General features: G+C 37.1%; 4 protein-coding genes across 8 annotated transcripts in view; 3 read left to right on the top strand and 1 right to left on the bottom strand.

Annotated features, from left to right (window-relative positions):
• The window catches only part of KRIT1 (KRIT1 ankyrin repeat containing), a gene marked incomplete at its 3' end in the record, with an annotated part of 22,820 nt that extends 10,216 nt beyond the window's left edge, over positions 1–12,604 (top strand). The window contains exons 5-17 of one of the 3 annotated variants that reach the window (XM_084229311.1): positions 286–415; positions 1,526–1,769; positions 1,954–2,069; positions 2,287–2,430; positions 2,936–3,092; positions 4,053–4,160; positions 6,394–6,550; positions 7,274–7,425; positions 8,427–8,593; positions 9,229–9,316; positions 9,794–10,000; positions 11,718–11,834; positions 12,536–12,604. In XM_084229311.1, coding sequence (XP_084085437.1) covers positions 286–415; positions 1,526–1,769; positions 1,954–2,069; positions 2,287–2,430; positions 2,936–3,092; positions 4,053–4,160; positions 6,394–6,550; positions 7,274–7,425; positions 8,427–8,593; positions 9,229–9,316; positions 9,794–10,000; positions 11,718–11,834; positions 12,536–12,604 — 1,856 coding nt within the window. The remainder of the gene's footprint in view (positions 1–285; positions 416–1,525; positions 1,770–1,953; positions 2,070–2,286; positions 2,431–2,935; positions 3,093–4,052; positions 4,161–6,393; positions 6,551–7,273; positions 7,426–8,426; positions 8,594–9,228; positions 9,317–9,793; positions 10,001–11,717; positions 11,835–12,535) is intronic. The other 2 variants (XM_084229310.1, XM_084229309.1) reach the window with 2 other exon arrangements.
• Positions 12,605–22,848: 10,244 nt separating this feature from the next.
• Positions 22,849–43,747, top strand: LRRD1 (leucine rich repeats and death domain containing 1; the record flags this gene model as incomplete). Its single annotated transcript, XM_084230574.1, has 5 exons — positions 22,849–24,771; positions 27,567–27,765; positions 39,792–39,953; positions 42,515–42,632; positions 43,564–43,747. 5 exons carry the CDS (start codon positions 22,849–22,851, stop codon positions 43,745–43,747), a joined length of 2,586 nt encoding a protein of 861 aa, XP_084086700.1.
• A 22,783-nt stretch (positions 43,748–66,530) lies between these two features.
• Positions 66,531–96,991, top strand: CYP51A1 (cytochrome P450 family 51 subfamily A member 1; the record flags this gene model as incomplete). The annotated part of the gene is made up of 10 exons (XM_084230918.1): positions 66,531–66,704; positions 69,293–69,391; positions 76,823–76,999; positions 78,160–78,286; positions 80,062–80,236; positions 88,933–89,052; positions 89,841–90,036; positions 93,890–93,985; positions 94,550–94,718; positions 96,813–96,991. 10 exons carry the CDS (start codon positions 66,531–66,533, stop codon positions 96,989–96,991), a joined length of 1,512 nt encoding a protein of 503 aa, XP_084087044.1.
• Positions 96,992–104,852: 7,861 nt separating this feature from the next.
• AKAP9 (A-kinase anchoring protein 9) lies at positions 104,853–254,965 on the bottom strand (the record flags this gene model as incomplete). 3 transcript variants are annotated; one of them, XM_084230039.1, is made up of 50 exons in its annotated part: positions 104,853–104,887; positions 106,515–106,654; positions 107,254–107,383; positions 108,628–108,713; positions 111,175–111,407; positions 112,496–112,696; positions 113,891–114,073; positions 115,770–115,868; positions 116,159–116,380; positions 116,601–117,269; positions 119,071–119,221; positions 119,436–119,655; positions 120,662–120,806; positions 123,809–123,997; positions 124,243–124,434; positions 127,634–127,755; positions 127,844–127,907; positions 128,593–129,081; positions 133,301–133,438; positions 134,513–135,589; positions 136,244–136,423; positions 136,763–136,915; positions 142,169–142,273; positions 142,882–143,058; positions 147,587–147,706; positions 148,684–148,916; positions 151,527–151,739; positions 153,065–153,227; positions 165,091–165,323; positions 173,439–173,644; positions 182,439–182,542; positions 183,007–183,147; positions 184,225–184,449; positions 185,599–185,949; positions 191,084–191,176; positions 192,280–192,373; positions 196,544–196,742; positions 197,188–197,302; positions 199,772–199,857; positions 200,995–201,133; positions 204,005–204,084; positions 206,503–206,716; positions 210,328–212,700; positions 213,719–213,916; positions 214,987–215,142; positions 216,095–216,265; positions 216,618–216,671; positions 235,355–235,399; positions 239,209–239,463; positions 254,918–254,965. In XM_084230039.1, the coding sequence occupies 50 exons, from the start codon at positions 254,963–254,965 to the stop codon at positions 104,853–104,855; spliced, it is 11,709 nt and encodes a 3,902-aa protein (XP_084086165.1). The 3 variants fall into 3 exon arrangements, with proteins under 3 accessions (XP_084086165.1, XP_084086166.1, XP_084086167.1); XM_084230040.1 differs by having other exon boundaries at positions 142,169–142,269; positions 142,902–143,058; XM_084230041.1 differs by lacking the exons at positions 165,091–165,323; positions 173,439–173,644; positions 182,439–182,542; ... (17 more) ...; positions 239,209–239,463; positions 254,918–254,965 and adding an exon at positions 156,294–156,539.
• Positions 254,966–288,358: the final 33,393 nt, after the last annotated feature.

Below are 288,358 nucleotides of genomic sequence, written 5' to 3'. Positions count from 1 at the left end.
AGTATTTTAATGGTGTTGGAAATCTTTTTCATGCAAGTTTTATAACATTGTTGAGGAAGAAAAAGGGAAACAATTCCTGCAATTTTTGAGAATCCTAAATGCTGCATTCACCCTAGTGGACAATGTCACAGAACTGGGCATTAATTGAATCTAGACCTTCTAATTTCAAATCTAGAACAATTTGTTAAGCTTATCATTTTTTTTAGCTTACTGACTACTTTTCACTGAAAACCATGCTGTTGTCAACTTTATGTGATGGCATAATTCTTTATCCTTCTTTTTCAGATAATACTAAATATACATATACTCCTGGATGCCCAATTTTTTACTGCTTACAAGACATTATGAGAGTCTGTAGCGAATCCAGTACTCACTTTGCTACTCTTACAGCAAGGATGTTAATAGCCTTGGATAAGTAAGAAATGCCATTAAAAATGTTTTTTAACAGATCAAATACATGTTCATAATAGAAATTTGCTTAGTTAGATACAGATAGATTTGAAAGAAAATATTAAAAATACATGTATTAACAAATATTAAGCTTTTTAAGTAGAATATAAAAATGAAAAATCCCAAAGATTGTCCCGGTTTGCTTACAATATATTAATTTGATTGTTCAAAAATAACATCAAATATCCCTGGCTTAGATTTAGGGTTGTATTATATCTATAGTGAACAAGTTGTTTACACTATCATGCCTTTATCTTTCTGTAACAACAGGGCTAATGTCAACTACATATCAGTGTCTCATATTTTATTTTTTTTAAAGATTTATTTATTTATACAAACACTGGGTACAGTCAGAAGCGCGGGAGGGTGAGAGAATTCATCAGAGCCAGAGCAGGGAGCAGAGCAGGCAGACTGAAGTACACTTCTGAGGGGAGCAGCGGGCGGCAGGAGAGGAATGCGCACCATGTGGGACCCTCGCCCTGCAGCCGGGGATCAAACCGGTGCTGCAGAGGCTGCAGGCAGCTTTGCAACCCAGCGCTCAACCGCTGCACCACCGGGGAGGCCCAGTATCTTATATTTTAAAAAGTACTTCATGGTTTTGTTTTTGTTTTTTAGGATTCGTTTATTTATGCATACAAGAACTGGGGTACAGGCCAGAGGTGTGGGGGATGAGAGGATTCACCAGAGACAGAGTGGGAAACAGAACAAGCAGATTGACTGAAACACACTGCTGAAGGGAGCAGCAGCGAAAGGTCTGCTGCGCCATATGGGTAGTTCCCTAGCCAGGGATTGAACTCTTGCTGAAGTGACTGCAGATAGCTTCATAGGTTGCGTCTTAACCCCTTACGCCACTGGGGAGGCCCACGTCCTGTTTTTTGAAAGGGGTTTTTATTGTAATGGTATATGCATTTTTTAAAAAATAGTTTGCTGTCCATTAACAATGTTTGTATGTAGTACATGAAGTACTTAAACAACACTGATTATAATTATAAAATCTGAAGGTAATATTAGAAAGTATTACATATCAAAGTTGAATAGTAGTCTATATACGTCTTCTACTATTTTTTTTTGCCAGGTGGTTAGATGAACGTCATGCACAATCTCACTTTATTCCAGCTTTATTCCGACCTTCTCCTCTTGAGCGGATAAAAACTAATATCATAAACCCTGCATATGCTACTGAATCAAGCCAGACAGAAAACTCACTACATATGGGCTATAGTGCACTAGAAATAAAAAGTAAAATGTTAGCCCTAGAGAAAGCAGATACCTGTATTTACAACCCTTTGTTTGGGTCAGATCTTCAGTATACAAACCGGGTAAGGGCTGAATGAATTTGGGCTCTGATTTTAAATGATATTTCATATCAAATGTAATTTTTTTCCACAGAGAAATGTTTTTTTATTAATTTTAAAAATTAAGGTGACATCCACATTGAGCTTTATTAAATTCAACTATCTAAAGAAAGCTGTTAAGGGGTTTTGCTTTGTTTTCCCTTTCTAGGTAGATAAAGTGGTAATAAATCCATACTTTGGTCTAGGAGCTCCAGACTACTCAAAAATCCAAATTCCCAAACAGGAAAAATGGCAGAGAAGCATGAGCAGTGTCACAGAAGACAAGTATTGTTTTGGTTTTACTTCACATTCCTTTTTTAAAATTTACATTCTAGTGTTAAAATATTATTTTAAATGATATATGTCATTAGTATGCAATATAGTCATTGCATAGATGATTTAATTTGCTGCTGCTCGGTGTTATATAGTTTTCAAAGATATGTTTGTTTTGAAACACTTTGAATTTTAACATTGCTGTTTTTTGTTTGTTTTTAATCATTAGGGAACGACAGTGGGTAGATGATTTTCCTCTCCATCGAAGTGCTTGTGAAGGAGATTCAGAATTACTAAACCGTCTCCTCAATGAAAGATTTTCAGTCAACCAATTAGACAGTGACCACTGGGCTCCCATTCATTATGCATGCTGGTAAGGAAATTACTTATTTTTCCTTTTCTTTTTAGAAAGAATGAATTCTTAGTTATAAATGGTTATAAAAGCTGTTCACAGCCAGTGCAGCATGAGTTGATCCCAGGCAACTGGGAGTTGACCCACATGGGGCAGCAGATTTGTCCTGTCTCTCCCACTGCTCCCCTCAGCAATGTATTTCAGTGGATCTGCCTGTTCTGCTCCCCACTCTGTCTCTAGTGAATCCTCTCACCCCCTGCATCTCTGGCCTGCATCTCTGGCCCAGCTCTTCCAGCTCTTGTATGCATAAATAAATAAAAAATAAATCTTTAAAAAAAAAGAAAGAATATTTTGAATTGAACCAGAATAATTCATAAGATATTGTAAGCAACAAAACATTTATGTAAATATCTTAATCCCTCACTCTCTGCCCTAGAAAAATCTTAAGATTTCTTTGGGTTATCTAAAATTTGAATTTTTAAAACATTTCAGTTGATTTTTTAGGTTTTTTTTTTTTTGTTTTTAGGTATGGTAAAGTTGAGGCCACTCGCATATTGTTAGATAAAGGAAAGTGTAATCCAAACCTCTTAAATGGACAGCTTAGTTCCCCACTTCATTTTGCTGCTGGAGGAGGACATGCTGAAATAGTACAGATTCTCCTAAACCATCCAGAGGTTGATAGAGTAAGTTATTCTTCCAGGTTTTGGTTTTCTTTTTAATGCTTAAGCAATGAATGTCAAGTAATGACACTATGATGTTCAGTTATATACTTTGGAGGTCACCTGAAAAATAAAAACACATTTTACCTACTTCATAGAATGAGTAGTATTTATGTATAGGCTTATCTTTTGTATAGCTCTTTCTTTTGTGGTTAAATGTGTCTCACATAAAATTTACCCTTTTTACATATACAGTTCAATGGCATTATACTTCAGTTGTTATAAAACTGTCACCACTATCACTCTCCAGAATGTACACAAAATTTAACCTCTTTTTATTTTATATAGTATTCCTATAAAAATATCTTTAAGATCAAACAATGTCTTCTACCCATTTTCTAGAATTTGTATTAATAAATTTTTATAAGAAGAAAAATAATAATGGCTTTAACAGAATGTTTTTTGCCTCTACAATCAGTATCCTTAGGGTCTCCCTTGTGGCCTAGGGCTTAATTCTCAGCATTAACACCACTACGGCCTGATTTTGATCCTATCCTCAGCCAGGGAGCTAACCCACATATGGCACAGCAGACCTTTCTTGTTTCACCGGCTGCCTCCCTTAGCACTGTATTTCAGTAAATCTGTCTGTTGTGCTCCCCACTCTTGTCTCAGGTGAATCCTCTCACCCTCTATACCTCTGGCCTATACCCCAGTTCTACGCAAAAATAAAATGAAAAATAATATGTTACTTTCAAAAAAATATGTTTTTTTTTTGTAAAAAACAATCACATTGATTAGTACTTTGAGTCATCTTTGGCAATTTATGTTTAAGTACAGTATATATATATAATTGTATTGATATTTAATACTTAATAAGAGTATTGTTTTATGAAACTCTGATTGATTAAATGACTTTTTCCCCTAAAATGTCATATATATGTAATGCTTTTTTCTTTGTCCTTTTCTTTTCTCCCACATTTCTAGCATATAACGGACCAACAAGGAAGATCCCCTTTAAATATTTGTGAAGAAAATAAGCAAAATAACTGGGAAGAAGCTGCAAAATTATTGAAGGAAGCCATTAACAAACCAGTAAGAATTACTTCATAAGTAGAGCCAAGTTTAGTACAGGCACACTTCAGGGCCATTGATGGTTTGGTTCTAGACAACTGTAATAAAATGAATATCACAATAAAGCAAGTCAGCAAAGTTTTTGGTTTCCCAGTACATATAAAAGTTATACAGTAGTCTATTAGTGTGTAGTAATTTGAAGCTCTGTGGCAAAAATGGAAGGATGAATGAATAGTTTCTCTGTTGTTTTTATAAAAACCCTCATGGTTAGGCTTTGTAGGTATTAAATTTTCTTTTCATCCTGATATCCAGACATACATTTTTGCATAACAAAGTAAAACTTGTATAATAAATCTTCAGATACTTAAAATTAATCTAATCTCCAGCATAATCACTATACATGATATACTAATTACAAATTATGATCTATTCACTGAATCATGTCTAAGTACTTCTGAGCAGTATTTTATACTTGTAAATAGTAACATTATACATCATTTATTGATTTCATTCACCAAGTTACTTATCTACTGTAGATGTATTTTTTTTTGCTTAAGAAAGTAAAAGCATTGAAATAGATTTCCTAGCTCTTCCCCCATTTAAATATGGCCTTTCCACCTAATTATATCTGAAATAATAATGGCATTAAAAGAGAAAAATTAATAGAAGAAACTCAGTTACGCCTTAAAGTTATACTTATGATAAAAGTATCATTAGTTTAAAATTTGTTTAAAAAGTTCCAAACCAGATAATAACAGATAAAGGATGAACGTTTGATTTTTTTTTTTTAAAGATTTATTTATTTTTATACAAGAGCTGGGGTACAGGCCAAAGGCGCCAGAGGGTGAGAGGATTCACCAGAGACAGAGCAGGGAGCAGAACTGGCAGATGACCGAAATACACTGCTGAGGGGAGCAACTGGCGAGGTCTGCCACACCATGTGGGAATCTCCCTGGCCGGCTGGGAATTGAACCCACGCTGGAGAGGCTGTGGATTGCTTCACAGCGCTGCGTTCAACCAACTGCATCACTGGGGAGGCCTGATTTATTTTCTAATTCAATAGTTAAAACACTTTTATTTTGGCTTTAATTTTTGTATTCTGAATATAACGAATTAGTTACTTTTATCCAAAATGAACTGGCTTAGTTGTTTGGGAACATCAGTTACTTCCCATAACAACAAAAATGTATTGAGAATATTGTTTCTCTCTGGGGTTTTCTAAAACTAGAAAAAAGAAACTGGTTCACAGTCCTTTTTTCTATAATTTTACTGATAAAAGTTTTCCATTACAGATTCTTCTTAGGACAAATTATTGCTGGCACATTGCATTATTTTACATTATGAATAGTTCCCTATCAGAATCATAGGGTACTTAACTAGATTTAGTAACCAAGTCTATATTCCTCATATGATATTTACATTATAATTAATAGTTTTAAACATCCTCTCGAAGTTGATATTGAATATTTTATAAAAGCCATTTTTGCCTTAGTTTCTCAAACTTTTTTGACCACAAAACATCCACAGGAACACTTGTTAGAAAATATAAATAGGGCCTCCCTGGTGATGCAAGGGGTTGAGACACAACCTATGAAGCTGTCTGCAGCTTCTGCAGCACGAGTTTGATCCTCGGCCAGGAAGCAACCCACATGGTGCAGCAGACCTCTCCTGACTCACCTATTGCTCCCCTCAGCAGTATACTTCATTCAGTCAGCCGGTTCTGTTCCCCCCTTGTCTCTAGTGAATCTTCTTACACCCCTACTCCTCTGGCCTGTACCCCAGTTCTGTGTGCATAAATAAATGTTTAAAAAATATATATACATATAAATAATGGGGCTTCCCTGGTGGTGCAGGGGTTAAAGTCTCAGTGCTATCAAGCTATCATCAGCCACTGTAGTATGAGTTCAATCCCTGGCAAAGGAGCTAACCCACATGGCACAGCAGACCTCTCCAGTCTCGACCACTGCTCCCCTTAGCCTATTCTGTTCCCCACTCTCCACTCCCCGCACCTCTGGCCTGTACCCCAGTTCTTGTATGCATAAATAAATAAAAGAAATCTTTAAAAAAAGAGAGAATGTGCATAATGGAAGTAAAATTCTTTAAAATATCACTAGAGTCTCACTTGGAGCAATTTTCTTAGACCTCACATTAGAAACCTATAATTAAGTACATGAAGTTGAAATAAAAGCATTTTTTGGATTGAAATATATAATTTTTACCAAGTTGCAAAATTTGTTATCATTCTTTGTCACAGTATGAAAAAGTTAGAATATACAGAATGGATGGATCATACCGTTCCGTTGAACTGAAGCATGGAAATAACACCACAGTACAGCAGATAATGGAAGGAATGCGTCTCTCTCAAGAAACACAGCAATATTTCACTATTTGGATCTGTTCAGAAAACCTCAGTAAGCAATTGTGTAAACCTTATTCCTTTTTGAGAGTGAGTTGGTAAACTCCAGTATGGTGGTTCATTATTGATTTTTAAATTTTGAAATGATACACTGTTCTCTTTTATGTAAACTAAGTGTTCAGATGCTGAAAAGGGTAAGACTTGGGGCTCTCTCCTCGCCTACTTCCTTAAAAGTATTTTTAGTGGTAAAAACCAAGACTTCTCTGGCAATGAAATTTGATTTGAATGCTGTTAAATTTACTAATTATTTTCACCTCAAAATAATTTAAGTGTTTTTTCTTTATATTTGTTTCCTATCCAGTCATTTTAGTTAAAATCACCCTATTATCACTATAAATTTCTCTCAAAGTGTTGTAGATATATAAAGGAATTAATAGAGGTTATTGTGATTGGTTATGTAATGGTATAATTGTATTTTTTTTTAATGCCAAATTCTGCCAGTTATATAGTAATCAAATAGGCTATAATTATATAAAGGACCTTATATACGTTTGACAAATTTTATTTTAAAAATTATTCTCATAATTCTTATTTTTAAAAACTAAAGCAGTTAACTTCAAAATGGGTAGTAATATTGATTAAAGTCAATATTAATTTAAGTCTAGAACTTTGTATGTATTCAGTACTAAAGTAAAGATAGTTTAAAATTATGTCTCTGTGCCTTGATATAAATGATTTATTTTACATTATTATTTATAAAAGGAAAAATGTTTTTCAGGCCTTCAACTGAAGCCTTATCATAAACCCTTGCAACATGTTCGGGACTGGCCAGAAATACTTGCTGAATTGACTAATTTAGATCCCCAGAGGGAAACACCACAGCTTTTCCTACGAAGAGATGTGAGACTTCCTTTGGAAGTTGAAAAAAAGGTTTGCTTTGAAATCTTATTTGTAGTCATTTATATACACTGAAATTATTTAGTTCCTATTATAAGCACTAGTGGCAGAAATTGTGTTCTTGTATGTGTGAATTTTACTTCTGTTTTTCTGTTTTGTCCTCACATCCGTGTGGCAAGTTGTAGAGTTTGAATCAGTCTACTTATAAAACCCATGGTTGGTTTTTCTCCTTCTATATCAGTTGTCTCAGAACACAGAAGAAATAGACTGTATTCTAAAGAGAATTAGCAACTAAATGGGAGTTAGATTATACAGAAAAATATTTCAGAATAGCTAGAAAGTACATTATCAAAGACAAATTTAATAGTGAACTAATCAGTGTGTATATTTCAAAGGAACTTTAAAGATACATTGGTGTATGGGGTAAACAGAAAAAGTATTCTGGGTGAAGAAGTTTACATTTGCAAAGGGGAGATTAAAAAGTTATTCTCAACAGTCAGTAGCTATTCTAGACCCATTCAGAGAATTATATGGATACTAAAAAATTAGAATAGAATTTATATTTGATAAAAGGATCTGTTCCAAAAGGTATGTTTGGATTTGAATTGCCGTAAATTTTAGAGAGAGGTAAGGTAATGCCATATGAAGGATAAATAGACAAACAAGAAACGAAGGGAGATCTGTGAAAATTGAAGGGAATGAAAGTTGCAAAGTCTCATAACTTCAGTGAAGAAAAACTATACAATGTATTTACTGATTCTTTGTTCCAAAAAATATTAAACAGACAAGGTTAAGCAAATTTCAACACATAAATATTTTAATGACCATCTCTAAACTTGGTAAATGTTTTATGCCTGACTGCTTATATTGTCCCTCTTATATAACTAAGCCAAATGTAGTTTTGATTTGTCAACCCTGCTGTAAAAGGGAAATAGTGCCTTTATATACGTTTTCTTTTCCATAGTAGTGACAAAGTGTACATTTGTAACAGGAAATGATAATCTTAGTAACCAAATTTTACTTTTTCTTTTAAGATTGAAGACCCCCTAGCTATTCTTATTCTCTTTGATGAAGCCAGATACAATTTATTGAAGGGCTTTTATACAGCTCCTGATGCTAAACTGATAACATTGGCAAGTCTACTGTTGCAAATAGTTTATGGAAATTATGAGAGTAAAAAACACAAACAAGGCTTCCTAAAGTAAGTATTTAATGCAATGCATGGTCTTGTACTATGCTTGATTTTGTTTTATTAAGAAAGTTTAGAAATAATGTTATGAGGAAAACTCATACATTGGTTTGGAATTATATAATACAAAGCATGGAATGAGAAACAGAAAAACCTATGGTAAATCATTCTTTAAGTTATATTCTCTCCTAAAATTAAAGTTATACAAAAAAATATTTAACTATAAATGCTAGGTTTACCTTTTATCTTTCTCTACTATTTGTTTAAATAGGTACACTAAAACCTAACTTGAATAAATAGTACAATATGAGAAGACAGGTGCATTTAAAAATCCTACCAGTAAAACCAGGTTTATCTTCAGTCTTGGGAGAAAACACTCATTCAGGTTTTAGGTCATCTAAAGTTTGCTTACTATGGTTTCAAAGTGTCAGAAATATTTTGTGGTTATCAAAAAAAGAAACATTTATCTAAATTGAAGATGACAGGATTGTGGCTTTCTCTTGAAATTTTTAGAATTCTCTGGTATTTTAAAACATAATATTTTTTGTCTCAAACATATAACTTAAAGTCATTTGTGTATAAATAATTGTAAAATGGTAGCTACGAGAGCTGATTTCTGTGAATCATGTTGGCATATTTGCTTACAGTGAAGAAAATCTAAAATCCATTGTACCTATTACCAAATTGAAAAGTAAGGCACCTCATTGGACAAACCGAATACTTCATGAATACAAGGTAAGTTATTTAGTAGAAATAAAAAGACATTTTATAACCTAGTGGAAATTTTGTTAGTTCATTAATAAGTTTTAAACATAAGTACATTAAATTTAGTCTTAAAATTAAAAATAGATCTTCTAGTTCACATGTCCCAAACTGAAAGTAGAAAGATATTTTATTTTTAATCATGTAGCATCTTTTACAATATACCTTCTATATATTGTATACTCTGCTAAGAGATGGAGATTAAAAATATGAATTAATACACTTTATCTGAGGTACTTGAAATCTAAGACTAGGTAAATAGTATTTACAGACCTTGATTTTGTTTTTTATATTAAGATCTCAAAAGAAAAATTGCTTTTGGAATAATTGTCACATATTTTTTCTTTTTTTGGGAGCAGACTTGATTTTAGAAATTGGTAAGTTTACCTGTTGGGTATCAACAGTACATTTCCTTTCACAACTCTTCTATTTCATCTTATTTGTTTTTAGAATCTTAGTACAAGTGAGGGTGTAAGTAAAGAAATGCATCACCTTCAGCGCATGTTCTTACAGAATTGCTGGGAAATTCCTACATATGGAGCAGCTTTTTTCACAGGACAGATATTTACGAAGGCAAGCCCCAGCAACCATAAAGTCATCCCTGTGTATGTAGGAGTGAATATAAAAGGACTTCATCTCCTCAACATGGAAACTAAGGTAGATTTCCAGTTTTTCAAATGTTTTTGACCACAGTGTATAATATTTAAAACAGTACCAGCCTACATGAAAAATCTAGAAATGACTTATTTACAAGACTACTGGGGGACTATGAAAAAAAGTTATTACCAATAGGGGATTAACATATTAGTTATAGTACATTTCTACATTGAAATACCTTATAACCATACAAAATGATATTGTTTTATGTAGAAGGGCTCCCTGGTGGTGCAGGGGGTTAATCATCAGCTCTATGAAGCAGCCCGCAACTACTGCATCACAAGTTTGATCCCCAGCCAGGGAGGTGACCCACATGGCGCAGCAGACCCTCCTGTCTTTCCTGCTGCTCCCATCAGCAGTGTATTTCAGTGGATCCACCTGTTCAGCTCCCTACTCTATCTCTGGTGAATCCTCTCACCGCCCCACCCCCCCACTCCGTACCACGTACCACTGGCCTGTATCCCAGTTCTTGTATGCATAAATAAATCTTAAAAGAATTAAAAAATAAAATAAAAAGCAAGGTGCTGAATCACATGTAATTTGCCACCATTTGTGTAAAAATGGGTGGAGATATACTACATTTCCATACTGTTTGTATATGCATAGAAAAGTCTTGATGCCTTTGGAGAATGGTACCCTGTAACTGAACCAAAAGTATGTTCATTTGCAATTTAAAGAAAATTTTAATTGGTGATTATCTTACCTATTCAACAAATCATTGAGATTTAAATGAAAACAGAGCTTAAACCTGAAAATATAATATCTGATACTAGAGCTTTATTTTCAAAATTAGAATTAGTTATAAAAATCAGCTTTTGGAAGCCACAATGAAGTGTGGAAGGAACTGAATACTCAGAACATTTCAGAGCTTTTTCAATCAAAAGCTTATTACTGTACTGAGCTTTTTAAAATCTAAGTCACTAGAATATAAATGGTTAATCAATTATTTTTAGCATATATAACACATTTAACAAGGACATGAACAGCTTTCAGGCATATAATAGGAAGCTCACAAAAATAAAAACATTTTATTCATTCATTATTGTCAAGAATAGACTTTCAAATCAGTTCAAGTAGTAACTAAACTTATACATTAATAAAAGTCATTTTAGATTAGGAAATTGATCATAAACTGAGTTTTTATTTTCATTTTATAATACTTTATTATGTAATCACATAACTTTTAAAAGTAACCCAATTATAGTTTAGTTACTTCATAACTCAGGATCCTTATGGGCATCAGTTATTTTACCATCTTGTTAGATATACCTGTGAATAGAGATAAAGAATGGGTAGGGACATAAGACTGCGTAAGAACTGATTTCAGTAAGGAACATGGAACTTGATTTTTTTTTAAAGTGTCTGATAACAGCTTGCTTTTTATGTCATTTTCTTTTTTCTTTTATCATTGTTCACTCATTTTACATACCTGTATAATTTGGGGGTTACATTTTCACACCACTGTATGTGTACATGCTACTCTCACCTGCCACCAATATTTCATGCCAATGACCTAGCCCCTCCTTCCCTTCACCCCTTCTCCCTCCTGTTCTCTCTGGTAACCAGCGTATTTTTTCAGTCTACCATCTGCAGAACTGCTGTAGACTGTGAAGTTAGTGTGGGTGCTTTGAATAGGCTCAAAATCATTATGTTTAGATAAGTGCAGAAAGAAAATATAAGTGTTTTTTTAATATAATGATTTCTAATTATGTTTCAGGCTTTACTCATCAGTCTTAAATACGGTTGTTTTATGTGGCAATTGGGAGATGCTGATACTTGTTTTCAGATCCATAGTATGGAAAATAAAATGAGTTTTATAGTACACACAAAACAGGTAAGTACTTATCAATTAATTGGAACTTCTGAAAATGAACTACTATTTTAGTAACGTTCTTTTCTTTTTAAGATTTATCCATTTATGCATACAAGAACTGGGGTACAGGCCAGAGGTGTGGGGGGGCGAGAGAAGTCACCAGAGACAGAGTGAGGAACAGAAAAGGCAGACTGACTGAAACACACTGCTGAGAGGAGCAGGGGGCGAGTCAGGTCTGCTGCACCATGTGGGTGGCTCCCTGGCCGGGGATCGAACTCGTGCTGCAGTGGCTGTGGACAGCGTCATAGGTTGCGTCCCAACCCCTTGCGCCACCAGGGAGGCCCTTACTTTAAGGACAATCTCTAATACTATATGGATAAAATTTAAGACCAAGGGAAAAAAGGCAAATCTTTTCTAAGCAAACAAAACCAGAAATTTATCTGAATAATTTCTTTCAGTTTTATAACATTGAAACTTTTTCTTGCCATTGCCTTTTCTCCTGGTCAGTATTCCCCTTCTTTTCTATCCAGTCTTTCCCTCTTGACCAGTATCCTATCTGAGCCACTGAGTGCATCCAGCAGGTCACTTCTTAAACCCTGAAAAAATTCTCCCCTGACAAACTGCCACCTAATAAGAAAGTTTCTTTTAATTTACATATTATCATATAATTTATTCATTTGTATGTACTTTATATTTATTGTTGCATATACTTTACTTTGTAGGCTGGCCTCGTGGTGAAACTGTTAATGAAGTTAAATGGACAGTTAATGCCCACTGAAAGAAATTCTTGAGAGGAAAGCAGCTGATACTTAAGCCACCATTTTGTGTTACAGATTTTTTTTCCATGAAAGATTTCTTATACCATTATACTTAATAAGGCATTTAGTCTCTTGGAATATATATGTATACTGTTACATTGTACAGAATCTGTACTTATGCTTGGTGTGTAATATACCAATTAGTTTTATATAATAACCTCATAAACTATTGAGAGAAACACATAAAGATGTAGATTGATTGGCTATTATTAGGCAAAATAGTAAGCTTTATTAAAAAAAGTTATTTTTTTGTAAAATGGTAAAGAATTTGAAGTGGAATGTGATGAATTAAAATATAGCCTTGGTATAACTTTGTGTGTCATTTCAGAATATACTGAAAGTAAACATAATTTGAATAAAGAAAATGTATTTTCTACTTACACCAATTAGTGCTGTTTTTAAAACATTTCTCAAATAGTTGAAATGTATATCTAGTATAAGCTAATATTTCTCAAAGTTTAATGCTTAAATTCCCTGCACCATAATTACCTGGATGCCTCTTAAAATCAAGGATTTCAGACACTTACTCTAGATATGTTCATTCATTCTCTGGAAGTAGCAGGGTCTAGAATTCTTAAGTTTGGGGTTGTTTTCTAGACCCAGTAATGAGTGTGTATTATTAAGGTTAAGTACATGACCCAAAAGTGCCTGGCACACAAGAACATAAATACATTGACACAGAGATTAAGTGACAGTCTCTGTTTTTAGTGGTTACATTTATTGTTATATTTTTATGAATGGCTTAATGATTTATTTACATTGTCTTTACATTGTAGAAACTAGATCACCAAATACATGGTTATTTCATTTAGAGGAATTCTAGTATCATAGATAAGGAGCTAACTTGATTAATCTGCTATTCTAATAAGCTCAGAACTATTCTTTCTGTGCTAATAGAGTCAAGTATTCTAAGTAAGGTCAGAGATAGTCATATTTAAAGTTATCCTGCAAATTACAGATAAATTTTATATATCATATATTCTTCATATTAATGTCTGCTTATTTTTAATGTTGCTCTGTCTGAGCATTATTAGACTTAAAATTATGTGATTAAGTTTAAGGAGAAAGCCTAATTTATCTTTAATTCTGTGGTATTTTTTATTGTACTGTAGACAATGCTCTGTTCACTTTCATCCTTTCCAATGGCATCTACCTGGCCAGTTACCCTGTTGACTTCCAAACATAAAACTTCAGCTTTACCTTCTCTTTTATTTTTTTTAAGATTTATTTATTTATTTATACAAGCACTGGGTACAGTCAGAAGTATGGAAGGGTGAGAGAATTCACCAGAGCCAGAAACAGGAAATAGCCAAAGCGGGAAACAGAACAGACAGACCGACGAAACACACCGCTGAGGGGAGCAGCGGGCGTGGCAGGAGAGGTCTGTCACACCATGTGGACCCTCGCCAGCGGCCAGGGATCGAACCTGCGCTGCAGAGGCTGTGGGCAGCTTCGCAGCCCAGCGCTCAACCACTGTGCTACCAGGGGAGGCCCTTTACCTTCTCTTTTGAACTAGAGATTAATTTCCAGGTTCCTGCTACACTGGTTTCACCTAAAACACCTACACAAAGAATTTCCATTTCATCATAACTGGAAACTGAATTTGTTTCCTAAACTTGGTCCATTCTGTCCTCCCACTTGTATTCTGCTTGTTTAATGGCATCATCAAATTGTATTTATTTGCTTAGCCTGGATATCTTGAAATGGTCTTCACCTTCTCCCTCTTATCAATTTATAGAATCCTATTAAATGAGTTTTGAGTCCTTTCCCATTCCCGTTCTCTCTAGTTGCGCTGCAATCATCCTAGTATAAGTCTTACCTAATTCCAGTTTTGGTTGGGAGTTAACAAGGACATTTGCCACACTGTTGTCAAGTTCACCTTTTCATAAATTTATTTCATTACCCTTTGAAAACCTTTCATCACTCCTTTATACAGGTTGGATTCATTTCCAGGTCCTTAGTATTGAATACAGAGTATTAATACTCTGTCACTAACCTGCCTACCCAGATGAATATCTCACTTCTCCCACACTCATCCAATTTGCCAGCCCACCCAGTATTTCTTCTTCTTTTTTTTTAAAGATTTATTTTTCATTTATACAAGAGCTGGGGTACAGGCCAGAATCACGGGAGGGTGAGAGGATTCACCAGAGACAGAGCAGGGAGCAGAACAGCAGACGGACCAAAAGCACTGCTGAGTGGAGCAGTGGGCAAGACAGAGAGGTCTGCCTCGCCATGTGGGACTCTCCCTGGCCGGCCAGGAATTGAACAGCGCTGTGGAGGCTGCGGACAGCTTCACAGCGCTGTGCTCACCCGCTACACCACCGGGGAGGCCCCCACCCAGTATTTCTTAACTTTAGTTCTGCAGTCAAGTTTTAGTACTTATGACTCAATAAATTTAGGGACTTAAGCATTTCTGTTTTAAAAAAATCTTCTGTGATTTAGAATTACCATTACAGCCAACTTTAACTAGGAGATAGATGAATGCTTTTCCTTTCATGGAAGGAGGTGAGGAGGCAATGATAGAGCATCACACAGCTTACTGCACTATAGAATACACTGTACCCTCCCAGAGTTTTACAGTGTGGCAGCCCTGCAGAGAAGGGAAGCAGAGAATATTAGAGTAGCATGGCGATTAAATACCTCAAAACATGTAGCATTAAAAAGTCAACAAGTTGGGCCTCCCCTGGAGGCGCAGCGGTTGAGTGCTGGGCTGTGAGGCTGCCCGCAGCCTCTGTAGCACCGGTTCGTTCCCTGGCCGCCGGCGAGAGTCCCACAAAAAAAAAAAAAAAAAGTCAACAAGTTGTGTGCCAAAGAGAACATAGCTAATGAGTGAAGGCGCTAAGATTCACATACAGGCAGCCTAACTTCTGAGTATACGTGAATCGTAAACATGAGGTATGGTTATAATAAAAGTTTAACAAGATAATTGTTTTCTCTCTTTTAAAAAACTTAGTAGCCAAACTTCCTAACACAGGTAACAGATGACTATAAATGTTTTCATTTTTGTACGTAGTGTAACTTGGAATACAGTTGTATATGGAGAGATTATATTGTTTGTGTAAGGTCAAAAAACATTAAGTAGAGGAGAGCACCATGGACTGTGGTGGAGGTCTATGGGTGCTTTGGTGGTGGGAAAACTATGGTGACCGTTCTAAGGGAATAAATCCTATATTGTGAAAAAATAAATGGATGTTTTAAAAAATAAAAATAAATTTATAAAACAAACAGACAACAAAAATTAAGTAATAGACTCAGCTCAAAATCTGGCAGTCTGGCCTCTAAATTTGGAAATCAGCCAAATAAAGAAAAGGTAGCTGGAGAGATTTAAAAAAGAAAGGACCAACTCTTAAAGGATGTCTTCCTTGCCAATGAGCAATCATTGGAGTCTTTGGAACTTGCTCAGATTTGTGTGCTATATAGGTCAGTGTACCGAAGGACTCAAAGTGCTCTGAACAGGAAGGTATAAGAACATGGATTAATGTTTTCACAAAACCAGTGATCTTTTAGATAAAGGAAATAAGGAAGAGATAGGAGTCATAAATAATTCCTCACATTTTGTCCTGGGCAACTAAGAAAATGACACCAATAAACTGCCTATTACAGGAAATGGAGGAGGGTTTGAAGAAATGTATTGAGTTCCTAGTGTGTTAGGGACATGCAGGTGGCTATGTCTCAGACCTGAAACACAGAAGGCTCTGCAGGAGATGGAAATTAAAACCAGAATAGATTTAAAGTCACCCAGAAAGAGGCAGAGAAGCAAGCCAATATTTGAGAAATAGGCAAAGGTAGAGTAACCCACAAAATGTATGGTTACGCAAGTAGATGTCAGTACAGACAAGAAATATCAAAAGCTTGGCACCATCCTCCATACTGTGTATTGATACATTTTATACTGTAAAAGTTAAATCTTTTGAAACATTTAAAATTGGAATAATTGCCACTAGGGAAAAACAGACTAGTATATTTTAGTGATAGAGCACACATTATGGAACTTTTAAGTGGAGATCATGAAAGATAAGAGGTATTTAAAACGGCTTTTAAATGTATACAATAAAAAGGAAAGTAAAAGAATCAGAATTTAGAGCCACTAGAATTCATACATGATTCACAGAAATGCAAAATGGCACAGGACCATTTTGGAAAGCAGTTTGTTAGCTTCCTGTAAGTTAACATACACCTACTATAGAACCCAGTCATTCCGCCCCAAGGTATTTTCCGAAGAATGAAAACTTAAGTTCACACAAAAATTGTTATATGTACATGATACATTTTCCGTGTTTTCATGTCAGAATGGAATATAACTATCACAGTCTAAAACTGAAAACAATTCACATATCCTTCCGTGGGCTACATCCATACAATGAGAAACTACTCAGCAATAATTTTTAAAAAAGGAAAAAAGCAGAAATAATCAATGAAGAATTAGCAGAAATAGTAAAAGAAAAAGCAAAAATAATAACAAAAGAAGAAAGCATTTATGAGCAATATGAATGAATTTCAAATGCATTATGCTAACTGAAATAAGCCAGACTTAAAAGGTATGTGGTAGCATTCCCTTTTGATGACATTATGAAAAAGGCAAAACCACAGGGTCAGGAGAAAAAAGTAGTGATTACCAGTGATTAAGGATGAGGATGAGAAGATGTGGCAATATAAAGGAGTAGAATGAAGAAATTTGGGGGAAATGAAAGAACAGTTCTGTATCCTGATTGGGATTGACAGACACTCAGCATGTTTGTCAAATCTCACAAAACTGCATATTCAAAAAGAAAATTTTATGGTACATAAACAAAAAAGTACATTAAAGGAGTCAGAACTTGCTATAAAAATGTTGAAAATTTGGGCCTCCCTGGTGGTGCAAGGGGTTAAGCACAGCACTATGAAGCCTCGTGCCTCTGCAGCGCAAGTTCGATCCCAGGCAGGCCAGGGAGCTAACACACATGGTGCAGCAGACCTGTCCTGCCTCACCCGCTGCTCCACTCAGCAGTGTATTTCAGTCAGTCTGCCTCTTCTGCTCCCCATTCTGTCTCTGGTGAATCCTCTTACCCCCTCATCTCTGGCCTGTACCCCAGTTCTTGTATGCATAAATAAAAAAAAGAAAAATGTTGAAATTTTACCAAAAATACATAAAGATTTAATAGAAATATAAATCAGTACCCAAATTCCATTTAGTGAGTAGTCAAAGATTAACAAAGAGGTTATATGTTTGAGAATGCAGACTTTCCAAAAATAGGAAAACGTCTTTGCTAACGAAAAATGTAAAACAACCTTACTAAATTAAAATTATATGAAATCATAAAAACAACTAATTAAATTAGTAAAAATTGCTGGCACAGGACTGATAGAACATCAGTGTATGTATTTTGGGTAGTACTAACAATTGGTTTAATCTTACGGTAAAGCAGTCTGAAAAATGACTACTCCTTTTGACCTGAGGGCAGTCTAAGGATGAATCTACCATTCCTACTGACTCATTTGTAGTGCTTCACTGGTACCATTTCCCCTACTTCAATAGGGAGGAAACTATATGCTGCAATTCAAAAGGAAGGGAAAAGGATAGTTTTCTAACATTGCCATGTAAGTGGAACAAAACATTACATATATAAAATCTCCAAGGTAATTGCTTTTAAAACAAGTCTCCCCCAGAGCTTACCAAGTGCTATAGTTGTTACAGAATCTTGTAATTATGCCATCAAGTCAATTATATAAGCAAATAGTGCAAGTATATTCCAAACCAGTTATTAGCAAATCATTTGTTGGCTTTTGGAATATACTGTGATGTCTTAATAACATGCCTTCCCAGTTATATCTTACAGAATCTGATAATACTTTTGTTTGTATTTGCTGAATATATAACAGTAGAGTAGTGAAAGGGAAAGAACCTAAAGTGATAAATTATCTGCAGAGGGGAAAATGGATAGTTTTCACTGAAATCAAATGTGTGCTATTCTTCCTTTCTGGATTCTTTCCTTTCAATTAATATTGAATTAATTTTGTATACAAACCCACTAGCAGAGGGTAAAAACCAGTCTGTTTTGTTTTTTTTTTAATTTAAGGCATTTCACACAAATAATTAACTGTAAAGCTGGATTTTAATTTATCTGAACTTTGGCTTACTTGTTATTTACTATTTTTAAATATTATGGATGTTCACGTACCACATTATTTTATGTTAATTAATAGTTTACGGCAGGATTTCACTAAATGCTATAAAGCTAATAATACTTTTCTTTTTTGGTGATAACCAGTCAAGGAAATGAATGGTTAAATGTATCATTTTACATTTATATTATTGTGCCCATAAGGAAAAATACAGAAATAGAAATTTCCAAGACGGATAAATACTGTTATAGGGGTAATCATGACAAAATATTTTGAAAAAACTTATTTTCAAATTAGGAATAAAATTGAGAAAATTCTTAGGTAGAGATAATCCCAGTGCATTTTTAAATGTAGTTCACAAGTCAGAAACTTAATATTAACACATTCTAGAACAAAAGGCAAGAAAAGAAAGAAAAAGAATACAAAAACTACCTGACTAAAAATGGATTAGCCATACAACTCCGCAATCCATTCTTAGAGATCTACCTAAAGGACACAAAAATACTAGTTGGAAGGAAGCCTGCACTCCTGTTTATTGCAGCACTATTTGCAATAGCCAAGACATGGAAACAACTTAAATGCCCCAAACAGATCAATAAAGCAAGAAGATGTGGTACATATCCACAATGGAATACTATTTGGCAATCAGAAAAGATAAACTCACGCCATTTGCAGCCACATGGATGGAGCTGGAAGGGAGTGTGCTACGCAAAATAAGTCAGAAGGAGAAAGATGAATACTGAATGGTTTCACATATATGGAGAAACCAAACAAAAGGTAGGACAAAGACAAACCTTGAAAGCTGACTACAAATCTGAGGCATCCAGGAGGGGAAAGGAAAGAGTTGGGGGAAGGGATGAAAACAGGAGGGAAAAGTACAAGAAATATGACTAAAGCTACCAGGGGGGAGTGTGAGGGGTGGGAACAAAGGGGAGAAAGGGTCCAATAAAGGATTACTGTGGTGGGCCTCCCTGGTAGCACGAGGGGTTAAGACACAACCTATAAAGCTATTTGCAGCCACTGCAACACAAGTTCCATCTCAGGCCAGGGAGCTACCCACATGGCACAGCAGACCTCTCCTGACTCACCCACTGCTCCCCTCAGCAGTGTATTTCAGTCAGTCTGCCTGTTCTGTTCCCCACTCTGTCTCCAGTGAATCCTCTCACCCTCCCCTCCCACACCTCTGGCCTGTACCCCAGTTCTTGTATGCATAAATAAATAAATCTTTAAAAAAAAAAAGGATTACTGGGGCCGTGGTGATGGATGTGGTAAAATAGCATCCATTTGCAGAGGTGTAATCCTATACCCCTAAGACAGTTACCATATTAAAATTAAGAAGCTTATTTTTACATCTACCTTAAGCTATGTAAATGATGCTAAGCAATGATTTTTAATTCCCTTATTTAAAAAAAAAGGGGGAGGAAAAAACCGCTGCTGGAACCACTAGTAAATTATATGTATTTCCAATTAGTCACCAAGTTCTTAACTCACTAGGTAGGTAACGACCTACTAATCCAATCCATTAAATAGCTACATATGTAGAATGATTATAGAAAAGAGAAACTTGCTGCTTTACATAAATTCTAGAAAGTTAATCGCATTAATTTTTCGACTGTTAATTCCAAGCTGGAATTGGGCTGGAATTGGGAGGCTCATACTAAAACAATTTGAAAATACAGTTGATCCTTGCAGAACACGAGCTTGAGTTGCCCTGGTGACTTATATGCAGTTTTTTTTTTTTTCTTCAATAAATACAGTTGGTTCTCCATATCCATAGGTCCCACATTCATGAATTCAACCAAGCAATGATACAGGTTAGTTGAATCCTCAGATGCAGAACCCCATCCAGGAGCTTTGGAAGAAGACTAGGGAAAGTGGTGGACTAGCCACATTGATAAACAGGAGGGCTGTCGCTGAACCGCTAAAACCAAGGCCAGGTCCCAGAGAGGGGTAAAGCACCCTTCTCCCCAGGCAAGTCTCCTGCATGAAAGGTGAGTCTTTGACATGAGTCTGTGGTTAACCACACCTTGAAGGTTTCCTGTTAAACCAACACTCTAAGGGCTTTTTAGACATCTTGAAATAGGGACGATGATACATGTGCATCAAAAGATGAATTCAAATGCCATTTTTAGAATACTGATAAACCAGTTTATTGTATTATGTTTTAGATGTTGTCATTAGCAGACCAAGAAAGTGTCTACATTTTCTAGGTTCTTCGATTACACCCTCATTCTACAACTACTTCCTGTTTTCCTGATAAATTCCGTGTTTGGGTAATATTAGAATAGGACTAAATGAGTCTTTTCTAACTTTAACTTGTCTTGCCGCGTTTAAGCGATTGGGAGAAGGGAGGTGAACAATCACCCTCAGATCTTTCTCAGAGCTCGGCCTCCTCTCTGGCCCCTAAACTCAATTCCCCTACTCTTCCTGCTAACTATGAGGGTAGACCCAACTACAAGTGGTCTCCGGGGTTCCTGTAAACAGTGGCACAGTCACTGGGCCCTAGAGGTGAGCGTGCTGGACTCGAGATGAGCGCGCACCAGCACGCTACCGCCTTCAGCAGGGTTGATGGTTTGGGATGCGTTTCCTATAGTCAAGAGAACAGAGGTAGGACTCCGCGAGACGGTTAGGCCAAATAGTGACAAGGTGGGTCTTCCGATGCCACTAAGAGCCTTTTTCATCGTGTCTGTATTGCCTGCTGTTCAGCCCACGAGTTGGAAAATAAAACTCATAGAAGTACCTCCGGTGGGGACTGTCGGCGAAGTCTGACTCGGGTTCATCAGCACGATGGTCGTCTCCGAGGACCAGGGCCCACGCTAGTAATGCTCCATCCCCATTGCTTGTTAGAATCAGAGGTTCTGGCCGCCCCAGACTAATTAAATCAGAACCCCGATCTCAACGAGAAATTCCGAAGCACAAGCTTGTCTTCCACACGCGACCTGCGCGCGTCCTTCCTTGGGGAATTAATGGGAGGCCCAGGGCCTCTCCCCAGGTGTCCTAATGTGACCCAGGGCCAGCTCACAAACGAGGGGGGCGCGGCCCCGCACGGGTGTCCGACTTTTCTTGCCACCAGCCCACGGTGATGGGTTGAGGCCACTGCTGTCGCCAGAGTTGCTGGGTGCTGTGCCCAGCCGGGCCGCGACCCTAGTCGAAGCCATTGCAGAAGATTCCAGGTAAAACGAAGTCCTTACTTCAGCGACCCTCTAAGGCAACACCTTTCCATTTCCCCTGGACACCTGCAGTTGTGCTCGTCCTCCCTTTTCTCTCTGACCCTGGATACCTGGGTCATGTGTAGCATTCTGTCCCAGGTTGTTTTAACCTTTACTGAATGGAGACATCAAAGATAAGAGTTGCTCTAACTCCCTATTACAGCCCTTGTGATTTGAGGAAAGCAAACGCTACCTCTGGCTTAAGGGATAAGTCATGTGGTACTGTCTAAATTACCAGCATTTTGCTTGCTCCTAAATATAGTCCAGGTTTGGGCATGTGACCTAATTTGGGTCAGTGGAACAGGAGATCTCATACCTGACTCAATTTCTTCTCCAATACCAGTTCAGGCTGGGTACAGCATTTATGGTCAATCTATAGGCATCCGTATACAGAGACCAGCGCAACCTTTGAGGAGGAGTGCTGCCCAGTTGTGTTGGTATCTCAGGAGTACACAAAAGACACAGTCTTAAGAGAGCTGTTTTACTTCTAGTTTGCTCTTGTAGAGAGCGTTCCCCCCACCCTTTTTTAAGCCATTTTTCTTACACTTACTGGAAAACTATTGTAATGCGCTTAATTTGTTGGGACAAAACATTTCAGTACCACATGAAGTACAGCGAAACTGTCCACAGTGTGAATAGCACTCTGTGTATGGCACAGAGCACTATTGTCTATTCCCTATCTGTTTTCCAAAAGTTTGCTGAATTCTCTCATTTCCTTATGTCTCTTTTCTCATTTTATTTTATCCTTTCTATAATTTTAGTGTGATTTCAAGAGTACCATGTGATATGTTACATCTCTCCTAATATCAACACTTGTTTTGTAGGTACAAAGGGACAAATTAAACATGAAAATGAAAATGAAGTTATAATCTTATATTGGTGTAAAATGTATCAGCCACGAAGATGTCTGAAGAGGAGGATACTTCAGAAGAGCTCGAGGAGATCAATGATCAATTTAGAGAAGAGTCTAGTTTACAGTCAGTGGAGGACCCTGAATTTATTGAAGAAACATCAAATTCAGTAAAGAATGTTTCTAATGGGGAACTTTCTGACCAGACTGACAGGACAAATACTTCAGATCATACGTTGGAGTTAACATCCTCCTCTGAAAGTAAATCTAAGATAAATGAAGAACAAAGTGAAGCTCTTCAAGTTTCTGAAAAAAACATTAGAAAAGAGAGCTCCCAGTCAAAAATAGAAACTTCACAAAATTCATCATTATCAAAAACTGAGATGACTACAGAATATAAGTCCTTTACTGACTCACTCTCTCATGAAATGGTAGAAAAAATTAGTCTGCAACAATCTGAAGAAGATTTTGGCTTAGGGTCAGAAAAATTTACAATTAAACTCAAGGCTCAAGGTTTACAAGAATTACCTAAGGACATTTTTAAAAACAAACAAGTAAAATATCTTTATTTAGACAAGAACCAAATCAAAAGCTTTAAAGAGGCAAACTCAGGTGCTCTGCTAGAACTTGAAATTTTGTCCTTGCAAGAAAATGGATTATCATCACTTCCACCTGAAATCCAGTTACTTCATAATTTAAGGATATTAAATGTCAGTCACAACCAAATATCACATATACCTAAAGAAGTATTGCAGCTTGGTAATATCAGGCAACTCTTTTTAAATAACAATCACATTGCTAATTTTCCTTCTGACTTAGAAAGTCTTGAAAACTTGGAGATTTTAAATTTGTCTGAAAATAGGTTACAGCACATACCAGACACTCTCTCTAGTTTGATAAACTTGAGGGTTCTCAATCTGGGATATAATCAGTTAACAATATTTCCTAAAGCTCTGTGCTTCCTTCCAAAGTTAATTTCACTAAACCTTACTGGAAACCTGATAAGCAGTTTGCCAAAAGAAATTAGGGAGCTTACAAATTTAGAAGAACTTTTAATGGATCACAATAAACTTACTTTTTTGGCGGTGGGAATTTTTCAATTGCTCAAAATGAAAGAACTCCAACTGGCTGACAATAAGTTGGAAGAAATTTCAAACCGCATTGAGAATTTTAGGGAACTTAGAATTCTAATACTTGATAAAAATTTATTACAAGAAATACCAGAGAAAATTTCCCACTGTGTAATGCTGGAATGCCTTAGCTTTAGTGATAATAAATTAAAAGAACTTCCTAAGAACATTTATAAGCTTAAAAACTTAAGAAAGCTCCATGTCAACAGAAATAACATAATGAGGATAACTGAAGATATCTCGCATCTTAATAATATGCTCAGTTTAGAAATTTCAGGCAATATAATCACAGATATTCCCATTGAAATAAAAAACTGCAGAAAAATAACTAAAGTTGAATTGAATTATAATAAAATAATACATTTTCCAGTAGGTTTGTGTGCTTTAGATTCTCTTTCTTATTTGAGTTTTAATGGAAATTATATTTCAGAAATACCTGTGGATATATCTTTCAGTACGCAACTACTTCATTTAGAATTTAATGAAAATAGACTCCTCATTTTTTCTGAATACCTCTGTTTTCTCATTAATCTTGAATACCTCGATCTTGGTAAAAACCAAATAAGGAAAATTCCATCATCTATTTCCAATATGGTATCACTTCATGTTCTTATTTTACACTGCAATAAATTTGAAACTTTCCCTATAGAAGTGTGTACTTTAGATAATTTGAAAGTACTTGATCTTTCAGAAAACCAAATACAGAAAATCCCTTCAGAGATATGTAACTTAAAAGGAATCCAGAAATTAAACTTCTCAAGCAATCAATTTTTATATTTTCCTATTGAATTGTGCCAACTTCAATCACTGGAAGAGCTGAATATAAGTCAGATAAATGGGAGAAAGGTAAGAAACTGATATTTAGAAACTGACATTTTGGGTTTTGCATGGAAGGTGGGACTGGAGGGAATCAGAATTTAAACTGGTGTGTGTGTGTGAGAGAGAGAGAGAGAGAGAGAATGAGAGAGAGATATCTGGAATATTTTATTATTAAAGAATAGGCTTTTTTACTTAACACCAAACATGACTTACAAATATACGTTTCAACACAAAAACTTTACAGGAAAGTATTTCATTAAAATGAAATGTCAAGTAATTAAAGCTGATGATCTTATAGATTTTACAAGGAGGGTTAAAGTTACGGGTAAAGTGTAAACACAGTATGGAAAGTTTGGAAGATTGAGAAAAGTTAAAAAATCATTCCATAATCATACCATTGTAATGTAACTACTGGTCGCATGTTGATATGACTTACTTTTAGTTTTTTTTTTTTCTGATGTACATACATGATTCTATAAGCAATTATAAAGACTATATTCAATTTTAAATTCTTCTGTTTTTATTTAATGTATCATAGGCATAGCCCCATGATATAATTTCCCACAAAATTTTATAAACAGTACAAGATTTATATAACTGATACTCTGTTGTTCAGTTTATAGTGCTGTTGTAGTTTTTTTTTCTCATCATAAATAATATGGTGATTAACTTCTTCATAAATATAGCCTTTTCCATATTTTACTATTTCCTTAGGTAATTTTCCCTAAAGAATTGCAACATCAATTGAAGTAAGTGTCCCTATAGTTTAGAATTTCATTTTACTTTAACTCTTAGCATAAATTTTATGGAAATACTATTTTAAAATCAAAGCCTTACTGACTTATACAACATCTCAATACACTGATTAAAAGGATATGGCTGTTATCTAGCTATCTGTAATTTGACCACCACAGTCAAACTAAAGACCTTTGCTAGAAGTTGGGCTGTTATCTAAAGCATGAGTTCCAAAGTCTTTCTAAAAACACTCTTTAAGAAAATGAAGGGTTCCTGTGATCAAATAGCTTTGAAATGCACCAGGGTCTTAGGGAATCACAATAAATATTAGCATATTAAAAGCTTAGAAGAGCCTTTCATTAAGATGGCAGAGAAGTAAAGAGGGAAGCCCTTACCCTTCTATAAGCAAAAGCAAAAGCAAAAGATTTGAAGCCAATAAAGCAAAATATGCTGAAAGACATCCACCCTTAAAGCAAAATATCACTTACCTACCTTCTGGAGGTCCAAGAAACTGAGATTCCAAAGGTAATCAAATATCCTCACAGGAGCTCTCCCAGGAGATACAAGCTTGTCCACTGTGCCATCATCAAGTTTCCCCCGACCACGAGTCAGCCATGAAGAATATAGAAGACAACAACCCACTGTGTTCACTGTTGATGCCACTGCCAACAAGCACCAGACCAAACAGGCTGTGAAGACCCTCTATGGCCAGGGTTGACACCCTGATTATATCTGATGGAGAGAAGGCACATGTTTGACTGGCTCTTGACTATGATGCCTTGAATGTTGCCAACAAAATTGGGATTATCTACATTGAATCAAACTGGCTAACTCCAACTTTTTGTAACATAAGAGAAAAAAAACACCACCACAAGGCTCAGAAGAGTCCTTTACTAAGGAAACAGGTTTGACTCTATTTAACCAATACTTCCTAAATTTATCTAATATTTTAAAGCCCAGTACCTGCTATATAATCACTTCCAGAACTCCAGGGAATACTTGTTTAAGTAGATGGAATAAATAATGATACATCTGTACTTAAAAAATTATTTTTGTAATAAAGGGCACTTTTTAGTTCTGCACTATAATCATCTACTAATTCCTAGGCTGATTTATAATCCTCTATTCTATCTTTTATCTTAACTATGGAAGTCTACAAGGTTGTGTCCTTTCTCCTATTAATGGCTTCCTACACCTTAGCACACCATGCACATGACCCTTGAATCTATATAACCAGAGTTGATCCCTCACCAATGCTATAATCCCAGAATCCCTAATGTTATTGGAAATTCCCTTTTTATTCTTCTACTGTCTCAAACTCATCATAACTTCAAAAATCAAACTCATACTTCCTATGTAACTCCCATCAAAATGTCTCAATTTTGTAGCAGCTCTCCTGCCCACCTGTGACTATGCAGGAGTTTCTCTTCACCAACCTTCTTCTTTTGCAAAGCAGCAGAGGCAGCTTTCCCAAGACTGCCCACCTGTGACCATGCAGACCATTCTTCTAACAAACTTGTCCCTTGAGGGGGGAGCTCTTTCTGCCCATTTGTGTCTGGGCAAGCATCCTTGACTTCCCTTTTTTAAATAAACCTGCCCTTTTGAATATAAAAGTGTCTCCACTTCCGTTTATAATGTCTTATTTTTCAAACCTGCCAGCCTAGAAATAAATCATGGAATCATCTGACTTAATAATAATCAGTCATATAAACTCCTACAACCAAAACTGTTAATGAGAGTAGAAATAAAGGGTTCAAATGTCAATTAAAATAGTTGGGGAAAACTTCTCAAGAAGAAGAAATCAAAAAAGGGTCAGAAGGGATAAGGTAGCAATAAACCTGGGTTTTGGGGCAATGACCAACGTGGGTTAGCAAGTTACAGAGTTATTTTGGTCAGACTAGGATTGTATTTGGATGCCACATACTGTGTTGTGTGTTTTACCAAGGAGGATAGTCACAAAGTATTTATGACATAATGAAAATATCTCCTTTTTAGGATAAAATGGATCCCTCCTTCCACTTGATTTTTAGAAAGTTATAGTCATACAAATATTTATTAAAAATATAATTGTTTAATCTTTATTTCAGTTAACAAGCCTTCCAGAAGAGATGCCTAATATGACTCAACTTAAAAGACTTGATATCTCAAATAATGCACTCAGAGAGATTCCTCAAAATATAGGGGAACTGAGAAGTTTGGTTAGTTTAAATGCATACAACAATCAAATAAGCTGTCTGCCACCATCTTTCCTATCATTAAGTGATCTCCAGCAACTAAACTTAAGCGGTGAGTGTCAAGCATTATCAGTAAGCATAATTAATAAGTAGAGTATAGTGTCTAGGCTGTGAATTTTGCTGACAAGACACAGAACAGCAAACTGCCAACAAAATGTATTATGAACCCAGGGCCTCCCTGGAGGCACAAGGGGTTAAGATTCAACCTATGAAGCTGTCTGCAGCCTCTGCAGCACAAGTTCGATTCCATGCCGGCCAGGGAGCAACCTATATGGCGCAGCAGACCTCTCCTGTCTTACCCGCTGCTCCCCTCAGCAGTGTACTTCGGTCAATCTGCCTGTTCTGTTCCCCACTCAGTCTCTGATGAATCCTCTCACCTGCTGCACCTCTGGCCTGTACCCTAGCTCTTGTATGCATAAATAAATAAATCTTTAAAAAGTGTATTATGAACCCATTGGAGGGAATGGTTATCCTAAGTAGAGAAAAGGAAAGCATAAGGTTCAATTTCTTCCCTAAAAAATATTATAATCCAGCTGGGGAAGCTAAACATTTTCATTTTTTATCTTCTCTGTGTATACCCAGTTATTCAGTATTTCTCCTTTTTCTGATCCTCACTTCTTCCTTCCCTATACACACATCTATACAAACTCAAATCAGTATTTTTTCTTTCCCATTCTCATAAAATCTCCACTAATCCCATATCCATACCTTACAATACTCTCTCACACAATGATTTACTTTACAAAGGAAATCACTACAATAATCAAAAACAAGATGGTAAATCATTCATTTTAAAGATACCAGGAATGATTTCCAAAATCACAACAAATACTAGATCAGTGTCTTCCTTAGTAACTTAATTTTTATTTTTGTATTTAAAGATACAGAAAATAATAAACATTGATGTACTTATTTCTGCATATAAGTGATGACAATATTTTACAATATTTACTTGATATTTTTGAAGTTTAAGAAATAAAATAATAGAGTTGACACTTACTTTGTACTTCTCCCCAAATTAAAATACCACTGAAATTAGTGTGTATCTTTTTTCCATCTATATATTTATTATTATATATGTCGCTGTAAAAAAAAATGATTTCAAGTGGGCCTCACTGGTGGCGCAGCGGTTGGGCACTGGGCTGCAAAGCTGCCCGCAGCCTCTGCAGCACCTGTTGGATCCCAGGCCACCAGCGAGGGTCCCACATGGCGCGCAGACCTCTCCTGCCGCCCACTGCTTCCCTCAGCAGTGTATTTCGTCAGTCTGCCTGTTCTGCTCCCTGCTCTGGCTATGGTGAATTCTCTCCCCCTCCAGCGCTTCTGACTGTACCCAGTGATTGTAAGAATAAATAAATAAATAAATAAATAAATAAATAAATAAATAAATAAAATCTTAAAAAAAAAAAAGATTTCAAGTTTTAAAATTTTATACTGTCATTTATACTGTGCAGTATGCAATATGCCATTTGTAACTTGCTTTTCATTCATCACATTTCTAAAATTAACTCATGTTGAAATGTTATTAACATTCATTTTAAATGCTATATAACATTCAATTTTATGGTTAAAACAACAATTAATCCATTCTATTGATAGACAATTGGGTTATTAACGTTTTGTTTGCAATGATAAAAACATCCTTGTACTTGTTCCTGTTACACATCTGCTTCACTTCCTTCTTTTCATTTTTAAAGATTTATTTTATTTATTTATGCACATAAGAGCTGGGATATAGACCCAGAGGTGTGGGGGTGGGGGGTGAGAGAATTCACCAGAGACAGAGTGGGGAACAGAACAGGCAGATCTACTAAAATACACCGCTGAGGGGAGCAGCGGGAGAGACAGGAGAGGTCTGCTGTGCCATGTGGGTCACCTCCCTGCCTGGGGATTGTACTCCTGCTGCAGTGCCTGCAGATAGCTTCACAATGCTGAAACTTAACCCATGCACCACCCGGGAGGCACTTGCTTTATTTTCTCTAGTGCATGTAGCTGTAAGTAGAACTGCTGGATCACAGGGTATGTACATACCAACTTTAGCAGATTTGGACAAACTGACCTCCATAGTGGTTGCACCAGTTAAGCACCTCAACAATTGAGTTTATGAAATTATATCTTTCAGCTGGAAGTAGTATATACGACCAGAACTTTGCACTTTATTAAATTTAGAACATTTCTTTTTTTTTTTTTTTTTAATAGAGGCATGTTTTCTTTCTTTCTTTCTTTCTTTGTTTTGTTTATACATGCACTGGGTACAGTCAGAAGCGCGGGAGGGTGAGAGAATTCACCAGAGCCAGATCGGGAAGCAGAGCAGGCAGAAGGACCGAAGTACACTGCAGAGGGGAGCAGCGGGAGGCAGGAGAGGTCTGCGCGCCATGTGGGACCCTCCTCTGGTGGCCGGGGAGCAGCCGGGGATCAAACCCGCGCTGCAGAGGCTGCGGGCAGCTTCGCAACCCAGCGCTCAACCGCTGCGCCACCGGGGAGGCCCTAGAACATTTCTTGATTAAAGACAAAGCTTATCTCTTTTTTATACAATAGTATTAATAGCAGAGGAAATGCATCAATAGTTAGATATAATGCAAGGAACATTTGCCTTCTGTACCCCCCAGAACACTCAGTAAGCCTGCTGGATAGGAACACATCAGTCATTTCATAATACTGTAATAACTTCCAATAAGTTATAATAATTCAACCACGTAATTGAATTTTTTGGTCCCATTTTTGTGTTATGACAAGATTTTACTATATTTTGAGGAAGTTTTTTTTTATAGATTTATTTATTTATGCATACAAGAGCTGGGGCACAGGCCAGTGATGCAGGGGGGTGAGAGGATTCACCAGAGACAGAGCAGGGAACAGAACAGACAGACTGACTGAAATACACTGCTGAGGGGAGCAACGGGAGAGACAGGAGAGGTCTGCTTCGCCATGTGGGTTGCTCCCTGGCCAGCTGGGGATCGAACTCATGCTGCAGAGGCTGTGGACTGCCCCATAGTGCGGTGCTTAACCTCTTGTGCCACCAGGGAGGCCCTTGAGGATGCTTTTTATACAAGGGTGGGACATATTCTACTCACCTACAAAGGCTGACTGGAGAACACAACTATCATTGGAAGTAGAGTTCTGTGGAGGCTGTTTAGTACACAATCAAAACAACATGAGAAGACCACAGACTTTTCTGTAAGCTTAACTAGGTCTCTGATAGTCTGATAGCTCCCATGCGAATTAGAAAAATGTATCAGTCAGGATCTAACCAGGAGACAGAAACCAAGCCTTTATATATGAACTATACCACGGAAAGTCAGAAAAATCTAAGGTTATCACAAAGGTAGCAATGACAGGGTGTAATAACCAGCCTTATGGTTAAAGGAACAAAGTGTGGAGTTGGAATTATTAAAACTCAGATGCCTGGAGTAGGGACCATGCTAGGGTAAAACTCAGGTATTTGAGGACAGAACAATTTTTGGTGCTGGCTTCTCTGAGCTTGGAGGTGGGTGTGAGGGTGTACTTGATAAAGCTAATTCTTGGAGTGTTGGGAAAACAAGAGATAACATTCAGTTGCTGCTATGGGGAGGAAGTGCTTCTGGTGGGGTAGAAGACCATTTCTGGGATGGCATTTACAAGCAAAAAACAGAAAGCCCACAGGTTAGGGTTTAGAGCTAAGAGATGACTATTGACACTGCTACAAGCATAGCTTTTATTGCTGAATGCATGTGATAAGAGTATAGAACTTGAATTAGAAGGGTTGAATTCAAGTCTTGTCATTTTATCTGCTTTATGCAATAAAATGAAGCTAACAAAAGATACCTGGATTGTGAGGATTAAATTGTGTTTCACTAAACAAACTGCTGTGGTTTAAGTTTTGAACAAATGATCTTAATGTGTTCCATCAAGCAACCAAAATACAAAATGAAAGAAAGGTAGATTGAAAAATTGTTTGCTGGCCAGCTCTTATCCTAAGTCTGTGTCTATGTAGGCATCTCTTTTAACAAATCTGTCCCTTCCAGAAGCAGATTTCCTGCCTGCCTGCGTCTATGCAGGCACCTCTTTCTTTCCTTTCCTTTTTTATATAATAAACCTACCATTTTGGTTATAAAAAAAAAAGTTGGTTGTGGTTGTCCTTATGGAATACAGTTCTCTTGTTTAAATAGTTTTCACAGATCTATACTGATAATGCCGCACTGCAGATTTTCATCATCTCATACCTGTAAGCTAGTTATGCTGGTATAATGGTGTCTGTTGATGACAGCTATTATCTGTTCTAATCTATGGTCAAGTTCACTGACTTGTCTGTCTTTTATATTCTATTGTTAAGACTATCTAGATATTTTCAAAATTTTAGATATTGTCTTTTTCAGTTCTATAATTTTCACTTATTCTTTCTAATTTGCCTCCCAAATATTTCCTATTTTTTTTCATTCATTATTAGCATATATTTTCTACATTCTTGAGTTATATTAACGACTATAAAAATCCTTGTATTTTAGGTGCAACAACTGAGTCATTTTTCTCATGGGAGTAAGATGAATCTTCTTCTTTACTTTTTTCTGTTTGGATCCTGTATTTTATAATTAATTTTATTTCTCTCCAAAGAATGTTGTTTTTGTTTTTTTGTTGTTGTTGTTATTGTTGCTGTTATTATTTGTAGCTGTCATAACACACTTAAATATGCTGGACAAAAAATACAAACTCCTCTGCAGTTAGCAGCCTCTCATGTCTCACTCACTTCAATAATTTTAGCCATTAGCAGTTATATCAGCAACTTGTATTACACATTTCACAAGATTAACTTCTTCAATTAATAACATTTCACACAGTTTCTGTGTGAAATTTATTTATTTCCAGGATGAGTTAGCTGACTTGTTGTATCTCATAGTTTTGTATGAGATTATAGTCATCCTGTCAACCTGGGCTGCAGTCAAGCTTGACAGGGGTTAGAGGACATGTTTCAAAGCCTATTTATGTGTTTGTTGGCAGCAGGTTTTATTTCCTTGCCATTTAAGAATGACATAGCAACATTTCCCCAGAGCTAGTATTCCTGCAGACTGAGAAAGAAAGAATATGCTCAAGACAGAAGCAGTAATGACTTTGAAAATCTAGTCTTGTGATAATAGGGGAAGCACACGTGTGGGGGTAAAGGATAAGAGAAATCTCTATACCATCTTTTCAATTTAATTGTGAAAGTAAAAATGCTCTTTAAAAAATTCAAAGCTGCTAACAAAATAAAACGAAACTAATCTTGGAAGTGATATATTATCACTTCTCTATTCTATCGATAACACAAACCAATCTTAGTGTAATGCAGGGGCACTATAAAAGGTGTCTAGGAGCTGGAGGTAGACATCTTTTAGGGTTCACACATATACAAGAAGAATCTATTACAGGAATTAAATTTATAGTAAAAAGTTTTCACACAAAGAAAACTGAAGACCCGTATGGCTTCATTGGTGAAGTCTATCAAGTATATAATTAAGAATTAATTCCAGGGCCTCCCCGGTGGCGCAGCGGTTGAGCGCTGGGTTGCGATGCTGCCCGCGGCCTCTGCGGCGCTGGTTCGATCAATAAATAAATAAATAAATCTTGAGCGCTGGGCTGCAAAGCTGCCTGCAGTCCCTGCAGCGCCGGTTCGACCCCGGCCTCCGGGCGAGGGTCCAACATGGTGCGCAGACCTCTCCTGCCGCCCGCTGCTCCCCTCAGCAGTGTGCTTCAGTCCTTCTGCCTGTTCTGTTCCCTGCTCTGGCTCTGGTGACCTCTCTCACCCTCCTGCACTTCTGACTGTACCCAGTGCTTGTATAAATAAATAAATAAATCTTTTTTAAAGAAAAAGAATTAATTCCAGTTTTAAAACTCCTCATACATAAAATTGAGAATAAAACACTTCCAAACTCATTCTATGAGGTTAGCATTATCTTGATAATATGAGACAAAGACATTACCAGAAAAAAAAAACTTATAGACCAATATCTTCCATGATTATTACTGATAAAATTTCTTAATAAATTAAACAAACCCACTAATATACCATTTAATATATTACGATCATGTGGGGTTTATCCTGAAAATGCAAGGTCAAGTTAACATTAAAAAATTAACCAATGTATTTCATCATATCAATAAAATAAAGAAAAACTCTACATGATGGCAAAGTATAGAATAGACTTTCAGTGGTGAACTAAAAGTAGTATAGGCAGATGTTGATTTATAATAATGTATAACTGCAAGTCATATGATGTTATAATGCAATGTTAACTCAATAAAAAGGACTACATCTACATCTTATTAGATGTATAAAAAGCAAAAAAGTCTATGACAAAATACAATTTTTATTCATTATTTTAAAATGCAACAATGACAAAAAGTAATATCTCAGCACATGAGGAACAGAGGGAACTTTCTGATAAGGGCCTCTGCAAAATACAGCTAGTATTGCATTCAACGTTAATGAATTTAATTTTTTCCCACTGTGATCATGAATAAAGCAAAGCTGTCTTTTCTTAACACTCGCCTTCAAAGTTATACTGGAAGTCCTAACTAGGGGAACAATGCAAGAAAAAGAAATATAAACCTACAGATTAGAAATGAAAAAGAAAAAAAAACTGATATTAGAGACAGATTGACTAGGTAGAAAATCCCAATGAATCCACAAAATGTCCCAAAGTATCTATATGTAAACTTAGCAAGATTGCCATATAAAAGATAAATATATTTACAAAAAATCACCTAATTTTATATATTAGTGATTAATACTTGGATATTAAATATTTCAATGTGCCATTTAAACTGACATCAAAGCATAAAATATATGTAAATCTAATAAAGCACATGAAAGATCTTTATGCTGAAAATGTCAAACATAGATAAAAATGTCAAACATAGGTAAAAATACTCAAACATAGGTAAAAATACCCTGGTGGCGCAGCGGTTGAGCACTGGGTTGCGAGGCTGCCCGCAGCCTCTGCAGCGCCAGTTATTTCCCCGGCTGCCGGCAAGGGTCCCACCAAAAAAAAAAAAAAAAAATACTCAGGACTTAAATAAGTGGACAGTTGTATATGGGTCATAAATAGGAATACTCAATTCTCCCAACTTATCTCTAAATTTAACTCAGTTCCAATAAACAACTCAGTGAGGCCTTTTATTTTAGGAAATAATGAAATAATCCTAAAATTTATATAAAAAGGCAAAGGAACTAGAATAGCCATAATGATTTTGAAAAAGAACAAAGTCTGATGACTTGAGCAATCTGCTTTCAAGACCTGTGCAAAGCTATAGTAATGGAAACAGTGACAACATTATAGAAATATTGATCTATGGAACAGTGTTGATTTGGGGAAGTATACAAAGGTAATTCAATGGAGACAATATAATATTTTCAACAAATGGTGCTAGAAAAATTGGATATCCACAAACCAAAAAAATTTAAAAAATAAAATAAAATTTTTTTCGATCTATACCACACATCATACAAAGATTCATTCAAAATTAATCACTGACCTAAAGGCAAAAACCAAGACTGTAAAACTTCTAGTTAAGAACATAGAAGAAAATCTTGTAGCCTTGGCAAAGATTTCTTAGAACAACAAAATCACAGTTCACAAATAAAAAAAATGATAAATTGGATTTCATCAATATTAAAAACTTCTGCCCTTCAAACTAGAATACTATAAGAAATAGAAGAAAATATTTGTGAACAAATAAATATTAAAACACTAAAGTCAAAAAATTCATATAAGATTATTGTTTCTTGTTTATTTTCTGTCTCAATGATCTGTCCATTGCTGTAAGTAGAGTGCTAAAAGTCTCCTGCTATTATTGTGTTGCTGTCGATGTGTCCCTTTAGGTTTGTTAATGTTTACTCAATATATATTATTGTTCCTCTATATAACATATATTATATTATGTTATATTTATGTATAACTTATATTAATGTTTTATGTATTCCTGTTTTGTTAATCCCTTTATCATATTATGTGTATCTTTGTCTCTTGTTACCTTTTTGGCTAGAAGTCTATTTTATCTGCTATAAGTATAGTGGTTCCTGCTTTTTAAAACTTTCTATTGGAGTACCAGTTTCTATCCTTTGACTTTAATCTATGTTTGTAACTTGAATGAGTTTCTTGTAAGTAGCATATAACTGAAATTTGTTTTTAAATCTATCCAGTCATCACTCTGTGCCTTTTGATTGGTGAATCTAGTCCATTTACATTAGTACTATTATTGGTATATAAGAGCTTGCTATTGTCATTTTTTCTTTCCTTTTCTGGTTCTATGTAACTTATAACCTTGTTCAATTAGCTGTGGACTTTTTTTTTTTTAAACTGATTTAAGTGGAAGAGCCCCTTTCAACATTTCTAATGGAGGCCTAATTTTAACAATCTCCTCCAGTTTTTGTGTGGGAAGTCCTTTATTTCTTGCTTATATCTGAAAGAGATCTTTTCAGGATATAGTATTCTTGACAGGCAGTTTTATCTTTGAGTATTTGTGCCATTCCATTCTCACCTGGCATATGGAATTTCTGCTGAGAATTGTGTTGATAGTCTGATGGAAGTACATGTTATCTGCTCTTCTCTCAGTAGTTGCCTTTAATATTCTTTCTTGACGGTTTCACTAATATGTATTTTAGTGAAACACAAATCAGGTCCTTTTTAACACATTCAAAATACACACACTAATATGTATCTTATTTGCATTTAGATAAACAGGTGTTCTATTAACTTCATGTTCTTATATATGCAATTCTTTCCCCAGATTTGGGATGTTCTTAGCTATTTTTTCTTTGAAGAAGCTCTCTGCTCCCTTCTCTCTTCACCTCTGTGACATCCATTACCAGTATATATATTTCCAAATAGAGTTGGATAGTTCTCTGAGCCTCTTCATTTTTTAAAAAGATTGATTTATTTTGTGCATACAAAAACTGGGGTACAGGCCAGAGGTGGAGGGTAAAAGGATTCACCATAGACAGAGTAGGGAACAGAACAGGTAGATTGACTGAAATACACTGCTGAGGGGAGCAGCGGTGACACAGGAGAGGTCTGTTGCACCATGTGTGTCAGCTTCCTGATCTGCCAGGGTTGTAGTGCCATGCTGCAGTGGCTGAGAATAGCTTCACATTGCTGCGACTTAAGCCCTTGCACCACTAGAGAGGACCCAGAGTCTCTTCATTTTAAAATATATTTTCTTTCTCTCTTCTTCCACTGGCTCTTACCTAGGTTTCTATCTTCAAGTTCACTGACTCCTCCTCCATTACTTCTACTCTGTTTCCATAGGTTTCTGTAGCACTTGATCTCTTTTATTGAGTTCTTTAGATCCTGAATATGTTATTTTCTCATTTAAAGTTTTATATTATTTTTTACTTCTGATCATTAATTTAATTTTTTTTCAATTTTATTTTAAGATTTTATTTATTTATACAGGAACCAAGGTACAGGCCAGATGCGCGGGAGGGTGAGAGGATTCACCAGAAACAGAGTGGGGAACAGAACAGGCAGACTGACGAAATACACTGCTGAGGGGAGCAGCAGGCGTGACAGGAGAGATCTGCAGCGCCATGTGGGACCCTCGCTGGCTGGCCGGGATCGAACTGGCACTGCAGAGGCTGTGGACAGCTTCACAGCACGGCGCTCAACTGCCTGCGCCACCAGGGGAGGCCCTGATCATTAATTTTATTACTAAGCTTAATTTGAATGTGTTAAAGAGGACCTGATTTGTGTTTGTGGCACTGCCATTAACTTTCCTTTCTGGGGTCCCCCAGCATGATAGTTAGTAGTCTACCCACTTTCAGTGCACTTCATGTTGTACTTACACGTCCTATGGATTGGGGAAAAGGGACAAAGTCTAGTATGCTTTCTCTGTTGTTGTCTATGGCAGGGATCTGGCCTGTGGAATACCCATTTCTTCTGCTTTGGGCTTCACCTGGACCATGGGCATGGCTCAACACCATCTCCATTCTTCCCTCTTGTAGGTCCTTGGCAAGGCTGGCAGCCATTGCTGTCTCTGTCCCCCCAAGATTTTCTATCCCCACCTATCACATCAATGCACAAATTTCCTCAAAGTTCCTTCTATTGCAGTCTGTTCTGGTTTCTGAATTTCAGGAGGGTGTTTCATTCTACCCAACATGCTGTGGAATTCTCTAAAAGCTGTCCTATTCCTGGATAATTATTATTTGGTTCTCTAGGGAGTAAAGCAAAGCACACCCTCTATCATCATTTTGATGACATCATCCCACAGTTTTACTTTTTAATGCCAAGTTTATATTGGTTAAATGTGGTACTTAAAAATTACATTTAAATAAATGAAGCATAATTGTCACTCTTTGAGGGTGGACTGGAATTAATGCCTTACTTCCAAAGAATAGAGAGTAAAAAAGAAAAAATACTAACATTATATGTGAGAAACTTTGCAGATATAATTTAATCAAGGGCTCAAAATTAAGATTGCTAATGATATTATGTGGGTTTCTGGTATCCCTGATGTAATGTAATGTGATGTGATGTGATGAGAATTCTTCACCTCTGTAGTATTTTTCCAAGAAGTCATAAACCTGGCCTAACCATGAGATAATATATTAGAAAACTCAAATTAAGGGGTATTCTACAACATACCTAAACAGCACTATTCAAAAATGTCAATATAATAAAAGACAAGGAAAGACTGAGAAATTGTCATAGATAAGGGGAAGCTAGCTATAGCAGTATACAATGTAGTATCCTGAAATGAATTTTAGAACAGAAAAAGGACACTAATGAAGAAACTAAAGAAATCCAAAAAATGTCCAACTGCAACATGATGTGATAACATTAAGGGAAACAAACTGGGTAAGAGAATAAAGGAACTCTCTACAATTTCTGTAAATTCATGAATAGAATTATTCCAAATAAAAAGTTTATTTTAGGGCCTCCCCGGTGGCGCAGCGGTTGAGCGCTGGGTTGCGAAGCTGCCCGCGGCCTCTGCGGCGCCGGTTCGATCCCCGGCTGCTCCCCGGCCACCAGAGGAGGGTCCCACATGGCGCTCAGACCTCTCCTGCCGCCCGCTACTCCCCTCAGCAGTATACTTCTGTCCTGCCTGCTCTGCTCCCCGCTCTGGCTCTGGTGAATTCTCTCACCCTCCCGCGCTTCTGACTGTACCCAGTGCATGTATAAACAAAACAAACAAATAAAATAAATAAATAAAACATGCCTCTATAAAATAAAAAAAATTTTATTTTAAAAATGACCATCATACCTACTCTATAAAGTCTTTTGATGTTTTATAAAAGGAAGCTTCCTTTTTTTAAATTTTTTTTTGTTTTTTTTTGTTTTTAAGATTTATTTATTTATTTATATAAGCACTGGGTACAGTCAGAAGCGCGGGAGGATGAGAGAATTCACCAGAGCCAGAGCGGAGAGCAGAACAGGCAGACTGACAAAGTAAAAACTGCTGAAGGGAGCAGCGGGCGGCAGGAGAGGTCGGCATGCCATGTGGGACCCTCGCCTGGCAGCCGGGGATCAAACCAGCGCGCTGTAGAGGCTGCGGGCAGCTTCCCAACCCAGCGCTCAACTGCTGAGCCACTGGGGAGGCCCTAAAAGGAAGCTTCTTGTTTCATCTTACCCACTCTCTAAGACAGAAAAATAACTAACACTGTTTCTTTTTTTTTTTTAAGATTTATTAATTTATGCATACAAGAACTGGGGTACAGGCTAGAGGGGTGGGGTGTGTGAGAGGATTCACCAGAGACAGAGTGGGAACAGAATAGGCAGACTGACGGAAATATACTGCTGAGGGGCGCAGCGGGCGAGTGAGGAATGGTCTGCTGCGCCATGTGGGTAGCTCCCTGGCCAGGGATCGAACTTGAACTCGTGCTGCAGAGGCTGCAGATAGCTTCATAGGTTGCGTTTTAACCCCCTGTGCCACCAGGGAGGCCCAATACTCTCTTTCTATACAGCCTCCTTTTCACTTCCAACAAGTACAAAAACTGATCATGTGATAGCACATGCGTTACTCTGCTACTCTGCAAATGGGACACAGTAGATGCCCCATATGTGGTAAATATTTGTCTCCATAGCTTTTTTTTTTATAAAAATGTATAATTATAAAATTTTTTTCCAATAGGAAATAATATCAAAGTTCTGCCTAGTGGTATCAACAATCTTTTTTCACTGAAGGAGATTAATTTTGATGATAACCCTTTACTGAGGCCACCAATGGAAATCTGTAAAGGAAAACAGTTGTATACTATGGTACACTATCTACACAGGGCTGATGAAAGAGATGGTAGGTGATGAGTGATTGACTAGCTTACAAGTCATTTTCTACTGTTATCTGTAAATTAAAGGGTAGTTTGCTTTAACTACAAGTTTTCAATCTGTCAGCGACTTTACAACAATTATCTCTTTCCTAAAGGTTAGGAGTTTATTTAGATAATTCAGATTATTTAATCCAAGTTCATACAAATTGAATCACTGGGAACAGGCATATCCAAGTGAAGGGTTGGGTTGCTTTTCACCTATTTTTTCTCAGTGTCCCTTCAATAGGTTTGACCATGTTTGCTGACCATGAGCCAGACTCAGAGAACTTCCACACAAATTTCTTCATCAGTTATGATCTGTATTACCATATATAGTTGTTTTAAAGACATATATTTGTCCTTGAGGGAAGTCCGTTGATCGTTTCCATTGATCATTTCCATTCCAGTTTTTGGCCAGCTATGGATCACCTGTCTATAATCCAAGGGCAGTCTTCATTCCATCTGTCCTTTCCTTTGGTTGTTCCTGATTGTTTCTGACATCAGGTTCATTTTCTTTAAATACCTTTTCATTGGACTAATTGGAGGTTGGTTTCTCCAAGCCTTTGGGAGCAAAGTTTCACTGTTCAATTCTTTCCCTGGAATTGGATTCCCCAAAAGTTAGCTTTTTCCTGGAACTCTGATTTTGCCACTCATTGTCATTCGTCAGATTCAGATTTTGGTCCTCCAATTTAATGCCGTATTTAATAATTATTAAATCAATTTAATAAGCATTGAACAAGATCTGGGGAAAAGATATATATAAAACTATCCCCCCAAATCATTTTATCATGTACCCTGTATACATAATCAGATGCTTATAGCAGTATAATCTTATAACTGAGTGAGATGGTCACTAAAAATGTACTGTAAGCCATAAAATACATCCATATATATGGCCAGCAATCAGATTTTGTGGAAGTTGAATCTCAACGATGGAAGGAACCTAAGAGAAAATTAAGTCACAGTGACTTACTTCTCTATCTTGTTATGCAAATTGGTTCAGCTAATTTTTGTTAAAAAAAAGAAAGGATACTTTATGGTAACTTTATTTCTTTTTTTTAAAAAAGATTTATTTTTATTTATTTATGCATATAAAAACTGGGGTGTAGGCCAGAGGTTGGGAGGTAGTAAGAGGATTCACCAGAGACAGAGTGGGCTGCAGAACAGGTGAATCTACTGAAATACACTGCTGAGGGAGGAGAGCAGTGGGTGAAACAGGAGAAATCTGCTGTGCCATGTGGGTCAGCTCCCTGGCTGGGGATTGAACTCATGCTCCAGTGACTGTTGATAGCTTGATAGTGCTGAGACTTAACCCCTTTCACCACCAAGGAGGCCCTATGTTAACTTTATTTCTAGAAAATAAGGTTTTCAGGGATTTCCAAGGATGTATAAAGTATTCCTGTTGGATACAGTATTTTAGGAAAGGGATGTAAAGTTACACGATTGAACCTCTTTGCTAAAACTTATTATTCAAGTTCTGAGAAAGGCAGATCATATGGTTCTAGCATCTATGGGGGAAGTGCAAAGGTCAATGGCAATATAATCAAAGTCAGCAAAAACAAAATAGCCCCAGCCATTTATCTCCTTTCTCTATACCCAGTTAACAAAGAACATAGAATCCCTTCCTTAAATTTTTACTTATGGAAGTGCATTTTTAGTTACAGCACTGGCATACTATCTTACCTGCAAGATTAATGGTATGAATAAAATAAGAAATTTGAAAGCATAGAACATTTTGAAATTGATTCGAGAGGGGTAAGAGATCTCTAGTTCTTGAAAATTCCAAAAGTACCCTGATCATCAACAACAAAAAATGTAGTTCAAGTTAACTAGAAGCATTTTTAAATGAAAATCTCCCTATTCATGTAAACCACATTCATTAATTGTTCTTGTAATATAAAATATGCAAATATACATCATATTTATATTAGATCTGAACTTGATTCCTCAAAATGATACATAAAGAAGCACTTAAAAAGCCAGAATTGAAGGAAGGGTTAAGTTTATTTCCAAGTCTTCAAAGATTTAAAGAAAGCATTTGAAACTGCTTATCACATCCTTTTAAAAACAGTCATTTTATGCTGTAGGGTTATAAGAAATGAAAAAATTGGGGCCTCCCTGCTGGCGCAAGGGGTTAAGCACCACACTATGAAGCAATCTGCAGCCTCTGCAGCACGAGTTCGATCCCCAGCCGGCTAGAGAGCAAGCCATATGGCAAAGCAGACCCTGCCTGCCTCACCCGCTGCTCCCTTCAGCAGTGTGTTTCAGTCAATCTGCCTGTTCTGTTTCCCACTCTGTCTCTGGTGAATCCTATCACTCCCTGCACCTCTGGCCTGTACCCCAGCTCTTGTATGCATAAATAAAGGAATCCTTTTAAAAATATAAAAAAGAATTTAAAAAAATTATTCAAATATCAATTTGTATATTAGATTGCATTTTGATTTTCAATTTTACTTTCCACATACACTTAGTAAGAGCACAAAAGAAACCTACATCTAATATTTTTTCAAAATAGATGGCCTAAAATTTTTTTTATGTTCAAATATAGAGAAAATCTTAGAGAAGATCTTCAAGGTAGTTGCCAACAACATTACTGAGACAAATTTTGAGTTTTTGTGTCAGAAATTAAAATTGGCCATCTCGAAAACTGGTCCGTCTACAAAAAGGTATGTATGAATGACATACGTATATGGAATAAGCTTATTCTCCAGTTCTGATTTATGTCATATTAATAGTACATGATTTTGATAGTCATATTAACATGAACTCAAATTTGCTGTAGAAAGCTAATTTTAGCTTATGATGTATTTGAGATTCATGGTGTATAGCAATTAAGGGCAAGGGCTCTGAAGACAGAATGCTTGACTTTAAATTTCAACTACTTTGTGACCTTGGGTAAGTTCCTTAACTTCTCTGCTCCTCTGTTTCTTCTCTGGTAAGAGGAATATCACCAAAAGAGTTGTCATGAGATCAAATTATGAGGCATGTAGTACTGTTAACGATACTATAGTACTGGTTTATAGTAAATAGCCCACAATTATTGCTTTTGAAGTCTTAGGAAGATTTCTGTTGAAATTGAATGTAAATTGAAAATTGTTCATTTTCTACAAGGAAACAGGGATGGCATGGAGCTAACCTTTACTTTGTATGTGCCAACCTCTGCTGAACTATTTTTTTTAGATTTATTTATTTATTTATTTATTTATACAAGCACTGGGTACAGTCAGAAGCGCGGGAGGGTGAGAGGATTCACCAGAGCCAGAGCGGGGAGCAGAACAGGCAGGGGGACTGAAGTACACTGCTGAGGGGAGCAGCGGGTGGCAGGAGAGGTCTGCATGCCATGTGGGACTCTCGCCAGCGGCCGGGGATTGAACCGGTGCTGCAGAGGCTGCGGGCAGCTTCACAGCCCAGCGCTCAACCACTGTGCCACCAGGGGAGGCCCCCCCTCTGCTGAACTTTTACATATATTATATTCAACCAAATAATTTAATTCTTCCTTCAGTTTGGCAAACTGGTTTAAAACCTAGATATACAATGTTTATGTAGCTTAAAACAATATTATTAATTATTAATTAAAATAATTTAATTTTTTTTCAGTACCATTTCATTAAGTGAGAGAGTCTATCAAGCACTTTATAGGTGGAAAATGGAAAATAACTTGTCGCTAACCACTGCAGCTTTCAGAGACCAGCTAACTAGGGCGCTAATTATGATAGGAGCACATGAAATTATGGACAAAATAAGAGCTTTAGACCTTTGTACATGTATACTTAAATTCTGAACAATGGCTCTATAATAAAAACTGAAAACATTATGATGCATTTACATTGTTGAAGGTGGATTTTTGAACCATCCCATCTCACTTTATCATACAAGAGAATTGCATGTCATATCTCTTCATTATTCCTAAGAGATGATGACAATTTGTGAGTACCATTCTAAAATTACCAAAATAAAATATTAAACATTGTTATGTGTATTTGTTCTGTTGCCTTGGAATTATGATAGTAAAATTTACAAATAAATCATTCCATTAAGAAAAGTCTTTGTTATATATTTTTATGCCTCCCAAGATTTATAGGTGTAGTGGCAGGATGGGCCACTGAGCAGGTTTTCTAATCCAGCAGATGGGGTAAAGGAGTCTTGGAGCCCTCAGTGGGATTCTCAGGCTTTTATTGAGCTTTACATGCATCACAGCAACCAGGTACATGGCAGGCAGGAGTGCCAGTGCAAGTATTCACTCTGGGCTTCTCTCTCCACTTCTCTCTCTTGCTTCTGCTTCTCTTAGTGACTCTCCCTCAATACTCCTCCATGGCCCACAGAAGTAAACAAGACAGTTTGCAACAATATAACAACTGTGGGTGCCCCATCAGGCATGGAAATCCTAATGATGGGAGGGCAGAAAAGCCTGAAAAACCATTTACCCTCCAATCCACCCTCTCAGGGTTTTCTGCCCTACAATCTATATATAAGTATACACAATTTTCCCTTAACAAACACAAACACTGCAGCCATGGCCCACAAAAGAAAATACAACTGAATAACGAAACAATACAACATAACATAAATGAGTCCAGGCAGGGCAGGAACCTAATGGCAAAAGACAGTTATTGGCCCCAGCAGATGATCCAGTGCTGCGAAGGCACTGCTCACACAAGGGGGGAACCACTCAGTCATCTGCCTTCACACAAGGAGCCATCAGGCTTCCTGGCCTTCTAGCTGTAATCTTGGACACAAGCCACACAGCATCCACCCCCAGGATGCACTCACTCTTGGATTGGCAATTCTGTACTCTTTGGGGGTAATCGCTGAATCCTCAGGGTTTTCTGTCTGCGGTCACTCCAACACTCGGCTGTCATAGCCATCAATGCAACACGCAGACCCCTGCACTCAGGCCAACCCATTGCACAAGCACATGGGTCGGCGATCCGTGGATACAAGCTCCACCTGCGGCCTCTCTTGGGTCCCCTCTTTGCTGTGGGCTCCACCACAAGCCACGTTCCCTACCTGTTCCTCAAGGACAGGTTCCTCAACAATTCACCCTCACTCAACTGTGAGCAGGACATCACCCACAGGTGATTTTAAGAGACTCCCTAGCCTTCCTTAGCATACTTAGGCTGCTTAACTGCCACTTGGGGCTTCACAATCTCAGCACCAGTTTTTGCCTTTCTAAGTTGGCTTTTTTCCCTCTGCCTAGCTGCTAGGCAGTACACTGGCTGCTTTTAACCACTGGGGCCCGCTGGTCACTCCCAGATTCCCATCTCCTGGGGTGTACAAAGAACACCATCCTCCCCCAGGGTCCCCAAAACAGAACATTACCCTTCCAAAGTTCCTCCGCCTTCTGGCGGGATTGTCAGTCCAAGTCCATCAGTCTTTTCCTGCATCAGCACTGGGCAAGCTCTGAATCATGGTCATTTCTTCCCCAACAATTTTGCTGCCACAGGGGTCATGGACTGGTCCTCACAGGTTGTCTCCTCTTCCACTTGAGGTCTCATCCTGCAGTTCCTGGACCTTGTCCACCGTCTGTGCTCCTGCAGCATCTTCAGCTCTTTCCACAGCTCCTGGACTTTGGTCACCACATGTGCTGCCATGGCACATCTAGCATTGTCACAGGCAAACCCAGTCTGCTACTCCTCAGTCCCTCCTGAGGTCTTCTGAGGGCTCCATACCCATCTGCATCTGATCATCCTGCCGACTATGCCAATTGTAGTGGTAGGATGCGCCCCTGAGCAGGTTTTCTAATCCAGCAGATGAGGTAAAGTAGGAGTCTTGGAGTCCTCGGTGGGTTTTTTCAGGCTTTTATTGAGCTTTATATGCATTGCAGCAACCAGGTACATGGCAGGCAGGAGTGCCAGGGGGCCAGGAGGCCGGTAGGCCTCCAAGCCCCCCCGCAAGTCTTTACTCTGGTCTTCTATCTCCACTTCTCTCTCCTGCTTCTCCTGCTTCTGCTTCTCTTGGTGACTCTCTCTCAATACTCCTCCCTGGCCCACCCAAGTAAATAAGACAGTTTGCAACAATATAACAACTGCGGGTACCCCATCAGGCAGGGAAATCCTAGTGATGGGAGGGCAGAAAAGCCTGAAAAACCATTTACCCTACAATAGGTAATAAGATCCCTAGTGATTTTCATTATAGCTACAAAGCAGAGTACTTTCTTTATAAATGTTGATTTTATTTTTTTTAATTTATTTATGTATGCATACAAGAACTGGGGTACAGGCCAGAGGTGCAACGGGGTGAGAGGATTCACCAGAGACAGAATGGAGAACAGAACAGGCTGATTGACTGAAATATACTGCTGAGGGGAGCAGTGGGTGAGTCAGGAGAGGTCTGCTGTGCCATGTGGGTCACCTCTCTGGCCAGGGATCAAACTCATGCTGCAGTAGCTGAGGAAAGCTTCATAGTGCTGACGCTTAACCTCTTGCACCACCAAGAAGGCCCTGTAAATGTTGATTTTAAAGCTGAATGTATTAGCCCTACCTTTTCTCTATTAGGAATAGAGAGTGCTAATAAACATAAACCAAGCCCAGAGTTAGTAATCATCTAGTTAAGTATCCAGAGAGCATTGGTGGGGTGGCCATTTGCTGTCCTGCTTTTCATGCATTTCTTCCCCTTCTTCTGCTATCTGAAGCACTCTTTCATGTGGGGAACCCATTTCATGCATTTTGGGTGGAGTTGATCTTGTCATATACAACCTTAATCACACTCTTCTTTAGTCACTAACACTAGCTCTTTTACTTCCAACCATGGAGGCTGGTTCAGGGAAAGTCATTTGACTCAAGTCAGAAGATTAAGAGTTTCCATTGGACCTTTCCTGTAGATGTATTTTTTTCTTTTTTTAAAATTTATTTATTTATGCATACAAGAACTGGGGTACAGGCCAGAGATATGGAGAGTGAGAGGATTCAACAGAGTGGGGAACAGAACAGGCAGGTTCCACCTCTCTCTTCTTTTATCTCCCAGATAGACTACTACAAACTGTGCACAAATTGTGCATGATAGACCAAGACACCAAGACTTAGAATTTATCAGCAGAAAATCTGCTGAATTGTACCCTTTAAAAGCATAAAATTTATGTTTTGTGAACATCCCCCCCAAAAATCCCCATCCCCAAATATTAAATACATTGTAAATAGATTAAATACATATATCAAAAAGCTAAAATTCTCAAACTGATTAAAAATAAAATGCAACTATATAAGGAAATTTTAATGGTAGTTTTTCAGGATATAGAAAAGAATTTCTAGGTAATAATTTCTAAGATACTGATATAAATTACTAACTCAAGCTCATCAAAAATAGGAAAGGAGGACATCCAGTTGCAAAGAAGGAAAATTCTATTATGTATCAACATAAATAAGGAGTTACCTACAGTACTTAATATCGCTTCTATATTAGAGGTTTAAATTTCAGCTGTCATGCCTTTTATATACTTGGTCTTTGAGTTATATTTTGCTTTAACATATGTTTACTTTTTTTAAGATTTATTTTTATTTATTTATGCATACAAGAACTGGAGCATAGACCAGAGGTGCTGGGGGTGAGAGGATTCGCCAGAGACAGAGTAGGGAGCAGAACAGGCAGATCTACCGCAATACACTGCTGAGGGGAGCAGCAGGCAAGTCAGGAGAGGTCTGCTGCACCATGTGGGTCAGCTCCCTAGCTGGGGATCGAATTCATGTTGCAGTGGCTGGTGATAGCTTGATAGTGAGACTTTAACCCCTGTGCCACCAGGGAGGCCCCCATATGTTTAATTTTTTTTAATTTCTTTTATTACTAATTTGGTAAGTATTGTGGTACAATATATACAGAACACAAACAGGTTCTTATTACTTTTTAGATCTTTTGTAGCTACATTTCACTTTTTCATCTTTGCTCCAAGAATACATGGAAAATAGCTGGCTAAATTAGGTACTTAGTGAAAACAAAACAAAAAAAAAACAAAAAACATGTTACATGCTGAAAGAACAGTAAATGCAAAAGAGAGAGTATGAGTTCATAGCTTGTTTGAGAAGTTTCAAATAGCTTAGCTTAACTGACAAAAAGCAAGGGCAAATATGGAGTAACCTAAACTAGAAAAGAATTTAGAACATTTATCAGGAGGGTGATTATAGTTTGATTTTATATTTAAAAGATAAATCTGGCAGCTATGCATAGTGTGGTTTGAGTGAATCTCTAGTCCAGAACATTTGTTAAAAGGGCTATTGTAGTAATCTGTCAAAAAAGGATAATGACATAATGAAAAATGTTTTCACTGTTCTGATGTTATCCAGCTTTTTCTCCCTCACTTCAGAATAAGTTTTCACCTGGAAAAGTTTCTGATATTTATCTCTAAATGAAAGGCAGAGAAGCTGGCTTAATCAGTTAATTTTTCTAGGTCTTAATTTTTTCACTAGTTAAATGAGAAAATATATTTCACTAGATCCCTCTCACTTTAATACTCTATGGAAGTATGTTTTCTCCACTGGAGAAGACTATTTAGCCAATGTACATCCATAGTTATTTGTTTTCCTACTGGAAAAAAACTTTTAAAATAGAGGAAGACTAGAGATATAGATGTTATACTTGTTGATTCAATATTTCATATTGTATTTCCAAAACAACAAAAAAGAACAAAATATACACTCATGTACAAGTGATTTTTTTTCAAACATCTTTAAAAAATTATTGTGAAAAACTGGACTTGCATTCAAAAAAGATAATCAGGACAGGCTTTGCATACTGATCAAGGCAAAATTCATTAAGAAGATGTGTCATTGGGGGCCTACCTGGTGGTGCAGGGGTTAGTCTCAGCTCTATCACCTCAATGGCCTGAGTTCCATCCCTGGCCAGGGAGCTACCCACATGGCACAGCAGACCTCTCCTGTCTCGCCCACTGCTCCCCTCAGCAGTGTATTTCAGTAGATCTGCCTGTTCTGCTCCCCACTCTGTCTCTGGTGAATCCTCTCACCCCCTGCAATCTTATGTTCATTGCTGCTCTATTTAAAATAGCCAAACTATGGAAACTATGTAGATGCCCCAAAACAGATGAGTGGATTAGGAAGATGTGGTATGCATACACAATGGAATATTACTCAGCTACTAAAGAAGGTAAACTCTTGCCATTTGAAGCAAATGAGTGGAGCTGGGCAGGATTATACTAAGTAAAATAAGTCAGGAGGAGGAGGACAAATACCAAATGACATCACTTATATGTGGAACATAGAGAAACAAAGGGTCAGAAAACCAAACTATCAATAATAACAAATCCTAGAAATCTGATGGCAGAATAGAGGCTACCAAAGGGGTAAGAGGGGCAAGAACAAAGTGGGGAGGGGGCAAAACGGATTATGGTGGTGGACTATGGGTGTCATCAAACTCTTTTTCCACAGTGGCTAAACCAATTTATAGTCTCCTCAGCAATATATGAGGTTTTCAATCTCTCTACATTCTCTCCAATAATTGTTATTCTCATTAAAATTGTATTATATACCTTCTAGCAGGAAGTGTTATTTCATTGTGATTTTGAATTGTGTTTGCTCATGGCTAATGATGTTGGTCAACTTTTCATGTGCTTATTGTCCATTTGTATATCTCCTCTGGGAAATTAGCTATTCAGATATTTTGTTGAGTTTTAAATTAGGTTATTTGTCTTTTCTTTATTGAGTTGTAATAGCTCTTTTTACAGTCCCTTTTTATTAGATACAAGTCCCTTATCAGAAACATGATTTGCAAAAATTTTCTCCGAGTCTATACATTACTTTTCTTACAGTGTCCTTTAAGTACAAAACTTAAATTTTGATGAAGTCCACTTAATTTTTTTATTTTATTTTTATGATTTACCTGTTATATATAAGAAAGCATTGCTTAATCATGAAGATTTCTCTCTATGTAAATCCTTCTGCTCCTTCCAGGAACAGTAAGGTTGCTGGTTTTCACTGTGAATGCATGCAGTTAGTTTCAAAGCTACTTCACGGGGAGGATGGCAGTAGCCCAAGTTAAAATGTCACTAAGTGCTATTCTTACCAAGATACAGCTGTTTTTCTTAAATGTTTCCTGGATTGCTGCAAGCCTTTGGTTTATTTTCAAAGCTCTGAAAAAGAATTGACTGGCATTTTGGGGGGTTGGGTTTGTTTTGTTTTTCTATTATGGAGGAAATAATTTTAGGAACTTATTGCCATTTATGCTGGCATCAACCAAGATATTTAGTTTTATGTCTACCAAACATTATGTTTTCTATTTGTCTTACCTGTCTTGTGCTTATTCTCGTCATCAGCCTTCATTTGAATTAACCAATAACTTTATTTTTTTCTTTCTATTAAGTTGTTATTATTTTGTTGTTCTTTTAGAGGTTACTATAGAGATTACAACATACATATAGCAAATATACCAATTTCCTTATATAATTATTTTCACCAAATTCTTTATAATAAAATGATCTAACATTCCTTAATGAACCCCCCTCACTGATTGTGTTATTTTTTCAAGCATTTTAATCCTAGATTTAAAATTGACAAACTTTATTAATGCTTTTAAAATAAAAATCTTCTAAATAGTTATTTCTCCCAGTGTTCTTCATTCTTTTCTGTATTTCTCCCCATCTGGAAAAATTTTCTTTCTTGACTAAAAACCTCCCCTTAGTAATTTTTTGAGGGCCTCCTTGGTGCCACAAGGGGTGAAGCGTCAGCACTATGAAGCAATCCACAGCTACCGCAGCATGAGTTTGATCAATCCCTGGCCAGGGAGGTGACCCACATGGTGCAGCAGACCTCTCCTGTCTCACCCACTGCTCCCCTCAGCAGTGTATTTCAGTCAGTTTGCCTGTTCTGGTCCCCACTCTGTCTCTGGTAAATCCTCTCTCACACACACACACCCCGCTGCCCTGCACCTAGGGCCTACACCCCGGCTCTTGTATGCATAAATAAATATTTTTAAAAAATAATTTTTTTTGGTCCCCATCTTCTCATAATGTAGTTTCCATTATATCTGACCAAAAATAGTTTGGTCTTTATGACTTCATTAAAATGTTAACCCATTACTTCTTCCATGCTTCTATGGTAACCCCCTCATTTTTTCTTATTTCTGACAAAATTGAAACAGTTAAATAGTCTTATCTCTCCTTATGGATTTGTCAATATTTAAAATTCAGTTTGTTTGGTTATCTTATGAAAACAGATCTCTAGGGGAGTCCAAGGAAAATTATGATTCTGTAGAATTGTATTTTGTATTTAGGATGAAATGGTATGGAGACACCTTAAAATAATAAAAGTGGAAATTTCATATGATCCAGCAATACCACTACTAGGTATTTACCTAAAGAATATGAAAACAGTAATGTAAAAGATTTAAACATTCCTATATTCATAACAGAATTATCCACAATTGTTAAGTCATGGAACCAATATTTTTATGTGGTCATTCTCCACCCTAAATAGATGCAGAGCTCCTAAATTGTGTATCATTTCTAGAATGTTTTTCCAACTTTAGGTTTATAAATTTATAATAATAGTGGCTTTGGGCCAGTGCTTCTTGCAAGCACCAAAAGGCAGTATGAATTAATTGGGGCTTTCTTCCTTGGTTTTGAGGCTTAGTTCCTTTAAATTTCTTCTTAGGCTCCAGTATTATGGTAACTGTTTACTGATCTGAACTATATCCTATTGACAGAACAATGTCTCCTTCTTCAGATATCTCCCTATGTAACTAAATTCCATTCTGCCTTTCTGTGTCTTGAGTAAATTATTTTTCTATAGTTTGTAAATGGGGCCACATGTAAATAATTTTTTTTTAATTTTTTAAAATTTTTAAAAATGTTTAACATTTTTCATTTTTAAATTTTTTTAGGCAATATTTGCTTCCCCCACCCCCTCAGATTGAGTTCCCATAGAATTTCCTTCCCCACAGCACCCATGCACCATCACCACAGTCCTCTGTGCTCCTCCCTCCCTCCCTCAGGTACCTCTCCTACCTCCTCCCCTGCAGGATGTCTCTGGTTTATAATTGTCTGTTTTTGCTTTGTTGTGTTTTGTACTGCAATAAACATAGATGTACAGGTGCTCTTTTGAACCACTGTTTTTGTGTCCTTTGGGTAGATCCCTAGTAGTGGAAATGCCAGATCATATGGTAGCTCCATTTTTAGTATACTGAGGAACCTCCAGACAGCTTTCCATAGTGGTTGGACCAGTTTGCACTCCCACCAGCAATGTAGGAGAATTCCTTTTTCACCGAATCCTCGCTAACATTTATTGCTTGTTTTTTTGGTATGTGCCATTCTTACTGGTGTAAGGTGGTATCTCAGTGTGCTTTTGATTTGCATTTCCCTGATTATAAGGGATGTTGAACATTTTTTCATATGCCTGTTGGCTATTTGCATTTCCTCTTTGGAGAAATGTCTTTTGAGTTCTTCTGCCCATTTCTTGACTGGATTGGTATTTATTTTGTTTTTGTGGAGCCATGTGGGTTCTTTGTATATCATTGTGATCAGTCCCTTATCAGTTGACTGGAGTGCAAATATTTTTTCCCAATCAGTGGGCTATCTCTCTGTTTTGGTTAATGATGTCTCTGTCCTTTCTCAAATTCTCATCTATTTCTGTATCCTTGCTGGCAGTCTCTCAGAAAATAATTTGTCATACCCATAGGCAATTGCTCTGCTGGTAGATGAATTTTCACTTTTCTCTACATTAATTTTTTTCCAATTATAATATCTTTCTAGCCTCAAGTCTGGCAATACTCTCATTCTTCTTCCTGTGCATGTGATAATTAACCCCAACCTGAATCCATAGGAGGTAATTGGATCCCCTCAAAATCAGCTGCCATAAAGCTTTCACATGTTACTACAAATGACTTTTTGAAGATAAAGGAACATGAATTTATAATATTTCTAAGTTTCACTTGCCTTTGATAGAATGCAATGTAAAGGTATAATGGCTAGTGTGCTTGTTATTACCTTCTCAACTTCAAAGTTTTACTTCTTATAGAAGTTAGGTTGCCGGGCCTCCCTGGTGGCACAAAGGGTTAAGACGCAATCTATGAAGCTCACCACAGCCACTGCAGCACTAGTTCGATCCCCAGCCAGGGAGCTACCCAAACGGCAAAGCAGACTTCTCCTGACGGCTGCTCCCTTCAGCAGTGTATTTCAGTCAGTCTGCCTGTTTTGTTCCCCACTCTGTCTCTCACCCCCTCACAACTCTGGCCTGTAACCCAGTTCTTGTATGTATAAATAAATAAATCTTAAAAAGTTAGGTTTCACTTCCTTTGAAACTCAATTCAAAACACTGGCTCAGTTGAGCCAGTATTTTGGGAATATAAAGGTTTTTGGTATTGTTTTTAGTAGATTATGGTATCCATTAACTGTTTTAAGTGGGTAAGAGCTAGTTACATTCCCTCATAACATCTTTCTATCAATGAAGAAAATCTTGAACAATTATTCCACAAATTGTGGAAACAAGCAGGCAAAAAAAAAAAAGAGCAACTGGTTCTATAAGTGAAGTTCCAGCTCTGTCCTTTCTGATATTCTAACAACACCCTTCAGGAAAGATACATTAGAGGCAAATATGAGAATGCACTGGAAGCAAGAATTAGTAATGGAATAGTCTACAGTCTGTATTATGCAACAGAATATTCTGAATTCCTAGCTGGCCACAGAATAGATTAGGGATATAGTCCAGAGAGTATCTGTAGCGCCAGGATGGGCACAGAGCAGAATCTCTGTGACCCGAGCAGGTGGGTAAAGGAGAGTCCTGGACCCCTCGGTGGCTTTTCAGGCTTTTATTGACATTTTACCAGGTACACAGCAGGCAGGGGTGCCTTCATTCTTCTTGGGCTCTCTGGTGTTCTCTCATGGTCTCCTCTCTCTTCTGCTGGTTCCGTTCCGCTCTCTGGCTTGTTGGCCTTCTCGTGATTCTGTTTCCTCTCTCGTTTATTATCCTGGCGTCTCTGTGACACCGCCCTTATAGGCTCAGCCCAGGTGTACCCAACCTACATATGCCCACACCCCACTCCAGGTGCCCACCATCAGGCATGCATTCAGGACCACAGGGATCCATCATCAATCCTAATGGAAGGAGGGCAGAAAAGCCTGACTGTTATTTACCCTACAGTATCCCAAGTAAGAGGTTACTGAGCTAAATAAATTGTGTTGTGGGAGGGGAGGTATTGGGATTAGATGGGAGAAGTGTGAATTTACCATCTTAGATATTTTATTTTTTTTAAAGATTTATTTATTTATTTATACAAGAACTGGAGTACAGGCCAGATGTGCAGGAGGGTGAGAGGATTCACCAGAGACAGAGCAGTGCCCGAGCCCGCGGACTGGTCAACGAGGTTCTCGAGGGGAGAGCAGCGACCTGAAGAACAGGGGTACACCACGGAGGGAGACACGTACACTTGGTTCAGCTAAAGCATGTCTCATTTATTTTTGGTTTCAGCGGGGCTTTATAGCTGGGGAAAAGCGGAAGAAGCAGGCCAACAGTGCCTAGCCAATGATTACACACATGACCTTATTTGGTGCGCCGGAGGTCGTCATGCGCACTGGACCAGAAGGAGCACAGCTAATCCCAGAAGGGGGAAGTATCCTGATGCCATGAGGCAAGGCGCCAACAGAGCAGGGAACAGAACAGGCAGAGTAACTGAAAAACACTGCTGAGGGGAGCAGCGAGCGAGGCAGGAGAGGTCTGTCGAACCATATGGGTATCTCCGTCACCGGCTGAGATCGAACCTTCTCTGCAGAGGCTGCGGACAACTTCACAGCGCTGCCCTCAACTGCCTGTGCCACCAGGGAGGCCCCTCAGATATTTTTAAATGGGATTAAGTATTTATACTGCTGTGCAACTATGACTATTCATCTTCAGGATTTTATCATCATCCTAAATTGAAACTCTGATTCCATTAATAACAAATCTCCATTCTCCCTTTTTCTACCCTCCTGGCAACCATTAGTCTACTTTCTGACTCTACGAATTTGAGTACTACAGGTATCTAACAGAAATGGAATCACACAATATTTGTCATTTTGTGTCTGACTTATTTCACTGAGCATAATGTCTTCAAGAGTCATCTGTTGCAGCATGTGTTAGAATTTCACTTTTAGGGCCTCCCTGGGATGTGTGAGAATTGTCACAAACAACTGTTCTGATGAGAAGTACATTAAGTTCTCCCTTAACATTGTTCTATGTATATTTTTAGAAACTGCAACTTTAAGGAAAATAATGTATAATGAATGTAGCTCCTCAAATAATGCCATTTCCACCAAAGTGAAGATTTTCCATAATTGTTTAGAAAAAGAAATCAGGCACAAAATGGAGTACTTTAGGCTGGGACCTCACCCAAAATCAATACGTAATACAGTGTCAACCTCTCTCAAAAGTGTAATCCTAACCCAATCAATCTGGAGTTTCCCAATCAATCTAGAGTAACCAATAGGGAGTTCCTCCATCAGTAAGGTAATCTATATAAGGAACCCCTTTCTTCCCCTGAAGGAAAGTGGTTTTACCCAATTTTTTTTCTTTTTGTTAATAACCTTGTCCCAAGCTCTTTGTGTCTACAAATGGCCTCCATTTTATGTAAGCCCATGCGGTATCTAGATGGGATGCTGCCAGATTCATGAATCACTCAATAAATTCAATTAGGCCTCTAAAATTTTGAATTTTTTAAAATAATGAAATGACATTATTTAAGGGCCTGCTGTATACTAGCCAGCATGGGCTGCCATAACAAAATACCACAGATTGGGTGGTTTAAACAGAAATTTATTTCTCACAGTTCCGGAAGCTGGGAAGTCGAAGATCAAGGTGCTAACTGATTTGGTTCCTGGTGAGAGCTCTCTTCCTGGCTTGCAGACAGTCATCTTCTGCTGTCCTGGCATGATGAGATAGGGAGCGTGAATGGAAGTTATCAGGTTTTTCCACCCTCCTGCCATTAGCATCAATGATTGACAGCTGTGGTCTTGCATGCGTGCCTGGTGGCGGCACCTGGAGTAGGGCATGGGCATAGGCAGGGGCACCTGAGCCAAGAGACAGAGCAAGGTTCAGAGCGTGGCAACAGAGAACAGAGTATGGTGGCAGAGGATGGTGTGGTAGGGTGCAGTAGAGACCAGCAAAGAGACTGTAGACTATGCCAGAAAGCCCAAAAAGAGTAAAGATTCGCAGGGGCCTGGGAGGCCTAAGTCAGCCCCCTGGCCCTCAGGCCCCCCACCTGCCTGCCCTACACCTGGTTGCCTCACTACAAATGGTGTAGAGAGATCATTAAAAGCCTGAAAAGCCACACCTGGACTCCTCCGTTACCTGTCTGCCTGGATCATAGAAAACTGCCCTGTGCCTCACTGGCACTACAGACAGCAAGCTCTATTTTCTCTTCCTTTTCTTTCTTTTTTTTTTTTTAGTTATTTTTATTTATGCATACAAGAACTGGGGGTGTAGGCCAGAGGTGGGGGGGTGGAGGGATGAGAGGATTCACCAGAGACAAAGCGGGAGCAGAATAGGTAGATCTACTGAAATCACTGCTGAGGGGAACGCCAGGCAAGACAGGAGAGGTCTGCTGTGCCATGTGGGTCACGTCCTTGGCTGGGGATCAAAATCATGCCACAGTGGTACGTGATTGCTTGATAGCTTGATAGCTCTGAGACTTTAACCCCATGCCACTAGGGAGGCCCTCTCTTCCTTTTCTTATAAGGACATCAGCCCTATGGGATTAGAGCCCCGCTTTTATGTCTTTATTTAATCATCACTTCTTCACAGGCCTTATCTCTAAATGCATCACACTGGGGGCTAAGATTTTCTACAGATGAAGTGCAGTAGGCCATCATAATTATTCAGTACGTCCATAACAAAAAGTTATATAAATAAGGAAGGACATTGTTGAGGGACACTCCTCTATGGGTCTCATAATGCTCCTAGGCATCCTGCTGGGCATGTCAGGAATACCAGGGCCATATCTCAAAATTTTGTTTTCAGAGAACAACCTTAAACAATGAAGCCTTTCTCTGTGACCAAAAAAAAAAAAAAAGTGTGTTTACAGCTTCCTAGAAATTGTCAAGTTCTCAAAACAAAAACCACAGCTTTTTTTTTTTAAAGATTTATTTAGTTATGCATACAAGAACTGAAGTATGAGCAAGTGGTGTGTGGGGGGTGGGAGGGGGTGAGAGGATTCACCAGGGACAGAGTGGGGAACAAAACAGGCAGATTGACTGAAATACTGTAGGGTAAGGGAAAATGAATCAGGCTTTTCTGCCCTCCTGCCATTAGGATAGATGAGGGAAACTTGTGGTCCTGAATGCATACCTGATGTGGGCACACCCGGATTGAGAGACTAAGTTTATAAGGGCGGCATCACGGTGACACCAGCAAAAGCCAAGAAAGAAGCAGAGAAGCAGAAGCAGAAGAGCCATGAGAACAAGGCCACCAGAGAATGCCGGAGAGCCCAGATAGAATGAGGACTTGCTGGGGGCTGGGAGGCCTGTCAGCCTCCCGGCCCCCTGCATACCTGCCTGCTGTGTGCCTGGTAAATCCCAATAAAAGCCTGCAAAAGCCACTGAGGTCTCCAGGACTCTTTCCTCCTTTACTCCGTCTGCATGGGATCATAGAAAACCTTCTCCATGGCCATTCCTGTCTTTACAATTGGCGTAGTTGGCAGGATGATCCATGCAGATGAGTATGGAGCCCTCCGAAGACCTGGAGGAACTGAGGAGTAGCAGACTGTGTTTGCCTGTGACAACGCTGGAGGCATCATGGCGGCATAGGAGGTGGACAAGGTCTGGGAGCTGCGGGACGAGACCTTGCCTGCAGGAGATATGCGAGAGGACAAGCCCAAGACCACCGAGGCAGCAGAATCGTTGGGGAAAGAAAGAGGACCACGATTCGGAGCTTGCCAGTGCTGACACAAGGAAGAAGCCTATGAACTTGGGACTAATGGAATTGGACTGACAATCCCACCAAAAGGTGGAGGACCTTGCAGGTTGATATGTTTTGGGACCCTGGGGGTGGAATAGTTTCATTTGTAAACCCCAGGAGATGGGAATCTGGGGGTGGCCAGTGGGCCTTGATGGCCAAAAGCAGCTTCTGTATGCCCAGCAGCTAGGCAGAGGAGAAAAGCCAACTGAGAAAGCAAAAGCTGGTACTGATGCTAAGTTTGGGAAGCCCTGAGTGGCTGCTAAGCACTAAGTAAGTTGAGGAAGGCCAGTGAGTCTCATAAAATCACCTCTGGGTGATGCCCTGCTTGTTCTCGTTCTTGAGTGAGGGTGAGGAGCTGAGGAACCCGTCCTTGGGGGATGGGTGGGGAACGTGGCTTGGGGTGGAGCCCAAGCCGAAGAGGGGACACAAGAGAGGCCGCATATGGAGTTTGGATCCCCGACCCATGTGCTTGTGCAGTGGGTTGGCCTGAGTGCAGGGGCCTGCATGTCGCGTTGGTGGCTGTGAAAGCCAAATGTTGGAGCAACCACAGACAGTAACCCTGAGGGTTGGCGAGTACCCCCAACAGTATAGAATCACCAATCCCAGAGTGAGTGCATCCTGGGGGTGGATACGGTATGTGGCTTGTAGCCAAGACTACAGCCAGAGAAGGCCAGGAAGCCTGACGGCTCCTGGTGTGTTACAGTAGATGCCGTGAGTGGTTCCCCTCCCTCATATGAGCAGTGCCTTCAGCAGCATAAGTGGTGGATTATCTGCTGGTGCCAATAATTGTCTTTTGCCACTAGGTTGGTGCCCTGCCTGGACTTAATTGTGTTCTATTGTATTTTGTTGTTATATTGTGATGTATTTGCTTTTGTGAGCCATGGCTGCATTGTTTATGTTTGCTAAGAGACAAAATTGTATTTATGTAGATTGTATGGCAGAAAACCCTGAGGGGGTGGATTGTAGGGTAAGGAAAAATGTCAGGCTTTTCTGCCCTCCTGCCATTAGGATAGATAAGGGAACCCTGTGGTCCTGAATGCATGCCTGACGGCGGGCACCTGAAGCGGGTACACCTAGGCTGAGAGATCATAGAAAACCTGCTCCATGGCCATTCCTGTCCTTACAAATACACTGCTGAGGGGAGGAGTGGGCAAGTCAGGAGAGGTCTGTTGCACCATATGGGTAGCCCCCTGGAGGGCTCGAACTCATGTTGCAGTGGCTGCTGATAGTTTCATAGGTTGCATCGTAACCCTTGCGCCACCAGGGGGTCCCAAACCACAGCTTTTGTACATATTGCTTAGTCCCATAAGATACGGAGGGCAAGGTAATCAGTACAAATATACTAATGTTTATGAAACTTGTGGTGTTGCCATAAAGTCCTTTGTCTCTGATTGAGATGTCCTTTCAGCCAGTATCCATGAAATAGGCTGTAGAGGGCAGGACAGGACACAGTGCAGGTTTTTTATGATTCTATGCAGACGGGGAAAGGGGAGGAGTCAGAGTCCTCCGTAGCTTTTGCAGGTCTTTATTGGGGTTCACCAGGCATATGGCAGGCAGGGGTGCTGGGGGGCCGGGAGGCTGGCAGTCCTCCCAGCTCCCAGCAAATCCTCACTCTGTCTGGGCTCTCTGGCGTTCTCTCTGCTTCTCTTCTTCTCCGGCTTCTGTTCATTCTTAGCTTCTGCTGCTTCTTTCTAGGCTTCTACTGGCGTCCCCATGACACTGCCCTTATAAGCCATCTCAGGGCCTCCCTGGTGGCGCAGTGGTTGAGCGCTGGATTGCGAAGCTGCCCGCACCCTCTGCAGCGCTGGTTCGATTCCCGGCTGCTCCCCGACCACCGGAGGAGGGTCCCACATGGCGCGCAGACCTCTCCTGCCGCCCACTGCTCCCCTCAGCAGTGTACTTCGGTCCTTCTGCCTGCTCTGCTCCCTGCTGTGGCTCTGGTGAATTCTCTCACCCTCCCGCACTTCTGACTGTACCCAGTGCTTGTATAAATAAATAAATATTAAAAAAAAAAAAAATTCAGCTCGTGACCTTAAAAAAAAAAAAAAAAAGCCATCTCAGCCCAGGTGAATCCCATCTACATACGCCCACACCCTACTCCATGTGCCTGCCATCAGGCATGCATTCAGGACCCCAAGAATCCATCATCTATCCTGATGGCAGGAGGACAGAAAAGCCTGATTTTTTACCTTACCCTACATAGGCAAAAGATAACTTTTTAGCTTGTGAGTAGGGTAAAATCAAAGTCCAGTCCTAGCAGGTATTTGAGGTTGGAAAAGAGATGTAAATGCAGATAAATATGAGACAGGTAAGATGAAGGGCTTTGGAATGATAGATGTGGTAAGATAAGCATAGACCTGGTTGCAAATAGGCTTTTTTTGTGCTAAGCCAGAAACTTAGACCTTTGAATTTCATTGAATAATATATTATCTAATGCACATAAATGTTTATTTCAGCAGCCATTTGTTGAAGGGACAACAAGTATGGAACCTGAATCCAGGAAAAGCTCAGTATGAATTGCAGATTCTATATCTGCAATTGCAGCTTCTCTGCTTCTTTCTTGGCTTTTGCTGGTGTGATGGTCTTCTAATATAGAAGTTATTCAACCTCTTTTAATCTGTTTTTTTTTTTTTAAGTTGTAAAATGGGCTATTTGAGGGGTTGGGTTTTCCCAGAAGCATATCCCTGAGAAAAGATTTTGATGCATGTGGTTTAATTGTGAGGTGATCTCAGAATTATGAGTAGAGCACTAGGGATATAAGATAAGGAAGTAAATTCAGGCGCATTAATGTGTGGCTTATAATTATGGGCAACTGCACTCAAGACCATAAGGACCTCTGATAGAGGGTGTAAAACATGTCCTAGTGTTGATAAATTCAAACAAGTGAGGAAGCTAGGGTATTTGTTCTTCAACTCCCTTTCATCATGGCCAAGGGCTGATTCTGGAGGTTCCATAGCATTTCTGTTCTGCCCCAGCTCAGCCAAGATAAAGCTGTAGGCTAAGAGTTATAGGTATATACATTTACAGAAACATGTATAGATTTGAGTGGGGCAACAAGAGTGCTACACATGGTAATGATATTTTGTAGAATTGTTGTGGAGATTTAAAAAAAAGGTTGCTAGTCATTTCAAAATGGGGTGATGGTGCTTGTTTTGAGACCCAGGGTCTAACCACTGTTCTGTTACAACCACCTCTGATAACTTGGAAAAGCCATATCTACTGGGCCTTCCTGGTGGCAGAAGTGGTTAAGCACAGCACTATGAAGCTATCTGCAGCCTCTGCTGCACGAATGAGTTCAAGCCAGGCTGGCCAGGGAGCTACCTACATGGTACAGCAGACCTCTCCTGTCTCACCCACTGTTCCCCTCAGCAGTATATTTCAGTCAGTCTGCTTGTTCCCCACTCTGTCTCTGGTAAATCCTCATACTTCCCACACCTCTGGCCTGTACCCCAGTTCTTGTGTGTGTAAATAAATAAATCATTTTAAAAAAAGGCCCATATCTATCTATTTACCTACCTACCTACCTACCTTCCTTGATCTCTGTGTGTGTGTGAGTGTGTATGTATGTATGTATATGGAGGATGAGACCAACTAAGAATAGAAAGCCAAGCAAAACTCTTTCAGTCACAAAGGCTAGAAAGTTAACCTAAAAGGAAATCCTATTCATTCAACTAGTGTCTAAGAAGATGTCTGTGAGGCTAGTTTTAGAATCTACTTGGAGAAAGAAACATTCAGCAAAACAAAAAGCATTGCATTGCACTTCAGTTTTAGGAGCAAACACTGTTAGAAATCATTTTACTAAAATTTTGTTGTAGAAAGAGAAATGAGAGATAAAATTGCCATTTTTAGTGTCTGAATACAAATGCAATTTTAAGCTTAGGAAGCTTCCTGTTAATTTACATAAACAGATACAATTTAAAACCATCTTTAATTTTCACAATAATTTATAACTAATCTAATTTAGCTATTTTTTTCCAACTAACACTTGAAGTAATGAAATTAAAGCCTTTACTTGTGTAACAGAAAAGTAAACTTGTAAGTTTATTTGCACTAGGAAAATTAATATCTTCCTTGACTTGTAAGGACTTTGTGAAAACTAAGATGCCAAAACAAAAATTCATTATCTTTGGCTTTCTATTTAGCTAACAAAACTTAGTGGTAAGAAGCTAATTTCCATCTCTAAAGAGGAAATTGATATTTAAAATTTTTTCCCTAAAGGAATGTAGGCTTTCCTTGCCCTTATTTCACAACTGTATCAGAAACTTAGTATCAGGATTGTTCTTCTCCTGTCCCAACTTTGTTTTAGCCTTATTTTCAGGTTCTTTTCTATGACATGGGATATTTGTCATAATAAGTGAATACAAAATTGTTTCTTTATATCTAAATATTCTAGAAAAGGAGTGTAGCTGTCTTCATACACTATGAGCCCCATCCACCAGGATATGGGATATTATGAGATATTGTGATTAGCTAGGGTTTAAGTCATATTATGTTCTGTGTTTGGATATTATGATTGGGTTTTTACTTTCAAGAAAATGTGAAAGCACCAGTTATTCTCTCAAGCAAAACGCTATTCTGCTAGTTGAACCTAATCAAATTAATGTTCACAATTTCATCAGGACTTTCTCAAATTAAACAGTTTTATTTTTCTACTACAAGTGCATGGTAATGGAGAATAATGATTACTAGAATTTGGTGCTACTGATTTGTGCTAAGGCTCCAGATGTTTTATTTACTGTTAATTTCACACCACCAGTTCAAATTCCAGCAGTAAAAAAGCAAACATTATTATTACAAAGAGCTTTGGTTTAGCAGCTAGATCCCCTGAAAGGGTCTATGGTATTCCCAGAAGTTCATGGACAACACTTTTGAGCCTTGCTATTAGGTACTGCTATTAGGTATTAGAATAAACACAGAATATAAAACCAATTAAGATATGTCCCCTATTCTCAAGTTCATCCTCTAACAGAAGAACTGTAGGAGACCGTTACAAACTAGCTTTATCCATACAAGATATAGCAGCAGTGTGGAGGATTGGCGAGGGCCATGCTACTCATGTCCTCTGACAAAGGTCCGGGCATGGGGCAGATTCCTCAAGTCAGGAATCTCGTTAGCTGACTCCTGCTAGATTCTTCTCATTTGTTTATGGCCGATTCTTCTGAATATGGCAATTGTTAATACACGTATTTGAAAACTAAAACAGCAAATGTGCATGACCAAATACTAAATAACTAATTTGATGAAAATGACAATGCATGATATAAACAGTACATTTTGAAACAATTAGTACTTTTCTGCTTGGAGACAGTAATTTAAATTTTGGTTTTACAATAACAAGTGATATGTCACATCTGAAAACCTTTGGGAACTTAAGGCTGTAAAACATTCCCAGCCAAGTCTTTGAGATAGAGTTGTGGTCTTTTAAGACAGAGACCGCCTGGAGAGGAGTTTTAAATTTAAGGATAGCAGTTAAAGTTAGAGACAACATTTAAAGTTGGAGATAGAAATTAATTGATAGTTGAAGTTAATAGATAGTTGAAGTTAGAAATAAGTTAGTTGACAAGATAAAGAAGCAATATATGGGGCCTCCCTGGTGGCACAGCGGTTGAGCGCTGGGCTGCGAAGCTGCCCTGGGCCTCTGCAGTGCCAGTTCAATTCCCGGCCACCAGTGAGGGTCCCACATGGCAAGGCAGACCTCCCCTGCTGTGCCCGCTGCTCCCCTCAGAGTGTACCTCCATTCTTCTGCCTGTTCTGCTCCCCGCGCTGGCTTTGGTGAATTCTCTCACCCTCCTATGCTTCTGACTGTACACAGTGCTTGTATAAATAAATAAATAAATCTTAAAAAAAAAGCCACAGTTATTAGTCTTTTTTACTACTTGAAAGCACTCGCTTATGTACTACCATGGCTTGCTCGAGATGCATAAAGAACTGCTGGGCCTCCCCGTTGGCTCAGGGGTTGAGCGCTGGCTTGCGAAGCTGCCTGCAGCCTCTGCAGCGCTGGTTTGATCCCCGGCTGCTCCCCGGCCACCAGAGGAGGGTCCCACATGGCGCACAGACCTCTCCTGCCACCCGCTGCTCCGCTCAGCAGTGTACTTCGGTCCTTCTGCCTGCTCTGCTCCCTGCTGTGGCTCTGGTGAATTCTCTCACCATCCCGCGCTTCTGACTGTACCCAGTGCTTGTATAAATAAATAATTAAAAAATAAATCTAAAAAAAAAAAAGAACTGCTGAGGGCCTCCCCTGGTGGCGCAGTGGTTGAGCGATGGGCTGCAAAGCTGCCTGCAGCCTCTGCAGCACCGGTTTGATCCCCGGCCGCCTCGAGGGTCCCACAAAAAAAAAAAAGAACTGCTGAGCCCCTCAGCAGGAGATGCTTGCACCCTGATCAAGTGTCTGCCTCCTCACTCTCCCTGCTCTTCATTCCCCAGTTCCTTTTCCCTCAAGTCGCCAGACATGACAGTTTGCTGGAGCTGGCTTCCGGCAGAGGATAAAGGCGAGAATGCAAGTAGAGAACAGGTGGGACAGAGTTGCATCATTTGCAGACCAAGATGAGGGCCTGACCTAAGATAGTGGCAATTAGAATAGAAATGAAGCAGGAGGTTTCCCAAACCTGCTGCTTGGGAGAGTTTTATGCTTAGTTTCTGTTGCTTTCCCAAGACTGCTGCTTGGGGGAGTCTACCCTTTGATCCTGTCCTGTGTCTGGATACTATGATTGGCTTTTTACTTTCAAGAAAATGTGAAAGCACCAGTTATTCTCTCAAGCAAAATGCTATTCTGCTAGTTGAAACTAATCAAATTAGTTTGCTGTTTGCTGAAGCAAAGAAGTTGCTGGGTGTGTTGCACTGCTTGTTGGTGGTGGTAGCCATTACTACCTTGACCCTCTTTGGAACAATAAAGAATGCTTATGCGATGTTGGATGGGGTAGCAAATTTCCTCATACAAACTGTATAAAACCCTGCCATTTTTGCTCTTGGGTGCTCAGCCCTTTGGGAGCCATCCCATTGAGGCTGCCTGTGTGACAGCCTCACCTGAATGCCGCCTGATTTCTCGGGTAAACTGCCACAACAGAAAAACCTTTACACTGGTGGAATTACAGGATATGGTGGCTGATCAGGTGTGAGGAATAAAGGAGGAGGGCAGCAGGGTGGCCAGTGGCCAATTTTCCACATAGGCATTACAGGAGGGGCAGGTTGGCTGAAGGGTGGGAGGAGATAATACACTTAATTTTGGGCCCACTGAGAGGGATGCTAGATTTCCAAGGAGAGGTGCCCAGCTTCTTGTTTAAGGGGTCTTGCCGTTTTCTCTTCTCCGCCGTACTCTCAGTGCTTAACACAGTAGCTCTTACTGTTGATTGAAAACATCTAGTCAGGAGCTCAAATAGTTAGGGGAAGGGTTAAATTTGGCAGTCATTTTATATACACGCTTATTTGAAAACACAGGAGTGGGTGAGATCAGGCTGACAGTAGCTGTGGGGATGAACTCCCGCTTCCAAATCTTTCTAGCCTCTCCTACCCTGCCCGAGTTAAGAAGCGTTTTTTGGGGGGGGGGCTCCCCGGTGGCGCAGCGGTTGAGCGCTGGGTTGCGAAGCTGCCGGCAGCCTCTGCGGCGCCGGTTCGATCCCCGGCTGCTCCCCGGCCACCGGAGGAGGGTCCCACATGGCATGCAAACCTCTCCTGCCGCCCGCTGTTCCCCTCAGCAGTGTACTTCAGTCCTTCTGCCTGCTCTGCTCCCCGCTCTGGCTCTGGTGAATTCTCTAACCCTCCCGTGCTTCTGACTGTACCCAGTGCTTGTGTAAACAAACAAACAAACAAATAAATAACATGCCTCTATAAAAAAATAATTAAAAAAAAAAAAAGAAGCGTTTTGGGAAAATTTGCCCCTGTTGGCGAGGACGGCTTATAACACTAACTTTACTTAAGGCAAACCTGTGTCCATATAACCCAGCATACTTAACCACCAAAACTTGTTACCTTTATGGCCACATATAATACCTGTGAGACTGGTTTTAATTGGGGTGAGACGGGACTGACCTCACGGCCCCACTTTCCGCATGTAGACGACGTCTCTCACGAGCCCTTTTCTAGACTATTTGGGGCAGTGTCCGGGGTCCCCAAAACGAGGCCGTGCAGGTGCCGCGTGCCGGCGCACCCCGGCCGGGGGCGGTGCTCAAACTACCCGCCCAGCTGACGCGACATAAGCTGAGATCACCTCACGCGCGCGGAGCAATCACAGCGCGCACCACCGCCGCCGTCGCCGCGCCGCCGGGACCCGCGACCCGAGATCCCTCCGCCCGGCACCGGAGCACCGTGTCCCGACGCCCCACACCGAGGGCGCACAGACTAAGGGGCCCGCTGTTCCCTAGTCACGACTCCTCTTAGGCGCACAATCTCTGCGTCTCCGCGCCATTCGTCTCATCCGTGCCTTAAGCGTAGACAGTTTATTCAACGCTCCCGGCGTAAGAAGACGTCGGCGTTAAGGAGTCCCGTTGTGGGCGTGGCTACATCAAGCCACGCCCACGCCTGTGACGCGCCAGGTGGTGCGCTCGGGAGCGGGCAGTGGTGGGAGGGGCCGGGCTTAGGGGTAGACCTGGGGGCCGGGGCCGCCTCGCCCGCCCATCCGTCGGCTCTTCTTCCTCGGTCGACTCGGGGGAGCGGCGGCGACCTCGGCCTCCAGCGTCTCCAGCGCGGTGAAGAGGCTGCGGCGGCGGGATGGTGTTTCTGGGGCTACTGCAGGCGGGCGGGTTGGTGCTGGGGCAGGCGATGGAGCAGGTCACCGGCGGCAGCGTCCTGTCCACGCTGCTGATCGCCTGCGCCTTCACGCTCAGCCTGGTCTACCTGTTCCGCCTGGCCGCCCACCGCCTGGCCCCGCTGCCGGCCGGCGCGGTACGCGCACCCCCGGGGGTCTGCGGGGGGTGGCGGGGGGCTCGGCGACCTGGGCGGCGGTAGAGCCGGGGCGGGTGCGCGGCGGGGAGGGCGGTGTTGTAGGGTCGGGGGCGTGGTAGCGGGGAGTGACCCCATCCCTGGCTCTGCTTCCTGGGGCGCTGGCGGGCCCCTTGCTGCCTTGCTCTTGCGGGCCGTGGTGTTGGGGGCGTTGCTGATGGTGACCCACTGTCTGGTTCTGGGTGAGTCGTGTTGGTCGTACCACTGGGTCCTGACTGTGCCCGGACTGGAGGCCTTGTTGGCGGGGTCTTTGTCAGCTGCTGTTCTGGGGACTGGCGTTTCGGTGGCTGCCCTTGTGTGGGTCTGTGTCCTGAAGCTGTAGCATTGCCCTAATGGCGATTCATCAGTTCTAAGGGGAATGTGTTTCGTTTGGTAGAGCAGGAGCGAACTAGGGGAGGTTGTGGGGACTTGCCCACGATGCTCATACTACAACTTTTCGAATTTAGTGGCTTTGTTGAATATTAGCTTCATACTACCCAAATGTATTTGATAAATGGGCCCTTAACCAGCCAACACCAGGTGATTTTTAAAACTACCCTGGAATGCTCAGTAGAATATGCAAACTATGGAATATACAAACTATTGAGCAAGGATTTATACAGTGGAATATACAAACTGTTGACCAAGAATATACGACGGAATATACAAACTATTGATGAAGCTAGAATAATTTTTGTTTGACCCATAACAGACATGAAGTAGTTATTTCTCTTACACATGGGATTTCTGAGAAAATGTTTGTTTTTGCAAAGACAAAGGTAGCTTTAATATTTTAAGGCAATTGTGTTATCTGAAGAATCAGTCTGTTTTGTTCCTTACTATATGAGACCAGCAATGATCTAAGGAATTCTAGTCCCTTTTTTATCACTGTAAGCTTGATTTTGTAATCTGCAAGTCTCTCTTTGGGACATATAAAGTACCTTTTATAGTGAGTGCTAAAGAGTTCCTAAAAGTGCTCATGTGTTCGCTCCTTAACATCAGTGAGGATAGTTCATTTGCAGTGAGAGAAGACTGAGGTGTGTTTTATGTATTGATATTTGTGGCTTCTTAGACATTTCCCTTACTTCTATACCTCATGTTACTGTTTGTCTGTTTCTATACCTTCTTTTGCTAAGATTCTGGGACTGAAATTGTCAGAGTAGTGATGGTAAACAAACTGTGGTTTGATTTTCCTGATTTTTTGCTACTAATGGTCAGGAAAGTTGCCTTGAATGACTAATATTCTATTCTGGGTGCTATTCAGCATTGATAATTGTAATGCCTTTGTATTTTTTTAGTCATTTATCTTACCATATTTTGAATTTCTATTCTTTTTTTCAATCAAGAATACTTTTTTTAATATTTTATGTATTTTTACATCATTTTCATTTTTGCACAAAAATTTTGCATTTTCATCTTGATTATATTCCCCATATAATTCCCACCCCCCCTTTTTTGACTCTAATCCCTTCTGCCCTCCCCCCTACCCATAGTGTGTCTCTGGTTTATAGTTGCTTGTTGAATTTAATTTTTACTTTATTATAATTAGTCTTTTTCCTGGTCCCTTATTTAGGTTTTCTAAATTCCTCCTATGAGTGAGACTATCTGGTATTTTTCTTTTTCTTTTTGGCTTATTTCACTAAGCATGATCCCTTCCAGCTCCATCCATATTGCTGCAAATTGCATGAGTTTATTTTTTGATTGTGTATATGTATCACATTTTCTTGATCCAGTCATCTATTTTTGGGCATTTGGATTGTTTCCACAGCTTAGCTATTGTAAATAATGCTACTACAAACATAGGGTAGCAGGTGCTCTTTTGAATTAATGTTTCTGTGTCCTTTGGGTAAATATCAAGGAGTGGAAATGCTGGGTCAAATGGAAGCTCCATCTTTAGCAGGTTGAGGAATCTCCACACAGCTTTCCATAGTGGTTGGACCAGTTTGCATTCCCACTAGCAGTGCAGGAGAGTTCCTTTTTCTCTGCAACCTCACCAACATTTGTTGTAGCTAGTTTTTTTAATATGTGCCATTCTCACTGTTGTAAGATGGTATCTCATTGTAGTTTTGATTTGCATTTCCCTGATTACAAGTAAATTTCTATTTTAACTATGACTACTCTCCTGAAGTATTTGCAGTTTGCTTAGTTTTGATAATTTTTATTTGTTTGTTTAAAGATTTACTTATTTATACATACAAGAATTGGGGTACAGGCAGAGTTGTGGGAGGTGAGAGGATTCACCAAAGACAGGGTGGGGAACAGAACAGGCGGATTGACTGAAATACACTGCTGAGGGGAGCAGTGGGAGAGTCAGGAGAGGTCTGCTGCACCATGTGGGTAGCTCCCTGGCCAGGGGATCAAACTCTTGCTGCAGTGGCTGCGGCTAGCTTCACAGGTTGTGTCTTAACACCTTGCACCACCAGGGAAGCCCGATAAATAATTTTTAGGTCCTTTTTAGTATTAAAGGTAAATTTCATTTGTTTGGTCATGAAACTAACCTGGGTTTCTCTCAAAATGAAATGTGAACTGAAAGTTTTTGTTTTCTTTTGCAGAAAAATCCACCATACATTTTCTCTCCGATTCCATTCCTTGGACATGCTATAGCATTTGGGAAAAGTCCAGTTGAATTCCTAGAAAATGCATATGAGAAGGTAAATCTTTTAAATGATTAGAGGAAAAGAAGCTAGGGCTTTTAAATTTTTAAGTGGGAAAACATTGTAAATATATTAGTTCATGTTTATCCGAAGTATAGAAAGCAGGAAAAAAGTGGAACTTCTCTGGTTAAAGTTGGGGGAGCCTTAGAGAGCCTCTTCTCCCACATCCTGGAATGATCTCTGAGGCACCGTTGAGGAAACCTGGAGTTCTGGCAACTAATCATAGTTAAAATTGATATTAATTGACCTTTCTTTTTCTTTATCATGCCATCTGTGGAATTCCTTATCCTCTGTCATGTGTTCTGTGTCTTCAGTTCAACTTGGATGAGCCACACACCATAGCCACTAAGATCTTTGCTCTTCTCTCCAACAAGCATTCTTGTACCAGTTCAGCCATATATTCCACAGTTCCCCACTTTGGGATGGTCACTCTTAACTACTTCACCTTCACTTTATGAATTTACTCACCCTATTCTTTTAAAATATTTATTTATTTTTAATTAGGTAATATTTGGATACCCCCATCAGGTGTAATCAACATAGTAGTATGCCCATTACCAGTCTATTTTTTTTTAAAGATTTCTTTTTTATTTATTTATGCATAGAAGAACTGGGGTATAGGCCAGAGGTGTGGGGAGTGAGAGGGTTCACCAAAGAGAGAGTGGGGAGCAGAACAGGCAGATCTGTTGACATACACTGCTGAGGGGAGCAGAGGGTGAGCCAGGAGAGGTCTATATGTGGTTCAGCTCCCTGGCCGGGCATCGAACTTGTGCTGCAGTGGCTGGTGATAGTTTGATAGTGCTGAGACTGAATCCCTTGTGCCACGAGGGAGGCCCTTTCAGTCTTGTTCTTAAATCACATCTACTACTCCAAGTTCTTGGGTGAACTACTTCCATTTTAATCATTTTTTTACCTCATTACAGATTCTAATTCATTGTCCATTTACTTTCTCCTGATCTATTGTTGGGTTGGGAATGCACCAGCGTGTCCCCTGGGACAAGCTGGGGGAGGAGTCGTGGAGCAGGTTTGCAAGGCAAGACTGCTGCTCAGTGAGCAACCCTCTTGTTATGATTGATTATGTGACAGTGGCAGGAGGAGCAGGGTCCAGGGGAGACAAAGGGTAATCAAGTTTATGGGGAAGAGGAGGGGACCTGTTGGCCAAGGTATACAGGGAGGACTTCCTGTGCAGGTACTTGATGTAATTTCTGAGGTACTCCTAGACCACCTCAGACCATGGCCACACAATCAGTCAGTGGCTACCTTGGTGTGCCCTGCTGCCTCATGATGTGGGCCATTGTCTTAAGGCAGTCATGCAGGAGTGCCTTATCCAATTCTTTCCCCCATATACATGTGCATAGAGAGGCCATACACAAACAGGTACAGAGGCCCCAAGTGGTAGAGGGGCCACAGTCTGTCAGCTTTCTTGCTTTACTTTGTTTCTTTTTTCACTTTGGGACAGTGAGTCATTATTACAGTTAGACTTTTGCGAAAACCTAAAATTTCTTTGCCCCTGGATCTTTTCATTGCACTTACCTGGTAAAACTGCATGCTTGCACCAGGCCAACCCCTTTCCTAATTTCATTAGTGCCCACCTGCAATGACAACACTTTGAACAATGCTCAGCATTCCTGTTATGTTTCACCACAATGACTAATGCATACCTTTACTTTTCTAAACTGGTGACTCTTCCTACCTCTTTATCCAAACAGATGACTAATCTCTTTAGAGATTATAAACCATCCTTGGGAACTCTGTTGTATTGACAATTTCAAACATACAGACTTATTTCCAGCTATGTAATCCTGTTTCCTATTACACTAATGATTATGACACTTTGTGTGAGTACTGAGTGCTTTACATAGATTATCTCATTGAAAAACACAAAAACCCCTTGTATCCATTTTATAGATGACAAAACTGAGAAATAGAGAAGTTACATGATTTGTTCTTTGGCTCACTATTAGCTCGTAGCCATGCTTGGACTTATGTATGGTTTGATTTCCAGATCATTGCTTTAAATAATAATGAGGATGATGATAAAAGAAAATGTTTACATATGGTCAAATCACTTTCCTTATATGTTCTTTAATATGTATATACTATATATAACATATATACTGTATATAAATGCTGTACATATAAAATTTCTGACATAGGTAATTTAATTTTAATAACAGTTCTATGAAGTAGGTACTGTTTTTATTGACATTTTTATGGACGAGGAGAGTCACAGAAAGTTAGAACCAAGGTCACACAGCTAATAGATGGAAGAGCTGGGATTTGAACCCAGGTATTTGGCTCCAGAATCTGGTTGTCTAGCACCCTATTTACTGTCACTTTGATTTACCATAGATATAACAATCCATTTTTGGTCTCAGGGACCTTATACTATTATTTCTTCTCTCAATGTATGGTTGAGTTCTCTTTCAACTAGATCTTCCCTGTTTTCTCAGCGATGTTCTTAAATATTGTCCATTTAAAAAAGACCAAAACTTCACTTGACTGCTCAGTCTTCTCTTATGATCTTCCCATTCTGTACTTAATATCTCTTGTTTCTACATCTCCTGTTTATTTTTTAGTTCACTCTAGTCTGTCTTTCATCCCCTTCAATGAACTGCATGTCTCAATCCAGTGAACTTGACTTCTCAGCTGTATTCAGCACTGATGGCCATTCCTCAGTATATGTATTTCTCTCATACTCTCCTATTTCTTTTTTTTTCCTTATAACTTATTTATTTTTTAAATTTTTAAAATTTTTTATATCATTGTTCATTTTTAAACAATATTTGCTTTCCTCCACCCCCTCAGGTTTAGTCCCCACAAATCATTTCCAACAAAAGGTTGTAGCTATAATTTTAGCAACTATTTTCTAGCATCCTATTAACTAGGATATAGAATAACTTACTTAATTGGAACTTAAACAGAGAAACATTTGTTCATAGTTTGTTCAAAAATTTTCATTTGAAATTGACCAAACTAGAAAATTGAGCAGTAGAATTATTTTTTTGTATATATTTGAAAATGAATCAAGTGTATTCTCCCCTTAAATTAAAAATTAATGAAATACTCTTTTCACTTCTATGATAAAAGATACTGAAAAGATTTTTAAAAAATCAATTTTGTGATTTTTATTTGGTAATGCAATTCATTTATTGTATTATAGGTATTTCTAATAGATTTTCATTTTTAGGGAAAATGTAAGTTTTGTCACTTCTTGAGTTACGAACATCTACTTTATAAATACCTGTGCAGAGTAATAACCATCTTTTGCTGGGTTCCAGAAAAGAAATGAACAAATTTAATATTATTTCTAAAATTAGATTGCAAGTTCCATGCAAGAAACTTAAAAATAAAATTTTGATGCATTCCTTTTCTGTTTTGGCAATAGAAAAATAACAATCTCTTTATTTACTTCAGTTATATGTAGAGAATGATGGAGTATAGAATCAAAGATTATTATCTCCTGGGTTTGTAACTAGACTATTTAAGTAGGATGTGACATCGCTCATCCCTTTCCCTGGTGATCTTTAAATAGCTTATTGCAAATAAAAAGATTGTGACATCAGAAGACAACTGACTGCATTCCTCCTTTTGTTTTCTCTACTTCTCAAAGTATGGGCTGACACAAGAGGTAAAGCTAAAAAACTGCCAGCACCCAGATATTGGATATTCATTTGAAAATATCCCATAGATTTTTAAACTCCAAAAATGAGAAATTGTTTCAGTTAACTCCAACTTCGGTTTCAGAAGTTGGAGAAATTATACAAGCTTATGCTTATTATGATAGATACAATATAGTAAAAAGCTATAATATTAACAGTTAAAATATTAAAAGAATCTTTTATTTGGTGGTGTAATTCTGATACTAATGATATATATAAATATCTAGAGAGAGAGAGAGAGAGAGAGCACATAGCTTTTAAAGTTTCAGATTTTGGGTAACTGAGTGCTTTTTCATTTCTGACCTATTTTGTTAGTGCTCTCTTAATGACATTGTAAATTGTAAGAATCATCTAAAACCTGTGCTCGAAATTTATCTTTTTAACAAGAAAAGGTGAGAAAACATTAGTTTGTTTAAAAATAATTAACTGCTTCTTAAAGTTCCTTCCAATCAACAGAAGATACTGAATTACAATTAGGTGTTTGTAACAATACTGAATAATATCTTAAGCATATTTGTGTTATTTTTTGTATAAGTTTGTAAATATTTAATTCCAACCAAGCTTTTTTCTTTTATTTGTTTTTTACATCATTGTTCATTTTAAAACTATTTGCTTCCCCCCATACACCTCAGGTGTAGTCCCCATAGAATTTCCTTCACTAGTGCACCCTTGCACCATCACCTCAGTCCCCTGTGCTCCTCCCTGCCTCCCTCTGATCCCTCTCCCTCCTCCTCCCCTGCAGAATGTCTCTGGTTTATAATTGTCTGTTTTTGCTTTGTTGTGTTTTGTGCTGTTATTATTTTTTTTCACTGATGTCTTATTTGGTTCCCCTATATTCCTCCTGTAAGTGAAATCATCCGATGTTTTTCTTTTTCCTTCTGACTTACTTCACTAAGCATAATTCCTTCTAACTCCATCCATGTTGCTGCCAATGGCATGAGTTTTATCTTTTTTGATTGCTGAATAATATTCCATTGTGTGTGTGTGTGTGTGTGTGTGTATATATATACACACACACACAATGGAATATTATATATATATATATATATATACACAATGGAATATATATATATATATATACACACACACACACCACATCTTCTTGATCCAGTCATCTGTTTTTGGACATTTGGGTTGTTTCCAGGTTTTACCTATTGTAAGTAGTGCTACAATAAACATAGGGGTACAGGTGTTTTTTTGAATCAGTGTTTCTGTGTCCTTTGGGTAGATCCCTAGTAGTGGAATTACCGGGTCATATGGTAGCTCCATTTTTAGTAGACTGAGGAACCTCCAGACAGCTTTCCATAGTGGTTGGACCAGTCTGCACTCCCACCAGCAATGTAGGAGTCTTACACTCCTATTTCTTTGACTGTTTCTTCTCTCACTCATTTGTGGGCTCATGCCTGAACATTTACTGTTAGGGTTCTCTTAGGTTTGGGCCTATGGCTTTATTCTTTCCTAGGCAATCTTTTCCTGATTCAATTACCAGCCATATGTAGATGACACCAAAATTAATGTTTCTAGCTCAGGTTTTTCTCTGAGTTTTGGAGCTGGTTATCTAACTTTTCTTAAATGATTCTTTTTCAGTTGTTCCTACCAACATTTCTAATGTTTAATCCTAGAATTTTTTTTTTCCTCTCCAATCCTAGTTGTTTTATTCTCTTCTCACCATTGTTTATCCGGTTTTGCAGGCCCAGGATTAGTCCATGCCCAGTCTGCAGATTCTCTCTTCTTCTTTTTCTTTCTTTTTTTTTAATCCAAAGTCCTTTGGCCTTTTATTTATTTATTTTTTAAAAGATTTATTTGTTTATACAAGCACTGGGGTAAAGGCCAGAGGCAAAGGAGGGTGAGAGAATCCACCAGAGACAGAGCAAGGAACAGAACAGGCAGAATGACCGAAATACACTGCTGAGGGGAGCAGCGGGCAAGATAGGAGAGATCTGTCATGCCATGTGGGAATCTCCCCAGGCCAGGCAGGAATTGAACCAGCGGACAGCTTCACAGCACAGCACTGAACCCGCTGCACCACCAGGGAGGTCTTGCAGATTCTCTTTTCTAATTAATTTGGTGTCAGTCAACTTCTGTGACTATTGCCCCATCATTACTTTGTACCAAGTGTGCATTATCAGGTTTCTGCAAAAGGCTCTGCCTGGTCCTCTGGTATCCTTTATGCTCTTTACCCTTGCTCCACTTCATACAGCAGCTAGAGGGATCTTCCTTTTAAAATATGCATAGATCAGGGCCTCCCTGGTGGCACAAGGGGTTAAGCACCACCCTGTGAAGCAATCTGCGGCCTCTGCAGGACGAGTTCCATCCCTGGCCAGCCAGAGAGCAAACTACATGGCAAGGCAGACCTCTCCTGTCTTGCTTGCTGCTCCCCTCAGCAGTATATTTCAGTCAGTCTGCCTGTTTCTGTTCCCCACTCTGTCTCTGGTGAGTCCTCTCAACCCCTGCATCTCTGGCCTGTACTCAAGCTCTTGTATGCATAAATAAATAAATCTTAAAAAAAATAAAATATGCAGAGATCAGCATATCTTTTCCAGGCAGTTTAAAATCCCCCATGACTTTCCATTGCTTGCAAGGAGGAAGTTTCCTGAATATGGCTTATGATGGACCAGCTGAGTTAAGCAGAATCTGAGGGAGGATGGTAGGATATTAAGGAAAGACCAGAGTCAGAAGTGTTAGTGAAAGCTGGCAGAATGACCGACAGGTGGACTGTCACAGAGCAGAAGAGCATATATATTTATACAATCTTGAGCAAGGGGGAGGGCAGGGAAAGTTCTTGGAGGTATTGGGAAGTGCCAGCTGTTGCAACAATATCAGGAAGCTGCATGCCTTTGCTGAGCTCAGGTTCTAGCTTGAAGTGGGAAGACAGCCTCTATCTATGCCTCGTGACCCAGGGACTGTTGCCATATCAGGTCATTCGGCGGGGGCGGTGTGGCCCAGGACTATTGCCCCACACCCCTGGCTCCCAACAATGAGGCTCTGTATGATCTAGACCCTTCTAGCTCTAGGTCCCGCCAGACTCAGCCTCTCCCAGTTGGCATGTTTGTGCATGCTTGGCCATCATCCTTCAGGTCTCACCTTAGTCGTTTTCCTCTCTTAGATCTTTTTTTAGTTGCTTATCAGAGAATTGCTTTCCTTAGTGTAACTGTCTCATTTATAATTTTACCTTTCTTAATGTGGTTATTTGATTAAGTTGTATCTTTTCTGATAGACTGATCTTTATTAGTCAGTGACAGTATTTTTTGTGCCTGAATGTATTCCCAGAGCCTAGTTTTCAATAAAAATAATCAGAAACTGCAATGTAAAACATTTAACATCTAATCAGATTAAGATAAAATCATTTAGTGTTGGTGAGAGTGTGGTAAACTGAAATTTCAGTGAAATACTGGCATCTTCACACAGTAAGAACCATAGTAAATGCCATATACTTTATGCAAAGGGAAAAATATATATTCTTAGATACTCACTGCAAAATTATCTATTATAAGAAACTGTCACATTATATGTCCACAATGAAAAAAAGATAATTAACTTTATAGTCTGAAAGAAAATGCTTTTAATGTAAACAGTGAGGAAAAGAATGAAAAGTCTTACTTATGCTCTATTTGCAACTGCGTGAACATAAATTTGGGGAAGAATTACATTAATTCTTACAAATGTTTTCATTTATTAACCATGTATTGTTTTATGATTTCAGAAATGAGTATAATAGTGCTACTTATTTTTTTGTAACTTCATGATGGTATTTTTCTCTCTTTAGTATGGACCTGTATTTAGTTTTACCATGGTGGGCAAGACGTTTACTTACCTTGTGGGAAGTGATGCGGCTGCACTGTTTTTCAATAGTAAAAATGAGGACCTGAACGCAGAAGATGTCTATGGTCGTCTGACAACACCTGTATTTGGGAAGGGAGTTGCATATGATGTGCCTAATCCAGTAGGTGACCACTATTATCTTGAAGAAAGACAAAGCTCTACTTTTATAATTATTAATGTTAGCAGGTTATAATATTATACATTTAAAATACAAAAACAATTTATTCCTTGGTTCAAAAACCAGAAGAATGGTGAGACATTAAACAGGAGAACAACTATGGGTGATGAAGAGTGGTGATGTGCTACGTTGTTGCCTTGAGCTAAGCAATTTTGAGGAGACTCTTACCAAGAAATAGAATCTTAGCATATTGTGATTTGATTGAGTAAATAATAAGAAACACCTATTATTTCATCAGGAGGACCTGTCTTCTAATGCCTACTTAAAATTCTAACATTTGAGTTAAAGATTTTATGTGATTAGACATATGTGATTTCCTCCTCTTTCCCCCAAATCAAATATTAAAGTGGCTCTGAGTAATATAGATAATTAGACCATTTGTTTTGTGTGGGTTTTGGATATGAACATTACCCAGTTGTTAGTATAGCACTTAAAAGTTGATTTCAAGTGTTTTTTCTGGGGTTGGAGAGGAATGGCAAGTGAGGCTAAAAGCAAGAGCTCTAGCAAATCCCTCTTCTCAGGTATATCTAATAATTTTGTCACACAGATTTTTAAAATAGAAAATGCCCCAAAAAGTTAAAACCATTAGTTATCTTAATGATGAATTAACTTTATTTAGATTACATTATATTCTAATTAAACTTAGTGGAAGATAGTGTCAGTGAAGAATGATAATTGGGAATAGAATGAGAGAATATGTGAAGGGAGGGTGAAAATATAGAAACATAATGGACTTTTAGGAAATTATGTTTTGTTGAAACAACACAACAGGAAAAGGGAGTCCTAGAGTCAAGAGCAGGGAAAGGGTCTATAAGAAGGAAGGCAGGAGGTGGGATTTCTAGACTTTGATTTGTCTAGAGCCCCCATAACAGTTGTCTTCTACATGTTTCTTCACATAGATGCATAAATTCTCTTAAGTTTCCTATAGCAAAAAAAAAAAAAAAGTTTCCTATAGCTGTTGTAGTTTAAAAAATCTTTTTACCATTTTTCTTTCAATTTTTCAGAAGGTGGTTTTCTTTGCGTAGGAACAGCTATGTTATCCCAAATGGAACTTGTGATAAAATAAAATTGTTTTAATACTGTATACCCTTAATTTTTTGAAGGTTTTCTTGGAGCAGAAGAAAATGTTAAAAAGTGGGCTTAACATAGCCCACTTTAAACAACACGTTTCTATAATTGAGAAAGAAACCAAGGCATACTGTCAAAGTTGGGGAGAAAGTGGAGAAAAAAGTAAGCAAGACATTTTGGTTTTGTGTTTGTCCTAATATTTCTACTTTTCTTTCATGAGAAATATAAGAATATATTTGTGCATATGAAAAACCTACAACATATGTAAAGTCATCTTAGATTTAGTGAAAGTATCATGTGATGAATACCATGGAGTTAAGAAGACCTGTGAGGAAGTGCCCATTGCTGCTCACTTAGAAAATCCCTAAAATGGGTTATTTAACATGCATATTATTCAGCTCATTATACAAATAATGGAAAAATTACACGGGGTTGAATGTTGAAATAAACTTGAATGTATAACTTTTTGCATAAAATTAATTTTTGAACCCCAGTGGGTAAGAAATTTCTAAGCAACTTGATTATATATGTAATAACTTATTTATCTAATGTGTAAAAATTATTTATTCCATGGAAAAAGGGTAAAATTTAAAGACATAATCTTATCAAAATTTTATTTTTACTAACAAATTCCAGTAGAAATCTTCAAAAATGTAGTATATGCTTTCTTTTTCTTTTTTTTTTTTTTTAAAGATTGATTTATTTATGCAAGAACTAGGGTACAGGCCAGAGGTACGGGGAGGGTGAGAGAATTCACCAGAGATAGGTCAGGGAGCAGAACAGGCAGACAGACTGAAACAGACTGCTGAGGGGAGCAGCGGGCGAGGCTGGAGGGGTCTGCTGTGCCATGTGGGTTTCTCCCTGGCCAGCCAGGAATCAAACTGGCACTGCAGAGGCTGCAGACGGCTTTAAAGCACTGGGTTCAACCTGCTGCACCACTGGGGAGGCCCAGTATATGCTTTCTTATAGAGCGAGAGTATAGTGAATGTGACTTGACCTTCTTTGCATAATTTTGTGAATCCAGTCTTTATACTGGACGGCAGGAGATGTTGTCTTAAGAGGCAATTGTCTTAAGAGCCATTACAGCAGTAATACTGTGTAAGTCACCACATTCTGTATGTGATCTTCAGTTTTCATAAAAGATCCAGAAACTTGATTTTTATTTTGAATATGCTTAGTGTTGATGTAATAACTTTTTAACCATACAAGAAGCAAACCTATAAACATAATTGTCAACTTAATAAATAAAAATGAGACGTAATAATGGCATCAAAAACAAAGTAATATTTGCTGAACTCTTTATTGGCAAATCTAATTGGAAAGCCAAATAATTGGAAGTTCATTTGGTGAATGAGAAATTAAAGGATGGATCATTGATTGGAAAATTTTTGTGACTTAGTTATCAAAATGTGCTTACATCTGGTTCCATTGTTGGGATATACCACGTGGTGATTAGTTACATTCCTTTATATATAAGACTTTAATTTTTAGTCCTGACCATCCCACTTTTGACCTGGGAAATAATCCAGTCAGTCTTTGAACTATTCCTTGGGAGGCACTTCATTATCATTCTCTCATGCACTGAAGCTTTTTGCTGCTTTTGTTACACTGCAGCCTGGAATTCAGATAATCACATTCATTTTTATTCATCTTATGTTTTTATGATGAAGGGTTTATATGAGAAAGGTTTAGAGATATTTTTGTGGCATCTGTTTTGGTTATGCAAAGGGTTGGGTACTTCACTTGGGGTCTTGACTCTTTGTTCTGCATAGTAGAGTAGCCACATATCTGACTAGGTTTTTTTTATGGTATGAGTAGAATCTAGTTTGAGGTTTTTTTTTCTCAGTTTTGTATCGCTCTACCTTTATATCTTTAAAAAAACAGTATTGCAAAAGAATTTTTGGGAATAGTAATGGAAATGATCTTTTTCCACCTAGATTTGCTTGAAGCACTTTCTGAGCTCATAATTTTAACTGCTAGTCATTGTTTACATGGAAAGGAAATCAGAAGTCAACTCAATGAGAAGATGGCACAACTGTATGCAGATTTGGATGGAGGTTTTAGCCATGCAGCTTGGCTGTTGCCAGGTTGGCTCCCTTTACCTAGTTTCAGGTATGGATAAAGAAACTATGCTTGGTTATTTAACCTTCTGTAATTATTGTAGTGTTGGTATGCTTTGCATCTTTGCATTAACAAAGATAAAACTTTTTTTTTTAATTTAAATTTTATTTTTATATTCCCCATACAATTACAACCCCATTATTGTGACCCCAATCCCTCCTTTCCCCACCCCCCCAACCCCCCATAGAGTGTCTCTGGTTCATAGTTGTTTGTTGATTTTGATATTTTCTTTCTTATAGTTATTCTTTTTCCTGGTCCCTTATTTAAGTTTTCGGGCATTTGGGTTGTTTCAAAAGCTGAGCTATTGTAAATTGTGCTGCTATAAACATAGGGGTGCAGGTGCTCTTTGGAATGGATGTTTCTGTGTCCTTTGGGTAGATACCTAGGAGTGGAATTGCTGGATCATATGGAAGCTCTATGTTTAGTAGGTCAAGAAATCTCCACACAGCTCTCCATAGTGGTTGGACCAGTTTGCACTCCCACCAGCAGTGTAGGAGAGTTCCTTTTTCTCCACAACCTTGCCAACATTTGTTGTTGCTAGTTTTTTTAATATGTGCCATTCTCACTGGTGTCAGGGTATCTCATTGGAGTTCTGGTTTGCATTTCCCTGATTACAAGTGATGTTGGACATTTTTTCATATGCCTGTTGGCCATTTGCATTTCCTCTTCAGAGAAGTTTCTTTTTAGCTCTTCTACCCATTTTTTGACTGGATTATTTTCTTTGTTTTTGTTGAGTCTCATCAGCTCTTTGTAGATTTTTGTGATCAGTCCTTTATCATTAGTGTTGTGTGCAAAAATGTTCTCCCAGTCGGTGGGGTTTCTCTTTGTTTTTGTTTTTGTCTCTTTTGCTGTGCAGAAGCTCTTTAATTTGATGTAGTCCCAGCTGTTTATCTTTGCCTTCACTATCACTGCTTTGGGTGATGTGTCTGTAAAGATGTCTTTGATGTGAATATCACGTAGTGTTTCGCCTATATTTCCTTCTATGTATTTTATGGTTTCAGGTCTTATGTCTAGTTCTTTAATCCATTTTGAGTTGGATTTTGTGCACGTTGTGAGTTAGTAGTCAGGCTTCATTCTTTTGCATGTAGCGGCCCAGTTTTCCCGGCACCATTTATTGAACAAACTTTCTTTGCTCCAATGCATATTCTTTGCTCCTTTGTCATAGATTAGTTGACCATAAATCTGTGGGTTTATTTCTGGATTTTCAATTCGATTCCATTGGTCTGTGTGTCTGTTCGTGTTCCAATACCATGCAGTTTTGATGATTATGGCTTTGTGGTATAGTTTGAAGTCTGGGAGTATGATGCCTCCATTCCCTTCTTTTTTTTTTAGGAGAGCTTTGGCTATTCGGGGTTTTTGGTGATTCTATATGAATTTCATCAATAATTGTTCTATTTTGAAGAATGACATAGAAATTTTGATTGGAATAGCATTGAATCTGTATATTGCTTTTGGTAGGATGGCCATTTTAATAATGTTTATTCTTCCAAACCATGAGCAGGGGATGTCTCTCCATTTCTTTGTGTCTTCTTCTATTTCTTTTAACAGTGTTTTATAGTTTTCTTTGTATAGGTCCTTTACCTCTTTTGTTAGATTTATTCCCAAGTATTTGATTATTTTTATTTTGATAATAAAAGGGATGGTTTTTTTGATTTCTTCTTCCAATTTATTGTTTCTGTATAGGAAGGCTACTGACTTTTGCGTGTTGATTTTGTATCCTACCACTTTACTGAACTGATTGATTAGTTGAATTAATTTTTCTGTGGAGTTTTTGGGGTTCTTTATGTATATTATCATATCATCTGCAAATAGTGATAGTTTGACTTCTTCTTTTCCTATTTGGATTTCTTGTATGTCTTTCTCTTGTCTTATTGTTCTGGCTAGGACTTCTAGTATTATATTGAAAAGCAGTGGTGAAAGTGGACATCCTTGTCTTGTTACAGATCTTAATGGAAATGCTTTCAGCTTTTCACCATTGAGAATGATACTGGCTGTTGGCTTGTCATATATGGCCTTTATGATGTTGAGGTTTGTTCCTTGTATCCCAAGAATTTCAAGGGCTTTTATCACGAATGGGTGTTGCACTTTGTCGAAAGCTTTCTCGGCATCTATCGATATTATCATATGGTTTTTATGTTTCTTTTTGTTGATGTGTTGGATAACGTTGATTGATTTTTGGATGTTGAACCATCCTTGTGTTCCTGGAATGAATCCTACTTGGTCGTGGTGAATTATCTTATGGATACATTGTTGGATTCTGATAGCTAAAATTTTATTGAGGATTTTTGCATCAGTGTTCATTAGCGAGATTGGCCTGTAGTTTTCTTTTTTTGTGTTGTCCTTGTTCGGTTTTGGTATTAGTGTAATGTTGGCTTCATAGAACATGTTTGGTATTATCCCTTCCTTCTCAATTTTTTGGAAGAGTTTGTGAGGATAGGCACTAATTCGTTTCTGAACGTTTGTTAGAATTCATTTGTAAATCCATCAGGTCCTGGACTTTTGTTTTTGGGAAGGTTTTTGATTACCATTTCAATTTCGCTGCTTGTATTGGTCTGTTTAGGTGTTCTATTTCTTCTTTATCTAGCTTTGGGTGATTGTAGAGTTGTAGGAATTTGTCCATCTCCTCTAGATTGTTGAACTTGTTTCCATATAACTGTTCATAGTAGTTTCTGATTATTCTTTTGATTTCTGCTGTGTCTGTTGTGATTTCTCCTCTTTCATTTGTGATCCTGTTTATTTGTGCTTTCTCCCTTTTTTCTTTTGTGAGCCTGGCTAGGGGTTTGTCTATTTTATTTATTTTTTCGAAGAACCAGCTCTTGCTCTTGGTTTCATTGATCTTTTGGATTTTTTTTTCTTTAGTTTCAATTTCATTTATTTCTGCTTTGGTTTTTAGTATTTCTTTTCATCTACTGGTTTTGGGGTTTTTTGTTGTTCTTTTTCTAGTTGTTTGAGGTTCGAGATTAGGTTGTTTCTTTGAGTTCTTTCTTGTTTCTTGATGTGAGCCTCTATTTCTATATATTTTCCTCTTATTACTGCTTTTGCTGCATCCCATACATTTAGGAAATTGGTGTCCTCCTTGTCATTCAATTCAAAAAATTTTTTAATTTCTTCTTTGATCTCCTCATTAGTCCAGTGGTCTTCCAGTAGTGTGGTTTTCAATCTCCATGAAGTAGGAGAGTTCCTTGCCTTCTTTTTATGGTTTATTTCTAGTTTGATGCCTTCATAGTAAGAAAAGATGCTTGGTGTGATTTCATTCTTGGTATATCTGTTGATGTTTGTCTTGGGTCCCAGAATGTGATCGATCCTGGAGAATGATCCGTGTGTGCTTGAGAAAAAATGTGTACTCAGATTTTTTTGGGTTTAGTGTTCTATAGATGTCTGTTAAGCCCAAGCGCTCTAGATCCTTATTTAGAGCTTTAGTGTCTTTACTTATTTTTTGTCTCGTTGATCTATCCATTGTTGATAGTGGTGGATTGAAGTCTCCCACTACGTATGTGTTTTCTCTGATGTCTGTTTCAAAGATGATAATAGTTGTCTGATATATTTTGGTGCTCCTTCAAATATATCTTAATGAGTGTTATTTCTTCTTGAAGTTTTGTCCCCTTGATCATAATGTAGTGACTGTTGGGGTCTCTTTTTAGCTTTTTGAGTTTGAAATCTGTTTTATCTGATATAAGTATAGCTGTTCCTGCTTCCTTTTTTGGTCCATTTGCTTGTAGGATTGTTTTCCATCCTTTAAATTTGATTCTATTTTTATCTTTTGTAGCTAAATGTATTTCCTGGAGACAGAAAAAGGTTGGGTTTTGTTTCTTAATCCAGCCTGTGACTCTGTGTCTTTTTATTGAAGAGTTTAGTTTATTTACATTTAGAGTTAATATTGATATGTTAGCATCTGTATTTGCCACTGTGTTTGTCTTTCCTTTGATTTTATTTATTTATTCTTTTAACAACTTTTTTTTTTTTTGGCCTTCTTTTGTTGTTATTTGTCCCTCTGAGGTTCTGGCTTTAGGACTCCTTGTAGTATTTTTTGGAGTGGGGGTTTAGTTGTAATGAGATTCCAGAGTTTCTGTTTTTGTCTGGGAAGGTCCTTATTCTTTCTTCATAGAGGAAGGAGAGCTTTGCGGGATAGAGTATTCTTGGTTGGCATCTGTTTTCTTGGAGTCTATTGACTATGTCCCTCCACTCTCTCCTTGCCCGTAGTGTTTTTTTGGAGAAGTCTGTTGTCAGTCTGATTGGTTTTCCTTTGAATGTTATCTGTTTCTTCCCTCTTGTCAGCTTCATTATTTTTTCCTTGTCTTGGATTCTTGGGAGCTTTACTATTATGTGTCTTACTGTATTTCTTCGGTGTTTTTCCTTGGTACTTCTCTTTCCTTTTTTGTTTTGGTTCTTTTTATTTCTGTGTCTTCAACAGTACTTATTCGTTCTTCCATTTCATCTATTCTGCTTTCATTTGCTTTTCCCAGAGTTCTTTAGCGCCTCCATTAATTCTTTGATTTCCTGCATTTCTTTTACTTCCCTCTTTAGGGACTCAATTTCATTCTTCTGAGTGTTGTTTTCCTTAATGACTTCCATCAGTTTTTTCATCAGGGCAATTTTAAGTTCTTTTTCTGGAAGGCTCAGAAGTTCTTCCAATTCACCATAGGTGCAAGCTGGTGGGTGGGTTTTTTTTTTTTTTTTTTTTTTTTTTTGTGGTGTGTCTTTTTTCTGAGGCGTTGCTACTTTGCTTGTAGTTTTTCTTTTCCCTGCTGCCTGTCTTCTAATTTGCCTTATGCGTTGGGACACTGTGCCGCTGATACTGGCTGGCATCTTTTTGGTGTGTTCTTTCGGGAGTTTCAGAAACTGGCAATCCAAACGAGTCAAAAACTGTTATGCCAGAAGTCTAGTGAGGCAGTGGTACTTTGAGTATGTTAATGGTTACTGTCACAGAATCTCTCCTCTTTCTGAGTTTAGTTACAAATGTGCGTCTTGAAGTCCCACAGACTTCCCTGGAGGTGGGGCAGCTGGATTGCACTCTGGTTCCAAATCTCTGGATCCTCCTCTGGGCTCTGACTTCCTGCCAGGTGGGACTGGGCTTGTGGGGGCCTTCAGCTCACCTTTGACTGCGCAGGGAACCTTCTCCCTCTGGCTCCACGGGGAGCCTTCTGCCAAATTCAAGCAGTCTTTATTGAAGAAAGGTCCCTGTTCTAAAATGGAGCTTTGGAGACAGGCACACTCTCCTGCATGCTGGATCTGTCCCGGCTGTGGGTGCCCGCTCCCCCTCTGGGCTCGGACTGCTGGTCAGAAGGGGCCTGGCTTGGGCGAACTTCCCAACTCACTTCCAACTCCTCTGGGAACCTTCTGCCGATTTCAAGCAGTCTTTACTGAAGAAAGGTCCCTATTCTATGGGGTGTTGATGATTTTTTTCTGGTCGCTAGGTGGCGCCAGAGATCTCTCCTAGTGTCCTTGGGGAGCTGTTTTTTTTTTTTTTACCCCGCGGGACAGGGGAACAGAGTGGGAGTGGTGGGGAAAGCCTCAACGGCTTTGGGGTGCTGTGTCTGCCTTGTGCCCCACCGTCGTGGGGATCCCACGCCCTGAATTTCATGCCCTGGGTCTCAGTTCCAAAGCCCTCAGGTCTAGGACGCGGGCTGTAGCCCAGTTCAGTGTCTGTAGAAATGGCGCCTTTTGCACCCCATTCCCGTGTCGGGCGCCTGGTTTTTGATTACTCAGTGAGGGACATTCACCTCAGTGAGGGCCCCCCTGCGTGTCTCCCCACAGGCCTAGGTCGCAGGCGTGGTGACCTGGGCAGCCTGATCCGCGTATCCTTTCCAAGTGCACTGCTTCTCCACACAAGCTTCCTGGCTGGCCCAGGGCTGTGTGTAGGTCTCCAGGAGGCTTTGTTTTTCTCTAATGGTGCCTGGAGCTGTTTGCTCACCTCCTCACTGTGAATCCTGCTGGGTTCTCCACAGCTCCAGCTCACAGGGTGTGGTGGCTGAAATAGTTCCTTTCCACTCACAGACCTGCTTGATGCGTAGTTTGTCCTTGTTGGTTGTTTTAGTTTTTTTGTTTTTTCCTCCTTTCTGTTGGTCGGAGAGTGCAGACTTTGTAGGTGGGGGAGGGTAGCAGGGTTCTCAGCTTTCCTCCCTTCTAGTCCTCTTTTATGACAACTTTCTTCTTTGGGTACTTTGCTGGAGTCGCCCGTTTATCTTCCGTGTCCCAGTTCTCACTGGGACCTGCCGCTTTTCCTCCCTATTAACTTTTTTTTTTAATGGGAAATCTTACTCTCAGCATTTCCTCGCCCCATTTTGATCCCAAATTCCAACAAAGATAAAACTTAAAACATAAAATAAATTGGGGATTATGAACCATCATTCTGCCATAAGAATTCCAGACAGATTTTCTTTGTGTAGCGAGTTCATTTAAGGTAAGTTCAGCTTATTAAAAAGGTAATTTGTTGTTTATGGGCTCTAATATTTAAAAGCTTTTCTCACATATTTAGGTGCTCAGAAAAGTCTCTTCTCTATCTAAAAGTGATACAGCCCTCTGAGTACTTTCTTAGTGTTTGACTATTTTTTAGTATATTGCGAAATTTTTTTGGAAGTGTTAGTGCTTTATTTAATTTTGTATTTGTTTCCTTGCTAACTGTACTGTGATTTCCTTTAAGGGCCATCTGTGATGCAAGGAAATGTTGCTTAAGGGACTTGACATATAGTTGAGTGTTTTGTGTATTATTAGGCTCTCTGTATGTTGATTCATTTCAGATGAGAGATAGGGAGGAGTTCAGTTGATAATGTCTCTTCCTCCTCTTTTTTCCACTTCCATCTAGGCACAGAATAGATGGGTGATAACACAGGGGAAAGCCAGGAGAGGTTCTCTGAAACTCTTAATACCTTATATTTTAAAATGATTTTATTTATATTGTGTTAGAACAGCCAGCACAATCCTTGACAGCATAAGTGGGTTCAACTTGTTTGGATGAAACTAGAAATTTCTGTACTTTATATGATAGTGTTAGGGGGAAAGGATGTCCTAAAGCTAATTCCATACAGGCTTTGTGGACTCCACCCCCACCCCAGGCCAAAGCCAAAGACACTGGGAACTCCAAATCCCATCACCACCAAAGGGAAGGTGGCTGGGACCTGAGGGTGGGGTTAAGCAGCCAGGTTGGTATAAAGCCAGACACGTGGGCTTTGGAGGGGTCCCTCATTTTGACTCTCTGCCATCTCGCAGCGCCCGACCAGCTCAGAGAGTGCTTTTTGGGTTTCCAGGTTGGTGGATTGGGTAGGACGTATTAAAGACTTTATTTCCCTATTTTCTCCCTGAGTTGTACATTTTCCTTATTTCCTTTTCCCTTGTAAATAAACCTTTTATTAACCTTTTGTGTGTGCCTGTAGTGGAGTATTAATAAGTCCCTTTTAAACGCGTGGGTGAGGACCCACAGCCAGGCAACCCGTTCAATATCGGGACTGCCCTATAACAATAGGACCTTAACACTCCGTACACTGGCTAACTAAATTAGTCCCTTCATTTTCTTAAACCATTTTGTGTTTTTCTGGCTCTTCTGTGTTCATACTGTAAAATTCATCTTCCTGCTGCTCCTATTATCTCAGTCAATCTTAAATAACAATATTAAAAATGAAGTAGGGTGGGAATTTTAATTGGAAGACTTGATTAAGAGGGGCTAGGTAGTAAGATTGTCAGCTTTTTAAATTTCAACTCCATTGTTCACAGGTCACATTCTCTTACACAGAAGATGATAGTAGGGATAATATATCTACCTCACAAGAGGGTAAAGTGGGTAATGCATATGAAATGCTTAGTATAGTATTTGTTGGCTAGTAAATACTTTAAGAAGTAAAATTTGGGGAATTAAATTTTGTTTTTTGACTCTGCTAGCATTTGTCCCCATAAAGGTATATTATCTTTTTTCTTTTTCTATTTTGGTGTCTGTGGGTGGGCTCAAAAGCTACATTGTCTTAAAAACTAAAATCAAATTTGTATGCTTTAGTCATGTTCTAAACCCCAGATTACTAAATAAATCCTAGTTTTGTTCAAATTATAAATATTAAAGAAGAACAGAGTGACTCTCCTTCTGCTTTAAGACTTTGGTTAAAATTGGAATTTCTTGTTTGAAAAATATTCTGCTTTCTGTTATATTTGAATATGATTCTGAAGGAATAATCCTATAAGTCTTATTTACCTTTAATTACAGCAAAGTTATATTAAAATACATTTCTTCCCCTTAAGGACCCTAGAATTCCCAACAGTGTAAGATTGTCATAGCTTCTTTTTTCTTTTGGCTCTGAGTTCTAGCATGTATTTTGGCATTATTAAAGTTAGTTAAATAAGGTTGCTTTCACCTAGGTTCTGGTTATTTTCAAAATGAATTTGATGCTAGAAAACTTTTTTTTTTTAAGATTTATTTATGCATACAAGAACTGGGGTGTCAGCCAGAGGTGTGGGGGTGAGAGGATTCACCAGAGTCAGAGTAGGGAGCAGAACAGGCAGATCTACTGAAGTACACTGCTGAGGGGAGCAGCGGGCAAGACAGGAGTGGTCTGCTATACCGTGTATGTTATCTTTCTGGCCGGGGATCAAATTCATGTTGCAGTGGCTGGCAGTAGCTTGACAATGCTGAGACTTTAACCCCTGTGCCACCAGGGAGGCCCTGCTTTTAGTTTTTTAAAGTAATTTTCATCTTTGTATTATAGACGCAGGGACAGAGCTCATCGAGAGATCAAGAATATTTTCTATAAGGCAATCCAGAAACGTAAACAATCAGAAGAAAAAGTGGATGACATTCTCCAAACGTTACTAGATTCTACTTATAAGTAAGAACTGTTCAAATCATATATTAAACTGAAGCTAGAAATTACACATTAAAATATAGTTAAATAATACTTCGAGTTAAAAAATGATACTTGCAATTAGTAATGCTAACCTTCAGCCTTTTTAAATGATTGAGACATAAATTACCAAATCCTGTGCCTTGTTGGAATCTCAGTGACTGGGTGAGAAGTTTGCTAATAAACTACAATAAAGTCCTTCGTAATCAAAACAATATTTTCTATTGAAGTAACATTTCATTAGAACATAAGTTTCAGGTATACATCATTAAAAATCAGCATTCAAATCATTGAAAAGTCAATGTGTGTATACACTACAGTAAGTTCATTGGTGAAAGCCCAGTTCAGTGAAATAAGAAAAGAACCCTAAGGTAAACTAAGGACTTTGGGTGACTACGATGTGTTAATGTAGATTAATCCTTGGCCAAAAAACTGTAGTATTTTGGTCAGTGATGTTTATTGGGCTGGGGGGAACTATACATGTGTGGCAATAGGGAGTATTTGGGAAATCTGTACCTTCCACTCACTTCTACTGTATAGCTAAAGCTAGTCTAAAATATAGTCTTTAAGAATACATTTTTTAAAAAAGAAACATTAAATAAACATTTTCTGTTGGTATGTTTCCCTAATGGAAAACAAAATTAATGTGACTTGTGACAGGTAGTCCCAAGAGACTTATTTTATGTAAAAAGTTTATCATTATGATCCTTTAAAGGTTGAGGCATGAACTACGTCTCAAAATGTTGAATTGATATGTGTGGTTTCTTCTGCAGGAATGGGTGTCCTTTGACAGATGACGAAGTAGCAGGCATGCTTATTGGACTGCTTTTGGCAGGGCAGCATACATCCTCAACGACTAGCACCTGGATGGGCTTCTTTTTAGCCAGAGATAAAGCACTTCAAAAAAATTGTTATTTAGAACAGAAAGCAGTCTGTGGAGAAGATCTGCCTCCTTTAAATTTTGATCAGGTTTGTTAGCTTTTCAGTTTCATTGCTGCTTTGGGACTTTGCGAGTATCTGTGACTATTTATACAAGCACTGGGTACAGTCAGAAGTGCGGGAGGGTGAGAGAATTCACCAGAGCCAGAGTGGGGAGCAGAACAGACAGACTGACAAAGTACGCTGCTGCGGGGGGCAGCGAGTGAGGCAGGAGAGGTCTGTGCGCTATGTGGGACCCTCGCCGGCGGCTGGGGATTGAACCAGGGCTGCAGAGGCTGCAGGCAGCTTCGCAGCCCAGCGCTCAACCGCTGCGCCACCGGGGAGGCCAATTTGCTTCATTATTTTTAGAATGTTCCTTATTTACAGAATGTTCCTGAAACATTCTATTGTTATTGCTTCTTGCTATTAACCTTTATGAGATATGTTTGCATTAATGTGTAGGACATCCTTGGTACTTATTTCCTCTGTTTTGAAATCTGGATCCTGGAGGATAGGGGATATTATGTGTTTGTTGTATGTCTTTAAAGTGTCAAAACTTTTGAATTACTCAGAATTCTACAGGCCCAGAATTGCCTATAGTTAGAAGTTTCCATTTCTAAAAAGCTGTGGTAGCAATAATGGGGACTAGAAATTCACACTGTAACACCTCCCTTGCTAAGCTGAAAAGGAAAAAGATTGACAGCACATATTGAGATTTCATTTTTGGACCACAGCCTGGTCATATTCCCTTCTTGTTATTTTATTTTTTATTTTAATCATTTATTAGTAGAGTGTATTACATTGTTTGAATTTCAGATGCTAATTCTTTCCTTCTATGGATAAATCCCACATTGTCATGGTGTATAATGCTTTTTACATGTTAATGGATTCATTTTGTTAGTTTTTTGTTCAATATTTTTACATTTATATTAATAAGGGATAATTGGCCTATAGTTTTTTTGTGATGTCTTGGTTTTGTTATTAGAGCAGTATTTCCCTCACAGAATGAATTTGGATGTATTCCCTCTTGCATATTTCGGAAGTTGGTTAAGTTGGTGTTAATTCTTTATTATTTGAACATCTTTAAATGTGCTTTTTGAGTATTGCTATACCATCTTTGTAGAAACTGCTGTTAAATTTCTGTTCCCATCCTTAAATTGGATTTTTTGCCTTTTTATTGTTGAGTTGCAAGAATTTGTGTGTTTTCTCTTGATGTGTTTTTGGTGTCTAAGAAATCGTTACCTATCAGAGGATATGGAGACTCATTTCTAATTTTTTGTCTTGGAGTCTTTTTATAGTATTTTACATTTAGATGTTTGATCCAGTTGACTTAATTCTTGTATACAGTGTGAGTTTAGGGGACTAACATCATTCTTTTGTATGTTACCTAGTTATCCCTGCATTTTTTGTTGACAAGGCTGTTCTTTCCCCATTGAGTGGTCTTGTCTGGAATCTATTGACCATGAATTTAATATGTTTTTTTTTTTTTTTTAATATTTACTTATTTATTTATACAAACACTGGGTACAGTCAGAAGCGCGGGAGGGCGAGAGAATTCACCAGGGCCAGAGCGGGGAACAGAACAGGCAGACTGATGAAGTACACTGCTGAGGGGAGCAGCGGGTGGCAGGAAAGGTCTGTCACGCCATGTGGGACTCTCGCCCGGCTCTCGCCCGGCAGCCGGGGATCGAACCGGCGCTGCAGAGGCTGCGGGCAGCTTCATAGCCCAGCGCTCAACCGCTGCGCCACCAGGGGAGGTCCTGTTATGAATATTCTTAGAACATTTGGTTATAATCTACCTCAATGTAGTTCATTTCTCTCCCCGTCTTTAGTACTGTTGTTAAGCAAATGATTCCTACTGAACCCATTAGTATGTTTTTATAAATATTGTTTTATGCATGTCTTTGAAATCAGTTAGAAAAGTTACAAAAATACAATTATACTGCCTTTTATATTTACCTTTTACCATAGTTACCTTTATGAATGCACTTTATATTCTTTTGTGTATTCTAATTACTGCCTACTATCCCTTTCTTCCTGAAGGACTCACTTTAGTATTATGTGTTGGGCAGTTCTACCAGTGATAAGTTCTTAGCTTTTTTAAATGTGGAAATGTCGTAATTTCTTCTTCATTTTCTTCTTCAATTTCTTTTCAAGAGGATATAGAACTCTTGACAGTCTTTGTCATTTTCAATATTTCATCCTAATGCCTCTTGCATCAACAGTTTCTAATAAGAAATGAGCTGTTAATTTACCCTTATACTTGATGAGTCCCTTCCTTTGTTGCTTTCAAGATTTTATCTTTGTCTTTCAGTGGCTTATGATGTGTCTAGATGTGGATCCTTTTGAGTTTATAAGCTTATTTGATGTCAGATTGATATTTTTCACCAAATTTGGAAAAATTTTGGCTGTAATTTCTTCAACCCTCTTTTCTTTCATCTTTCTAAGATTCTCATTATGTATATGTTGGTAAGTTAGTGGTGGTTCCATAGGTCTCTACAAAATCAATTGACTTACGTTCAAGTTTATTGCTTCTTATGTCAGTTCATAAATGCTGTTGATCCCTCTCTAGTGAATTTTTCAGTTCTTGTATTTTTAAGTTGCAGAAATTCTTTTGGTTCTTAATAAAATTAATTTACCTCTTTACTAATATTCTCTATCTGGTAAGATGTTTCATATTGTTTTAATTCCTTAAATTAAAATATAACCTTTGAACCTAGTTATAATAGCTGGTTTATTGAAATTAACAACTGGGCCTTTTCAGGGACAGTTTTTACTAACTTTTTTCTGTGTTTTTTGTTTCTTAAAATTTTTCATTGAAAACTACGTTATAATAACTGGAAATCAGATTCCCTCCTCTCTGGATTTGTTGTTGCCGCCATGGTGTTGCTATTAGCTTGCTTTGTGAATTTCCTGGAGTAGTTCTGTAAAGTCTACAGTCTTTGTCCATTGCAGTTAGTGAAGACTGCTTACTGTAGTGGTCACCTACTGATTGGTCAGAGATTTCCTGAAGTGCCTTTAACAATGTCTCCCGTTTTTTTTTTTTTTTTTTTTTTTAACTGATGGGCTCTGTGTGGTATTTACAGCTACCCCAGAAGGCAGTTACAACACTGCTTTTCTTTTGTGTGCAGATCAGCAGAGTTCAGAGATGAAAACCCTTTCAGGTCTTACCTGGGTCTGTGCATGGTTTTGTATGTGTGTAACTTTTCAAGAGTTCCAAATATTGGATCTTTTTAGTCTCCTATGAGCATCTCTTTGCCCAACTTTTCCTTTATATTTTTTTACCCATCTCTTGTTAGTTCTGTTGCCTCTAGTAGCTCAGTGTTAAACAATTTCTGCTGATTGTTTTTACAAACTTGTTATGAATTCTATAGTAATTGTTAGGCTGTTTGTTTTCACAGCCAAGCTGTTGGTTTCCAAAACTGTTGATCTGGGGAGAAGAGTAAAGTAGCAAAGAGTAAAGTTACAATACCACAAAGCTCACAATTCTCACCAAGATTCAGCTGTTTGTTCTTCTTGAATTAATTTCTCTTTGAGTCATTACAAGCCTGTGGTTAATTTTCTAGACTTTTTAGTTGACATTGGTGACATTGATTGATTGATATTGAAGTTGACATTGATATTTTTTACTAGTTGCTGTCATTTTTTGAGGGGTAAATTTTTGTAGGTCCTTACTAAGCTAGTTTTTAGGGTAATTTCTTCTTTTCCAATATTTTGAATTCATTTCCTTTATTGACTGTAGACAAAAATAGAACAAGATAATCCCAGCCAGTGTGACCAGTTACTTCTGAATTTCTACCCAGGGTAAAAATTATCTTGTAATAACCCAGAAGTTTAAATTATTTTGATGTTGCTGAAATACATTACATATTTATAAAACTTAAGACATTTTTTCTCTTTTTAGCTCAAGGATCTAAATTTACTTGATCGCTGTATAAAAGAAACACTAAGACTTCGACCTCCTATAGTTACCATGATGAGACTGGCCAGAACGCCTCAGGTTAGTCTCGACTAGATCACTTTCTCCATACCCAATTTTTATTTAGTAAAGAAGAGGAACTATAATAGCATCAAAGAGAAATTTTTAATTAAAAATTAGAATAATCCTATATAATTTTTCAATTTTATATACCACAAATGTGCATAATCATAATTGCAGTCAGTAGACATATTAATATGTTCTCTGCATTTTTATTTAACCGTTAGGATTTTAAAATGAAAGTACACTTTTTTCTTGGTTTTAAAAATGACCTATGTTCTGTTGTAAAAAATTCTGATGATACGGAAGTATATGCATCAGATAGTGAATGGTTTCTTGAAATCATACCCCTACCTCTGCGAATCATGATGTGTGTGTGTGTGTGTGTGTGTGTGTGTGTAGCCCAGTATTTGGTTACTTGGAAATCATTGAGTTAAAATAATTTCTAACTGCTCTATCATCTAACTAGTTTTTGAATATATATAGATGTATATCATACATATTAATGCTTTAGTGCACAATGATTTGATTATATAGCAGATTATTTTTTAATTATTTGATGATATGTGTTGCTTCTATTTATAGACTGTAGCAGGGTATACCATTCCCCCAGGACATCAGGTGTGTGTTTCTCCTGCTGTCAATCAAAGACTTAAAGACTCATGGGTAAACCACCTGGACTTCAATCCTGATCGCTACTTACAGGACAATCCAGTGTCAGGAGAGAAGTTTGCCTATGTGCCATTTGGAGCTGGTAAGATGATTACTTGTGTATTTTAAATGTTTTGTTTTGGTAACATATTTGTCCTTGTCAGAATAATCCATGTGAATTTTATTTACAAGTATCTTTATCTTTCCTTATAGGGACATTCTTGCAAACTTTTGTAGGAGTGTATCTTTGCAAGTTGGAAAAAATGTTGGGTTGTCGGAAAAATCATGAAATATGGAAAAAAATAAATGATGACTTTTCTCACATCTCAATATTTCATTTGCACTACAAGAAATAGTCCTGTGAATCCTCATATAATGCTCTGTCACTTTTTAACCTATCTAGTTTTATCAAGCATAATTTTTGTAGTCCACTCTGTTTTTCCTTGTAATTGTATTTAAAGCTCTTGGTGAATCCTGTTTTAAAGAGCCATTGTAGTTAATGTGGGTCATCCTTTCAGGCTAATATGATAACACATCACCATCTTAGAAAAGACTGAAGGCACTCATTTTATTTTATTTTATTTTATGATTTATTTTATGATTTATTTTATTTTTATGCATATAAGAGCTGGTGTACAGGCCACAGGTGCTGGTTTTGGTTGGGAGGTGAGAGGATTCCCCAGAGACAGAGTGGGGAACAGAACAGGCAGATTGACCGAAATTCACTGCTGAGGGGAGCAGCGGGCAAGATAGGAGAGGTCTGCTGTGCCATGTGGGTAACTCCCTGGCTGGGCTTGAACTTACGCTACAGTGCCTGCAGTTAGCTTCATAGGTTGTGTCTTAACCAGGGAACCACCAGGGAGGCCCTGAAGGCACTCGTTTTAATCTGCTCCCATTTGAACTTTTCTGGTGATGAGTTTGCTCCCTTAATTTATATGGTAGCTCTTTTCATTGTTGGATAGCTCTCATTTTTAGAAACTGATATTAAAGTTGTAATCTGTTTCCTTTTAAAATTCCACTTACACTTAGTGCTAATCTGGCCTATGAAGGTTCATTTATATCTCTCTGAGCTATGTGAATATAGATATAATATTCCCTCAAATCTTTCTTTCTTTCATCATTGTGTTAGTTTCCTAGGACATCTGTAACTATCAGAAACTTAAGAGAAATATGTTCCCTCACAGTTCTGGAGGCTCAAAGTTTCAAATCAAATTTGTAGGACCTGGCTCCCTTTGATTGCTCTAAGAATCTTTCCTTGACTTTTCTTAGGTTGTGGTAGTTGTTGGCAATCGTTCCCATTCCTTGGATTGCAGCCGCATCAGCCTAATCATAGCCTCCGTCTTTTCATGACCTTTTCCCTTGTGGATGTCTCTCTGGGTCTCAACATGATTTTATTATTTGTATACCAGTCATTGGATTTAAGGCCCACCCTAATCCATTATGACCTTATCTTAACTAATTACACCTGCTAAGACTAATTCTGGTGGACTTCAGAATTGTGGACAGGAATTTTGGGGTGACAGTGTTCAACCCCATACAATCATGTTAAGTATCTTCAACTTCTTTGACCATTCTTTTCCTTTGTAATTGTGCTGTTACCTATGTTGGTGCATGTAACATGTAGTTAATTCATTTTCATGATACATTTTGTGAATCTTAAGGATTTATTGATTTTTCTGTGGACTCCTAGTTAGAATACTTTGTAAATACCTCTCTAAATGTGGTTCCTAGAAGTGCACAGTGCCACATAAGCACTGTGTTAAGCATTTTATGTTAATATTTTTTCCATTTAATTCTCACAACCACACATTTTGTGGGACTATTTTATGAGTTTTTCAGAAATGGAAACCACCACTTATTTAGCAAGGTTTAACTTTTCTCAATTAATCATATTCCTTATAAATAAATATATATTTAACCTAGATGTTAAGTGTCAGAAAACTAGAGGTGATATAATTTTCCAAGTGCCATTTCTTTAAAAACATGTTGAAAAGCCCAGATCTGTATTAACTATTTACAATCTTGTTTTATGTAAAAAAAAGTCATCTTCTAAAAAAAAAAGCCATCTTCTTACTAAAATATTCACTTGCTATTTATCTAAAATTGATAATTGATAAATGTTTATAACTCCAGGCTAAATGGAGAAAGGATTTCAGCTTACATACCTAAGGAAACCTTTTCTTTTTTATTTTTATAGGACGTCATCGTTGTATTGGGGAGAATTTTGCCTATGTTCAAATCAAGACAATTTGGTCTACTATGCTTCGTTTATTTGAGTTTGATCTCATTGATGGATATTTTCCCACTGTGAATTTTACAACCATGATTCACACCCCTGCAAACCCTGTTATCCGCTACAAACGAAGATCAAAATGAATACAACTGCAAGGAACTAAAATGTCAAACATCACTGTAAACTGCAAAAGCATTGAAGAGAATGAAGTTTACAAAACAACTTCCAGTGTGCTGTTTATTGAATGTGTAATGTGAAGACAGCCAGCTTAATGTAGTAGTTTTTGCATTTTCTTAACTGAATGGTTCCATGACATCTAATGGCATTTCAGATATTTCCTAAATTTTATGATGGGAATTTATAGAAATAAAGCTCATTAGGGCCTCCCCTGGTGGTGCAGCGGTGAGTGCTGGGCTGCGAAGCTGCCCGCAGCCTTTGCAGCAACAGTTCGATCCCCGTCCAGCGGCAAGAGTCCCACATGGCACAACAGACCTCTCCTGCCGCACCCACTGCTTCGGTTCCCTCAGCAGTGTATTATTTCATCAGTCGTTCTGTTCTGTTCTCGGCACTGGCTCTGGTGAATTCTCTCACCTTCCCGTGCTTCTGACTGTACCCAGTGCTTGTATAAATAAATAAATAAATCTTAAAAAAAAAAAAAACTTAAAAAAAAAAAAGAAATAAAGCTCATTAGTAAAAAATTGCTGAGGGGAATCTTGGTAATTGGCAGATCCTAAGTAAAACAATTTCCAGGTGTTAATTATAAGAGCATACTGAGTTCTTGGTAAGATACAGATACTAGAAGCATTTGGTTATTTATTCATTTACTGAGTAACACCTGTCTGTATGTTCATTTACTGAATAAACTCGAATTTAAAGTCTTGAATAAAAGAATACTATTGTTTTGGTATTAGGATACTCAGCAATGATGGATCTGTATTGTAGAAAATTAGGTCCTTTTAAATTTTAACTGGAGGCACTGTCTATAAGACAGTGAGAGCTGACAATGGCTTAGTTATGTTTCCTAAAAATAATACTAAAGACTGCTCATGTAACTTAACTGATTAATAAGTCTTACATATTTATCTACCTGATAATATGTATCTGTTTCCACATGGTCACATCTTTGTGAAAGTCCAAAATAGTCCTTAAGAGGGATACTCTTTGTGCTCAAAGAATACCCTTCTTTCTTTCTAGAATACATTTAAGGGTGTTTCTGTTACTAGTATTATTGATTAAATTTAAATTTAGAATTTTGTTTAACAAGTGGGTTTTTTTCTAAATGTAAAATTTGGAATCAGGGAACTCTGGACTTCAGAGTAACTAATATGAGCAGGGTCTATGGGAGTAGTATCATTAATCACATTCTGTGTAGCCTGTGTTCAAGCCTGACTATATGCTATCTGTAATATGACCACAGTCTGTTCTTAACAATTCAGGCTACAATATTTTCCCTTATGTGTATAGTTTCATTTAAGAGAGAGGACTCTTGTTAAACTACTTATGAAGGCAAATCTCTTCTGTTAAATTTTCCACATTAAAATTATCTTTGAGAAAAATACAGTCTGTATTCATAAATTATAAAGTTGTGTGCATATCATGTAAGTAGAATTTAGGGATCTGGGAATTTGGATAGAAAAAAATATACAAATTTTAAACTGTTTATTTCCTTTTTAAATAGTTAGGTAACATCACCTAAGTGTTTGCAGTTTGGTGTGCAGAAACCACAGGTGTTTTCATGCCATATTACAGATGTTGCAGATCTCTTGAGATATCTTACTTTCATATCTACTTTAAAATTATGGTTATTAGATCTGATAGTTCTTATTTAATGTCTAATTTCTAGATATTAAAAAAATTTTTTAATGGTTTACTATAATTGGTTTCTTTTACAGTCTTATGTATTGTCCTTTTTTGGGGGGAGGAGTGAAGGGAAACAAACCATTTTATTGAGAGACAACAGGGAGGATTAAAAGGCTGGGAGAGAGGAATGGATTTGATATCTTTGGAACAGTCAGGATCTCGCCAGCTTTATAGTTGCAGTTAAAATACTTAAAAACATTCTGAGAAGCAGGGCCTCCTTGGTGGTGCAAGGGGTTAAGTACTGCACTGTGGAGCAATCCGCAGCCTCTGTAGCGTGAGTTCGATCCCCAGCCAGCCAGGGAGCAAACCACATGGCACAGCAGACCTCTCCTGTCGCCCACTGCTCCCCTCGGCAATGTACTTTGGTCAATCTGCCTTCTGTTCCCCGCTCCGTCTCTGGTGAATCCTCTCACCCTCCGCATCTCTGAAAAGGGACCCATAGTTTCACAAGACTGAGAGAGGTTCATGGCAACAAAAAAGTTAAAACCCTGAGGATAGGGCTAATCTATATTTAGTTTAAAACTTTAATAGATTTAGTTTTTAATCACAGACTAATTGTTGAGAAGCGTTTGACTGTGAAAGTCTGATGGACATCTAAGAAGGCCTGGTCAAAAAAATGGGAATGAGATTGCTCAGATTACCTTTTTCCTTTCCCTCTTAGAGCAGAATAGCCTTGGACGGCAAGCTGTCTGCTAGTTTAACAAGGCTGTACCCCCAACCCTACCCCTTTAACTGCTTTATTTTTATTTATTTATTTATTTATATTTATTTATTTATACAAGCACTGGGTACAGTCAGAAGCGCGGGAGGGTGAGAGAATCCACCAGAGCCAGAGCGGGGAGCAGAGCAGGCAGAAGGACCGAAGTACACTGCTGAGGGGAGCAGCGGGCGGCAGGAGAGGTCTGCGCGCCATGTGGGACCCTCCTCTGGTGGCCCGGGAGCAGCCGGGGATCGAACCGGTGCCGCGGAGGCTGTGGGCAGCTTCGCAACCCAGTGCTCAACCGCTGCGCCACCGGGGAGGCCACTTTAACTGCTTTAGATTATTTTTTTTTGGAACTCAGCTGCTAATATAGAGAATTTAAGTAATTTGAAATCTCAAAAAATTAGAATTAGCTACCATAGCTTGCGTTGATATAAATAAAAATATCCACTGGTATGACAATCCTCTGGATGTATGCATCAATTACTCGTTTTAGTGAGTTGCCATGTTATCAGGGGGAGACACTAGGTACGAAACATGGCTGAGGTTTACATCATCTCTGTGACAGCTTCCCAATTTGAACTTGGCTTAGACAGCAGGGATACTGTTTACTTGTGCTGCATTGCTCTTAGTAATTTAAGATTATTTCATTTAGGATTCTATCACTTAAGTGATTTCTGTATCTTAGTAGGCATGGTTTGTGAAGACATCTTTGGATACAAATAACACCATAATAGGACAAATATAGATTATGAAAATATGTACACTGCTTTTTGAAAATATTATACAGATGTAAAGTTGATACAAAGGCACATGGAAAACTTCACTGTAGGGACAGAGAAATCCCAACTTTAAGATAGACAATTTTTTTTTTTCTTAATCTCTGAGTTCTACATATTTGAGATAATAGGGTAATATGCACTGCTAAAAACTGGCTATTTATGTACCTAAACCCCTTCACATGTTGAAACCTAATTTCCAGTTCATTGGTATTTGGAAGTGGATTTTCTGGCAAGTTATTAGGTAATGGGGGTGAAGGTCTAATGAATGGTATTAAATCCTTTTATTGTAGCTTAAGTTATTATATTGAGGTTCACATTGACTTAGGAGCATAATATCATGTCCACTACCAAAGCACCAGTAATCTTCCATCTTAGTCCTCTGGGTCGCCGTACCCCTTTTCTCCCAAGTACTCCCCTTCCTTTCTGGTAGTCTCAATTCTGTAGTCATTTCAAGGATTAGTTTTGGCTTAGTTTTGTCTTGCTTTTTCTTTATACTCTACATATGAATGGAAGAATCTGGTATTTTTTTTTTTTATTTTCTTAGTGTAATCCCCCTCCAGTTCCAGCCATGTCAAATGGCAAGTTTTTAACTTTATTTTCAAAACTGAGCATTTCATCATACATATATGTATATATATATATATATATATATATATAAACACATCTTAGATGTGTTACATTTTTGCACTCATCAGATGAATATCTAGGAGTGGAAATCATATAGTCATCTATTTTTAATAGTTTGATAAAGCTCCCTATTGTTTTCCATAGGGACTGAACCAGTCTACATGCTCACCATCAATTCTTTTTTTTCCACTCCATTCTAGCTGTTTCTGGACTTTTTAATATGGGTCATTCCACCTCCTTTTGATTTGCATTTCCTTAATAAGTGATGAAAAATTTTCATATGCCTGTCGGCCTTCTGTATGACTTTAGATCTTCTGCCAATTTTTTGATTGTTTTCTTATGAGTTTCTTTGTAGATGGTTATTAGTTCCTTGTCAGGTGTGTGATGTGCAAATAGTCTCAGTAGGTTATCTCCCATCTGGTGTAATTCCTCATTTAAGATTATTGTTTCTTTGTTGATTTTGCCTGGTTAATCTGTCCATTGATGAAAGTCAGGTGGTGAAATCCCTTATTACTATTGTTTCACTGTCAATGTTTTTAGGTTAAGAGCTGCTTTTATATTGCTTTGGTATTCCTTCATTTGGTGCCATGTAATCTGATGAATGTTAATGGCCTTCTAACATATTGTATTGATACCTTAAATTGCAAGTCCATTCTTGTCTCATGGAATGAAGAGTCTGTTTTTTTTTTTTTTTGGTGGAAGGGACCCTCGCCGGTGGCCAGGGATCGAACTGGTGCTGCAGAGGCTGCAGGCAGCCTCCCAACCCAGTGCTCAACCACTGCGCCACCAGTGGAGGCCCTGAAGTGTCTGTTTTATCTGATGTATGATTTTCTTTGCATTTTATGAGTCCCATTTAGTTTGAATCTATGTTTATCTTTGTAGCGCAGGTAGTTTAAAAAAAAAACAAAACCCAACTTCCTGGATATAGTAGGAAGTTGGGTTTTGTTTTTTTTTGATCCAACTAGCCACTCAATGCCTTTTGATCAAGTTCAGCCCATTTAAATGAAGGGTGATTATTGATAAATGAGGGTTTGCTACTGCCATTCTGTCTTTAGTTTTCTTTTTTCTTAAGATTTATTTATGCATACAAGAGCTGGGATACAGGCCAGAGATGCAGGGCGTGAGAAGATTCACCAGAGACAGAGGGGAACAGAACAGGCAGACTGACTAAAGTACACCGCTAAGGGGAGCAGCGGGTGAGACAGGAGAGGTCTGCCTCGCCATGTGGGTTTCTCTCTGGCTGGCCTGGGATTGAACTCGTGCTGCAGAGGCTGCGGATTGCTTCACAGTGTGGTGCTTAACCTCTTGCGCCACCAGGGAGGCCCCATGCCTTTAGTTTTCTATTTCCTTTTTAATTCTTGTGCATTTTCACTTCAATTGAGATAAGCTCCTTTTAACACATTTCTTATGAGAATCTAGTATTTGTAAACTCCTTGTTTGTGTCTGGGATGTTTAATTTCATTTTTTTTTATTTATTTACGCATCAAGAATTGGGGTACAGGCCAAAGGTGAGGGGGGAGAGTATTCGCCAGAGACAGAGTGGGGAACACGACAGGCAGATCTACTGAAATACACCGCTGAGGGGAGCAGCTGGTGAGGCAGAAGAGGTCTGCTGCACCATGTGGGTATCTCCCTGGCCGGGATCAAACTTGTGCTGCAGTGGCTGCGGATAGCTTCATAGGCTGTGTCTTAAGCTTTTGTGCCACCAGGGAGGCCCGGATGTTTAATTTCCTGACTAAGATCTATGTTCCCTCTCTCTGTCTTTCCCATCTGGGATACCTATTTACCCTTATGGATCAGATACTTCTCAAAGCGTTTTTTTGTTTAAACATCTTATTTCTCTTGTTTTGTCTGAATCCTCTGTGCATTACCATCTACAACACTGATTTGATCCTCCATTTGGTCTTTCGCAAGAGATTTTGATCTCATTTATTGAGCTCTTCACATGAATGTCTATTCTTTAAAGTTCTACTTTCTACCTTCTCATTTTTAGTTTTTTTTTTTTTAATTTTATAGAGGCATGTTTATTTATTTATGTATTTATTTATTTGCTTGTTTTGTTTATACATGCACTGGGTACAGTCAGAAGCGCGGGAGGGTGAGAGAATTCACCAGAGCCAGAGCGGGGAGCAGAGCAGGCAGAAGGACCGAAGTACACTGCTGAGGGGAGCAGCGGGCGGCAGGAGAGGTCTGCGCGCCATGTGGGATCCTCCTCCGGTGGCCGGGGAGCAGCCGGGGATCGAACCGGTGCCGCAGAGGCTGCGGGCAGGTTCGCAAACCAGCGCTCAACCGCTGCGCCACCGGGGAGGCCCTCATTTTTAGTTTTGAATTCATTTTTCTAAATTTTATCTCATTAACTTCAACTAGTTCTCTTGTATCACTTTGACTTGCCATTTTTCCTTCTATTTTTGATAGCTCAATTTTGAACTCTGATAGGGAGATACAAATCTTACGTCTTTATGGTTAGATTGTGGGGCATTATTCTCTCCTGTCATGTCATAATCCCTTGATGTCTCAAGATGCCATGTGTTATTTTTTTAATCTGCTCATTTTGTGTTTCAATTTCTCTTAAAAAATTATTTACAGCATAAACTTAAATAGCTGAACAAAGTCCCTGAAGGTGGCACCATGGTTTGATTTTATTTTTTGGCCTCTGTAGGCTTCCATTGATTCTGAGATTTGTTTTTGCAGTTTCTGAGTTAGCAGGTGAGGGAAGAGTCTGCAGGTGTCCAGCTGCTGGTGCTAACACGCTGTGGTGGGAGTGGGTAAGAGTTGACTCATTCATATTTGTGGTGCACTCAATACCCTTCCTCTCTGGGTTCCAGACCTGACATTTTACAGGATGTGTTCTTCATGAGGTCCAGTCCTGAGGGGGGATGAGAAGGGGAACAGAGTGTAGAGCACCTCCTCTTTTCCTTACCCAGGACTCAACCTGTGTGGAGCATCTCAGATCCTCCATGTTTTTATCTTCATTCAAGGGGAGTGCACCATTTCTGCTATCGGAATTTCTGCCCTCATCAGGGCACCTGGCTGAGCTAGCAGCCTTGTCACCCTCAATGATCCGCCTTGCACTACTGCCTTCAATATTTCCTCCCCACCCACCTCCTGTCTATGAAGTGTCACTCTCTTCTCTGCAGTCTGTATTGGTCACTGATGTCAAAGGGATGTTATCGGTTCACCCTGAAGCCACAGAACTCTCTTCAGTAGTGTCCCTCTTTTAATTTGTTGTTACTCTCAGGAGCAAAGTGCGGAACTGACCCTATTACCATTTTGGTGCCATAATCTCAAGTCCTTCAGAAAGGAATACCCCTGAGAATACCCTTGCCCCTTCTACCATGTGAGGATGCAGCAAATCTATAAACCTGGAAGCATGCACTCATCTGACATCAAATCTGCTGGCACCTCAGTCTTGGACTTCTCAGCCTGCCCGTGAGAAGTAACTTTCCATTGTTTATGTGCCTCCCAACAGCATGAACAAACTAAGATATGTACAACGTTAAAAATGAAAGCGGTTCAAATACAGTGTGGTCAAAATGGTGAAGTCATTTTTATTTCAGTACTTGACAAAATACCCCATAAAATTCAAAACTTCTACCATTATACAAAAATAGGTCTCTACAAGTGATATTATCTGTCTTCATCACCAGTAGCAAATATATTAGGCAGAAATATGTAACTTCAGTAGCCTTATAAGAAAAGTGCAGACCTCAAGCTACACATTCAGCAGTATCATAATGCATAAAAGTTTAATCTTTTTGCCCACCTGATAAATACACACAGTTCATAATTTAATCATTTAAATTAGCATTCCACAAATATACATGTAATTTAATGATTATTGTGCATGAATACATACACAATGCTTATATGTACAAATTCCAGTTTGTTTTCATGTGCTGGCAAGTGATTTGTATACAATCTGAAGCTGTGTTCATTGGTCCCATTGGATATTCACAATATAAAAGCACAAAATAGCCATTGATTTACAAAAGGGAATTTGTTGAAAATCATTTCAATTCGTGATATTTTAAAGGATTATCTTCTCATGCCAGCATGAAACGGAGTTGAACCTATAAGAGAAAAACACGATAGTTAAAATTATTTCAAATAGGATTACTACCTATAACAACAGACTAACTAGTTCATGATGGCCAATATTATAATTACCTTTCATTAAAAAAAGTGTTTTTTATTCTAATTTATACTTGAACTGATTTTTAAGAGATATTTGGGATATATATTTAAATGTCACTGTGGCAAGGTAAGTGAGACAAATGTTAAGATTCTGTTTAAAGTGCCCTGGAAAGGTTGAATATTCTATATATCCTGCCTCTTCAAAAATCTTTTCATCTTCAAAATTTAGGTCTTATGATATTTGGAGGCTCAAAATCAAACCAAGCCAACTAACCAAAGTCCAGTTTTGATGATAGCTCCCTGTGACTACAAGTTGCTTGGGTTAGGTGATTTTTTTTGAAGGAAGAGATTAATAAAATAACCTGCTATTAGCCCTATTTTGCCAGGCTAATATGAAAAAACAGGTCTTTAATAAAGTAAAAACATACATAAAAGTTAACCAAAAGTGCATTCACTTAAATAAAAATAACAAATAATTGAGTCAGAAAAGAAGAAAATCTGGGAAAAAAGGTTTCCCCACAATGAATTGGGACTCTACCTCTACTAAGGCTGATGTTTCTTTGTTTTTGTAAAGAGAAAAATAAAGGTTGTTCTTACAAAGATTTTTTAAAGATTTTACTTATACAGGGCCTCTCCGGTGGCGCAGCGATTGAGCACTGGGCTGTGAAGCTGCACGCAGCCTCTGCAGTGCCGGTTCCATCCCCGGCCACCAGCGAGGGTCCCACATGGCACGCAGACCTCTCCTGCTGTGCCCGCTGCTCCCCTCAGCAGTGTATTTCATCAGTCTGCCTGTTCTGCTCCCCGCTCTGGCTCTGGTGAATTCTCTCACTCTCCCATGCTTCTGACTGTACCCAGTGCTTGTATAAATAAATAAATAAATCTTTAAAAAAAAGTTTATTTATACAAGAACTGGGGTACAGATCAGAGGTGCAGGAGGGTGAGAGAATTCACCAGAGACAGAGTGGGGAGCAAAACAGGCAGACGGACCAAAGACGCTGCTGAGGGGAGCAGTGGGCGAGCCAGGAGAGGCTGCTGCGCTATGTGGGTTTCTTCCTGGACGGCCAGGAATCAAACTTGCACTGCAGAGGCTGCAGACAGCCTCTGCGGTGCAGCCCTCAACCTGCTGCGCCACTGGGGAGGTCCTTGTTCTTACAAAGGTTTTTGAATGATTTTCTGAAAAAGCACAAGTTCCCAGTACAGATAAAGACTGCATTATGTGTTTAAATTGCTTCGTCCACTCATCTGCCAAACCCTTACTTGCATGTCTCAGCACATATTACTTAGAACGTGTTCTTCAGTAGACACTGTAGCTTTAGAGTACTTTGCAGAGTGATGTTCATCCTGGATTTCATACAATCAATCTGCTGAATGAAGTCAGTGGGTGATCCTTTCACAGGCAGGGGGAAGAAGTGGAAGAGTAAGATCCAGGATGATAAAGTATGTCTTGACTTGAATTCCTAAATTTGATAGTCATGCAGCCAATTATAAAATTTGATTCTTCTAATGAGGAAGATTCTGGGTCTACATGATGGTGCTACCAATACATGGTTAAATTGAGAGTACCTGACTGTACAGTTCCAAGTCTTCTTTGTAGTGCCTCTAATCGGGTGATATAATCTGTTAGGGCTCTGTCAGGATCATAATTCTGAAGCTGAGAACATGCTAAGGAACCAGGATTTAAATCCGCTGAAGGGCCTGTGTACCTAGTATAAGATTAAAAATGTGAACATAAATTCAAATTATATAGAAACAATTCAAGAAATACCAACCTTCCTCCATGCTACAATCAAAAGGTAAGACCACTTGCATACTGTCTAATCTATATCTGCATGCTTCTGAGTCTGTGGTGTTTAAAAAGAAACAACTCTTCAATAAATTCATCACAGGAAGGTCCGGTACATAAAGTCCCATTAAGGGAAGGGAAAAAGAGAAAATGAAAAATAAAAAAATAATGTCTATTACATATCCTAGAGATCCTCAATAAAAGTTGGATATATAAAAATGTATCTTGTCACAGAAGAAAGACTTTAGTTTTTTCTTAATATCATAAACTATAAATTTTAGTCAACACCTTTCTCAATGTCTAAGCACAGCATGTACTAAATAACAAGGGATGCAATTATTTCCCAGGTCCTTGAAAATAAGTTACTAATTCAAAAACTATTTTTGCCTCATCGTGAGCTTTATAAATTATGTTCAATATAATTATATCTACCTATTTCAATGCAAAGAAGTTTTAAGTCCAAACACTGCTCTTTCTCTGTTAAATCAACTACTCCAGCAGGTTTTCTCAAATTCTTACCTATTTTGAAATGGTAAAGGAGACCTAAGACAGTCCAGATCTGATCTTGAGCGATAAGTAGTCTGCCTTGGCTCTCCATATAACTCTAGCCCACCAGAAGAATGATAAAATGAGTCAGTCTTTTCGACACCTAAATTAATAGAAAATGCCCCTTGTTAAAAAAAAAAAAATACCAAACTCTTGAAAAACTACTATAAAACAGATTAGGATTTGAGAGAGAATTATAATATATACTGTCCTAATTATAGTCATTTTTTTGTTACAGGAAAGAAACAATAGTACAATAAAAAGCTGGGCTTTCAAATATTTTGTTTACCTTTGAACTGAGCATTCTGAGCATTTATGAAAATCTAGAACTATAATTCCAAAAAAATAATGTAACTGGAGTATTTTTTTTTTTTGTCAAAATACTCTTCTTAGTTATAACTAGAGGTTAGGTGAGGGGGGAGTGTGTGTACTTTGTATTTTTTTTTTGTCAAAATACTCTTCTTAGTTATAACTAGAGGTTAGGTGAGGGGGGAGTGTGTGTACTTTGGGGGACAAAAGATGATGTGGATAAAAATATCAGACTAATATAACCAAGTCCTTTTATCATTGCTCTGACTTTTGTTGAAAAAAAAAAAATGAAATCAAGATCTGCTAACTTTAAGCACATTACTGGCACAAATTTAAGCTGTTTCAGTTTAAGGATGTATATTTCAAAATACTCTGCTTAGAGTATTTTTTTTGCTGCTTAGCTACTGGAAGACTATGTAAAGATGGTTTCAAACCAATACATAGCACAGTTATATGTGTGTGTGTAACTCTCTGTGCTCTCTAGCTTCCAACCTCATCTTTATGACTCAAACATTGAAATTCTAATGTTTGCTTTCACTTCTAGGTACAAAGAGAAGGCATACTAATTGTTACCATTATTATACAACCCATTGGTGAACTCAAAATCTGAAAAGTCAAACCAGTACTTTTTCCACTCGATTAACAGCAATCCTATCTTGAAGCAGAGCCTTAAATACAGTCATAAAAAGAGTGAGCTCAATGTCAGACTGTCATGGTTGGATGCTGACTCTACTACTTCCTATTGGGAAATCTGGGGCAAATGACAAATTATTTTCATATCTCAGGTTTTGGCTGTAAAGTGAGAATAACAGCAATTTGATCTTACATAATAGGATTGGACAATACATGGAAAGAACAGGATCTACAGCAGACTAAATCCTCCATAAAAATCAGGTATTTTTATACTTTTAAAATAGTGAGGTCCCCAACTATGTTATTTATAAAGGCTCTCTGTCTTTGGAAAGATTCCAGAATGCATTATTTGGAAGGTATTACACATGCTGTAATTTTAGAGAATCATAAACATTATGACTTCACCTGGATTCAGTCCATAGCTGTCCCTATTAATATTGATGGAACCAGAACTTGTGACACGATGCCACCGTTGAACCAAAAATTTCATTCTAAAAGATACCAAGAAAAAATTTCACATACATCTATAATCTGAAAGAATGAACACACATTTCCTCAACAATTATTTAATTAGCAACACAGAAAAAATGTCAATATAATCTCATGATGGCCTAATCTGAAAATAAGGAAATGTCCTTGGGCTTATTGCACAATTAACTGCAACAGAAGAACAGGGTTTACAAGATGCACCAGAGGCCTCTTGTGTTGACAGCACCAGGTATTACCCTTAGGGATACATAGGTCACAATGACATGAAAAACAAAAGAAAAAGGTGAATGAGCAAAGAAAGGGTGAGGAAAATGAAAAGAGAAGAGAATAGAGAATAAAAGGCAGATGAGATGGAAAGAACAAAAAGACCCATAAATGGGCAGTAGGAATTATCTGAGAATGCTGGAAGAGAAGTGAGGCCATGCAATTGCAACAGGGTGGTCCCCAGGAAAGGGGGAGGTTCCCTGCCCCACCCAAGGGAGGGTGGAGCTGAGCAGGGAGAGGAGAAGCTGCAGAAGAGACTGAGGAAGGAAGCAGGGTGGAGCCAGAAGGAGACCTGGAGGAGGCGCATGGAGCCTAGAGACACGTGAAGAAACTGCGCTTGTCTTTTGGTTGTGGACTGGGTGACACAGATGTGGGTGAGACCCGTGGGGAGGTGACAATGGCAGCTTTTATCTTGATGTTGGTTTTGCTCTTTTCCTTCCGGGCTTGTCCGGTTGTTTGTGACCCTTTTCTGTGGGTCCCCACTGGAAGATGCTTTAGACTTGTGGCAGGCCTTGGGGCCTTGCTCTGGGCCAATCCCATTTGGATGGACTTTTACCCACAAGGGGATGGGTAACTCTGGGTGCTTGATTTAGAAACTAGATTCTTTGCCTTACCTGTATTGTTTCCTAGTTTTATTAAAGTTCCTTTTTATTAAAGTCTCCTATGTTTTGTGTTGATGCGGCGGATGGCAGAACCCATTTAGTATAGGCAGGTTTGCGGGGTTTGGGCTGCCCCTCTCCCTGCCCTATAACACAATCACAAATGAAAAACAATGCTGACTTCAAAAGGACTGGGACTGTCATAAGCCAGACGCCGCAACTTGCTACCTGCTCCATTCTGGCACCAAGGAGTCTTTTTTTAGCAGCGGTTTTAATTTCTTAAGTCCAATCAATTTCAAGGCTCAGTTTTAGAAGGGTCAAAATTCCATGAATATATAAAAGGGTAAGAAAAAGAGGAGGCAGAGTGAAGTCATTCAATGGAAACTTGGTTTCATGGAGTCTTCCTAAATTCTAAGCAAAATGGCTAAATCCTGTGACCTCTCATTTAGAGTCTTCCACAGTTATGCACATCAATCTTCCTCATTAGAAAATGAGCTGCCTTTTAGGCAGGGTTTATGTCTTTTTCATCAATTCGTGTCCCTGGCATTTATTGTTGTATTAGGTGTATGGGGTGATGAAGGAATGAAAGATGAGGAAAAGAGGAACTGGAACCATGAAACTACAGGGTATAGTAGGGAGGGTCTAAGACCATCAGTAAGATAAACCTGAGCTCTTTTTAGAGAGTTGAAATGCTAAAATGCAGGAGCCTTGGCTGATTGTCCCAGATCTAGCACTACTGGTTTTGCAACCTCTCTCAGGTCCAGTTTCCTCATCTGTGAAATGACATTCTAGATTAGGAATCTCAGACAGCTTCTAGTTAAATTATTCTGGGTCATGTTTTTCAAAGAAAAATACATAAAGAAAAAAGGACAAACCCCCTTGAAGATGCACCAGATATAACCCCACAAGAAGAAGGTTAAAAATCAAATTCTTTTTTGACTCTGACTCCTGAAATAAAAAGGAGGGAAGTGTAGAGAAGACTAGTGTCTTGGTATATGCCAACCAGATGAGAGGACTGTAGCAGACCAGGTCTTTAAGGTACTTCGAATCTTGGCTCCATTTTGACCACAGAATGACTGCCATTAGTCATTAATTAGTAGTTCCTACCTTGGAACTACTAGACAAAGCGTAACAGAGAAACTAGCAGAGTCCAATGCACTAAAGGCTCTGACCTGACTGCAGAGTTAGGCAAAGGCTTTCTCTACCTAAGCCCAAGACTGTGTCACTTTAGCGATGAAAAAGAATGTATGCTAGGCTAAGTAATTTTTCAAAAGCAGTTTTTCCCTTTTATTTATAATAATATATGAGCAAGTTCATGGGCCTATTCAGATTTCTTTTTTAAAAAATAATTCAGGCTGGATGTGCCAACTCTGAATCACCAGCTCCCTGCATCTGGGAAGGCCCTTTCCATAGAGTCTCTCTATGTGCAACAAAATATTTTTGATGAAAGGATGAAGACCTAGAAAGAAGTGGGCATGTTGTAGTGATGGCAAATATCTCATAATATAGGAATACACAGCACGCCAGGCAAAGAAGGGATTCAAAATAGCTAAACTTTTTAGAGAATCTATTAAAGTGCTTTATCTTTCAAGTACTTTACCTTGAAATTGCCACAGATACTCTAACAGCAGACCGAAATCTGGTGAAGCCCTTTGTATGGTTGGTGATCACCTCTAGATCTGTGAAAGCTGGTTGCCCTCCCATCCGGGCAAGAAGAGCCAGGGTGGCATCTTCACATTCTTGGAATCCACCCAGTAACAACAGCAGGTATTTCTTCTGGTAAATGAGAGCTTTTCTAAAGCTTTCTGCCCTCAGGTATTTACCATAAATTCTCTATGTTTAAAGAAGAGAAGAAGATAAAGACACTATTAAGAAGTGATAAATAGTCGTAGTAGAATGGCAAGTACATCACTGCTTTCTACTTTATTAATAAAGTTGAAAGATAATTAACCTTAACCTTTAAATACTTCTGCCTTTTGAGTCAACAGAATCTGAATTCTCATGTTGTAGTTATGCTTTTTTATTTATTTTGGATAATAGCCCCTACTCATATTATTGGAAATATTTTTGTTATTCCATTATCATCAGAGGTTTTATTTTTTAACCACACAGAGCTACTTTTATGGTTACTAAACTTTCTCGTTATTTTTTGTAAATATTTATTTTTTCATGCATACAAGAATTGGGGTACAGGCCAGAGGTGCGGGGGGTGAGAGGATTCACCAGAGACAGAGTGGGGAACAGAACAAGCAGACTACCGACTGAAATACAGTGCTGAGGGGAGCAGTGGGCGAGACAGGAGAGGTCTGCTTCGCCATGTGGGTTGCTCCCTAGCTGGCTGGGGATTGACCTCGTGCTGCAGAGGCTGTGGGTAACTTCACAGTGCTGTTTCTTAACCTCTTGCACACCAGGGAGGCCGTAACTTTTTCGTTATTAGTGGCTTTAGTCTCTCTAAGAGCCATAAACTCCAGAGTTGGCATAAATAATACAAACTTGTTTTTAGATTTTATGTTAACTGATGAAAGTGGTTTTACAGTACTATTCATTATTAATCACTTGAGAGGTTATTCAGAGGTTTCATATATAACAAAGCATAACACTCTATTTTTGACAGCACTATAGCTTTTGTTGAGAGTTAAAAAAGAACTTTCTATTGGTTTATTAAGGATGAGACTGTGGGAAGTAGGACTACATGCTTAGGATGCTGCCACTATGACCACCAATAGAGGCTAGGCATGCATTACCACAACTTTTTTTTGTGATCAACTAGAGTCCTGCATTCATCATACAGACTAATTAGAGACGAACAGACCCCGCCTCAGCACCACTTAAATTTCTGTTCAAGTAAGGTGATGTGACAAGAAACAGGCAAAAGTAATGGGCCAGTTTTGATATATGTTTAGATGGAAGATGTCCCCTACCTTTAAAGTGGCATGTTCCGAATCAGGGTTCAGATTCTGAAGTAATGTTTCATTTCTTAGCTCAGATTTCAGTTTGGACACTTCAGCTTCTGCCCTTTTCAAGGATTTTTGCAGAGTCATCTTTTCTCTGTTCCAGACTTCTTTTTCAGAAGCAATTATGGCTTCAATATTGTCACCACCACTGAATGAAAATCTAGAAGACTACAGAGAACAGAGCCTACTTACATAATTTTTAAGAACAAGTCTCTAAAGTCAAATTAAACATAGTAAAGGTATTCCCCTGGGAGATATAGAAGTCTCAGTTTTCCTACTTTAGTCAGAGAAAGTTCAAAGCCAATCTCAACTGACATTAACAAATACACACTAACTCTGAGTATATGGTCCTTTGCTGAGGAGATCAGTTTTGCAAGTAAAATTACTTGAGAAAGCCTGGCTCCAGAGAAGGTGTTAAGATTTCTAAATATTATGGAAACATTATAGAACTAAAACTATCTCAAGAAATTAGCAGATGGATGATTTGGGTCCAAATGTTGAGCTTGTGTCTTAAATACTGCATGGGAGAGGTGGGGAAAAACAACACAGCACATATACAGGTAAGTGGATCCCTACAAAAGCTATTGGTTACCATGTATTTGACTACATAGTTGTCTTAGAGGTCTTTCCTCTCTTTATATTGGGTGATTCTAGAAGTAAGCATTTATTTTGTATATAGTTCTTTTACTTTATTGTAACATTTTATTGAGGTAACAATGGTTTACAGCAATGCATATAATTTGGGGCTACAGGTTCAGAGCTCTTCAGGTGTATATTACACCACCAAAACACCAGTAATCCTCTACCACAGTCTACTGGGTCCCCTTCCCTTGTGCCCTCATAGTTCCCTACACCCAACTCCTTCCCTCTAGTACTTCTAGCTTTTTTGTAGTTTTTTTGAAATGGGAAGAAATGCAAATAAATTTTCACGGTAGTTTATTAGACTGAAATACATAATTCAATGGTACCTTTCATTCTGCATCATGAACATAGTAAATAACTGAAGAAAACAGAATTAACTTTTTTTTTAATATGGTCTGCTCTCAGGACACAGCTAACAAGTAACTGGTTTTAGAGTAGAGTAGATCCTGGTTTGACTACTTACTTTAACTTTCTCATGTACAAGGCTGGCATGGACTAGATACTCTGAATATACGTAACGTTTAACCCAGAGAAAATGCCCAATAAATAATAGCTAATGTTACTATTGTTATCCCTATAAAATTTTTTCATTGATCCTACTAAGAGTCAGACACTTAATATTTTTATATTACCAGGGTAAAAATTGAAACTAGATAGCAGAAACTGTAACTCTGCATTACTACTCATAATATAACATGTAGGCATACTAAAAATACTCACATTATCTGTGCCAGCTCCTGTCTGTCGATACCACCTAATCCGCTCTTCCAGCTTCATAACTGTGTTTCTTAAATCATTCTTTTCTTCGGTCAGTTGACTGATATGTCCTGTCAGCTCAGCATTTTGTCTCAGTAGTCTTTCAGTCAATGAGCCACAAGAAGTACTTGGAGACACTAAGCTAGGCTAGAAAGATACAATGGCTTAAGATCAAGTAAGCACAATGCACATGTAAACATGTGGACAGGCACCACAATGCTTGAGTTGAATCTTAAATAACAAGCAGGAATTTCCCAGGTAAGAAAGACGGACGGGCATATTAAGCAGAAGAAACAGCATGTATAAGACACAAAGGTTTGAGTAAGAGTGTATTGTTTCTAGGCAGCTATAAGTTGCTTGTTAAGAGTACAGTAAAAGTTGCTGTACTTACTGCTTAATTAAAATAAATAAAAGTTTATTTTATGGATAATATACCAAAAAGTAGACAGTGTAGGCAGACACATCAGGAAGTTTTTGCAGCAGTCCAGGTGAGAAATGGTGAATGCCTGAATGAAGGCAATGACTGAGGGGTAGAGAGAGTAAAGGACACATGAGTTATTTAGGAGGCAGAACACCACAGGACTTAGTGACTACTTGGGTTCACAGGTAAGAATGAAGGAAGGTAGTCCATGGTGACTTTTAGTTTTCTAAAATGGTGATATCATGACTAGAAATGTGGGTTTGGGATAAGAGGTAGGCGAAATGATGATGGTCAATTTGGAGCATTCTTAAGGCACCTAGAGGTGCCACTTATCAGGTCCAATTTCCCAAGGAATTAGGTCTAGTAACTAAATGAAACTACAAGCCTAGATCACAGGACCAAGGTCTAAGTAGAACTACAGTTCGCTATAAGATAAGCTACATTGAGTGAGATTTATATCAGATTTGTTCACTGGATCTCTTAGAACCCAGTATAGTACCTGGTAGGTAACCCAATATAAATATTGGGTTGTCAGAAAAGTCATGATGTATTTTTTTCTGTTTTTCAAGCAAAATGTGTGTCATGATTTTTCTGACAACCTAATATTTATTCAGTAATTACATCTAGTGATAAAGGCTGTAGGAAGGATACTTCATATATGGTTAGAGGAAAAATAGATGAGGATAGAGGAAGAGGAACTCTAGAAGGTAGCAGAAGAAAGAAATGGGAGAAAGGAGAAAATACTAACAGAAAAGGCAAGAATAGAGGTTTTTATGACGTAAGAAATAAAAAAAGTCAAATATTATAAAGATATCAAGAAAGATAATAGCAGAAAAGATTCACCAGATTAATCAATTGTGAAAACAATGATTTCATGAAAATAAGCCAGACTACTCTGAAGAAACCAGGGACTGTAATATTAAAAGAGTTTATCTTATTCAATAATGATAATCAAAGTTAATTTCCCCTTAAAATCTACACTATTTTCTAATGGGGAAAGGCAAACATTACTACTATTTAAAATAAACGACAATGGGGCCTCCTTGGTGCCACAAGGGGTTAAGCACTGCACTATGAAGCAATCCGCAGCCTTTGCAGCACCAGTTCGATCCCTGGCCAGCCAGGGAACAACCCACATGGCACAGAAGACCTCTCCTGACTCCCCGCTGCTCCCCTCAAGCAGGGTACTTCAGTCAATCTGCCTATTCTGTTCCCCACTCTGTCTCTGGTGAATCCTCTCACCTCCCGCATTTCTGGCCTGTACCCCAGCTCTTGTATGCATAAATAAATAAATCTTTAAAAATAAAATAAACAACAAGATAAAAATAAAACTTTAGAAAATATGGTGCCAGTTTCAAATAATTTATATAGTTTCTATTAAATCTTTCCTCTTGATACTTTTACAAAGGGTTTAAGTCTTACCTCTTCTCCTGGCTGGCCAGTTAATTTTTGTAGTTGTAAAATGACTCCATCAACATTATCCTGAACCCAAATGAAATCTTCATCATCGGCTGTTTCAAACTGCAGCCTTCATGAAAAAAGGCAAAAAGTTAAAACACATCCTTTTTCCATTAGAGGTGTTAAAACCCAGGTGACCCTGTGTTTCACTGTTACTCCTCCTTTACATTAAGTGTTCTCTTTCTTTGGGTCAAGGTGTTAAGATATTTGGCATATGAATTTTGGTAAAGAATTACACCCCCTAATGTGAACATGCATTAACTTTAAAATTTCAATTACGCATGTTTGGCTTGCTATTAGTGAAGGACAGATCTGTCTAGCTTGTCTAAGAATGAATGTTCCAAAGTTCACACAGAAAAATCTAACCTGTTAGCAGCTTTCTGGGCTAGATGTTGTAGTTTTACAGTCACATGTTGAAGCTTCTGTCTGATCAGTTCTATCTCATGATTATAGGTAGATCCTCCTCCATTCATTTCAATCAATTTAGAATAACCTGATTCCTTTGTCTCTCCTTCCATTTTCTGCTGAAGAACCCAATTTCTAGTTCGATCACTGGTTAAACTCCACGTGCTTGGCTGACAATTTTGAAGAGAAAAAGACAAATCAGTAATTATAAATAAATAGCATATCAAATTTTTTCCCAAGGGAACGTATTTATTATTTACATTCCAAATAAACTTCTACAGATTTCAATTTAAAATCACTTCTACGAGGTACTTAAATAATTTAATTTAATTATCAAAATTGTATGGTCAGCAGTCTTAAAGAATATTTTAAAACAATATATCAATTTACCTCATTAAGATTCTGATACAGAATTCTTCTATTTTCTCGTTTTTCTTCTCGTTCTAGTTCTTGACTTTGGAATTCTTGCATAATTCCTTGAAGTCGTTTTCCTTCAAGGTCTAACTTATAAACTTGTTGCCTTTTCTCTTCTAGCTGGCGCTGAAGATCTTCCACTTTGGACTGGAGCTCATGCATTTTTTTCTGTCCTTCAGTGTTGGCCTCTTGTTCTGTCTGCAATGTCTTCCTGTGAACCTGCCTATCTTTTTCCATTTGCTGTCTTGTTTGCAAAGAATCCAGTTTATACTTCTCAGTCTCATTTAACAACTCTACAATGCGACTGTGTTTTTCCTCTAGCTGTTTCTGTAGCTCTTTAAGAAGTTCCTCAGAAGGTAAGTTGGGCCGAGGTTGCTCACTATCATCACTGTTCTGCAACTGTGTACGCAATTCTCGTTCCCTATCCAGGGTACTACTCATTTCCCGAATTCGAACTTTCTCAGATTCAAGAAGTACTTGAAGCTCTAAGTTTCGACCTCGCTCTTCTGATAACTGAGCATCATGTAGCACTCTTTGTGATTCTATTTTTTCCTGTGATTCATTTAGCAGTTGTTTCTGTTGTTCTAAAAGTAGATTCAGCTGAATATTCCTCTGTTTCTGGCTCTCAAGTGAAAATTTTAGATCCTTATAGGAGAAAATTGAATTTAAGAACTTGTAAATATTAAAAATACTTTGTGAATATACAATTATACCTTTATTAATACTAAGTCAGTAGTATTTGGTAATGGAACTGATTATCCAGTTTATTAACTTAAATTTTGAGTAGTAAGAGCACAATTATTTAGATAGCAAGTTGATTTTCATCAAAGATTATAAAGAATAGATAACTAAGTTAAATAATATTCTCTCACCAAACAATGATGACTGGTGAAGAAATATGAAGCAGAGTACAATCCAGCTAGGAATAACATTGTTAAAAATGCAAGTATTTGTAATATAATGTAATATTGTTCCGGAAAAAACCTTATGTTTTATAGTAACATATACTCAAAATAATAAGGCTTATGGGGAAAAAGCAGGATTAGGGACAAATTACTCAAAATGTGTACAAATTTTAATGACAAGAATAGTAGTTAGTACCTGAGATAACATGTCCCTACAAGAGAGATCACTATGCATAAAGGATACCACAACGGATGTTTTTTTTTTTAAAGATTTATTTATTTATACAAGAACTGGGGTACAGGCCAGAGGCATGGGGAGGGTGAGAGAATTCACCAGAGACAGAGCAGGGAGCAGAACAGGCAGAAGGACTGAAAACGCTGCTGAGGGGAGCAATGGGCGAGACAGGAGAGGTCTGCCACACCATGTGGGTATCTCCCTGGCCGGCTGGGAATCGAATCCTCACTGCAGAGGCTGTGGACAGCTTCACAGCACTGTGCTCAACCTGCTGCACCACCGGGGAGGCCCCACAGTAGATGTTTAAAAGAAAAAAAAAAAAAGCCAAAAGATAAAGGGCAAAATTGCTGTATGCACATTTTTTTTTTTGTATAGTGCTAGCAGGTACCAGGATTATATGGTTGGAGGAAGAGCTGTGAGACAGCATGGCTAGTATTAAAATGGGTACTGTGTATCTACTGACACAGTTGACTTGAGTGGAGAGCTGTGCAAGGCTGTGGTGTTTATCTCTGAAAGAGAGCCCAGAGTTAAGGGACTTGGTTTAAATTTTATTAAAATACAGCAACAGAAGCTCCTACTGTCAAGAAGTATCACTGCAGGGCCTCCCCTGGTGGCGCAGCAGTTGAGCCCTGGGCTGCGAAGCTGCCCGCAGCCTCTACAGAGTGCTGGTTTGATCCCTGGCCACTGGCGAGGGTCTCACATGGTGCAGACCTCTCCTGCTGCGTCCACTGCTCCCCTCAGCAGTGTATTTCATCAGTCTGCCTGTTCTGCTCCCCGCTCTGGCTCTGGTGAATTTTTTCTGTTCACATGCTTTTGACTGTACCTAGTGCTTGTACAAATAATAAATAAAATAAATCTTAAAAAAAAAAGGAAAAAAAGAAAAGAAAAAAAGAAGAAAAAAAAGTATCACTGCACCCTCTTTCCCTAGGAGAAAAGAGGAACCAAAACTACTTCTGCATTAAACTGACAAGATCACCTTATCAAACATACTCAAATCCCCAAAACACGTTATAGAAGAAAAGTTTGCATGCATTTTTAGTTGTAGCAAAGCCAAAAAAAAAAAAAAAAAAACCATCATACCATTATCATTTCCTGATAATGCATTTTAGGTAACAAAACAGTACTCAACATAAAGTGAACAACCTATTTTACCTCATAAAGTCTAAGGTTCATATTTCAGAAAGAGGAAAGTGTCAAAACTTTCTCTTTTTTTCATTTTGAATTTTCCAGAAACATTTAAAAACAAAGATAACAATTCCCCAAGTCTGAATTTTCCAGAGACACTTAAAAACAGAGATATCAATACCTCAAGTTGTTCTTTATCTTGTTCTTCCTTGCGTCCCAATTTGGCTTTCTCTTTCTCCAAAGCCCACTGGAGCTCTCTGGATTTTTTCTGTTCACTTGCTAATGTGTCATTGAGTAAATGTACTTCATCTGTTTTACCTTTAACTTCCAACCTAAATCAGAGACACAAATGAACTGCTTTGGTAGCAAAATCATTAGTTATTATTTACCACTGCAAATAATTTACTTTTACAAAATAATTTAACAAAAATTTCCTGTTTTACAGAACATGGGAATCACCACGTGCATGGGAATCAATGTGTCTATAACTAAATTATTGTCATTCCTTCACTAATACAGCCTTATATATAATGATGACTGGCATACCTGAATGCCTCTAATTCCTTTAGGCGCTTGTGTTGTGCCTTGAGTGTTGTTTCAAGTTCCAGTTTAGTCTGTGCAAGTTCACTTTTCAGTTCAGCAACCACCATTTTTTCAGAATTCAGCTGTTCCTGTAGTTCTGTTGCTCTGTCTTTCACACTGCTGAGTTCCACTTGCATCTCCAGTATTTGAGACTGCTTCTGCTGCACATTATATTCCAAGAGTTCTAAATGGAAAATTATCAATATTTAAAATAGATCTAGCAACTCATATTTGGTTTATAAATATTTTGTTGACAGGAACTGATCTGTAATTTAGGAGAAAACTACAAAACAAATGTGAAAGATTATAGTTCCCCAAAGTTAGCAACTTATATAAATATATTTTATATGTATTTTCCTCCCATTGCTATGGGCAAAATTTAACTATGGATATGTAAGGCTGATAAAATTTAATAAAACATATAAAGGGATAAAATACTTGAAATAAAAACCTTTGTGTTCACACAACACTGTATGTAGGAACTTGTAAACCATTCATTCAGAATTTCAGTAGCATACACTAAAAGTTCCAACGGCTTTTGGAAGTCACACAAAGTACTTACAGGAGTTAATCAAGTACCTATGACTACATGATCAAATCTTGCTGGTTTGCTTTGTTCAGCATTCCACTGCATAGTCCCTAGGAACATTTCTGTAACTCAGAAGTGGCAGGTCTAAGTCCCCAGGTTGTATCATGGTTTTTCCCTTTAAAAACTAACATAACTGAACCTTAGGTACAGGTCCGTTACAATGAAAGAAAAAAACAACAACAACAACAACAACAATGAAACAAAAACCTAAAGTATTTCAGTTCCTAAGTATATTAATTTTAAAAAATGTGATTCATGCCATCAAAACCTTATCTTTATGAAAAATATAAACTTACGCACATATGCCCATAGAAAAGGTCTGGAAACATATTTACCAAGGGGTTACTAGCCATAAGTTCAGGATTCAGGAGATCATTAGGGTGATTTTTTTCTCTACTCTACCATAAATGTATTTTTAATTAAAAAAATTTTCATCACTTTATATTGCAATTCATATTATTGATGTTAATGCAGATTATCTCCCAGATGTTCAGAATGAAAAGAAAATGTGACTATAAGAAAAGGTGTTTAAACTGAATAACAATAACAGTGAAATATTTTCACTTACATATGAATCATCCGAGACTGCTGTACAACATACCTTGACTTGGTTGATCATTCTCTTGTTCTCTTTTCAGCGTCATATTCCTACCATTCATTTGAGCATGCAGTGCTTGAATTTCAGATAACAAACTCCTTCTATCTGCTTTTTGCAGGCATTCCATAGCTGCTTGATATTCAGTACTCTGTAACAACGCAAAGTAAAAAAAAAAATTAGTGAGGAAAGTTGTAAAGAAAACAAAATTAGCCACCAGTCTAAAGAAAGAGTAGAACATAGATGCTACAATTTTGGGAGTACATGATATCAGTTTGTTCCATTACTGGTGATATGAAACACTGATCTCCTCGTTATAGTGTTATCTGAAAGATTTCTCCACTGTAAAGTTACTGCTTTTGTAAATAAGGATTTTTCTGGAAATATAATTTGTGACTATTTAAATAAATTCTTCTGATCTAACTTTTCCATACTAGTTTTAGCACCATCTGCTGACTATTACTACAGTGCCTAATAAAGAGTGATTTACAAATTCCATCATTTCCTGTACACAGAAGTTGGCCTTTTACTACAAGAACCAATTTTTATTTTTTTATATAAATATGAATTTGGAATTCTAACATTACTCATTGGTTCACAATCTGTCACTACCATTAATAGTTTGATGCCCAAAATTTGGTGAGTAGGAATTCTTTGAACAATTCCTTACTTGTCAGCAAAACAAGATATTCCAGGTTCATCTTGTATTTTCCCTGCTTCAGCCCTAGAATCAGCCATGAAAAAGGTGTATTTAAAAATCAAGATCTATTGATTGTGAAATGGGGGATACAAGATGGGGAGCAGGGAGGAAAAATGGGGAGGGGCATGATGGAACAGGGTGGAGGGCTGAGGAGGTCTTGTTGATGGGTGTGGTGTAGTGACATGCATTCAAGGAGATGTGATCCTACACCTCTGAATCACCTACTGTGTTGTAAACCAATGGTATGCCTCAAAAACAAAACAAAACAAAAACAAAAAATCTAGTGCTAAGTGTTAAGAGTAAATTTTTAACTACTGATTTGGTCTTTTCGGGTTTTCTATTATTTCATGAACGAGTTTTAAAAAAATCTTGTATTATTTTTTAATGAAGTAATGTTGGTTTACAACATTGCATATAATTCAGAAGTACAGGGGCATACCTAAATGAGTTTTGAGAAGGGAAATTTCCCTAGAAAATCTCTGTATTTCACCCAAAATTTTAAACTGACACATAATTAAAAAACAAAGATTATGAGTATCTCAGTTATAACTTTAGTTATGATCCAATTTTCAGCCCTAACTTCTAAAAAAGTGTCCTTTACCTTTTTCCTTAACCAATTCTCCAGAAAATGTTTTATTACCCTTTCAAAGAAGCAACTTTTAATGTTTTTATCCTATTATACAAGCATATGTAATTCACTAACTTCTATTTCAGTTGGTCCTTATTATTTGTCAGCTATGTATGAACAAACTTGTCTATTCATTAAAATTTATCTTTAACCCCAAAATCGACACTTTCAGCACTTTTATGGCTGTTTACTAACGTGTGTAGAGTGACAGAAATTTAAATTGCCAGATGCACCTGTTCATAGTTTAAGTATGACAAGATGACACTCAGCCTTCTTTCATCTCTTAATACTGTAAGCAAATGTTCTTTTCACTATTTACTATAGTGTTATTTGCATTTTCATGCTTTTTATTGGTGATTTTGCTGTTAAAATGGTCCCCAAACATAGTAATGTTTAGGGAGGCTGTGATTTTTTTCATGAAACAATACAAGTGTTAGATAAGCTTCATTTAGGCATAAATTACTGTGCTACTGGCTACGAGTTTGATGTTAATGAATCAGTAATATAGAGTAAAAAAGATGCCTTTAAACAAAACACACATATAACAAGGTTATACACTGATTGGCAAACATGTAGTGACCAACGGCTCATAAGGAATTTCCCTGTACAGTTAAGTCTCAACATTTTTAAAAAGTTGTTGGAAACTATGACTTTAAGTGAAATGACATAAAATGAAAATGGTTTTATCATAGGCTGACTCATACAAAACAAAACTCATACAAAACAAGAGTTGCATCTGGCATATTACAGATCAAAAAAGATCACCAAACTGCTAGCTAAAGACCCTAAACACTTCTAATATTAAACAATAATTTGTATTTCATTCATTTTCCAAACTGCTCATTTCAGGGCTGCTGAAGCCTATCAGCTCAGGGCTCAAAGTAGGACCCAATTCAGGGCAGGATACCATTATACTGCAGGATGTACTAACAGCCCCACCCACACTGACTCTTACCAGGACAATTTAGAGATCAACAATCATAACGTTCATATCTTTGGAATGTGGGAGGAAACAAGAGTACCCAAAGAAAATGCATGTGTCATGGGGAGAAAGTGCAAAGTCTACACTGACAGTAGTTATAGCTGGGAATTGATTATTTTGTCCTTATCAGTATTATAATGAAACAATGTTGAATAAGAATCTACTGTATTTCCCAGCAGCAATGGCTCAACATTCACAGCAACTTTGTAGAACCTATTATTTTATTTTATTTTTTTATTATTTATTTATTTATTTATTTATTTTTAATTTTCTAGAGGCATGTCTTATTTATTTATCTATTTGTTTGTTTGGTTTATACATGCACTGGGTACAGTCAGAAGCCGGGAGGGTGAGAGAATTCACCAGAGCCAGAGCAGGGAGCAGAACAGGCAGAAGGACCGAAGTACGCTGCTGAGGGGAGCAGCGGGCGGCAGGAGAGGTCCGCGCGCCATGTGGGACCCTCCTCCAGTGGCCGGGGAGCAGCCGGGGATCGAACTGGCGCCGCAGAGGCCGTGGGCAGCTTCGCAACCCAGCGCTCAACCGCTGCGCCACCTGGGAGGCCCGAACCTAACTATTGTATCTTATTTCTCCTACTTTCTTCACGTTTATTCTGTTATTTCTTTTAAACTTTTTAAGTTGGATGATTACCATATTAATTTTCAGTCTTGCTTATTTTCTAACATAAAACATTTCAGATAGTAATTTTTCTCCTAAATATTTTTAGTGGCTCCTGTTAAAATTTTAATGTTCACACTTACTCTAAAATTACTCAATAGCACATTTTCTTATTACTATTAAAAAGTACTCTTGACTTTAAAGTTTTATATAAGATTCATCTGATACCTGTTCTTGAATCCTCTGTTCCAAACAGTTTAATATTGCAGCTGCATCTCTAGTAGCTAGAGTTGACAGCTCGGTCTGAAACACAGCTAGTAAAACACTGCGTTCCTTTAAGAACACTTGCTGAAGGGCAAGCAGAAGTTCACCTCGCCAATCTGACAGGCTCTCAGGAGATTGAGAACTATCATAAACCTATCAGAGCATAAAAAAACAAAAGTTAGTTTTCATACGAGCATGTTTTAAAAACACTATAAACATGACATTGTTTAACCAAAATATTAAAGCCTAAAAGTATATATTTATTTTCAAATGTATAACTTGGATCAGTAAAACAATATGTAGTAATTCATGTTAAAATGTATCATAAAAGAATTTAATTTGTAAAACGTCTTGATAAAAATCATATGAGACTATTAGGCAAAATATTCTTTGAGTACCTCAGCTTGTCTATGCACTTGCATTTTGGTAATTAAATCCTTAAGAGAGGAGATTGTACTGAGGTAAGCTCTTCTTTCTTCTGTCCAGGACTCAGAAATTTGCTGAACAGAACAGTCCTCTCCATCACTATAGGGAGACTCAGTGAGAGAGAGGACCTGCATACCTTCATTGTGGACAGCTCTTAGTAATCCCTACAAACCAAAGCCAAAAAGACAGAATTATGACAACTTCAAATACTGCAATGTCATACATACAAAGAGAAACACAGATTCTAAGCACGATAGCTTTGTCTATTTATTCTGATTTGGAAACAGCATTGAAGACAGGATACAGCAATCAACCATGATAGGGTATTTTTGTCCTCTAGTGGGCAAACCTCAGTAGATGACTTGTTACTGTGTAGCTCTAAACTCTAAAATCTTTCTATTTATCTAAATGTATTTTTAGATTTAATGATTAGCCACTAATTTGGCCAAAAATATATGTAGGCAATAAATCCTAATCCTTGAGAGTGCTTTTAATAATTTTGGCAAAAAAAAAATCAGAAATAAAAATTACTATAGGGAAATCTTTGGAAAAATAATTACCAGACATTTTCTACTTTATTATCCGTAAAATACAGGGTGAAATTAGATCCTCATGATTCCATCTAGTTATGCAATTCTCTCTTCAAAATGATTCTTACTATGTTAACTTTTTTTTTTTTTTTGGGTTCTTTTTTAAAAATTTATTTTATGTAATTCTTACATCATTTTTCATTTTTGCACAATGTATGCATTTTCATTTTGGTTATAGTCTCCATACAATTCCACCCCCCTTATTTTGACACTAATCCCTCTTCTCTCCCCTCCCCCACTCCCATAGTGTGTCTCTGGTTTACAGTTGCTAGTTGATTTTGATTTTTTCTTTATTATAATTGGTCTTTTCCCTGGTCCCTTATTTAGGTTTTCTAAATTCCTGCTATGACTGAGACCATCTGGTACTTTTCTTTTTCTTTCTGGCTTATTTTGCTGAGCATGATCCCTTCCAGCTCCATCCATGTTGCTGCAAATGGCATGAGTTTATCTTTTTTGATTGCTGAGTAATATTCCATTGTGTATATGTACCACATCTTCTTCATCCAGTCATCTATTTTTGGGCATTTGGGTTGTTTCCATAGCTTAGCTATTGTAAATAGTGCTGCTATAAACATAGGCATGCAGGTGCCCTTTTGAATTAATGTTTCTGTGTCCTTTGGGTAAATACCTAAGAGTGGAATTGCTGGATCATATGGAAGTTCTATATTTAGTAGGTTGAGGAATTTCCATACAGCTTCCATAATGGTTTGACTATTTTGTACTCCTACCAGCAGTGCAGGAGAGTTCCTTGTTTTCCACATCCTCGCCAACATTTGTTGTTGCTAGCTTTTTTAACATGTGCCATTCTCACTAGTGTGAGAAGGTATCTCATTGTAGTTTTGATTTGCATTTCCCTGATCACAAGTGATGTTGAACATTTTTTCACATGCCTGTGAGCCATTTTCATTTCCTCTTTGGAGAAGTTTCTTTTTAGCTCTTCTGCCCAATTTTGACTGGATTATTTTCTTTGTTTTTGTTGAGTCTCATCAGCTCTTTGTAGATTTTTGTGATCAGTCCTTTATCATTAGTGTTGTGTACAAAAATGTTCTCCCAGTCGGTGGGGTTTCTCTTTGTTTTGGTTATTGTCTCTTTTGCTGTGCAGAAGCTCTTTAATTTGATGTAGTCCCAGCTGTTTATCTTTGCCTTCACTATCACTGCTTTGGGTGATGTATCTATAAAAATATTTTTGAGGTGCACGTCATGTAGTGTTTCACCTATATTTCCTTCTATATACTTTATGGTTTCAGGTCTTGTGTCTAGTTCTTTAATCCCGTTTGAGTTGGTTTTTGTGCATGGTGTGAGGTAGTAGTCAAACTTCATTCTTTTGCATGTAGCAACCCAGTTTTCCCAGCACCATTTATTAAACAAACTTCCTTTGCTCCATTGCATATTCTTTGCTCCTTTGTCAAAGATTAGCTGACTGTAAATCTGTGGGTTTATTTCTGGATTTCTATTCGATTCCATTGGTCTGTGTGTCTGTTCTTGTATCAATACCATGCAGTTTTGATTATTATGGCTTTGTAGCACAGTTTGAAATCTGGGAGTGTATTGCCTGCTTTCTCTTCTTTTCAGGAGAGCTTTGGCTATTTGGGGGTTTTGGTGGCTGCACATGAATTTCATTTCTTTGAAGAAGAAATTTTTATTGGAATTTTTTTTGGAATAGCATTGAAATTTGAAATTTTTATTGGAATAGCATTGAATCTGAACATTGCTTTTGGCAGGATGGCCATTTTGATAATGTTAGTTCTTCTAATCCATGAGCAGGGGATGTCTTTCCCTTTCTTCTATTTCTTTTAAGAGTGTTTTACAGTTTTCTTTGTATAGGTCCTTTACCTCTTTTGTTAGGTTCATTCCCAAGTATTTGATATTTTTTGCTTCAATAATAAAAGGGATGGTTTTCTTGATTTCTTCTTCTTCAGATTTATTCTTTGTGTATAGGAAGGCTACTGTTGTTTGTGTGTTGATTCTGTATCCTGCCACTTTAAACTGATTGATTAGTTTGATTAGTTTTTCTGTGGAGTTTTTTGGTTTCTCTGTGTATATTATCATATCATTTGAAAATAGTGATAGCTTTACTTCTTCCTTCCCTATTTGGATTCCTTGTATGTCTTTCTCTTGTCTTATTACTCTGGCTAGGACTTCCAGTATTATATTGAAAAGCCATGGTGAGAGTGGACATCCTTGGCTTGTTCCAGATCTTAATGGAAATGCTTTCAACTTTTCACCATTGAGAATGATATTAGTTATGGGCTTGTCATATATGGCCTTTATGATGTTAAGGTATGTTCCTTGTATCCCGAGAATTTCAAGGACCTTTATCATAAATGGATGTTGTACTTTGTCAAAAGCTTTCTCAGCATCTATTGATATTATCATATGGTTTTTATATGTCTTTTTGTTGAAGTGTTGAATTACACTGACTGATTTTCAGATGTTGAACCATCCTTGTGTCCCTGGAATAAATCCTACTTGGTCGTGGTGAATTATCTTATGGATACATTGTTGGATTCTGATTTTTTGCATCAGTGTTCATTAGATTTGGTTCTTTTTTTATTATATCAGTTTACATAGATGCACTAAAAGCAACCATCTGAATTTCCAGATCAATTGGTCATTACCTAGAAAATCAAATTTTGTTTCATGAATATAAATTCACTTTTATGTTTATCATATTCAGAATTTTTTAATATTCTTACTATGTTACTTTTAATAAACTACTATGTTCAATTCAGAAGCCACACTAAGTTTTACTAAAAGATATATTTTTCAGTACCTTTATTTTCTTTGGAAATGAATCTGTTGAACTTTCACCTTCCTCTCCTCGGCCTTCTGAGGTTGTATCAAATATCTGGCTTTGTGTAAGATAAATTCCCTGACCCCAGTCTGATCCAGAATCTAAAATAAGGAAAATCACCATGACAATTAAAGAGAAACACATTTTCTAAACAAGTACCATAAATTCTAAAAATTTAAATTAACTTACCACTGGAACATATTTCTCTAGTTTGGTTACCATCAGAATGTGCTAATTCAGGAATTGAGGATCCCTAAAGAGAGAAAACAAAAAAAAATTTTAACCTTTTTTTTTCCTTAATAAAAATAGGTATGGTAGTTTTGTAATGCTGTCAAAAAAAGATGTACCTTTCACAATAAATAAAACTACCCATGATAAACAAGTCATTTTTTCTTTACAATTGTTACAATAATAAGAGATATTAATGAATTAAAGAATGATAACATCAGTTTCCAAATTAGCACACTATCTTTCTGGAAAGTTTTTTCCAACTCTATACAATTCTAACTTTATTTTTTTTTTTTAATTTTTTAAAGATTTATTTATTTATTTATTTATTTATTTATTTATTTATTTATTTATTTATACAAGCACTGGGTACAGTCAGAAGTGTGAGGAGGGTGAGAGAATTCACCAGAGCCAGAGGGGAGAGCAGAGTAGGCAGACTGGCGAAGTACACTGCTGAGGGGAGCAGTGGGCAGCAAGAGAGGTCTGCATGCCATGTGGGACCCTTGCCCAGTGGCTGGGGATGGAACTGGTGCTGCAGAGGCTGCAGGTAGCTTCGCAACCCAGCACTCAACCGCTGTGCCACCAGGGAGGCCCCCAATCTAACTTTATTATAAGGAAGAGAATGATACAAATTTTTCTCTAAAAAAAAAGAATTTTGAAAATTATTATAGATGTTGGGGGAAAAAAAACACATGATAAAATACAAGTACCTCTTTAGATCTCAGACACTGTATCACTGCCTTCAATGTACCACATTCCTCTGTCAGTAGCTGAATAGCAACATAGTGTTCCCTCTTTAAGGTTTCAGTTTCTGAAATATGTCTGGATTCCATATCTAAAATTTCAGCAGCATGTAATTCTTGCATTTGCTCAAACTTTTCAGTAAACTGACTGATTATTTCAGTGACTTCTTCTGAATAACATTCACTTTGTAAATCAATTTGGATTCCTGCATTTTTAACAGGAATTTCTGGAGTCTGATCACTGCTATTGACTTTGAGAGTCCCATCTGTCTGAGATGTAGAGCTTTTGACCACTTTAACAGGAAGTGGCTCTAATATGCAGACTGTTCTGTTTTCTTGTACCTCAGTCTTAGCGTCTTTTTCTAAGTAGTAGAATAATTTCTCTTTTGCTTCTGCAAGTTGATTATTAACTTCACTTAAATCTTTCTGTAGAAACATCACATTTCTTTCTTTTATCTAAAACAAAATAAATGAATATTCAGGAAAAATTTTTCCACATTGAATGTAAAATACAGTTAAGAAGGGAAGAATATAATTTATGGTAATAAGTTTGCTTTCCTCGGAATAACAGAAAAACATTTCAGAAACGCTGTTTCCATATATATTTGCATAAAGACGTGAAATCATTTTAGCAGCCTCTATTTTTGGTTCTTATCAATAACCAAATGCTCTTTAACATCTGTCTCCTTCAGTAATGGATAGAAATTAAAAGCAACAGACTGACAAAGACTGCAAGGAAAACCAAGCTATATGATGTTAGTAAGGAAATTTACAGTTATAGGAGTCAGCTGATCAACATGGTGGCAACAAAATGCTACAAGTAAGTTCTCCCATAAAAACAATTAATAGTGAGAAAAAATGGCAGGTCCTTGTGAGAACTGACATGTAAGATTAACTGGACATGCTGGCAAACTGCCTGAAGGTGAAAGTTGCAGTAACAGTGGACGAGAAGAGAGGCAAGCATTAGAACCCTGCTACCCTCCCCCACCCACAATGCCAGCACACTTCGACCAACAGAAAGAAAAAAACAAGAATAAACTAGAGATCTAGAGATCAAGCAGGATAGTGAGCAAAAAGGAACTACTGCAGGCACCATGCCCCATGACCAGGAACTATGGGGAACCATGCGGGAACCACCACAGAGATGAGCAAATGGCACCAGGTAATCGCAAACTCGGTGCCATTAGAAGAAGATAGGGACTCCACAGAGAGACCTGCAAATAGCCAAAGGCCAACCAGTAAGCTTGTGAGGAAAAACATAGGAGGACTGTGGCTTCCCAGGTTTCCACGCTGGTGCCCTAGGATTGTGGAAGATGTGCGGGGAGCTGTCACTGAGGTGAATGACCCTCACTCGGTAATAAAAAACCAGACACCCAGGCACGGGATTGGGGTGCAAAAGATGCCATATCTGTGGGCACTGAACTAGGCTACCACCTGTGCTTGGGATCTGAGAGCTTTGGTACTGAGAACTGGGGCATGAAATTTGGGGGTGTGGGATCCCCATGATGGCAGCGCACAGGGCAGACACAGCACCTCACACCATTGAGGCACTCCATTCCACCTGCCCCTCTGCTTCCTGGTTACCTACAGGCTTAAAAGCATAGTTCTAGAGGGATACTAGGAAAGGTCTCTGTGCCAACTAGTGATCAGGAAAAAAAATCACCAAATACCTGATCTTTGGAAGTCAGGGATTCCAAAACTACCCTCAGTTTCTAAGCGGGGGTGGGCTACGCAAACGTGGGTGAGAAGGGAAACGAGGCACAGGCACTGAGGGCCCCACACAATAGCCTACATTCTGGAACTGAGAGCTGGGCATGGGATCCAGGGCGTGGGATATGCCATAACAGTGGGCACTGCACAGGGTGACAGGCAGCATTTTGGATCTGAGAGCCCTGGAAATGAGAACTAGGGTACAGAATTCAGGGCGTGGGAGCCACACAGGTGTGGGCACAGCACTGGGTGAACACGAGGCAGACACAGCACCCAGCATGAACAACAGCCCCTGTGTTGAGGTGCTCCCGTTCCCAACTCTATTTCTCAGAGAACTACTGGGAAAAAGCACAGGACTGAAAGTACAGGTCTCTGGCACCACCTAGTGATTGGAACAAAATCACCAACTAGCTGATAGTTGGAAGGCAGGGTCTCCAAGACTCCCTTCTGGAACTGAATAAATAAAAAGGAAGGAAATCTTAATGGACAGTGCCCAGCAATATAGCCACAGCATCAATACCCCAGTGGAATTTTGGCCCAACAATATTGGACTTGGTCTGGTAAACAGTTTCCGACACCCCTGAAGGAACAATCCAAAGAGATGCCCGCCAACACCAGTGGCACAACGTCTCAATGCATAGAACTAATTAGAAAGCAAACAGCAGGGAAAAGGAAAATTATAAATAACCAAGCAAGCCCGCAGGGGAAGGACACACCACAAAAAGAAAATCAGTCACCAGAACTTAACAACAATGACAAGGAAGAACTTCTCTGCCTGTCAGATAGAGAATTTAGATTTACCATGATTAAAAAGTATAATGGCATAAGACAAATAATCAATGAACCGAAAAATGAAAATGAGACCTTAAGAAGGGAAATAAAAGGAGGAGACTGAAAGATTACTGGAGGAGACAAAGAGCTTTTGGAAAAGCATTGAAAACAGAATCGAGGAAATGGAAGAACAGATCAGTACTCTTGAAGATACAGAAATAAAAAGAACCAAAAGAGAAAGAGAGAAGTGCAAAGAAAGAAGAATGAAGATACCCTTAGACAATAATTAGACTCCATGAAGAGAGGAAATGTAAGAGTTATAGGCATTCCAGAAGGTGAGGAGAGAGACAAAGGAACTGAGAAATTATTCAAGGAGATAACTGAAGAGAATTTCCCAAGCATGAAAAGAGACAAATACAGACATACAAGAATCAAGAAGAACACCCAATTACCACAATGAAAGGAAAACTACAGGAAGATACACATAATAGTAAAGCTTGCAAGAGTCCAAGACAAGGAAAAAAATAATGAAACTGGCAAAGGGGAAGAAAAAGATAACTTGTAAGGGAAAACCAATTGGGCTAACATCAGACCTCTATGAAGAAACACTATGGACAAGAAGAGAATGGAGTAACAAACTTCAAGACAGCAAATGCCAACCAAGAATACTTTACCTTGCAAAGCGCTCCTTCCTCTATGCAGAAATAATAAGGACCTTCTCAGACAAACAGAAATTCCAGAAATTCATTACAACTAAACCCTCACTCCAAAAAATTCTACAAGAAGTCCTAAAGCCAAAGCCAACAGAGGAATGAATAAGAAGAACAGAATAAAGGAAGTAATAAAATCACAAAAAGACAAACAAAATGGCAAATACAGATGCCAATGTATCAATATTAACTCTAAATGTAAATGGACTAAACTCATTAATAAAAGGACTCATAGCAGCAGTCTGGATTAAAAAACAAAATCCAATCTTCTGCTGTCTCCAGGAAATACACTTGACTACAAAAGATAAAACACAGACTGAAAGTAAAAGTTTGGAAAACAATCCTACAAGCAAATGGACCAAAAGAAAAGGCAGGAAATAGACTTCGAATTAAAAAAGGTAAAAAGAGACATAGACGGACACTACATTATGACCATGGGACAATACATCAGGAAGATACAACACTCATCAACATATACTCACCAAATGAAAGAGCAACAAAATGTGTAAGAAAATTATCAGCTCTGAAAACAGACAATAGAGAAAATACATATATAGTAGGAGACTTCAACACTCCACTCTCACCAATGGACAGATCAACAACACAAAAAATAAACAAAGACACTAGAGCCCTAAATAAAGACATACAACTCATGGGCTTAACAGACATCTATAGGACACAGCACCCAAAAAAATCTGAGTACACGTTTTTCTCAAGCGTGCACCGATCAATTTCCAGAATTGATCACATACTGGGCCACAAGACAAACATCAACAGATACATTAAGATGACAAACATCAACAGATACATTAAGATCAAAATCATTTCAACTATCTTCTCTGATCACAAAGGCATCAAACTAGAAATACATCATGAAAAGAAAACAAGGAACCCTTCCACTTCATGGAGATTGAAATCCACAATACTGGAAAAATACTAAAGAGGAGATCAAAGAAGAAATTAAAAAATACTTTGAGTTGAACAACAATGAGGATACCAATTTCCAGAATGTATGGAATGCAGCAAAAGCAGTAATAAGAAAAAAATATGTAGCAACACAGGCTCACATCAAGAAACAAGAAAGTAAAGAAACAACCTAACCTCATGATTCAAAGAACTAGAAAAAGAACAATCAAAAAAACCTCCTAAAACCAGTAGAAGAAAGTAAATAATAAAAATCACTAGATTAAATACAAAAATAGAAATACATGAAATAGAAATTAAAAAAACAATCCAAAAGATCAATGAAACCAAGAGTTGGTTCTGAGGGGGTGGGGGAAAGCAAACATTGTTTAAAAATGAACAATTTTGTTATATATATATATAAAAGAAATTTACAGTTAGAGAACTTTTCATTAAATTCATAAGACTTTTCCTAGCTTTCAATTATGGATTAGATTTTGTTTTTATAGAAGAGAATGTATTCTGAAATGAAATTAAGATAGGTAGAAAATGAATTTAGGGGCTATATCTACTTATCTTACCAGAAGTTCTTCTTCAAGTTTTTCTGCCTTCTCTTTATAACTGGCAAGTTCTTCTTTGGTAGCTGCTGATTCGGCTCTAAGAACTGCGAGTTGATCAAAACATTCCTCTTCATTGTTTTGAATTACCTGAGTAGGTGTCTGAACAGCAATAGAAAATGTAATAAACATGTCATTTAAAAATATATATAGCCAAGTTCAAGTCACTTAAACATACTAATGAAGCTTTTCCAGGAATGATGATCCAATAAAATGGGTTGGAATGATCCAAGCTCTTTCAACAAATAGGGAAACTTTTTCAGAACTGTCATTTTATATTCTTGAGACAGTAAGAAAAACAGAATGACTTTCTGGGGAATGAAATCATGCCATTAGTATATATATCCTAACAACTGGTTATTGACGAAAATACTTTTGTTGCCATTCAAAAACTTTCATATTTGTAACACTTTTCTCAAAAGATTTCAGGTATAACCAAGATATTTCTTATATATTGTGTGTTTGTGTATAAAGTCACATTACTTTTTAATGTTACAGTAACTTATAGTTTCAGTGAGATAGGAATGAGTCTACTTAATGGAAAGCGTTTTTATCCTTTGCAAAATAAATTTTAAATTTATAGAATCCATTACTGGTTTATCTCCTGGTGTTCAGATAAAACTGTACATTTACTACTTAAAATTATAAATATTTAAAGTGAGAATATGAAAATTATAAAGTTCTTCCATATCTGTTTATGCCAAGAAATAACTGACTAGAGATTTTTCATAAGTATACTTACAAAGGTAAAATACAAATTTTTCCTAAGAAAGAATGAAATTTATTATCAGGTATAAAATCTACAAAAGCTGTTGACTTTTCACTCACATACTAATTCAGCAGAATACTAATATATTTTGATATTTTTACTTAATGTGACGGTCACATAATATGACTATTGCGAGGATGGGAAAAACCTCATAGTTTACAGAGGACATTTGCTAAACTTAATGCTTCTAAGTTTCTTCTAACTGCTTTACTTAATGACTACATTAATAAAATGCATGTCCTGATTTGAAAAATCCCAAATATTACCGTACATTTTTATAAAAAATTTTTATATATGAATTGCTAGGTATACAGAACAGCATATTTAATTTAGTAATTAACAATCGGCTTAAGAACAAAGAGAGTTTATTAGGGCATTTAATTGAAAAAAATCAAAGGCAAACTAACCTTGGGAGCCTCAAAATTTCCTTGAGGGGTTCTTTTCCTTTCGTTCCCTCCTTGGTTTTTCTCATTATGCTCCAAGAGTTTCTGTAGTTCTAGAAGTGTCTTTTCTTTTTCTAAAACATTTTTCTCTGCAATTTCAACCTGTTCTTTTTTAAAATTCAAACTAGTTTGCATTTCAACCACCTGCTTTTCTAATTCTGATATTCTCCAAGTTAATGCTGATACATTTGAGTCCATCCTGCTTTCTGCTAGTTGATTTACATTTTGTGTATCTGTTCTTTCATGTTCTAATGAAATTACTTGTTTATCTTGGCAGAATTTTGCATATTCTCTAACTGCTTCAAGTTGGACTTGACTTACGAGAGCAGCAGCAACTTTTTCCTCAAGTAAATTTTGTAGGTTAACAATCTTCTTTTTTAGCATTTCTGCTTCAGCCTGGCCTTGCACTTGCATATCCTCTATTTGTTTATAACACTGGGTAAGTTCACAGTCCTTTGCGCTCACAGTATTCTCCAGTTGTAGCACCTTTGTTTCCAAACTGCTTGTGGGAAATCTGTTGTTTTGTTCAAAGGATTTGAGGTAAGTCTGATTTTCTAGAGGATTAAGAGCACCCTCTGAAAGGACTACTTCAAGTTCAGGTTTGATTTTACTCAGATCATCTACAGCCATGTTAACACTTTTTTCTGGTATAATTTGGATTTTTTCCGCATTTTCATGTTCTCTCTTTAAATTGCACAATTCTTGTGTTAGCTGGTTCATTTTAATATTGGTTTCTTGAAGTACATTTTTCATAAAGGCCATTTCTTCATTAGTGGTTTCTACTTGCTTTTCCAAGGCCAGTTTTTCAGCTACTACCATATCCAATTGATGTTTTAAACTATCTGCTTCTTCTGGAAAAGAATTAGCATCCAGTGATGTTTTCTGTTCAATATTTGCCAATTCTTGTTGAAGTTTTTCAATCACTTCATTGAGCTGCTCTATTTCTTCTTCTCTATCTTTTTTCACACGCTCCTGATCACTCTTCAAACATTCTATTTGGGTTTCAAGATTCCTGATCAGTTCATTCTTTTCTTCAATAGCCTATTAGTTAATGAAAAAGGTAACATACATAAATAAATATTTATATTTTGGGATTTTTATTTCAGAGCAAAATCTGAAAGTGATGATGACACAAAAAAATAATATACTTCTCAGACAAACTACATTATTTTAGTTATAGGCGAGACCAACCATCCCCCCATCAAACAAGGACATTATTTAGGATTTTGTTCAGAAAGTTCTGCTAAATATTAAATGATTTACACTTTTACTAGCTAATCTACATGCAGTCACTACCAATATATTCTAACTGAAAGCATGAAGTATTGAAATAAAAAGTCTCTCTCTTTCTCTCTCTCTCTCTATATATATATAGAGCACATGGTGCCTAAAGGCCATTTTCTTATTTATCACCATTATACTTACAAACCACAAAGATGATTTTTAAATGGATTTGGTTAGAAAGATATGATGAAATCTAACTCCCAGTAAAACATCACAGTTCTCTGACAGTTTTAGGAAGGGAAAAGATGTACACAGTTTATTAAGGCAACATGTCTTAATAAATTAAAATTGATGGTAAAAAAGAATAAGGTTTGTTTTTTACATGCAAAAAGAAACTGAAAAGTAACTGTTAAGCCCTTTAAAATTTTATCTTACTTAATTTCATATAATAATCCATTTTAACATAAATACCTTATTATCTGTTGTGACTTTAACCTGATGCTGAAGTTTTTTAATTTGCTCATTCAACTGGTCAATTTCTGCCTCTTTTTCCTGCATTATTTGAGCAAATTTCCCAAACAGCACAGGTTGGTCCTGAGTAGAAACAATATCAGATTCCTTTAGGGCAAATCCCAATTTCTCCATTTTATCCTAGGGACAAAAATAACCATTCCAGTTGGATAGATTGCTTCACTGATTTTTCTGAACACTGTTCCAATGAACTTTTAACAAAGAGTATCCACAATACGCAAAGTGAAAAAATTAGAAGTATAGTTGCTACAAATTAATAATTCTTGAAATATTTTAAAAGGTCTCAATTTTTAAGATGATGATAAATTAAATGAAAGTAAGTTTCATGCAAATTCATTTGCAGCTAATGCTCATCTATTATTATTTACCAGCTGGATTTAGCAATTGCTTAAATACTATGGCTACACAGGACAAAAATTATGAATTATTTACAGGCAGAAGTTTTTCCTAATAAATTACCTTAAATACCTTGTTTTCTTGTTCAAGTTCTTGCAGGCGGGTGGTAGATTCCTTTTTCTGTATTTCTAATTGCATATGTAACTGCTGAACTTCTTCATTTTTATTTTCCAGTTCTTCTCTAAATTGTTCTAATTGTTCCTCTAAATTAGTGATCTTTAATACCAGAATTATCAAAAGGAAAGAGAAGAAAAACTTTATGCAAATGGTTATTTAAGAGAAAGAAAAAAGCTCTACAAAGTGGGTGTGTATACACACACACACACACACACACGTTTAAAACATATGAACCAGGAGGAATGAAGAAAAGGGATTTTTCAAAGCCAGGTGTATCTGTTACGTTCCTGTTCATAGTTAACACACTTACATAATTATGCCCAAATAGGTCTTGAGACCTTCAGAGGAATGATATGAGAAGCCATTTCTTATCTACAAATCCTCTGATAAGCAGAAAATAATCAGGGTAGGAAAGAAACCTTAGTTTATATTAAATTTAGTTGCTATCAAAGACTGAAAAATGTTGTAGAATTAATCAGTTATTTTAGCAACCAAGTGAGACTAGCTCAATTTAGTCCATAGTAATATGACATAACCCAGTGAAAAGTCTGACTGCCTTCTACTTGTTTAAGTAGAGATAAATGGAGGCAGACACAAAGACCATGAGATTCTTAGGTCTGATTACATTTACTTAAGAGTAATTTATTAATACAATTTTAAGAGAAAGTTAGAGAGTGCCTATATATAGGAAAACAAATTTAGCTCATTTGTGAGTATGGAATATAGTAACGGTAAAGCAATTGCTCTTTAATGCTGCAAAGACTGACACAAACAAATATTATGAGCTAGTTATTGATGTATTTAAAAAAACCCTGGATTTGATGAGTACAGCAACAGTAACTTAGCTCACTGCTTTGCAGTTGCTTAATAAATAATGAATAAATTTCCAAATGTGTATTTACCTGATGGTCAAAATTTGATGCATTAAAAGCAACCTAATATGCTCAGATGTTGAAGCAACATTTAGTGGCACCTGGCCCAGAGAGCAGCTGATAAATCATTTATTGCCTTGGAACTTGTAAGGGGCATATGGGCACAGCAACCCATAAACAGAGTCATATCCTAGCATTGGCAAAGCAAAGACCTTAAAAATATCATTTAGCCTAGTATCCCCTTAATAAAAATAGTATCAACCACAGTGTTAATGACCAATAAGTCCTTAAGGGATTATTACTTTTTTGAATTCTGTGAGATCAATACTAGAATCTTCTTCATTTCTGAGTTAGAGAGTCACTGAGAGAGTACTTTGTCCTGAGGTGACAGTCAGTGATGAGAAAGGCAGCTTCTGAAGCCACCTGGGTGGCTTACCTCTAAAATTTTACATTTTTAACTATCATTTATCCTGCTACTAATAACTAATGCCTAAGACTTATATTTAAATAGTTTCTGTAACACTGGTATTAAACTTATTAGATAAATCTTAAATACAATTACTAGTTGTGCACATATAATTATCAGATTAGTCTGTTGACTATTATGCTAATTATATCTTTTTCAAAGTTATCTAATAGTAACTTACCCATAACTTTATAACTACTTTTTATGACTAGGTTTTATTTAAAAATGAACATATACATAGATAATTAAGTTCAAAGTTGCTGCCCTACCTCATGTATAATTTCTTTCTTTTTAGATACACCAGTTTAAGGTCAAATTTGTACCTTTGTGACTTTGTGATCCACAGCTTTGCTATTCTAATTGTTCCTGGAGCAGAAAAACTGGCATAACCCTGGCAACATGTTATATGTGCAGTTTTCAATCCCTACCGCAGACCTACTTCATATTAACAAGATCCCTAAGGGATACATATGTGTATTGAAGTTTGAGAAGCAACTGGTATAAAGCTCTAATAGTCCACTTAGAAGCAGCTGAACTTGAGGCATTAAAACAATTTCTAAGAATGACACTGCAGGAACATTCTTTTTATTCATATTCCTTTTATTTAGTCTCAGGCTGTTTTATTATGGTCTAGAACACCCCAAACCAGAAAGTTATTAAGATTAAAAATATACTTAGTAGTAGCATTTGTTTTAATCTTAGTTAATTTAGCTATCTAACCTGTTTGGATTATATTAATTTGAACCTATTTGTTTTTTTCTTGATAGTTTTTATCTTTCAAACATGTATACAAGTTTCCCCTTCTGTCTGAAAGTAGAATGTTCCTATTTGGCATGATTTAGTAGGCTATTTGGGGGTTTTGGAAATGCAATTATCAGATATTTATAAGGGAAAAATTTGAGCATTTCCAGGTCCAAAACATAACCTACAAATTACTACTTTTGGATAGTAGTGGAAAACTGTGCATCTCCTCCTTAGCTACAGAGTAGATTCCTTGAAGTCTGGTGCTGTAAATGGTGAATGACAGTCTTCAATATGTTTTTTTTTAAACGATTTATTTATTTATTTATACAAGAAATGGGGTACAGGCCTGATGCGCGGGACAGTGAGAGGATTCACCAGAGACAGAGCGGGGAACAGAACAGGCAGACTGATGAAATACACTGCTGAGGGGAGCAGTGGGCGAGACAGGAGAGGTCTGCCGTGCATGTGGGTCATTTTCTGGCTGGCAAGCCAGGATTGAACCAGCGCTGTAGAGGCTGCAGACAGCTTCATGGCGCGGTGCTCAACCACCTGCGCCACCAGGGGAGGCCCAGTCTTCAATATGTTTTACCAAAAAGGTGAAACATGTCCGGATGCTTCGGCAGTACAGCATCACAGGTACTCCAAAATTAGAAAAATCTCGGAGGAATTCTCATTACTCGCCAATGACTTAGTCTTTCATAACACTTAGTTTTCTCATCTGTGAAATGCAGGAAACACTACAGCCTATCCTCAGGGAGAATGTAAATAGTAATGACATCAAGGCATTTAAAATATTTAGCACTTTGTAGCACAGACCTCAAAAAACTGAGTATTAGATTTAAAATCTACTGAAGGATTCTTCAAGAAATTTTTCCACTGTTTGTTTCCACATCATTTACCTTCTCTTATCCTGAAACTCTTATCCTTTAAGTTTTCTTCTCTCTCTGCTCATCCTGCATTTTTAAATGTTATGATGAATGTAGTGGTGATGAAAGTATTGGAAAGCATCTCAAATATAATGATACAAATGGAATTCAGATATCTGAAAACATTTTCTTAGTGTAGGAGAGAATGCTTAAGAAGTTACTTTCTACTACAAGATGTATTTTTTTATTTCATGTTCTTTGTTTCAGTTTCCAGTTTGGATGAGTAGGTTCTGACAGAGCACTTGTCACTGTTATTAAAAACTAGTCGACCAGGATCAGCAGTCAGCTTAACTCTTTACTCATTCAACAAGTCTGGCCATGTCTCATCTGTGAGAGCTGGGAGATCTGTTAAGAGATGCTCTCTAAGATTTAAGTCTGAAAGTAGAATGTTCCTATTTGTCATGATTTAGTAGGCTATTTGGGGGTTTTGGAAATGCAATTATCAGAAATTTATAAGGAAAAAATTTGAGCATTTCCAGGCCCAAAACATAACCTACAAATTACTACTTTTGGATATTAGTGGAAAACTATGTAAGGTATCCTGTATTTCTAAATGACTAAGATTCTGAGTAAAAGTTGAACAGTTATTGGATATTTAAGAAATTGAGATATAATAGCATTCTATAAAATGCAAAGCAAAATAAAAATTATATACTAGTGAACTTAACTACCCATAATTAAATTTCATTGCTTTTGGTCTGGCTTTTGAAGGGCTACCTTTTTAGGGAACAGATACATTTTCCTGATTATTTAGCATAAGGTAAATCTTTAAATGTTACTTTCAAAATACACAGGAATGGTTATATATAAGTAAAAGTGCTTCTTGCCTCTCTCAGAGAAAAACAAAAAGGGAGAAGAAATAATACCCTGATAGATAAACATTAGTCAGTATTATGTAATAGTAAGAAAATGATCCTTTTCATGGAAATGATCATTACAGTCATTTATGGAGATGTCATTTTTCTCTTTTAAACGACTAGTTCTTTGAACTGTAGTTTTGTTTTCTAAATCATACTTGTATTTTCCAAAGTACTTAGTATACTGTTTAAATTCAATATTTATTAAAATGAAATATCCTGAGAAAATTATATAGCAAGACATAAAAATGTAGTTTTAGAAATTTAAAGATTTTATGGTGGGAGTGCAAACTGGTCCAACCACTGTGGAAAGCTGTGTGGAGATTTCTGGACCTACTAAACATAGAGCTTCCATATGACCCAGCAATTCCACTCCTAGGTATTTACCCAAAGGACACAGAAACATCAATTCCAAAGAACACCTGCACCCCTATGTTTATAGCAGCACTGTTTACAATAGCTAAGCTTTGGAAACAACCCAAATGCCCAAAAATAGATGACTGGATCAAGAAGATGTGGTACATATATACCATGGAATATTACTCAGCATTCAAAAAAGATAAACACATGCAATTTGCTGCAACATGGATGGCGCTGGAAGGGATCATGCTCAGCGAAATAAGCCAAAAAGAAAAAGAAAAATACCGGATGGTCTCACTCATAGCAGGAATCTAGAAAACTTAAATAAGGGACCAGGAAAATGAATAACTATAAGAAAGTGAAAATCAAAATCAACAAAAAACTATGAACCAGAGACACTTTTAGGGGGGCGGGGGCGGGAGGGGAGGGATTGGGGTCAGAATGGGGGGCTGCAATTGTATGGGGAATATAACAATAAAATTTATAAAAAAAAAAAAAAAAAAAAAAAAAGAAATTTAAAGATTTTAGTGATAGAAAGCTAATGTATACATTTTAGAAAAACTATTAATAGACAAAGATTTTAATAAGTTATAATTTAATAAGAAATTGATAATTACTATTTTAACAATGGATATTCTTTGTTGTTGAAGGGAGAGAGTAGAAAAACATGGAAGTTTGTATAATAACTTTATGTGAATCTTTTAAGAACATGTGTAGTATACTGTAAAATAGCACTGTAATCTCCCCAGCCAACAGAACTTAAAATAAAGAAAACAAACAAATAAAACCCAGAACACGGCAGCAATAATTCAAAGTGCATGATAAAGCAGGAGAAAAGAATACTACTCTACAGTCCCCTAATACCACTATATCTCTCAGTCTCCTCTTTATTCATACCTACCTTCTTTTTGTCCTCAAAGCTTCTTCCTACATCAAGGAATTATACTTGTGCCCTCTACCCAGACCACTGTTCCTCCTACCAGCCATTTTGTTCATTTTCATTGCCTGTAAGGTAAACTTAGGCAAACTCTAGTTTTAGAACATAAGTTGCACTCTGTTCAAATGAAATTTTCATGATGACCATTTAAAATAATTCAAATCACACTTATTATTAAAAATAATCTTACCTCCTTTTCCTTTCTGTCTATGGCATCTCGCTCAGCTTGCAACTGTACTTCTAGGGACAATTCTGCTTTAGCTTCTATAGCTTCAAACTGTTTCTGATTTTCTATCTATAAAGATAAAAGAATTTTTTCAAAATTTCAGACATTTAATTCCTTTACCCATTTTAGTTAAAGCAGCAATTCTATTTCTCCAATTCTAAGTAGATAATCTATATACATTAGTGAATAATCCAAAGTTAGAAATACTCAGTTTTTAATGCATTTTATATAAACTCAAACAGGAACATCTCACATTCTTAATTTCACTCCTCAGATAAAATGAAGCAATCACCTTATCTATTCCCTAAGCTAGTGTCCTTATCCTGCTTTTCTTCTTTTATTCACTTTTGCTTTCTGAAGTCTAATGGGGACAGATTTCATTACTTCTTAGCATGCACTAAACTGATATCTGCTTTTTTTCACTTGGCTATTATTGAAGATTAAAAGGATAATTAATTCTTCTGGTTTAATAATCTTCCTTTCTCAGGACTAAGGTATACAAGCAATATTGGGAAGGAAGAATAAACAGAAATGGTTAAGCCAATGAGGACATAAAGATAGTTACATTATATAATAACCAATGGCAACTTTTTGAAAGAACCAATGTTTGCATAACTCAGAGTATTCTGCACTAAAATACTTGATATAAAGTTATTAACCTGAGGAAAATGTCATACCTTTTGAAAAGTGTCTGTACTAATGAGCAAGGCTTGTTCTAGTTCCCTTACTCTAAATTCCAGTTTTTCAATTTCTTCATTCCTTTCTTGTATATCCCTCTGAAGTTGCTCTTTAGACAGCAAAAGCTCACTGCACCTGTCCGTTTTTTCTTTCAGATGATTTGTTAACTGTTCAACCTGGAAATACAATAAGCAAAAACTCTAATTTAAAAAAATTTCAACAAGCTAATAACACATCCATCCTTATTTCAAAAAGTATTTTTAGATACTATGCTAATTTTATTTCTATAAGGATAGCAATTACAGTAACTGTCTCCAATTATGGTAACATCTTTTAATTGAGAAAACGAAGCAGCACTATTATAAGGGAAATACTGCTTTCACTAACTCTTTAAAACAAGTTCTTTCCTTTAAACTAAGACTTCCCCAGCTAGTAGGTTAAAAGAATACATTTTTGAATAATGTTGAATTGTAAGCTCTAAGGGGCACAACTGCAAACAAGTTTGTTGTTAAAACCTAACAAACACAAGTTTGCAGAGTACTGACTTACACTCTTCGAGGTAAGATGACCTAATAAAATCTTTCATGGATTATATTTTTCTTTTCACAATTGGCTATAACTGATGCATATAATAACAGATGGTAGTAAATATCACAAGGATGGGAAGGGGTCACTTGCTTAAGGATTTTTAGCCTGAACATTTTATCAGCCCAGAACAGAGATGAGCATTCTGGGAGGTAAGAGGGAACATGAAGGTTTCCCTAAGTGATTCTGATATGCAGGTCAATTCAAGTGAATGGCTCTGTGACAATACAAGAAGCATGAAGGATTAATAAAATAGCTCATGAATTTAGTGTGATGAAGAGAAATGAGAATGAAGAGAAAACCTACCAAAGTAAGCAATCCAATCATAAGAAAAAAAGGAATTCCAACTAATTTCAGTGTGATACTTTAGGGAAATTATTTAAAAATGATACTATCCCAAAACAAAGGAATTAACAAAACTAAACCAGAACAAATCCTAGACTGTAGAATTGAGGCTTCTAGAGAGGGTAAGTGGAGGTAGAAACAAAGTGGGGAGGGGAGGGCCCAATGGTCTATGGTAAAGGACTATAGGTGCTTTAGTGGTGGGTGTGGTGCAGTGACATACATCTCAGGAGGTGTGCATCTATATCCCTAAATTATGTACAGTGTTGTAAACCAATGTTACTTCAATTAATAAAAGCAATTTAACAACAAACAGCCCCCCCCCACTATTTCCTCATCCACAAAATGGGCTTAATATTATTACCATATTTGTGAGAATCATTTAATAAATCATATAAAGTACTGAGCAGAGTACTAAGCATGTAACAAGTACTCAGAAATACATATTTTTTTACTAAATATATATTACTTTGAAAGTAAATAAAAATACTATTCCTCAAAACATGAAAAGAAATGCATATAATTATAAATATATAACATGGAACCTATAATTACAGTTTCAGGGATGACGGTAAAAATGCCACTAAGAGCAACTTTAACAATAATGGGTAGATTAAGATTTGGAGTAAAGTCAAGGGAAAGAAAGCAAAACCGGGCTTCCCCGGTGGCGCAGCGGTTGAGTGCTGGGTTGCGAAGCTGCCCGCAGCCTCTGCAGTGCTGGTTCGATCCCCGGCTGCTGCCCGGCCACCGGAGGAGGGTCCCACATGGTGCGCAGACCTCTCCTGCCGCCCGCTGCTCCCCTCAGCAGTGTACTTCGGTCCTTCTGCCTGCTCTGCTCTCTGCTCTGGCTCTGGTGAATTCTCTCACCCTCCCGTGCTTCTGACTGTACCCAGTGCATGTATAAACAAACAAACAAATAAATAAATAAAATACGTGCCTCTTTTTAAAAAAAAAAAAAAGAAAGAAAGCAAAACCAGGAAAACAAAATGGCATAGGGCCTCCCCGGTGGCACAGTGGTTGAGCACCGGGTTGCAAAGCTGTCCGCAGCCTCTGCGGCGCCGGTTCAATCCCTGGCTGCTCCCCGGCCACTGGAGGAGGGTCCCACATGGTGCGCAGACCTCTCCTGCTACCCGCTGCTCCCCTCAGCAGTGTACTTCGGTCCTTCTGCCTGCTCTGCTCCCCTCTCTGGCCCTGGTGAATTCTCTTACCCTCCCGCACTTCTGACTACCCAGTGCTTGTACAAATAAAAAAACCAACCAAACAAACAAACAAAAAAAACAAAGTGGCATAGTGTACTTTATTTTTTTTTAAAGATTTATTTATTTATGCATACAAGAACTGGGGAACAGGTCAGAGGTGATGGGGGTGAGAGGATTCACCAGAGACAGAGTGGGCAGCAGAACAGGCGGATCTACTGAAATACACTGCTGAGGGGAGCATTGGGCGAGGCAGGAAAGGTCTGTTGCACCAAGTGGGCAGCTTCCTGGCTGGGGATCGAACTAGCGATGCAGTGGCTGTGGACAGCTTCGTAGGCTACATCTTAACCCCTTGCACCACCAGGGAGGCCCGGCATAGTATACTTTATTTATTTATTTACTTATTTTTAAAAACCTATTTATTTATTTATTTATTTATTTATTTATTTATTTATTTATTTATTTATTTATACAAGCGCTGGGTACAGTCAGAAGCGCGGGAGGGTGAGAGAATTCACCAGAGCCAGAGCAGAGAGCAGAGCAGGCAGACTGACAAAGTACACTGCTGAGGGGAGCAGCAGGCGGCAGGAGAGGTCTGCGCGCCATGTGGCACCCTCGCCAGCAGCCGGGGATTGAACCTGCGCTGCAGAGGCTGCAGGCAGCTTCGCAACCCAGCGCTCAACCACTGTGCCACCGGGGAGACCCCGGCATAGTATTTTTTTTGAACTTGAGAAAATCTGAAGCTGGGGAATCAATTATAGCAAGGTAGGGAGAGAACAAATGGAACGTGATGGTCTGGGAGGAAATCAAATATACATATCCTTGATAGTTTCTTGAAGTTTCATGAATGACACAGGTCAGACGTTTCCAAATATATGAAGACAAATAATAGGAAATGACAGTAAGTTCTAGAGCTTAACATTTCTTTCACGTTTCAACAAATAGGAATTATTTTTCAAAAACCAAAAATATGTTTTCTAAGCAGAAGGCCAGTAACTACAATCTCTGTGGGCAAGGGTAACTTTCCACTGCTCTAGAAGATAAGGCTGTTCTACATAAGATTACTTCTCTCAATGAGAATGGGGTAACATTTTCCTGCAATGAGTTTACAGATATTTCATATCCTGGAATTCTTCTAAGAAAAATGAAATGGAGTAAACTTCACAGAAATTGTACACTATAAAATTCGATAGAAATAAAAATTTTCAGAATAGGTGAAGTGTTTACTCAGTACCAGTCTAATACGCCGAAGAGATGGGTCCTATTACATTCTGTAGTTTAGAAATGAGTAAACAAATTTTAGAAAGGGACATATCTATTGTCAGAGAGCTAGAAAATGATGATCTAAACTGGGACATATCTATTGTCAGATAGAAAATAATGATCTAACTCCAACTACAATCTCTTTATAACCATCACAAGTCATTTTTAGCAATTTATACAATGAATTGTCCCTTGATCATGCAGAATTCATTTGGAAAATAAGGAGTTCTGTGATGTTTCCTTATAAGGAAAATGAATAGTTAGGGTGAAAAAGTAGAAACAGAATGCTTAGGGGGCTACCATAATCATCCAGGTAAACGATGATGACAATTAGGATTTAGGATGATGATTGAAAATGGAAAAATAAGAAGACAGTGCAACGTGACTGACCAATGGGTTGGGAAGAGGGGTTGAGAAAAAGCAGAATCAAGGAATTCTAGGTCTCAGCAATGAGGTCGTAGCGATGTTACAGAATTTACTGAAATGAAGAAGTATCAAGTTCTTTTTCTAGTCTTTCTTTGGTGGGGGCTAGTGAGAAAGCAAAGGCCTGCTTTTGAACATTTTTTTTGTGAAATCAAGTGGTGATATAAAACGGGCAGCTGAATAGTCAAATCTAAGGTCAACAGATATGTCAGGATTGGAGAAATGAAAGTTGAGTAATTTATATATGACTGTATGGGAAGAAAACATAAATCCAGAAGAAAAGGGTACCCAAGACAAATTCCTGGAAGCATGCCTTCATTTATTTTGGGTAGAGGAGAAACAAGGACTAGAAAAAGAGACCAAAGTAGTAGGTGTATCATACAAGGGAAGAGAAGGTGTTTCAAAAAGAAAGTTGTAATGAATATCTCTAATGGCCAAGGATGATGAAGAGGTGATTATAGGACATAGACATGAAGCTGTGGAAAACCTTTATAAAAAGTTTCAGTGAAGCAGAGAGAGACTAGGAATCCTGACTGTGATAGGGGGTTAGAAACTTCACTAGAGTGGACCGAGGAAAGAACGAGAGACAGGGAAGTAAAGAATGGATACAGAAAACCCTTCTGATCAGTTGTGCTAGGAATGGGAATAGAGAAAAGGGCAGGAGAGTTATTAGGCACTATTAGAAGATGAATGAAATGGAAAACATTCTCAATTTCAATCAATAAAAATAATTTTTAGGGTTTCAAGAACCTTCTCATGGTTAAGAACATTTACTTTAATAATTTTGAAGATTTATATACAATAGGATTTCTTTGGACTGTTTCATGATATGAACCTTATTTTTCACATAATATACAAACTACTATTAGGTAAATAATATCAGTAAAGTTTTTACCTCTCTAGTTTGATGTTCATTGATAGGCTGGAATCGAGGTATGACCTTAAGTTGCTGTTCCAATTTCTGTATTTCTTGTTGAAATACATCCCTCTCATGTTCTCTATCAATGGCTTGCTCCTGAAGTTTAATAATAGTAGTAATAATAAATGAATGAATATATATTGAAGTATTATTTCTTATTAGTTACCAGCATAGTTTTGCTTTAAAGGCAAAGAACTGAAGACTATAGAATAATCCAAACCAAAAAATGTTTTAAAAATACATTTTTTGTATGATATGTAGCTTATTTGAGTTCTTTAGCAAAAATAAGCATTTAAATATTTGAGGTACATTAATTTTTTAAATAATGTGAAATAAAGAATGAAAAAATCTTGAAAATTAATTTTTTTTTGGAACAAAGGATGCATTCCTCTGTTAGTTATTAAACAAAATAAGTAGAACAAAGTGGTGAGTCAATTTCTTTCATCCTAATTTAAGTCTAACAATTACAAAATGTATAAGAATCAGCCTCTGCATTGTGAAGAGAAGATCTGAATGAAAAGCCCAATGAAGAAAATGCACGTTTAAGTAAAAGATTTAATGTCTTTTTAAAAGAGTAACAACAGTATGACAACTGCTCCAGTCTGGTTTCCATGGATGGACACTGCATGTGTAACTTTCACAGATGAAGCCAATTAACTCTTCACCTGCTTTGGCAGCTGGGTAAAGGAAAAACTGTCAAGTTTTTTAACTTTGAATTTGGAAACAATAACTGGTAGGGTTCATTCATATTATGTCTGTATTGCTTTTAATTTTGATAACTACATAATAAACGTCAGAATGTAACTTAGAACGTAATTTTCCAATAGAATTTAGAGAAGAAATTCTAGTTTGATAGAATTCTAGTTTGATAGAATTTAGTTTGATTTCGTTTAGATTAGTTTAGTTTGTTTAGATTAGTTTAGTTTGATTTAGTTTAGTTAGAATTTAGTTTGAACAAATTCTAGCTTGATAGAATTTAGAGAAGAAAACTTAAGAATTCAAGAATCTCTTCATAATTTAAAATTCAAAATGTAGCACATGCAGCATTCAATATTCAAATTAAGAATACTTACATCTAAAAATTTTCTCATTTTTTCTAATTGCTTTTCTAGTGCTTGGTTTTGTTGTCTTAAATCCGTAAGTTCAGCGTTTTTTTCCTGTTCCAGTTCTATAAATCTACTGACTTGTTCCTCGACATCTATTTCTAAAGCTTTCACTTGTTTTTGAAGGTCATCGCGTACTTTTTCAGCTTGACATTGTACTTCTAGTTTTTCCTTCATTAGTTTTTCAGTTTCTTGTAGTAATTCTGTTTATAAATGCAAAAATATACTGTTAAATGGCAATTAATGATGTTATACTAGTGAAAATACCCATAACTATGTTTAAATTTACCCTCAAAATAATAAAAGTCTGAGTTTTATTTAAAGAACATGTAAAAAAGAAAAATACTCATATGCAAGTATCAAAATAACATTCCTAACATAGGTAAGCAGGCTACTATCAACAAAATTATATCAAATTAATAAAAAGAATGTCTTCCTACAAGGAGTATTTTTATGAAAGCATAGTAAACAACAAAAACCTATCCTTATTCTGATGAAAATAACAAAGTCTAATTAAATTCAACAACAGGAAAAACTCACCTCAGGCAAAAAGCAATTCATTCCAAACCCATAAAGTCACTTTTATATGCATACACAAAACACATGAAGATCAAATACTGTAAATCTTTAACCAAAACAAGAGTTACAGAAAAATGAATACAATTGCAATTAGAATTTCTTGTTAGTGTCACTCCTCATGAGATCCATATTCCTGAGTTAGTCTTACATGCTCACATGTATGAATTTCAAGGGAAAACTGGCAAGTAGGAGAAGCAATGTGGTTTAGTGCTTAAGAACAGAGATTATGGGTTCAAATTCTAGTTTGTGCCTCTTATGTCCAATGTCTTTCCTTATATTTAAACTGGGAATAGTAATAGTACTGATCTCTTAAGAGTTATTGTGGGGATCCAGTGAGTTAATATATGTAAGAAATAGTGCCTAGGGTATGGCAAGCACTATATAAGTGTTACCCATTACTATTAACCTTAATAATAGAATAATAAAGCGTACATAGCAAAGCAAAATAATCCTCTGATTATTGAACACAACCCTAGAGTTTTTATTTTGAGTGGTCTGCCTACACTTTACTCAGGACTAGGAATCTATACAAAATAGCTTTCCTTTTAAAACAATACTAAATTAGATGTTAACATAAAAGCAAATCACCCAGAAAGTCTCTTTATTTTACTAAATTTCATTGATGCTAGTTATACCATCATCTTATATATTTTCTGATTCAGAAAGAGGATTTTCAATATAGTTCTAGGTATTCAATATTTATTATGACAAAAAATGTTTTAATAAACCAATATTTTCTTTAAAAAATTCAAGATGGGGGCCTTCCCAGTGGCGCAGTGGGTTGAGCACTGCTCTGTGAAGCTGTCTGCAGCCTCTGCAGCATGGGTTCGATTCCTGGCTGGCTAGGGAGAAACCCACATGGTGTGACAGACCTCTCCTGTCTCGCCCACTATTCCCCTCAGCATTGTTTTCGGTCCATCTGCCTATTCTGTTCCCCGCTGTCTCTGGTGAATTCTCTCGCCCTCCCATGCCTCTGACCTGTACTCAAGTTCTTGTATAAATAAATAAATCTTAAAAAAAAATAAAAATAAAAAAATTTAAGATGGCTTTAAGCTTTGTGGAAAAAGATATAAGATGATGATGGTCATTGTATTAGTTAATTTCAAATATGAAAATGTATTTTTATGTAAAATAAGTCTTGTTAGAGAGTAAAACTGTAAGAAAGAAACACAACAGCAAAATTGCAAAATTAGATGTGTTAGTTAACTGAAAATTCAAGGATCATCCAATTTTTGGAGTTGTAAGTTTACCACCCAAAGATTGGCCATGCAATTGTATAAACACACCTGCTTCAGGTGCTGCATCGACTGCAGCATTTACTAGTCCTATAAGAATAGGAAAAAAAAAAACATACACACACAGAAAATATTATAATTTACATGTCATCTATTTCCTAAAATAGGGTAACACACACACAGAATTAGAAGTAAAAGTTGAAATTATTATCATCTTTGGTAACATTTTGAGACATTGCAGTATTCCTTGAATATGACATATATTCCAGTATGAAACATATACTTTCCACATTAAAAATTACAGCTCTGAAAATGTGTCAAATTTAAGCAACCAGAACTTTACCATATTACAAAGATATACGTTATATTTCTAAATCAATAAAATTAGTGAAACTACACATTTATAATTTCAACTGCAAGTGTAATAGATAAGTGAGAGGATCTGATAAAAAACATTTAAAGTTTTACAGTTACAAAAACTGACATATATTTTTCACTGTTAAACAATGTTTACCTCAAGGTATTACCTAATTTCTCATTTAAGGAAAGATTAAATGGTTATTATTTGTAAATGTTTATGGTTTGAACTCCTTTGAACTCCTATTTAAGTTAAATTAGATGTTTTCAAACTATCCTATTCTTCCACCCCCACCTGCTGCTCACTACTAGTGCCAGATCAGTACTCTTGGTTCTTCGATCCAATTTTTGCTGTCTGTTATTTAAAAGAACTAAACTTTACACAATTTGAAAAATATCTCATCATATGCAGCTTTCCCTTGAGGCAGAGGTTTGAAGATAAAAGAATTACTCTTTTCCTATTAACATCTGCCAAAGGAAAAAAGAAAAAAAATTCTGATTTGACAAGGTTGGCTAGTAAGACATTTACCAATAAAGTAGATTTTTTAATACTTTTTAAATCCCTACATATATAAAGTAACAAAAGTAAAAGGGAAAGAAAGCAATGGTGAACTTTTAAGAAATATTTCATAAAACACATACGCTGTTCAGCGGGACCTGCCTCTGCTTTCATAGCTTCCTTCTGTCTGGACAACAATTCTCTTTCTTCTTGGATTTGCTGTTGTTCTCCTTCCAATTCTTGTAATCTATTCCCTGCACATAACAACTCCTGTTCAAGACGATCTATTATATCAGTTTTTTCTTGAATTTGCCTTTCAAAAAGAGTTTTTTCATCTGTATAACCATCAATAACACCTATAAAATAAATAGGTACAAGGTTATTACGTACTTCAAAATTTTTTTTTTTTTAAGATTTATTTTTATTTATTTATACAAGCACTGGGTACAGTCAGAAGCGCGGGAGGGTGAGAGAATTCACCAGAGCCAGATTGGGGAGCAGAACAGGCAGAAGGACCGAAGTACACTGCTGAGGGGAGCAGTGGGCGGCAGGAGAGGTCTGCGCACCATGTGGGACCCTCCTCCGGTGGCTGTGGAGCAACCGGGGATAGAACCGGTGCTGCAGAGGCTGCGGGAAGCTTCACAACCCAGCGCTCAACCGCTGCGCCACCGGGGAGGCCCACGTACTTCAAATTTTGCCACATTTTAATATAAACAACAAAAGGAGTACTGTTAGAAAAACGTTAAATTATTTTAACTTAATAAAACTCTTAACTGAATGACAGCAACTATTTTGATCTGATGTTTTTTGTTAACCAGTGTACCTAAATATGAAATTCCTCTGAATTTTCTATTCTTTTTTTAAAATTTATTTTTTTATGCACACAAGAACAGGGATGTTAGCCAGAGGTGCTGAGGGTGAGAGGATTCACCAGATACAGAGTGGGGAGCTGAACAGGTGGATCTATTGAAATACACTGCTGAGGGGAGCAATGGGTGAGATAGGAGAGGTCTGCTGCGTCATGTGGGTTAGCTCTTTGGCCAGACAGGAATCGAATTCCTGTGGCAGAGGCTGCACACAGCTTCTGTGCTTAACCCCTTTTGCCACCAGGGAGGCCCTGAAGTTTCTACTCTTTTGCTATACTAATACATTACAACATTATATAGGTATAACTCACTGTATTAAACAGATAAAAACTTATTCAGATGGTTGTTAATTAAATCACATTTTAAATATAAAAGAGAAAGTTGGTATTTCATGTGATTCTAGACTAACCCTGACAACAGCATGGTAGAATATAAAGAGCATGGGGCTTTAGCTGCTGAGAGTCTGGCAATACCAATTAATGGAGGCCTTAAACAAATTATTAGCATATCTTCATGTCAGTTTCCTTATCTTTTAATTACAATCATTGTCTTAGGATGGTGGATTTATGATAACTCACCATCATCCACTTTTTTAGTTTCTAAAATTTTAATTTTAGTAATTCTAGTAAGTACATTTATATGTAAAAATAGCCTTAAGCTTGCATGGGGGAACTTTGAAGACAAACTACAATTACTTTTCTTTTATCTCTAAATTAGAGTTGACTTGTGGTTTCCAAACAGAGCTTACATCAAAATCTCTACTTTATTCTTGAAATTTCTCCACCCTCAGATACCCATGGCAAGGTGATGCTCACCTTCAGCCTTACTGAGCTCCACAGCCAGCTGTTCTCTTGCTCTGGACTCCTCATGAAGGCGCTCTCGGAGTTCTTCTTGGCACTTAAGAGACTCTGTCGTTTCTTGTTTCTGTCTGAATGACTCACGCATCAACTCTGTCTGTGTAACTTTTGCATGTTCGAGCTAAACAAGGCGAGAAAGTACACATGAAGAAAGACTAAGTATTAGAAATTCCAGTGTCATTCCCCATTAAAGCTTAAAAAAAGGATTTTAAATAAAAATATAAATTACCAAACTGTAGTCACTGAATATTTCTTGTGTAGGTGGGATATGTCAGTAAACAAGTAGATAGATTGTGTACAGATTTTCAAAGGAGATTTACTCTAACTGAACAACAAAAATTCTTCTGAAAAATTTTATATAACTGTGTATACACGATAAACTAATATTTAACTTTGGGACTCCTGCTTTACACTGTGGAGAACTAATGATAAATGATTAGTACAATGGCATAAACTACCAAAATCATAGTGGCACAAAAAAATGAAATTACATGCAAAAAGTTTATGTTTCTTTCTATCTGAGAAACATCTATAAGACTATGAATATTCAATTAATTTTCAAAGCTTTTAATTACATGTATTGTCTTAGGATGGTGGATTTATGATAGCTTTTTTAAAAATATTTTTAACTTATTTATTTATTTATTTATTTATGCATACATACATACAAGCACTGGGTACAGTCAGAAGCGCGGGAGGGTGAGAGAATTCACCAGAGCCAGAGCGGGGAGCAGAGCAGGCAGAAGGACCGAAGTACAATGCTGAGGGGAGCAGCGGGCGGCAGGAGAGGTCTGCGCACCATGCGGGACCCTCCTCCGGTGGCCGGGGAGCAGCTGGGGATCGAACCGGCGCTGCAGAGGCCGCGGGCTGCTTCGCAACCCAGCACTCAACCGCTGCGCCACCGGGGAGGCCCTATGATAACAATTCTTAAACAATTTTTAAGATGACAGTCAGGTACTGACTCAAGACCAGAGCTCTTAAAAATCTAGTAATCATTGTTACAAGCTGCATGAAATTGCAGAAAAGCACTGTCTCTGCCTTAGTGTTCTGGATTTCTAACTACCAGTACCTGCTTATCTGTTTTTATTGAAACAATCACATGGTAGAAAAATTAAGTTCAAGTGTTTCTGGTACCTTTTCTAAATTATTAACATCATCAAAACTTTAAAGAGCAACGACCACATACATTAATAACAGACTCACAACAATGTTGTATGGAATTATAAATCAATATACATTTAGTATGAGAGAAAGATATTATGCTTTAAGCTTAAATGGTCAAATGTAGCTGTTTCTAATTTATAGGCAGGTTATCAGTAATGTATTATAAACCTGTGGTAAAATTTATGGTTATTTTATTCATAAAGACTGCAGCTTTTCATTCTGATTGGTATTTACCATGGCAAGTGAATTTTAGAGTTACTAAAATAATGAAAACACCATAATAAAACAAAAATAAATGTATACTAGATATTTTGGGTATTAATTTAGGGTAACCATTTTTAGTAACTCTAAAATTCTACATTTGACATTCATAATAAAAAATTAAACATACATTTCAAATCACAAAATATTTTTTAAAACATCTATAATATGTTGTTTCCACAACAAAGATAAAAACATGAATATATTTTTAGTTTTCACTGGCAAATGAGTATTTTCCTTTAAATGTGGACAAGTCATATACATTAACTTTCATTATGCAGAAACATGACCATAAAGTATAAACTAATTTATACACAACTACCATCCTGAATTTATAGCGGTAGCTTACATTTTAAAACAATATTCACTGCTTCTGCATGTACATATATAATTTCTTATGTATAACTATAAAATGGTTGCCTAGTATAAACACACAAAATCTCTAAAAGAGTTAAAAGCTCTAATTAAAAAGGCTGAATTTTTTTTTCCTTTTTCAAATTTACTGTACAAATACAACAAAGCATTTAACAAAATAAACACCTGATTTGGATTAAAGAAAATTAAGTCTTTACTTTTATATTCTACTTATTCACAAGATCTAAACCAGCCTTAAAGTGCATTTAAACCACAGGAAATAGTTTTAATTAGAAAATAGAAAAATACAAGGAATCAAATATAGTAAATATACCACACAAATTTAACTATATTATAGCAAATGAAACCCATACTAGATAGGGATAAGAGACTCCCTTCAAATTAAACCCATACTAGATAGGGATAAGAGACTCATCTGAACATTTTATACTTAAGCCCCCAAACTCTTCTATCCAATTAAGGTATATGTTTCATTCCTAATAGCAATATAATACCTATAATGCCAAATTATATGGAACATAAAAATTTCATATTCAGTATTTTCAAATAATTTAAGAAACTTGTTATTACATTAAAAATATGTGTAAGGCATGAATAAATAGTCTCTCACTTCAATGTGAAAGTTTCAGGGGCGGTAACTAAACTATTCTGAAAACCATCTGATTTGTTAAATGTTAGCTAACACATTATAGTTAAAGCCATGAAAGTCATTAAAAAATGCTGAGTAACTTGTAGTAACACTAAACAACTTGTGAATCATTCACAACACATTTTAGAGTCAAATGAACTTGAAATACTAACTATGCTAAGTACCCCTAACAATTACATTTCACATAAAAAGCCAAAAAAAGGTATTTCCTCACAAGATTAATAGGCATATAAAACACTGAAAATAAGTTCTTTAGAGAATTAACAAGAAAATTGAAAATTAGAAAATAGGTTTCCTTTTTTCCCAGCCTGGAATTACAGCCACATGATTTTAAACATTTCCTAATTGGCTCCATGACAATTCACTTAGCTGTTTTAGGTATCACAATGTCTAGTCTTCAAATATAATTTTGTTGTTAGTCAGGACTGGCATCAGAAACATAAAAACAATACTCTTTAAGACAAGCAGGTTTTTAAAATAGCTTGCTTGGCATAGGAGAACGCAATACTGCCTTGTTCTGCTTTCTAGAATTAAAAGCACAGCTGGGTTGGGGCTCTTAGACCAAATTCAGGACTTCAATAAATCCAAAATGAATGACTAGTAACATATCAAACAACAGATTCTATTCCATTTCCCTTACTAAAAATTTAAAGTTCATTTCTCTATACGTAGTTTTCTAAACTAAATGTCTGATAAACTAAAAGTATAAGTTAAAGGTATTAAAAAAATTATACTTACTGAGTAAGGTGGGGCAGGCAGTGAGATTTTAGAAATAAGTTTTAATATGTGCCCATTTCTTTTATGAAAAAAATGAAAAATAGAAGTATTAACAATAACTGAGTTACTTTCATCCAAATGTTCACATAGAGGAAAAGGGTAGGGTAAAGGCACACGAGATTCAACCTCATAAATGTCTTCATCCTGTTCTTCCAACCAAGAACCACTGAGTTTGACAGTAGCCAAATAGGTCCTGTAAGAATCCATCCTAGAAGCCAAATATGCCAATTTTCCTAATTTATTTTATCAGTTTTCCACTATATTAAAAGTTTTTTAGTTTATCAAGATGTACCATAGCAGAAATAAAGTTCTTTTTTAGTACTACCAAGTAAACATAATAGAATTCATACAACTGATAAGATAAACAAAAGAAAAAGCCCTACAAACTTAAAACGAAACAAAACAAAAAACTAGATCCAGTCTTCATTAATATAAACACACACACAAAACAAGCAAAAAAAGAAAAAGCAAGTAAAACATATTTTTAACTAAAATAATTAACTAAATCCTTAATGGAATGGAAGAATGAAAATGTAAATATCTAATTAGCTGAGCAATAAAACTACTTTTAGCATCAAATCTGTCCGTGAAAATAAGGAAGTCTTCCAAGTAGAACCTTGGCAGGGAAGGTCAGGTTTTAAATCTCCATAGTAGCAGTCTCCAGAAATGTAGTAACAACATTATTTCCCTGTTCTTGCTGCTTGACGCAATCAAAAGTAAAAGCTCTTCTGAACTGAGCTGTTCAAACAGGCTCTCAAACTGAGCCAAAGATTCTAGTCAGTGTCCCTTGAGGGAAAGGTCAGAACAGAGGGTGTGGCTTAATGTCTTTACCTGTAGGTATAGTGACAGGTGGAATGTGAATTAATACGCCCACAAAAAAGCCTGCCCAACAAGATCCAAGTTCCATTTAAGAGCCTTCAAAGGGAATTTAGGCAAGTCTACAATGCTTCTTAGATAAGCTAGTGTTTTTCCACTCCATTAAAAATTTTTTAAATTTATAATTGTGAAATCAAGTGGGTTTGTTTCCACAAAACCAGTTAGTTCTTCAAGTACATTAAATATTCTTAATTATTTCTGGAAAACTAAACTAATACTTCCTTTTGACATGTCTCTAAAAATAATATTCTTTCTTTTGAACAGTCACTAGAACTAAATATAACACTCCCACATTGAATTGTTTATATAGTGAATGTTAAGGGAAAAATACTTTATTTAAAAATCCTCAGCAATGAAAGCTGTTTTAAATAAATGAAAAGGGGGGAGCCTCCCTGGTGGATCAAAGGGTTAAGCCTCAGCACTATGAAGCAATCTGCAGCCACTACAGCATGAGTTCAATCCCTGGCCAGGGAGCTGACCCACATGGTGCAGCAGACCTCTCCTGTCTCACTCACTGCTCCACCCTCAGCAGTGTATTTCAGTGACTCCACCTATTCTGCTTCCTACTCTGTCTCTGGTGAAGCCTCTCACCTCTGCCCTCCCCAACCTCCACACCTCTGGCCTATACCCTAACTCTTGTATGCATAAATAAAATAAATCTTTAAAAAAATAAACGAAAAGGTCTGGGCCTCCCCTGGTGGCACAGGCAGTTGAGCGCAGCACTGTGAAGCTGTCTGCAGCCTCTGCAGCGCCGGTTCGATCCTGGCCAGACAGCAAGGGTCCTACATGGCGCAGCAGACCTCTCCTGTAATGCCCGCTGCTCCCCTCAGCAGTGTATTTCGTCAGTCTGCCAGTTCTGTTCCCTGCTCTATCTCTGGTGAATCCTCTCACCCTCCTGCGCATCTGGCCTGTACCCTGATTCTTGTATAAATAAATAAATCTTTAAAAAAAATGAAAAGGGTTTCATTTTGGTGCTTTTTCTCTGTCTAGCAATAAAATATCCAATATCCATAAAATCTTTTTTTTTTTAAAGAGGCATGGATTTTTTTTTATTTATTTATTTGTTTATACATGCACTGGGTACAGTCAGAAGCGCGGGAGGGTGAGAGAATTCACCAGAGCCAGAGCGGGGAGCAGAGCAGGCAGAAGGACCAAAGTACACTGCTGAGGGGAGCAGCGGGCGGCAGGAGAGGTCTGCGCGCCATGTGGGACCCTCCTGCGGTGGCTGGGGGGCAGCCGGGGATCGAACCGGCGCTGCAGAGGCCGCAGAGGCTTTGCAACCCAGCGCTCAACCGCTGTGCCACCAGGGAGGCCCCATAAAATCTTTATCTGCTAAAATCTTTATCTACACATACTAAAGCAAGCAGGTAATATCAGCAAAAATCCCTTTTATAGTCACTTTCAGTACATATTAAAGAAGCCAATACACATTTCACAATAAGTTAATAATTAGGGCAGAAAGAATGAGTTTTTCTTCAAATAGTATAGAATCTACAGAGAAATGGTTTGGGAGGGGGGCTGCCTCTTTTAAGTCTAGATTAAGCAATGACAAATTTCTGTTTACTATGGTATATTTATATCAGCCTTCCAGCTAATTTGTGAAACTGTCTTAATAACTGTAAAAAGAGAAGGATTAATCCCAACACTGGTACAACTAAATCTGGGCTGCAGCGGACAAAAAAATTATCAATAATTTAACTGCTCAGTTTTATGAACTGGTAGAAACCATGGTTAGCATATCAAATACTTCTCACTCTTTTCCTGCTCCCTCTGCAAATTACAGTTTATTTTGATTAACTGGCGTCCAATTCCTCTTATTTGAAGTAAACATAAAACCAGTAAGCAAGAAAGTATCCATTTATAGTAATATTTAGGTCAAGCTAAGAAACAACTACATGAAAAAAAGAAAAAAAACAACCTAAAAAAGGCAGAAGATTAAAACAATTTAAAATGGGGCAAACAGTTACATTCAGAAAGGTGATCCGAATTAAAATATTTCAAATGATATTCAATGTTTCCTTATTTTGTAAGCATGTAAAACTTGATACCATGCATGTGAAACAAAACTTGTAAGTATGGGGTATCCCCTTATAATTAGGAACATAAATCAAGGGTAAGAAATTAGTCACAAATAGAGTAAGATTAAGGAGAATAAAAGACTTAAAAACAGTAGTAAAGATGACTGACTATATAGACAAATAGCTCTAATTACAGTGTTAACTAATAGTATATTTTATTGGTTAATGTTCAGTTATCTCTGAATTACAATAATTAAAATTATATTCTACTATGTTTTTGTTTCTGTTTAGAAAACATGTAAAACTTTTGCAATCAAAATCAGTTGAAGTAAAATGGCTTCAATTTTCAGAAGGACACTCAATTTTTAAGTCTCCCTTATTATCCCTAGTTTCAGATACAAATTTAATGTATATATGAATGCTATTAATTTGGGGCATAGAGTTCTATTTCTCAAATTAAATAGCTTTATTTTAACTATATAGTGTTGTTATTTAACCTTATTTCTCCATAAGCATTTCCCTCAAATTGGAACATTTCTGTTGCTCTTTCAGATTTTATTTATTTCTCTAAATTATTTGGTAGAGGGACTGAATCCTAGACACAACATTGGCAGAACCTTCACCTAATAAGCACACTGGGGACAACAACTAGTGGCAAAGTGTGTTTCAACTGTTTGATTATAGTTTTGTTTAGAACACAACAATGATAAAACAAGGTCTTAATTTATTCTACTGTTTTATTCTTAGGGAAAGTTTCCTTTCTTTGAGAAAACACAAATCTTTGGCTTCAGTTCCATTCTAATAAAAATCATTCTGTCTGAATTAATTTCTTATTCATTAATTTCTTCCAAGATCTAAGGGAATGTCTTGGTAAATAATCTCTGATGGCTTACATTATCTCTAGATTCTGGAAAACGTTAATTGTTGAAAAAACTCCCATTTCTACCTGACACAAGAATCAAGAATCTGAAACCATGCTCTCAAAGATAATATTTCTGCAAAATTACGAAGAAACTGACTGATGTTAGAAAGATTAACTTGAGGGTATTCTCTAAGGGCTTGAGGATAGCACTTTTCCTCATACAACAATGAAAACTATCCCAACCAATAGGCAGGATGCACCTTACAACTTAGTACAAGGAATAATCACGTAACTTTCACAAAAATTATACATTGTATAAAAACCATACCACTAAAATAGAACAATTAAAAAAAATGAACCTTGAATATTCAAGAATCACAATCTCAAACTCAATCAACTGTAATAATCCCGCTCTCCAATTTTAATGGAGGAAAGCCTCACTGATCCAAAGGCCACATGTTCTACCTTCTACTTGGTACTCTGGATTCCATTCTTACCTATTCCAAGAATCTGACTCTATAAAGCCTCCCTCTGTTCTGCATCTTCAACTTCTCCACTGCTACTCAATATGAACTATTCTTACCTTAAAAAACAAACAAAACATACTCTCCTCAAGAGAGTGCTATCCTCTTTTTTTCACGGCTAAGTGTTATGAAGTTACTGGCTCTATTTCTTCAACTCTGTGAATTCTGAATTGTTCCTCTACGAACTCCATGAAACTCTTCTTATCAAAGCCACTGACAACATCCATACTGAAACATATAATGGACACTAAATCTTAAGTATCCATACCGCTCTATTTTTGGAAAATCTCTCATTTGGCTTTTGTAACACCATTCACTTGACTTTCCTCTTATCTCCCATTCTTGATGTATATATACTTATTTATTTTTCTTCTCTTTCAACACTCTAAGACCAGCACCACACACAAAATGAGCAATGTACACTCTCCAAAACCATGACTTCAAATGCCTTCAGAAGTCATGACAACTTCTAACCTGTTTTTCCCGCAAACTCCAGTTAAGTAAATATTTTGACTTGATGCCCCTCCTCCATGTATTTCAAACTTAATGTTATCTAAAGCAGGAATTAGTATTCCAGAGCCTCCCTGATGGCACAAAGGGTTAAGATACAGCACTATGAAGCTATCCGCACCCAGTGTAGCACAAGTTTGTTCCCCAGCCAGGGATGAGACCCACATAGCGTAGCAGACCTTTCCTGTCGCACCTGCTGCTCCCCTCTGCCATGTATTTCAGTAGATATGCCTGTTCTGCTCCCCACTCAGTCTCTGGTGAATCCTCTCACCCCCCACATCTCTGGCCTGCACCACAGCTCTTGTATGCATAAATAAATAAATATCAAAAAAAAAAAAGAAATTAGTATTCACTTATTTTGCATCCTCTCAGTAAACGAACTATCTTGCAACTTGATTGGTCAAGGATTCATACCTGTTTTCCTTCCCTATTCCTTATCGCCCACACACAGTCATACAACGGCTATCAAATTCAACTTCCTAAAGATATTCTAAGTTACTTTACTCCTCTCTTAATTTACTCATAGAGAGTTTTCACTTGGATTGTTCTGTGGTCTTCTGTTTGTCCACCGTCAGCATTTCTTCCTCACCATCTTTGTGTCTATCCACTTATCACACTGCTGCCTGAGGAATCTCTCTAATACACAACTCTGAAATTTAAATGGGCAAAAGATCTTGACACCTCAACAAAGACATACAAATGGCAATTATGTATATGAAAAGATGCTCCACATATTATTTCAGGTGGGAAGTGCAAATTAAACAACAGTGGGCTACCATTATGCACCTATCAGAATGGCCAAAACCCAACACTGACTATATCCAACGCTGTGAAGGAAATGGAGCAACAGGGATTCTCTTAAATTGCTGGAGGGGACACAAAAAGATACACTAGAAGACACTTTGAAAGTTTGTTACAAAACTAAACATCTTAATATGCATCCTAGTATCCACACTCCTAGGTATTTACCCAAATAAAAAGAAAATTTGTATTCATATAAGCACCTGTCTACTTATATAGCAGCTTCATTCATAAAATGCCAAAACCTGGAAGCAAGCAAGTTGCTCTTTAGTAGGTAAATGCATACACTATGGTAAACATTCAGAAAATAAAAAAAAAATAGTTTTCTAATCATGCAAACACATGGAGAAAATTTTAATGAGTATTTCTAAGTAAAGAAGCCAGTTTGAAAAAAGCTATAGACTGCTTCCAACTAAATGACATTTTGAAAAGGTAAAACTATGAAGACAGCATACAGATCACTACTTGCCAGGGATTAATGGGGAGGCAAGAGATGTATAAGCAGAGCACAGAGGACTTTTTAGGGCAGTGATACTATTCTGCATGATAATATAATGGTGGATATAAGTCATTATACATTTGTCTAAACCCATGGAATATACATTACTAGGAGTGAACCCTAATGTCAATTATGGTATTTGGATGATAATGACAAGTGATGGGGCCCATCAACTGTAAGAAATATATCACTCTGGCGCAGGATTTTTATAGTGGGGTTGGCTATGTGTCTGTGGGGGCAGGAGATATATGCAATACTTCTGTACTCTCCACTCAATTTGCTATTAACCTAAAACTTCTCTTAAAAATAATGTCGGCCTCCCCTGGTGGTGCAGCGCTTGAGTGCTGGGCTGCGAAGCTGCCTGCAGCCTCTGCAGCGGTGGTTCGATCCCCGGCTGCTGGCGAGTGTCCCACATGGTGTGACAGACCTCTCCTGTTGCGCCCGCTGCTCCCCTCAGCAGTGTATTTCAGTCAGTCTGCCTATTCTGTTCCCAGCTCTGGCTCTGGTGAATTCTCTCACCCTCCCACGCTTCTGTATCCAGTGCTTGTATAAATAAATAAATAAATAAATAAATCTTTAGGGAAAAAAAAAATAATGTCTATTAATTTTTTTAAATTCAAAATTTGGTGTAATTACCTTCTTGTCAAAAAAATTTCAGTAACTCCTCACATCTTTCAGCATAAAGTTATAACTCCTACTTTAGTCCATGGGATTTTGACATCTAACCATTACCCATTCCACTTTGCTCAGCTTCTATCAATTTCCTACATTCTATCCTGGGAATTTACAATACAAATTATCCATTGCCCTTAAACATTTCATGCTGGTTTACATTAACATGCTATGTCTTTTGCCACAAATTTTCTTTTTGACATACCTACTTTGTTCTACTTGTCTTTTAAGCCCTTCCTTTCATTTTCTCTTAGGTTACTTAAGTTAGAAATTACTTAATAAGTTACTTAAATTACTCCACTAACACTCTTCTTGTAATGTCATCAATGACCCCCTCCAAAGTCTCTAACATTCATGACTTATCAGCAGTGATGGAGTGATTCATTCTTTTCATTTCCAAAGGGCAGAGCAAGTGGCAGTAAAGAGCACGGACTCTGAATCAGATTGTTTGGGGTCATTATTTAAAGAAGACAAACATTTCATTTGAATAGATATTGTTTTGATATGCCTTCTTTGTTGAATGCCAACATTAAGTAACCAAGAGAAAAAAAATAATACATTGATAATGGTGTTAACTAAATAATAGGTTAGCAAATTATTTCTTTTTTTTTTTTGGGAGGAGTCATTTTAATGAGAACATGATTAGCAAATTATTTCAATGGTCACTAACCAAGAGATGATGAAAGAAATGGTCTACAGTCACTAACTTACCATAAAAGTAAGTGAATCTAGTTTTAAAACACAAAATATATGACAACATTGTTAAATTTATTATATCCCATATACAGAATGATTTCTAAGAGAAAAGAAGCAGCATGAATGAAAGCCAGAAATCAGAAATAATAAGACATTTGGGCCTCCCCGGTGGCGCAGCGGTAGAGCACTGGGCTGCGAAGCTGCCCGCAGCTTCTGCAGTGCCGGTTTGATCCCCGGCCACCGGCGAGGGTCCCACATGGTGCACAGACCTCTCTTGCCGTGCCTGCTGCTCCCCTCAGATGTGTATTGCGTCAGTTTGCCTGTTCTGTTCCCTGCTCTGGCTCTGGTGAATTCTCTCACCCTCCCGTGCTTCTGACTGTACCCAGTGCTTGTATAAATAAATAAGTAAATCTTTAAAAAAATAATAATAATAAGACATTCTTTCAACTTTTCCACTAACTTTTGAAGTACCTATGGATGCAGGATATGCCGAATAAAGATATATCAATAAAAATGTTAATAACAGCTTTATAGCTAATCACAATGCATACGATCTTGATTATATACATTATGATTCTACAGTGGCTTGAAGCTATACATTTTTTAAATACATAAGGTAGTTTTATTTATTTTAAAGCAACAAATAATATTAAAACACTGCAGATATAATAACGTCAGACATAATTACAATAGGTTGTATAAATACTTAATAGGGAAAATTACCATTTAAGTTATAAATATAATGGTTATATCCCTTAAAATGCCATAAAAATAGTAATTTAATGCAGAAACTGTCCTACATTCTAATTTTCTACCCAGACATGGTTTCTAAAGTGAGGTAATCACTCCCATTTGTGAAAAGGTTGTGAAAATCACAAAGAAATTATAGGTAGGATTTGTAATCATATCATAATAGTGTTGTGACATGCCAGAGCATATGGTTTGTTTTAGAGATTCCTTATATCATTCCTCAAATAACATACTAATAAAATATTTCATACAATGATGAAATGAATATTTCCTTTGGTATATAAAAAAGTAATGCTTAAGAATCTAGAAAATTTGAAAGTTAAAACAACACTGAATTTCAAAACCTGAGGAATCCATCACTATATTACATTAACCCTCGTTACTGAAAAAGACTACTGATATCAGTATTGGCTGCCACAAACACAATCATTTATTAAGGGAGAGTCTAAATTTCTAGGAGACAATAGAGATAAAACATTTAGTTGTTCCTTGGCTTAACTTAAAAGAAAACCTAATTCAAACTCGGTACATAGTAATATAAGGAGGTTACCTGACTACTAGTTTCACTTATGACTTCTAGAAGTTTTCCAACTGCTGCTTGTAGTCGAGAGCTAATATTCAGCATAAGTTCTTCATTTTCAGGGTCTATTTCAGTTCCAGCAAAACCACTCCTCACAAGCCGTTGTGACAGTTCTGTTCCTTCTTCTGTTACTTTTGACCACACACTACTATCATTTCTTGGCATATCATTTCCAGAATAAGAGGACATAGAGTCATCTGTAACTAAATAACAGTATTATAGGCATAAATCAGCTACAACTAATAATTACAGTAAAAAAGTTACAAAATAAAATCAAATTAAAAGTTGCAATAACTGAAACTACAAGATCTTTTGGTAACAACACTGCAAAAATAACAACAAAATGAAATGGCAAATACATAATATAATATGTAATAACTAAGTAGGTACAAGAATGAGAAGGATAATGTTAAGACAATAGGCTTTGCAGAAATTAATGTTTGGGTTGCATAGCATTTTCTTCTTTGATAACAGATATTTACTACGTGCCCATTATATAGGGTTTACTAAATACTGGAGACACACAGCTGGCAAGATCTGGTTCCTATCATTGAGGGCATTACATACAGTGCAATAAGCAAACATTCATAAACAACTATATGAAAAGTAGAAACAAAAACAAAAGACAAACATTGTACTATGGTATGTTCCAGGTATAAAGAAAGATTGAAAAAGAGCATTATTTTGTCTGGAGTATACAACTTGATGTTAGAGCATTGCATTACACTGGGTAGCATTACCAGCTCTGGCTACACAGTAAAAAAGGGACTAAAATCACTTGGCAGCTTGGTACTTTTGTAAGGGATTTACTGGGAAGAAGTTAGACTGATAAACAGTTCTAAATTTAACGATGCATTTATGTATCTATGTTATTTTTATTTCTTATATAAAGAAAGGCTTGGAAGTGTATTCTCTAAACTGAAATAAAAACATAGGTCATTTATCACTGCCATTAAAAACAGTACTCATCTATGCTACAACTCATCTATGCAGGCTACAACTCAACAATGCAACTTTCCTAGAGAAGAAATACCTGTTTTTTATTTTGTGTAGTTTACATTTCTTATCAGTAATTATTATATAAAGTTAGCAAATTAAAAGTGGAGAAAATTTTAATTTTTAAATTTATTCAACTGATAGTCACTCAGGAGAAAAAAGCTACTTTTTTTTAATTAACTTTTTTAAATTTTTTACATCATTGTTCATTTTTAAACAATATTTGCTTCCCCCCATCCCCTTAGGTGTAGTTCCCATAGAGTTTCCTTCCCCAATGCACCCGTGCACCATCACCTCAATCCCCTGTGCTCCTCCCTCCCTCCCTCTGATCCCTCTCCTGCCTCCTCCCCTGCAGTATGTCTCTGATTTATAATTGTCTGTCTTTGTTGTGTTTTGTACTGCTATTATTTTTTTTACAATGATGTCTTATTTTGTTTCCCTATATTCCTGCTATAAGTGAAACCATCCGATATTTTTCTAGAAAAGAGACATTTTATTAAAATATCTTACTATAGTAGCTATTATGCCGGACATTGCTGATGGCACAGGGTTTTAAAGCATTATCAAGCTATCACCAGCCATGTGGCATGAGTTCAATCCCTACCCATGGCGCTAACCCACATGGTGCAGCAGACCTTTCCTGTCTTGCCCACTGCTCCCCTCAGGAGTGTGTTTCAGTGGATCCAACTGTTCTGCTCCCCACTCTGTCTCTGGTGAATCCTCTCACATCCTGCACATCTGGCATACACCCCAGTTCTTGTATGCATAAATAAAAATACACACAAAAATTGGTAGCCTTCCTATATGTAAAAATCAATCTGAAGAAGAAGAAATCAAGAAAATCATCCCTTTTATAACTGAAAAAAATCAAATACTTGGAATAAACCTAAGAAAAGAGGTGAAGGACCTATACCAAGAAAATTATTAAACACTGTTAAAAGAAATCGAAGACACAAAGAAATGGAAAGAGAGCCCCTGCTCATGAATGGCAACAGCAGCAGCTGAGCAATCTCGAGCATAGAACACCCAAATACAATGGAAGTCAGTGTGAAAAAAGCTGAGAGCAACTATAAAAAAACCTTTTATGTACCATAAAGTCTTCAATCAAGTTTAAAAAAAAAAAATAACCCAGTCAAAAAATGGGCAGAACAGCTAAAAAGTCACTTCTCCAAAGAGGAAATGCAAATGGCCAACAGGTATATGAAAAAAATGTTCAACATCACTTGTTATCAGGGAAATGCAAATCAAAACCACAGTGACATACCACCTTACACCAGTGAGAATGGCACATACTTAAAAAACTAGCAACGACAAATGTTGGTGAGGATGTGGAGAAAAAGGAACTCTCCTACAAACTGGTCCAACCACTATGGAAAGCTGTATGGAGGTTCCTCTAATATGGAGCTTCCATATGATCTAGTAATTCTATCCCTAGGTAGCTACCCAAAGGACACAAAAACATTGATTCAAAGGGACACCTGCAAACCTATGTTTATTACAGCACTATTTACAATAGGTAAGCTATGGAAACCACCCAAATACCCCAAAATAGATGACTGGATCAAGAAGATGTGGTATATATACACAATGGACTATTACTCAGCAATCAAAAAGGATAAACTCATGCCATTTGCATTAACAAGGATGGAGCTGGAAGGGATTATGCTCAGCAAAATAAACTAGAAAGAAAAAGAAAAATATCGGATGATTTCACTTATAGGAGGAATGTAGAGGACCCAAATAAGGGATCAGGAAAAAAAATAACTATAATAAAGTAAAAATCAAAATCAACAGGCAATCACAGACCAGAGACATAATGTAGGGGAGGGAGAGAGATCAGGGTAGGGGTAGGAAGAGCACAAGGGACTATGGTGATGGTGCACAGGTGAATTGGTGGTGGGAATTTCACAGGAAATCATACATTGTACAAAAATGAAGGATGATGTAATAAATCTATATATATAAAATAAAAATATTAAAAAAATAAGGAGCTGTGCCATCAGCTCTCTCAATCTCATGTAATAATGACATCAGAAGTAGTTTCAGATACAAGATCTGTATTCAACATAATTCAATATTCACTAAGCACCTCCTCTGTACAAGTTACTGGCTGAAGAACCCAACCCTGCATTGCACGAAATCATTTTAAATCTTTGCTATTACATAGGTTTAAAAATTCTTAGTGTAATCAGTCCTTTATCATTAGTGTTGTGTGCAAAAATGTTCTCCCAGTCGGTGGGGTTCCTCTTTGTTTTTGTTATTGTCTCTTTTGCTGTGCAGAAGCTCTTTAATTTGATGTAGTCCCAGCTGTTTATCTTTGCCTTCACTATCACTGCTTTGGGTGATGTGTCTGTAAAGATGTCTTTGATGTGCAAGTCCCGTAGTGTTTCGCCTATATTTCCTTCTATGTATTTTATGGTTTCAGGTCTTATGTCTAGTTCTTTAATCCATTTTGAGTTGATTTTTGTGTATGGTGTGAGGTAGTTAGTGGTCAAGCTTCATTCTTTTGCATGTAGCGACCCAGTTTTCCCAGCACCATTTATTGAACAAACTTTCCTTGCTCCAATGCATAGTCTTTGCTCCTTTGTCAAAGATTAGTTGACCATAAATCTGATCACAAAAATCTGCAAAGAGCTGATGAAACTCAACAACAACAAAGAAAATAATCCAGTCCAAAAATGGGCAGAAGAGCTAAAAAGAAACTTCTCTGAAGAGGAAATGAAAATGGCCAACAGACATATGAAAAAATGTTCAACATCACTTGTAAGCAGGGAAATGCAAATCAAAACTACCATGAGATACCATCTTACACCAGTGAGAATGGCACATATTAAAAAAACTAGCAACAACAAATGTTGGCGAGGGTGTGGAGAAAAAGGAACTCTTCTGTACTGTTGGTGGGAGTGCAAACTGGTCCAACCACTATGGAGAGCTGTGTGGAGATTTCTGGACCTACTAAACATAGAGCTTCCATATGATCCAGCAATTCCACTCCTAGGGATTTACCCAAAGGACACAGAAACATCCATTCCAAAGAGCACCTGCACCCCTATGTTTATAGCAGAACTATTTACAATAGCTAAGCTTTTGAAACAACCCAAATACTCAAAAATAGATGACTGGATCAAGAAGATGTGGTACATATATACCATGGAATATTACTCAGCATTCAAAAAAGATAAACACATGCAATTTGCAGCAACATGGATGATGGTGGAAGGGATCATGCTCAGCGAAATAAGCCAGAAAGAAAAAGAAAAATACCGGATGGTCTCACTCATAGCAGGAATCTAGAAAACTTAAATAAGGGACCAGGAAAATGAATAACTATAAGAAAGTGAAAATCAAAATCAACAAAAAACTATGAACCAGAGACACTCTATGGGGGGTAGGGGGCGGGAGGGGAGGGATTGGGGTCAAAATAAGGGGGTTGCAACTGTATGGGGAATATAAAAATAAAATTTATTATAAAAAAATCTTAGTGTAACAGTTTAGTGTTAGTGTAATAGATAATAATTTTGACTCTATTTTTATTCTCAAAATTAAAAAACAAAGGTATCAACTTGACTGGTATTTTGAATACATTATTACATGTATTCAAAATTGAATGTCTCCATAAAAAGGATTAACATTCATCAGTTCAAAATTATTTGGCAATTCAAAATGAATTCATATAAAGTACAGTATAACGAATATAACAAATTTACTAAATAAAATACAGTCTAGAAAAGAAATGAAATTTTTGAAGTAGTCATGGAAGAAATATTACATTTATAACTGTTTTAAAAAGCTGAATATACCTATATTATATACAGCATCTTTATCTGAGAAAGTAAATGCATTCTAGTGACATTTTCTAGTGTCGTCTGACACTAGACATTAATGAATACTGAGAATGTCTAGTGAAATTCTTGTGACACAATCTGATACAGAAAATTTGACAAATCTGAGGAAAAATAGTCTAATATGATAGGAAGTCAAGGCTTTATGGGATGAAAGTATGTAGAGAAGTGAGGATGAGGTAGGAGAGAGAGCTGAAAAAAGGTAGGTAGTTAGAAAGCAGACTGGATCCAAGTTGTAAATGGTCTTACAAGTTTATAGGAACATTGGAGGTTTTGCTACAAATAACAGGGAGGTAAATAATTTTTTGAGTATGAAGATAACATCAAATCTGTGAATCACAAAGCAAACTGTAGACTGGTTAGAAAAGCTACTTCAAATTGCCTTAGTAAGAAGTGTTGAAGATATAAAATAAGATGAATGGGGATCGGGACTAGGATTATAGCATGTTAATTCCACATAGATGACAATAAACTGCTTAGGTTAAAGAGGGGTGGGTGATATGACAGCACATTTTCTGCACAAAGGCCCTCTGAAGATCTCTAGGGTTCCAAATGGAAACCACTTACTCTAGTCTGATTCTTGTACTTGACATGAGTAAAGTGAACTGAAGTCCTGGGAAACAAAGATATTTTGTTTATAGCAAGCTAGAACAAGGATAAATGGTCTTCTGATAATTAATGCAGCATTCTTTCTATAACCTCACACTGTCCATAAAAGAAGTTGCAGCAAGTAAGATTCAATTCCTGGCTTCTAATCATAAGCTTTCTATTATTGAATCATCACGAACAGTCCTAAAGGAAATATTCTTTGACTACCTAGATGGGAACTCTTTTACGAACCAGTCTAATATTCACTCAAGTTCAAATGATTTCACAGTGGCTCAAAATTTCCTTTCAATTTCATAAAGAAAGTTACTCATGAGGAAGCAAACATTAGCAAATCAATTAATTTTTTTTAGAGCGTTAACAAGTTCATACATGTTTACTATCCAAACACGTTCAGACTTGAAGGCTGAAAATAGATTACAAGTGCTACTAACAACAACAAAAAGTCACATATGAAAACTGAGAAGCAAAAACTGTTTCATAATCAGATTAAGACTGAACTTTTTGTTTTATAAATAAGAATATAAAATATTTTTTTAAAAAGTTTATCATTTTAAAATATATTTTAAGAGATCATTTTAGTTTTTCAATAATGCCATCATTAAAAATCAGAAAAAATCTTACATAGAAAACACAGTGTAAATATATTAAAACCAGCTTATCCTACAAAATTTTTTTAAAAATTCAAAGTTTAAAATTATAATTATATTAATTAATATTTCCTTCCAGACACAAAATGGATCGCCAGTGTCCCAAACAATACTAATGGTAATCAGAATTTCATTAGTAAAACTAGTACAATATTGCCCAACACACACATCAAACCAAGTAAATAAATGGAAAATGACATTATAACCAAGGATTCTAATACCAGCAAAACTTTTATCTCCATTATGTTATTCTGTACACTGTATTTCTGAACTACAGATTGAATTTGTTCTCTTGTATCTTGCTATTAATATTTCAGTGTCAACTTAGAGTAAAATAATTAAAAGATTCAACTGATGAAAATAAAAGCAAAATGGTTTGAAGTAAAATATTAAATACTATGATTTTATCTTGCTTTGAATTGGAATCTCAGTGCCTCCTTCATTAGACTGAATTGCTATAAAGCAGAGAGCATAAAGAAGTTGTTCAGTAAATGTTTATAGAACTGAACTGAATAAACTGCTTATAACTGAAAACGTATCATATCATTGGATATCCTAAAATGGGACACAGACATATCTAACACACATTGGGAAATGCTATGGCTGAAACTTCAGCAACCACCCAGAGAAATCTATACAACATTCTTCAGAATACGAGTGTGAATATGGACTAGTGCTTAGCAGGACAGTAAAATACCCCTATGTGGTTAAGTAAAATCAATTTATGAAATAATTGCTTTTTTAAAATGCATAAGATAATAAAAGCATTTACAGAGACACCAAGAAAATATTACCCCATTCTTTTCTAAACATCAAGATATCATATGAAAAAAAAAAAAAAAAAGCCTTTGATACAATAGTGAAGTTAATTTGTAAAATACTACAAAATTTGAGTTGAATTTAGAAGGAAATTTTTAAAATACAGTTTTATTTTACTATAAGCAGTTTAATAAAAATTATCTTTGAGTTGGATTATTTTTAAAATGATTTTACTTAAAATTCCAAATTAAGATTTTTCTTGCACTTAGAAACACACCATTGGCATAAATGCAATTAGGAAAACCTTTCTCTAAGTGAGATAATTTCTTCTCATTTGTCCACATTAAACTCAGCAAACAGAAAGTACTCAAAAAGCAAATAAATTGACATGTTAAAACAGCAATCTCTAACGGGGAAAGAAGTACTTGGGTGTGGAACGGCAATGGAGTACGGTTCAATCTTTTTTTCCCGGAAAATATTTATTTATTTATGCATACAACAACTGGGTACAGGCCAGAGGTGTGGGGTGAGAGAATTCATCAGAAAGAGGGGGAGCAGAACAGGTGGACTGACTGAAATACACTGCTGAGGGGAGCAGTGGCAAGACAGGAGAGGTTTGCTATGCCATATGGGTTGCTCCCTGGCCAGGGATGGAACTTGTGCTGCAGTGGCTGTGGGCAGCTTCATAGTGCTGAGACTTAACCCTTTGTACCACCAGCGGGGCCCCAGAGGTTCAATCTTCTAATGTAAAATTCCAGACCTTATCTTTCTCTGTCTGACAAAAACTGTACCCCTTTTTGATTTCTTGATTCCCTCTTTAGCAAGGAACAAGGAATTAAATACAACAAGAGACTGAAGTTCAGCAATGTGAAAACAAGAAATTCAAAGACAAGCTCAGCCCACATAGCTGGAAGACGGGAAGATGGCTAAGTCATGTCAAGATGTATTCTCTGTATCCACATAAATTCTGTTATATTTCAAACTGCTTTTCCAAAAGGACCTATAGGACAGTCCAAAGACCAACCCTCAGGTTTTCTATAAGACTTTCTCTTAACTATCTAACATGTATGTGAAACTGATGTTTGACTTGTATAAGTGCTTTATTTCTAACCTTGCCTTAATTTATACATAAGGTACTTTCAAGATGTTGCCCAGACTTCATAGATAAATTGGGAAGAGTACTGAGTGGTGATGTAGAAATTTTCTTTTATTGATGGACAAATGAAATAACTTCTGATTTATGTAACACAATAGTAACTGAGTATGTATGATGATAACTCTCAGATACCCATTTGGCAAATGCTATATAATAACAATGGTTTGAGAGTGGTGCTTTTGGTGATCTTTAAGTTAGAAAATACTTTTATAACATCTCCTGTATTTTCAACACATAGTAAAGTGGCTTGAACTTAACAAGATTAACTGAAGAAAATGAAAATAGTTCAGCAATATATAAAACTAATACCTCCTGGGTGTTCCTCATGGACACATGACTTTAGAGGTGCCTCTGCCTCTGCCCTCCAAATCAAGCTGAGAGATGACTGGCCTTTACTAGATCTATCAAGAATACCAAGGACATGGCGACCAATTGTTTCTTCAACAGCTGCTGTTGTCTTTACAACTTCCAAGAAGATCTTCAGAAGTCTGTTATTAGCTTTCTGGAGTGCATACCTGTATAGATACAGAAACATTTATTAAAATGTTTAGTCTCTTACAAGTGAACACTTTGCTACATCCCACAAAAAAATGCACTATAAATTTCACTAAAGAAAAAATATTATCTTCTCTATCAAAATAATATGCACTAGCACCTACAATGAAGGCTTTCTAGCTGTATTATAAAATATATTTTCTTCTGAAAAATTTTGGTCATCAGTGAACCATATAACATTTAAAAGTGTACCACTTTACTGACCTGAAAGAAATCAAATAAATAAAGTTTTAAGCTAGTACAGTTTCCAGATAGAAGAAATTATAAAGACATGCAAAAAGGTAAGTTTTAAAAATTGTAGTACAGTGGAGGACTAAGGATGCCTTGGTAATGGGAATGGTATGGTAACATACACCTGAAGAGGTGAGACCCTCTATTTCTGAACCATGTTACCTTAATAAAATGAAATTATAAGAAAAAGTATGGTATTACGCAAGCAAATTAAAACTATTAAAATGGTACATTTATGATTGTTAGCACAATTTTTACATTTTTTATGTCAAACATTTTAAAGCATGATTTTATAATTCTGTCCTAAAAAATGTGTTAGCATTTCTACAACTAAATAATGATAATCTAGATGATTAAATTACAAAAATAGGCAGACACCTGTTATATAATTTCACTATCTGCCAATACCAGAGGAAGTATGATAAGCTGTTTTTTCATGTGTCTGCTCCAGAGACAGAAGTTCCTCAAATTGTACATGACAACATTTTGGTCAGTAAATGAAGAATCTGTTTTCAACCACATGCAATGGTGTATATCTCTTTCTCAAAAGACAAATAGTGCATTCTTATTTTGAAAAAATAAATATACTGCTAACCACCTACCAAAATATCTCAGCACTTGGATATTATCACTGGTAAACTTTAATGCCTATCCTCTTTAGACTTTCCCTACCCACTTCTGTCTTTCTCAGAATGCATTAGCATTCTGAGAATGCATTTGTTTTTAAAATTTAAAAACAAATATGGAATTATCCTGGCCAAAGTGTATTTGTATGCCTTCTTATTTAACATAAACATCTTTCCAAGTCAGGATATATACTTCTACAAGTGATGATCAGAAGATTATGTGGTTAATCTTCTGAATAATTGGAGGGGGGCGGAGCAACATGGCTGCCAGGAGACACTGCGAGTAAGATCTCCCATTAAAAAAAGTTAATAGGGAGGAAAAGCGGCAGGTCCCAGTGAGAACTGGGACACGGAAGATAAACGGACGACTCCAGCAAACTACCCGAAGAAGAAAGTGGCCATAAAAGAGGACTAGAAGGGAGGGAAGCGCAGAACCCTGCTCCCCTCCCCCGCCCACAGAGGCGGCACTCTCCGACCAGCAGAGAGGAGGAAAACAACAAACCAAAACGGCCAACAAGAACAAACTACGCAGCAAGCGGGACTGAGAGTGGAAAGGAACTATTGCAGCCACCACACCCCGTGAACGGGAGCTGAGGCGAACCCTGCAGGATTCGCCACGGCGGTGAGCGAACAGCTCCGGGCGCCATTAGAGAAGAACAAAGACCCCGGGAGACGCACACACAGCTCGGGCTGCCAGTAAGCTTGTGCGGAAACGCGGCGCTCTCAGCAAGCTTGAAAAGCAAGTGCAGACCGGAATCCCGGCTGCCCAGGTCCCCGCGCCTGCGACCTAGGCTTGCAGGGAGACGACCTAGGCTTGCGGGGAGACGCGCGGAGGTCCTCACTGAGGTGAAGGTCCCTCCCTGAGTAAGCAGGAACCACGCACCCAGGCATGGGAGCGGTGCAAAAGGCGCCATTCCCGCGCCACTGAACTGGGCTACAGCCCGCGTCCTGGAACTGAGGGCTTTGAACTGAGACCCGGGGCACGAAAATTCGGGGCGTGGGTTCTCCACGACGGTGGGGCACAAGGCAGACACAGCACCCCAAAGCTGTTGAGGTGTACCCTACCATTCCCGCTCTGTTCCCTGTCCCACGGGGTGGGGGGAGGCGAAAAACAGCCCCCCAAGGACAATAGGAGAGATCTCTGGCGCCACCTAGCGACCAGGAAAAAAAAGTCACTAACACCCCATAGAACAGGAAATTTCTTAAGACTGCTTGAAAAGGGCAGAAGGCTTCTGGAGGACCCAGTGGCCAGCTGGGAAGTTATTCCACGCCAGGCCCCTTCCGACCAGCAGTCTGAGCCCACAGAGGGAGCAGGCACCCACGTCCGGGGCAGACCGGGTGCGCAGAAGAGTGTGCCTGAAACTGGAGGCGCAGGGACTGCATCCCGCTTCGCCATTTGAGAACAGGGACATTTCTTCAGTAAAAACTGCCTAAAACCAGCAGAAAGTTCCCCCAGAAGACAGAGATGGCTCCTGGAAGAGCCAGAGGGGAGCGGAGAAGTTCACCCAAGATGCCAGTCAGTCCGAGCAACACAGTGTCCCAACGCATACGACAAATTAGAAAACAGACAATAGGGAGTAGAAGAACCACACGCAACCTAACAACTCCTCAGGAAAGAAGCACACCACAAAAAGAAAACCACTCCCCAGATTGCAACAACAGCAACTTGGAAGAACTTCTGAGCCTTCCAGAAAGAGAATTTAAAATTGCCATGATTAAAAAAGTGATAGATCAGAAGAAGGAAATTGAGTCCCTAAAGAGGGAAGTAAAAGAAATGCAGGAGATCAAAGAATTAATGGAGGAACTAAAGAACTCTGGGAAAAGCAAGGAAAGCAGAATAGATGAAATGGAAGAACGAATAAGTTCTCTTGAAGACACAGAAATAAAAAGAACCAAAACAGAAAAGGAAAGAGAAGTACGAAGGAAAAAGAACGAAGAAAGACTTTGGGAACTATCTGACTCCATGAGGAAAGGAAATATAAGAATTATAGGAATTCCAGAAGGAGAGGAGAGAGATGTAGGAACAGAGAAAATATTCCAGGAGATAATTGAAGAGAACTTCCCAAATGCGAAGAAGGAGCTGAAAATTGATATACAAGAAGCAAGAAGAACACCAAACTTCCAAGACGAAAGGAAAAACACAGCAAGACACATAATAGTAAAGCTCCCAAGAATCCAGGACAAGGAAAAAATAATGAAGCTGACAAGAGGGAAGAAACAGATAACATTCAAAGAAAAACCAATCAGGCTGACATCAGACTTCTCTGAAGAAACACTACGGGCAAGGAGAGAGTGGAGGGACATAGTCAACAGACTCCAAGAAAACAGATGCCAACCAAGAATACTCTATCCCGCAAAGCTCTCTTTCCTCCATGAAGAAAGAATATGGACCTTCCCAGACAAAGAGAAACTTCGGAATTTCATTACAAATAAACCCCCACTCCAAAAAATACTACAAGGAATCCTAAAGCCAGAACCTCAGAGGGACGAATAACAACGAAAGAAGACCAAAAAAAAAAAAAAAAAGTTATTAAAAGAATAAATAAAATCAAAGGAAAGACAAACATAATGGCAAATACAGATGCTAACATATCAATATTAACTCTAAATGTAAATGGACTAAACTCTTCAATAAAAAGACACAGAGTTGCAGCCTGGATTAAGAAACAAAACCCAACCTTTTGCTGTCTCCAGGAAACACATTTAGCTACAAAAGATAAAAATAGGCTCAAAGTCAAAGGATGGAAAACAATCCTACAAGCAAATGGGCCAAAAAAGAAAGCAGGTACAGCTATACTTATATCAGATAAAACAGACTTCAAACTCAAAAAAATAAAAAGAGACCCCAATGGTCACTACATTATGATTAAGGGGACAATACTTCAAGAAGAAAATAACACTCATTAACATATACTCACCAAACGAAAGAGCACCAAAATATATCAGACAACTGTTGTCCTCTCTGAAAACAGACATCAGAGAAAACAATACGTAGTGGGAGACTTCAACACACCACTATCAACAATGGATAGATCAACAAGACAAAAAATAAGTAAAGAAACTAAAGCTCTAAATAAGGACCTAGAGCATTTGGGCTTAACAGACATCTATAGAACACTAAACCCAAAAAAAACGGAGTACACATTTTTCTCAGCGCACACGGATCATTCTCCAGGATTGATCACATACTGGGACACAAGACAAACATCAACAGATACACCAAGATTGAAATCATACCAACCATCTTTTCTGACCACGAAGGCATCAAACTAGAAATAAATCATAAAAAGAAGGCAAGGAACTATCCTACCTCATGGAGATTAAAAGCCACACTACTGGAAGACCACTGGACTAACGAGGAGATCAAAGAAGAAATTAAAAAATTCTTTGAATTGAATGACAAGGAGGACACCAATATCCTAAATGTATGGGATGCAGCAAAAGCAGTAATAAGAGGAAAATATATAGCAATAGAAGCTCACATCAAAAAACAAGAAAGAACTCAAAGAAACAACCAATCTCGAAGCTCAAAGATCTAGAAAAAGAACAAAAAAAAAAAAACCCAAAAACCAGTAGAAGAAAAGAAATAATAAAAACCAAAGCAGAAATAAATGAAATTGAAACTAAAAAAACAATCCAAAAGATCAATGAAACCAAGAGCTGGTTCTTTGAAAAAATAAATAAAATAGACAAACCCCTAGCCAGGCTCACAAAGGAAAAAAGGAAGAAAGCACAAATACACAGGATCATAAATGAAAGAGGAGAAATCACAACGGACACAGCAGAAATCAAAAGAATAATCAGTAACTACTATGAACAGTTATATGGAAACAAGTTCAACAATCTAGAGGAGATGGACAAATTCCTACAACTCTACAATCACCCAAAGCTAGATAAAGAAGAAATAGAACACCTAAACAGACCAATTACAATTAGCGAAATTGAAATGGTAATCAAAAACCTCCCCAAAAACAAAAGCCCAGGACCTGATGGATTTACAAATGAATTCTACCAAACATTCAGAGACGAATTAGTGCCTATCCTTCACAAACTCTTCCAAAAAATTGAGAAGGAAGGGACAATACCAAACACGTTCTATGAAGCCAATATTACACTAATACCAAAACCGAATAAGGACAACACAAAAAAGGAAAACTATAGGCCAATCTCCCTAATGAACACTGATGCAAAAATCCTCAATAAAATTTTAGCTATCAGAATCCAACAATGTATCCATAAGATAATTCACCACGACCAAGTTGGATTCATTCCAGGGGCACAAGGATGGTTTAACATCCGAAAATCAATCAACGTTATCCAACACATCAACAAAAAGAAATATAAAAACCATATGATAATATCAATAGATGCTGAGAAAGCTTTCGACAAAGTGCAACACCCATTCATGATAAAAGCCCTTGAAATTCTTGGGATACAAGGAACATACCTCAACATCATAAAGGCCATCTACGACAAGCCAACAGCCAGTATCATTCTCAATGGTGAAAAGCTGAAAGCAATTCCATTAAGATCTGGAACAAGACAAGGATGTCCACTCTCACCACTGCTTTTCAATATAATACTGGAAGTCCTAGCCAGAGCAATAAGACAAGAGAAAGACATCCAAGGAATCCAAATAGGAAAAGAAGAAGTCAAACTATCACTATTTGCAGATGATATGATAATATACATAGAGAACCCCAAAATCTCCACAGAAAAACTAATTCAACTCATCAATCAGTTTAGTAATGTGGCAGGATACAAAGTCAACACGCAAAAGTCAGTAGCCTTCCTATACACAAACAATAAATCTGAAGAAGAAGAAATCAAAAAAACCATCCCTTTTATATCGAAACAAAAAAAAATCAAATATATGGGAATAAATCTAACAAAAGAGGTAAAGGACCTATACAAAGAAAACTATAAAACACTGTTAAAAGAAATAGAAGAAGACACAAAGAAATGGAAAGACATCCCCTGCTCATGGATTGGAAGAATAAACATTATTAAAATGGCCATCCTACCAAAAGCAATATACAGATTCAATGCTATTCCAATCAAAATCTCAATGGCATTCTTCAAAGAAATAGAACAATTATTGATGAAATTCATATGGAATCACCAAAAACCCCGAATAGCCAAAGCTCTACTGAAAAAAAAAGAAGGACATGGAGGCATCACACTCCCAGACTTCAAACTATACTACAAAGCCATAATCATCAAAACTGCATGGTATTGGCACTAGAACAGACATACAGACCAATGAAATCGAATAGAAAATCCAGAAATAAACCCACAGATTTATGGTCAACTAATCTTTGACAAAGGAGCAAAGACTATGCATTGGAGCAAAGAAAGTTTGTTCAATAAATGGTGCTAGGAAAACTGGGTCGCTACATGCAAAAGAATGAAGCTTGACCACTACCTCACACCATACACAAAAATCAACTCAAAATGGATTAAAGAACTAGACATAAGACCTGAAACCATAAAATACATAGAAGGAAATATAGGCGAAACACTACGGGATTTGCACATCAAAGACATCTTTACAGACACATCACCCAAAGCAGTGATAGTGAAGACAAAGATAAACAGCTGGGACTACATCAAATTAAAGAGCTTCTGCACAGCAAAAGAGACAATAACAAAAACAAAGAGAAACCCCACCAACTGGGAGAACATTTTTGCACCCAACACTAATGATAAAGGACTGATCACAAAAATCTGCAAAGAGCTGATGAGACTCAGCAACATCAAAGAAAATAATCCAGTCAAAAAATGGGCAGAAGAGCTAAAAAGAAACTTCTCTGAAGAGGAAATGCAAATGGCCAACAGGCATATGAAAAAATGTTCAACTTCACTTGTAATCAGGGAAATGCAAATCAAAACTACCATGAGATACCATCTCACACCAGTGAGAATGGCACATATTAAAAAAACTAGCAACAACAAATGTTGGCGAGGGTGTGGAGAAAAAGGAACTCTTCTGCACTGTTGGTGGGAGTGCAAACTGGTCCAACCACTATGGAGAGCTGTGTGGAGATTTCTGGACCTACTAAACATAGAGCTTCCATATGATCCAGCAATTCCACTCCTAGGGATTTACCCAAAGGACACAGAAACATCAATTCCAAAGAACACCTGCACCCCTATGTTTATAGCAGCACTGTTTACAATAGCTAAGCTTTGGAAACAACCCAAATGCCCAAAAATAGATGACTGGATCAAGAAGATGTGGTACATATATACCATGGAATATTACTCAGCATTCAAAAAAGATAAACACATGCAATTTGCAGCAACATGGATGGCGCTGGAAGGGATCATGCTCAGCGAAATAAGCCAAAAAGAAAAAGAAAAATACCGGATGGTCTCACTCATAGCAGGAATCTAGAAAACTTAAATAAGGGACCAGGAAAATGAATATAAGAAATTGAAAATCAAAATCAACAAAAAACTATGAACCAGAGACACTTTTTGGGGGGTGGGGGGCGGGAGGGGAAGGACTGGGGTCAGAATGGGGCGTTTGCAATTGTATGGGGGAATATAAAAATAAAATTTATTATTAAAAAAAAAATCTTCTGAATAATTAAATAACTCTCTTATCAGCTTAATACAATAAAGGTATATCAGTAGGAAATTTTATATCTAATATATGTAGACAAAATAAGAGAAATTTTCATAGTAATGGCCCATTGACTTAAGACAGTTTTCTCAACTTCACATTGTAAGAGATCACCAACAATCAGGTTAAAGGACATCTGCTTTCCCAGGCGCATGACATAATTATTTTTAGACAAGGTAATAAAAGGAGTTCTCTTTCAGGACTTGTCAAGTGAAGGAGTTCTATTTTTGCACCTAGATCAAGTTCTCTGTTTAAAGATATTAAAAATAAAACTATCATTAATTTAGTAGGAAGTAAGTCAAGGGTGGTGTTTTACTTTTCCTGAGATATTTTTAAGGCCCAAACACCCCAGGACTAGGATAACTGAAATTTATTTCTATGTAAAAGAAATTTTTAGAATTAATACAGTTTTTAAAATGCAATAGTAAGAAGAAATAAATATGAATATTCATTTTATTAGCACTCACTATCAAAATTCCTAAAATTTAATACTACATAATTTTAAAAATATACCAATTTGAAATAAATAACCCTAATTTTCATACACTGTCTTTCTTGTTTGAAAGACATAATGACTGTGTTCCATAATGATGATCATGGGGAAGCCAAAATGTTAGGGGCCAAATTCCTCCATGCAAGCGAGGAAGGAGGTAGGAAGACACAAAGGGTTGACAGTCACAGAAATTGGAAAAGGAGGAAATTAAGTTAGTAGATACTAGTTTTAATGTAAAGTTAAATTATTTTCATTTGAACAAAGTAAGTATTAAAATATGTGCTTAAAGTCTTTAGTATTAATGTGGGGTAACTGTTTTCTTAAAGCTTTACATTTTTATATTACCTCCTACAATATCAGAGTAAGAGGAAGTTTTGTTAACATCAGATCACTAATTTATTCCTCAGCAAAACTGGAATGTGGATTAAAAGTTCTCATCTGTTAAGCAATAAAGGAAAAGAGCTAGATATGGACGATCACACTTAAATTGCACATGAGCAGAATAAAATTTATCAAGGAATTTTCAATAACCAAATAATGCCTTTTCACTTACTGAGTTAAATATATGATCAATATCAAATCCAAAATTATTTTATAAACAAGATTTTTAAAAATGCTTGTCTATTTAATGATGGAAAATTGATAATTCTTTATATACATAGTATAGTGAACAAATAACAGTATTAGTTGAAAAATAAGGACAAATAAAAACTATAACATTAAAACAAGTATTTTAAATTCATTTTTCACTGGAAAAAATACACATTCTTGTGTACCTTTCACTGGACAGAGTATCAGGAGGGACATCTTCAGGTTGTCTATTCAATTCCTTTTCTTTAAGGGTTTGCTCTTCAACTTCCCCTTGGTTTTCATTTTCATTCTGTTTAAGTTTGTGCAAAGGTAGATAGGACAAAACAGAAAGAAAACCTGTCATCTTGGAAATAGCATATCATTCTATTATTACAAAGCACAAATGAAACTTCGGATACAAAATACCGTTTGAAAAATCTATTTAACTATTTTATTAAGAGATTAGCATTATCAAAAGAGTGCACAGATGAAAACAATTTTAATGAGTTCAAGCTAATGCATGCTATAGAGTGACAAGAAAATGTTAGGTTGCTCCTTGGTGAAACAACAGTTGCTGCTATAGCAATGTCTAATTCAAATTACCATAAGTGAAATGTATAAGGTATCTTGACTCCACCTACCTTACATGTATGCAATCACAAATACATTAAGCTCAAAACCTATAAAAAATACACTTCACACCAACAACAAAGACAAACAGATCCTACTGCATTGTTGAGCCATTACTTCTAGATGGGCCAAAGTCCATACTACCTGTGTTTGCGTACTGCTGTTGCGCAGCTCACAACACAGCTTCTCTCTTCCAGCTAGAGACAGCTGCTTTAATGCATCCAGTTCCTCTAAAAGCACCCTCTCTCTCTCTGTAACCAGGTTTTCATTATCTATTGAGGATCTCTAAATAAGAAAAAAGGTCATGAGAGAATATTGTTTGCGATAGAAAGAAAAAGCAGAAATACTAAGCAGATTTCTTTTAACCCCCTTGGAACCAGCAGGTCCTGGTTCTACCTATGATCCAATACCGTGATTAGGGGTTAAAAGTATATATAAAGTTCAATGCAAAATTTTAAACTTAAAATAAGCTAGTTAAGCTTAAATGTTCAGGAATCTGTACAGGTCAATTAACAGCATACTGATACACTGATTTTGCATTGAAAATTCAGAAGTCTAAATTCACAAAATTCAATGAAGAAAAGCAAAATTAATTTTCCAAATGATATACTTTATTTTCAAAATCTCAAATTTCCTATTATTCAATATTTGAAAAACAAAACGTATTTCAAGAGTTCTGGTTCTTACATCTCCTTTTAAATTTTCAAACTGAATTAAATAAATCTGTTTTCAAAAGAACTTTTAGATAAATGTTTATTGCTTTTCTGCAGTGATTTTGTAAGTATATTATGTATAGCAATTGATAAGACTCCAGCACCCAAATAAATAATAAGGATATGTAAATTTAGTCAGGAAAGTGATAAGAATGTTAAGTAAATTTGATTTCTCAAATCGAGAAGAGATGTTTCTCTGGAGAAAATTCCAGAAACATACTATTTTAGATTCCCAATCTTGATTAAAAGATAGATTAAAGGTAGATAAAGGAAACCTTGTAGATGCTAATTGGTAGAGTCATATATCTATAAATGAATATAAGAAAACTGTATATCAGCATAATTAATTTTCAAAATTGTGAAGGTGACTTTGCCAACTGTGGTCAATAGAATGACTTAAAATAGAAACTTTACAGACACTTTTCCAGTGCCCATAAAGGTACTTAATAAAGTGACAGAGCGAAAATGCACTCTAAGGTTGATTTAGGTGTCCCTAATAATATCTAAGGCTGTTGTGCTGGTAGAGTCTACTCCAGATGTTAAATACTTATATCTATTCATATCTTGGCAATATTTGACTTTATAAAAGGTTATACAAAGAATATGGCTATTTTAATTGGGGAGAAAGGAGAATGTGTAAGTCTTATACCTGGGCTAATTGTCTATTCAGTCTCTTAATCTCTTCTTGTAGTTGTTCTTGGTCTTCTCGCTGTCTCTCCATTTGGCGCATGTGTGCCTGCCTTAACAATTCTGTTGCCTGTTGATGTTCTTGATATTGTCGTACAAGTTCCTGTCTCATGTCTTCCAACTGCTCTTCATTTAACATTAGTTGTCTAGAAGCATCCATGTTTGATTCCAAAATTTCATCACAGATCTAGAAAAGTGAAAAAAACAAAAACCCCTCAACCACAACACATTTTGTAGAAAGCTGTCAGCATCAGTATTTTAAATAAATATCAAAGTAATTCTATTAATCCCATGAAGCACAGATATTATATTCCCACTATTAAACTAATTTTTAAAAGGCATCTGTTTTAATTATAATTGCAAATCAATGTGAAGCTGGTTTACTATCACACATTATTCTCCAAAAGCAAAATAATTATCAGTTTAGATGTTATCTAAATTTGAAAGAAGAAAAATAAAGATACTCAAGATTCCTTCTACTCTTAATGAAGTCATAACTCCATATTCCTTTTCCTATTTTATGGGGAAAATATCAGCTGTAATATCAAATGGAATATCTATATTTTAAAATTAAATTTATAAAACATGAGAAGCTTTACCTTTCTAATTTCTATTATGCACTGGTCATCACAGTACTACGGAGAAATGCTTGATATGAAATAATCTTCAATACATTTTATTTGAAAATAAAGGTTTTATGTTCTACTTGTTCATATTCTTAATATATCAATTTTTTTATTGAGTATATAAATTCTCCTTAAAGAGCTATTATTTCAAATAATCATTCGGCCTGAACAGTTACTGGTAAATTAAAGGTTTTCATGAATACCTCAGAAGTCTTGTACTTCATAAGGAGTTCACAATTTTATTTGAATATGGCTATAAACAAGATATAACCTTTTCTGAACATTAATAAAAAACTAAATTTAGGTAATTCTGAAACAGGATTTATTATTTTCTGTTAAAGGCACCACCGACTAGAGAAAGAATACTTTAAATTGTCTTCTTAATTAGATAACTACATCATTAAATTTCTCATACATATCACTAAACTGTAGTATAATTATCCTGAACGGATTGAAACAAAATCAATGTAGGTATAACATATGAGACTTTACTATGCACAATGTGCTTAAGATATACAAAAATATTATGATCTAGAATTGTTTATTAAGTCATGTATTCATATGCCTTACAGGAAGCAAAACATTCATAATGTGACTCTTAAGTCTAAATTAGACTTGATACATTCCTTCTCCACTAAGTAACATTACTACTAACATATCAATAGAGAAGTCAATTCTGTAAGATTTTATATTCAAGGAGTCATACTTACAGACTCTTTGGCTGTAAATATTTTCTCTTTGGAGAACATTTCCTCTGAAATAGCCAATTCATGCTTCTTTGATCCTAGTGTATCATCAAGATTATCATTATTTGACAACAAAACTTCATTTCCATCTTCTCCTAATTCTTTACTAAGTGGTTTAAATTCTTCTTTAAATTTCATATCTCTCGCCTTAGAAGTCTGAAAAACAACTTGGCCCTGTGATAATTCGTTTAAAAAATGTTGCTCTTGCTGACAGAGTGCATGTGCTTGTATTGATGATGTAATATCTTCTTTTCCCTCAGATATTCTAGATAGCTCAGCTTGTTGAGCAAATGCTATACTCATTGACACAATGACCTTAAAAACAAACAAAAAGGGTTGGATCAGGAGAAATTTAAAAACAATTTACCACTCAAAATTCAAAGAATTAGAAAAAAGAATGGCTGCATGGTTTTAAACTAAAAGAAATCCTATAATCAATAAAACAAGAAGATAAAGAGTCTCTAATTTACAATGAATCTACAAGTATTATTTTACCACCTGTATGTCTAAATTTTTAGTTTCTTCTTAAAACAACAAAAAACAATCAATACAGGAATGAGAAAGAATAAAAACTCTTAGATTTCTTTCTTCCAAGAAAAGTTACTATTAACACTTTAGTGAATACTTGAACAAATCTTTCTTTTCTTTACATGTAGATATGGATAAGAACAGACTCAGACGTGTTTTTCTTACAAAAATGTGGCCACATTCTAACATTATATTCTACTTTTATATTTTAACTATAGCAAACATCTTTTAAAGAAATACCTTTCTATATACAAAAGCATATACTTTCTATATACAAAAATTTCATATAATTCATCTGTATACACTGTATACATTGCATAAATATTTAGGGCAACACATTTAAATGAACTGAAATCATACAAGTTGTTATCTGACAACAAAGAAGCTAAAATTATTTATTAAATGATTAACATGAGAGTATCTAAAAACTCCAAAGTTGTTGAAATAAAATATCTGGATTAAATGGAAATTTATAGACTACAGTTTAAAATAGGACTTAAAAGTAAACTTAGAACTTTAAATACATACATTAGAAAAAAGACTTTTTAGAAACTAGAACAAAGAGCTAACAGAATCAACTATATTAATGTTTTTCAATGTTTTTTCACTACAACCACGGTAAATGGACATATACAACAATAAATAAACTTTATATAGTTTAACCTTTCTATTAATGTAGAAATTCTAGTCTCAAAGCAATAAATTATTCTTATAACTTAAAAATGAGTTACAATTCAGTTTGAAAACTTTTGTCCTATATATTGCCTAATTTCCATATCGAGTTTTATCCCCAAATTCTAGATTGATATAACCAACCACTTCCTCAACATACACACATTTAATAAATGTTTTTCATTTTGTGAGGCCAGAGATGAATTCTTAAGAATACCACTCCTCTCCAAAAACTACTCTTTTGCAGTCCTTTCCATCTGACTAAAAACATGTAAGTAAATAGCATTCCATGCCTTCCCGTTGCTTAGGTCAAATAATTGGGATAACAGTTTGCCCTGAGGGCAAGTCTTTCCTCCCTTTTCTCTATATGCTTTCTTTCTGTGTCTAGTTATTAACTGCTGAGGAGATAATGTCATACCAGAACTTCACAATATTTCACCAAATTGGTTCCGTGAATATGGGGTGATAGAACTGAATCAACTGTCCTCCCAATTCAGCAGAGCTACTAGTTAGGCAAGTATATGTCGTCACAATTTTGCCAGGTCTCATGGCCACCTCTCCGGGAAATCTATTGGAGTAATTATTGGCTTTTCTCATTTCCTTAAATCTCATATTCTTAAAATGTGTTCACCCTGATATCTTCATCATATGCTCTCATTTCCTTCATGATTCTCCTCTACTGTCATTTTTTAAAAATGAGGCCCACTTTGATAATCTATAAAATAACACCATCCTACTCCCCATGAATTTCCTAGTCTAATGATATCCTTTTTTTGTCTATCTGTGGAAGCAAAGATTTTAATCTTTTTTTCTCTGCTATACTCTTGATATTTGGAACACTATCTGGAATTGAAATGTAAATGAATGTCTACTTCTAGTAGTATGTACCCAAATCACAGATTGAACCTAACGCGATCTACCCTGTGACTCACTATCCTTCTTGGGCTTCTTCTATATACCCTGTGCTTTTAACCATGAAAAGAAAGCAGGGAGCACCCCCATTGCATGGAGACTGAACAACATGGCACTGAAAAACCACTCAGTTAATGAGAAAATCAAAGAAGAAATTAAAAAATATCTTGAGATGAATGACAATGAGGACAACTTTCCAGGACATATGGGACTTAGCAAACAGTATTAAAAGTATATGGCAATACTGCCCATATCAAGAAGCAATAAACAACCAAATTGCCCACCTTGAGGACTAGAAAAAGAACAACAAAAAAATCAAAAGCCAGTAGAAGAAAGGTAACAATAAAAATTAAAGCAGAAATAAATGAAATAGAAATAAAAAAGAAAATCCAAAAGATAATGAAACTGAAAGCTGGTTCTTCCAAAAAATAAATAAAAGACAAACCTCTAGCAAGGCTCACAAAGGGAAAAAAGTGAGAAAACCTGAGTAAGTAAGATTAGAAATGAAAGAGGAGAAATTACAACAGCAGAAATCCAGACTACTATGAACATTTGTATCCAAAAAAGCGCAACAATCTAGATGAAATGGACAAATTCTTAGAACTATACAATCACTTGAAACTGAACAAAAAAGAAACAGAAAATGTAAGCAAATCAATTACAAGCAGTGAAACTGAAACAGTAATCAAAACCCTCCCCTAAAACTAAAAACCCAGGACCAGGCGGTCTCACAAATGAGTTCTACCTTCAAAAAATTGAGAAAGGGGGCCTCCCTGGTGGCACAGGCAGTTGAGTGCAGCTCTGTGAAGCTGTCTGCAGCCTCTGCAGTACGGGTTCGAGTCCTGCCAGCCTCGGAGGAACCCACATGGAGAGCAGACCTCTCCTGTCTCGCCCGCTGCTCCCCTCAGCAGCGTATTTCGTCAGTCTGCCTGTTCTGTTCCCTGCTTTGTCTCTGGTGAATCCTCTCACCTTCCCGCGCATCTGGCCTGTACCCCTGTTCTTGTATAAATAAAATAAATCTTTAAAAAAAAATTAAGAAAGGAACATTACCAAATATATTTTGAGGCCAACACTACAGTAATACCAAAACGAAACAAAGACAACACAAAAAAAGAAAACTACAGACCAATCTCCCTAATAATACAGATGCAAAAACCTGCAATAAAATCTTAAACTGAATCCAACAATGAATCAAAAGGATTATACACCACGACCAAGTGGGATTTATCAAGGGACACAAGGATGCTCAACATTTTAAAATCAATTAATGTAATTCACCTCATTAAAAAAAAAAAAAACCATATGATATCAACAGATGCTGAGAAAGTATTCAATGAAGTCCAACAGTCATTTATGATAAAGGTCCTAAAAAAACCTTGGGATACAAGGGGTATATCTTAACATTTTAAAACCACAGTTCTTAACTTTTTTTCAACAACCTATCTGAAGGGTAGAGCAAAATCTCATCAGTACTGGTGACTAATATCAGCAATTATCCAAGTCAAGCTGGGCCATCAAATGTTTCATATTCGAGCATAGTATCTTGGTTGTCTTTGGAACTTTTCACTGACCTGCACTATGGTGCTCTACTATTTGTTTTGATAAATCAGATAAAAGCTTTACAAAACTTATTTAGATCACACCAATATCTAGTGATAAGACTACTTTAAAAACATCATTTACAAAACTTTACTATATATCAGCTGATCTGCTAGGTACATTAAATGGATTAAGCTCACTGAATCCTTAAAAGAATTACTATTATTCCTTTTATTACCCCCTTTTAACATATACAGAACTGAGACTCAAAAACTAAGTTAAATTCCTAAGATTAAAAATCAAGCAAATGAAAAAAACAAGAATTAAGGCATGGAATATCCTTCACCAAGCTTCACACCTTAATTGCTATGCTATGATGGCCTGCTTGAAAACCCCATTTTAAAAATCTACGCAAAAATGAAGTGCAGTGAAAGCCTACACTTCTCTGCAGAACTAGATAATGTGAGCTATTGAAAAGTGATAGGGCTTGACTTTTCACTTTGATGTCCAGGAACTAAATATTCAATTCAGCTATAAAAGTAAGTAAGTCTTTATGGAGATATATTTCCCACTGGTCTTCTCATCTAATTTATGTTTAAACTAATTCCTTACACATTTCAGTCCATATGCTCTATAAAATGTATATACTTTACTGGAGTCAATACACTCATATTGTTGAAATATTAAAGTAAAAATCAAAATCAACAGGCAACTATATATAGATCAGAGACATTCTGTGGGTAGGAGGAGGGAGAAGGATTGGGATGGGGTGGGAAGAGCACACGGGACTATGGCGATGGTGTACAGGTGAAATGGTGGTGGGAATTTCACGGGGAAACCGTATATTGTGCAAATATGAAGAATGATGATGTGATAAATATATACAAAAAGAAATATTTAAAAAACAAAAATGAAACAAATAGACAAACTGAATTCAACTGTTCTAACAAAAGAACCTAGTTAGGAATATGCTTTTTAGAAGAAAATATGAAGACAAAAGAAATGTGAGATGAGCAAAACTCACACTGATAAACTTCACTGAGCCAGAAGCTAAAGCGCAATGGTAATTTTACCTTAGTATCTATAGTCACTGGCTAACATCAACTACTCTGCTAGGAAGTAGATTAAATATAGAAAAGCCCAAACATGTCCTTTCTGAGCTTCTGTCTTACCTCCTAACTTTAGGGAAGCCCAAACTCCTTCAAAGGTATAAACTCACAAGGGTAACAAATTTATAGACACGTTTCAGCATGCTTAAAGTTTCCAATTAACTACTATTCTACATCAAGAGAAGAACATTACTCTCAAAGAATACTTCACAAAACATTCCACTTAAAGGCAATTGTGGGGCCTCCCCAGTGGCGCAGCGGTTGAGCGCTGGATTGTGAAGCTGCCCGAAGCCTCTGCAGTGCCGGTTCGATCCCCGGCTGTTCCCCAGCCACCGGAGGAGGGTCCCACATGGCGCGCAGACCTCTCCTGCCACCCGCTGCTCCCCTCAGCAGTGTACTTTGGTTCTTCTGCCTGCTCTGCTCCCCCCATCTGGTTCTGGTGAATTCTCTCACCCTCCCGCGCTTCTGACTGTACCCAGTGCTTGCATAAATAAATAAAAATAAATCTTAAAAAAAATAAATAAATAAATAAAGGCAACTGTGGTTGATACCAGTATATGACAATTTAAAGATGAGTTGTGTGTGAATGTTTAACAAAAAAGGGCATTACTATTACTAAAATCTATGTGTGCTCCAGGTTCAGAGGGAATACAAACCACAATTACCTTTCAGGCAAACAATAAACTTACCTTAGCTACTTCTTCTTCTAATCGTTCTTGGTACTGTTTTTCCAGCAACTTAAGCACACTTGTTTCCTGTTTCATTCCAAATTCACCAGAAAGCTAAATGAAAAAGCAAAATATGACATAATTATTTGTTAATTATATACCTCTTATTTTTAAGCTTCTCTCAAATATGAAAAGATCACTTAGAAAGATTTTGAGTTAAATAAATTTCAGCTAGTATATTAATTCTAGTAAATAAACCTAGTATATAATCCTATTAAATAATTAACTTACTATGAATTTAACAGATGTAAAGTGAGAAATATATTTATACATTTAAGGTTATATCTTAAATATAATTAATAATATATGTGTATATTTAAGTAAAATGTTAACAGAGGCAATCTGCTTATGAAATTAGAAGCAAATCACTCTGTGGTACGTATTGAAAGTATTGAATTTCCCACAAATAAAAATGTTTATAAAATAGCATAAATGGGTTTTTAAAAAGTAAACATGTTCTCAGTTTACTTTTCATTTAATGATAAGTATTTATCAATTATCTGAATGTCATCCAAACAAATACTTCACATGGGATGAGTGTGAAAAAGTCAAGTACCTGGCCAGCATCTCTCTACATCCAGAATAAGACAGGGCAATGATCTTTATTTTCTGTAGTACTTAAGAACTAAAAATCTGCTAAGTAAAGACCAGGGCAGGGTTTTATAGTTTTAAGTCTGAGAAAAGTAGCCACAAAACTGGAAACATATATGATATTGAGAAGCAGAACATGGTGTAGTCACATTGGCATATAAAAATATGAGGGGCTTTTATATTACCATACGACCTGTGCTGACGGAGGCCTCCTCTATTGTCCCCATCTTGGATTTTGGGGATTTCTAAACATTATTCTAGAGATGTTCTAGTGCATTTTCCCTTGGTGGGAACAAAAACTGTGGCTCAGGGCGCTGAAACTGATTTCCTACAGTCCATATCTGTTATAAAAACATGACAAATCTTAAACAAGAACATATTTGTGGGGAGAGAATGACTCAATTTTAACTTTCTGTGTATTTTCATATGCCTACATGCGCTTCTAAGTATTTTATATAAATATTATACTTACTTAGCAACTATTAGTTAATCACTAAACCACAGATATAAAAATGATAGTAAGAAAAACAAAATCAGTGTTAAAATATAGCTTAAAGATTTAATACCTCTAATGTCCCATCAATATTCTGCTTTAGACAACTTCCAGGGTATATTTTCTGTACGTCAGATTCAGTAATTACCATTGAATCAATGGAGAAACTAAATACAAATTCAAAAAGGTAAAAGAATTAGAATTACGTGTTTCACTAATCGTCCAAATCTGTAGCAAGCATAATATGTGTACTGTCCCAAGGGAAACAAATATGACAGGTTAAGAGTAATAGATACTATAACTTAAATCATACTTTTGATAATACTCCACTTAAAAGTAATATAATTGAGTGATACAATATTTTAACAGATCACCATTTAATTTTATGCCATTTTATGAAGACGTACAAATGTTATGACAAGGAATTATTTACTGGTATTAATATTTTATGTTTTTATGAAGTTATTGAATAAAAAAAGTTTGAAATATTTCACTTTCATTAGTGCAAGGGATTATGTCTCAACACTATGAAGCTCTGGGAAGCCAATGAAGCATGAGTTCGATCCCTGGCCAGGGAGCTAACCCACATGGCACAGACCTCTCCGGTGTCACCCACTGCTCCCCTCAGAAACGTATTTCAGTAGATCTGCCTGTTTTGCTCCCTACTCTGTCTATGTCCCCTGCTCCTCTGCCCTATACCCCAGCTCTTATATGCATAAATAAATCTTTTTAAAAAAAGAAACTATTTATATGTGCACATGCGTGCACGTGAACACACACACAAAAAGTCTGGAAGAACACACATCAAAAGTAACAATAACTACCATTAGTGGAACTAGTGGCAATAAAAGGCTGATGCCTTTTATCACATGGCAGTTATTCACATCTGGATATTTTTTATTTTAATCTAGTCATAACTGTATTCTATGTTGTTACAAGTATTCATTATCTTGTAAAAAAATTTTTCTTAAAGTACTTAACTTGGGTCACAAAAATTAGGTAAGATTATTATTAAGGAACCAAGGGAAAAGAATGAAAGACACAAATTATATTTTTCTGTTTTTGGCTAACACAATTTCTCGCTTCCATTTTAACATGTATTAATGCTGCCTTCTTCATTCCACCCTCCTCCTCTTGTCCATCTTTTCTCCTTTCTTTCTCCTATTCTGTTTTAACTTTCATTCTGCCTCAAATTGGCCAGATAGATGTTATATCATTGTTTCATTTCATACCTTTAACAATTTACAGACTACTGGTAGACATCAAGTTGTTTCCTTATGTTCACTGCTTGGCAGAATTACAAATAAACATACATAAAGATCCCTCATAAATGTACCTTTGCACATATTTGAAAATGTTTCTATATAATAAAATCTTGTAAATAATTTTGAGTTCAATATTTAAAATTTCAATATGGTGGCATATCACAATATTTACATTATTTTACTCCCATAATAGTATCATTAAGTATGTTCTCAAAACCTCAGCAACAAGGGAGTCACAATAATCTAAAAACTTTGTTAGAACATACATGCCTTTTGTTTTTAGGTTTGTGATTACAGGTCCTTTTCAAATTCTACAGGCCATTTAAGGATTCTTCTCCTGTGAATTGCCTATTCATGCTCTATGATTAAGTTAAATGATTCTAAAAACTTGTTCCTCTTATCTGTCTTTTCTGCCCTTTTCTGGTCCTTCTTTCTCATCATTTTGTCTGTTTCGTCACTGCTTTTTGCATATACTATAGCTTCTTTCTTGATTATTATTTCATAGCCTAGGTTACTTATCCAGTCATTAAGACACCCAAAGTTCAAAAAGTGCTACTTAGTCCACAATGACATCACTCTGTAACTTCACAGCATGGGAAAGTGTTTATCCCAAATTAAAAAAAAAAATATGTGGCTACAATTTAACTCCCTTCTTACAATTATGGTTTTACTTCTCACCTTTCTTGTATCTCTATTTATATAAATGTACCATCATTCTCCATATTCTCTAAATTCAAACAATATGGGATCATTTGATTTTTTTCACTGCTTTGTTCCCAATATTCCTTCCATCCCAGTATCTTATAGTCATCCCTTCATTTCTGTTATCCTGAATCATTCCAATAGGCAACATAACAGAAGTGTACAGTTACATACAATAAAAAATACAACACTAAATAGACTTTAATTTCAGCACCTTCGTCATCTCACCATTTCAGTCCCCAACTATTACTTTTAAAAATTGCTATTTTGTGAATCATTATTACTTCAATGATTAGAATGCTGTTACTTTAGGGAAAGGGCCATTTTATATATACATACATACTATATATATAAAATATATGCACACACATACATATAAATACATTTTTAAAGATTTTATTTATTTATTTATACAAGAACTGGGGTACAGGCCAGATTCGTGGGAGGGTGATAGGATTCACCAGAGACAGAGCAGAAAACAGAACAGGCAGACTGACAAAATACACTGCTGAGGGGAGCAGCGGGCGAGACAGGAGAGGTTTGCTTCACCATGTGGGACCCTCGCCGGCATAGCTGGGATCGAACTGGCGCGGCAGAGGCTGCGGACAGCTTCATAGCACTGCGCTCAACTGCCTGCGCCACCAGGGAAGGCCCCATATATATAATTTTCTTCATAGCATATAACCAAGACTTTTCCCAGTCACTATTTCATTTAATTCTTATAATCCTAAGGCTAGCTATTATTTTCATTATTTAGAGATATTTAAATAAACTGCCTAAGATTATATAATCAGTAAAAGATCAATCGGGTCTAATGTAGTTTTTTTGTCTGACTCTAAAATCCATTGTCTTTCCAGTATCATATTATATCCCTAAGATATCTTTCTAATATGAAGCCACTGAATATTTGTTACTTAAACTCTGTCTTAAACTAGTTCAAGTCTACTTTAGGAAAACAATATAGACTCTGGCACGCAGACCTCTCCTGCCGCCCGCTGCTCCCCTCAGCAGTGTATTTCGTCAGTCTGCCTGTTCTGTTTCCGGCTCTGGCTCTGGTGAATCCGCTCACCCTCCCACGCTTCTGACTGTACCTAGTGCTTATATAAATAAATAAATCCTAAAAATAAATAAATAAATAAATAAATGATTTAAAAAAAAAAAAAAAAAAACCAACAATATAGACTCTACCCAAAATGTGTTGTGCCTAAAATATGTAATGACATTTTCAGGAAATAACTGTTTCATTACTGATAGGAGTGCACATGGTGGTCAATAAAGCTCTTTTGGGGGACAGGAGAAAACGAATGGTTTTAATCGAAAAGTTTTGTCAGCATATTTCCACTAAGTACTACAGAAGTTCTGAGAGATGTGGTAAGCTGGCAGGAAGAGCAAAGTAAGCCTACATGTCAAGAAAACTCTCCTTCATGCTTTAGAGGAAAGGCATCACTAATTAAAGAACTAGTACTTGAAATACTGTAGCTTGTTATTAAAGAGTTGCATTAATACAGGTGAGACCTGATGATGTCAGGGAAGAGGGATTGGTAATAAGTGGTTCAGTTAGATGTAGTTTAGAGGTAGACATAACAGGATTTTTTCACTGATCAGAAGTGAATTAAAACAGAAAGAGGAGTCACCATAAATGAAAAAGGCTGTAGAAGGAGCAAATTTTGAGGGGATGATTCATATTCTATTATGGACAGGATGAATGTGAGCATTAGACAACCAGCTAGAGGAAGTGCAGCCATAATTAGAATGATCTTTTAATCTTTCTGTAATCCCCACATCAAAGTAGTAAAGTCCAGGTCTAAAAGAAACAACAAATATATGCATGATGCCTGATTTAATCCAGTAGACTATTAACAATTAACACCTTTATAAAATAAAGTTGCAAGTAAAAATTCCAAGTAATGTCCTTGATTTATACCAGCATTTATTTCCCCGCATTTCAAAGATAAAGGATTATTTCTTTCTCATTTCTTTTTCAAAACTCTATATCTACATTATTAGTGTATTACTTTCTTTCTTTTTTTTTTAAAGATTTGTTTTATTTATTTATACAAGCACTGGGTACAGTCAGAAGCGCAGGAGGGCGAGAGAATTCACCAGAGCCAGAGGGCGCCATGTGAGACCCTTCTCCAGTGGCCAGGGAGCAGCCAGGGATCGAACTGGTGCTGCAGAGGCTGCAGGTAGCTTCGCAAACCAGCACTCAACCGCTGTGCCACTGGGGAGGCCCTACTTTCTTTCCTAATAATAGTATATCCCACCTCTTTCAAGCAATTTTGCTAAAATCATATTTTTTCCCTTTAACACAAGCATACTATGATTGTTACAGGGTACAAATACTATTGGATGAAATTATAAAGAGGATACCTTGACTGAACTGTGGATTCACTAATAGCTTGAAGCCTTTCCTGTAAACAATGGATTTCTGCCCCATAATTTTCTTTAGTTTCTTTCAATTGTTGCTCCAAGGAAGATACAGAGCCTTCTAGTTCCTGAACTTGTCCTTCAAGTTCTTTAATTTTTTTGATTGCTTGCAGGGAAGATAACGTGCTCTTTTGATTGATATCTAAGTTACATGAATAGAAGAATGCACAATTCAAAACAAAATTGCTTAACGAAAAACCACAATATTTTTTGAGTGTGCAGAGAACATTCATTCTTTGGAAAAACAGTATTTTTATTAATAACAAATCAGGTTTCACCTTAAATTCCTTTTGACTAATGTAGACAAGAAAACATGAATAGTATAATTGAAAATAATTTCTTTTAGTCTAGATCCCTAATCTATCAAGTTTGTCTTTAAATTGAAAACAACTTTAATAACAGAACTAGAAAGGGACCAAAAAGTTGAGTAGGCTCAAGCTTCATAATAAGGATGAAGAATTGAGACGACAGAAATTACAGAAAAATATCCAAGGTAACCAGGTTGCCTCAAATTTTAAAGTAAAAAACCCAAATTACTGGATATTTGATTTAAAAACACCACATCGTGGTATAAAGTCAAAACTTACCAATGCCTTGCAAATTTGTCATCTGAGAATAGGTTGAGAGAAAGTTTGTTTCCTCTTTTGGTAGGTTTTCTTCTACAAATTCCAGTTTTACATCATCTGTCTGCTGTCCTTGAATCTATCAAACGTGAGAGAAAAGCAGTGACATGAACATATGATCCAGTATTCTGAAAACTATATTAAAGCAACTTTACATTTAAAAAGTTTTTCTCAAATGACCTAAAACTCTGACACACCAATACAAACATTTTTTTCTATGTCCAACTTATCTGATATGCTCTTCTGACAAATCCTATTCCCTTAGAATCACTGAAAATTATGTTAGTGAGTATAATGTTCTTTCCTATGCAGAAGTTCAGTTTTCTACCAAAAAGGTGTTGCACAGAATTTTGGTATAAAACACAGTATTTATGACTTGATATTTATAATTTGAATGCATACATGGCAAATTTTATATTATCAGTACTTGATAATGCAACTGTTATTCAACTCTGGATATAATCTATATGTAACTAAGTAACTGACAAATGGTATACTGCTCTTTACACAAAAGGCAAATAAAGAAAACAGATAAATCTTAGTTTATTTCCTTAATATTAAAACTAGGCAGCAGTCTCAGATGTATATGTGTAATAAGTTAATCACCAAATATTTTATAGTAATTTATTTCTATATCTTCAATTCATTTAGTAAATATTTAGTAAGGATAAATGTGAAAACAAACACTTTGCTAAAAGGAAAAAAAATAAACAGAATACTCCATGATTCTCCATGAGGCAGAAGTTTAAACAAATAATTATAACAAAATGAAAAATGTTACATAAATGCAAATTTGTACAAGAAGCTATGGGAACATGCAAGAAAGAGAACATAATCCAGCACTGAAAATAACAGAATAAGGGCAGTTTTATATATATGTATATAAAAATAAGGGCAATTATATATATAAGGGCAGTAATGTATATATAGAGAATAGGGCAGTTATACATATATTAAATATATATTTCTGTGTGTGTGTGTGTATATATTTAGTGGCTAAATCACAGCCAGTTCTTTAACTGGCTAGTTTTGATTGGCTCTACTCAATCAAAAAAGAGTCCCTAGAGGCAGGATGAGGGTACCAGAAAAAAACAAGAATTCCTGTCCGCTGAGAATATTCATAAGAAAAATGGTACAATCATTCTGAATAGGGTTCAACATTTTAGCTGTGAATGGAAATAGTAAGTAGTAAAAATAAGGAAATGTAAAGTTAAGAATGGTGTTTACCTATTCATCTGCCACTCTACATAGTTATCTGTGATACTGGAATAGGTTTACAGATTTCATGAAAGGATAACTAAGCTATGTTTAAAAGGACCAATAGAAAGGGAAAAAGGTTGCATATGGGGGGGAAGGAAGGGGAAAATAAAGGGGGAGAGGAAGAGAAAGAGGAGAAGCATTTGAGCCAAGTATCCCTTCATTGGCAATATAACTTTCACTGGCTACCAGTTAAATTTTTTAAATCTCCCATACATTTTAACAAAACATAGGTAAATGCTGGAAACAACCCAAATGCCCAAAAATAGAGGACTGAATCAGGAAGATGTGGTACAGATACACAATATTACTCAGCAATCAAAAAAGATAAACTCATGCCATTTGCGGCAACGTGGATGGAACTAGAAGGAATTATGCTCAGTGAAATAAGCCAGAAGGAAAAAGAAAAATATCAGAGATGGTTTCACCTATAGAAGGAATATAGGGGAACCAAATAAGACATCAGTGAAAAAAAAAACAAAAAAACAGTACAAAACACAACAAAGCAAAAATGGACAATTATAAATCAGAGACATCCTGCAGGGGAGGAGGAGGGAGAGGGATCAGAGGGAGGGAGAGAGGAGCACAGGGGACTGAGGTGATGGTGCACGGGTGCATTGGTGAAGGAAACTCTATGGGGACTACACTTGAGGGGGTGGGGGGAAGCAAAATGAATAATGTTTGCAATGTTTAACAATGTTTAAAAAAGAACAATGATGTAAAAAAATTAAAAAAATTAATATTTTAAAAAAATCACCTAACTGAACAGAGATTTCTGTCTCTATTTTTGTCTGCTATAACTGAGCATTCAGAACACTTATCTTTGCTAAAATAGGCTATTTAAGTTAATTTTTCTGACATAGTTACTAAATTATACCATGCCATCTATAGTTTCTTTACTAGTTTTCTATACACAAATTGAAAAAAAAAATACTGCTTGAAAATATGACACATATGACACTATGAAACTAAGTAGCTATGTTCTAACCAATTAATCACCACTTTTCTATATAACATACCCACTGTTTTTAAAAATGTTATACATAAAATTAAACAACTATTTTACAGTTATGATTTGATTCTTTTATATATTTTACTTTATATCATGATTTCAAAACCGCCCCCAAAAGACCTGACATTTTTTCAACTCACTGATATGATAAATACATGTCACTTTTCTCTAATCTCTTTTTTCATGTTCACATATTTTAGAAATTCTTGTTTATTGAAAATGTTTAGAAAACAGCAAGTAATATAATAAACATTATAATGCACTTTCCATTTCACTGACCTTACTTAACCTTGTCTGGAGTAACAAGAGTTTGTTGTATTCTTCTGTTACTCTAGTGAGAAGAGCTTGCATATTTTCTTGGAAGTCTAGATGGTAAACAAAGAATAATAATAATTTCACCCCAGAGTAAAAGTACCCTTCTCTCAATAAGCACTCATTTATTTATAACTTTAGAAAATCACTTGCTAGAAGTAAACCTCACATATTAAGCAAACAAAAATTTTAATCTCATTAATGTAAAAATCTACAAAGATAACTTGATAACTTTATATTAAAATATGCTATTTCTTTCGGTATTCATTAATTTGTACACATTTTATACAATATTTATACAAATGGACAGAGGTTGGAAACATTTTATTTGTGAAGGAGTACCAAAAAATTAATTGAGGTTGCAATTTGTAAAAATAAACTAATATAGGATTTCTATTAAGAAAAATTGTCAAGGAGATGTGGTATATATACACAATGGAATACTATTCAGCAATCAAAAAAGATATACTCTTGCCATTTGCAGCAACATGGATGTAGCTAAAAGGGATTATGCTCAGCAAAATAAGCCAGAAGGAAAAGAAAAGTATCAGATGGTTTCACTTATAGGAGGAATTAGGAGAACTAAATAAGGGATCAGGAAAAAAATAACAATAACAATAAACTAAAAAATTAGCAGACAACTATAAATCAGAGATATTCTGCAAAGGAGAGGGAGGCAGAGGGATCAAAACAGGTGAGGGAAGAGTATAAGGGACTAGGATGATGGTTCATGGGTGAATTGGTGGTGGGAATTTTACAGGGACTACACCTGAAAGGAGAAAGTATACATTGTACAAAAATGAACAATGATGTTAAAAATTATGTATGTATATATATTTAAAAAAGAAATAGAATTGTCTTCTTATTCTTTTTTAAAAAATTAACCACTGACATAAACTTATTAAATAAATACACCAACTTTTAAAAGTTTGAATTTATGGTATAAAATTAAGGAAAGAACAATAATGAGGAAAAAATTAGGAGAATAGGGTTAAAGAGACAGAAAACATAACCAGTCTCAATTCTCTTTACATAACAATTACAAACACAAATGTTAACTCTAAGATTTTAATCATAAAAGCAAGACAACTTGGCTAACTGATTAAACCATAAATAAAGGTATAAGTTTATCATCAGTTGATTTAAGAAATTTAAATGTTCTCTTCAGTAGTATGGTAAGGTTTCATTACCTTGAACTTCATCTCTATAATCTTGTAATTCTAGCTCTTGATTTTCAGAAATGTGAACATCAGAATTCTCTTTCTCTTCTAGATTTACTTCACATTTTAAAGCAGAAGTATAATGCTCACCAAGAATACTGCAAACAGTCTGTTAACAACAAAATTAAGTATTTTGTGGAATTGAAATTTTGAATTCTGTCTCTAAAGATCATTAAACATTATTTTCCTATATGCAAAAGACAGACAAAATAGCAGGAGAAAAAATCTGTAAGAAAACACACTTACAAACAACAAATCAATATGGGAAAGAAATAATCAAGTCTAAATCTTTCTCTCCCTGTGAACAGGACATGAAATTTTTCCAGCAACAGGAAAAATATGGATAATCTTCATTGCACAAAACTATATTCTTGAGGCCTCCCTGGTGGCGCAAGGGGTTAAGACACAACCTACAAAGCTGTCCACAGCCTCTGCAGTACGAGTTCAATCTTTAGCAGGCCAGGGAGCAATCCACATGGCGCAGCAGACCTCTCCTGACCTGCCCACTGCTCCCCTCACAGTGTACTTTGGTCAATCTGCCTATTCTTCTCCCCATTGTCTCTAGTGAATCCTCTCGCCACCCCCACACCTCTGGCCTGTACCCCAGCTCTCGTATGCATAAATAAATCTTTCCCCAAAAAAACCCCGTAATTATTTTGCTTCTTTCTAATAATGAATATATCTGGTACTTTAATCTACAACTTCCTTGGATCTTATTCTGATATTATCTCTATAATGTCCACTAGCCTTGAAAAAAATACCAGAGGACAAAGACAGAGGTTCAAAAATTATGGCTAGTAAAAAGTCTATAAATTCTATAGAAAATACATCAGGGCCTCCCTGGTGGTGCAAGGGGTTAAGACGCAGCACTATGAAGCTATCTGCAGCCACTGCAGCACAAATTTGATCCCCAGTCAGGGAGATGACCCACATGGCGCAGCAGACCTCTCCTGTCTTGCCTGCTGCTCCCCTCAGCAGTGTATTTCAGTCAATTCTCTTCTTCTGTTCCCTATTCTGTCTCTGGTGAATTCTCTCACCCCCACACCTCTGGCCTGTACCCTAGTTCTTTTTTTTTTTTTTTTAAGATGTTATTTATTTATTTATACAAACACTGGGTACAGTCAGAAGCACGGGAGGGTGAGAGAACTCACCAGAGCCAGAACAGGGAACAGAACAGGCAGACTGACAAAGTACACTGCTGAGGGGAGCAGCGGGCGGCAGGCGTGGTCTATGAGCCATGTGGGACCCTCACCTGGCGGCCAGGGATCGAACCAGCGGCAGAGGCTGTGGGCAGCTTCGCAACCCAGCACTCAACCGCTGCGCCACCGGGGAGGCCCTGTACCCTAGTTTTTGTACGCATAAATAAATAAATTTAAAAAAAAAGCATCAACAAGAAAGAAAAGTACATTCATCAGCAATATAAGTGTCACTGCCTATCAGTTAAATCTTTGAAATTTGCCCAATGTTTTAATATAGAAATATCAAAAAGTACCCCAAATATTGAGATTTTCTGGAGTTTTCCCCCAAAACATGAGGATATCATCTTTGCTAATATATAGTTTATTTTTTCTGACATAGTTTTAAAATTATACTATGTCATATGTATTCTCTTAACTAGTTTTCTATGGACACATTTCTAAAATACATAAATTTTCTGGATTTTATATACACAATAATTTCCTTAATATCTGACATAATATTATGGTTTTTCTCTTAAGAAACAATTTTATCATCATTTAAAAACAAGACATGCCCCATAATCATTTGTTAATAAGCATTCTAAATAAGTTTCACTTTTGCCCATCAGGGCATCAACTTCTAGATATAACCAAATTGTTTATTGCCACTTTTTCCTGTTAATTTCCTAGAATGTTATAAACTATCAATTAATCATTAAGTTTATTATATTTTCATCATAATCCCTAAGATGAAATTTTATAATATTAGAGTTGGTAGAAACTTTAAGTATTGATCACTCAATTTACAGACAAAGAAAGTAACTCCAAAAGATAAAATAACTAACTAGTCCTGGCAGCATCAAAGGTTAATGACAAAACTACATTTCATGACAAACACCAAAGGACACCTCCATTACAACAAGCTGATTCATAATTCAAGTTGAGATATGGGGTCAGGTAAAGTCATTACTGGAAGAAAAGAAAATATAAAGTCAGTTTATAAATGAATTATTGTGACTTGGATTCATATTTGCTGACTACCAACAAAATACATGAAAGAACAATCCCTGAACCCTCGAGTAGAGAGTGGAGCTGGAGGCTGAAGAGTAGCTGAATGAATAATGGCTTTCAACCTAGGTCTTTCTCTTTTCTTTTTCTTTGACTTAGTGTTTACTTAACTATTTACAGGTAATCAGAATCAGCAAGGCAGCTCTCCCCTCCCAGCTAACACCACCCTTTTCTCACTTCAATTCACAAATACACAGGTTAGGATGGTGATGAGGAACAGAGCAGGCATACAATTTGAATCTCCAGCTGTTTCAAATATGCAGAAAAAATAATTTATACATTACCTTGTTTTTAAAAATACTAATATATTGTCATATTCCCTTCATTTTTTGTAAGAAAATAAACACTGCAGGTAAAATGTTCTGTGTTAAGTATTTCTTGCCTATTTCATTCACCTCTCTGTTCAGAGGTGACTATTCCACCATGCATATGTCTTTTTTCTTTTGAGATTTACTGCTAGGATAATCACCACTGAGCATAGAGATAGCAGGCAGAGAAAGAGAATAGATTTGCTTGAGACTCTATTAAGCCACTGATTTCTTTTTAAATATCTTAACTGCTCATTTTAATTCTAAAAACAAAAATTTTTTTAAGCTCAGCTTTGAAAGATAAGTGGGGAACACTAAGTTATAAGATAGTGGGGAACACTAAGTTAAATGATTCTGCTTATCAAATTAGCAGTCACTTAAATTTGACATTTCCTGTCTAAAAATATTTATTAACTATTATCTTACCTGTGTAAAATTAGAACATTCTTCAGACACTACTTTGCGAAGTTTTCCAATGAGCATTTGTAAAGGCTTAACTTCAAGACCTAAGAGAACAGATACTGCATTAAAACATTCAATTTAAATACTCAAGTACTATTATATTAAACCTATGTATTAAAAATGTCCCTGAGTAAGATTAGCATTAAATTTTATATTTCATTCAAAGTTTATATGCTCAATGCTAACATTATCAGATAATTAGTAAGATTTTCAACTTTTATCCTACAAAATGATATAAAAGTGACTTTCAAATATTTTTACAACCCAATACAAATACATCATGTAACATAAACTACTATACATATCCATGTGAAAAAGAACCAGTAATACTTAGCTAAGTACTAAATATTCTGCTCTATTCTATTCTTATATTTAAAAAAAAAATGGTGGCCATTACTAAGCTGAATATACCAACCATTAAGGGAGCTGTTAAATTAACTTGCAGTTTGAAAAACACTGTACAGATTCTATATGAAGAGGATACCAATACAAATAATGTGTTTAAAAATTTTTTTAATTCAAACATAAAGAACTCTGGAAATGAAAAGTATGATATTCTTATTTAAATAAACTACTCTTTAAATTCTACTATGTCCAACAGAGCAATTCCATGGGTCTAACTTAGAAACCATCTTATTACCAAATCAGATGTGTCAAATGTGAAGGCCTAGAGATGCCTGGATCAGAAGTCCAATTGACTGAGTGATTAAATAATTATTAAGGATAAAAAGTAACTGCAACTAGCACGATTTACAATAGCTAAGATATAAAAACAACCTAAATGCTCCCAAACAAATGAATAGATCAAGAAGATGTGGTATGGGGGAGAAGGGAGTAGTATCAAAACAAGGGGGGTGGGAATTGTATGAGGACTATAACCGAGATGAAAATGTGTACATTGTGCAAAAATGAAAAATGATATAAAAATGTATAAAATAAAAAAAATAAAAAAGATGATGTGGTATATATACACAATGGAACACTACTCAGTGATCAAAAGAGAGAAACTCATGCCATTTGCAGCAAAATGGAGTTGGAAGAAATTATGCTAAGAAATAAATCAGAAGAAAAAAGATAAATGTCAGAGAGAGAGAGAGAGAGAGAGAGAGAGAGAGAGAGAGACCAACTGAACAAAGGATCAACAAAAAGACAAAAATTGCAAGCTGACTATAGATGTGAGGCATACAGCAGGCAAAGGGAGGGTGGGGGGCAGAGGAAGAGGAGTCAAAACTGGGGAGGGAAGAGCACAAAGGACTGCAGTGATGAATACCAGTGCTATGGTGGTGGGAAAACTATGGAAACTATACCTGGGGGGAGAAATCAAATACCATCCAAAAACTAACAACAATGCAAAATAATAAATTTAATAATAAAACATAATAAAAATTACCAGCAACTAATCTGCACTTAAGGTTACTTAAATGTTGTCTCCCATAGTGCCAGCTAGTGTTTTGTCTCAGTCTACAGCCTATCAGGACATCTCATTCTTGTCCTTGGCTTCAAATGATTTGTTAATTTTCAAATCTTTATCTTGAGCCCCAAACCTCTCTCTCTTGAGTTTCAGACTCCTTTTTTTCAAAAGTTATTTTTTAACACTATATATTCCAAACTGAATTTATTATTTTCATCACAAATCTGCCCATTATCTTTATGACTAGAGTCACCCTTGATCAGTTGCTCAAGCTTGAAACTTAGGGAACATTCTCAATTTTTTCCACTTTTACTGCAATTATTAATTATAAACTATAGTCCACCTATTAACTCCTGAATTTTCCTTTCTATCCGCAATTACATTTAGTTCAATATCTTACTGTTTATCAGAATTAACTGCCAAAGTTGTTTAATGGGCTTCTCATCACTAATTTCACCTCTCATAATTTGCCCCAATGATGTAATCTTAAAATAAAAATCTTATGTTATTGTCACTATTGAAAATCCTGCTTATCTTACTACCAACAGCATAAAGTTGAACAATGCTTCAGTCAGGATAGGTAAAGGTTTTTCTGGTCAAAATCTTGTGAATCTCTTTCCAGTTTTATCCCCACTACTTTTCTAAACACATTGAACTCGCAATTCTTCAAAATGGAAAAAGTCTTTTACACGTCCTTAAGATTCAGGTCCTTCCCTAAAATTCCAACCTTCCTATTTCTGCTCACTGCCATAGCCCTACTTATTCTTCCAGAAAGTACTAAACTTTTCTGCTCCCCTTCCATTCTTTCTATTTATTCTCCAATCATAGTAGTTGTCCTACTGTTTTCTAAGAGCTTATTTTATATTGTTTTCCCACTGGAAATATTTTATATTTTATATTGTTTTCTCACTTTCTGTGAGAAAATGATTCAGTGATTTTAGATTTCTCAAGCACTTAAATGAATATGCAGTGATTAAATAGATGAATTTAAGTCTGGGCTATACAGCTACTTTTCTCTATAGGTTCTATAGTTTTGTTAGAAACCATGTACCTGTTTCTTGTGTTTTTATATTCTGCAGCTCTAGTTGTTGTATTTTCTGAAGTTCCTTGATCTTTTCCTCTTGAACGGAAATAAGTTCCTCTTTAAGACTGCAAAGAGCTTTATCTTTTTCATTTTCCATATATTCACGAACTTGATCCACATGAGTTGAATAAACCAGAGGGAGGCATATACGCTGAGCTTCCATCTGTAGCCTTAAATCATTCTTAAAGTAAATATATATACACATTAGAAAATTTTTAAATGATAAATAATTCAAACAAATAATTGGACTTCTGTTCCTTTGCATATACTATATACAAGGGGAAAATATACAAAATTATGTTTCTAATTTTTTTCTCACTTTTCATTCTCTTGCACTGATCAGATTGTCTAAAGACAGCAGCATAATGTTTTCATCACCTCAAGGTCATGACACATTTTGATTAACTGGTGTAGCTAGTTTAGCCTCATCCTTGGCTTTGGTTTAAAAGAAATACTTTAGAGAAGTGCAAAGATTTTAATAAAATTATTACATCCCAAATTAACAAATACAGGCATTTTGTCTTCCCCATTCTCCCATTTCTCTCCCCACTATATACTTGTTTCATGGTTGAGAGAGAAAACAGACAAAATGTAAACCATAATGTTCCCATTATTCCTTTCCTAGAGGAAAGATATATTCTAAGTCCAGTCCATTTATAATATCATGACTTCTCAATGTATCTGTTTGTTACTGTGGAAACCATAAGTTCCTGCTCCTTAACCTGTTGGATCTTGCTCTTGTTCTGTTCTTGTCTGTATTTTTACCGAGAAAAACAGAGAAGGTAGGCTGAGAGTAAGATGGTGTAGACATAAGACAGAATTTAAGCCACAGCCTATTACCACAGTAAAAAACACACTCACTTATGCTATGACATTTCTGGTCAAGACCAAACTTGGAAAAAAAGGATCAGAAAAGTAGTTCCTAGATGTACCTGCTTATTTCTCTGAAATCCTGTTGATACTGACTCTAGTCTCTCCCCTTCTTAGTACTCTCCTGTGTAAGTCCCTGCTTCTGTTCAGCACAAGGAGAAGGCTTTTAGAACATGAGCTGTATTGGTGACTCCTTGGTCAAGGAACAAAACCCTCTACTGCTTGAATATTGATTTGATTTTCTTTTCTGGGTTTGTTTGGGTGCAAGATGGGCAAAAAACTCAGTAACATGTTAAAAGTGTTTTGTGTTTTTAAGTGTTTACATATATGGTATTTATTTTGTAAATTGTCCTTCTTATTCAATGATACTGTAATCTCACCATGTCCATACAGGCTAATTTATTCTAATTTTGGTGCAATATATATAAATATACCACAGTTTGTCTATTTTGTTTCTGAATATCAACTGGATTATAGCTATTTTTTCTTAAATACTGCAATAAATGGTGGGAATGTAAATTTGTCCATTCAGTATGGAGGTGCCTCAAAATACTAAAACTGATCTACCATATGACTCAGCAATTCCACTCCCAAAAATCTACCCAAACAACACAAAAAAGTACTTTGAAAGGAAATCTGCACCCCTGCGTTTACTGAAGCACTATTTACAATACCCAAGATATGGAAACTTAAATGCCCCCCAAACAGATGAATGGATAAAGAAGATGTGGTATATATCTACAAGGGAATACTACTCAGTGATCAAAAAAGAAACTCATGCCATTTGTGGCAACATGGATGGAGCTGGAAGGAATTACGCTAAGTCAGAAGGAAAAAGATAAGTATTGGATAGTTTCAATTGTATGTGGAATATTGAGGAACTGAACAAAGGGTCAGGTAAAAGACAAATCAGCAAGCTGACCATAAATCTGCGGCAGACAGCAGGGTAAGGAAAAGGAGAGGGGTCAAAACGGGAGGGAAGAGCAGAAGACCCATCACCACAGGAAGTGCTATGGTGGTAGAACTAAGGAGACATCACTTGAGGGGGGATACTAAATACTGTCCAAAAATTAACCATGTTTAGGGTCCACATTGAGAACCATCCAGAAATCTAACTGTTGGGTCACAGATAATGTACATTAACTGTATCAGATTTTATCAAATTACTTTTTATATAATTGTACCAATTTATATTGATAATAGCAATGTATATGAATATACATTTCTCCACATTACCACCACACATTTAATTGTCAGATTTTGCCAATCTGATGGGTATTAAATGTTTTTATTAGAAATATCTTTTCATGCATATTAGCCCACTTAGTCCTTAAAGTATTTTTTGTGGCATTAGCATTATTTCTAAGTATATTCAGATTGTTCTTAGGTGTTACAGTTTTATACATTATTGCTGAATTCCTTGTGAGCTTTCTTGAACACACATACCTCCCCTTCTATACCAGTGAGTAGTTTACTTGGTAGTGATGAGTAGGCACAGTTTATAGGTTTTCTCCCCTTTACCTTTTAAGTCATTATCAAGGAAAGGGTGTCTGAAAATTCCTTTAATAGAGAAAATAAAATTCTTACCGAGAAAATATGACCATTTTGATAGCATTAAGTTCAGATCCCCTCCTAGTGCTTTTTAAAAAAAAATTTAAATGATCTCTGGCATTTTTAGTACTAATTAAATTAAAAACCACACAACTTCAAATATTTACCAGAGCATTAACAGTTAAACAATTTGAATTTTTTTTACTGAGGTTATGAAAATATAAGAAGTAATGAGAAACTTTACAGTGGCTTTCTATTGTATAATGAATAAAATCTCAACATCTTACAGACTTCCATAAGGTTATCCCAGATGTTCTCTTCCTTCTTCAAACTTTTTCTTCCACTCTCCCTGTCTCAAATTTAATGATACCTTTTTTCATTTTGTTCCTCAAACTTACCTGTATCTTCACAATTGCTTTAATTTCCATGTGATAGACCATGGTTCAAATGCAAATTCTCCTAAGAGACCTTTCCTGACCAACCTAATATTTTAATGGCTGCCACCACCCCTCCCCATCATTCCCTATCACATTACCTGTTTTATTTTTATCATAGGACTCATTACTGTTTCTAGTTCTCAATTTGTTTCCTTGTTTACTGTTTGCCTCACTTACTATAAAATACTCTTTAAGAGCAGCAATATTCTTTCCTTTGGTGCCACTATACTCTTATACCATGCAAGAGATTTGATAAATATTACATAAATGAAGTAAGACATACAGCTTTAGCTAGCAATATTATAAAAGATACACAGCGAAATTTTCCTCCCATTTCTAATATCAGTATATGGCTAATGTAAATTGTCAGAAGTGATGCATTATATTCATTATATGCATTCTTTAACTGTATTTATAATAGTCTTCCTCCCTGATCCTTCTTCAAGTATAACAAGACCAAAAAATTCAATGGCTTAAATTAAGGTTTTTTTTTCCCCCCAGAAAAAATAAAGTTCCATTAACTACTGAGCTATATAAGACATTAAAAAGTCTTAAAAGTTTATTTTCAGTAGTGGAACCAACACCAGCACAAAAATGAAACTCTGAAAGTAATCTTTGGGATTGCAACAAAATAAACTTCCCTACAGCTAACAAATAACTTCCCTCAAGTTATTTGAACTCTGCCTTTCAACATTAAGCGGGAAAGCAGTACTGTATTTTATTTCCTGAACAGAATGTATAACAGATTATCTGAAAGGCAATGATACTCAAGAAAAAAATAAACAGAATGATAAATAAAAGATAGGACCAAAGAAAGTCACATTACAGAGTTCACTTTTATTCTCTTATAGAGAGGTTTGTATTATGATGAAATTTCTTTTAGTATGAAATGTATTTGCACTGTAATTGGCAGGAACAAAAATAATAAACATACCTGTTCTGACTTAAGTACACTAAGTTCCCACTGAAGTTTATCATTTTCACTTGGTTCAGTTGTCCCAAGCAATAATTCATTTGTCAGTGATGGAAAGTGATCAGAAAACATCTGTTTATTTTCTTTTCCAATATTTAAATTTTCCAAAGGAATTTCATCTTCCTCCACTATTTTTGTTTCTTCACCAAAATCTCTGTCTGTTTCAGAAACGGATCTTCCAGAATCACTGCTTGTCACAACTCCATCTTTTAAAGATCTTAAAAGAGTATCACACACCTTTACATTTTCTGTTCTCTTGCGGTTAATTATGATTTCTAACTCTCTACATCTCAATAAAACTTGTTCCTTCTCTTGCTTTAAAGATTTAACTTCTTCACTTAGAAAACTAATCTCACTGTGTTTCTGCTTTAATTGTTCAGAAAGATCAGACAGTCTCTCTGATAGCTCTAACTTTTCTCGTTTAGTTACTTCAAGCTTTTCCATAAGTTCTGTTGTGTCTTTCTCAACAACCTCACCAATTTCCAGTGATTCTGTGATAACAATTTTGTCATCATCAAAGTCTGAACTTTTCATTTTCACTGTAGTTGGATTTGTTCTTTGCAAATGAAGCTCTTCACTAAGTGCTTTAAGCTTACTCCGATACTCTATTTCTTGTCTGTTTTTACTGTCTTCTAAATCAGTTTTTACCTTGAGAAGGCAAGCATAATCCTCCTGTAACTCCTGATAGTTAACTTCAAAATTTTTTTCAGCAAAGGAAAAAGTATTCCTTTGCATTTCAATCTCTCTAGTTAGCTCAGTACACTGTTCTTTGAGCTCTTCATTTTCTCTGAAAAGTGCCTCAATTTCTTTTTGCCAGCTACCATCTTTGGATTTGGACTTAATGGAATCTATGAAAATTAATCTTTCTTCTTGGTTAACAGGAACATTTACTTTTAACATGTCTTCAAGGGCTTTCTTTTCATCCTTAAGAATGTTATTCTCTGCTTCAAGTTGTGCAAATTTTTCTTGAAGGTCATTCTCTTTTTCTTTCATTTGCTTCTCCAGTAGTTCAGTTTTAAGTTGTAGTTCTTGAACTTCTTGTTCAAGGGTACCTTTTTCATTTTCTTCTTGCCTGAGTATTTCAATTTCTTTTTGAAGTTCATTGATTTGAAGAGTCATTTCTTCTGATTTTGAATTCACAAGAGACTGCTGTAAATCTTTCAGCTTTGAAATTTCCAAAATTAACTGATTCTGTTTAGTTATCAAACTGTCTTTTTCAAACTGCATGGTTTCTATCTTTTGGTTCATTTCTTTCTGTAAGCCATCTATCTGCTGTTTATAGTGAATGCCCAAGTTATCTTTAAGTTTTTCAATATTTATTCGATGCTCAATTTCTAAACCTTCCTTAAGTTTGGAAAGCTCTTCTTCGTGACTGAACAGAAGTTGTGTCCTCAGTCTCTCCAGCTCTGCTTCTTGTGATTCAGCCATTCTATCTAAAACAGCATTCTTTTCTCTTTCTAACATTTCAAGTTTTATTTTGTAATTTGTAACCTCTGCTTCATGTTTTAATTCTAGTTCCTTCCTGGATTCAGATGCAGAAACAATCTCAGCTTTCAAATCTTCCACTGTACTAAGGGACTTAAGTGCTCCACTGAGTTTGCTTTCTTGCTCAGCTATTGTCTGTCTAGCTCTCTGAACCTGGTCCCTTGAAAAGCTCAATTCTTCGAAAAGGTCTTCAAGCTGTTTCTGTAAAGCAGATTTTTCTCCTGAAATTACTCCTACTTCTTCCTTGAGTTTTTCCTTTTGAGAGATAGTATCTTGCAGTTTTACATTTAGTTCATTTATTGCCATATTCATTAACTTTATTTGATCTTCATTAACGGCAATATTTGGATATGTTCTTAAAGCATTCTCCATTTCTCCCTTATGTAGTGTTTTAAGTTCATCTATCTGTGACATGTGTTGTTTTATTAACTCTTGTTTCATTTGCACTATCTGTTGACCATACATCTCATCCAGCTCTGCCTGGAGTTGTTCTAACTTTCTCTGTGTTTCTTGTTCCATTCTTTGTAGGATATCAGTTTCAAACCGGCTATCTTTATGATTTTTCTTCTGTAATTCTTCAACTATACCCATTAATTGTTTTATTTCCTCAGAACACTGTCGTTCTTTGTGTTTGGAATTAGTCAACTCTAATTTCATATTTTTTATCTCTTGGTTCTTTTGTATAATTTGATCTTGTAATTCTTCTAGTAATTTGTCTGCAGCTGCTACTTTATCCTTTACCTCAAGAGTTTTTTTTTCTTCTTCTATTATTTTTGTATTTAATTCTTCAATGATTGCCTCCTTTTCCTGTATGTCTTTACTTGAGCGATCCACTTTTTTATCCTGTTCCTATAAGAAGAAAAAAGATGACATTTTTAGTTCCTGGCAACTTATAACACTAAACACTATTACCAAAAGGCTGGCTGCAGTCTGCTTTTTACATAATTCTACAAAAAGTAACGGCCAGGCATGCCTCTCAACATTTTCTAGTCAATGAAATACCAGACTTGTGTACATAACACTACCTGTGAGCAAACACTTCTTGGAAGAAACTGTACTTACATTACTAGAATACAGAACATATTTACCATGAATAAAAAGAAATGAATGCAATTTTTTCTAATTAAAATCTATAAAATTGCACTTTGCTGTGAAAACTTTTCAGATCTTCATAACCATAGTTAAAATAAATAGAAATTTACCTTTATGAAAAGAAAAAGAGAAATTTGGCTATAAAGCTAGATTCTTCTGAAAACTCAGTTTAATATAAGCTAATCAATTCCAATAACTTAGTAATGAGTATTATCTTTTTTTACTGTTTTTTTAAATAATATTTTTTACATCATTGTTCATTTTTATCTTAAAAACCATCAATGTGAAATTCCCACTGCTTTCAAAATAAATTATTTTACATACTTTAAAAGCTTTCTTAATTAGAAATTTTGTCTCATGTGAATAAGAACAAAAATACCTGCATTAAAAAAACATTAAAGTTACTGAACTCTGACTTCCTTAACATAAACATACCATTTCTTTTTTTATATATTATATCATCCTTCATTTTTGTACAATGTATGATTTTCCCATGAAATTCCCACCACCAAATCACCTGTGCACCATCACTATAGTCCCTTATGCTCTTCTCACCCCTGTCCTGATCCTTTCCCTCCTCTTCCCCCACAGTGTGTCTCTGGTCTATGGTTTCCTGTTGATTTTGATTTTCACTTTATTATAGGTATTTTTTTCCCTGATCCCTTATTTGGTTCCTCTACATTCCTCCTATAAGTGAAACCATCCGAAAATTTTTTTTTTCCTTCTGGCTTATTTCGGTGAGCATAATCCCTTCCAGCTCCATCAATAACCATACCATTTCATATGCTCGAATTTTCTCTTGTAAAAAACTAATTTGCATTTTGAAGTCTTCTTTCTTTTTTTGATAATCTTCTAATAAATGGTCTTGTTCTTCCAGCTGTTGCTGATGAGTGAGAATTTGTTTTTTGGCTTGAAGTAAATCTGCAGCTGTGCTACTGTGAGTGCTGTTTCTCAGAGTTTCACTGGCCTGTAACTTAAAAACAGAAAGAAAACCGAAAGTATTAAATTCTTAAGTGACTGCACTTAGGAACAAACATCTTTTGGGGAAATACTCAGTTCACAATTTTTCTCTGGGAACTGTGCTGGCTCACTGACTTGAGACCCCAGCTGCAATGATTGATCATGCTGCAATGATTGATCAGATGGGTATGGGCAAATTATCCAACTAAAAAGATATACCTTCCCTAAGAGTAAGTAGTCTAGTAAGAGAGATAAGACTGAGACAGACATGCAGAAAGAAATGGGGCCTGGAAGTTTCCCGATGATTTCTAGGTTCTTATTATATTTCAGCCTTGTATTTCTGCCTTGAATTCCTTAAGACAAGCCTGTATCCTTACATTAAAAAATTCCTTTTTGCTCAAGCTATCAAATTATTTTTCTGTCACTTGGCAGCAAAAACCTTGATTAATACCATTAGATTTCTATGGCTCTACTTAAAGTGGAATATATTTAGTTAACAGTTTAAAACTCAATTAAAATAAACTTATACCAGGAATGGCAAAGATAGGACAGTACTACAGGTTAATTTCTGCAGAAGTCCATCCAAGGAATAAGTACAAAGAAAGTAACAGTGAGAAACTACCCAAGTTTGAGTTAAATAACAAGACTGTTAACAAAACAAAAGGTATTCACTATTTTCTCCAACATGATATATAAAAAGCAAATAGCTTTTAAATACATTTAAAAGTGTTCTAGGGCCTCCCTGATGGTGAAGGGGTTAAGTCTCAGCACTGTGAAACTATCCGCAGCCACTGAAGCACTGAGTTTGATCCCTAGCTAGGGAGCTACCTGCATGGCACAGCAGACCTCTCGTGTCTTGCTCAATGCTCCCCTCAGCAGTGTATTTGAGTCAGTCTGCCTGTTCTGCAACCCATTCCATCTCTGGTGAATCCTCTCACCTCCCTCAATCCCTCTTTCCTACATCCCAGCTCTTGTGTGCATAAATAAATCATTCCTTAAAATAAATAAATAAATATGTTGTTCTAGAAGTGTGAAAAAAATTTATTGCTGTAAACCTAGTAATTTGTTACAAGTACTACTTACATGCTGGAATTGAATTTGTAATTTCTGACTTTGTTCTGTCAATTCTAAAAATTCTCTCATTATTTCATCCTTTTCTCTTCTTGCTTGTTGTAAATTAGCAGTGAGCTGGGTTATTATGCCATCTCTTTGTTTAATGGCAGCTTCGAATTCTTGTAACTAAAAGATCAATGAAAATAATAGTGTTAGACATTTTCTAAGTAAAATTGATACTATTATAGGTAACTTCTTCAAAAATATGATATTCAGAACATGTTGACAGAATTATTACAATTTTTTTTTCTCAGTGACTTTTTTTTATTTTTTTAAAATAAATTTTATTTTTATATTCCCATTACAATTGCACCCCCCTTATTTTGACCCCAATCCCTCCCCTCCCCGCCCCCAAAACCCCATAGAGTGTCTCTGGTTCATAGTTGTTTGTTGATTTTGATTTTCACTTTCTTATAGTTATTCATTTTCCTGGTCCCTTATTTAAGTTTTCTATTTATAAGCAATCTTTTCCATATTCAAAAGCTATTGTTTGCAAGAATTGGTTTTACTTTCAAATCAACTTAAAAAAATTATCTGCACGAAGGAACAAAACACATTATACATATATCCATATATCTACTCCTAGAAGAAAAAGTTGCCTTTATATTTAGGGATGTTCCATGTTCCTAGGCAATACCCTGCAGACTGAGATAATCCTCACTTGTTTCTGGAAAGGATGAAAGTGAAATGTACTGTGTCATCTGTATCCAAGTCCTATTTTGCCTTGTTTTTCTGTCTGCCACAAGCATAGATGTCATTTTAACCACAAAATGTTACTTTACAAATACATACTAATATTTTCAATGAATGTGATTCATTAATATTTTGACGTGGTTGCACCACAATTTTCTCTCAAGTTGATTACAAAAACATCTATTCTACTGAAGTGATTCTGCCTTGATATCTCAAGTTGAGATTTCACTTATGTATTCCTAAATACCAAAAAGGCTGTTTATGAGATGACATTGGGTTATCACTTGAAAACCTCATCTTTAAAGTATGTATAAATGTTATCTTTCAAATTTTCCATTTCTGTTTTTGTGAGTAACAAACCAAAGGTCACATAAGGTAAACATACCTGCTGCAGTCCTTCAGTCCCATAGGTGTTCCTCATTTCTTCTAGTTCTCTGTTTAGTTCGTCAATCTCATGTTGCTTCATAGTTAGTTCATTTTCCATCATCTCCAGGTGAGTCTGACTGTACTGTGCTCCGTGTTCAGAATAAGAATCATCAACACCAAATTCTTCTTCCTAAATCAACGCAATATTTTAAATGATTCAGTACTAGCAATATTTCTCAAGAAGGACTCAAACGCTGAATTGCATAGCAAAGTTCACTTTAAAACATCACTCATCACCTGGAAGTTCACTGGTTATGGCAACTTACTTTTAACATGATATATACCTTGCGAGCAAAAAGAGAGATCTTCAAATTCTATTACAATTGTTTTATAACAAAAGGCAAGTAACTTTGTCCTGTGAAACATTATAAGCATTTAAAAATCACACACAAAAATATTACATGCAGAGAGCTTTGTTAGTAAGCCAGATGTTTTCAAATAGTATAAAACATTAGTATCATGAGTAGTTTTAAATACTGTACCCTTAATAAATTTGTTGGCTTTTCTGTTTTCATCACAAAACTGCAACCATTTACCTGTATGAAAACAATTTCCTGATATGTTAGGACTTTAGATATAACTGAATTTAAAGTTAACAAATATATTTCTACTCACTATATTCATGTGTTTCTTTATGCCTACAGAAAACAAATACAGTGATTGAATTTAAATATTTAAAACACATTGTCTGTTAAATATCTGGACATTTCAGGCCTCCCTGGTGGCACAGGAGTTAGAGACAGCACTATCAAGCTATCAACAGCCACTGCAGCACAAGTTTGATCCCAGTTTGATCCCTGGCCAGCCAGGGAGCAAGCCACACCGTGCAGCAGACCTCGCTTGTCTTGCCCACTGCTCCCCTCAGCAATGTATTTGAGTCAATCTGCCTATATTCTTTCCCACTCTGTCTCTGGTGAATCCTCTTACCCACCTGCACCTCTGGCTTACACCCTAGTTCCTTCACGCATCAAGAAATAAATCTTAAAAATAAATAAATAAATAAATATCTGGACAGTTCAGAAGTCAATTATTCCTCAGATATTTGAATGCTTACAATGCAAAAGACACTGTATTTTTCATTTAAGTGAAAAAAGTTCTAAATACAGTTTCTATTTTGTCTTCCAAAGGACAACTATAAACCTCATGTTACTAGATCCTCTTTAAAAAACACTGCTTTAAAATCATTTAAATGATTATCTTTTGATTAAAACTTCTATCTTTTAAAATTGTTTACTGGTACAAATTTACTTCAGGCTGGTAAGCAGGTCAAGATGTAGGAGATGAAGAAGTGAGGAGCTTTCCTATGGGAGAAGTACAATGACAAGCATGTAACCTGGATGGATGTAGTAAATGTCAATTCCCATAAGTTTTTTTTTAAGATTTATTTATTTATTTATACAAGCACTAGGTACAGTCAGAAGCGCGGGAGGGTGAGAGAATTCACCAGAGCCAGAGTGGGGAACAGAGCAGGCAGAAGGACTGAAGTACACTGCTGAGGGGAGCAGCGGGCGGCAGGAGAGGTCTGCGCGCCATGTGGGACCCTCGCAGGTGGCCGGGGATCGAACCGGCGCTGCAGAGGCTGTGGGCAGCTTCGCAGCCCAGCGCTCAACCGCTGAGCCACCAGGGGATGCCCTCCCATAATTTTTTAATGCCTGTCTCTATCAGAAATTTTTGTGGGAAAGGAAAATAACGGTGTATATCTCCAGGGTTAACCTGGTGGGATTAATTTCAGATCTATTTAACAAGTCCCTCCTTCCCCCAACAGTACAAAAACGAACATCATTCCCACTTATATCTTGATTATTTAAATTATTTTTAATACTATTTACAATAATGAAATTTTTACCAGTGAAATACGTAAGATGTACTATCCCAGAATTAGTAGTAGATACATATTTAGAAACTTTTTTTTTAAAGATTTATTTTATTTATTTATACAAGTACTGGGTACAGTCAGAAGCGTGGGAGGGTGAGAGAATTCACCAGAGTCAGAGCAGGCAAACTGAAGTACACTGCTGAGGGGAGCGGCGGGCGGCAGGAGAGGTCTGCGAGCCATGTGGGACCCTCACCCGGTGGTCGGGGATCGAACCAGCGCTGGAGAGGCTGCAAGCAGCTTCGCAAGCCAGCACTCAACTACTGCGCCACTAGGGAGGCCCTTAGAAACTCTTAATAAAGGCCTCCCTAGTGGTTCAAGGGGTTAAGACACAACCTATGGAGCTATCCACAGCCTCTGCAGCACAGGTCGGATCCCTCAGCTGCCCAGGGAGCAACCCACATGGCGCAGCAGACTTCTCCTGACTCGGCCAATGCTCCCCTCAAGCAGTGTACTTTGGACAATCTGCCTACACTGTTTCCCACTCTGTCTCTGGTAAATCCTCTCACTCCCCACTTCTCTGGCCTGTCCCCCAGCTCTTGTATGCATAAATAAATAAATCTTTTAAAAAAAAAGTCTGAGTTCCTTATAATTCTGTGTCCACAGACTGGAAGATTTAACACTGTTAAAATGTCAATATACTAAAAGCTATCATCAGAGTCAATGCAAATTTCTACAAGAATAGAAAAACGTGTTTTACTGATAGCAAAGGCAAATCTGAAAAAGAATAAAGTAGGCGGTAACATACTTCCTAGTATCATAAATTTTTTAAAGATTTTTTTATTTATGCATACAAGAAGTGGGGTGAAGGCCAGAGGTGCAGGGGGATGAGAGGATTCACCAGAGTCACAGTGGGGGAGCAGAACAGGTGGATCTACTGAAATACACTGCTGAGGGGAGTAGTGGAAGAAACAAGAGCAGTCTGTTGTGCCATTTGGGTCAGTCACTGGCTGGGGATGGAACTCATGCTGCAGTGGCTGGTGATAACTTGATAGCGTTGACTTCACCCCTGTGCCACCAGGGAGGCCCTGATATCATATATTTTAAAGTTATAATAATCAAAACTGTATGACACTAGCATAAAAAATAGATCAATAAAGCAGAACGGAGAGCCCAGAAATAAACCCAAACATGTATGTATGGTGTCAACTATTGTTTGACAAGGGTGTCAATAATACTCAATGACAAAAAGACAATCTCTTTATAAATGGCACTGGGGGAAAATGGATATTCATAAAAAAAGAATGAAATTAGACTCCCATCTTACACCAAATTTAAACTCAAAATGGATAATAGACTTAAATGTAAACCATGAAATGAAGTAATCCCTAAGAGAAAACATAGGAAGAAAGAGCCTTCACATGGGTCTTGACAAAAATTTTACTGGATATAAGATCTAAAGAACATCCAACAAAACCAAAATGAAACAAGTAGGCATAGATCAAACTAGAAAGCTTCCGTACAATCAGCAAAGTGAAAAAGACCACCTACAGAATGGGAAAATATATTTATAAACCATAAATCTGATAAGGAATTAATTTCTGAAATAAAGAACTCAATATAACTCAGTAACAAAACAAACAAATAATCCAATTAAAAATGGGCAAAGAACCCGAATAGATACTTTTCCAAAGGAGATAAATAAATAGCCAACAGGTACATGAAAAGATGTTCAACATTACTAATGCTAGTCATTAGAGAAATGCATATCAAAACTTTCATGAAATATCACCTCATACCAGTCAGAATGGACATCATCAAGAAGACAAGAGAAGTGGGAGTAAGATTTTTGGTGGGAATCATAACATATTATACACAGATTTTGAAGTATAATGTATATCTGAAACCTATGTGTTGTTAGAATACAATATTACTTCAATAAAAAATGTAAAACAAGATAAGCAACAACAAATGCTGGTGAGAACTTAGGAAAGGAAACCTTTCTGAATTCTTGGTGGGACTGTAAATTAATACAGCCTTATGGGAAACTGTATGAGATTCCTCAAAAAATTCAAAACAGAACTGCCATAGGACTCAGCAATTCCACTTCTGGAAATACAGACAAAGAAAATGAAAATATTAACTCAGAAAGGTATTTGTACCCCCATGTTCAAAGCAGTATTATTTATAATGGCCAAAATATGGAAAACAACCTAAGTAGTGCCCACTGATATAAATGGATAAAGAAGTTGTGATACACACACACACACACACACACACACACCAGACACACCAGACATAGTGGCATACTATTCAGCCACAAAACCAAGGAAATTCTGACTTTTGCAGTAACATGAAAGAACACTTTGCTAAGTAAAATAAGTGAGATAGAGAAAAATATTGTTACGTTCTCACCAACACATACACTCCAAACTCAACAAAAAAAGGCCAGATTTGTAGTTACCAGAGGTGGGGGGTTGGTGGAAGGAACTGGAGTAAGGTGGTTAAAAGGTACAAACTTCCCGTTATTAGAGAAATACTGGGGATATAATGTACAATATGATAACTAGTTAACACTGCTGTATGATAAAGTTAAGAGAAAAAAATCCTAAAAGTTCTCCTCATAAGGAAAAAAATTTTGTTTTTTTATTATCTGTATGAAACAATGGATGTTAATTAAACATATTATGGTATTCATGTCACAATATATATCCATTAAACCATTACGCTATTTATAATTATACCTTAAATGTATACATTAATAATTATGAATTATATCTCAAAAAAACTGGAGGGGGAGAAAAGAGTTCTACTGTCAGAGTTTGAGGCCTCTTCTGTCTCCCCTAAGTATAATTAATGAAAAACAAAGCTAAAAACAATAACCTTTATGATAATAGAATATTGCAATTTGTGGAAACTATCAGAAGGCAGGAGTAAATACTCTTATCAAGATTATTAATATCAAAACACTTGCAATAACTTTCAAATTAAATTCTTCTAATTTTTATTAGCTTTTCTTGATTCTGAAATGAAGCATCTGGATAAGCATCTATTAAAAATTTTATTTTGGAGTAAATGTAATGAAATAGATTTTTATAAATAACTTCAAATATATTAAACAACAGATAACACATTATATAGAAATGAAATCACTGCTACATAAATTAGATGTTTATAGTAGTTATTTCTAACGTATTCTATGTAGCCAACATTCAGCTTAATTTTTCTCTAAGATAAGCAATTGTTCAATACTTGAACAACACAAGTATTAGCTTCTTAAAAACTACATGACTGCTTTCAAAACTTATTATAGGGGTCTCCCTGGTGGCACAAGGGGTTAAGACACAATGCTAAAAGCGATCCATATACTCACTACAGCATGAGTTCGATCCCTGGCCAGGGAGTTAACCCACATGGTGCAGCAGACCTCTCTTGTCTCAACCTGCTGCTCTCCTCAGCAGTGTATTTCAGTCAGTCTGCCTGTTCTGCTCCCCACTCTGTCTCTTGTGTATCCTCTCACCCCTGCCCCGCATCTCTGGCCTGCACCCCAGCACTTGGATGCATAAATAAATAAATCTTAAGGAAAAAAATTTATCATAATGAATAAAAAAATTAATTAATTTTACATTTACATTAAAAAATTTTTAATACCATGCAAATACATAAGAAAAGGATATTTACTGTACTAAAATGATACTTCAATAGAATCAAATCACTCAACAGAATATTATAAGGGCTATGACTAAAATCAGGTCAAATTGTGAAAAATAATTTCATAATTTGTTCAATATAATCCTCTAAATCATTGTTTTTTTGCACTCTAAATCAGTAAATCATTTTAGTCTTTGTGAAAAACATTAAAAAGTATCAAGATAAATCATAGTAAAGTGATACATCTTTCGTTGAAATCTGTTTGCAAAATATACATATGTATACATGTACACATGTAATTATTCATGCAAATATTCATGCAAATGTAACTGTGAATATATAAAATTACATATACATACATGTAAAATATACTATTTATTGCTGAACTATGGCAAACATACTAACTTTTATCTCTAGGATATTTACATACCATTTGTACCTTGCTTTGAAGCACATTATGTACTAGGTATCACAGATGTGTAGTTTCACTATGATTTTTTGAACCTCAGAATCCACACCAATTTAATGTAAAAAACCATGAGCAAAAAATGTTCTATTAAAACAATAATTTCCAATATTATTTACTTTTTCATAGAGAATCTGAAAATCCCAATCTTTTGATGTTTTATGTTTTCAAATTTGTGTCAATAAAAATTAAATTTTATTCTATTATCCCAACATGAGAAAATGGCCATATAAATTTCAACCAAATTTCAAGGGGTATGCATCATATGATCTGACCTGTAGCACCTGGCTGATAAAAATATCTCTTAGGTGTAAAGAAAAAAATACACATTGCAGAGTCCTAAGGTGCCCCAATGACAGGCAGTTCAAGCACCAAAGCAACTGAATCCTTCAATCAAGAAAGACAAACTATAAGAATTAAGGCATTCGGTGAAAGGGGCGGAGCAACATGGCGGCGAGGAGACGCTGCGAGTAAGATCTCCCATTAAAAAAAGTTAATAGGGAGGAAAAGCGGCAGGTCCCAGTGAGAACTGGGACACGGAAGATAAACGGACGACTCCAGCAAACTGCCCGAAGAAGAAAGTTGCCATAAAAGAGGACGAGAAGGGAGGGAAGCGCAGAACCCTGCTCCCCTCCCCCGCCCACAGAGGCGGCACTCTCCCACCGGCAGAGACCAGGGAAACAACAAACCAAAACGCCCAACAAGAAAAACGGATGCAGCAAGCGGGACTGTGAGTGGAAAGGAACTATTTCAGCCACCACACCCCGTGAACGGGAGCTGAGGCGAACCCTGCAGGATCCGCCGCGGAGGTGAGCTCCAGGCGCCATTAAAGAGAGCCCCGCCCACCAGGAGGAGACCAGCACCAGCACACAGCCCCGGCCGCCCGGTAAGCTTGCGCGAAAGCGGCGCTCGGATTGCAGCTGCCCAGGCCCTGCGCCTGCGACCTAGGCTTGCGGGGAGACGGCGGAGGCCCTCCCTGAGTGAGCAGGAACAAGGTGCCCAGGCAGGGGAGCGGGATTCAAAAGGCGCCATTCCCGCGCCACTGATCTGGGCTACAGCCCGCGTCCTGGAACTGAGGGCTTTGGAACTGAGACCCGGGCGGAGGCCCTCCCTGAGTGAGCAGGAACAAGGCGCCCAGGCAGGGGAGCGGGATTCAAAAGGCGCCATTCCCGCGCCACTGATCTGGGCTACAGCCCGCGTCCTGGAACTGAGGGCTTTGGAACTGAGACCCGGGGCACGAAATTAGGGGCGTGGGTTCCCCACGACGGTGGGGCACAAGGCAGACACAGCACCCCAAAGCCGTTGAGGTGTACCCTACCATCCCCGCTCTGCTCCCTGTCCCACGGGGTGGAAAATCAGCTCCCCAAGGGCTCTAGGAGAGATCTCTGGCGCCACCTAGCGACTTGACCCCAGCACAGGCTACTGAAGGAGCTAGTGGCCAGCTGGGGAGTTAGCCCACACCGGGCCCCTTCTGAACAAGTAGTCTGAGCCCACAGGGAGAGCGAGCACCCACAGCCGGGGCAGACCAGGCGCGCAGAAGAGTGTGCCTGAGACCAGAAGCGCAGGGAGTGTGTCCCACATCACCATTTTAGAACAGGGACATTTCTTCAGTAAAGACTACCTGCAGAAGGCTTCCTCAGGAGCCAGAGGTGAGCGGGGGAAGTTCGCCCACGCCAGACCCCCTCTGGCCTGCAGTCCAAGCCCAGAGGGGAGCAGGAACCCACCGCCGGGGCAGACCAGGCGCACAGGGGAGTGTGTCCCCACATCGGCATTTTAGAACAGGGACCTTTCTCCAGTAAAGGCTGCTTGAAACTGACAGATGACTCCTGGAAGAACCAGAGGGGAACAGAGAAGCCCACCCAAGATGCCGGCAAGTCCCAACAACACAGTGTCCCAACGCATACGGCAAATTAGAAAACAGACAGTAGGGAGGAGAAGAACCACACGCAACCTAGCAACTCTCCAGAGAAAAAGCACACCACAAAAAGAAAGCCAGCCCCCAGATTGCAACGACAATAACTTGGAAGAATTTCTGAGCCTTCCAGAAAGAGAATTTAAAATTGCCGTGATTAAAAAACTGACAGAAGTCATAAAGGAAAACAATGATAAGGGAAAAATAATCAACGATCAGAAGAATGCAATTGAGTCCCTAGAGAGGGAAAACAATGGTCAGAAGAAAGAAATTGAGTCCCTAAAGAGGGAAGTAAAAGAAATGCAGGAGATCAAAGAATTAATGGAAGAACTAAAGAATTCTGGGAAAAGCAATGAAAGCAGAATAGATGAAATGGAAGAACGAATAAGTAATCTTGAAGACACAGAAATAAAAAGAACCAAAACAGAAAAGGAAAGAGAAGTACGAAGGAAAAAGAACGAAGAAAGACTTCGGGAACTATCTGACTCCATGAGGAAAGGAAATATAAGAGTTATAGGAATACCAGAAGGAGAGGAGAGAGATGTAGGAACAGAGAAAATATTCAAAGAGATAATCGAAGAGAACTTCCCAAATGTGAAGAAGGAGCTGAAAATTGATATACAAGAAGCAAGAAGAACACCAAACTTCCACGACGAAAGGAAAAATACAGCAAGACACATAATAGTAAAGCTCCCAAGAATCCAGGACAAGGAAAAAATAATGAAGCTGGCAAGAGGGAAGAAACAGATAACATTCAAAGGAAAACCAATCAGGCTGACATCAGACTTCTCCGAAGAAACACTACGGGCAAGGAGAGAGTGGAGGGACATAGTCAACAGACTCCAAGAAAACAGATGCCAACCAAGAATACTCTATCCCGCAAAGCTCTCCTTCCTCTTTGAAGAAAGAATATGGACCTTCCCAGACAAACAGAAACTCCGGAATTTCATTGCAACTAAACCCCCACTCCAAAAAATACTACAAGGAGTCCTAAAGCCAGAACCTCAGAGCGACGAATAACAATGAAAGAAGGCCAAAAAAAAAAAAAAGTTATTAAAAGAATAAATAAAATCAAAGGAAAGACAAACACAATGGCAAATACAGATGTTAACATATCAATATTAACTCTAAATGTAAATGGACTAAACTCTTCAATAAAAAGACACAGAGTTGCAGCCTGGATTAAGAAACAAAACCCAACCTTTTGCTGTCTCCAGGAAACACATTTAGCTACAAAAGATAAAAATAGGCTCAAAGTTAAAGGATGGAAAACAATCCTACAAGCAAATGGACCAAAAAAGAAAGCAGGAACAGCTATACTTATATCAGATAAAACAGATTTCAAACTCAAAAAGATAAAAAGAGACCCCAATGGTCACTACATTATGATCAAGGGGACAATACTTCAAGAAGAAATAACACTCATTAACATATACTCACCAAACGAAGGAGCACCAAAATATATCAGACAACTGTTGTCCTCTCTGAAAACAGACATCAGAGAAAACACATACGTAGTGGGAGACTTCAACACACCACTATCAACAATGGATAGATCAACAAGACAAAAAATAAGTAAAGAAACCAAAGCTCTAAATAAAGACCTAGAGCAATTGGGCTTAACAGACATCTATAGAACACTAAACCCCAAAAAAACGGAGTACACATTTTTCTCAAGCGCACACGGATCATTCTCCAGGATCGATCACATACTGGGGCACAAGACAAACATCAACAGATACACCAAGATTGAAATCATATCAACCATCTTTTCTGACCATGAAGGCATCAAACTAGAAATAAACCATAAAAAGAAGGCAAGGAACTTTCCTACCTCATGGAGATTAAAAACCACACTACTGGAAGACCATTGGACTAATGAGGAGATCAAAGAAGAAATTAAAAAATTTTTTGAATTGAACAACAAGGAGGACACCAATATCCTAAATGTATGGGATGCAGCAAAAGCAGTAATAAGAGGAAAATATATAGCAATAGAAGCTCACATCAAGAAACAAGAAAGAAAGCAAAGAAACAACCTAATCTCGAAGCTCAAAGATCTAGAAAAAGAACAACAAAAAAACCCCAAAACCAGTAGAAGAAAAGAAATAATAAAAACCAAAGCAGAAATAAATGAAATTGAAACTAAAAAAACAATCCAAAAGATCAATGAAACCAAGAGCTGGTTCTTTGAAAAAATCAATAAAATAGACAAACCCCTAGCCAGGCTCACAAAGGAAAAAAGGGAGAAAGCACAAATAAACAGGATCATCAATGAAAGAGGAGAAATCACAACGGACACAAAGAAATCAAAAGAATAATCAGTAACTACTATGAACAGTTATATGGAAACAAGTTTAACAATCTAGAGGAGATGGACAAATTCCTACAACTCTACAATCACCCAAAGCTAGATAAAGAAGAAATAGAACACCTAAACAGACCAATTACAATTAGCGAAATTGAAATGGTAATCAAAAACCTCCCCAAAAACAAAAGCCCAGGACCTGATGGATTTACAAATGAATTCTACCAAACATTCAGAGACGAATTAGTGCCTATCCTTCACAAACTCTTCCAAAAAATTGAGAAGGAAGGGACAATACCAAACACGTTCTATGAAGCCAACATTACACTAATACCAAAACCGAACAAGGACAACACAAAAAAGGAAAACTACAGGCCAATCTCCCTAATGAACACTGATGCAAAAATCCTCAATAAAATTTTAGCTATCAGAATCCAACAATGTATCCATAAGATAATTCACCACGACCAAGTTGGATTCATTCCAGGGGCACAAGGATGGTTTAACATCCGAAAATCAATCAACGTTATCCAACACATCAACAAAAAGAAATATAAAAACCATATGATAATATCAATAGATGCTGAGAAAGCTTTCGACAAAGTGCAACACCCATTCATGATAAAAGCCCTTGAAATTCTTGGGATACAAGGAACATACCTCAACATCATAAAGGCCATCTATGACAAGCCAACAGCCAGTATCATCCTCAATGGTGAAAAGCTGAAAGCAATTCCATTAAGATCTGGAACAAGACAAGGATGTCCACTCTCACCATTGCTTTTCAATATAATACTGGAAGTCCTAGCCAGGGCAATAAGACAAGAGAAAGACATCCAAGGAATCCAAATAGGAAAAGAAGAAGTCAAACTATCACTATTTGCAGACGATATGATATTATACATAGAGAACCCCAAAAACGCCACAGAAAAGCTAATTCAACTCATCAATCAGTTCAGTAAAGTGGCAGGATACAAAATCAACACGCAAAAGTCAGTAGCCTTCCTATACACAAACAATAAATCTGAAGAAGAAGAAATCAAAAAGACCATCCCTTTTGTTATTGAAACAAAAAAAATCAAATATTTGGGAATAAATCTAACAAAAGAGGTAAAGGACCTATACAAAGAAAACTATAAAACACTGTTAAAAGAAATAGAAGAAGACACAAAGAAATGGAGAGACATCCCCTGCTCATGGATTGGAAGAATAAACATTATTAAAATGGCCATCCTTCCAAAAGCAATATACAGATTCAATGCTATTCCAATCAAAATTTCAATGTCATTCTTCAAAGAAATAGAACAATTATTGATGAAATTCATATGGAATCACAAAAAACCCCGAATAGCCAAAGCTCTCCTGAAAAAAAAAGAAGGGAATGGAGGCATCAGACTCCCAGACTTCAAACTATACTACAAAGCCATAATCATCAAAACTGCATGGTATTGGAACAAGAACAGACATACAGACCAATGGAATCGAATAGAAAATCCAGAAATAAACCCACAGATTTATGGTCAACTAATCTTTGACAAAGGAGCAAAGACTATGCATTGGAGCAAAGAAAGTTTGTTCAATAAATGGTGCTGGGAAAACTGGGTCGCTACATGCAAAAGAATGAAGCTTGACCACCACCTCACACCATACACAAAAATCAACTCAAAATGGATTAAAGAACTAGACATAAGACCTGAAACCATAAAATATATAGAAGGAAATATAGGCGAAACACTACGTGATTTGCACATCAAAGACATCTTTACAGACACATCACCCAAAGCAGTGATAGTGAAGGCAAAGATAAACAGCTGGGACTATATCAAATTAAAGAGCTTTTGCACAGCAAAAGAGACAATAACAAAAACAAAGAGAAACCCCACCAACTGGGAGAACATTTTTGCACCCAACACTAATGATAAAGGACTGATCACAAAAATCTGCAAAGAGCTGATGAGACTCAACAACAACAAAGAAAATAATCCAGTCAAAAAATGGGCAGAAGAGCTTAAAAGAAACTTCTCTGAAGAGGAAATGCAAATGGCCAACAGGCATATGAAAAAATGTTCAACATCACTTGTCATCAGGGAAATGCAAATCAAAACTACCATGAGATACCATCTTACACCAGTGAGAATGGCACATATTAAAAAAACTAGCAACAACAAATGTTGGCGAGGGTGTGGAGAAAAAGGAACTCTTCTGCACTGTTGGTGGGAGTGCAAACTGGTCCAACCACTGTGGAAAGCTGTGTGGAGATTTCTGGACCTACTAAACATAGAGCTTCCATATGACCCAGCAATTCCACTCCTAGGTATTTACCCAAAGGACACAGAAACATCAATTCCAAAGAACACCTGCACCCCTATGTTTATAGCAGCACTGTTTACAATAGCTAAGCTTTGGAAACAACCCAAATGCCCAAAAATAGATGACTGGATCAAGAAGATGTGGTACATATATACCATGGAATATTACTCAGCATTCAAAAAAGATAAACACATGCAATTTGCTGCAACATGGATGGCGCTGGAAGGGATCATGCTCAGCGAAATAAGCCAAAAAGAAAAAGAAAAATACCGGATGGTCTCACTCATAGCAGGAATCTAGAAAACTTAAATAAGGGACCAGGAAAATGAATAACTATAAGAAAGTGAAAATCAAAATCAACAAAAAACTATGAACCAGAGACGCTTTTAGGGGGGCGGGGGCGGGAGGGGAGGGATTGGGGTCAGAATGGGGGGCTGCAATTGTATGGGGAATATAACAATAAAATTTATAAAAAAAAAAAAAATAAAAAAATAAAAAAGTGTGGAAGTTACCACAGTCACAAAAAAAAAAAAAAAAAAAAAAAAAAAGAATTAAGGCATTCAAATATGGAAACAACCAAAATGCCCCCAAAACAGATGAAAGAATCAAGAAAATGTGGTGTATATACACAATGAAACAATACTCAGTGATCCAAAAAGATAAACTAATAACATTTGCAACAAATGTTTGTAGATGGAAGGGATTATGCTTAGTGAGATAAGCCAGAAGGAGAAAGGTAAGTATCAGATGGTTCAACTTATATGCGAAATATAGAGAGGCCAAGCAAAGGATCAAGAAGACAAAACTGGCAAGCTGACTCAGATCTGAGGTATACAACAGGGAAGGGGGAGGGAGAGATGTTGAAAAAGGGGAGGGAAGAGCACAAGGGACTGTGCTGATGGATCACAGTCACTATGGTAGTTGGAGAGTTATGGGACTACACCTGAAGGGAGAAATCAAACACAGTCCAAAATTAACAAGGACATAAAAAATAAATATTAAAAATAAAACAATTATTAAAAAATAAGAAAAATAATTAAGGCATTACAAAAAGAGAAATGCAGCATTTTCATATCTAAGTCCAAAATTAAAGTCACATGAAAGGATACTCTGATTTGCAAGTTGTGATTTTAAATTGAGATACTTGCCATAGAAGCAACTTTATATAGGCTAAATCAGGTACCAATTTATTTTTTAATTATTAGTTAATTATTTTTCTAACCACATTTTACTATGTTCCCAGTTTATAAAAACATTAAACTTTTGAACTGTCAAATTACTTCCATTAGCAACCCCAAACAGTAATATGCTCATTTAAGAAGCTGTCTTTGCGCATTAAAACCTAAATAAATTTAAACTTACAGAATACACTGAGGTAAGGGCTAAACTATTCAGAGTAAGGAACAGTTTCTTATGTTCTAAAATTCTGACCCAAAGAAATGACAACCACATCTAATGGAGTAAAAACAAAGATAAAATGACATCTATTTATTACTAACACATAAAGAGGTATTTCTTACAGTGGCCAATGCCTACCTTCACTTTCATCACCTAAAATAAAATTAACTATTAGAATGTTAATTCCAATAAGATAATTTATATAATTAACTAGAACTCAAGCATTTGTAAAAAGCCTAACTCAAAATGAAATAGCCTGTATTACGAAATATTTACTATTATATATGGATAGCCAGTAACAATCATGTATCCTGGGAAAACATTATCAGATGCTTTCCTAGAAATTAAAACTCAAACAAACTTAAAAACTCAGTCAACAATCCAAGAAAAGATATATCAGAAAAACTTATTTTTTTATATTTTCTAGGTCATTTGTAGATCACGATGTTCTCTTATATTTATAAAAATATAAAGCATGAAGTGAGCAGGAAAGCGCATGCTGAGCAAGGCTGGGGCACGCCACGCACATCCATTTCGGAACTGGGTAGAGACAGGGAGGGCTCAGTGGCCCAATGCAATAGACAAATTAGAAAACAAGCAACAGGGAGAAGGAAAAATACAAATAGCCAAGCAAGCCCTCAGGGGAAGGACACACAACAAAAAGAAAATCAGCCACCAGAATTCAACAACAATGACATGGAAGAACTTCTCTACCTGCCAGATAGAGAATTTAAAATGGTCATGATTAAAAAACATAATGAAGGGCCTCCCTGGTGGCGCAGTGAGTTGAATGCAGCACTATGAAGCTGTCCACAGCCTCTGCAGCGCAGGTTTGATTCCCAGCCGGCCAGAGAGATACCCACATGGCACGGCAGACCTCTCCTGTCTCTCCTGCTGCTCCCTTCAGCAGTGCTTTTGGTCCATCTGCCTGTTCTGCTCCCCGCTCTGTCTCTGGTGAATCTTCTCACCCTCCCGCGCCTCTGACCTGTACCCCGGCTCTTGTATGAATAGATAAATCTTTAAAAAACACACACACACAAAAATAAAGAAGACAAGAAGGAAAAGAATATGAGAAATATAATTAATGAACTGAAGAATGAAATTGAGTCCTTAAAGAAGGAAATGAAGGAAATGCAGCAGATTAAAAGATTAATGGAGGAGCTAAAGAACTCTGAGGAAAGCAATGAAAACAGAATTGATGAAACGGAAGAAAGAACCATGAACCAGCACTCTCAAAGATAGAGATATAAACAGAACCAAAAGAAAAAAGAGAGAGAGAAGTACGAAGGAAAAAGAATGAAGAAACACCTCAAGAACTATTTGACGTTGGCGCGGGCCATGCTACTCATGCCGTATGACAAAGGTCCGGGCATGGGGAAGATTTCTGAAAAGTCAGAAAACTCGATAGCTGGCTCCTGTTGCTTCCTTTCATTTGGTTGTTGCAGTTATCAAAACCATAGAAATTTTCTATAAGCTTTAGAATAACACAATAAATGAGTGTTGGCATCAATGCCAGTTTTGGTAATGCACACCTCAGTAGTTTGAAAAAATGTACCTTCCAACATGATTGATAATGAAACGGTTTCCAATAATTCTCCACGTCCTCCAATCTGTAATTCAGTTACCATAGTAACATTGACTTTTGTAACAAACCACACTTGATAGAACTGATGGAACTGAGCCCGGCAAAAGTCTCCCACCAGAGAAGGCCCTGAGGCGCCCCAGGAGGCAAAATGGTCCAAGAAAAACACACCACATACTGTTCCCATGGCACCGGGACTCCTTGGTTCTATATAGAAAATAGGAGGCCGTACTCAATTTTACAATGCCCACTTAGCCTTGTTTTAGTTACCTAGATTGACTGCTTGAATCACGTTGTGTGTAGCACCTGTTTCTATTTTTTGAATAACATATATCACCTAGGAAAATGTGTAATGTAACCAAGCAACCAAGTTAATCATATACTGGGAAAATTAAGAAAGGGCTGGACACTGATTGATAATCAAAAAGTAAGTTCTAAAACAATGTAAAAAGTGAAATCACATGACTGCATGATGTAATGATCACATAAAGAATTTCTGATGTATAAAGGCCTGCTGAGACCCTCCTCAGGAGGAGATACTTGCACCCTATCAAGTGTCTGTGTCTCCTTATTCCCCCTCCTTCATCCCTCTACTTCGCCTAGTGCCGTCTCGTCTTTACGGAAACCCAGCCCTGGTAGGAGGTGGACTCTGGCATGACATCATGAGGAAAGGAAATATAAGAGTTATAGAAATCCCAGAAGGTGAGGAGAGAGACCAAAGAACCAAAAAAGGAGATAACTGAAGAGAACTTCCCAAGCATGAAGAAGGAAATGAAAACAAATACAGGAAGCTAGAAGAACACCAAATTGGGACTCCCTGGTGGTGCAGGGGTTAAAGACAGTGCTATCAAGCTATCACCAGTCACTGCAGCACAAGTTGGATTCCCCAGTCATCCAGGGAGCAACCCACATGGCACAGCAGACCTCTCCTATCTCACCTGCTGCTCCCCTCAGCAGTGTATTTCAGTCAATCTACACGTTCTGTTCCCCACTCTGTCTCTGGCGAATCCTCTCACACATCCCCCCTCTCCGTACCTCTGGCCTGTACCCCAGCTCTTGTATGCATAAATAAATAAATCTTAAAAATGAAAAAAGAACACCAAAATACTACAATGAAAAGGAAACTACAGCAAGACACAAAATAGTAAAACTTCCAAGAGTCCAAGCCAAGGAAAAAAATAATAAAGCCGATGAAGGGGAAGAAACAGATAACCTATAAAGGAAAACTAATTGGGCTGACATCAGACTTCTCCTAAGAAACACTATAGGCAAGAAGAGAATGAAGTGACATATTCAACAAACTCCAAGTCAACAAATGCCAACTAAGAAAACTTTACCCCTACAAATGAAGAAATACTTTACCCCTCTATGAAGAAAAAATAAGGACCTTCTCAGACAAACAGAATCTCCAGAAATTCATTATTACTAAACCCCCACTCTCCAAAAAGTACTACAAGAAGTACTACAAAAGCCAAAACCAACAGAGGAAGGAATAAGAACAGAATAAGGCAAGGAATAAAATCATAAAAAGACAAACAAAAGGGCAAGTACAGATGTCACATATCAATATTAACTCCAAATATAAATGGCCTAAACTCATCAATAAAAAGACAAAGCAAAATCCATCCTTCTGCTGTCTCCAGGAAGCACATTTAACTACAAATGATAAACACAGACTGAAAGTAAAAGTTTGGAAAACAATACTACAAGCAAATGGACCAAAAAAGAAGGCAGGAACAGCCATACTTATATCAGACAAAACAGACTTCAAACTAAAAAAAGTAAAAAGACACATAGATGGACTCTATGTTATGATTAAGCAGACAGTACATTAGGAAGCTTTAACACTCATCAACATGTACTCACCAAATGAAAGAGCAACAAAATGTATAAGAAAATTATTATCAGCTCTGAAAAGACATTAGAGAAAATACATATATAGTAGGAGACTTCAACACTCCACTCTACCAATGGGCAAATCAATGAGACAAAAAATAAACAAGGACACTAGAGCCCTAAATAAAGACCTAGACTGCATGGGCTTAACACATTTGTATAGGACACTGCACCCCCAAAAATCTGAGTACACATTTTTCTCACGTGCGCACGGGTCATTCTCCAGAATTGATCACATACTGGGCCATAAGAAAAACATCAACAGATACATTAAGATCAAAATCATTCCAACTACCTTCTCTGATCATAAAGGCATCAAACTAGAAATAAACCATGAAAAGTAAGCAAGGAACCTTCCCACTTCATGGAGATTGAAATTCACACTAATGGAAGACCATTGGATTAAAGAGATCAAAGAAGAAATTTAAAAAAAAAATTTGAGTCAAACAACGAGGACACCACTTTCAAGAATGTATGGGACACAGTAAAAGCAGTAAAAGATGAAAGTATACAGCAATACAGGCTCACATCAAGAAACAAGAAAGAACTCAAGAAACAACATAATCTCCCATCTCAAAGAACTAGAAAATGAACAACAACAACAAAAAGCCCAAAAACCAGTAGAAGGAAATAATAAAAATCAAACCTGGAATAAACAAAACAGAATTAAAAAAAAAAAAACAAAAAACTATCCAAAAGAAAAACGAAGCCAAAAGTGGACTCTTCAAAAAAATAAACAGAACAGGCAAACTTCTAGCCAGGCTGGCAATGAAAAAACGGGAGAAAACACAAACAAACAGGATCATAAACAAAAGAGGAGAAATTACAATAGGCTCAGTAGAATCAAAAGGATTATCAGAGATTACTATGAACATTTACATGCAAACAAATTCAACAATCTTGAAGAGATAGGCAAATTCCTAGAACGATATGATCATCCAAAGCTAGATAAAGAAGAAATAGAGCAACTCAAAAGACAAATTAAAGCAATGAAACTGAAACAGTAATCAAAACATTCCCCAAAAACAAAGGTCCAGGACCAGACAATGTCACAAACGAATTCTACCAAATGTTCAGGAATGAACTAGAGCCTATCCTACACAAACTCTTTCAAAAAACTGAGAAAGAAGGAATACTGCCAAATACATTCTTTGATGCCAACATTACACTAATACCAAAACCAAACAAAGACAACACAAAAAACTACGGGCCAATTTCCTTAATGAACACTGATGCAAAAATCCTCAATAAAATCCTTGCCAACAGAATCCAATGATGCATCAAAAGGATAATTCAACACGATCAAGTGGGATTTAGTCCAGAGGCACAAGGATGGTTCAATATTGGAAACCAATTAAAGCAATCCAACACATCAACAAAAAGAAAAATTAAAGCCATATGCTCATAGCAATAGATGTTGAGAAAGCATCTGACAAATTTCAACATTTGTTTACGATGAAGGCTGTCCAAATTCTCGGGATACAAGGAACATACCTTAACATGATAAAAAACCAAATATGATGAACCCACAGACAATATTATTCTCAATGGTGAAAAGCTAAAGCCTTTTCTTTAAGATCAGGAACAAGACAAGGATGTCTACTCTTGCCACTGCTTTTCAATATAGTACTAGAAGTCCCAGCCAGAGCAATAAGACAAGAGAAAGACACACAAGGAATCCAATTAGGGAAAGAAGAAGTAAAACTATTACTAGGGGAGGGAGAGGATTAACCAGGGAGGGAGGAGCACAAGGGACTATGTATGATGACAGTTCAAGGAAAAAGAAAAAAGAAAAAAAAAGCATGTGAGTTTCAAGAAGTGAAATACTAATAACAGTTTCATGAATAATATAAAATGTTAATCATAATATTATTTATTCTTACCTCTGAACTATAATCATCTGCTGTTGTTGAAATTTCACTTTCCGGCTAAAACCAAAGTAAAAACAATTACATTAAGCCCTTCTGTTTTTTCTTTAAATATTGTACTTTACTACTTCCTAAATACTATTTTTAACTAAGTCATTTCATTGGAACTATGTAATAAAACATACACAGAAAATTATCACTAAATGCTTTAAGAAATTACTCAAATCTTTAAAAATTTCACTTTATTACTCACAATGGCTTAATAATGCATTTAAAATGTATCACTAATACATTTTAATATAATACATTTTAATATAATACATTTTAAAGTAAATATAAAAATTTTAATATACATTTAAATATAAATATAAAAGTATCAAGAATTACTTTCACACAGGGTCTTACACTCACTACAAATCATTTGTAGGACAAAAGCACCAAATATATCATCATTCTAATTCTTATATCTCATTTTTTTCTAAATCTTTATTTAAAATGACAATGCATTACATGTTAACATAAAATTAATATTTTAATGAAAAATACCTGTATTTTCCAAAGTGAAACTGCATATTTAAGGTTTTATACAACATGATGATTGATAATACTGTCGAGCCAATTAATGTATCTTTTTCTTACACTTACCATTTTTGTTATACTATTTTTTATGAAGGTAACAACAGGTTAACAACACTATGTATGATTCAAAATAGAGGATTCCACCTCTTCAAACGCATGCTATTACATCACGCCCACCATATACCCATGGTCCTTTACCATAGTCCACTGTGCCCACTTCCCCCCCTTCCTCTCCAATTTCCTTTGGATCTCTTTGAAATAAAACAAAGTCCTAAAATGTTAGTCAAAAAAATTCAATTTCTTTAAATTTAAAGACTAACCATCAAATCTTGATACTAGAAAATATTAACTTGAAGACAAACAATTCTTGTTATTAGCATCTTCGCAGCTTACAAAGCACTTTCAAAGACATTGTTCTTACATCCTTACCTCCCTAGGATTTGGTATGAAGTGAGTGGCTTTTTAAGTTCAATTTAGAAGGGCTGGGAAGAGTCAACAAGGAAACCTAAATTTCCACTGCTTTCACTGTTCACCCTAAGAATCTTGGTTCATAAGTGAGAAAAGAAATAGATATTTTACCTTTTCAGTCAACAATTATGAGCCATCCACTGTCTCCTTTCTCATCTATAACTTAGGGAAATTTTATTCATATTCAAGATCAAGTTCTAAGTCTATCTTCTCCATGACACTAGGAACAGAAATAAGCTAGCACTCATTCTAAAATTCTGTAGAAGTGATTCCTGACTCATGTTACTCTTTTTTTTTTTAATTAAATCTTTTCTTTTTTAAAGATTTATTTATTTATACAAGCACTGGGTACAGTCAGAAGCGCGGGAGGGTGAGAGAATTCACCAGAGGCAGAGAGGAGAGCAGAGCAGGCAGAAGGACTGAAGTACACTGCTGAGGGAAGCAGCAGGCATCAGGAGAGGTCTGTGCGCCATGTGGGACCCTCGCCTTGCGGCCGGGGATCGAACCCGCGCTGCAGGGCTTCACAGCCCAGAGCTCAACCACTGCACCACTGGGGAGGCCCCTCATGTTACTCTTTTTAAATTTAAAATAAAATATTTTCATGACAGAAGTCATCACAGCTCATCAAGTTATTCCTTTTAAATAGATATTGATTTAAATGTACTGTGTACTGGGCCTCCCTGGTGGCCCAAGGGGTTAAGATGCAACCTGTGAAGCAAACCGCAGCCACTGCAAGCACGAGTTCGGTCCTCCGCCAGGGAGCAACCCACATGGTGCAGCAGACCTCTCCTGACTCGCCCACTGTTCCCCTCTGCAGTGTATTTCAGAAGATCTGCCTGTTCTGTTCCCCACTGGTGAATCCCCTCACACCCCCCACCCCCGCACCTCTGGCCTGTACCCCAGCTCTTGTATGCATAAAAATAAAATAAATCTTAAAAAAAAAAGTACTGTGTAGTAGGGCTAAAATAGTAAGCAAAACATTCTTTGCACTAATAACGCTAAAATTTTATAGTGAAGAGTCTAAATCATTTGTTATGCTGAAAAACAAATCATCTTCAAACCAAATCAAGCACCAGTGTTGTCATATCATATTATTTAAAAGGTCCAGATTTCAACAAAAAATTATAACAGACACAAAAGAAAAAGGAAAGTATGACCTATACACAAGGAAAATAACAGTCAGTAGAAACTGTTGCTAAGGAAACACAGATACTGGACTTATTAAAGACTTTAATTATTTTAAATATGGTCAAATAACTGAGGAAAATAATGTCTAAAAAAGTAAACTGTATGAATGATGCTTCACCAAATAGAGAGTATCATTAAAAGAGAGATAACTTATAAAAGAACCAGAGTTAAAAGTAAAATAAATGAAATGAAAAAATTAATAGAGGGGTTTAACACTTCTTAAGGAGGAATAAGAAAGAACCCACAAACTTCAGTATAGTTCAATTGTAATTATCCAGTCTGAGGAAAGGGGAAAAAAATTAAAATGAACAGAGTATCAGGAACCTGTGAACAGTATCAAACATAATAAGATATGTTTAATGGGAGATATGGAAAGAGAACATAGAAAGGGAAAGGATATTTGAAGTATTTATGGTCAAATCTTCCCAAATTTTATGAAAAACATTAATCTAGATATCCAAGATGCTCAATAAACTCTAAACAGGATGTAAAGATCTCATATGTTAGAGATTTTCTTTTACTGTAAAAGATCTTATATGTTAGAGAGCAAATCTCTATTAACAGCCTGGACTCTGGAATAAATGTCAAATTCCTGTAGACAAATCGTTCTGTGTTTACATAAATTACTAGGGCATAATCCAAACTACAATCATCATTGGCCTTGTCTAACACTCTTCCTCCTAAGCATCCCATCATTCTGTATTCATGATCTTAGTTGGGGGATCCACCATCCCAATTCATTCTTTATTCTTCCCTCATCTCCTAAATCTAGAAAATTATATCATTAAGAAGAAGAAAAGAAGTTAATTGAGAACTTTCGATGAACCAAGTATAAGCTCTAGCCCCTCACCATTACCACCACCTAATCCCCATTATTCTGTGATTCACTTTAAACCACATATTGGTTCATCACAGAGGTTCTCTTTTCTACTTTTTTGCTTATAGCTGAATATAATTTACACTTCAAGGCTCAGTTCTGTTATATCTTCTAAGAAACTTTTCCTAAACACAAAGGCTGATTGGGGCATTCCCCTTTATTCTAGGGCACCTTGCACATATTACTAGATGGCTCTAATCAGAGTACATGGCTTATTTTACATCTGGCTCCCACAGTAGACTTAGTTTCCTAAAAGGTAGACTCACATTCACCCATGTATCTTTTTTTTTTTTTAATAGAGGCATGTTTTATTTATTTATTTGTTTGTTTGTTTTTGTTTATACATGCACTGGGTACAGTCAGAAGCACGGGAGGGTGAGAGAATTCACCAGAGCCAGAGCGGGGAGCAGAGCAGGCAGAAGGACCGAAGTACACTGCTGAGGGGAGCAGCGGGCAGCAGGAGAGGTCTGTGCGCCATGTGGGACCCTCCTCCGGTGGCCGGGGAGCAGCTGGGGATCGAACCGGCGCCTCCGAGGCCGCGGGCAGCTTCACAACCCAGCGCTCAACCGCTGCGCCACCGGGGAGGCCCCTCACCCATGTATCTTTAATGGTCAATCCATGCTGTATAACAGTTATTCAATACTTGTTTATTGACTCAAGCTCACAAAAAGGTAAGCACAAGGTGCTAATGAGTAGTACCACTGCAACAACTTTCTACTTAGAATACTCCTGTCTAAAAATCTGGAAGAATACTTACTTCAACAGTGATTTCGTCATGTTTGACAATTTCTCCAGTGTGTAGAGTTTTCATTACTGTGGATTCAGCAGATAAGGTTGATCCCACTTTCTGAGAACTATTTACACATATATCATCACTCTGTGAGTGCTCAATATTCAAAGCAGGATCTGAGGATACATCATGCTTACTGCTTGAAGTTTTCCTCTTTTTTTTCTGCTTCTTAGAAAGATTCTGACCATCAGATTGAGCTTTCCTTTGCCGAAACTGAGCGAGCTACAAGAAAAAATAATGTCATTACTATGAAAGACAATTTTACTCTATTATCACTGAAAAAAGGCAGCTAGGCGTGACTTCCTATAAAAGAGTAAATCATCACTACGATGATAAAATAAAAGGCAACTGTTACAGTCTTAATATGGAGGTAACTACTAAATTGCAAAGAAACTAGGCATTTCTGAAAGAATATTATGTAAACATTGAGAACTGAAAAATGCCATACCTACTAAATAAAATTAGTCCAAAATTAGATAGATTAAGGGAAACCTGCCCTCTCATTTACTGTTTGGTGATAGTGTAACCTCTGGATGTAAAATTATACAAAAATATAGGAGCTCTAAATGCATTTGCTCTTTGAGATTTCTGGGACTGCTACTAATTTATGCTGAATATAACTGGTCCATGCGAGAAGATTTAGCTATAAAAAGATCACTGCAGGCTTGCTTAGAATGGGGGAAATACAGAAATAATTCAAATTTCAAACAATAGTGTTTCCCAGTTCTTTATCATTTGCATACCATATTTGAGATTTTTGTCATACCCTACTACCACCTATACTTATCATTTACTTAATAGGTTTTAACTATTCGAATATACAAAAAGGAGATTTTCTATCTCTGGCACAGAAGCTAATTTCTGGTAAAATAAAAGTAAGCAAACATGAATACAATAAAAAATTAAACTAGGGCGTCCCTGGTGGCGCAAGGGGTTAAGCACCACCCTATAAAGCAATTTGCAGCCTCTGCAGCACGAGTTCGAGCCCCAGATGGTCAGGGAGCAACCCACATGGCACAGCAGACCTCTCCTGACTCTCCCGCTGCTCCCCTCAGCAGTGTACTTCAGTCAATCTGCCTGTTCTCTTCCCCACTCTGTCTCCGGTGAATCCTCTCACCCCCTGCACCTCTGGCCTGTACGCCAGCTCTTGTATGCATAAATAAATGTTTAAAAAAATTAAACTATATCAAAATTTTAGATATTCTTGCAGGAGGCTAATAAAAATTAGGCAAGTAATAGTGGGGCAATAAGGATATGTGAGCATGAAACAGGATTCTAGCTTGTAGCAGATGGATTTAAACCTAGAAAAATTGGGGGTCTCCCTGGTGCCCTAGGGTTTTAGATTCAGCACTACTACCATTATGGCCCACCTCTGGGATCCCATCCCACCACTTGGATCCCCAGCCAGGCAGATACCCACATGGCGCAGCAGATATCGCCTGTTTCACCCGTTGCTCCCCTTAGCAGTATATTTCTGTAGCTCTGCCTGTTCTGCTCTCCACTCTGTCTCTAGTGAATCCTCTCAGTCCCCACCTCACTGCATCTCTGGCCTACAACCCAGTTCCTCTATGCAAAAATAAATAAAATCTTTAAACAAAACAAAATTGCATTTCATTAAAAAAATAAACCTAGAAAAATAACAATTTTCTTAAAACATGATCCAACTTATTGAATACTGGATTAATATATTTAAAATGTCTGACCACCATCTAAAATCAGAATTATATATTATACTTTGAACAACACTGGATTAACTAAAAATATTAATGGAAATAATTAATATTAAAAATATTAACAGAGACCATTACTAACATTTGACAGTAGTAGGCATTAAAATCTTGTATATAATCTTTAACAAGAAAATTATGCTGTTTTTTTTAACAAAAGTAGGCCTCAGGCTCACAGCCTTTGACAATTATATCTAGCTTGAATTTTAACATTATACACATAAGCATAGAAAAATTCTGGAAAAATATAACCATAACTTTGAGCTATCCCTGGATTTGAGATTAGGTATTTTTCCTCATGCTCATTTGAAGTGCCTTTTTATGCAATAAATTTTCTAAATTTTATATGAAGCCTCTAAGTAACCTGATTCCTAAATTTATTTATTTTTTATTTATACAAGAAATGGGGTACAGGCCAGAGGCGCGGAAGGGTGAGAGAATTCACCAAAGACAGAGCTGGGAGCAGAACAGGCAGACGGACTGAAGACACTGCTGAGGGGAGCAGTGGGTGAGGCAGGAGAGATCTGTGGTGCCCTGTGGGTTGTACTCTGGCTGGCCAGGAATCAAACGTGCGCTGCAGAGGCTACAGACAGCTGCATAGCTCTGCGCTCAACCTGCTGTGCCACCACAGCGCTGCGCTCAACCTGCTGAGCCACCAGGGAGGCCCTGATTCCTAAATTTAATTTGAGCTCCTGAATCATTCTAGGAGAGAAATAAAAGCATAAAACAGGTATTAGCTGCCTTTTACCTTAAGACGAGGAAATATACCAGTATCTTTATTATCTAACTATTAATTAGACCAATTATAAAGATAGCTAGCACATTTTTTGATAGAAGTATTAAAGCAATCTTAATATTGCTGTTATCACTAACCATTAAAATATGTGATAAATACCAGAATCTGTAGAAGATACAACATATTTTATACTTTGTCTGCTGTAGATGAAAAAAGATATGTACTACTAATTCATAAAAACATCTAATTCATAAACTACAAATATCTACTCATGACCTTCTATAGAATATAAAAACATAGTACTTTTAATTTTCCTCTCAGTTATTTAGCAACTAGCCAATTATTCTACCTCATGTCTGCTTAAGAAACAGATGTAAGACCAGTTGCCTCTTCTTGTTCACTGCTAAGCTGTTTGGAATGCATTTTAAACTACTTTGGAGGAAAGCAAATTCATTCTTAAAAATAAACCAACTGAAATACTATTATATATTATCTGTAAATAGAATCAAAAGTCTAGGTACAACATTTTAAAAAGATTGCTCAGAAAAAATGTATATATGAGAAAAACATAATGACATTCTTGATATTTATATTCAACTTCAGAAACTTCTTAAAATTACATGTTAGAAAATATATTCAGAGAGAAGATACTAGGACAGAGATGAAGGCTTCATTTAAAATTCCAACTCTGTAAGTTATGTGTAACTTGTACTTAATATTTATTCCTATGCACAAATATATAACAAAGGAAAAACTATAAAGCTTTGCATAAGAATGATTTAAAAATAAATTCTCTGCTTAAGACAATGGTATCCACTACCATATGAACCCAAATGAAAATGTTAATAATACAAAGTAGAATTTTTCTAACATTTAGATTGAATCACTTCTAAGCACATAAAATTGCCAAGACACTGTTTAGGCCTATCATACTGATTACAAAGTCATTATTTTCTCAGAATAATCAACAGGGAAGTAAATTCTCTAAGAATAAGGTAAACTCCATGATGGTAAGGATTTATGATCACTGTTATATAGTAAAAGTCTAAAACAATTCTCAATAAACACATGTTGAGTGAAAAAAAGATAATTTCTATTTTACAGAAAAGTCACCAATAAGCAATCACTTTAAGCACTGTTCCACAAAACCTGAGAACTAAGATGATAAAATAGGTATATCTAATTCTGCTATTTTATTAAAAAAAAACTCCATAATCTTAAAATTAGCAACTAAATGAGTTAAGCCATAGAACAATCCATTTCAACATAATGTCTCTCCTCCACCAAGCCAAAATCAAAACCAAAAAAGACAAAATCAAACTGTCAGAAAATAATGCCCACAGTAGCTTTTTAGTATGAATTCTTTTGTAAAAACGTGACAAGGTACATGATCATATCATAAGTCTGCCTTCTTGTAGTTATCTTAAGGTATTTTTATTTTAAGTTTGAAAAAGGGGCAAGCTATCAGAGCTGCCCAAAAAAAAAAAAAAAAAAAAAAAACCCACAAAGTTACTCAATTAGCTAATCATTGGATATTGAAATGATACACTTTAAGTTACTGGGAAAACATTTATTCTAAAACATGTTGAAAATTCAGACTAGAACCATCTGTGTTTGTCATTTGGAAGCCAATTATAAAAATGTTAACATATGTAGTAGTTACAAGATTTACTGGAATGATATGATGCCGTATACACTTGTCTTTCAAGATTAATTTAAATCTCAAGCAAATGTCTTAACCTGACCAGAATGTAAATAAAAATGACTGATAATTTACTCCTTAAACTCAATATTTACAACTTTATAAGTGTTCATTATCAATAAAACAAGGAAAATTTTAAACGCTGCATGAAAACATGCCAAGTTTTTACAATACTACTTCAAAAACACTACTAATTGGAATCTGTTTTGTTTCTTGAGTATTCACTGAGTGTTTACTATGTGCCAGGCACTGTGCTAGTCATGAGTCAAAATATATGGTACTAATAGTACGATCTTTTAGTCTAGCATAGTCTATCATTTCACTGAGTTGTGAGAAACGAATAATAATGTACAGTTTCATAAACTCAGTAGTCTCATATATCTTTAAGGAGGTGGTACAAAAACCTCTCCAGTCCTGATTTTCTCAAAGAAGGCTTTTTTGTAAAAGGTGTGGTTGTATCTGTGAAGGGCATTAGTAATTAGCACATGGCAGGTAGTACACAATTCATTTTTTTTTAAAGATTTATTTATTTATACAAGCACTGGGTACAGTCAGAAGGGCGAGAGGGTGAGAGAATTCACCAGAGCCAGAGTGGGGAACAGAACAGGCAGACTGACGAAAAACACTGCTGAGGGGAGCAGCAGGCGCAGCAGAAGAGGTCTGTGCGCCATGTGGGACCCTCACCAGTGGCCGGGGATCGAACTGGCACTGCAGAGGCTGTGGGCAGCCTTGCAGCCCAGCGCTCAACCGCTGCGCCACCAGGGAAGGCCCACACAATTCATTTATTTTACAAATATTTACTGACTGCTTATGTGTCCAGTCTGTGCTAGAGGTAGGACAGATAGTGATGAATCAAACAGGTACAAATCTTAACTCCTGTGAACTGTAATCCAGGTAGGAAATACAAATTAAATACAGATAAGCAGAAATACTTTGAAAACAATGTACTAGAGAAAGCCTACCACAGAAAGACTTAATTTGAATGGGCATGTGGAGAGAGGTCAGTAAATACCTCATTGGGTAAAGAATGTGAAACTACATTTGAAGACAAATTAAGTTATTTGCCCAAGATCATAATCAGTAAATGGCTAAATAGAATAAGAACATCTACCTCCAAATCTAATATTCTTTCCATTATATCAATTTGTGCTACATGCATTCTGAGCTCTGTCTTTTACTTTAGAACACTAACTTATAAAGGAATGAACAAAGTTCTTTTTTAATAGGATCATAAACCACTCCCCATACACACGGCAACACATTCAGTCCAAAGAGAATGTGATAAAATGTTTAAAAAATTTTCTCTAGTTGCTTAGGTTTTCAAAAACAGCTTTTAAGTTATTTTTAATATATTCAGCCGTAGAAAATTTAAGAAATCCTAATTAATTCTAATGATGGTGATTATTTGCACTTGTCAGTACTGCCTTTCAAACCTCTTTAATATTCCTTAACAAATGCTGCACAAGAATGCTGTACAAACTATTACAACAAAACTACAGAGGCTTAACTATGGAAACAAAAAGAAGATTGCAGCAGTTGACTCAAAGACAATTTGTATGGAGAGCTGAAGTAGGGCAACTGAAAGCAAAGAAGACAAAAGCAACATTTTAAGAATGCTCTGAAGCATATTTTCCAACAATATCACTAAGACAAACTAAGAAAAAACAGTGCCAAATAGATCCAAGGTAATCAGGAAGGGAAAAGACCATAGGACTAGACATTATTACACCACTGGTCTTATTTATATCCTATAACTCGCTTAATGCAGATTTTTTCTTTAAGGTTTTGGAACACCTTCATGTCGAAGAAGAAAACAGATTTTGCAGGCTAAGAAGTCATTTTAATTCTGCATATTTTAACACATTTTCATTGCTTGGCACACAGCAGACACAAATATTTGTTGAATGAAAATGTTTAAAAAACAATATGGATTACATACAATAGAGTATTGTGATATTGGGTCTACACAGACTCTAACAAGCTAGCTATATGATACTGGACAAGCCATTTAGCTTGAATATAATTCAGTTTCTTCAACTAAATAATGAAGAGGTAGTAGATCAGATCTTTTGCTTTCTACTAGCCTTTTTGGAGAATTGTTTTCTTAGCTATTCTCTTTCCTCTCACCTCTTCCCTATTCTCATTTAATTTTATGGACAAAAAACTAGAATTCTGCATTATAAAATGTTTCTTGACTGTTGCTGAGAAGGCAAATTAATAAACAGTATCTATTACTAAGTGATCCCAAATGAAAAAATATAATAAAAAGTAGAATGATTATAGTGTTTAGACAAATGACATCTAAGGACATAAACTTATCAAAATATTCTAAAAGTCTCATATTACTGATTATGTGAAGTCAAATTATTTCAAAATAAATAACTAGAAGGTAATATCCAGGAGTACAGGGATTTTAAATTAAAATCAAAGCCTTCATTATACTCTAAAGCCTAGAATATCTGTACATAGGATCCCAATAAACATTTGTTTGAGTAAAATAAAGAATTTGTTTTTTAAAGAAAAGAGGCACCACTAGCAATAATTTTAGGCATTATTCCTCAGAAATTCAGGATTATCTTCAGTTTCTTAAAACAAACAAATAAAACAATAAACCGACATTACAAGCATAATAATGTAACATTATGTAGCAATCAAAAATGTTTCCAAAAACATCTTGATGTGGGGAAAATGTTCTTAACATAAAGTCAGGTTAAAAAAAGGGTCAACATTCATAGATCTGAGGTTTTCAGATGGGAAATAAATGGGGGCCTGGGGGGGAGAACACAATGCACTAAGAAGATTATTATAGTTGTTTCATCAGTGGGAATGTTACAGGGCAAGCCCACTCTAAAACGGGCTGCCTGACTGTGGGTCCTCACCCGCCTGCTTCAGGAAGACTACAGTGACCACATCTGAGAGAGGAAATCCTATTTTGTCAAAACACTAGTAAGGATATAAAACGATGACACTTCAATAAAACAAAATTTTTAAAAAGGTCAAAATTACATATAGACTATGGTTCAAGTTAGTTTAAAAATAAATTTATGCACAGAAACCAAGAAAAAATTTTAAATTACTGATAAAGAATTACTTATATCTCATTTCACACTTTGAATTTTTTTAAAAAATGTATTATTCTCAAGTCATATAAAATTCCAAATTGTTACCTTCTGATTTTCTCAAATTCTCTTATAGAAATTGCTACTGGTTTTAGTGGAGAAGTGTGAATTCTTTTGTTAAAGGGAAATTGCTAAGTAGAAATGCTCAGACAAGCATTTTCACTACAAAAGGAATTTATGCAAATTACAACTAAATATTAGCTTGGCAAATATAAACTTTAATAAAAATATTTCCAGTATTTTAAGTTGCCTGTGAATCGAAGTTTCTGTAACTTATTTTGTATATAAATTCCCAGCAGATATTTGATAATATAGTTATTACACCCTTTCTGATATCTTGCCATTTATTTATTTGAGTAAAAAAAAAATCAACAAATACATGCACAATCAACAGACTAACGGTGGTGTAATAATTAACTAAGATCATTACCCTACACCTACACCAATCCCCTACATCTACCTCTCACATCTTTATCCATCAAATTTCATTCTTTTTTTTTTTTTTAAGATGTATTTATACAAGAACCTGGGTACAGGCCAGAGGCACGGGAAGGTGAGAGAATTCACCAGAGACAGAGCAGGGAGCAGAACAGGCAGACAGACCGAAGACACTGCTGAGGGGAGCAGCGGGTGAGACAGGAGAGGTCTGCGGCGCCATATGGGTTGCGCCCTGGCTGCCCGGCATTTGAACTCGCGCTGCAGAGGCTGCAGACAGCTTCATAGAGCCATGCTCAACCCGTTGTGCCACCAGGGAGGTCCCAGTCAAATTTTATTCTTAATAAATATGGAAGACTAATATTTTTAGTTGTAATTGGTCCCTGTTCCTATCTTCCCCTGGAAATCAGTAAAGCAATGTCAACTTAAATAAAAGTGAGATCCTTGAGGAATAAACACAGCCTAATTACAGAGTTCACAATTAATGGTCCTTAGCACACAACATGGCACTACATATGTAGTGCGTTCAGTATCAAAGAGAAGGAAAGAGATTCTTAATTTTATACCTTGTTAGTTTTTCAGAGATCTCTAAGCCAGAGAACCTATTCAATCAATATAATTTATAAGATCAAATTTTTATAGAATTTGAAGAATACACTTCAGTATAGTTCTTACTAGTTAATGTAACTTTGAGGACTTTGAGGAATGATCTCTTAAAAGAAAAAAAAAATGTTGGGGGCCTCCCTGGTGGCACAAGGGGTTAAGCACCGCATTAAAACAATCCGCAGCCTCTGAAGCACGAGTTCGATCCCCAGCCGACCGGGGAGCTTCCCACATGGCGCAGCAGACTTCTCCTGTCTCGCCTGCTGCTCCTTCCAGCAGTCTACTTCAGTCAGTCTGCCTGTTCTGTTCCCCACTCTGTCTCTGGTGAATCCTCTTGGCCCCTGCATCTCTGAACTGTACCCCAGTTCTTGTATGCATAAATAAATAAATCTTAAAAGGAAAAAGAAAAAAAAATGTTAAGACAGAGAAACTTTTAGGCCAAATAAAAGTCTTAGTGAACAGCAAATCACAGTAAGATTCATAACTGTAATGGCAACTGAAAAATACTATGATGCTTATGAATAAAGAAAATAAAGGAGTTTTTCGTAATACAAAAGAATCTACAGATTTACATAAATATTCTAGGCAAAACTATTTTGGGTACAGTGTTAAATTTATGAATTGCATTCAATCTATGTACTAATCAACCCAAGTTTTATACAGCATACTTATATTAGCATTAAGTCCTAAATTATATTTTGGTGATCATTACGACATAAAAACTAGAAGTTTAAGGGAAGTCAATATAACAACAAAAATATCTTACTGGTGAAATAGCTGTACAGATCTAGTGTGTGCACTTATGACAATGACAAAACTTTTTGGTACTAAAGAAGACTAGGTTATTTTTTTCACACCGTGAAAATGTAATGACCAAGCCCAAAACACAACAGGTGCCTGCCAGACCAACTGCATGGACTTGGAAAACAGCTGGTCAAAGAATGAAATAACTCACTGGCCTACATAGAAATCAAACTTTAGCATCATGCTCTGATGAACTCACCAGGAACCAATTATACAAAGTAACACTTTAAATTTTGACAGAACCCAAAAGGCTAGAAAAACAAGACAGAAGTAATCCTCCTGGAGACATATGTGTCTGTTTGCCCCTTCTCATGCCTGCATAAACACAGGTTCTCATACTCTTCTATATGGAGACAATGTATACACAAATATAATAAATACTACTTAATATATACTAGCAATTGCTATTGATCAAATTAAACAAATGAACAAAGGACCTGAATGGGCAATCTCCAAAGACAGAAAAATGGCCACCAAGCATGAAAAGATGGACAACACCCTTAGTCACTAGGAAATTATAAATCAAAACCACAATGAGGTATTATCTCCCATCATTCAAAAAAAAAAAAAAGGAAGAAAAGTATTAGTGAGAAAATAGAGAAATTTGAAACTTCAGACATTGCTGGTGGGAATAAATGGTATAGTAACTATCCATAAACAGTTTGGTGATTTCTCAAAAATAACAAATTACCATATGAACCAACAATTCTGCTTGTAGGCACATTATCTAGGAGTAATAAAAAAGGTACTCAAATACCTTTATAACGAATGCTCATAGCAGCACTATTTATAATGGTCAAAAGATGAGGACAACTCAAATGCCATTACTGAGTAAACAAAATATGGCATATACATACAATGCAATCTTAGTCAGCTAGAAAATGGAGTACTGATAATATTTGATATGGATGAACCCCAAAAACATTATGCTTCATAAAAGATGCACAGGGCCAGATATTACATGATTGCCATTTATATGAAATTTGTAGAATAGGTAAACCCACAGAAACATAATGCAGATTGGTGGCTGCTAGGAAAGAGGAGGAAATAAAGAATACTGTTATCTGCTTTATGGGTATAGGGTTTTATTCTTCAATGATAAATTTTTTTAGAACCGGGTAGAAGCAATAGTTGAACAACAATGTGAATGTACTAAATACCACTGAATTGTTTTTAATATGGTTAACTTTTGTTATGTGATTTTCATCTCAATTAAAAAAAAAAAAAACCACCACCACAGCTTCTTTATATTTAGCACCAGAAGAACTGTAAAAGCGCTCAATAATTATCTCATTTATTTCTCTAAGTATATGGTGAGATTCATGTACTGTGACAGAATTATTCCCCTAGACAATATGACACAAGAATTTGTGATAATTTTAGGAACACCCTGGTGGCACAAGGGCTTAAGATGCAGCACTATGAGACTATCTGCGGTCACTGAAGCGCGAGTTCGATCCAGGCCAGGGAGTTGACCCTGGCTCAGCAGACCTCTTATGTCTCCCCTGCTCCTCCCCTCAGCAATGTATTTCAATCAATCCACCTGTTCTGTTTCCCACTCTGTCTCTGGTAATCCTCTCATCCCCACACCTCTGGCCTGTACCTCAGTTCTTGTATGCATAAATAAATCTTTAAAAAAATAGAATTTGTGATCATTTAAATAATGCTTACTAAGTAAAAGCCCATAGCTACAGTTGTAGGCGTTCAAAAATGTTGAACAAACAGGCAAATAAATGCCTTCAAAGTCCTAGTGCATTTTTCTACTAAGTCACAGCAGTAATATAAATTCTTACTCTCTTACACCACCCCAGATGCAACCTTTATAAAGAAACTTCAAAAGTTCTGTAGTTTTCCAAATTTAAGTTTTTAAAAGAATGCTAACCAATGAAATAGCCTAATTTCATATTCTGTGGAATCTTACTGAGGGATAAATATAATGCTCTTTATCACTTAATGTTTAACAACTAACCAAGAGAAACTCTTCCATATTAGAAAAAAATTCCCTTACATATAAATTATCAGTAGCCTATAATAAAAATTTTGCAGCATAGTTTAGCTTTTGCTATAAACTTTATTATATAAAAAATAAGGTGTTTTTGTTTGAAAATAACTTGTCATATTCCAGTCACTTGGATATATCTTATCTTCTTCACTTCCTATTTTCAATGTGAGCATTCAACTTTCAGTTTCACTAAGACACCACAGACCTCCTTGAAAAGTCTCTCTTGTGGGATCTGCTGGTTCTTTTATCCCAACCACATCTATATCCCTGTTTCTGGTATTTCATGGATTCACCTTAGAAACCTTTCTTCAATATACACTTTGAGAAGTCTGTTCTGCCCAATCTTTCCTCTATATTATCTCTTACCTTTTATATCTAAAAGTCATGTTTTGTCCTGTTTTTTTCAACTAAGTCTAAGGTCATGAAACAGTTTTCAGTCATAGGCAATGCTGCACTGTTGCAATAAATAGTGATGAAGGTATCAAACTGCTGTATCCATGCTAAGCAAACTAAGTAAGCTATGTCACATGAGAATAAAAAACCAGAAGGCTGAAAGGAAACAAGAATGGATAACAACTTTCTTAGTGATGGAGAAGCATATTTGAAATATACAAAGAACAATTTTGCACCATAACTAACTTTGCCTATCAGAGTGCAAACAACAATGGAAAGATCCTACTACCAGTAACTATATATAGTTTTCACAGCATTGTCCCTTTTTGGCATACAATTGGCACTGTTTTTTAAAATGAAAGTCTGTTAAACAGAAATCATATAATTACTAGTTACTGAATACAACAAGCAAAATTTTAAACAATTATTCAACAAATAATGCCAATTATATAAAACACTAAATAGTGCAAACTTTTGGTGCTAATGAATTCTTCTACAATAGAACACTGAAAAGCATACCTACTATGAGATCTATAAATGTCCAATAATACAGAATCCCAAGTATAGAATACAAGCAGCAATGGAACAAGAGTTTCCATTCTAAGCTTACACTAAAGTTAGGAGCTTTAGAAAATGTGGTTATTCTGTGCCTCATGTGCTGTTCTGTATAATGATCATGCCATATAACATATTCTTAAGCAAACTACATTTGATAAGCTTTTACTGTTTTTAAAAATAGCATTTAAAAGGCCTCCCCAGTGGCGCAGCGGTTGAGCGCTGGGTTGCGAAGCTGCCAGCAGTCTCTGCAGCGCCGGTTCGATCCCCGGCTGCTCCCCGGCCACCAGAGGAGGGTCCCACATGGCACACAGACCTCTCCTGCCGCCCGCTGCTCCCCTCAGCAGTGTACTTCGGTCCTTCTGCCTGCTCTGCTCTGGCTCTGGTGAATTCTCTCACCCTCCCGCGCTTCTGATTGTACCCAGTACTTGTATAAATAAATAAAAATAAATCTTTAAAAAAGATAGTATTTAAACATTTTTCACTCATCATAAATTATTAAAAAGAATCTGGAAAATATTAAAGGTGTAAAGAAAATTAAAATTGCTTGTAATCCACTAAGAAGAAACAACCACCATTTACATCTTTGTGCATGTTTTTCCAGGTACCTTTATACAAAAATATATATTACTTTTTCTGTAACTTAGTGCCATCCCTATTATTTGGGAGTATTCCACACACACAAAAATTTTTTTTTAAAATTTATTTATTCATTTACACAAGAACCGGGGTACAGGCCAGATGTGCAGGAGGGTGAGAGATTCATCAGAGACAGAGCGTGGAACAGAACAAACACACTGTTGAGGGGAGCAGTGGGCGAGACAGGAGAGATCTGCTGCGCCATGTGGGACCCTTGCTGGGCAGCCAGGATCGAACCCACGCTGCAGAGGCTGCTGACAGCTTCACAGCGTGGCACTCAACCACCTGCGCCACCAGGGGAGCCTCAACCACAAAAAATTTTTTGTGGAATTATTTTAATGGCTCCATGTGCCAAAACTTATTCCCATATCATTGCAGACCTGGGTTGGTTTAAAACATTTTTCAAAGCATGTTATAGTGTATACATAATAATCCACTGAAAATTCTAAGATCTAGACATAGACAGGAAAATTTTCAATGAAATAGCTGAGCAAACAACAACGAAAAAAATTTTAAGTTGTGGTTCTTAAAACTAGATTATCAAATACAATATTTAAGTTCAATGATCAAATATTTGGAGAATCAAGTATCTGGGTAAGTTTTAGAAATAATAATTTAAGTGATTTTTGATGCCAGGAGTAAGAACCTTTCAATAAAGAGATTCTAGATTACTGTTATTAAATTACAACCATATTAGTAAAGGAGCACCTATTAACAACTCAGTCATTATGTTCATTTACTCATTAAGGAAATAACTATTGAGTACCTAGTATTTGATAGACATTATGCTAGGCTGCATGAGTATCAGGATTAAGAGCCTTCTTTGTAAAATAGTCTCCAAAATGAGGTAAGAGCATTTAATACATTTTTACAAAAGAAAAAATTCACTCAGAAGCCCACTGTACCTCTGCTGCCATTGCACTTATTACCCAGTGTTTGTCTCTCTCGCTAAACTGAGCAACTTGAGAACAAAGACTGTCACTATCGTTTTATTTCCAGCTCCTGGTATAAAAGAGGAGTTCAATTTAGGTTTGCTGAGTGACTCTACATTTACAATCCAACATTTTTAAGTCTAAAAGCATTTTTAAGTCTAAAAGCATATATAAATAAAATAATTCAAAAACTATTTTTTGATGATGCTGTTTTCATTGTATTTTCCATGTTCTTAATAGTCTTCACAATCTTAATGGCTTATAGTCCATGGGGCTTATATGGTCTAGAAAATGATCCTCCTTATATTGGCTTTGCAGTTTGTTTCATATTTTATAGCTAATTTTTCACCAAATACACCTTGCCTTACTGTAAGAAGGTAATCTTTTACAATAAAAGTGAATGCTATAAGAAAAGGATTTTTACCTCATTGGTAGAATTTTGAAAAACAAAAAATATACATACACACAAAGAAACTAGGATACTACTTTGCCTAATTCAAGCAATTTAAATAAATCCTCTATTATGATATGCATTGCCCAAAGTAAACTATACATTGTGGGAATATATGTTTAAGATAGATACTTCTGTGAGCAGGCAGTAAAAATTCTGAGGTAAAAGACAAAATGTCTAATTAGGTCTTCAACGCTTTTGAAAGAGGTTCACACTTTACCATCCTTTTCTTGGATTCATAGAGTGGCTCAGACCCTCGGGTTGCAAAAATACAAGCAATTTTTGGGCTTCTGAAAATGCCTTGACTCTTCCTCCACTTACAGATTCTAAATCTACTTGCAATCATACAAGCACTTAAACTTTGTTCTCAGATAGAAGAAGCTAATGGGAAAACCAGCTATATTTTAGATCTGAGGTTAGTTTATAAGCATATTCATTTAAGAAACTTGCATGGAATGTCTATTACTGCATCTCTAAAATGGCCCTTCAGTGATTTCTGAAACCACTGATCCAGTCTCCTTTGTTTGCTTATTTGCAGGGAAAAGAAAAGAGGATGAACAGTTACTATATTATAAATTTAATTGTGGTTCAAGTAAGACTGCTAACAATTATCTTTAATAAGCGCATGTAACCTATAAGAGATAATTTCATTATTGAGAAGAGGGCCTTTGAGGTCAGTCAAAAGATATGTTCAAATATGCAATTTTTAAAAGAACAGTTATTTTATCCATGTCCAATTTCTCATGAAGCCTAGTGAATGAGACCAGTGTATAATTTTGCACTGTTTTATAGGTTTTTCATATACGCGCATAAAACAGGGACTCACGGGAGACATATGTAACAATTAAATTATTTAAAGCAGGAATTCTATAGGTGTGGTTTGGAATGTGGAACCTTTCATCTCCAGAAGTTCCACTTCCAGAATTAACATAACTCACAGTAAAAAAAAAAAAAAAAAACGCAAGCCAGGACAAAGACCTCCAAACACAAACATACAAAGCCACGCGTCTATAAACGCCCCTACAGCGAAGTTCACAGTTGGCACTTGTGGCACACTCAAGCCACTGCTGAAGCAGCTGTCACAGGCCAATCACACACACCCAACCGTGCCAGCGTGCCACCTAAGAAAGCCAAGCTGATTAGCGTACAAATCCCCCACTGAATAAAGACAAGCCCAAATCCCCACCCTGAAAGGCACAAAGCTTGCACTACCCAGTGAACTCCCTTAAAAGTGAAAGGTTGAGATTTTAAAACAGTAAATGCCAGCTTACAGCAAAACGGTAAAGAGGTTTTATTTGGGCATTCACGAGAGAAAGCCACGCCACTCAATCCTCAGCTGCTAGGAAGTATCAGCGGCTGGATAGTGTCTCCAGGTTTTTTGAACTGGGAGCTTTTTCAATTGGAAAAGGGGGAGAAGGGGGCAAGGCGAGAAAGGGGCGAGGGGGACGCACAAGCCCTGCAGCACTCCCTCCGAAGCAGCGCAGCCCGGCCTCTGCGATCGCCACTTCCCAGGCCCCCTTCCACCCTTTCCCAGGCACCGGCTCCCACCGCGGGCCCGACAGCCTCAGACTTTCTTACCTTGGCTTTGCCGGCCTCCAGCTTCTTCCGTCTCTCCTCGTCCTCCATGGCCTCTGCGGGGCAGGCTGGGAGAAGACAGGGAGGGAGTCGGGTAGAGAAAGGAAACGGCGGTTCAGACGGAGGTGGGACCGCAAGCTGCACGGCCCAAAGCGCGGGGCCCGGCCCGGCGCTCCCCCCGCCCGGAGTGGAACCAGTCTGGGAGCTCACTGGCGGGCGGCCCTCGGCCTCACGGGCAGCGCCGTCACTCCTGCCGCCATCTTCGTCTCCACGTAAACACACGGCGGGGCGGGGGGTGGGGGCACGTCAGTCCGCGCAGCCGCCGCGATCCCGCTGCGCCGGGCAGGTGCGCGCCGCCCCGCCCCCGCCCTTCTAGCCGCCCGCCCCCCCCCCCCCCGCCCCAAGGGGAGACACGGCGGGATCTGGGTCCCTGCTCCCACAGAAGAAAAAGTGGGGGAGGGGAGCATCCTTTCCCGGGGACGAACGCGCCCCAGGTAGCGGCCTGGCTGAGCAGGTGAAGGAAAGGGTGTGCCAGGGGCACCCAGTCGGGTCCCCACCCACCGTCTTAGGGGCTCAGTGATTACTTTTAAAATACTCACTTTTTAAAAATACATATATTACAAAAATAACCAGTCTAACGGTGAAAGCGGTAAACAATGAAAAGCCCCAAAGAAAAAGATAGGCTGGGGTTGGGGGCGTGGCAGAGGACACTCCAGACGTCAGTGTTTTGCCTTAAATCGACTCCTCGACCGCAGTAACCGGGAGAGCCTCCAGCCGCGCTCCTGACTTCCTGCAGCGAAAGTCCCTCCCACGTCTCCACAATGATCGGCCCAATCTCGGGTTCATCGTCAAGGCCCGCTTCACAAGCCACGCAGCCTCCAAATATCAAGTTTTTCTAATTTCTTTGTTCCCTCAACCGCAACTGGGAGTATGTAGTCATAATTAACCAATTATGTCCTCAGAGCTTCCGCTTAGGAGTATGGTGTCTTGAAAGGAGCATAGAGAACCTGAGTTGGTGATAAAGTTAGTATACTTTGTAGTTTGAATGCCCAAGTTACCTAACTTCCTTGATCTTACCTGAAATTTTTGAAAGGGTTGTTCTATATACACACACACATATACATTTGTGTATACCCACACACATATATGTATATACATATGTATTACATACATGTTTATGTATTACACATATGTTGTGTGTGTGGGTATACACACACACGAGTTAATATACGTGACTGTCCCGATTAATTAAAACGTCCCAATGTCAGTTTCTCCTCCTTGTAGTTCCTTTATGTACGCTGTGTGATAGTTTAATAATTTGTGCAGTAGTTCAGTTCATATTAACGACTCCTTGCTTAGCATTGCTAAAATGACTAGCACAGAGCATGGAACACTTGGGTTGAACTAAGCCATCTTAACAAATTAAACATTACTCTTCTTTCTATTCATGTAGTCCCTCAATACTTACTTTTTTTCCTCTCCACCCTCTTAGCCCCAAATCCTTTCCTGGGGAGAAATATACACTTCAATGTCTCAGGCTGATTACTCAGTTTGATCATGTTTCTCCTTTGTTTGAACTAAGCTGGAATCAAAAAAAACCTAGCAGGTGAGAACTATGAGTTCAACTGTATTATGTGAAAATTAGTGCTGAGAAAGATAGAAAAGACCTTATCACAGACTGGACCAGTTTAAAATGTTTAATTTAGAAATTCTTAAATTTATAAAAGTTCCTTTTTCTCAACCTCCACAATACATACACAATCATACCATCTTGTAACACCCAAGTATATACTGTCTTGTTACTTTATGCTGAATTGGAAACAATGAGATTAGACAATTTAACATAGGAATGAAAGAACTGAAATAATAAAGGAAGCAGTGATTCATTGTTATCTATCAAACTAAGAGTAGAGGGAGAACTTGAGCCTAATGTTGTAATAGTGCAGTAATTTAATTTTTTTTTAATTGAGGGATAATGTTTGTGGATGCTGATTGCCTAGGAGGAGGATTACCCTAGGATGTCTACACAAGGGGTGGATTCCATTTAAAAAAATTAGCCATAAGATGTTTTTTATTTTTTTTTGTTTTCGCTCATCCATAAGAAGCAACTCCTAGCTCATTCAGGTTTTATTATGAGATTGCAACTATTCATTAACAACTTCAGGATTCACTTTCAGTTTTAGTTCTCTTGCTATTTCCACCACATCTGCTGTATTATGCGTAAACTGTATTATGTGAAAACTACTTCCTCCGCTTTACCCCTGCTCCCAAGTTTGGATGAAATCAACTTCTTCCAAATGCCTATTAATGTTGACATTTGACTCCCATGAATTATGATTGTTCTTACTGGTATTTAGCATGGTGAATTCTTTCCAGAAAGTTCTCAGTTAACTCTGCCTATAGCCATCAAAGGAATAACTATCTATGGCATCTGTAGCCTTACAAAATGTATTTTTTTAAGGTTTATTTATTTATACAGGAACTGGGATACAGGTCAGAGGTGCTGGAGGGTGAGAGAATCCACCAGAGACAGAGCAGGAAGCAGAACAGGCAGATGGACCAAAGACACTGCTGAGGGGAACAGCGGGCAAAGCAGGAGAGGTCTGCCACGCCATGTGGTTTTTGATTCCAGCCAGGAATCGAACCCGTGCTGCAGGGGCTACGTAGCATTCAACTGCTGCACCACCAGGGGAGGGTTTTTTTTGAGACTTTTTTTAAAAGACTTTTTTAGAAGTGGGGGTACAGGCCAGAGTCGCAGGAGGGTGAGAAGATACACCAGAGACAGAGTGAGGAGCAGAACAGGCAGATAGATGGAAGTACACTGCTGAGGGTAACTCCCTGGCTGGGGATCGAACTCAGGCTGCAGAGGCTGTGGAGAGCTTCACAGCACTGCGCTCAACCCCTTGCACCACCAGGGAGGCCCCAAAATGTATTTCTTAAGTAATAAAACTTGAAAGTTGAAGTTACTCCTTGATTCATGGATTACAGAATTGAAGTTATATTAGCAGGCATGGAAAACAATCTCCTTCGGCACTTGCATCAGAGCTCTTGGGTGATCAGGTGCATTGTCAATGAGAAGTAATATTCTGAAAGGAATTTTTTTTGAGCAGTAGTTCTCAACAGCGGACTTAAAATAGTCAGCAGACTGTGTGTAAACAGATATGTGGTCACCAGGCTTTGTTCTTTATAGAGCACATGAAGAATAGATTTAGCATAATTCTTAGGGACCCTAGGATTTTTGGAATGGCAAAGGTGAATCCATTTCAGCTAAATGTTATCAGCTGCATTAGTCCCTAACAAGAGAATCAGCCTGTCTTTTGAAGATTTGAAACCAGGCATTGATTTCTCTCTAGCTATGAAAGTCTTAGTATCTTCTTCCACTATAAGACTGTTTGGTGACACTGAAAATCTGTTGTTTAGTGTAGCCACCTTCATCAGTTATCTTAATTAGATCTTCTAAATAACTTACTGTAGCTTTTACATTAGCAACAGCTGCTTCACCTTGCATTTTATCTTATGAAAATGGCTTCTTTCTTTAAACCTCATGAACCAACCTCTGCTATCTTCAAGATTTTCTTTCCCTGCCTCCTAGCCTCTCTTAGCCTTCACATAATTGAAGAGTTAGAGCCTTGCTCTGGATTAGGCTCTGACTTGAGGGAGTATTGTGGTTGGTTAGATCTTCTATCCAGACCACTAAAATTTTCCCTAGCAATAAAGCTGGGAAAATAGCAATAAAGCTGGGAAAATAGCAATAAAGCTGTTTCACTTTCTTATCAAATTAAACATTTTAAACTGGCCCAGTCTGTGATAGCAATAAAGCTGTTTCACTTTCTCATCATTCATATATTCACTGTAGTAGCACTTTTAATTTACTTCAAGAACTTTTCTTTTGCATTTACAACTTAGTTAACTTTGACAAAGGAGAACTAGCTTCTGGCCTATATGACTGTAGGGTAAGGTAAAAAGTATTAGGCTTTGGGCCTCCCCGGTGGCGCAGCGGTTGAGCGCTGGGTTGCGAAGCTGCCGGCGACCTCTGCGGTGCCGGTTCGATCCCTGGCTGCTCCCCGGCCACCGGAGGAGGGTCCCACATGGCGCGCAGACCTCTCCTGCCGCCCGCTGCTCCCCTCAGCAGTGTACTTCCGTCCTTCTGCCTGCTCTGCTCCCCACTCTGGCCCTGGTGAATTCTCTCACCCTCCCGTGCTTCTGACTGTACCCAGTGCATGTATAAACAAAGAAACAAACAAATAAATAAATAAAACATGCCTCTATAAAAAAAAAAAAATTTAAAAAAAAAAAGTATTAGGCTTTTCTGCCCTCCCGCCATCAGGATGGATGACGGATCTCCGGTCCTGAATGCATGCCTGATGGTGGGCACCTGGATAGGGTGTGGGCATAGGTAGATGGGATTCACCTGGGCTAAGTCTGGGCTTTTAAGGGAGGTGTCTCTGGGACGCCAGCAGGAGCAGAGAAGCCAAGAGAGAAGCAGAGCCATGAGAAGAGCACAGAGAACGTGAGAGAAGTTCTGAGAGCCCAGAGTGAAGACTTGCTGGGGGCTGGGAGGCCTGCCAGCCTCCCCGCCTGCCATGACCCTGGTAAACTCTATACAAGCCTGAAAACGGCACCGAGGGCTCCAGGACTCTCCTTCACCATCTGTTCAGATCATAGAGATCCTGATTGAGCCATTCCTGCCCCTACAGTCATGATAAAGGAAAACGGGAAAAGGGTGTCTAAGGAGAATAAGGAGAACAGTAAGAGATGAGGTCAGACAGGTAACAGAATTCTTTTACTCTGAGTCAAATAGAGAGCACTGGAGAATTTTGAACGTTATTAAAGCACATTTGGCAGCTAGGAGAACAGACTCTGTATGTGTGGGGGGGGTTGGGAGGAGTTAGTTTGAATACCATTACAATAATCTAGATAATGGGAGTTTAGATCATGGCATTGGGATTGGTGGAAATGATTTGTCATCAGGTTCTGAAAATGTCTTAACCTGGAACTAATAGTGCCATAGGAGTTGTATATTGAATGTGAGGTTTGAAACAAAGAGAGGAGTCAGGTTAACTCAAACATTTTTGATATGAGCAACTAAGTGATAGAGTTGCCAGTAAATAAGATGAGGAGGAGCAAATCAGCAGAAAATGAAGAGTTCCATTTTAGACATGATTAGAGATACAATTAGGTACCTCAGAAGTGGTGTCTACCCTTAGATATCTGAGCCTGAACTTCAAGAGAGAGGTTCAAGCAAGAAATACAATTTTGAAAGCAGTCAGTACATAGATGATATTTTAAGTTAAGGGATTAAATGAGATCATCTAGGGCTATTCTGTCAAGCAGAACAGCCTTCAGTCACATACTGCTGTTGCACACATGAAATATAGCTGGTCTGAATTGAAATACATTTTAAGTTTAATTAGATTTTTAAACTGTATTAAAATAAAATATCTCATGAACATTTTTGTATTGATTATATGTTGAAATACTGATATTTAGGATATATTGAGTTAAATAATATATAAATTTCAGCAGTTTCTTTTCACCTTTTTTAAAAAATGCAGCTATTATAAAGCTTCAAATTACACATGTGGCCTGCAATTTTGGGCCCCATTATTTTTGGATCACATTATTTTTCTATTGGACTCTGGAGTACAAATTAGATAACAATGACTGAATCTTGGAGCTCTCTAATTCTAGGAAGGCAGGAAGGAGAGAGGATTCAGCTAGGTAAGAGCAACCAGTAGCCAAGTGAAAAAAGGGAAGGAGGAGGGAGTGATAAACCGTGACAATGTTGGTAATAGGTTAAGTAAAATGAGGACTGAGAAATGACTGTTGAATTTAGCAAGGCGAAGGTCCCTGGATGCTTCCATGGAAGTCATTGCAAACAAATCATCAACTCTTTCTTAGAGATGCAAACACTGCACTGTATCTTTCCAAACAAAGAGCTACTGGAAATCACTTCCAATGGCCCAAAGTTGAAAAGGGAAATTATATCTATTTGTTATCCCAGGTTGGAGTTACATTCTAATGATTCTGATTATAACATCTGTAACACTCATCAGTAAGCTACATTTCTTTTAGTGTTGAGTTGCTTTCTCAATAGGGAAAATACAGAGCTACATTTGTTTCCCCAGAGGAATTAAATTCAAGACTTCTAAAGGTACTTTATGTATCTCCTCTTTAAATAGTGCTAACATAGTGAAAAGTTTATTTAAGTTTAAAATAAATAAATACATGCTCGTAGACGATATTAAATACAACTTAAGATATTTTTTGTTTAAAATTTTAAGTTTCAGAAGATAATTAATGATTTACAAAATGAGTATTCTCTTAAAGTGGCCTAATGAGCTTAATGAAGTGTTAGAGAAGCCAAGGTGTTACTATTAGCAAGGGATACAATTAAAAGCCTGCAATCCAAAACACTACAATTGATTACCATATAGAATGTACACTAATTTCAGGCCTCCAAGGACTTTTATACCACCTAAGCAGTCATAGAAAATACATGAGTTTCCACAAAATTTGTATCAAGTGTCCACATAGTTTTTAGGGTCAAGATACACTTAGTTTAAAAATGAAGGAATGATGATGAAAGGAAATGTAATTAATCTTTCCTTTGTGCTCAAGAATTGGTGAAATGCTAAATACCCACTACATGTATAATGTACACAGGGAAACTGAACTGGTTTATTATAGCTTATGAGAGAGTTGAGTGAAACCCTCCTTGTTTATCCTGGGCTACAAATGTTTGGACACCTGTAAAGACTGGATACAAAGAAGGGCTGATCTCCTGTGAGTCAGTGTGGCATAAATTCTAGGCAGTGTTGGCCCCACATTTTCTGTGGTGATATATGGGCTTTATCACATTCTCTCCCTTTTGCAAAGTAAGATGCCTCATGTAATCAGAGAATTCAGGCATGATTCCAACTTTCCATGAGGCTTACCCTGCTATACATCCTAGTCTTGGAAGTGTCCATAGTAACTCTGTAACTCAGAAGATAAAATCCTGGCCTACCTAATATCCCGCTATGTTCTTGCATGAAACCATTGCCACAGGTAATCCAAGCATAACTTTGAATCCTTAAGGAGATAAACATAGATGTTATATAAGCTATATGCCATTACAAACAAATGAGTGAAATAATGTAAAATATTTGAGCACTATTTCCAGAACACACACACACACACACACACAACTATTTCCCCCACTTTATCTAAGAAACCAAGAATGGAACTCCCCTTTGTGAAGGTATATAAACTAATATGAATATATTTAATAGCCATATCCTTGTATATATGTCTGTGCATACAACAGTATATAAAACCTTACTAGAGAGTTTCTTGAAATAAGCTATTGGACAACAGTCTTCATAAATTTCTAATCCAATGATGAGAATATCATTTGGAATTGTGAAGCAATGATTTACTGAAAGCTACCTAAAAGTTGGAAGAGCTAACATGTTAGAAGGAATTAAATCTGACATCTACATTGCCAAATAAACAGAGATATGACATAATGGCACCTTTTGAAAATATACTATATTACCAATTTAAAAGATAGAATCTCAAAGTCTAAAGACATAATTATGATTTGGAGATGTACAGTTTGTTGATTTTCCTTTGTAAGAGTTTCTCTTTTTAAACATTTCTATTGTAGCTTTAAAATTGTAGTATCATGTTAATTCCAGATTACTTGTGTTGATTTCCTGATTTAATATCTTGTAGAGTGGTTCATAAGCTTTAATGTGATATGAATTACATAGAGTATTTATTAGAAATAAAAATTTCCTAGTCAGCACATCTGAGATAGAGCTAAGTAGCCCAGAATTATGCAGATTTAACAAGCAATCCATGTGATAGCAATACAGGTAATCTGAGGACAAGGCTAGTGCTGCATACTGAAAGTTTGTGTCCTCCCCCGCCCCCATCCTCCAATTCATATGTGAAAATATTACTCTCCAGGATGATGGTATTAGAAGGTAAGATATTTTGTAGGTGATTAGGCATTAGGGTGAAGCTCCCAAGAAAGGAATTAGTGCCCTTAAAAAAGAGATCCTAGAGTTTCCTTACTCTTTCAGGTCATATGATAATACAACCAGAAGTTAGGAGTCTGCATCTACATACTGGTACCCTAAACTTAGACTTTAAACCTTTGGAACTGTGACAAATACATTTCTGTTGTTTATAAACCACCCAGTTTATGGTATTTAGTTATAGCTGCCCAAATAAACTAAGCTAGTTGCTGTTATATAAGTAATTATTTGCCAGATAGTACCAACACAGATGTGAAATGATTTCTAGCTTTGGAGAGAGGCTTGGAAGATGGTATCAGAGGAAGTGCCCTGCTTTGCTCCTGGGAGGATAAATTAAGTGATCCAGAAGGGCATTAGACTTAGATATCCTGTGACTTGGATGCTCTGCTGTCCAGAGTATTTCCTGGACATCAGAGACCAATGTTGAGCATGCCAGAAGAGATGCTGAAAACCAACTCACTGAAAGGTGGGTGGAGAGAAATGTTTGGAAACAGGTTTCTGTAGGATGGGAACCAGCAATTCAAATTGGCACTCCCATGCTAGGGTGGGCTGGGGAAATGAACCATTAGGTGTGGAAGCACACTCCTAACTGGGGGGAGATTTATGTGAAGGTGCTAGGGTGAGCCAGGTGGGCAGGGTCCCAGTGAAGAAGACAATGCTCAAAATGGTGTTGCTCTCCAATACCCACCTCAGGACATGAGCTGATACTGTGAAGTGGTGCTGAAACCTTTGGTGATTCATGCTGAAAGACCACCCACAGACTGTAGAGAAGCAAGTCTGGAAATCCAAAGATGAGGGATATCATTGTTAACATAGGAACACCTCGCCCCAAGACACAGTAGTTGCATCTGCCATCGACTGGAAAAGTGTTAAGTGCTGCACCCTTAGAACACTTGAACAAAGAGCAACCTATAAGTCTGGCAAATGGGGAGGTAGAATAATACATTACATGGCACCTTGAGTTCTCAAGAGAATATTTCACCATACAGAGCAAATGTCCTGGAAGCCAATCACAAAGTCATGGAATATTATTACTTCTTATCAGACAGAGTTCAAAAGCTCCAAGGAGAGAAGTCCTGCTCTCCAAAAGCAGCAGACAGATGGACAGAAGCTGAGATGGGGGCCCCCACTCCTGCCTCTGCCCACCAACCACATAGGTCCAGGCACCAGGCAGACCCATCCATGCCCCAGTAAGAGTGCCCAGAAGTCATGCCTGACAGCACCACTGGTCTGGTGGACCTATGCCTACAGCAAACCCAAAAACAAACAATGGGGAGAAAGAAAAATACAAATGACAAGGAAGCCCCCCTGGGAACAACACACCACAGAAAGAAAATCAGTCTCCACAACCCAACAACACTGACAAATAAGACTTTCTCAGCCAGACAGTTAACTCAGATTTACCATAATTAAAAAACTTGAAGCTGGGCCTCCCTGGTGGCACAGCGGTTGAGTGCTGGGTTGCGAAGCTGCCTGCAGCCTCTGCAGCACTGGTTCGATCCCTGGCCACTGGGTGAGGGTCCCACATGACTCCCAGACCTCTTCTGCCGCCTGCTGCTCCCCTCAGCAGTATACTTCGTCAGTCTGCCTGCTCTGCTCTCCCATCTGACTCTGGTGGATTCTCTCACCCTCCTGCACTTCTGACTGTACCCAGTGCATGTATAAATAAATAAATAAATCTTTTTTTTTTTTAATTTTCTAGAGGCATGTCTTATTTATTTATTTATTTATTTGTTTGTTTGTTTGTTTATACAAGCACTGGGTACAGTCAGAAGCGCGGGAGGGCGAGAGAATCCACCAGAGCCAGAGCGGGGAGCAGAGCAGGCAGAAGGACCGAAGCACACTGCTGAGGGGAGCAGCGGGCGGCAGGAGAGGTCTGTGCGCCATGTGGGACCCTCCTCCGGTGGCCGGGGAGCAGCCGGGGATCGAACCAGCGCTGCAGAGGCTGCGGGCAGCCTCGCAACCCAGCGCTCAACCGCTGCGCCACCGGGGAGGCCCAATAAATAAATAAATCTTTAAAAAAAACCTTGAAGCTATGAGAAGATGCATAAAAGAAAAAGAATTCTATGAGATCTATAATCAATAAATAAAAGAATCTTATTTAAAGAAGCTCTTGAATATTTAAATAAGAAAATAAAGAAACTTCAGGATGTTAAAAGATCAATAGAATAGCTAAAAAATTCTGGGAAAAGCCATGAAAATAGAGCAGATGAAGTGGAAGGGAGAATCAGTATTCTTGAAGATACAGAAGAACTGAAAAAGAAAAGTAAAGAGAGATGCAAAGGAAAAAGGATGAAGAAACACTTTGAGAATTATCTGACACCATAAGGAGAGGAAACATAAAAGTCATAGGAGTCCCAGAAGTAGAAGAGAGATACAAAGGAACTGAGAAACTATAGTTTCGTGGAAGTAATTGAAGAGAACTTCCCAAACTTGAAGAAGGAAGTGAAACTAGACATAAAAGAAAATAGAAGGAAACCAAATTAATATAATGAAAGGAAAACTACAGCAAGACACAAACGTTCAAGACAAAGAAAAAATAATGAAGTTGATGAGGGGGAAAAAAACAGAAAATCTACAAAGGAAAACTGATTAGGCTGACATCAGACTTCTCTGAAGAAAGACTACTGGCAAGAAGAGAATGGAGTAACATTCAATAAATTCTAAGACAAAAAATGCCAGCAAAGAGCACTTTATCCTGCAAAGTACTCTTTATGAGGGAAAAGCCTAGATCCAGATGGTTTCAAAAATGAGTTCTGCCAAATATTCAAAGATGAACTAATGCCTATCCTATAAAAACTCTTTCAAAAAATTAAGAAAAAAGGACCTCCCCTGGTGGCACAGGTGGTTGAGCGCCATGCTGTGAAGCTGTCCGCAGCCACTGCAGCGCTGGTTCTATCCCGGCCAGTGGGCGAGGATACCACATGGCGCAGCAGACCTTTCCTGTCTCACCCGCTGCTCCCCTCAGCAGTGTATTTCATCAGTCTGCCTGTTCTGTTTCACGCTCTGTCTCTGGTGAATCCTCTCACCCTCCCATGCACCTGGCCTGTACCTGGGTTCTTGTATAAAATAAATAAATAAAAATTAAGAAAAAAGAACATTACCAAATACATTTTACAAGGCCAACATTACAGGTTACAGATTATTTTCTGGTGAATCCTCTTACCCTCCTCCTCTCTAGCTTGTACCCCAGCTCTTGTATGCATAAATAAATAAATCTTTGAAAAAAAAACAACAAAAAAGGAAAACTACAAAACATTATTAAAAGAAATAGAAGACACACAAAAAATGGAAAGATAGTCCTGCTCATGAACTGGAATAATTAACATTATGAATATGACCATACAAAAGGAATTTACAGATTCAATGCAATTCCAATAAAAATCTCAATGACATTCTTCAAAGAAGTGGAACAAATATTGTTGAAATTCATATGGAATCACAAATAACCATGATGGTGAAAGCTCTCCTAAAAGGGAAAGAATGGAGTTACTACACTCACAGACTTTAAACAACACTATAAAGCCACTATAATAGAAATAGCATGGCATAGGAGCAAAAACAGACACACACACCAATAAAACACACAGAAATAAGAACCACACATATACAGTCAACTGATTGATAACAAAGAAGCAAAGAATATACTCTCAACCAAGGAATGCCTCTTTAATAAATGGTGTGGACAAACTGGACTGCAATATGCAGACTACTATCTCACACCATACCAAAAAAATCAACTCAAAATGGATAAAAGACTTGGATATAAGACCTGCAACCATGAAATATACAGAAGAAAACATAGGCAAAACATACCATGACATTATCCACAGAAATATTTTTGAGGAGTTATCTCCAGTAGCAAGAAAACAAAGGAGAATATAAACAGCTAGACTACATCAAACCAAAAAGGCAAAAGGGTCAAAAACAAGAGACATCCTTCTGAATGGGAGAAAATATTTCCACACCATACAGAAGATAAATGATTGGTATCAAAGATCTACAAAGAGCTTACACAATGCAACAAAAACAAAACAAACAATCCAGTAAAAAAAATGGGCAGAACTAAAAAGATACTTCTCCAAAGAAGAAATGCAAATGAAAACAGGCATATGAAAAAAATGTGCAACATCACTAATGATCAGGGAAATGCAAATCAAAATCACAATGAGATACAACCTCACTCTAGTGAGAATGGCACATATTTAAAAGAATTGGAAACAACAATTGCTGGTGAGGATGTGGAGAAAAAGGAACCCTGTTACACTGCTGGTGGGAATGCAAACTGGTCCAGCCAATATGGAAAGCTGTGTGGAGGTTGCTCAAAACACTAAAAATGGATCTACCATATAATCCAGCAATCCCACTACTAGGAATATACCCTAACGGCACAAAAACACTAATTTAATGGGAAACCTGCACCCCTATGTTTATTGCAGCACTATTTGCAATAGCTAAGTTACGAAAACATCCTAAATGCCACAAAAGAGATGAAAGGATCAAGAAAATGTGGTATATTTACACAATGGAATACTACTCAGTGATCAAAAAAAAAATAAACTCATGCCATTTGCAGTGACTTAGGTGGAGCTGGAAAGGGATTAGGCTAAGAGAAATAAGTCAGAAGTAAAAGGAGGGCCTCCCCGGTGGCGCAGCGGTTGAGCGCTGGGTTGCGAAGCTGCCCGCGGCCTCTGCGGCGCCGGTTCGATCCCCGGCTGCTCCCCGGCCTCCGGAGGAGGGTCCCACATGGCGCGCAGACCTCTCCTGCCGCCCGTGTACTTCGGTCCTTCTGCCTGCTCTGCTCCCCGCTCTGGCTCTGGTGAATTCTCTCACCCTCCCACGCTTCTGACTGTACCCAGTGCATGTATAAACAAAACAAACAAACAAATAAATAAAACATGCCTCTATAAAAAAAAAATAAAAAAGAAGTAAAAGGAGAAATATCAGATGGTTTCACTTATATGTGGAATATAGGGAAACCGAATAAAAGGTCAAGAAAAAGACAAAAACTAGCAGATTGACCATGGATCTGTGGCATACAGCAGGAGAGGGGTTGAGATGGGGAAGTGAAGAGCACAAGGGATTCTGGTGATGGTTCATGGGTGATGTGGTGGTAGGAGAAGTGCACCTGATTAGAGAAATCAAATATTGTACAAAGACAAACAATTGATGTAATAAAAATAAAAAAGAGGAGGTAGAGATAGTCTTAATCTTTAAATTATGATTTAGAGGTATATGTTCACACCTCTTCAGATGTATGTTTTCACACCATACCCTCTACCCCCTCCAAAAATTGTCATGATAAAAATACTTAAAAAAAAACAAACAGAAATGTTGATCAAAGATATACAAAACTCAGAAAAACAAATGAATGTCCTAACCCTGAGAAAATTTATGAACAGGAGATAGAAATTGAAGATTTAAATAAGGAAATAATGGAGATGCAGAATGCAAAAGGATCAACAAAGGAGGTAAAAATTTCTGGAGAAAGCTCTGGAAGTAGAACAGACCAAGTGGAATATTAACTGACCTTGAAGATGATAATAAACAAAGAATCCATGTGGAAGAAGAAAGAGAAATACAAAAACAAAAAATGAAGAAACACTTCAAGAATTATCTGACTTCATGAGAAAAGGTAATATAAGAATAATGGTTATTCCAGAAGAAGACTAGAGAGAAAGGAAAATGGAACAGAGAACTTATTCAAAGAAATAATAAGAAAAACTTCCCATACCTGGAGAAGGGACTAAATATACAAATCCATGAAGTTAAAAGAACACCCCATGACTGAAATGTAGTAAAACCTATACCAAAATAAATACTAGTGAAAGTTCCAAGAATTCATGACAAAGAATATCAAAACTATCTGTGAAGAAAAAGCAGATAATCTATAAAAGTACTTTATCTGTCTTATGTCTAACTTCTTTGAGGAAACACTATGGACAAGGAGAGAAAGAAATGACATGATCAAAATATTTTTAAAAAGATAAAAACTGCCAGCCAAGAAATATTCTATCCTTCAGATATGAGGTAGAAATAAAGGCCTTCTCAGACTAACAGAAGCTGAAGGAGTTTGTAATTGTATACATATTACTTCACTATAATTCTGACAATTCTGTGAAGAATGTATTATCTGAATTTTGGTATGAGGAGAATGAGCCGTGGAGAGATTAAGCAACTTTCCTAAGGTTAGGGGTTGATAAAAGGCAAAGGCAGGTGTTGATTTTGGGTCTGTCACATATTAAAGTTTAGTACTCTTAACATGCTTACTTTGTCCTTGGCATCACTTCAATGTATCACATTTTTTTTGTGTGTTTAATGCAGGATTTTTTTCTAACAAATAAAAAGACCTTGATAGTTTCTGACCCTCATGGCAGTGTTTGTGTAATTGAGAACTATGAAACTGAATGAATTTCTTTATAAAAATTAAAAGACAATCTTACTTTGAACAAAAGAAAGACACTGTGGTTTGTAATCACAGTTCCTATGGATCAAATTACAATTCTCTAGTTTGACACATTGCATAAACTGTTCTCATCTTAACATTCAAATGATGGAAAAATTTTGCATAAGATATTAGAAATAATTATCAGTTATAATCTGTTAACAGAATTACATTCTCAAAGAATAGAAAAAATGATTTATAATATTTACAGAAACTTTATATCTAGAATATTTTCAATTTTGTATTTTTCTCTCTCTCATTTTTAAGACCATAGCATAATTGTGAATAAAATTAAAACTAGTTAGTGATAAAATGGGTTCAAAGGTTTAAGTAATTTTTTCTCCAAATAAGAAAAAAAATCAGGGGGCCTCCCCGGTGGCGCAGCAGTTGAGCTCTGGGTTGGGAAGCTGCCCGCAGCCTCTGCAGCACCGGTTCGATCCCCAGCTGCTCCCGGCCACCGGAAGAGGGTCCCACATGGCACGCAGACCTCTCCTGCCGCCAGCTGCTCCCCTCAGCAGTGTATTTCGGTCCTTCTGCCTGCTCTGCTCCCCGCTCTGACTCTGATGAATTCTCTCACCCTCCCGTGCTTCTGACTGTACCCAGTGCTTGTATGTATGTATGTATAAATAAATAAACAAACAAACAAATAAATAATAAATATTTAAAAAAAAGAAAAAAAATCAGGGATTTTTTTTGAGAAAAACATTTAGTGAAGTTAGAGAAAATAAAACTACGATCTCATTTGTACATTTCACGTAGAGGTATATTTAGTGGTCAAGTCTCAATCATTTAGCTCAAATAAACATCCAATTTCTTGTTGTCCACCTTATGCCTCCAGTAATTCATCAGTTATAGTTCAAGTTTCCCTACCTACGTAGGCACTGGTTCCCCCATTCATTTCCAATCATAGGTTTGGTTCTGGTAAGCTGTGACTCCCTGTATTCACTTGTCTATCCAACCTTGAGGGTATGTTTGCCCTGTGTTCTTTCCTCTCTTATGACTTCAAGTAAAGCTATTGGATTTTCATTATGTAGTCTTGCTAGGACTCCTTACATGTGGAACAGGAAGGCTTCTGTTTTTTATTTTTTATTTTTATTTATTTATATTTTTAAAGATTTATTTATTTATTCATACAAGAACTGGGATACAGGCCAGAGGTGTGGGGGGTGAGAGGACTCACCAGAGAGAGTGGGGAGCAGAACAGGCAGATTGACCAAAATACACTGCTGAGGGGAGCAGCAGGCAAGCCAGGAGAGGCCTGCTGCACCATGTGGGCAGCTGCCTGGCCAGGGATCGAACCCATGCTGCAGTGGCTGCAGACGGCTTCACAGGTTGTGGCACAAGGGGTTGAGACACAAACTATTTAGGTTTTTTGATCAGAGAGTTTCTGTAGACATCAGGCACAGCTGAGGCCAGGGGAGAGGTGATGAAGTGATACAGGATAATTTATAAAAACCTCTGTCCCTACTCCCCATCATGACTACCTGAACTTTGTAGATTAGACATTTACTCCCAGACTAGATACTGTGAGAATTCTCTCCAAGGAAATGGAACAACCCAAGAGAAAATGAGGAAATGGAGACCTTCTCACTCAATCACCCTTCTAGGAGTCTACTCATCGACAAGTTTTGCCAATATAATTCTGTCAAGAATTACACTTGAAGCAAACTTTTGATATGAAAAAATCAGAGCCAAAATGAAAAAAGAGCTAGAGAAAGCAGAAAGTGCAGAGAGTAAAAAGTAAAAATTTTATCACATAAAATGTATATTTCCAGAGATAAAATGAGTGTATTGATTGTGTACAGGAGGCTATAAAAATGTGCTACTCGGTGCCAGCGAAGCTCTCAGAAAATTTTTGAAAATAGCAAAAATGAAAATTCAATAGAAGAGTTAGATGCTAACCTTTAGGAAATTCCCCTGAAGAACAAAACATGGCAGAGAAGGAAATAAATGAGAAAAGACAAGAAAATTAGAGGTACAATATCCAACTTGTAGGAGCTTTAGAAACTGAAAACAGAAATTGGAGTGGACTAATATGAAAGAAATTATACAAGAGAATTTCCCAGAACTGAAGGGTGTGTCATTACACTTTGAAAGAGCCCACAGATTGCTAGCATAATGAATGAAAGTACTACACCAGGGCAACAATCACTGAGAAATTACAGAACTGAGCATGAAAATATACTGTATCCTTATGTTCCTTGCCCTTCTTCCATCTTTGTCCTTGTATTACTCACACTCTATTTCCATGATTCAGTCTCTTTCCTAGTGACTACCTCATACCTTCTCCTCACTCTTTTAGCTCCAACCCTCTGCCAGCATCCTCATTTTCAGCTAACAATTTTGCTTGGAAATGTCTAGAGCCAATTAAAAGAGATCTTAGTCAAACTTCTATCATCACAATATCCTGTCTGCATCATGTGGCCTATGTTCTACCTTCTCTGTTCTATTTTTAGATAAATTCTCCAAAGGCCAGCTTCTCCACTTGTACATTAGATTTCATCCTCTCTTACCTACTCAAGGAGATTGCCCTAGCAGTACATCAATCTTCTTAGGGCCTCCCTGGTGGTGCAAGGGGTTAAATCTTAGCACTATTAAGCTATCGCCAGCCACATGTGTAATTTGAAACTTTATAATAGCTGCATTTTAAAAAAGGTAAAAAGATCCCCGTCCCATAGCTAACCCATACGGCACAGCAGACCTCTCCTATCTCACCCCTGCTCCCCTCAGCAGTGTATTTCAGTTGATCTGCCTGTTCTGCTCCCCACTCTGTCTCTGGTGAGTCCTCTCACCACCACCCCCACCCTCCGCACCTCTGGCCTACACCTCAGTTCTTGTATGCATATATAAATAAAATTAATCTTTTAAAAAATAAAACTTTACTTCTCAAACTATTCTATTTTTCTCCTTCCCTTTCCAACAACACTCCATTGGACTTCTCCCTAGACTTTCTATTTTATAGCTGCACTTGATATTTCAAATTTAATATGAACAAAACTGAGCTACTGATATACTTTCCAACATGTTCCTCCCACAGTTTTCCCGACCTCAGTTAGGGGCAATTCCCTTATTCTATTTTTGCAAGGCAAGAACTGTAAGGTAATGATGAGTCCTGTCTTTCTCTCACACTCAACACCCAGTAAGTCAGCAAATACCATTAGCTCTGGTTTTAATATATGTTTATAATTGATCATTTCTCACAACTCAACTATGAGCACTCCAGTGCAAAACATTAATCCTCACCTGGATTATAACAATAGCATTCTAAGTGTTCATCCCTACCTATGACTTTAAGTTTATTCATTACCCAGGGACTAAAAATTAGAGCTGTCACATTTTTGTGCTCAGACAGTTCTGAAAAATAACTGTGAAATGGCCAGCTTTGATTAAGATCACTTTGAAAGTACATATATGCAAGCAGAAAGAAATTTTTCTTTTGAAAAAATGGACATTTTTATGCTTTAAATGATGATTTGTCAACCTAAAAACTTACCAAGTATCTTAATATCAAGGAATCATGCTTTTGGATTAACAGGAATTATTAAGTAAATACAGAAACCAAATAAACAATTGTTTACTTGAATCTAAATGACCTTCCTGGAAGAATTAATCCTCTGGGGATTTCATTCTTTTTTAGGATCAGATTTTCTCTAATATCCAGTGTTGTCAGTTGAATTCTGACATAGAAATAGCAAATAAATAGTAGCAATAGTTAACTATCAGAACTTCTGTGAGTGCCATGGTGGGCTGCATTACACCCAGTCACTAATTACACTGAAATTCCCCAGGGGAAAATACCGTTTTTTTATTTTTTATGATATTGAAACAAATAGTTCACAACATTCCTCAATTCATTTGTTTTGAAACCTTCTTTTAATATATTTTTTATCACATAAAATTTTGATATATACTACAAAAATGCAATACACATATAAGGGATGATATAATGAGCAATAGCGAATTTGAGAATTTAAGAACTGGTGTCTCCCTGGTGGAGCAAGGTGTTAAGATGCAGCACTCTGTAGCTATACGCAGCCACTGCAGTGCAAGTTTGATCCCTGGCCAGGGAGCAGACCTCCTGACTCCTGCTGCTTCCCTCAGCAGTGTATTTCAGTCAATCTACCTGTTCTATTCCCCATTCTGTCTCCGGTGAATCCTCTCACCCCCCCATCTCTGGACTGTACCCCAGTTCTTGTATGCATAAATAAATAAATCTTTAAAAAAAATTTAAGAACTGGAACATTACCAATACCATTATAGTAATTCCTTGGGTGCTTCCTTCCACATCCCTTCCTCATTGCTAAAATAGCACTCTCTATAGCTAACTTTGATACTTCCTGTTATGGTTCAAATTTATTTCCTCTGGCTTTATTCTCTGGAGAAGAATATCTATGAAACACCTTTGATTTCATTCACAAATAAGTGAGCATTTCAGTATTTGGAGTTATTTTCTGGTTGTAAGTCCAACTCTGACGCAACCTTACTTTAACTGTAGAAAAGTTAACTCTTCTGAGCCATAATTTCCTCATCCTAAAGCAAAGATAATAATTTCTAATTTCCAGGATTATTGTAAGGATTCATTCATTATCTATAGCTATTATGATAGAAAACAAAACACTATGATCTTGATTATAATTTTTTGCAAAGTGTTAAGGAAAAATAATCAGATGACTGGTTAATTTCTTCCTGTGGTAATGTTTACTTCAAAATTAATTAAGTATAATCTAAAAGGAAATATTTCACCCTGCTTTTTCCTAAATATTTTAATAACTGAGTTCAATCAACCTGCATGGATGATTTTTATTATGCATATATAGGTTGTCAGGTTGCCTAAAAGTCATGGGTTAAACAAATTCAATTACTATAAATATGCTAACATAAGCTGAAGAAAACAATAGATATTGCATGGCATGTGAGAAATGTCAGTAGGGTATTAAATTAGTCTAGATCTTGTGTTTGGCTGAGGGAGTTTTAGGGATGGGGTTTCCCATTGAACTATCTAGTTCAATCCTCATAATTATAAAAATCCAAACAGTGGTATTGGCTTCTCAGATGAAAATGGCAACCTATATATACAGAAAAGGGGGCAAAGACTTGAGAAACATTTCATTTTAATCCATTTTTAAAGGTTTTTTTCCTACTTTTAAAAAAATAACAGAACGAGATATTCAATATAGTCCAGAATGTTGTCAGTTTGTCACCAAGGTGGCACCATCTGCAGACTATGAAAGATATATTATTCTAGAAATCCATAGATTGTATGAGACTTGTTTATATAAAAAGATGTAAAATCAATTCTCTTTATACTACTCAATTGTATCAAGTTATCTACTTGAGAAGATACTGGTGTATGAAATTCCAGAACATCTTAAAGATGGCTAACGTCAAGTAGCTGCAGAGAAATCAGTGTCAAAAAACCAGTAAGATGAAAAATTAACCACTTAAGCTTAAATTTACTTAATTTTTTTTATAACTTTTATTGTTATATTCCCCATAAATTGCAGCCCCCCCATTCTGACCCCAATCCCTCCCCTCCCACCCCCGCCCCCCTAAAAGTGTCTCTGGTTCATAGTTTTTTGTTGATTTTGATTTTCACTTTCTTATAGTTATTCATTTTCCTGGTCCTTATTTAAGTTTTCTAGCTTCCTGCTATGAGTGAGACCATCCGGTATTTTTCTTTTTCTTTTTGGCTTATTTCGCTGAGCATGATCCCTTCCAGCGCCATCAATGTTGCTGCAAATTGCATGTGTTTATCTTTTTTGAATGCTGAGTAATATTCCATGGTACATATGTACCACATCTTCTTGATCCAGTCATCTATTTTTGGGCATTTGGGTTGTTTCCAAAGCTTAGCTATTGTAAACAGTGCTGCTATAAACATAGGGGTGCAGGTGTTCTTTGGAATTGATGTTTCTGTGTCCTTTGGGTAAATACCTAGGAGTGGAATTGCTGGATCATATGGAAGCTCTATGTTTAGTATAGGTCCAGAAATCTCCACACAGCTCTCCATAGTGGTTGGACCAGTTTGCACTCCCACCAACAGTGCAGAAGAGTTCCTTTTTCTCCACACCCTCGCCAACATTTGTTGTTGCTAGTTTTTTTAATATGTGCCATTCTCACTGGTGTCAGATGGTATCTCATGGTAGTTTTGATTTGCATTTCCCTGATTACAAGTGATGTTGAACATTTTTTCATATGCCTGTTGGCCATTTGCATTTCCTCTTCAGAGAAGTTTCTTTTTAGCTCTTCTGCCCATTTTTTGACTGGATTATTTTCTTTGTTGTTGTTGAGTCTCATCAGCTCTTTGCAGATTTTGTGATCAGTCCTTTATCATTAGTGTTGGGTGCAAAAATGTTCTCCCAGTTGGTGGGGTTTCTCTTTGTTTTTGTTATTGTCTCTTTTGCTGTGCAAAAGCTCTTTAATTTGATGTAGTCCCAGCTGTTTATCTTTGCCTTCACTATCACTGCTTTGGGTGATGTGTCTGTAAAGATGTCTTTGATGTGCAAATCACGTAGTGTTTCGCCTATATTTCCTTCTATATATTTTATGGTTTCAGGTCTTATGTCTAGTTCTTTAATCCATTTTGAGTTGATTTTTGTGTATGGTGTGAGGTAGTGGTCAAGCTTCATTCTTTTGCATGTAGCGACCCAGTTTTCCCAGCACCATTTATTGAACAAACTTTCTTTGCTCCAATGCATAGTCTTTGCTCCTTTGTCAAAGATTAGTTGACCATAAATCTGTGGGTTTATTTCTGGATTTTCTATTCGATTCCATTGGTCTGTATGTCTGTTCTTGTTCCAATACCATGCAGTTTTGATGATTATGGCTTTGTAGTATAGTTTGAAGTCTGGGAGTCTGATGCCTCCATTCCCTTCTTTTTTTTTCAGGAGAGCTTTGGCTATTCGGGGTTTTTTGTGATTCCATATGAATTTCATCAATAATTGTTCTATTTCTTTGAAGAATGACATTGAAATTTTGATTGGAATAGCATTGAATCTGTATATTGCTTTTGGAAGGATGGCCATTTTAATAATGTTTATTCTTCCAATCCATGAGCAGGGGATGTCTCTCCATTTCTTTGTGTCTTCTTCTATTTCTTTTAACAGTGTTTTATAGTTTTCTTTGTATAGGTCCTTTACCTCTTTTGTTAGATTTAGTCCCAAATATTTGATTTTTTTTTGTTTCAATAACAAAAGGGATGGTTTTTTTGATTTCTTCTTCTTCAGATTTATTGTTTGTGTATAGTAAGGCTACTGACTTTTGCGCGTTGATTTTGTATCCTGCCACTTTACTGAACTGATTGATGAGTTGAATTAGCTTTTCTGTGGAGTTTTTGGGGTTCTCTATGTATAATATCATATCATCTGCAAATAGTGATAGTTTGACTTCTTCTTTTCCTATTTGGATTCCTTGGATGTCTTTCTCTTGTCTTATTGCCCTGGCTAGGACTTCCAGTATTATATTGAAAAGCAGTGGTGAGAGTGGACATCCTTGTCTTGTTCCAGATCTTAATGGAATTGCTTTCAGCTTTTCACCATTGAGAATGATACTGGCTGTTGGCTTGTCATAGATGGCCTTTGTGATGTTGAGGTATGTTCCTTGTATCCCAAGAATTTCAAGGGCTTTTATCATGAATGGGTGTTGCACTTTGTCGAAAGCTTTCTCAGCATCTATTGATATTATCATATGGTTTTTTTTTTTTTTTTTTTCCAGATCTTCTAAATTTTATTTTTTTTTTCTTTTTTTTTTTTATGTAATTTACAAATTTATTTATTTATTTTTTTTTTTTTATAAATTTTATTGTTATATTCCCCATACAATTGCAGCCCCCCATTCTGACCCCAATCCCTCCCCTCCCGCCTCCGCCCCCGTAAAAGTGTCTCTGGTTCATAGTTTTTTGTTGATTTTGATTTTCACTTTCTTATAGTTATTCATTTTCCTGGTCCCTTATTTAAGTTTTCTAGATTCCTGCTATGAGTGAGACCATCCGGTATTTTTCTTTTTCTTTTTGGCTTATTTCGCTGAGCATGATCCCTTCCAGCGCCATCCATGTTGCAGCAAATTGCATGTGTTTATCTTTTTTGAATGCTGAGTAATATTCCATGGTATATATGTACCACATCTTCTTGATCCAGTCATCTATTTTTGGGCATTTGGGCTGTTTCCAAAGCTTAGCTATTGTAAACAGTGCTGCTATAAACATAGGGGTGCAGGTGTTCTTAGGAATTGATGTTTCTGTGTCCTTTGGGTAAATACCTAGGAGTGGAATTGCTGGGTCATATGGAAGCTCTATGTTTAGTAGGTCCAGAAATCTCCACACAGCTTTCCACAGTGGTTGGACCAGTTTGCACTCCCACCAACAGTGCAGAAGAGTTCCTTTTTCTCCACACCCTCGCCAACATTTGTTGTTGCTAGTTTTTTTAATATGTGCCATTCTCACTGGTGTAAGATGGTATCTCATGGTAGTTTTGATTTGCATTTCCCTGATGACAAGTGATGTTGAACATTTTTTCATATGCCTGTTGGCCATTTGCATTTCCTCTTCAGAGAAGTTTCTTTTAAGCTCTTCTGCCCATTTTTTGACTGGATTATTTTCTTTGTTGTTGTTGAGTCTCATCAGCTCTTTGCAGATTTTTGTGATCAGTCCTTTATCATTAGTGTTGGGTGCAAAAATGTTCTCCCAGTTGGTGGGGTTTCTCTTTGTTTTTGTTATTGTCTCTTTTGCTGTGCAAAAGCTCTTTAATTTGATATAGTCCCAGCTGTTTATCTTTGCCTTCACTATCACTGCTTTGGGTGATGTGTCTGTAAAGATGTCTTTGATGTGCAAATCACGTAGTGTTTCGCCTATATTTCCTTCTATATATTTTATGGTTTCAGGTCTTATGTCTAGTTCTTTAATCCATTTTGAGTTGATTTTTGTGTATGGTGTGAGGTGGTGGTCAAGCTTCATTCTTTTGCATGTAGCGACCCAGTTTTCCCAGCACCATTTATTGAACAAACTTTCTTTGCTCCAATGCATAGTCTTTGCTCCTTTGTCAAAGATTAGTTGACCATAAACCTGTGGGTTTATTTCTGGATTTTCTATTCGATTCCATTGGTCTGTATGTCTGTTCTTGTTCCAATACCATGCGGTTTTGATGATTATGGCTTTGTAGTATAGTTTGAAGTCTGGGAGTCTGATGCCTCCATTCCCTTCTTTTTTTTTCAGGAGAGCTTTGGCTATTCGGGGTTTTTTGTGATTCCATATGAATTTCATCTATAATTGTTCTATTTCTTTGAAGAATGACATTGAAATTTTGATTGGAATAGCATTGAATCTGTATATTGCTTTTGGAAGGATGGCCATTTTAATAATGTTTATTCTTCCAATCCATGAGCAGGGGATGTCTCTCCATTTCTTTGTGTCTTCTTCTATTTCTTTTAACAGTGTTTTATAGTTTTCTTTGTATAGGTCCTTTACCTCTTTTGTTAGATTTATTCCCAAATATTTGATTTTTTTTGTTTCAATAACAAAAGGGATGGTCTTTTTGATTTCTTCTTCTTCAGATTTATTGTTTGTGTATAGGAAGGCTACTGACTTTTGCGTGTTGATTTTGTATCCTGCCACTTTACTGAACTGATTGATGAGTTGAATTAGCTTTTCTGTGGAGTTTTTGGGGTTCTCTATGTATAATATCATATCGTCTGCAAATAGTGATAGTTTGACTTCTTCTTTTCCTATTTGGATTCCTTGGATGTCTTTCTCTTGTCTTATTGCCCTGGCTAGGACTTCCAGTATTATATTGAAAAGCAGTGGTGAGAGTGGACATCCTTGTCTTGTTCCAGATCTTAATGGAATTGCTTTCAGCTTTTCACCATTGAGAATGATACTGGCTGTTGGCTTGTCATAGATGGCCTTTATGATGTTGAGGTATGTTCCTTGTATCCCAAGAATTTCAAGGGCTTTTATCATGAATGGGTGTTGCACTTTGTCGAAAGCTTTCTCAGCATCTATTGATATTATCATATGGTTTTTATATTTCTTTTTGTTGATGTGTTGGATAACGTTGATTGATTTTCGGATGTTAAACCATCCTTGTGCCCCTGGAATGAATCCAACTTGGTCGTGGTGAATTATCTTATGGATACATTGTTGGATTCTGATAGCTAAAATTTTATTGAGGATTTTTGCATCAGTATTCATTAGGGAGATTGGCCTGTAGTTTTCCTTTTTTGTGTTGTCCTTGTTCGGTTTTGGTATTAGTGTAATGTTGGCTTCATAGAACGTGTTTGGTATTGTCCCTTCCTTCTCAATTTTTTGGAAGAGTTTGTGAAGGATAGGCACTAATTCGTCTCTGAATGTTTGGTAGAATTCATTTGTAAATCCATCAGGTCCTGGGCTTTTGTTTTTGGGGAGGTTTTTGATTACCATTTCAATTTCGCTAATTGTAATTGGTCTGTTTAGGTGTTCTATTTCTTCTTTATCTAGCTTTGGGTGATTGTAGAGTTGTAGGAATTTGTCCATCTCCTCTAGATTGTTAAACTTGTTTCCATATAACTGTTCATAGTAGTTACTGATTATTCTTTTGATTTCTGCTGTGTCCGTTGTGATTTCTCCTCTTTCATTGATGATCCTGTTTATTTGTGCTTTCTCCCTTTTTTCCTTTGTGAGCCTGGCTAGGGGTTTGTCTATTTTATTGATTTTTTCAAAGAACCAGCTCTTGGTTTCATTGATCTTTTGGATTGTTTTTTTAGTTTCAATTTCATTTATTTCTGCTTTGGTTTTTATTATTTCTTTTCTTCTACTGGTTTTGGGGTTTTTTTGTTGTTCTTTTTCTAGATCTTTGAGCTTCGAGATTAGGTTGTTTCTTTGCGTTCTTTCTTGTTTCTTGATGTGAGCTTCTATTGCTATATATTTTCCTCTTATTACTGCTTTTGCTGCATCCCATACATTTAGGATATTGGTGTCCTCCTTGTCGTTCAATTCAAAAAATTTTTTAATTTCTTCTTTGATCTCCTCATTAGTCCAATGGTCTTCCAGTAGTGTGGTTTTTAATCTCCATGAGGTAGGAAAGTTCCTTGCCTTCTTTTTATGGTTTATTTCTAGTTTGATGCCTTCATGGTCAGAAAAGATGGTTGATATGATTTCAATCTTGGTGTATCTGTTGATGTTTGTCTTGTGCCCCAGTATGTGATCGATCCTGGAGAATGATCCGTGTGCGCTTGAGAAAAATGTGTACTCCATTTTTTTGGGGTTTAGTGTTCTATAGAGGTCTGTTAAGCCCAATTGCTCTAGGTCTTTATTTAGAGCTTTGGTTTCTTTACTTATTTTTTGTCTTGTTGATCTATCCATTGTTGATAGTGGTGTGTTGAAGTCTCCCACTACGTATGTGTTTTCTCTGATGTCTGTTTTCAGAGAGGACAACAGTTGTCTGATATATTTTGGTGCTCCTTCGTTTGGTGAGTATATGTTAATGAGTGTTATCTTCTTGAAGTATTGTCCCCTTGATCATAATGTAGTGACCATTGGGGTCTCTTTTTATCTTTTTGAGTTTGAAATCTGTTTTATCTGATATAAGTATAGCTGTTCCTGCTTTCTTTTTTGGTCCATTTGCTTGTAGGATTGTTTTCCATCCTTTAACTTTGAGCCTATTTTTATCTTTTGTAGCTAAATGTGTTTCCTGGAGACAGCAAAAGGTTGGGTTTTGTTTCTTAATCCAGGCTGCAACTCTGTGTCTTTTTATTGAAGAGTTTAGTCCATTTACATTTAGAGTTAATATTGATATGTTAACATCTGTATTTGCCATTGTGTTTGTCTTTCCTTTGATTTTATTTATTTATTCTTTTAATAACTTTTTTTTTTTTTGGCCTTCTTTCATTGTTATTCGTCGCTCTGAGGTTCTGGCTTTAGGACTCCTTGTAGTATTTTTTGGAGTGGGGGTTTAGTTGCAATGAAATTCCGGAGTTTCTGTTTGTCTGGGAAGGTCCATATTCTTTCTTCAAAGAGGAAGGAGAGCTTTGCGGGATAGAGTATTCTTGGTTGGCATCTGTTTTCTTGGAGTCTGTTGACTATGTCCCTCCACTCTCTCCTTGCCCGTAGTGTTTCTTCGGAGAAGTCTGATGTCAGCCTGATTGGTTTTCCTTTGAATGTTATCTGTTTCTTCCCTCTTGCCAGCTTCATTATTTTTTCCTTGTCCTGGATTCTTGGGAGCTTTACTATTATGTGTCTTGCTGTATTTTTCCTTTCGTCGTGGAAGTTTGGTGTTCTTCTTGCTTCTTGTATATCAATTTTCAGCTCCTTCTTCACATTTGGGAAGTTCTCTTCAATTATCTCTTTGAATATTTTCTCTGTTCCTACATCTCTCTCCTCTCCTTCTGGTATTCCTATAACTCTTATATTTCCTTTCCTCATGGAGTCAGATAGTTCCCGAAGTCTTTCTTCGTTCTTTTTCCTTCGTACTTCTCTTTCCTTTTCTGTTTTGGTTCTTTTTATTTCTGTGTCTTCAAGATTACTTATTCGTTCTTCCATTTCATCTATTCTGCTTTCATTGCTTTTCCCAGAATTCTTTAGTTCTTCCATTAATTCTTTGATCTCCTGCATTTCTTTTACTTCCCTCTTTAGGGACTCAATTTCTTTCTTCTGACCATTGTTTTCCCTCTCTAGGGACTCAATTGCATTCTTCTGATCGTTGATTATTTTTCCCTTATCATTGTTTTCCTTTATGACTTCTGTCAGTTTTTTAATCACGGCAATTTTAAATTCTCTTTCTGGAAGGCTCAGAAATTCTTCCAAGTTATTGTCGTTGCAATCTGGGGGCTGGCTTTCTTTTTGTGGTGTGCTTTTTCTCTGGAGAGTTGCTAGGTTGCGTGTGGTTCTTCTCCTCCCTACTGTCTGTTTTCTAATTTGCCGTATGCGTTGGGACACTGTGTTGTTGGGACTTGCCGGCATCTTGGGTGGGCTTCTCTGTTCCCCTCTGGTTCTTCCAGGAGTCATCTGTCAGTTTCAAGCAGCCTTTACTGGAGAAAGGTCCCTGTTCTAAAATGCCGATGTGGGGACACACTCCCCTGTGCGCCTGGTCTGCCCCGGCGGTGGGTTCCTGCTCCCCTCTGGGCTTGGACTGCAGGCCAGAGGGGGTCTGGCGTGGGCGAACTTCCCCCGCTCACCTCTGGCTCCTGAGGAAGCCTTCTGCAGGTAGTCTTTACTGAAGAAATGTCCCTGTTCTAAAATGGTGATGTGGGACACACTCCCTGCGCTTCTGGTCTCAGGCACACTCTTCTGCGTGCCTGGTCTGCCCCGGCTGTGGGTGCTCGCTCTCCCTGTGGGCTCAGACTACTTGTTCAGAAGGGGCCCGGTGTGGGCTAACTCCCCAGCTGGCCACTAGCTCCTTCAGTAGCCTGTGCTGGGGTCAAGTCGCTAGGTGGCGCCAGAGATCTCTCCTAGAGCCCTTGGGGAGCTGATTTTCCACCCCGTGGGACAGGGAGCAGAGCGGGGATGGTAGGGTACACCTCAACGGCTTTGGGGTGCTGTGTCTGCCTTGTGCCCCACCGTCGTGGGGAACCCACGCCCCTAATTTCGTGCCCCGGGTCTCAGTTCCAAAGCCCTCAGTTCCAGGACGCGGGCTGTAGCCCAGATCAGTGGCGCGGGAATGGCGCCTTTTGAATCCCGCTCCCCTGCCTGGGCGCCTTGTTCCTGCTCACTCAGGGAGGGCCTCCGCCCGGGTCTCAGTTCCAAAGCCCTCAGTTCCAGGACGCGGGCTGTAGCCCAGATCAGTGGCGCGGGAATGGCGCCTTTTGAATCCCGCTCCCCTGCCTGGGCGCCTTGTTCCTGCTCACTCAGGGAGGGCCTCCGCCGTCTCCCAGCAAGCCTAGGTCGCAGGCGCGGGGACCTGGGCAGCTGCAATCCGAGCACCGCTTTCGCGCAAGCTTACCGGGCGGCCGGGGCTGTGTGCTGGTGCTGGTCTCCTCCTGGTGGGCGGGGCTCTCTTTAATGGCGCGTGGAGCTCACCTCTGCGGTGGATCCTGCAGGGTTCGCCTCAGCTCCCGTTCACGGGGTGTGGTGGCTGAAATAGTTCCTTTCCACTCACAGTCCCGCTTGCTGCATCCGTTTTTCTTGTTGGGCGTTTTGGTTTGTTGTTTCCCTAGTCTCTGCCGGTCGGAGAGTGCCGCCTCTGTGGGCGGGGGAGGGGAGCAGGGTTCTGCGCTTCCCTCCCTTCTCGTCCTCTTTTATGGCAACTTTCTTCTTCGGGCAGTTTGCTGGAGTCGTCCGTTTATCTTCTGTGTCCCAGTTCTCACTGGGACCTGCCGCTTTTCCTCCCTATTAACTTTTTTTAATGGGAGATCTTACTCGCAGCGTCTCCTCGCCGCCATGTTGCTCCGCCCCTTCTATCATATGGTTTTTATATTTCTTTTTGTTGATGTGTTGGATAACGTTGATTGAATTTCGGATGTTAAACCATCCTTGTGCCCCTGGAATGAATCCAACTTGGTCGTGGTGAATTATCTTATGGATACATTGTTGGATTCTGATAGCTAAAATTTTATTGAGGATTTTTGCATCAGTGTTCATTAAGGAGATTGGCCTGTAGTTTTCCTTTTTTGTGTTGTCCTTGTTCGGTTTTGGTATTAGTGTAATGTTGGCTTCATAAAACGTGTTTGGTATTGTCCCTTCCTTCTCAATTTTTTGGAAGAGTTTGTGAAGGATAGGCACTAATTCGTCTCTGAATGTTTGGTAGAATTCATTTGTAAACCCATCAGGTCCTGGGCTTTTGTTTTTGGGGAGGTTTTTTATTACCATTTCAATTTCGCTAATTGTAATTGGTCTGTTTAGGTGTTCTATTTCTTCTTTATCTAGCTTTGGGTGATTGTAGAGTTGTAGGAATTTGTCCATCTCCTCTAGATTGTTAAACTTGTTTCCATATAACTGTTCATAGTAGTTACTGATTATTCTTTTGATTTCTGCTGTGTCCGTTGTGATTTCTCCTCTTTCATTGATGATCCTGTTTATTTGTGCTTTCTCCCTTTTTTCCTTTGTGAGCCTGGCTAGGGGTTTGTCTATTTTATTGATTTTTTCAAAGAACCAGCTCTTGGTTTCATTGATCTTTTGGATTGTTTTTTTAGTTTCAATTTCATTTATTTCTGCTTTGGTTTTTATTATTTCTTTTCTTCTACTGGTTTTGGGGTTTTTTTTTTGTTCTTTTTCTAGATCTTTGAGCTTCGATATTAGGTTGTTTCTTTGCGTTCTTTCTTGTTTCTTGATGTGAGCTTCTATTGCTATATATTTTCCTCTTATTACTGCTTTTGCTGCATCCCATACATTTAGGATATGGGTGTCCTCCTTGTCGTTAAATTCAAAAATTTTTTTAATTTCTTCTTTGATCTCCTCGTTAGTCCAGTGGTCTTCCAGTAGTGTGGTTTTTAATCTCCATGAGGTAGGAAAGTTCCTTGCCTTCTTTTTATGGTTTATTTCTAGTTTGATGTCTTCATGGTCAGAAAAGATGGTTGATATGATTTCAATCTTGGTGTATCTGTTGATGTTTGTCTTGTGCCCCAGTATGTGATCGATCCTGGAGAATGATCCGTGTGCGCTTGAGAAAAATGTGTACTCCGTTTTTTGGGGGTTTAGTGTTCTATAGCTGTCTGTTAAGCCCAATTGCTCTAGGTCCTTATTTAGAGCTTTGGTTTCTTTACTTATTTTTTGTCTTGTTGATCTATCCATTGTTGATAGTGGTGTGTTGAAGTCTCCCACTACGTATGTGTTTTCTCTGATGTCTGTTTTCAGAGAGGACAACAGTTGTCTGATATATTTTGGTGCTCCTTCGTTTGGTGAGTATATGTTAATGAGTGTTATTTCTTCTTGAAGTATTGTCCCCTTGATCATAATGTAGTGACCATTGGGGTCTCTTTTTATCTTTTTGAGTTTGAAATCTGTTTTATCTGATATAAGTATAGCTGTTCCTGCTTTCTTTTTTGGTCCATTTGCTTGTAGGATTGTTTTCCATCCTTTAACTTTGAGCCTATTTTTATCTTTTGTAGCTAAATGTGTTTCCTGGAGACAGCAAAAGGTTGGGTTTTGTTTCTTAATCCAGGCTGCAACTCTGTGTCTTTTTATTGAAGTTTAGTCCATTTACATTTAGAGTTAATATTGATATGTTAACATCTGTATTTGCCATTGTGTTTGTTTTTCCTTTGATTTTATTTATTTATTCTTTTAATAACTTTTTTTTTTTGGCCTTCTTTCATTGTTATTCGTCCCTCTGGGGTTCTGGCTTTAGGACTCCTTGTAGTATTTTTTGGAGTGGGGGTTTAGTTGCAATGAAATTCCGGAGTTTTTGTTTGTCTGGGAAGGTCCATATTCTTTCTTCAAAGAGGAAGGAGAGCTTTGCGGGATAGAGTATTCTTGGTTGGCATCTGTTTTCTTGGAGTCTGTTGACTATGTCCCTCCACTCTCTCCTTGCCCGTAGTGTTTCTTCGGAGAAGTCTGATGTCAGCCTGATTGGTTTTCCTTTGAATGTTATCTGTTTCTTCCCTCTTGCCAGCTTCATTATTTTTTCCTTGTCCTGGATTCTTGGGAGCTTTACTATTATGTGTCTTGCTGTATTTTTCCTTTCGTTGTGGAAGTTTGGTGTTCTTTTTGCTTCTTGTATATCAATTTTCAGCTCCTTCTTCACATTTGGGAAGTTCTCTTCAATTATCTCTTTGAATATTTTCTCTGTTCCTACATCTCTCTCCTCTCCTTCTGGTATTCCTATAACTCTTATATTTCCTTTCCTCATGGAGTCAGATAGTTCCCGAAGTCTTTCCTCGTTCTTTTTCCTTCATACTTCTCTTTCCTTTTCTGTTTTGGTTCTTTTTATTTCTGTGTCTTCAAGATTACCTATTCGTTCTTCCATTTCATCTATTCTGCTTTCATTGCTTTTCCCAGAATTCTTTAGTTCTTCCATTAATTCTTTGATCTCCTGCATTTCTTTTACTTCCCTCTTTAGGGACTCAATTTCTTTCTTCTGACCATTGTTTTCCCTCTCTAGGGACTCAATTGCATTCTTCTGATCGTTGATTATTTTTCCCTTATCATTGTTTTCCTTTATGACTTCTGTCAGTTTTTTAATCACGGCAATTTTATATTCTCTTTCTGAAAGGCTCAGAAATTCTTCCAAGTTATTGTCGTTGCAATCTGGGGGCTGGTTTTCTTTTTGTGGTGTGCTTTTTCTCTGGAGAGTTGCTAGGTTGCGTGTGGTTCTTCTCCTCCCTACTGTCTGTTTTCTAATTTGCCGTATGCGTTGGGACACTGTGTTGTTGGGACTGGCCGGCATCTTGGGTGGGCTTCTCTGCTCCCCTCTGGTTCCTCCAGGAGTCATCTGTCAGTTTCAAGCAGTCTTTACTGGAGAAAGGTCCCTGTTCTAAAATGCCGATGTGGGAACACACTCCCCTGTGCGCCTGGTCTGCCCCGGCTGTGGGTGCTCGCTCTCCCTGTGGGCTCAGACTACTTGTTCGGAAGGGGCCCGGTGTGGGCTAACTCCCCAGCTGGCCACTAGCTCCTTCAGGAGCCTCTGCTGGCTTCAAGTCGCTAGGTGGCGCCAGAGATCTCTCCTAGAGCCCTTGGGGAGCTGATTTTCCACCCCGTGGGACAGGGAGCAGAGCGGGGATGGTAGGGTACACCTCAACGGCTTTTGGGTGCTGTGTCTACCTTGTGCCCCACCGTCGTGGGGAACCCACGCCCCTAATTTCGTGCCCCGGGTCTCAGTTCCAAAGCCCTCAGTTCCAGGACGCGGGCTGTAGCCCAGATCAGTGGCGCGGGAATGGCGCCTTTTGAATCCCGCTTCCCTGCCTGGGTGCCTTGTTCCTGCTCACTCAGGGAGGGCCTCCGCGGTCTCCCTGCAAGCCTAGGTCGCAGGCGCGCGGACCTGGGCAGCTGCGATCCGATCTGGATCAGCGCGCTGCTTTCCGCTGGTCTCCTCCTGGGGGGCGGGGCTGTCTTTAATGGCGCCTGGAGCTCACCTCCGCGGCGGATCCTGCAGGGTTCTCCACAGCTCCCGTTCACGGGGTGTGGTGGCTGCAATAGTTCCTTTCCACTCACAGTCCCACTTGCTGCGTCCGTTTTTCTTGTTGGCCGTTTTGGTTTGTTGTTTCCCTCCTCTCTGCCGGTCGGAGAGTGCCGACTTTGTGGGCGGGGGAGGGGGGCAGGGTTCTGCGCTTCCCTCCCTTCTGGTCCTCTTTTATGGCAACTTTCTTCTTTGGGCAGTTTGCTGGAGTCGTCCGTTTATCTTCCGTGTCCCAGTTCTCACTGGGACCTGCCGCTTTTCCTCCCTATTAACTTTTTTTAGTGGGAGATCTTACTCGCAGCATCTCCTCGCCGCCACGTTGCTCCACCCCTCTCAAATTTACTTAATTTTTTGACATCACTTTTGATGCTGCTGCTAGAAATGGTGATGACGACAATGAATACAACGATGACCAGGCTATTGCTGTGAGTGAATTAATCCAGAAGATTTAATGTTAGTCTTAAATACAAGTTTTCAGTCATTTTGGTACATTTCTTGCCCATTCTACTTAAAGAGCAGTGCTAACTTATGTAATGTGCATCCTATGTTCTAGTCTTGCTTTTTGATTCTTATGTTGTAGCAGAATATGTGGCAGTTACATAGTTAGGTTGATATTAAAGGACTACTGTAAAGAAGTGTTTTTGCCACCTTTTGAACTGTCATCTAAGAATAAGGCTAAGATTATACTCTAAGATTACAATGTGAAAATATTTTATTTTGAAAGTATGAAAAATGCAATAAATGACAGTTTATCCTTTGCATGATGCCAAAGACTGATTTGACTGATTTTATGTTTCATTGACTTAAACAGTAGTTGTTTGACCAAATTGGTTTTTTTTTTAAAGATTTATTTATTTATGCATACAAGAGCTGGGGTGCAGGCCATTAAAGATGCGGGGGTGAGAGGATTCACCAGAGACTTAGAGGGGAGCAGAACAGGCGGATCTACTGAAAT

The sequence above is a fragment of the Talpa europaea genome (assembly GCF_964194135.1).
Source record: "Talpa europaea genome assembly, chromosome: 3".
Taxonomy (NCBI): domain Eukaryota; kingdom Metazoa; phylum Chordata; class Mammalia; order Eulipotyphla; family Talpidae; genus Talpa; species Talpa europaea.
This window is presented reverse-complemented; position numbering and strand designations above follow the sequence as displayed.